At 42.8% G+C, this 260,476-nt stretch overlaps 3 protein-coding genes across 9 annotated transcripts; 2 read left to right on the forward strand and 1 right to left on the reverse strand.

Annotated features, from left to right (window-relative positions):
• Window positions 1–43,521: 43,521 nt before the first annotated feature.
• Window positions 43,522–129,295, reverse strand: gabrb2b (gamma-aminobutyric acid type A receptor subunit beta2b). Its single transcript, XM_071337300.1, has 6 exons — window positions 128,796–129,295; window positions 128,584–128,675; window positions 127,759–127,826; window positions 86,444–86,664; window positions 64,415–64,497; window positions 43,522–43,709 (listed from the first exon to the last, which is right to left on the reverse strand). Exons 1-6 carry the CDS (start codon window positions 128,876–128,878, stop codon window positions 43,537–43,539), a joined length of 720 nt encoding a protein of 239 aa, XP_071193401.1. The 5' UTR covers window positions 128,879–129,295; the 3' UTR covers window positions 43,522–43,536.
• A 14,270-nt stretch (window positions 129,296–143,565) lies between these two features.
• LOC139537769 (gamma-aminobutyric acid receptor subunit alpha-6-like) lies at window positions 143,566–164,230 on the forward strand. 2 transcript variants are annotated; one of them, XM_071339520.1, is made up of 10 exons: window positions 143,566–143,777; window positions 143,919–144,046; window positions 144,511–144,578; window positions 145,392–145,612; window positions 146,275–146,357; window positions 146,455–146,598; window positions 146,942–147,094; window positions 153,155–153,408; window positions 159,137–159,390; window positions 161,864–164,230. In XM_071339520.1, the coding sequence occupies exons 1-10, from the start codon at window positions 143,689–143,691 to the stop codon at window positions 161,874–161,876; spliced, it is 1,407 nt and encodes a 468-aa protein (XP_071195621.1). In that variant the 5' UTR covers window positions 143,566–143,688; the 3' UTR covers window positions 161,877–164,230. The 2 variants fall into 2 exon arrangements, with proteins under 2 accessions (XP_071195621.1, XP_071195622.1); XM_071339521.1 differs by lacking the exon at window positions 146,942–147,094 and having other exon boundaries at window positions 161,864–162,001.
• Window positions 164,231–179,566: 15,336 nt separating this feature from the next.
• On the forward strand, window positions 179,567–206,513 carry LOC139537771 (gamma-aminobutyric acid receptor subunit alpha-1-like). 6 transcript variants are annotated; one of them, XM_071339530.1, is made up of 10 exons: window positions 179,567–179,586; window positions 182,382–182,481; window positions 185,907–186,019; window positions 187,266–187,333; window positions 189,495–189,715; window positions 190,678–190,760; window positions 193,497–193,640; window positions 195,998–196,150; window positions 204,390–204,592; window positions 205,093–206,513. In XM_071339530.1, exons 2-10 carry the CDS (start codon window positions 182,402–182,404, stop codon window positions 205,417–205,419), a joined length of 1,392 nt encoding a protein of 463 aa, XP_071195631.1. In that variant the 5' UTR covers window positions 179,567–179,586; window positions 182,382–182,401; the 3' UTR covers window positions 205,420–206,513. The 6 variants fall into 6 exon arrangements, with proteins under 6 accessions (XP_071195631.1, XP_071195630.1, XP_071195635.1 ...); XM_071339529.1 differs by lacking the exon at window positions 179,567–179,586 and adding an exon at window positions 179,852–180,028; XM_071339528.1 differs by lacking the exon at window positions 179,567–179,586 and adding an exon at window positions 180,421–180,774.
• Window positions 206,514–260,476: the final 53,963 nt, after the last annotated feature.

Below are 260,476 nucleotides of genomic sequence, written 5' to 3' on the forward strand. Positions count from 1 at the left end.
TAGTTTGCCCCCGGTGATGCGTTGTGCAGACCTCACTACCCTCTGGAGAGCCTTATGGTTGTGGGCGGAGCAGTTGCTGTACCAGACGGTGATACAGCCCGACAGGATGCTCTCGATTGTGCATCTGTAGAAGTTTGTGAGTTCTTTTGGTGACAAGCCAAATTTCTTCAGCCTCCTGAGGTTGAAGAGGCGCTGCTGCGCCTTCTTCACAACGCTGTCTGTGTGGGTGGACCAATTCAGTTTGTCCGTGATGTTTACGCAGAGGAACTTAAAATGTACTACCCTCTCCACTACTGTCCCGTCGATGTGGATAGGGGGGTGCTCCCTCTGCTGTTTCCTGAAGTCCACAATCATCTCTTTTGTTTTGTTGACGTTGAGTGTGAGGTTATTTTCCTGACACCACACTCCGAGGGCCCTCACCTCCTCCCTGTAGGCCGTCTCGTCGTTGTTGGTAATCAAGCCTACTACTGTAGTGTCGTCCGCAAACTTGATGATTGAGTTGGAGGCGTGCATGGCTACGCAGTCGTGGGTGAACAGGGAGTACAGGAGAGGGCTCAGAACGCACCCTTGTGGGGCCCCAGTGTTGAAGATCAGCGGGGTGGAGATGTTGTTACCTACCCTCACCACCTGGGGGCGGCCCGTCAGGAAGTCCAGTACCCAGTTGCACAGGGCGGGGTCGAGACCCAGGGTCTCGAGCTTGATGACGAGTTTGGAGGGTACTATGGTGTTAAATGCTGAGCTGTAGTCGATGAACATCATTCTCACATAGGTATTACTCTTGTCCAGATGGGTTAGGGCAGTGTGCAGTGTGGTTGCGATTGCGTCGTCTGTGGACCTATTGGGTCGGTAAACAAATTGGTGTGGGTCTAGGGTGTCAGGTAGGGTGGAGGTGATATGATCCTTGACTAGTCCAAGCACTTCATGATGACGGAAGTGAGTGCTACGGGGCGGTAGTCGTTTAGCTCAGTTACCTTAGCTTTCTTGGGAACAGGAACAATGGTGGCCCTCTTGAAGCATGTGGGAACAGCAGACTGGGATAAGGGTTGATTGAATATGTCTGTAAACAGGGCCATCGATGTGTCTGCTTGGGGTGAATATATACGGCTGTGATTATAATCGAAGAGAGTTCCCTTGGTAGATAATGCGGTCGACATTTGATTGTGAGGAATTCTAAGTCAGGTGAACAGAATGACTTGAGTTCCTGTATGTTGTTATGATCACACCACGTCTCGTTAATCATTAATCTCGTTAATCACCTCTTCTTACCAGAAAGATGCTTGTTTATGTCGGCGCGATGCGTGAAGAAACCAGCTGGCTGCACCGACTCTGTTAGCGTCTCTCGAGTGAGCCATGTTTCCGTGAAGCAGAGAACGTGACAGTCTCTGATGTCTCTCTGGAATGCTACCCTTGCTCGGATTTCATCAACCTTGTTGTCAAGAGACTGGACATTGGCGAGTAGTATGCTAGGGAGTGGAGCGCGATGTGCCCGTCTCCGGAGCCTGACCAGAAGACCGCTTCATTTGCCCCTTTTACGGCGTTGTTGTTTAGGGTCGCCGGCTGGGATCCGATCCATTGTCCTGGGTGGAAGGCAAAACACAGGATCCGCTTCGGGAGAGTCATATTCCTGGTCGTCATGATGGTGAGTTGACGTTGCTCTTATATTCAGTAGTTCCTCCCGACTGTATGTAATGAAACCTAAGATTACCTGGGATACCAATGTAAGAAATAACACGTAAAAAAACAAAATACTGCATAGTTTCCTAGGAACGCGAAGCGAGGCGGCCATCTCTGTCGGCGCCGGAATGACTACAGCTTAGCTTCATTGACTACAGCTCAGCGTTCAACACCATAGTGCCCTCAAAGCTCATCACTAAGCTCTGCAACTGGATCCTGGACTTCCTGACGGGCTTCCCCCAGGTGTTGAGGGTAGGTAGCAAAACATCTTCCACGCTGATCCTCAACACAGGGGCCCCCCAGGGGTGCGTGCTCAGTCCCCTCCTGTACTCCCTGTTCACCCGCGACTGCATGGCCAGGCACAACTCCAACACCATCATTAAGTTTGCAGATAACACAACAGTGGCAGGCCTGATCACCGACAACGACGAGACAGTCTTTAGGGAGGAGGTCAGAGACCTGGCCGGGTGGTGCCAGAATAACAACCTATCCCTCAACGTAACCCAGACTAAGGAGATGATTGTGAACTACAGGAAAAGGAGGACAGAGCGCGCTCCCAGTTTCATCGACGGGGCTGTAGTGGAGCAGGTTGAGAGCTTCAAGTTCCTTGGTGTCCACATCACCAACAAACTAGAATGGTCCAAACACCAAGACAATCGTGAAGAGGGCACAATGAAGTCTATTCCCCCTCAGGAAACTAAAAAGATTTGGCATGGGTCCTGAGATCCTCAAAAGGTTCTACAGCTGCAACATCGAGAGCATCCTGACTGGTTGCATCACTGCCTAGTACGGCAATTGCTCGGCCTCCGACCGCATGGCACTACATAGGGTAGTGCGAATAGCCTAGTACATCACTGGGGCTAAGCTGAGGAAGGCCCTAAAAATTGTCAAAGACCCCAGCCACCCCAGTCATAGACTGTTCTCTCTACTACAGCATGGCAAGCGGTACCGGAGTGCCAAGTCTAGGACAAAAAGGCTTCTCAACAGTTTTTACCCCCAAGCCATAAGACTCCTGAACAGGTAATCAAATGGCTACCTGGACTATTTGCACTGTGCCCCCCCCCCCCCCCCCCCCAACCCCTCTTTTACACTGCTGCTACTCTCTGTTCATCATATATGCATAGTCACCTTAATCATATCTACATGTGCATACTACCTCAATCAGCCCAACTAACTGGTGTCTGTATGTAGCCTTTGCACTATTGGTTAGAGCCTGTAAGTAAGCATTTCACTTTAAGGTCTACACCTGTTGTATTCGGCGCACGTGACAACTTTGATTTGATTTGATTAAACAGTCTAATTAAATCTCCCTGAGTTGCTGTACAAAGTTACACTGTCTGTGGAATAAGCTGTTTTTGAGATACCATTTTCAGCATGTAATTGCAATATGCACCTTGTATTACACATTGATTCACCTTCAGAATAGGTCTAGTTAAGACCACGTTCTGTTATGGGAGAACATCATGGATTTTCTACTTGAAAAATAGCAATTACATACAGTTGTGAACTTACACATTTCCCCGTCAGGATTGTATAAAATGATTATATCATTATTTGGCCTCTTTAAAAGCAAACTGTATAAAAGAGAGTATGAACACATATTCTAACAATGATTGATGGTGTGGAGAACTGCTTCATTTACTGAATTGTACAAATCATTATTTGATGTGGCACCTCAAATAAAATCCCTGAATATTTTGAATCAACCAAATAGCTTTTGAGTAGAGCTATGCACAACAGTAAGACTTTTATATTCATTCTTGCAAAACAGTTTGCTGATGAGTGTGACATGCATCGTCTTTTTTTGCAGCACCCAACTTCCATGTGACCATAAGGAATTAGTCTAGTCACAAAAGGCTGTGGTTCTCTCGGCACAGATGCTAGCTTTTTTTCAATTGCTAACAAGCATCAGTCAATACTGAAGCAACTTTTTCAAAACTCCTCACACAGTCTGCATTACCAACATGCGTCTTGGCCAAACAGTTAAACTCATCTCCAAAACTCACTCAAACCTCCAAATCACTTCATACATGTCTCAAAATAAGCTTGTTCGACCATAACACTGGCAACAATTCTCACTCAGAAAGCATACATTGTCACTCATAACACACTGACCTAAAAAACACTAACAAGGAGCATTACGTAAATTATGAACTTTTCTCTTTGAAGTTTGAATGATTTTACACATAATTCAGTATTTTATTATAGAATAAGAATAACACCTTTTCACTTTATTGATTGTATTAAAGTATATGTAGCAAGAATGAATCAGAAGCAGCAATTTGCTTCAATAGCCTTTATATTTCCATATCTTTGCATATAGTAATGTACTTGTGAAAAATAAAAAGTTAAAACAAAAATTCCTGGGCTGCAATAATAATTATCGAAAAAAACAACATGTATAGTATAATCACTCATACTGTACAGTACTGTGAGGGTTCTAGTTCTCATCAATATGTATAGTATAATCACTCATACTGTACAGTACTGTGAGGGTTCTAGTTCTCATCAATATGTATAGTATAATCACTCATACTGTACAGTACTGTGAGGGTTCTAGTTCTCATCAACATGTATAGTATAATCACTCATACTGTACAGTACTGTGAGGGTTCTAGTTCTCCCTCTCTCTTGCATTTGGCCACAAGTTCTCATCAACTTCACATCTCATGTCTTCTCTGGTGATGCATCTTGGAAAGTATCTCCTGGAATGTCTAATCCAACCCTGGCAGTCTTCATGAGAAGTGTCTCCATACCCTGGCAGTCTTCAGGAGAAGTGTCTCTACACCCTGGCAGTCTTCAGGAGAAGTGTCTCCATACCCTGGCAGTCTTCAGGAGAAGTGTCTCTACACCCTGGCAGTCTTCAGGAGAAGTGTCTCCACACCCTGGCAGTCTTCAGGAGAAGTGTCTCCACACCCTGGCAGTCTTCAGGAGAAGTGTCTCCACACCCTGGCAGTCTTCAGGAGAAGTGTCTCCACACCCTGGCAGTCTTCATGAGAAGTGTCTCCATACCCTGGCAGTCTTCAGGAGAAGTGTCTCTACACCCTGGCAGTCTTCAGGAGAAGTGTCTCCACACCCTGGCAGTCTTCAGGAGAAGTGTCTCCACACCCTGGCAGTCTTCAGGAGAAGTGTCTCCACACCCTGGCAGTCTTCAGGAGAAGTGTCTCCACACCCTGGCAGTCTTCAGGAGAAGTGTCTCCACACCCTGGCAGTCTTCAGGAGAAGTGTCTCCACACCCCACATTCATGGTATCCAGTAAGGACATCTGGTCATGTGGATGGTGGTCATAAACCTTCCACCTCCACGCAGAGAAAAACTCCTCTATAGGGTTTAGGAAGGGGGAGGATGGAGGCAGGAATAGTTCTGACATCCTGGGATGTGCAGCAAACCAGTTTGACTGCAGCAGAGTGGTGGAATGCCACATTATCTCACACAACAACTAAGGTAGGGGAGTTTCTTGCCCCTCTCTCCTCCGCTGGCACGAGTCGATAATGCAGGTCATCCAGAAAATAAATGAGCCTCTCTGTATTGTAGGGACCAATGAATGTTTTGTGTAACAGCAAACCATCATTGGACAGTGCTGCACACATTGTAATGTTAGCTCCTCTCTGGCCTGGGACATCCGCGGTTGCTCTCTGTCCAATCACATTTCTTCCCCTGCGGTGTGTTTTTGCCAGGTTGAATCTAGCTTCATTCACAAAGATGAATGTATGTGCAGTTTGCCTGGCTTCCTTCTCCATTACTCTAAAATACAGTAAATCCAGAGTTGAACGGTACTTTACATTATGCATAGCTGTTTGGTTATTGAACAGACATCTTACCTGGACATATTGATACCGGAGTTCTTTCACACGTTCCCCGTTTCTCTCAAGGGGTACAGTGTACAACTGCTTCATCCTTATTTTATGTTTCTCTGGGACTCTGGTTGTCGTTGTGCTGACTAAATTCACATTCCCAAAAGTGATATTGTCTGTCAGCACTCTGTCCCGAATTTCCCGCAGTTTTATTGCATTGTTGCCAATTACCATGTCAACAATGGCAATGTCCGGTGCATCTGATAATATTCTACCTCTCCCTCCTGTGGGAGCCAACCTTTGGATCCTACTGAAAGACACAAAACAATCAATATATTTCAAAATGTCAGTACATGTAAAAATGTGAACATACTGTATTGTACTATAATATGTAGTTCAATTATCATTGAAGGATGCACATCTCACCTGTTGTTTCGCCGGAAAATTCGTACTATTGATGCAACTGTTGAACGCTGCAGATTTGGTTGCACCCTTAAACCGGCCTCTCTCAGAGAGAGACATTGGGGACCGTATCTCATCAGAGACCACCACTCTTGGTCTTCCTCTACTTTGTCCTCCACGCATTCTTCTTTCCCTACCAACCTGACTTCCTTGATTCATGTTTCCAAACTAAATCATTCCGAAGCCGTCCTCTGTCTGTTTCGTAACGAGACTAAAAACAAGACACTTGGGTAGGCTTTCAGCTGAAATTGCAATCAGCTGTGTTTGGAATGATTAAATATTCTGCTGAGATTTTCTATATGTTTCAATCTGGTTACTGCAGAAATGCACAACATTTGCCATTATTCTGTTTTGAATGTGTTTTTAACAGTTTTGGAAACGGTGTGTTAGCATTTGAAAACATGTGGTGCAAATCTATAGTTTTGCAGGTGATGAAGTATGAATGAGAAAAGAGTTCATGGATTTCGGCGAATGTGGTCATTGTGTGAAAGCAATGAATAATTATTCACAGTTTGGTCCATGTACACTTCTGTTTTGCTGACTGTGTGAAGAGTTTTGCCAATGTGACTTCAGTTTTGAGCAACGCATGTTAGCAATTGAAAAAAACTGTAAGAGCACTGAGGCTGCGTTTACACAGGCAGCCCAATTCTGATTTCTTTGCCCAATTATGGGAAAAATATCTAATCTGATTGGTCAAAAGACCAGTTGGTGGCAAAAAATCAGTATTGGGCTGACTGTGTAAACACAGCCAATGAGAGCCCTTAGTGGAAAGCTGAAGGTCACCTTTGTCTAATAAAGGATTGTGACAAGAGGAAATTAGGTTTGGCCAGATCTATTCAAAAGTCATGTTCATTCCATTAGTGCTCGTCAGAAAAAATCTGAAAGGCGCCACATCAAATGATGAGATGTACGTTTCAGTAAATGAAGCATTTCTCCACACCATCAATCATTGATTTGAACATTTGTTCATGCTCTCTTTTATACAGTTTGCTTTCAAAGAGGCCAAATAATGATATATTAATTTCATACAATCCTCCGCTAGTACAATCATTGTAACTTAATGTATTGTTGAAATGATGCTGGCTATTAACTGTTCTCTGTGTTATTGATAAGGATAACTATAATATACACTACCGTTCAAAGTTTGGGGTCACTTAGAGATGTCTTTGTTTTGAAAGAAAAGCACATTTTTTGTCCATTAAAATAACATCAAATTGATCAGAAATACAGTGTAGACATTAATGTTGCAAATGACTATTATAGCTGGAAACGGCTGATTTTTAATGGAATATCTACATAGGTGTACAGAGGCCCATTATCAGCAACCATCACTCCTGTGTTCCAATGGCACGTTGTGTTAGCTAATCCAAGTTTATGATTTTAAAAGGCTGTAAAATCTGGGTTTTACAACGCAGCCATGGTCACAAAACAGCCACGTAATCTAACAGAAAAACTCATCATAAACTTTGCTGAAAAATACAAGTTGCATATATAATTAAAGATACACTGGTTCTTAATGCAACCGCTGTGTTAGATTAAAAAAAATAACTTTAGTACAAAGCACAGCATGCAATAATCTGAGACAGCGCTCAGCCATTCTCCGCCATGTTGGAGTCCAAAGAGTTCACAAAAATACGAAATAACATCATAAATATTCCCTTACCTTTGATGATCTTTCATCAGAATGCAGTGCAAGGAGTCCTAGTTCCACAATAAATTGTTGTTTTGTTTTAGAATGTCCATTTCTTCTGTAGAATTAGCAACTTTGGGTAGCATAGTGGAGCTCACGTGTCCATGAAGATTTTACGCATGAACGAAAAATTCAAAAAGTCATAATAATAGTCGAATAAACTGGTCAAACTCAGTTGATAATCCATCTTTAGGATGTTTTTCAGAAATCAATCCAATAACGTCCCAGACGGAGCATTTCTTCGTGTCTACCTAACGCATTGCAGAAAACGATGTGACAAACCCTAGTGCGTAGCCAGGTACCACCAATATGGCTGACCTCTCACTCCAACGAGTCCCATCCGGTCCCAGAAAAAGCTAGAGACTTCATTCCACGTTCTACTGCCTGTTGACATCTAGTGGAAGGCGTATGAAGTGCATACAGATCCATAAATAAAAGACAATTGAATAGGCAATGCCTTTCACAGAGACCCATTTCAGAATTTTCACTTCCTATTTGGAAGTTTGCCTGCCAAATGAGTTCTGTTTTACTCACAGATATAATTCAAACAGTTTTAGAAACTTCAGAGTGTTTTCCATCCAATAGTAATAATAATATGCATATCATATGAGCTAGGACAGAGTACGAGGCCGTTTAAATTGGGCACGATTTTATCCAGAAGTGAAAAGAGCGCCCCCTATTAAGAAGAAGTTTTAAACAGCTCGTAAGATTCCAGAAAATGTCATGGCTTTAGAAGCTTCTGATAGGCTAATTTACATGATTTGAGTCAATTGGAGGTGTACCTGTGGATGTATTTCAAGGCCTACCTTCAAACTCAGTGTCTCTTTGCTTGACATCATGGAATATCAAAAGAAATCAGCCAAGACCTCAGAAAACAATTGTAGACTTCCACAAGTCTGGTTTATTCTTGGAAGCAATTTCCAAACGCCTGACGGTACCACGTTCATCTGTAGAAAACAATAGTATGCAAGTATAAACACCGTGGGACCACGCAGCCGTCGTACCACTCAGGAAGGAGATGCGTTCTGTCTCCTAGAGATGAACGTACTCTGGTGCGAAAAGTGCAAATCCATCCCAGAACAACAGCAAAGGACCTTGTGAAGATGCTGGAGGAAACAGGTACAAAAGTATCTATATCTGTAACGGCTTTCTTCCTGGGATGAAGGAGAGGACCAAAACGCAGCGCGGCTAGTGTTCAACATGTTTAATAACAAAGAGAACGATAACACTTACAAACTACAAAACAATAAATGTGAAAACCGAGACAGTCCTATCTGGTGCAGAACACAAAGACAGGAAACAACCACCCACAAACCCCAACACAAAACAAGCCACCTAAATATGGTTCCCAATCAGAGACAATGACAAACACCTGCCTCTGATTGAGAACCATATCAGGCATACATAGAAATGGACAAACTAGACACACAACATAGAATGCCCACCCAGCTCACGTCCTGACCAACACTAAAACAAGTAAAACACACAAGAACTATGGTCAGAACGTGACAATATCCACAGTAAAACGAGTCCTATATCGATATAACCTGAAAGGCCGCTCAGCAAGGAAGAAGCCACTGCTCCAAAACCGCCATAAAAAAAGCCAGACTACGGTTTGCTACTGCACATGGGGACAAAGATTGTACTTTTTGGAGAAATGTCCTCTGGTCTGATGAAACAAAAATAGAACTGTTTGGCGATTAATGACCATCAGTATGTTTGGAGGAAAAAGGGGGATGCTTGCAAACCGAAGAACACCATCCCAACCGTGAAGCACGGGGGTGGCAGCATCATGTTGTGGGGGTGCTTTGCTGCAGGAGGGACTGTTGCACTTCACAAAATAGATGGCATCATGAGGGAGGAAAATTATGTGGATATATTGAAGCAACATCTCAAGACATCAGTCAGGAAGTTAAAGCTTGTTCGCAAATGGGTCTTCCAAATGGACAATGACCCCAAGCATACTTCCAAAGTTGTGGCAAAATGGCTTAAGGACAACAAAGTCACGGTATTGGAGTGGGCATCACAAAGCCCTGACCTCAATCCTATAGAAAAGTTTTGGGCAGAACTGAAAAAGCGTGTGCGAGCAAGGAGGCCTGCAATCCCAACTCAGTTATACCAGCTCTGTCAGGAGGAATGGGCCAAAATTCACCCAACTTATTCTGTGAAGCTTGTGGAAGGCTACCTGAAACCTTTGACCCAAGTTAAACAATTTAAAGGCAATGCTACCAAATACTAATTGAGTGTATGTAAACTTCTGACCCACTGGGAATGTGATGAAAGAAATAAAAGCTGAAATAAATCATTCTCTCTACTATTATTCTGACATTTCACATTCTTAAAATAAAGTGGTGATCCTAACTGACCTAAGACAGGGAATTCTTACTTGGATTAAATATCAGGAATTGTGAAAAACTGAGTTTAAATGTATTTGGCTAAGGTGTATGTAAACTTCCGACTTCAACTGTATATACATATAGTATATCCTCAACACACAAGAGGCTAGGCAAAATAAAACAAACAGGGATTGATTTGACAGATCCTAACAAAGCAATACTGTAGACTCTGTAAAAGCCTCTCCATCTCTTCCCTATGACTGTGTTCCAGCTCAGTATAATTACTCTTAGAACAACTGTTTTGAGAAACATTTCAATAAAGCCATCCCATATAAGCGTGCTTCAATAAAAGAAATTGACAATCCAGAGAGGGATTTGCTCTGTGCCAGATGTCTTATTGAAAACCTATGCTCCAGACTTCCACTTCCAATCCCACAACACCCTAAGCGTATTACTGAAAACATTATTTCACTTTCAGACTTAGACTAAAATTGGGATGGGAGAGGGACTGTTGTGTTTTGACTAGCTTCTCTGGGTCTTTCTGGCCTGCCTTGCCAGTTATCTAAGGTCAAGGAATGGCACAGTGCAGTGTTATATGCGGTATATTGCAACCATGGCAGACTGATTCCTCATTGTGACAGGCTAATTAGGTAAAAAGCATCTAAAAGCATTCTGAACACTCTTGGCTCTGTGAAGAGTAAAGGCCAGGTTTAAAAGAGGACCTCCCGGTCACAGACCTCCAGAGGGAACGCAATCTTTAAATAGGACTTCAGATACTTTTCTCAGAGTATAGCTTGGCTGCTATAGATTTTCAGAGACATTGTTACAGTCAGGTCGTACCAGGTCATGGAAACTCCTTTAGCCCTAGTGGCTCAAATGCTTTAGCTACAGTGTGGCCCTGGTAGTGAACATTGTCGTTTAATCCATGCCCTGAAACCACATTCTACACAGGCCTAATTGTTTCCTCTATAATCTATCGGGATAGCAAGTCACGGAGAGCGTTATCAGATCAACCCCAATGCCATGCCATTCTCCTACATACAGATCTATACAGCGGGTCAATGTCTAGAGCACCTGCTATTTGCTACTCTCAAACAGAGAGAAGAGGGAACGTACTGTACTGTACTGTACATGGCATATCCAGTCATCTCTAAGTAACACGTTACATTAAATGTTTTTATTAATTGTACAAACCTTAAGTACGTACATGGGTAACTGCATACAGTCAAGTCCAAAATTATTGCCACCCTTGCTAAAGATGAGCAAAAGATACTATATACAATAAATAATCTATATTGTATGCAAAAAAATAGGGGGAAATTATATCATTTAATACTAATAGAATTGCTCAAAGAAGGAGATTTTGTTTAATAACTTCAATAGTGAAGAGGAGACTCCGAGATGCTGGCCTTCTAGGCAGAGTTGCAAAGAAAGAGCCGTATCTCAGACTGGCCAATAAAAATAAAAGATTAAGATGGGCAAAAGAACACAGACACTGGACAGAGATATGGCTTTTTCTTTGCGACTCTGCCTAGAAGGCCAGCATCCTGGAGTCATCTCTTCACTGTTGACGTTGAGACTGGTGTTTTGCGGGTTCTATTTAATCGAGACACGCTATCGGAGTCGGCACAGCCAGCTGGTTTCTTCATGCATCGCGCCGACAGAAACAAGCATCTTTCTGGTAAGAAGAGGGGTGGGGGGGATATGCCTCATGATTAACGAGACGTGGTGTGATCATAACAACATACAGGAACTCAAGTCCTTCTGTTCACCGGACATATTCAATCAATCCTTATCCCAGTCTGCTGTTCCCACATGCTTCAAGAGGGCCACCATTGTTCCTGTTCCCAAGAAAGCTAAGGTAACTGAGCTAAATGACTACCGCCCCGTAGCACTCACTTACGTCATCATGAAGTGCTTTGAGAGACTAGTCAAGGACCATATCACCTCCACCCTATCTGATGGGCCACCCTCAGGTGGTGAGGGTAGGTAACAACATCTCCACCCCGCTGATCCTCAACACTGGGGCCACACAAGGGTGCGTTCTGAGCCCTCTCCTGTACTCCCTGTTCACCCACGACTGCGTGGCTATGCACGCCTCCAACTCAATCATCAAGTTTGCAGACGACACTACAGTGGTAGGCTTGATTACCAACAACGACGAGACGGCCTACAGGGAGGAGGTGAGGGCCCTCGGAGTGTGGTGTCAGGAAAATAACTTCACACTCAACGTCAACAAAACAAAGGAGATGATTGTGGACTTCAGGGAACAGCAGAGGGAGCACCCCCCTATCCACATCGACGGGACAGTAGTGGAGAGGGTAGTAAGTTTTAAGTTCCTCGGTGTACACATCACGGACACACTGAATTGGTCCACCCACACGGACAGCGTGGTGAAGAAGGCGCAGCAGCGCCTCTTCAACCTCAGGAGGCTGAAGAAATTCGGCTTGTCACCAAAAGCACTCACAAACTTCTACAGATGCACAATCGAGAGCATCCTGTAGGGCTGTATCACCGCCTGGTAAGGCTACTGCTCCACCCACAACCGTAAGGCTCTCCAGAGGGTAGTGAGGTATGCACAACGCATCACCGGGGGCAAACTACCTGCCCTCCAGGACACCTACACCACCCGATGTCACAGGAAGGCCATAAAGATCATCAAGGACAACAACCACCTGAGCCACTGCCTGTTCACCCCGCTATCATCCAGAAGGCGAGGTCAGTACAGGTGCATCAAAGCAGAGACCGAGAGACTGAAAAACAGCTTATATCTCAAGGCCATCAGACTGTTAAACAGCCACCACTAACATTTAGTGGCTGCTGCCAACATACTGACTCAACTCCAGCCACTTTAATAATGGAAAAATTGATGTAAAAAGATGTTTCACTAGCCACTTTAAACAATGCCACTTAATATCATGTTTACATACCCTACATTACTCATCTCATATGTATATACTGTACTCTATACCATCTACTGCATCTTGCCATCTTTATGTAATACATGTATCACTAGCCACTTTAAACAATGCCACTTTTATATGTTTACATACCCTACATTACTCATCTCATATGTATATACTGTACTCTATACCATCTACTGCATCTTGCCTATGCCGTTCTGTACCATCACTCATTCATATATTTTTATGTACATATTCTTCATCCCTTTACACTTGTGTGTATAAGGTAGTTGTTGTGAAATTGTTAGGTTAGATTACTCGTTGGTTATTACTGCATTGTCGGAACTAGAAGCACAAGCATTTTGCTACACTCACATTAACATCTGCTAACCATGTGTATGTGACAAATAAAATTTGATTTGATTTGATTTAATGAAGCTGCCAGTTGAGGACCTGTGAGGCATCTGTTTCTCAGACTAGACACTCTAATGTACTTGTTCTCTTGCTCAGTTGTGCACCGAGGCCTCCCACTCCTCTTTCTATTCTGGTTAGAGCCAGTTTGCTCTGTTCTGTGAAGGGAGTAGTACACAGCGTTGTACGAGATCTTCAGTTTCTTGGCAATTTCTCGCATGGAATATCCTTAATTTCTCAAAACAAGAAGAGACTGACGAGTTTCAGAAGAAAGTTATTTGATTCTGGCCATTTTGAGGTCGTAATCGAACCCACAAATGCTGATGCTCCAGATACTCAACTAGTCTAAAGAAGGCCAGTTTTATTGCTTCCTTAGCAGGACAACATGTGCTAACATAATTGCAAAAGGTTTTTCTAATGATCAATTAGCCTTTTAAAATGATCAACTTGGATTAGCTAACACAACGTGCCATTGGAAGGAGTGATGGTTGCTGATAATGGGCCTCTGGAAGCCAACGTACAGTTGAAGTCAGAAGTTTACATACACCTCAGACAAATTTAAAGTCAGTTTTTCACAATTCCTGACATTTAATCCCAGTAAAAATTCCCTGTCTTAGGTCAGTTAGGATCATCACCTTATTTTAAGAATGTGAAATGAATAATAGTAGAGAGAATGATTTATTTCAGCTTTTATTTCTTTCATCACATTCCCAGTGGGTCAGAAGTTCACATACACTCAATTAGTATTTGGTAGCATTGCCTTTAAATTGTTTACCTTGGGTCAAACGTTTCAGGTAGCATTCCACAAGCTTCCCCCAATAAATTGGGTGAATTTTGGCCCATTCCTCTTGATAGATCTGGTGTAACTGAGTCAGGTTTTTAGGCTTCCTTGCTCGCACACACTTTTTCAGTTCTGTCCACGCATTTTCTATAGGATTGAGGTCAGGGCTTTGTGATGGCCACTCCAATACCTTGACTTTGTTGTCCTTAAGCCATTTTGCCACAACTTTGGATTTGAATTAGCCTATCAGAAGCTTCTAAAGCCATGACATAATTTTCTGGAATTTCCCAAGCTTTTTAAAGTCACAGTCAACTTAGTGTATGTATACTTCTGACCCTCTGGAACTGTGATACAGTGAATTATAAGTGAAATAATCTGTCTGTAAACAATTGTTGGAAAAATTACTTGTGTCATGCACAAAGTGGATGCCCTAACCGACTTGCCAAAACTATAGTTAGTTAATTAACAAGAAATGTGTGGAGCGGTTGAAAAACTAGTTTTAATGACTCCAACATAAGTGTATGTAAACTTCCGACTTCAACTATAGATATTCCATAAAAAAATCTATCTATTCAGTAGTCATTTACAACAATTTTATTTTTATTTTTATTATTAATATTTTTTTTAGGGGGGGTTTTGTTTTTTAAAGATAGTTGTCAAACTTACGGGCACCCCTAACAATTCTTATAAATAAAATCAAACAAAATTACATCTGCATTAACATTGTACTTTTAAAGTTAATCTCTGCTTAATAAGGAACTATATTGTGAAATTCCATGGTTACCTGTTTCATTGGGGTATTGAAATTAGGTAACACAACTGTAAAATCCCTTTGTAATCCATCACCATGGGAAAAGCCAAAGAGCTCAAAAACAAAAAGAGAGAACTGGTTGTTGACCTTCATAAATCAGGCAAAAAGGAAATATGTATACCACTTACAACTGTTAGTGCAACAAATAACAAGTTAAAAAAAAGAAGAAATACTAAGAAGAAGAAGTTTACAACCACTGGCACAGTGATAAACTTGCCTGGTAATGGATGCAAGTCTATGTTATCCCTACGTACAATGAGGAAGATGGTTCGGGAGGCAAAGAAAAATCCAAGGGCCAAATCTATTCTTAGAAAAGGGTTCCATAAAGGTTCTTCGGCTGTCCCAATAGGATAACCCATTTTGGTTCCATGTAGAACCCTTTTTGGTTCCAGGTATAACCCTTTTTGGTTCCAGGTATAACATGTAAGGGTTCTACCTGGAACCAAACAGGTTCTTCAAAGGGTTATCCTATGGGGACAGACGAAGAACCCTTTTAAGTTCTAGATAGCACCTTTTACAGAAAATAACCTCATACCTACTGTAAAATACCGTTGTGGATCTTATGGGGCTATTTTGCTTCCACTGGTCCTGGTGCTCTTGTTAAGGTGAACATTATCATAAACTTTACATTTTAGTAATTTAGCAGATGCGACAATAGTGAGTGCATACAATCGAACCCACAACCCTGGCGTTACAAGTGCCATGCTCTACCAAGTGAGCCACACGGTACTTTACTAAGAACCAGGACATTTTTGCCAAAAACCTGGATCTTCCAGCAAGACAATAACCCCAAGCACACATAAAAATTCACAAAGAAATGGTTAATTGTTCACAAAACAAGAATTGTACAATGGCCATCTCAGTCTATGAACTTGAACCCCATTGAAACCCAGTGGTTTGAATTGAAGAGGGCAGTCCATAAGCGCAGACTGAAGGATATCAAGGATCTGGAAAGATTATGTTTGGAGGAATGGTCCCTCCCAATGTGTTCTCCAATCTCAGAAAACATTTTTGAAAAAGGCCCTGTGCTGTTATCCGCGCAAGGAGAGAGTGCCTGAGTACTGAAAAAAGGGTTGTCAAAATTATTGCCACCCCTTTTATCAATACTCAGGCACTCTCGGTATCTTTTTTAGATTTAATTGTATTACTTGTTAACTTCTCTGCGCTACGGATCCCTTTTACGGGATCATTTTCCTAAACAACCACTGAATTGCAGGGCGCAAAATATTACTAAAAATATTTATAATCATGCAATCACAAGTGAAATATACCAAAACACAGCTTAGCTTGTTGTTAATCCATCTATCGTGTCAGATTTTGAAAATATGCTTTACAGCGAAAGAAATCCTAGCTTTTGTGAGTGTATCAATCAATGCTAGAACAGCAAGCCCCAAATTAGCATGGTCACGAAAGTCAGAAAAGCAATAAAATGAATCGCTTACCTTTGATAATCTTCGGATTTTGCACTCACGAGACTCCCAGTTACACAATAAATGTTATTTTTGTTCGATAAATATTACTTTTATAACAAAAAAACGCCATTTGGGTTGCGCGTTATGTTCAGAAAACTACAGCCTCGTTCCGGTCCTGAAAGGCAGAAGAAAATTCCCAAACGTATCAGATTCAAAAATATTACTAAAAATATTTATAATCATGCAATCACAAGTGAAATATACCATAACACAGCTTAGCTTGTTGTTAATCCACCTATCGTGTCAGATTTTGAAAATATGCTTTGCAGCGAAAGCAATCCAAGCTTTGGTGAGTGTATCAATCAATGCTAGAGCAGTTAGCCTTATATTAGCTTGGTTAGCTTGTTCACGAAAGTCAGAAAAGCAATCAAATTAATCGCTTACCTTTGATAATCTTCGGATTTTGCACTCACGAGACTCCCAGTTACACAACAAATGTTCTTTTTGTTCGATAAATATTACTTTTATAACAAAAAAACGCCATTTGGGTTGCGCGTTATGTTCAGAAAACCAAAGCCTCGTTCCGTTCGACGAAAATTCCAAAAAGTATCCATAATGGTCGTAGAAACATGTCAAATGTTTTTTATAATCAATCCTCGGGTTGTTTTTAACAAACATAATCGATAATATTTCAACCGGACCGTAACCTATTCAATAAGAGAGAAAACCTATTCAATTAGAGAAAAAGAAAATGGAGAGCTACCCCTCTGGTTGATACCCCTTTAAATGGAAGAAAGATTATAAAAAACGTTTGACATGTTTCTGTGGACATTATGGATATAATTTGGAATTTTGGTCTGCGTTGTCATGACCGCTCTTTCCGGTGGATTCCTGGGCATAACGCAGCAAACTAACGGAGGTATTTGGATATAAAAAATATCTTTATGGAACAAAAGGAACATTTGTTGTCTAACTGGGAGTCTCGTGAGTGAAAACATCCGAAGATCATCAAAGGTAAACGATTAATTTGATTGCTTTTCTGATTTTCATGACCAAGTTACCTGATGCTAAGTGTACTTATTGTTTTGTCAAGCGATCGATAAACTTACACAAACGCTTGTATTGCTTTCGCTGTAGAGCATAATTTCAAAATCTGAGACGACAGGTGGATTAACAAAAGGCTAAACTGTGTTTTGCAATATTGCACTTGTGATTTCATGAATATGAATATTTTCTAGTAATATTATTTACCTGTGGCGCTATGCTAGTCAGCGTTTCTGATGACAATTATCCCGGATCCGGGATGGGTGGTTCAGAAAGGTAAAAAAAAATAATAATAATCTGACCCATAGCGTCAAGAGGTTTTAAACAAAATCTCCTTCTCTGAGCAATTGTATTCATATAGTATTAGTAAAAAATCATATATATTGAATACAATATAGCTCAATATTTGTATTATTTATTTCATACAGTCGTTTTTGCTCATCTTTATCAAGGTTGGCAATCATTTTGGACATCTTGTTTTATCATCTTGTTTTATGCCTCACCGTGGTTTTGTTTTTCTTTTTTTTATGTAGTGTCATGAATCATGACTGAATCAGCACGTTGAAGGGACAACATAGGGTTCGTGATGTGAGGAGAGAAAAAAACCTGCTGATGCTAAGCTAAGAGCACACGCTCCATGGGAAGTGTCTGCGCTGTGGGCAGTGGCGCTGTGGATGGCCAAATGGCCAGGCACCACCACCAATATGGCCTTTAGTAAGAGCCAACAGAGACTGACTCATCGCTAAAGGTTTAATCAGAGGAAACACATATGGGTAGAAAATATATCATATTAACTTTTGCATCAAAGTCATTTACATTTAAGTCATTTAGCTGACGCTCTTATCCAGAGCGACTTACAAATTGGAAAGTTCATACATATTCATCCTGGTCCCCCCGTGGGGAATGAACCCACAACCCTGGCGTTGCAAGCGCCATGCTCTACCAACTGAGCCACAAGTCCCCATGCATGGAATGGACAGATCACCATACTGACAAGGAATATCATGGCTCTGGGTAGCAGTGGTTCAATCTTCTCAGTGCAACACTTGGGATAATGGGACAAAACGTATTTCTCACCCCTGTATTGAGGTACATTTTCCAAGCCATATCTTAATCTTCACAGTAAATCTGTCTGACCCTCTTCGAAAAAATGGTTCCATAAAGGTTATTCAGCTGTCCCCATAGAATAACCCTTTTTGGTTCCAGGTAGAACCCTTTTGGTTCCAAGTAGAACCCTCTCGGGAAAGCTTTCTACATGGAACCCAATAGGGTTATACCTGGAACTGTCACGTTCTTCAAAATGAGAGGACCATGGTGCAGCGTGCATTGAGTTCCACATCTTTTTAATACAAAGTGAAACTAGAAACAAAACAACACAGACCGTGACGTCATAGTGCCCAAACACACTAACACAAACAATATCCCACAAAGCAGGTGGGAGATAGGGCTTCCTAAATATGATCCCCAATTAGAGGCAACGATTACCAGCTGCCTCTAATTGGGAACCATACAAAACCACCAACATAGAAATACATATTCTAGAAACCCCCCTAGTCACACCCTGACTTACACCACTATAGAGAATCCAAGGGCTCTCTATGGTCAGGGCGTGACAGGAACCAAAAAAGGGTTCTTCAAAGGGTTGGGGAAAAACCCATTCATGTTCTAGATAGCACCTTTTTTTCTAAGAGTGTAGTGCAGCTGTAAGCAAGTGGGTCAGATCTGCTGGCTAATCATCACCAGACCTACAATAACATCCCTCCCCACTACTGGCTAACATGCAACTTTACTTCACAGAAAAACTGTGATGTTTTTTTATTTTTATTTTATTTCACCTTTATTTAAGTAGGCGACTACTATTTATGTCAAGAAGAATAGCATGCAGAAATCACAAAATGGCCTGAGATGGCTATAATAACACGCCATTAGATTACTCAATGTTTCATATAGCCTGACGGCTACGACACATAGAATTTCTCAATCTTTCGTAAGGCCTATAACGGCTGTCACCAGGGCAACACAGAATCCCAAAATGGGCACACTACATGCAATTCGAAATTGTGCACTCGTAAGGAAAAGACCAACAAATACAGTATTGGCAACGAGGAAAAGCTCAGCACCGTTTAACATTCGCCCTATTACTACTCTAACACTATCTCCTACTCTGGCTCTCCACTGGCAACCTAAAACATTATTCACGCTGGGTAATCCAGTAGTAGCATCAACAATTGTGACTCGTTTCAGGAAATTAGGCGTATGTCGCCCATCAATACTTCGCAGGTTAGACATTTGAATGTAAACCTTTTTTTATCAAAATGCATTTTTTTGGCAAAAATGCCTTCTGGGAAATGTGAACTTTCATGTGCCTTAATAACAAACTCGTATGCCATCTGTAAATATGTTTTTTTTTTTATGATTACGAGCCTAGTTGGTTTAGTTTCGGATTGGTCTGCCACGTAGCTGCTCAGTATTTGTAGGTAATCCTTTCTCACGCATATTTTTTTGAAAGATAACTCTCCACTTTCTGGAGGAAAGAGCTTTGAAATCAGTGGAATACCGGGTGGAAGCAGAGTATGACAGCTAAAGAGATGGAGAAGATTCAGGCATTTGATTGCAAATGTGGAGGGAGTCGAAAAGAGAACACAAAAGGCTGTTGTATAAAACACCTATCTCTGGATTACATCTTTAAACTAAGGGCAACCATGGCATTCGTGACAGAGAGGGAGAAGCGTTCATCCATGTATACGGGTAAGAGATTCTATCTAGCTACATTTTCAGATATTATACATTTCTTATTTTGTCAGAAAGTTGTATTCATTGGAAGTTAAAGCGTACGGTTAGCTAGCTAGCTAACGTTAACTTACTGGCTCGCTAGCTAATGTTATGTTTATGATCTGTGTAGTAATATTATTCATATCTCAGAGCAAGTTGGATTGCTAGTTATAGCCTTCTTAGGGATCGGCATCTCGGGACAGTTGTAAATCATGCAGCGCCTTGTGTCACCATCGCAGATTTTAGAGAAACAACAAATGTCAGTACATGTAAGTGTCTTATATCGGCTGAAAGCTTAAATTCTTGTTAATATGATTGCACTGTCCAATTTACAGTAGCTATTACTCCGAAAAAAGATGCCATGCTATTGTTTGAGGAGATCACCTAACCATAAAAAACTTTTTCACCGTGATAGGTTTGATAAATTCACCTCTGAAGGTGACATGTGTACTTACATTCTGAAATCTTGCTCTGATTTATCATCCAAAGGGTCCCAGAGATAACATGAAGTGTCGTTTTCTTAGATAAAATCCTTTTTCATATCCTAAAGAGGTCCATATAGCATGCACGATCGATTTTGTATTTCCTCTCGTTCAATTTGCAAAGAAAGGAATCTGTGAAAATCTCACCCTAAACGTTGTTTCAACCAGTCAAATCACATTCATATATATTCCTCAGAGATCCTAGAACGTAACCAGACTTCACTATATCATTAGGGGTGTAGTATGTCCTATAGGACACCCTATTTGTTCAGAGAGCGAGTCCTTCATGGCACGCCGATGATGCAGGCTGTCTTCACTTGAACGACTCTAACTTTGTCAAATAGGCACCAATTGGGGTCAAACAAAGCTAGCTAGATAGCCAATGATCTGGGCGTTACGGGAGTATCTGGAAACCATGTATCTGTCATAAAATGTAGCTACTATGTAGCTGCCTTTTCATTTTGGACAAAAATTCTAAGAATTTTCAGAGTCATGAAGTTATGAAAACTGGTTGTGCACCTTTCTGCTGCATTTCAAAGATGGTGGTAGAAAAAAAACGTTGTTTTTTTCATTGTATTTTCTTCTACCAGATCTATTGTGTTATATTCTCCTACATTCAATTCACATTTCCACAAACTTAAAAGTGTTTCCTTTAAAACGTTACCAAGAATATGCATATCCTTGCTTCAGGGCTTGAGCTACAAGCAGTTAGATTTGTGCATGTCATTTAGGCGAAAATTGGAAAAAGGGGGCTATCCCTAAGAGTATAGCCGAATGTTAGCTAGCTAGCTAACATTGAACCTACTAGTTGATAAGCGTTTAGTTACCTGTAGATTCATACAGGGTAGTAACAGTATGAGTTCGGACTATGATTAATTGTTTAGCTAGCTAGCTACATGTCTAAACAAAAGACTCCACAATGCAAGTAACCATTGTACTGTACTGTTTACACCTTCTGTATCCTCTGCATGTGACAAATACACTTTGATTTGATTTTACATAGTGTGTGTTTACCAGAGATGGTAATGGGAAGGACAACATGACCTGTAGCATAGTCAAATTAGGATATAATTTAGAATGGAATCAGAGTAGAATGGGATCAGAGTCTATGGTGATCTCCTCATCAGAAGAGACTGTGGTAATGGTTTCATCCATGTTTCTCTTTGAAGATGAGGACTGGTCTTCTGCCTCCAGAAGATATATACAGAGTCCAAGTTCTAAGATTCTCCGGTAGAATTCATCACACTCACAACCATATTTTCTGTAATTAGCTCGCCATTAACTTGTAAATAATGATCTTGTTGTGAGTTTATTTTCCTGTAATAATGAATGACAACTGTATACAGACATGTCGATAGACGTAGTATAAACCAGCATTTAGTCTTGTACTCTTTGGTTGTTTAGTACACGACCATACTCACTGTTTGGCACTTTGCCTCACATGTGAATCCTTAAAGAGATGGTTGGGGCTAAGGCTTAAGAGGGTGTGAACGGTGCTGAATGGGTGTAGACAAAGAAGAGCTCTCCAGTAGGTGTACCAAAATATTCAAGGGCCATTTTCTCAAAAGTGGGGTTACAAGTTTATCAACATTCAAAGCAGAATTACTTTCCCATTGTTCCTCAACTGTAGTGTATGATATACAATGTTCTAGCTCTGAGTCTCTACTTTTATCCAATATAAAAAAAACACTTTCACATTTTCCTACATAAGACTAAATTGAGCTGGTCGGTCACAATTTACATACAATAATACAGCAAACACTGAAGTTATGAGTCAGTTAGGCAAAAAAAGTAATAGTTAGTCAATTATGCTCTAGATAACATGTAAACAGCCTAGCTAACCAGCTCTGGTAGAGCGAGTAAAATGGTCAGAGTGAGGTGTTCTCTCAATGACTGGAAGTAGCTAGCCAGCAAGCTAGCCAACTTCAGCCAGTTAGCTTGGGTGCTTGTTTGCAGGCAAGCTGCAGAAGAACAAGTAGGCTACAATTCCCCATAGTTTATCAGTTAAATGTTGATGGCCAACTAGCTGAACAGTTTGAGAGGGTTTATCTAATGATCCTTCGTTAGATTTTAGCTCATCTTGCTCTGCAAGTCTCTTGGGGTATGTCTCTATAAGCTTGGCACATCTAGCCACTGGGATTTTTGCCCATTCTTCAAGGCAAAACTGCTCCAGCTCCTTTAAAATGGATGGGTTCTGCTGGTGTACAGCAATCTTTAAGTCATACCACAGATTCTCAATTGGATTGAGGTCTGGGCTTTGACTAGGCCATTCCAAGACATTTAAATGTTTCCCCTTAAACCACTCAAGTGTTGCTTTAGCAGTATGCTTAGGGTCATTGTCCTGCTGGAAGGTCAACCTCCGTCCCAGTCTCAAATCTGTGGAAGACTGAAACAGGTTTCCCTCAAGAATTTCCCTGTATTTAGCGCCATCTGTCATTCCATCAATTCTGACCAGTTTCCCAGTCCCTGCCGATGAAAAACATCCATCCCCTGTGGGGATGAGAGGTGTTGGATTTGCGCCAGACATAATGTTTTCCTTGATGTCCAAAAAGCTCATTTTTAGTCTCATCTGACCAGAGTACCTTCTTCCATATGTTTGGGGAGTCTCCCACATGCCTTTTGGCGAACACCAAACGTGTTTGCTTATTTATTTATTTAAGCAATGGCTTTTTTTCTGGCCACTCTTGTTGTGCCATGTTCTTTCCATTTTTTTATAATGGATTTAATGGTGCTCCGTGGGATGTTCAAAGTTTCGGATATGTTTTATAACCCAACCCTGATCTGTACTTCTCCACAACTTTGTCCCTGACCCGTTTGGAGAGCTCCTTGGTATTCATGGACCCGCTTGCTTGGTGGTGCCCCTTGCTTAGTGGTGTTGCAGACTGGGGCCTTTCAGAACAGATGTATATATACTGAGATCATGTGACAGATCATGTGACACTTAGATTGCACACAGGTGGACTTTATTTAACTAATTATGTGACTTCTGAAGGTAATTGGTTGCACCAGATCTTATTTAGGGGCTTCATAGCAAAGGGGTTAAATACATAAGCACAACACCAATTTTCCATTTTAAATTTTTTGCAATAATTTTTTGAAACAAGTTATTTTTTAAATTTCAATTCACCAATTTGGACTATTTTGTGTATGTCCATTACATGAAATCCAAATAAAAATCAATTTAAATTACAGGTTGTAATGCAACAAAATATGAGAAACGCCAAGGGGGATGAATACTTTTGCAAGGCACTGTATACTGTAGATCTGATTGGGTATGGTGCACCGGTCTGCGTAGACTCCGGTCCTGGACCAGACAGCTGTATTAGGTTTTAATTTCTTGCAGTGTCTATTAATTGTCCAAATGCGCGGCCACTTTCCCACTCTATATTGCTAAAGATTTTTCCCAAAATGCCTTTGTGTACCTGATTCCCAAACATTCTAAGAATTTATGAAGATGTGACCATTTCTTAGTGCTCGATTGTCAGATATATTTTTTTAAAGTGTCATATTCTTCTTGGGGGTATATATGAACATATTTTAATAAGATTTCATGTTGCTAAAATGCTGTCAGTTCCACTTTAAAGACATGGAAGCAACCATTCCTTTTATGGATGTAGATTGCGTGATCTCTCTTTGTCCGGTGTCTTGGTAAGACTGGAGGTCTGGGAGGTCCAGGAGGTCTGGGAGTCCGACCAATACCGTCGCCCCCTGAGCAGAGGGTCTAGCCACCTGGTTTGTGGCACACGCTCAACGGGAACAGAGGGATGAGTACTACTTGAAAAAAGTTACATTTGGCATCCCACTCACTCAGAAATAGGACTCGGAATCGACCGTTCCTTTTACAAATGGTGAAAAGCTTAGAACTCCTCTGGCTCCGATTACGTCCTGCGTAGCCCCAATGAGATCAGCAGCAGCTCCTGAGTGGTACTCCGGCACGATCGAACTCGATCTTCAGTTGCGGACCCTGTACAACTGAACTTGGATGCTTTTTATCCAAGCCATAGTCCAGCCCCGACTACCGGCTGGAACCTCGCCTTGTCCATGGAGGCGGACAGACGGGTGTGGCTCCTAATCAACAAGCTATGAAGCTTAACTACAACACTGCTAGCTATGCTCCTGCCGGTACACTCTTACACTGAACAAAAATATAAACGCAACATGCAACAATTTTAATGACTGAAATAAATTTGTAATAATATAAATTAGGCCCTAATCTATGTATTTCACATGACTGGGCAGGGGCGCTCCCACTGGGGAGCCAGGCCCAGGAAATCAGAATCCGTTTTTCCCCACAAAATGGCTTTATTACAGACAGAAATACTCAGTTTCATCATCTTTCTTGGTGGCTGGTCTCTGACGATCCCGCAGGTGAAGAAGCCGGATGTGGAGGTCCTGGGCTAGCGTTGTTACACGTGGTCTGTGGTTGTGAGGCTGGTTGGACGTACTGCCAAATTCTCTGGTGGATATTCCTGCAGTCACCATGACAATTGCATGCTCCCTCAAAACTTGAGACATCTGTGTTGTGTGTTAAGACTGCACATTTTAAAGTGGCCTTTTATTGTCCCCAGCACAAGGTGCACCTGTCTAATGATCATGCTGTTTAATTAGCTTCTTGATATGCCACACCTGTTAGATGGATGGATTATCTTGGAAAAGGAGACATGCTCACTAACAGGGATGTAAACATATTTGTGCACAAAATTATAGAGAAATAAGCTTTTTGTGGATGTGAACCATTTCTGGGATATTTTATTTCAGCTCATGAAACATGGGACCGACACTTTACATGCTGCGATCCTAATTTTTTTCTGTATAGAAAAAAGGGTTACAAAAAGTAGTTTTTGTCTGTCCCCATAGGAACCCAATAGGGTTTTATCTGGATCTAAAAAGGGTTCTTCAAAGGGTTCTCCTATGGGGATAGCCGAAGAACCCTTTTAGGTTCTTGAGAGGACCTTTTTTTCTAAGAGTGCCGGTCCATCGTAGCTTTGAGTCTTTGGGGCAGTGCGATCTGAGTCTCTGGGGAGCAGTTATCAATGACATTTCAATAAGATTCCATCACATTTTCCAGGCCCTACGTGAATGTGTAAGTCTATTTAATGTTTGTTTGTGTGACATAGTGTCATAAATCATAAATTAATCAGCATGTGGAGAGTGAACAACATAGGGGTCATGATGTGTGGAGAGAGAGCCTGCTGCTGCTAAGAGCACACGCTCCATGGGAAGCATCCAAAATGGTCAGGCACCACCACCAATATGGCCTTTAGTAAGAGCCAACAGGGTCTGACTCATTGCTAAAGGTTTAATCAGAGGAGACAATATAGGTAGAAAACATGTCCGATTAACATTTGCATCAGTCAAAGTCCCCATGCATGGAATGGACACATCACCATAGTAACACAAATAATATCATGGGTCTGGTATCAGCAGAGGATCACTGATGTAATCCACTGATGTGATCCACTGATGTGATCCACTGATGTGATCCACTGATGTAATCCACTGATGTGATCCACTGATGTAATCCACTGATGTAATCCACTGATGTGATCCACTGATGTGATCCACTGATGTGATCCACTGATGTAATCCACTGATGTGATCCACTGATGTGATCCACTGATGTGATCCACTAATGTAATCCACTAATGTGATCCACTGATGTGATCCAAGAGGTAAACGATTATTTTAGGGCCTGTAGCAAAGCAATGTAATCTGTTTTAACAATTAGAAAGAAAACAGATATAGAAGAGCCTAAGATTGTAAGGGCTCAATAAGTATAGTTATTAACATGTGGTAACATCTCTAGGCTTTCAGACAGGTCCAACCCGGATTGTAACATGTAACAGTAACTTTACATGCACCTCTGTGCTAATAGCACACATGGGTCGTATCAACAATCAGTCTGTGCATGGAACTCTGCATTGTTGTGCATTATCCTCGCTTCTCATTCTCCCAATGCTCAAACTATGAATAGTTGTTTAAATTCAATCTACATGATTGCTCCATGATTGGCTGGAGGAGACAGTGCAAATCAAATCAAACAGTTCAATGAATTGCAGGAATTCAATGTGTGCGTTTTATGCTGCAAAGCAACATCAGTCATTGTCTAGACACTATTTCCTCAGAGAATTTTCATACATGTCAACCCTCTCAAAGAACAGCTAGCTTGTTCTTGTTTGGAATAATTGCTTAAATCTGTCAAGAAAACAATGGTAAAATATAGTATCTTAATATTGAATGACTTGCAAAGGGCAGTAGGAATTCATCAACATTGATAGTGACTGATTATCTCTCATGTTCATGATGTTGTTTCTGAAGAGAAAAAAAACATTCAATCACCACTACAGGAAATGATATGTGTGCATGTGTAACAGTTTAACTTTTAGTCCGTCCCCTCGCCCTGACCTGGGCGCGAACCAGGGACCCTCTGCACACATCAACAGCACCCATGAAGCATCGTTACCCATCGCTCCACAAAAGCCGCGGCCCTTGCAGAGCAAGGGGAACCACTACTTCAAGGTCTCAAAGCGAGTGACGTCACCGATTGAAACACTATTAGCGCGCACCACCGCTAACTAGCTAGCCATTTCACATCGGTTACACTCACCCCCCTTTCCCGCAGCAACCAGTGATCCGGGTCAACAGCATCAATGTAACAGTATAACTTTACGTCCGTCCCCTCGCCCATACCCGGGCGCGAACCAGGGACCCTTTGCACACATCAACAACAGTCACCCACGAAGCATTGTTACCCATCGCTCTACAAAAGCCGCGGCCCTTGCAGAGCAAGGGGAACCACTACTTCAAGGTCTCAAAGCGAGTGAAGTCACCGATTGAAACGCTATTAGCGCGCACCACCGCTAACTAGCTAGCCATTTCACATCGGTTACACATGTGTATGTCACTGCATGAGTGCATTCCTGTCTGTGTGTGTGCACGTGTACGTGTACGTGTAAATGTGTGTGTGCATGTGCATGCTTAAACTTGTGCATGTGCACATGCATGTGTGTGTGCGTGCATGATCTTACTAGTGCCTGTGGATACCCTGGTAAAGCAAAGATTTTACAGAGATTTCCTCCCACTCACTTCTGTTATAATGAATCTGTTCTCTTCTCCTCTCTCGAAAATGAAAATAGGCTAACCATATAAATCAAATCAAATCAAATTATATTGGTCACATACTGTACACGTGACTAGCAAATGTTATTGCGGGTGCAGTGAAATGCTTGTGCTTCTAGCTTTGACAGTGCATATAGGGAAGCTTCCATTCACAACATCCTTCATTCGGTTTTGATTCATTATAGAAAGACCCAATCAGGCCACATCCATATCATTCTGTATGTGATGGGACTTTAGGAGGGTGAATATGTCACTTGTCAAGCTTTGTGTTTTGTTTACTGTAAATGTCGGACACCCAGCATCTCCCAGCAAAACCAGCCACATGGAACAATTCCATGCATGACATCAGTTTTGTAAACATGAGTAACTGCCGCCGTATTAAGAAGGGCAGATGGCTATTCTTAGTCATTTTCACATATCAGGATATCAGGAGTCCAGACTCTGGTTAGTTAGAGTCCCGCCTCTCCTCTCCTCTTTGTCAGATAAACAAATAATTATAAACTTGGTGGTTCGAGCCCTGAATGCTGATATCAGACCGTATACCACGGGTATGACTAAACATTTATTTTTACTGCTCTAATTACGTTGACAACCAGTTTATAATAGCAATAAGGCACCTTGGGGGTTTGTGGTATATGGCCAATATATATCCAGGGACTCCACGTTGTGTAGTGCCTAAGAACAGCCCTTAGCCGTGGTATATTGGCCATATACCCCCCCCCCCCCCTCCCCGTGACTTAATGCTTAATAATACAACAGATTTTAGCTAGAGAGCTCAGTTGTTCCCACCTAATAAATGCTGTCCATACAGGGGCTTCACAGCATCCCTCTTCCTTCCACATGCTCACGACAGGATATGGACCACATCTCAGAGTGACCTCATCCTCCCCCCCAGTGCACCATGGGAGTTTAAAGCTCTGGGATGAGGTCACACTTGGCTGCTTTTACACTGTCAAAGTTTTCACAGGCAGTTTGAACTCTGTAACATCATGAGTTGATGATGATGATAATACCAATTTTGGGGGTGCTTGTATTTGTCCTGTTCCACAAAAGTGTCTAATGGAAATGTGTTTTTTTTGCATATTCCAACTCCCCCTGAGACACCGGCAGGGAGTGGGGTCATCATTGTACAGCGCACCGGAGCAATTCAAGTTATGTGCCTTGCTCAAGGGCACAGCGACAGATTATAATAAAACATTTTTAAAAACTCACCTTGTCGGCTCCAGTATTCAAACCAGCAACATTCCAGTTGCTTGACCAACGGTCTAACCTCGAGGCTACCTACCACTTGAAGTCAAGATTAGAATGTTCTGTAAAATATACAGTGTGTACGTAGAGCATTCCAGGGATAGAGAGCATAACCAAACATCAAACAATACCAACAATTCATTAAGAATCTATCCTTGGGACATCTTTGTCTTTATATCTTGTTTTATGAGCTAAAAGAGGCCCTATCATCCATCTTGTTCTGCCTCATGGGGAGGTTCTTATGGTAACTAGACAAAATAATTTTCCTCAAGGACAACATGTGCTCAGAGAGGAGTACTTTCTTACCACTGTCTTACCATTGTTGTCCAGTCTCCTCTCTGATTCATCCTCTTCACAACTTAATAGTACAATTTCCAACAATTGCTGCATGCAATTGAAAAATCTTTCAGTATGTTCTCTATATTTTGTTACCTTCTCAAATTCAGCTGGAGAGAATTGCTATAGAAATAGTATTTCATAGTATTTCATAAGACTGGACCTGTTCAATTATCCCAGTATCTGCCAGTGCCTCCACTCTTCAAGCCTCAGTGACCCAGCACCTGGCGGAGTTGGCGAGGAAAAGGGTGCAGTGATCCTGTAGGAGTGAGGCGGAAATGCCCGCATATGGTGAGGGATCGCAGTGTGAGAAATAATGGATTGACAGCCATGCCTGGTGAATAAAACACACAGGGGAGAGGTGTGAGTGTGTCGGCCCATGACATGCTCCCAATCCTTTAGCCCTGGTGGCCATGGAGAAATATCTCTGTTGGCTTTGTGCTCACTTCCTCTATTAAAGCACCATGACTCATTTTCATAAACCGTGTGTGTGTGTGTGTGTGTGTGTGTGTGTGTGTGTGTGTGTGTGTGTGTGTGTGTGTGTGTGTGTGTGTGTGTGTGTGTGTGTGTGTGTGTGTGTGTGTGTGTGTGTGTGTGTGTGTGTGTGTGTGTGTGTGCAACCATCCACCATCGTTGCCATGGATGGAAGCACATACGTAAAGTACACCGACACAAATTAGTGTGAACATAGACATTCACATTTAACATCAAAGGACACATGGTTCACATGCATGATGTTGACAGGAAAGAGGTCGAAGATTTGTGCACAGGACGTAGTTGCAAGGACACCATGTTGCTGCCACACGGCCTCCTGGTATTTCTAGTCCTCTGTGGAGATATAGAGTATTTTGCATCAACTATAGCCTTATATCCCATAAATGGATTTGGCAAAATTGGCTATTAGTCAATCTAAGAAGTAATTTAGTATGATCAACACATTAAATGTCCTCTTGGCCTTTGGTGATATCAAGATTGAAGTATCAGTGGCCTACAGTACGAACCCCTAGTAAAATAAAACCTACTTGAGGTTCATGAGGTTTCTTCTGTGCCATACACACATGGCAGGAAAGCTGAAGACCTGTGGGGTGGAGAAGAAGACATGGTATGTGAGCTCACATCAAAAGCATGCGGCTGCTTAATGACAGCAAGACTTTCTGCGTCAGCCCCTGTCTCTGGAGTGGAAGGAACAATTTTCGGATATGTGGGGAGAATTCTGGGGAGTGATTATGATGAGAGGAGATCCAGCAGGGGGTCCCTACCTCCCCAGGTCCCCTGAGGAACAAGCCCCCAGGCAGGGTAGGATCAGAGTCCTCACAGTCTCTCTCTCCCACACCAAGTCCTGACTTTCATGGCTTTGAGGTGGATCCCATTTAACTTCAAACATACAGACGAAAGGCTCTATTTCCATAGTCGGTATAATGTGTTAGTGACTAAAATGTCTGGTTGATAGAAGTGTTCTGTACATGCATTGATGTGTACTGTAAATACAAATATACAGGTTGTTTAAATAAACCTGTTTTTCTCTTGTGTTCATCATTCTTCATAATCAATGCTGTTACCGATGGTTAATGATGTCAGATGTATAGTAATATGATCTTAGAAAAAAAGGTGCTATCTAGAATCTTAAAGGGTTCTTCGGCTGTCCCCATAGGATAACCCTTTGAAGAACCCTTTTTGGTTCCAGGTGGATCCCTTTTGAGTTCCATGTAGAACCCATTACACAGAGGGTTCTACATGGAACCCAAACGAGTTGTACCTGGAACCAAAAAGGGTTCTCCTTTGGGGACAGCCGAAAGAACCCTTCTGGAACCCTTTTTTAAGGGTGTAGAATTACCAATTGAGATCTGAACTGACCCTTTGTTCACAGGTGAGTGAAGTGCTGTATGTGCAGAAGAGGACAACACTCCTATCCACCAGAACAAGCCCATACCTCAGACAACAATCATTTACAGAATCACTAATTCAAAGCCCCACTATCTATCCTGGGTTTCCAACCGGATGTGAAGCTCCATTGGTTCTCTTGTTCTTCTGCCATGAGGAGTATTCCCTTGGGTTGCAGTGGTTTAAAAAGTTCCCTCAGCCTTGGAAGGAAGAGAAATTAACATTCAATTCTCTGGTAACAGCTCTGGTGGACATTCCTGTAGTCAGCGTGTCAATTGCACGCTCCCTCAAAACTTGAGACATGTGTGGCATTGTGTTGTGTGACAAAACCACACATTTTAAAGTGGCCTTTTATTGTCCCCAGCACAAGGTGCACCTGTGTTATGATCATGATGTTTAATCAGCTTCTTGATATGCTACATCTGTCAGGTGGATAGACTATCTTAGCAAAGGAGAAATGCTCACTAACAGGGATGTAAACAAATTACTGCACAAATTATAGAGAAATAAGCTTTTTATGGAACATTTTTGGGATCTTTTATTTCATGAAAACAGAAAGCAAAATGCCGCACACTGCTGCTCAGGTGATATTTATTTACAACAACATTTTGATCCGTAGGTCTTCATCAGGCATCCATATCCCAGGTACATCCCATATCTCCAGGGTTCGAAGGTCCTATATATATATATATATATAGTTCCAGTACAAAGTTTGGACACACCTATTCATTCCAATTTGTATTTATTTTTTTACTATTTTCTACAATGCAGAATAATAGTGAAGACATCAAAACTATGAAAAACACATATGGAATAATTTAGTAACCAAAAAAGTGTAAAACAATTTAAAATATATTTTATATTTGATATTCTTCAAAGTAGCCACAGCTTTGCACAATCTTGGCATTATCTCAACCAGCTTCATGAGGTTTAAAGTTCATTTGTGGAATGTCTTACCTTCTTAACTTCTCTGCGCTACGGATCCCTTTAGCGGGATCATTTTCCTATACAACCGCTGAATTGCAGGGCGCAAAATATTACTAAAAATATTTATAATCATGCAATCACAAGTGAAATATACCAAAACACAGCTTAGCTTGTTGTTAATCCACCTATCGTGTCAGATTTTGAAAATATGCTTTGCAGCGAAAGCAATTCAAGCTTTTGTGAGTGTATCAATCAATGCTAGAACAGCTAGCCCCAAATTAGCATGGTCACGAAAGTCAGAAAAGCAATAAAATGAATCGCTTACCTTTGATAATCTTCGGATGTTTGCACTCACGAGACTCCCAGTTACACAATAAATATTATTTTTGTTCGATAAATATTACTTTTATAACAAAAGATCGCCATTTGTGTTGCGCGTTATGTTCAGAAAACCAAAGCCTCGTTCTGTTCGACGAAAATTCCAAAAAGTATCCGTAATGTTCGTAGAAACATGTCAAATGTTTTTATAATCAATCCTCAGGTTGTTTTTAACAAACATAATCGATAATATTTCAACCGGACCGTAACCTATTCAATAAAAGAGAGAAAGAAAATGGAGAGCTACCCCTCTCACGCGCAGGAACTAATCAAAGGACACCTGACTAGTTTTGAAAAATCTCGCTCATTTTTCAAAATAAAAGCCTGAAACTATTTCTAAAGCCTGGTCACAGCCTGAGGAAGCCATTGGGAAAGGAATCTGGTTGACCAGGAATCTGGTTGATCCCCTTTAAATGGAAGAAAGATCGGCAAGGAAACACAGATAAAAAAATAAAAAAATCACTTCCGGGTTAGATTTCCTCAGGTTTTCGCCTGTAGAATCAGTTTTGTTATACTCACAGACAACATTTTGACAGTTTTGGAAACTTTGGAGTGTTTTCTATCCTAATCTGTAAATTATATGCATATTCTACGATCTGGACCTGAGAAATAGTCTGTTTACCTTGGGAACGTTATTTAAAATGTTATTTTAAACCCCTAGCGTCAAGAGGTTAATGCATTTGAGCCAATCAGTTGTGTTTGAGCCAATCAGTTGTGACAAGGTAGGGGTGGTACACAGAAGATAGCCCTATTTGGTAAAAGACCAAGTCCATATTATGGCAAGAACAGCTCAAATAAGCAAAGAGAAATGACAGTCCGTCATTACTTTAAGACATGAAGGTCAGTCAATACGGAACATTAAGAACATTGAACGTTTCTTCAAGTTCAGTCGCAAAAACCATCAAGGCTATGATGAAACTGGCTCTCATGAGGATCACCACAGGAAAGTAAGACCCAGAGCTACCTCTGCTGCAGTGGATAAGTTCATTAGAGTTACCAGACTCAGAAATTGCTGCCCAAATAAAGGCTTCACAGAGTTCAAGTAAAAGACACATCTCAACATCAACTGTTCAGAGGAGACTGCGTGAATCAGACCTACATGGTCAAATTGCTGCAAAGAAACCACTACTTAAAGGACACCAATAAGAATAAGACTTGCTTGGGCCAAGAAACATGAGCAATGGACATTAGACCGGTGGAAATCTATCCTTTGGTCTGATGAGTGCAAATTTGAGAGTTTTGGTTTCAACCGCTGTGTCTTTGTGAGACACAGAGTAGGTGAACGCATGATCTCCGCATATGTGGTTCCCACCATGAAGCATGGAGGAGGATGTGTGATGGTGTGGGGGTGCTTTGTTGGTGACACTGTCTGTGATTTATTTAGAATTTAAGGCACACTTAACCAGCATGGCAACCACAGCATTCTAGAGTGGTATGCCATCCATCTGGTTTGCACTTAGTGGGAGTATAATTGGTTTATCAACAGGCCAATGACACAACACACCTCCAGACTGTGTAAGGGATATTTGACCAAGAAGGAGAGTGATGGAGTACTGCATCAGATGACCTGGCCTCCACAATCACCCAACCTCAACCCAATTAAGATGTTTGAGGATGAGTTGGACTGCAAAGTGAAGGAAAAGCAGCCAACAATAGCTCAGTATATATGGGAACTCCTTCAAGACTGTTGGAAAAGCATTCCAGGTGAACCTGGTTGAGAGAATGCCAGACTGCGCAAGGCTGTCATCAAGGCAAATGGTGGCTACTTTGAAGAATCTAAAATGTAAAATATATTTTGATTTGTTTAAAACCTTTTGGGTTACTACATGGTTCCATATGTGTTATTTCATAGTTTTGATGTCTTCACTATAATTCCACAATTTAGAAAATAGTACAAATGAATAAAAACCCTTGAATGAGTAGGTGTGTCCAAACGTTTGACTGGTACTGTATATATGCACATACAATATTCAATTAGTATAAAAAGGTTAAACTATGAAGTGGATATGAACACACACGTACTCAATTACATGCTCGCTTACACATTCGGACTTATACATACACCAACACACACCTGATCTCGCTCTCTTCTCTCACTCTCTCTTTCTCTCTTTTCTCTTCTCTTCTCTCCCTCTCTATTGTTGAGAACTGTTTTATAATTGAATATGTTTATTGTTTGTCTATCTTTTTTTATGTATTTGTCTACAAGTTTATATATGTTTACAACAAGCAAGGGGAAGATATCAGAATAGGGGCCTTGGGGAATAATAACATATTGTACGGAATATATTTGTACTGTAGTGAAGCCGTCTCTAGAGTAACGAAAGGTCTCTTTCATGATCATGTGAAACGTCAATTGCTATGGAAATGCTGGGACGTGTTTTTCAATGATGTTAAAGGTAATTATGATGCAACTCCGACGGTGATACGATATGGATTACAATTATCTTCATGAATATTACGGCTATACGCACTACATGTTACACACATAGACACTCAACCATGCAAATTGGCAGAGTTATTATTTATTTGGACATCACACATTATAGTCTTACTCTTATACAGACATCGTACACACTCTCACTAAATCACAGCCAATATCATACACATCAACCTACTCAGATTTACTACACACGTAATATCTTGTCTCAATTGTCTAACATATGTGGCATTGGCTCACAGGCAAACAGGCAAGGGAATAAAACAAATATTGCTGGAACCTATTTCTTGAATTCAAAAGATCAGATATTTGAAAGGTTCTTTTTTTGACTGTCATAATAACTTTGATGGCAGTAACTTTACAATCACTAATTATGGTCAATTTAGACTGAATAGTATCTAGTTATGGTACGGGGTGAAATAAGTATAGCCAGTTATAATTGTAATGGTTTAGCAGATTATAAACAAAGAAGATCAGTCTTTACATGGCTAAAAGAAAAGGAATATAACATATACTGTTTACAGGAAACTCACTCTACATCCTTAGATGAAGTTGCGTGGAAAAGGGAATGGGGTAGTGAAATAATTTGATGTCATGAACAAAGGAACTCAAAAGGTGTGATGATATTAATTAACAAAAATGTTGATCTGAATGTGCAAATAGTCAGGAATGATTCGCAAGGAAGGTGGATGTTTTGATTATGAAAGTGGACGAAAATAAATTTGGCTCATTAATCTATACGGTCCAAATCAGGATGATCCATACTTCTTCGGAAACATTTATACCAATTTATTGAACTTAGAGGCAACAAATGATCAAATCATTATGGTAGGAGACTATAACACAGTGTTAACACAGTGATTATTTATTTGAATTGGAACCAAACCCAGATTTGTCCATCGGACTGCCAGATGGTGAAGCGTGATTCATCACTCCAGAGAACACGTTTCCACTGCTCCAGAGTCCAATGGTGGCGAGCTTTACACCACTCCAGCCGAAGCTTGGCATTGCGCATGGTGATAACAAGCTTGTGTGCGGCCGCTCGGCCATGGAAACCCAACTAATGAAGCTCTTGATGAACAGTTCTCGTGCTGACGTTGCTTCCAGAGGCAGTTTGGAACTTGGTAGTGAGTGTTGCAACCGAGTACAGACGATTTTTACGCGCTACATGCTTCAGTCGCGTTCTTTGAGCTTGTGTGACCTATCACTTTGCGGCTGAGCCGTTGTTCCTCATAGACATTTCCACTTTACAATAACACCACTTCCAGTTGACCGGGGCAGCTCTAGCAGGGCAGAAATTTTGCAAACTGACTAGTTGGAAATGTGGCATCCTATGACAGTGCCACATTGAAAGTCACTGAGCTCTTCAGTAAGGCCATTCTACGGCCAATGTTTGTCCGTGGTGATTGCATGGCTGTGTGCTCGATTGTATACATTTTTGTACATATGTGATGGGAAGTATAGACAATATGGACAGTATATGGATATAATGTGTAGTATATCTGAAGAATAGTATATTCACAGCAATAGTTAGATAGGATAGGCCTTGGCTAGAATACTGTGCATATGAAATGGGTAAAACAGTATGTAAATTTTTTTTAAGTGACCAGTGTTCCATGACTATTTACATAGGGCAGCAGCCTGTAAGGTGCATGGTAGATGAACTGAGTTTAGGGCAGGGTATGGGCGGAGGCCGGTTAGTGGTAAATATTTAACAGTCTGATGGCTTTGAGATAGAAGCTGTTTTTCAGTCTCTCAGTCTCAGCTTTGATGCACCTTTACTGACCTCGCATTCTGGATGGTAGCGGAGTGAACAGGCTGTGGCTTGGGTGACTGAGGTCCTTGATGATCTTCTTGGCCTTCCTGTGACACCGGGTGCTCTAGATGTCCTGGAGGGCAGGGAGTGTGATGCGTTGGGCGTACTGCATCACCCTCTGGAAAGCCCTGCAGTTGTTGACGGTGCAGTTGCCGTCCTAGACAGTGATACAGCCCGACAGGATGCTCTCAATGGTGCATCTGTAAACGTTTGTGAGGGTCTTAGGTGCCAAGCCAAATTTCTTCAGCCTCCTGAGATTGAAGAGAAGATGTTGCACCTTATTCACCACACTGTCTGTGTGGGTGGATTATTTCAGATTGTCAGTGATGTGTACGCAGAGGAATTTGAAGCTTTTCACCTTCTCCACTGCGGCCCCGTTGATGTGGATGGGGGTGTGACCACTCTGCTGTCTCCTGAAGTCCACGATGAGCTCCTTCATTTGTTGACATTGAGGGATTGGTTATTTTCCTGACACCACTCCACCAGGACCCTCACCTCCCTGTAGGCTGTCTAGTCGTCGTTGGTAATGAGGCTTACCACTGTTGTGTCGTCTGCAAACATAGAAAGGGAGGAGCAGGATGGAGGCATGATCTGATTTGCCAAAGGGAGGGTGGGGAGGGCCTTGCAGCTGTCCCGGAAGGGAGATTAGCAATGGCCGAGAGTTTTTGATGCGCTAGTGGCGCAGGCAATGTGTTGATATACCTTCGGTAGAGTTTTCCTAGGATTTGCTTTATTAAAGTCCCCAGCTACAACAAATGTGGCCTGAGGATATGCGGTTTCCAGTTTGTACAAAGGCCAGTGTAGTTCCTTGAGAGCCATTGTGGTATCGGCTTGAGGGGGAATATACACAGCTGTGACGATGACCAAAGATAATTCTCTCGGGATGTAATGCGGTCGGCTTTTGATTGTGAGGTATTCTAGGTCGGACGAACAAAGGAGTTGAGTTCCTGTGTGTTACCACAATCACAGCATGAATCATGAAACATATACCTCCACCTTTTTTTCCCCCGGAGAGTTCTTTATTCCTGTCTTCGCGATGTACTGAGAACCCAGCTGGCTGTATGGACGGGGACAGCATATACGGAGAGAGCCATGATTCTGTGAAACAGAGTATGTTAGCGAGTAATATACTCGGAAGCAATGGATGACATGCACGCCTCCTGATTTGGACTAAAAGTCCACTCCGAATACCTCTTCTCCGCCGGCGGTGCCTTGGAGCAGTCTCTGGGATAACTGGATCTGCCTTAGGGGGAACGAACAAAGGGTCCGATTCAGGAAAATTGTATTTCTGGTCAAAATGCTGGTGAGTTCTAATATAAAAAATATATAAAAAAATACTTCATAGTTGCTTAGGAGCCATGAATAGGGCCACCATGTCTATGTAGCAGCTGACATCTACGTAGCAGTTGATGTTGTGACTTCCTACAAGCCTCTCAAGCTGGTGTTTACAGAACATTAGGAGCTGTGAGATGAATATATAAGTGCCTTCTCAGAGAAGGACCGGGAGTCATTTTCTCTGCTTCTGTCTTGGATCTAGTCTCCCTGTTGCAACATGTATAAACCAGAAAGATTTTTAGTGACTTTAATTCTCCTGTCTCTTTAATTCACCTGAAAATCCCCTTTACACATGCCCAACATAAGATTTATTTGAATGATTATAGAGGCAGAGATTGAGCCCTGCCTCTTGGTGCATCTCTGTATTTATCAACTATATCAAGGTAGAAAAGGTTGGTTAATCGTAAAACCCTTTTACTATTACTTAATATATTAATACTATGAAAAAGTGAAACTTCACAATATAAAGACAAAATAAATTCTAGGATAAATAACATTACATCTTTGAAGTAATGAATCTTAGAAAAGATTGACCTGAACATGCTTGTAACTGTCTTAAGTGTCTTTGTGGTCTGAGATATTTAAAAATCAATATAGCATTAATATTTCTAACTATGTTTTGGCAACAAATTAGATAGATAGATATATATATATAAAGATTTTAAAATTTAAAAACATACAAATATATGCAAACAAACATTTAAAAATTATAAAATACTAAATTCACTAAATATTCTACTTGTAAAATTATAAACAAAAACTCTGGTACAGGCACCATAGAGTATATGTTCTGAATCTCTCTCTCTCCTCTAAGGTTTTCATGTGTTAGCCAGCAATTAAGGTGTTCCAAGGTAAAATGGAGTCAGTCCTGATTTTGTTTTAGTAATTCAGTCTTGTGTTGCAAGAACAAACACCTCACAATCAAATGGCGACCGTATTACCTCCCAAGATAATTATCTTTGGTTATAGTCACAGCTGTGTATATTCCCCCTCAAGCTGATACCACAATGGCCCTCAAAGAACTTCACTGGACTTTATGCAAACTGGAAACCACACATCCTGAGGCCGCATTAATTGTAGCTGGGGATTTTAACAAAGCAAATTTCATGAAAACGCTGCCAAAGTTCTATCAACACCTCAACTGTAGTACTCGCGCTGCTAAAACACTCGACCACTGCTACTCCAACTTCCGGGATGCCTACAGGGCGCTCCCCGACCCTCCATTCAGCAAATCTGATCATGACTCCATTTTGCTCCTCCCTTCCTATAGGCAGAAACTGAAATGGGAAGTACCCGTGCTAAGGACTATTCACTGCTGGTCTGACCAACTGGAATCCACGCTTCAAGATTGTTTTTATCATGCGGATATGTTCCGGGTAGTCTCCGATAATAATAACATTGACATCCGATAGTCAATAACATTGACGACAATACTGATACGGTAACTGAGTTAATAAGGAAGTGTATAGGAGATGTTGTACCCTCTGTGACTATTAAAACCTACCCTAACCAGAAACCGTGGATAGATGGCAGCATTCGTGCAAAACTGAAAGCGCGAACCACCCCATTTAACCATGGCAAGGTGACTGGGAATATGGCAGAATACATACAGTGTAGTTATTCTCTCAGTAAGACAATCATACAGGCAAAACGTCAGTATAGAGACAAAGTGGAGTCGCAATTCCATGGCTCAGACATGAGACGTATGTGGCAGGGTCTACAGGCAATCATGGACTACAAAAGGAAAACCAGCCACGTCGCGAACACCGACATCTTGCTTCCGGACAAGCTAAACACCTTCTTTGCCCGCTTTGCGGATAACACAGTGCCATCGACGCGGCCCGCTACCATGACTGTGGGCTCTACTTATCCATGGCCGACGTGAGTAAGACATTTAAGCGCGTTAACCCTGCCGGCCCAGACGGCATCTCCAGCCACATCCCCAGAGCATGCGCAGACCAGCTGGCTGGTGTGTTTACGGACATATTCAATCTCTCCCTATCCCAGTCTGCTGTCCCCACATGCTTCAAGATGACCATCATTGTTCCTGTACCCAAGAAAGCAAAGGTAACTGAACTAAATGACTATCGCCCCGTAGCACTCACTTCTGTCGTCATGAAGTGCTTTGAGAGACTAGTCAAGGATCATATCACCTCTACCTTATCTGATACCCTAGACCCACTTCAATTTGCTTACTGCCCCAATAGATCCACAGACGATGCAATCGCCATTGCACTGCACACTGCCCTATCCCATTTGGACAAGAGGAATACCTATGTAAGAATGCTGTTCATTGACTATAGCTCAGCATTCAATACCATAGTACCCTCCAAAGTAGGAAACAACACCTCTACTTCGCTGATCCTCAACACTGGGGACCCACAAGGGTGCATGCTCAGCCCCATTCTGTACTCCCTGTTCACCCATGACTGCGTGACCATGGACGCCTCCAACTCAATCATCAAGTTTGCAGATGACACAAAAGTAGTAGGCTTGATTACCAACAACAACGAGACGGTCTACAGGGAGGAGGTGAGGGCTCTGAGAGTATGGTGCCAGGACAATAAGCTCTCACTCAACGTCAACAAAACAAAGTAGATGATCGTGGACTTCAGGAAACAGCAGAGGGAGCACACCCATATCCACATCGACGGGACCACAGTGGAGATGGAGGAAAGCTTCAAGTTTCTTGGCGTACACATCACTGACAAACAGACAGTGTGATGAAGAAGGCGCAACAGTGCCTTTTCAACCTCAGGAGGCTGAAGAAATTTGGCTTGTCACATAAAACCTTCACAAACTTTTACAGATGCACAATTGAGAGCATCCTGTCGGGCTATATCACCGCCTGGTACGGCAACTGCACCGCCCGCAACCGCAGGGCTCTCCAGAGGGGGGTGCGGTCTGCCCAACGCATCACCGGGGGCAAACTACCTGCCCTCCAGGACACCTACAGATCAAATCAAATCAAATGTATTTATATAGCCCTTCTTACATCAGCTGATATATCAAAGTGCTGTACAGAAACCCAGCCTAAAACCCCAAACAGCAAGCAATGCAGGTGTAGAAGCACGGTGGCTAGGAAAAACTCCCTAGAAAGGCCAAAACCTAGGAAGAAACCTAGAGAGGAACCAGGCTATGAGGGGTGGCCAGTCCTCTTCTGGCTGTGGCGGGTGGAGATTATAACAGAACATGGCCAAGATGTTCAAATGTTCATAAATGACCAGCATGGTCAAATAATAATAAGTTGTATAGTTGTAGTAGTAGTACAGCACCCGATGTCACAGGAAGAACAACAACCACCCGAGCCACTGCCTGTTCACCCGGCTATCATCCAGAAGGCGAGGTCAGTACAGGTGCATCAAAGCTGGGACCGAGAGGCAGAAAAACAGCTTCTATCTCAAGGCCATCAGACTGTTAAATAGCCATTACTAGCACATTAGAGGCTGCTGCCTATATCCACAGACTTGAAATCACTGGACACTTTAATAAATGGAACACTAGTCACTATAATAATGTTTACATATTTTGCATTACTCATCTCATTTGTATATACTGTATTCTATTCTATTCTACTGTATCTTAGTCTATGCTGCTCTGACATTGCTCGTCCATATATTTATATATTCTTAATTCCATTCCTTTACTTAGATTGGTGTGTATTGTGTGTATTGTTGTGAAATTGTTTGATATTACTGCACTGTTGGAGCGAGAAACACAAGCATTTTGTCATACCTGCAATAACACCTGCTAAACATGTGTATGTGACCAATAACATGTAATTTGATTTGATTTGTCGTTTGCATCCAGAGGCTATCACTACAGAATTTGATTGACAGCCTACAGTATGCCTGACAAAGGCTGCCTGAAGGGTCCCACTACCTGTTGTCCTTTCCAAGATATCTGTCGGGGAAATACTCAACAGAAAGAATACTTGTTCTGGTTCTAACTCTGTGGCATCAGCGTTCTCTTGCATTATCAGGGTTATGACTATCTCTGAATGTATGAAGAGAGGGCTTCTTTGCCTGCCTAGGAGAGCACTACATTTTTTATTATCTAGGCTTTATTTGAAATAAACCCAGCAGGCCGCTGTATGGCAGCATTGCTTGAACACGCTCATATATTGTGTCCTTTGGGATTGGGATGTATTTTGGTTAGGTTGTATTATTCTAGTACAATGGCAGGCGAGGGGGACCGTTAGAGCTGACATCAAGAAGGACCCAGGGTATAAGGAGCTGAGGAAAAGCTAAACAGAAGGTGCAAGAGGAGTAGGAAGAGAATGTGAATGTATTACAGAGTGGGTATAAAACCGCCTCCGGCACACATCTCCAGTGAGTAGTTCACAGTTAGTTTTGACGTTGCCGTTAGTTAAAGATTTTCAGTGAGTTTAGTGTGCGGCGCACGGCAAAAAGAGATGCAGGGAGGGTTTCCTAAAGGACTAATGAAACAGTGGGGGTGTTAAGGTTACTGTCTGGTTAATAAAGCAACAAGGGCATTTGTTGGTCTTTACCACAACATTGGGGGGTGGGGGTGTATTTGATAAATGCCAACCATTTCTGCTGATGTGTGCTTCTCCGTGTAATCTGAGGGTCAGCCCTTACTGGTCTCAGCAGGCTGCTGTAGAAAATGGGAATCCCCCATCCTCAATGCCTAAGCAGTGCAGTCACAGCCCATAAAGAAAGGGATGAGCTGTAACTACTATACATTCTTTATGCATCAGAAAACATTGGGTTTACCAGTTCATGGGGACACATGAGCTTCATAAGGCACAGGACAAGCTGCAATTGTTTGACTCACTCTGTGTCATTGTACTGCTCCCATTCAATAAAGTAGTTTCCCCGAACCTCTACATTCACTTCCACTGTCCTATTGCCTGCTTGCATAACAAATTCATGAAAATAAAAATAATGTAGATTATGAATAAATAATTCAATAAAACAATGTTTCTTTTTTAAATAAGTCATGAGCATGCTCCATTTCTGAGAAGGGGGTGGCCTCCATTTTGCCTGTGGGGCCTGTGCCAGTTCGGCTAAAGCAGGAACATCCCAGAATCATTCCGGAAACACCACAGGGTCACCCTTCGCCTCTCTCTCGCAACCCTACATTACTCTTCCACCTTAATAAGAACCTCGCTCTCCCCCTATGGGGGTAATGTCCTGGAAACGGCATGCATGTGCCAGATTGTCAGAGGAGCCCCAATGTCAGAGCATCTAACTGACCTATAAATGGATGCAATTTACCAGCCAGGCCCTTAGTCAGCCCCATGGTCCCTGCACTGCACAGCGAGGGGCTCTAGCTCAGCCTGGGTCATGACAGAAAACCTGCTAGACTGATGTAACACGGCATTTTCTGGAAAATGACATGAGAGCTCCTACTCAGAAACTGGCCAAGGATAACCTTGTCACAGAAGCACTTTTTTTTGTCTACTCTGCAACCTTTGTATCTGTACTTAGCTATAATGATGAGTACATGGGAGAGAGAAGCTTAATATAGGGGCCAGTTGGTGCATAAGACATCACCTGTAGAGAAGACGACATTCTTAGAGATGAGTTTGTGGTCCACGATGGAGAACTGAGGAAGTTCTATTCTCTCCACCCCCGTCACAGCGTTATGACCTCCTCGCCAGTAGAACTCTATGTCATCAGTGGTGTACCCATCTGAGGATGAGAGAGGAGGCAGGGCATTTGATGGAGAACACAAGGGCACACAGCCAGTCAGAAATATAATGAACGTGTATGTGTCTCCAAGGATTATTAAGTTCAACATATACAATTGTGGGCACATAATCATCATATAAGGCACACAAAGAATGTGTTGATTAAATCAGAAGCATTGTAAATACTGTAGCGTCAACCTAACATGTCTGCCACTTGGATCCGAGTAGATTTCAATAGAGAAGATTTAAACAAAACAACCACAATATGAAGTCAACTTTTGACCACAATGAGAATATCATTTTTTTAACTGAGCATAAATACTCATATAAAACAATGTTATTTTCTCTGCCTCAGTGCTTACTCAACTAAAACTAGTACAGAAATTAGCAGCCAGCCAGTGGACTCACGCATATAAACTATTGAGTAACATCTTATAGAATCCCAATAATGTTTTTTCTCTCCATCAGACCATGAAACTGGTCCTTGAATAATCCACTTCCTGCCTGCCTAGGCCAATGCAGTGGTCAATTCGGCTGACTCTAGGGAACTGTGTGCACGCATTATAACAGAGACAAGAGACAGAAATGGAGGGTTCTGCAACACTCCAAATCGCAGGTTCATGAATGAGAAATGAATAAGGTGTTTTTCTCTTGTCTCTCTCCTAATCAAACATTAAAAACACTTCCTCCTCATAATGATTGGTAATCAAAATCTGCGTGTGTGTTTATGAATTTGTGTGTGTGTATTTGTGTGACTGTGTGTCTGCATGCCTGCATATGTGTGAATGTTTGTGTGCGTGCATGTGTGTGTATCTATTCACATGAATATGTATGTGTGAGAGCGTGGTGCGTGTGGTGTGCACGTGCGGGTGCGGGTGGACCTCAGGGCTGAGTAATATTTGACAGGACTATTCAGAAACTCTCCCACTGGCTCATTGATTAGTCCCACGCAGGCCTTCCCTTTCTCTTCCTCTATCCTCTCACCCTCTCCTCTCTCTCCTCTCTTCTCCCCCTCTCCTCTCCTCCTCTCCTCTCCTCCCTCTCCTCTTCTCCCTCTCCTCTCCTCTCCTCCCTCACCCCCTCTCCTCCCTCTCTTCTCCCCCTCTCCTCTGCCACTCTCCTCTCCTCCCTCTCCTCTCCTCCCTGTCCTCCTCTCCCCCTCTCATCTCCTCCCTCTCCTACCTCTATTCTCCTACCTATCCTCTCCTCTGCTCCCTCTCCTCATGACATTGCCCTGTTGGGTGAGGTTTATGACACCCCCATAAATACCTTTCCCTCTTTACTCTCCACTCTACAGAATGGACTCTTGGAAAGCCCTTTGTTAACATAGAGAGAGTATGGTAACATCAAAAGGTTGGGGAATGGATATATATTTCCCTTTCTCAACCAGTTGAAAGTGTCCGTTGGTACTTAAAGAATATCATACCAGATCAGTTGGCGTCTGAGACATGATTACTGATGATAGGATAACATAAATTGTATCTTGGAAAGTCTACACATTCTAGTTATCAGATTCACATGGAATTGTTATGCAATTTAAATGTTTAAATATGAAACTATTTGTGAAAAGATTGTAATCTTAGCCTCCTAAATAAGATAAGTGTTTCATAGTAAAACGTAGACCCACTCAGTGGCCACGCCCAAGTGAACAGACAGTGGTTGAGAACTATGAAACACGCCCTTCTCTCCCCCAGTACAAAAGCCCTTTGACAGAAGTCAAACTTAGTTCCCGATGACGTAAGGACTGGTGTCCATACGTTTAAAAGGGCTAATTTCAACTACAACCAAACGAAATTAACATTTAGTTCCAGAAATGTTAGGACTGCTGTCCTAACGTTTAAAAGGGTGAATTTCAACACTGGAGGTGACGATCACCACACTGGAATGGTGAACTTCGACTAAACCAGCCAGAATACAGCACGAGCTGATTATGTCAACTTAGTATGAACTTTGAACTATTATTCACTAAAGAGGTGATACATCCTGAGACGTCGACGTATCAGCTGCAGCTGTAAACGTACGTGGCCTAGGAAAGGACAGACAATCTCAGAAGAGCGACAGGGTGCTACAACGTATCCGCTCTACAATATTACGACCAGAAAGATTCTTCAAAGGACAATGGCAATCTCTGCTGGGTAAACCAGTCTTCCATCTTCGACCCATCTATCGAAGCACAGCTCAGAGTAAATATATATATCTTGCATTTTCCTTTTCTGAATGGGCAGTTATTAGAATGCATACGATTCTGTATTTGCGGTAGCATAGCTTCTCAAGGTCCGATAGAGACCCAATCCCTTTGTCCCTCAGTCTTCTCGCTCTTTCATTCAAACCCAACCCCCTTCCTTTGTGTAACCAGCTGTCATATCGGGTTAGCCTACTAGGGGCTTTTCATGACATGATTAGTAATCGATGTGTGATCTATCCTGTGTACATATATGTTATTCTGTGTGATTAATTAGGTATTTAGTAAATAAATAATTAAGCCAATTTGTGTATTGATGATTCAATTTATTATCAAGGGTTCGTGTAGATAACCAAGTACTTACGACAATCAGAATGAGACCGATCGAGGTGGCGATTAATAATTGACTACTATTGATATAAAAGATCTTCAGATCTTTAAGAGAGTGGAATCGGGAGATAACCGCTCTATTAATGGTTTAATTGTTACATGGTTTATTTCAATCATGAAATCAATTAAACGTTAGGTAATGGATTTGATAAAATAGCATGTCATACAATTGAATCATAGTCAGACACGACATCATGATGATACAGTATGTGTTTCATTGAAGTTATTTCGAAGAGGCTGTTAAAAGCTATTTGTTTTTTTGTGATATATCGTTAAGTTGCAGATCGCAATTCTGAAATCAAAGTTCATTTACAATAACCAATGCGTTATTATCATAGAGCCTACGCGATAAACATCCTTCCAACCCCTGCTATAGAGATGGCGATATCAGGTCGCTGCTTGGTTGGTTGGGCTTCTCTGATCCACTTAACTCCATTGAGCCCGACTTTGCAAATTATATTTTGCCTCCATTTACTGTCATAGCTTTTTCATCACTGCATTTGGCTTGATTGGATCCCCATGCAGAATCAGTGATGCACAAGAACTGGAAGGAAGGAGGGAGAGAGAGAGGAGAGAGAGAGAAGAGGACTGAGGAGAAAACGCCCTGCCTTTGTACATAGGCTGGGTCTCCCTTGTCCCTGGTTGACTTTAATTTGAACTCTTAAGGCAGGGGTGGGCAACTCCAGTCCTCGAGGGCCTGATTGGTGTCACACTTTTTCTCCATCCCTAGCAAACACAGCTGATTAATCAAATTGCATTCTAAACTGAAGATCATCATTAGGTGATTATTGGAGTCAGGTGTGTTAGCTGGAGCAAAACTGGGACACCAATCAGGCCATCGAGGACTGGAGTTGCCCACCCCTGTCTTAAAGGATAGATGGCTATGCTAAGCTAACACAAAGTATCTTCCCATAGACTCACGGGTTTGGGAGCTTTGTCAGTAAAAATACATCAAATTTATCTTGATAACATTGTTAGAGATAGCATAATAGGCCCATCTGACTAGAGGCATTTTATAAAGCTTATAAAATAAATTCAGAATTTATATGTTTTATTGTTCTAAGGGAGACCTTTGAAAGAGTGTGGTGGGAGACTTCACTCATCATAATATACTGTAACTTGACTTCAAACAACATTTGGGCTGAAACCAGACATTCAAATATGTCTCTGACTGGATTAGAATTGAACAACACAATCTCACACTAAATATGTACAGAAAGTATTTCAACAGACATTGTGCGTTTTTGTGTGAATTAACTCATGTGAAAATACACACAGGTACTCATACGCACCAACAGATATAGTAACATTCCTGCTTACAAGCAAAAATTAAAGCAGGAAGCACCAGTGACTCGTTCTATAAAAAAGTCGTCAGATGAAGCAGATGCTAAACTACAGGACTGTTTTGCTATCACAGACTGGAACATGTTCCGGGATTCTACCGATGGCATTGAGGAGTACACCACATCAGTCACTGGCTTTATCAATAAGTGCATCGAGGACGTCGTCCCCACAGTGACTGTACGTACATACCCCAACCAGAAGCCATGGATTACAGGCAACATTCGCACTGAGCTAAAGGGTAGAGCTGCCGCTTTCAAGGTGCGGGACTCTAACCCGGAAGCTTACAAGAAATCCTGCTATGCCCTGCGACGAACAATCAAACAGGCAAAGCGTCAATACTGTGCTAAGATTGAATCATACTACACCGGCTCCGACACTCGTCTTATGTGGCAGGGCTTGCAAACTATTACAGACTACAAAGGGAAGCACAGCTGCGTGCTGCCCAGTGACACGAGCCTACCAGACGAGCTAAATCATTTCGATGCTCGCCTTGAGGCAAGCAACACTGAGGCATGCATGAGAGCATCAGCTGTTCCGGACGACTGTGTGATCACGCTCTCCGTAGCCGATGTGAGTAAGACCTTTAAACAGGTCAACATACACAAGGCTGCGGGAACAGACGGATTACCAGGACGTGTGCTCCGGGCATGTGCTGACCAACTGACAGGTGTCTTCACTGACATTTTCAACATGACCCTGATTGAGTCTGTAATACCAACATGTTTCAAGCAGACCACCATAGTCCCCGTGCCCAAGAACACAAAGGCAACACGTCCGTAGCCATGAAGTGCTTTGAAAGGTTGGTAATGGCTCACATCAACACCATTATCCCAGAAACTCTAGACCCACTCCAATTTGCATACCGCCCAAACAGATCCACAGATGATGCAAACTCTATTGCACTCCACACTGCCCTTTCCCACCTGGACAAAAGGAACACTTATGTGAGAATGCTATTCATTGACTACAGCTCAGCGTTCAACACCATAGTACCCTCAAAGCTCATCACTAAACTAAGGATCCTGGGACTAAACACCTCCTTCTGCAAATGGATCCTGGACTTGCTGACAGGCCACCCCCAGATGGTGAGGGTAGGTAGCAACACATCTGCCACGCTGATCCTCATCACTGGAGCTCCCCAGGGGTGTGTGCTCAGTCCCCTCCTGTACACCCTGTTTACCCACGACTGCATGGCCAGGCACACCACCATCATTAAGTTTGCAGACAACATAACAGTAGGCCTGATCACCGACAATGACGAGACAGCCTATAGGGAGGAGGTCAGAGACCTGGCCGGGTGGAGATGATTGTGGACTACAGGAAAAGGAGGAACGAGCACGCCCCCATTCTCATCGACGGGGCTGTAGTGGAGCAGGTTGAGAGCTTCAAGTTCCTTGGTGTCCACATCAACAACAAACTAGAATGGTCCAAACACACCAAGACAGTTGTGAAGAGGGCACGACAAAGCCTATTCCCCCTCAGGAAACTAAAAAGATTTGGCATGGGTCCTGAGATCCTCAAAAAGGTTCTACAGCTGCAACATTGAGAGCATCCTGACTGGTTGCATCACTGCCTGGTACGGCAATTGCTCGGTCTCTGACCGCAAGGCACTACAGAGGGTAGTGCGTACGGCCCAGTACATCACCGGGGCTAAGCTGCCTGCCATCCAGGACCTCTACACCAGGCGGTGTCAGAGGAAGGCTCCAGCCACCCCAGTCATAGAGTGTTCTCTCTACTACCACATGGCAAGCGGTACCAAAGTGCCAAGTCTAGGACAAAAAGGCCTCTCAACAGTTTTTACCCCCAAGCCATAAGACTCCTGAACAGGTAATCAAATGGCTACCCGGACTATTTGCATTGTGTCCCCCCCAACGCCTCTTTTTACGCTGCTGCTACTCTCTGTTTATCATATATGCATAGTCACTTTAACTATACATTCATGTACATACTACCTCAATTGGGCCGACAACCCAGTGCTCCCGCACATTGGCTAACCGGGGAATCTGCATTGTGTCCCACCCATCACCTGCCAACCCCTCTTTTACGCTACTGCTACTCTCTGTTCATCATATATGCATAGTCACTTTAACCATACTTACATGTACATACTACCTCAATCAGCCTGACTAACCGGTGTCTGTATGTAGCCTCGCTACTTTTATAGCCTCGCTACTGTATATAGCCTGTCTTTTTACTGTTGTTTTATTTCTTTACCTACCTATTGTTCACCTAATACCTTTTTTGCACTATTGGTTAGAGCCTGTAAGTAAGCATTTCACTGTAAGGTCCACACCTGTTGTATTCGACAAATAAACTTTGATTTGATTTGAACAATAATCGACAAGACCATGGTGAAGTCGGAAGTTTACATACACTTAGGTTGGAGTCATTAAAACTCGTTTTTCAATCACTCCACAAACTTCTTGTTAACAAACTATAGTTTTGGCAAGTCGGTTTGGACATCTACTTTGTGCATGACACGAGTAATTTTTACAACAATTGTTTAGAGACAGATTATTTCACAATTCCAGTGGGTCAGAAGTTTACATACACTAAGTTGACTGTGCCTTTATACAACTTGGAAAATTCAAAAAAAAGATGTCATGGCTTTAGAAGCTGCTGATAGGCTAATTGACATCATTTGAGTCAATTGGAGGTGTACCTGTGGATGTATTTCAAGGCCTACCTTCAAACTCAGTGCCTCTTCAAAAGAATACAGCCAAGACCTCAGAAAGAAACTGTAGACCTCCACAGATCTGGTTCATCCTTTCGAGCAATTTCCAAATGCCTGAAGGTACCACGTTCATTTGCACAAACAATAGTACGCAAGTATAAACACCATGGGACCACGCAGCAGTCATACCGCTCAGGAAGGACACGTGTTCTGTCTCCTAGAGATGAACGTACTTTGGTGCGAAAAGTGCAAATCAATCTTGTGAAGATGCTGGAGAAAACAGGTACAAAAGTATCTATATCCACAGTAAAACAAGTCCTATATCGACATGAGCTGAAAGGCCGCTCAGCCATGAAAAAACCACTGCTCCAAAACCGCCATAAAAAAAGCCAGACTACGTTTTGCAACGCACATGGGGGCAAAGATCGTACCTTTTGGAGAAATGTCCTCTGGTCTGATGAAACAAAAAAATAACTGTTTGGCCATAATGACCATCGTTATGTTTGGATGAAAAAGGGGGAGGTTTGCAAGCCGGAGAACACCATCCCAACCGTGAAGCATGGTGGTTGCAGCATCATATTGTGGTGGTGCTTTGCTGCAGGAGGGACTGGTGCACTTCACAAAATAGATGGCATCATGAGGGAGGAAACTTATGTGGATATATTGAAGCAACATCTCAAGACATCAGTCAGGAAGTTAACGCTTGGTCTCAAATGGGTCTTCCAAATGGACATTGACCCCAAGCATACTTCCAACGTTGTGTCAAAATGGCTTAAGGACAACAAAGTCAAGGTATTGGAGTGGCCCTGAACCCAAGCTCTGACCTCAATCCTATAGAAAAACAAAATACGTGGACAGAACTGAAAATGCATGTGTGAGCAAGGAGGCCAACAAACCTGACTCAGTTACACCAGCTCTGTCAGGAGGAATGGGCCAATATTCACCCAACTTATTGGAGGAAGCTTGTGGAAGGCTACCTGAAACGTTTGACCCAACTTAAACCATTTAAAGGCAATGCTACCAAATACTAATTCAGTGCACGTAAACTTCTGACCCACTGGGAATGTGATGAAAGAAATAAAAGCTGAAATAAATCATTCTCTCTACTATTATTCTGACATTTCACATTCTTAAAATAAAGTGGTGATCCTAACTGACCTAAAACAGGGATTTTTTACTAGGATTAAATGTCAGGAATTGTGATAAACTGAGTTTAAATGTATTTGGCTAAGGTGTATGTAAACCTCCGACTATATATACAAACACAATCAGTGGGAATAGGGGCCAGGTGTGCGCAATGAACGTTCCAGAGGGATCCGTGACACTGTGTTTTTTGTGCGTGTGTGGTATCAATGAAGATATTTGATTGGGGAATGGAACACCTTTTCATGGTGGGAAATGAATTCATCAATAAATGTGGGGAAACAGATATAATGAGACTGGACTATGACCAATTAATCCATATCAATGCAGTTAAACAGGATTAATTTAAAATAATTAATTATATGTTGGCTTACACTTATGGCACTACCAAGGCCGTTTCATGATGATTATTAAGGTCGTGTCAATCATGCTATATACTTAGGCTATTGTAACAAGGCATATGCCAGCATTATAGGCCTACTGATTCTGCCCGAGGCCTACTAGGTTTTCATGACCACGTCCGTTAGAGCTCACTTTGCCACGTATGAGCCCTGGTTAGAGTCCCTGTTGCAGCTTTCACTTTCTTCTGCTACATTGGTGGCAGCGTTGGGACCACCTCCAGCTCACGTCTAGTTATGATATCTAGTGGTTGAAAGCATTCTGTTTTCCAACATTGTGTTGGGTGTAAGTACATTGATTTATCTAGTGAACAATGGGTAAGCAATAATGGGCGTGACGGATAGAAGTAGTCCCTACAAGCCTTACATCCAAGTTGCCGGAAGCTGAATGGAAAGTGGTATGCCCTGACCAGTTATTCAGAAGAAAATACTCTGTGACTGTCTAATTTACATAAGTTAACTTACCAGTGTGGACCCAAAACAAACACATTCTACACATTTACAAACGACCTGTTTAAAGTGTTATTACAACCATGGTGTTCTGTTGTTGCGGAAGCTTATACATCTAATAACCTGACAATGATCCACATCATATGGGTAGACAAATAATGGAAGTGTGTTATGCAGCAAAACACAACTATCCTTTTTTAGCATGCAAACCAGTAATATGAATCACTGTTGATCTGTTCTGATCTAATGAGATGGATGGAGGATTTTCTACGGCCTAGAATTGAGGCCTTTCACACTCATGAAGGACAAAGCTAGGCCCCTCTTGTTTCTCATTGGCGAAGACTGAACTCAAGTTAGGGATTGTATGTCAGACTCTCTTAAACCACTTTGCCCAACATGTTATACCCCAGAGGATGTAAATAAACCCCTTTTAAGGTGATATAACTTGTATCGTTATTACAGGGCTGTAAAACACATGGTTTCAGACCGAACATTTCTCACCATTTATTTACGGAGAGCAATTTCCATTTTTATAACAGGTAGAGTCCATTTATTTACAATAGTGTGTTGATTAATTATGGCTTTCTTCAGTGGAAATACAGAATATGTATAAAAATGCCAAATATACCAAAAGCTAAATCAAGCAGAGATTTATGACTATTTAACCATGTTAATCACTACTGAAACATGCAAACTACAAACATTTAACCAGTTAAAGATAATGAATACATAACACATATTTTATTAAAAATAATTCATACAAAAGAGTTGGCTATAATATGAGAACAAACAAAGTGAGTGTGTGTATATGTGTGTAAGTGTTTGTGTATTATGGTGTGTATTATAATTTCCCATCATAAAGATGCATCACCATTCCCCAATCAAATACCTTCATCAATACCAACAAAACAAATCTGGCAACCCTCATCAAATTTGTCATTGCCTTTTATTAAATGCATTATGAAGAAAATGTTGTAATGTAGGCTCCATGAAATATGAAATGCGTTATGAAGAAAATCGTGTAGGCCTATTGTTGCCTACATGAAAAATGGGCCTTTCTGAATACAAGTGCACCAGTATCCCAAAGTAGTAAGTGAAAACAAGCATAGAAAACAGTATTGGCATTAATAAAATCCCCAAAAATGTAAGGCTACTATAATATTATAATTATTTTGGTGACAACCTGGTGGATTAACAATATTGGGTTGTTAACACGTTTGTTTTTTTATATGAATAAATGTGGGACACAAAAAAGGCAGTGTAGAACACCATTGCCCATCATGCATTGTTCTAATATATATTTTTTTTAATTCCGAAGTTTGCCTCCTCAAAAAGAATGTTCCTATGAATTAAGTCGCACCAAAAATTTTGTCGTTTCCTACTAATTAAGCCACACCAAAAATGAGCAAAAACACACTAAATCTGCTGAAATACTTTTTGTACATATTTGCACGAATTGAGTGTTAGATTGTGTTGAATTTTAGCAAATTGACAAGTGAATCCTGGAGGTTTGCTCTCTTAGGGCCAAATACTAACTTGAGAGGTGCGCTTCACTTGGAAACTGTGTAAATAATGTAATCCTATCGAGTTACGCAGATGGATTTCCAGTTAGGGTTCATGGGAAAACTGTGGCTTCTAACAAATTAAAACTTGATTTATGCTAGGAGTTACACACATCCCTTGGTTCATACATGAATACACCATCATCAAACTTAAATGAAGAGTAAACCAAAAGCAGAGGCCAAGCCTAATTGAAGTCTGTAAAGTATACATTGAGTCAGAGAGAGTCTCAGAAATGCCATCAAAGGGCTACACCGGGGAACATAAGAGCCAAGTTTCAGACTTAACAATGCATGGGAAGGTCTGCTGCTCTTTTCAAATTTAACTGGAGTGAGCACAGGAAATTCAGAGTCAGAGTCTCAAACAACTGATGCTTTTTCCCCTGCATGTGCTTGAGAGGCTCCTCTAAAATAATAACTAAAATGAATGTTTGATACCCACGGTTCAAAGTTACTTTAATCTTATTCCTGGTGTCCAATTAAAAGTGTCTCTAAAGTCCGACAGCGCGCAGCGAGCTGTCTTCAGTTCAGCTGGTTGGCAAACCTGCAGGAGCTGTGATGGGAAGATCTAAGGCACAGAATAAACTCCAGTGTACAAACTGTTCAGACCCCAGAGGACATTTGTGGTTTCTAAAATAGGATCTGATAGCAGTGACGCTCCGTACGTTGTGCACTACTGGTGCAGAAAATGTAACTATTACTTGGTGGAATTTTGAGCTTAGATGAGAGTTTCATTGTGACAACACTGACAACAGCGAAACATCACCATAATAATGAGGCATCTCTTCAACTCTTGCCATCTTAGAAAGAAAAACATTAAGTACGTACATTTGGGGTGGCAGGTAGCCTAGTGGTTAAAGCGTTGGACCAGTAACCCGAAATGTTGCTAGATCGAATCTCCAAGGTAAAAATCTGTCGTTCTGCCCCTGAACAAGGCAGTTAACCCACTGTTCCCAGGCCGTCATAGTAAATAAGAATTTGTTCTTAACTGACTTGTCTAGTAAAATAAACAGAAATAAGGCTGGATTGTGGGTCTACTAGTGGCTTAATTGTCCTCCAAAATGGTGCAATTATCTCACTTTTTCTTTAAAAATATATTATTAAAACGCCTCTTTCTTTTCTCTGACCACCCACAGTCTGGGTCTACACTATCCGGAATAATAAGGAATATACTGAATGTTGCTTTGATACGTCCTCTCACTGTCAATTGCGTTTATTTTCACTACACTTAACATGTGTAAATATTTGTATGAACATAACAAGATTCAACAACTGAGACATAAACTGAACAAGTTCCACAGACATGTGACTAAAATAAATGGAATAATGTGTCCCTAAACAAAGGGGGGGTCAGAATCAAAAGTAACAGTCAGTATCTGGTGTGGACACCAGTTGCATTAAGTAATGCAGTGCATCTCTTCCTCATGGACTGCACCAGATTTGCCAGTTCTTGCTGTGAGATGTTACCCCACTCTTTCACCAAGGCATCTGCAAATTCCCTCAGCCTCCGATCCAACAGGTCCCAGACGTGCTCAATGGGATTGAGATCGGGCTCTTCTCTGGCCATGGCAGAACACTGATATTCCTGTCTTGCAGGAAATCACGCACAGAACAAGCGGTATGGATGGTGGCATTGTCATGCTGGAGGTTGATGTCAGGATGAGCTTGCAGGAAGGGTACCACATGAGGGAGGAGGATGTCTTCCCTGTAACGCACAGCGTTGAGATTGCCTGCATTGACAACAAGCTCAGTCCGATGATGCTGTGACACACCACCCCAAACCATGACTGACCCTCCACCTCCAAATCGATCCCGCTCCAGAGTACAGGCCTCGGTGTAACGCTCATTCCTTCAACGATAAACGTGAATCCGATCATCACCCCTGGTGAGAAAAAACTGTGACTCGTCAGTGAAGAGCACTTTTTGCCAGTCCTGTCTGGTCCAGCAACGGTGGGTTTGTGCCCATAGGTGATGTTGTTGCCGGTGATGTCTGGTGAGGACCTGCCTTCTTATGGCTGCAATCCCGGCAACGGGATCGATATGACAACAGCCAGTGAAAGTGCAGGGCGCCAAATTAAAAAAAAATCATAATTAAAATTCCTCAGACATACATGTGTCTTATACCATTTTAAAGGTAATCTTGTTGTTAATCCCACCAAAGTGTCCGATTTCAAATATGCTTTTCAGCGAAAGCCCTACAAACGATTATATTAGGTCACACCAAACCACAATAAGCACAGCCATTTTTCCAACGAAAGATAGCAGTCACAAAAAGCTGAAATATTGCTAAAATGAATCACTAACCTTTGATGATCTTCATCAGATGACACTCATGGGACTTCATGTTACACAATACATGCATGTTTTGTTTGATAAAGTTCATATTTATATAAAAAAATCGGAGTTTACATTGGCGCGTTACATTCACTAGTTCCAAAAACATCCATTGATAGTGCATAGCCACATCGTTTCAACAGAAATACTCATTATAAATGTAGATGATAATACAAGTTATACACATGGAATTATAGATATACCTCTCCTTAATGCAACCGCTGTGTTAGATTTCAAAAAAACTTTATGTAAAAAGCAAACCATGCAATAACCTGAGACGGAGCTCAGAACAAGAGTCAAGTTAGCCGCCATGTTGGAGTCAACAGAAACCAGAAATTACATGATAAATATTCCCTTACCTTTGATGATCTTCATCACAATGCACTCCCAGGAATCCCAGGTCCACAATAAATGCTTGATTTGTTCGATAATGTCTGTTATTTATGTCCAATTAGCTACTTTGGTTAGCGCGTTTGGTAAACAATTCCAAAGTCACAAAGCGTGTTCACTAAACGTGACGAAATGTCCAAAAGTTCCGTAACAGTCAGTAGAAACATGTCAAACGATGTATTGAATCAATCTTTAGAATGTTGTTAACATACATCTTGAATAACGTTCCAACCGGAGAATTACATTGACTTCAGTTGAGCGATGGAACGGAGCTGCCTCTCACGTGAACGCGCGTGGTCAAAGCGTGGTCACCTCATGGCAGTGGTTACTCATTCCTGTCTCCTTCGGCCCCCCTTCATAGTAGAGTCATCAGACAAAGTTCTATTGACTGTTGATATCTAGTGGAAGCCGTAGGAAGTGAAAACTCATCCATATCTCGCTGTAATTTCAATGGGAGCTTGGTTGAAACTTGACCAGCCTCAGAAAAAATCCAAACAGGAAGTGGAAGTTCTCAGGTTTTTGCCTGCCATATGAGTTCTGTTATACTCACAGACATAATTCAAACAGTTTTAGAAACTTCAGAGTCTTTTCTATCCAATAACAATATGCATATATTAGCAACTATGACTGAGGAGCAGGACGTTTACTCTGGGCACCTCTGTGCACCTTTCATCCAAGCTACTCAATACTGCCCCTGCAGCCATAAGAAGTTAAAACAGGCCTACAAGCCCTCAGTTCAGCCTCTCTCAGCCTATTGCGGACAGTCTGAGCACTGATGGAGGGATTGTGCGTTCCTGGTGTAACTCGGGCAGTTGTTGTTGCCATCCTGTACCTGTGCCGCAGGTGTGATGTTCGGATGTACCGATGCTGTGCAGGTCTTGTTACACGTGGTCTGCCGCTGCGAAGACGATCAGCTGTCCGTCCTGTCTCCCTGTAGCGCTGTCTTAGGCATCTCACAGTACGGACATTGCAATTTATTGCCCGGGCACATCTGCTGTCCTCATGCCTCCTTGCAGCATGCTTACGGCACATTCACGCAGATGAGCAGGGACCCTGGACATCTTTCTTTTGGTGGTATTCAGAGTCAGTAGAAAGGACTCTTTAGTGTCCTAAGTTTTCATAACTGTGACCTTAATTGCCTACCATCTATAAGCTGTTAGTGTCTTAACGACCGTTCCACAGGTGCATGTTCATTAATTGTTTATGGTTCATTGAACAAGCATGGTTAACAGTGTTTAAACCCTTACGAATTATCTTTGAAAGACAGAGTCCTGAAAAAGGCACGTTTATTTTTTTGCTGAGTGTTTTACAGTAGGTGTGAATTAAGTATACTCTATACATCTGGCAGCACAATTTATACAGTGGACTAGTCCATACAGTATGCTTTACTAATGAAGTACTGTGTGCGTGTGAAATTCATGAGCATGTACTATACTATGTAACTACTATAACATTTTGAGTTTGACATTGTTGAATAACGCAGTCCAAGGTTTTCACTTCCTAGATATAGGTTATGTGGCCTATTGTACTACAGCCCAGATTTTCAAACATTATAGAGAAGCTGGGAAGAAACAACACAACAAATGTAGCTTGACAGGAGGTGTTTTGTAGCACCCAGCACTGTGCAGTGACATTGGTCAGTTGTTCTTCAATATAAAGTAACCACACACGGCCACTCCGCTAGACATACTGTGTTGTTGTGTTGACATGTAAAAACAGCAGTTAGACAACAAAAGTCACTTAACACATGATTCCATGAAAAAGGCATTTCCCTTTAAATGACACATTAGTGTCCCTGCCCAGCAATGAGCCACATAGAGGAAAGGCAGACTATCCAAAATAACTGCTTCCACTGTCCACCTTGAGGGCACAAGTCTCATCTCATCACACTCCTATTCCCAGGAGGGAACAAGTCCGCTCCAAAGATGTATTTCATTACAACCAAATTATTATGAAGACAGAGGGGCTTATAACTGGAACAATTTATAGAAGGGGAGAATAAATAACTGCATCATACTAATTGTATAGTGCATATTAAGTGCTCACACTAATGATTAAAGTCATTTACACAGAAGTGTTGAATAGTTATTATTGCTTGTAGGCTTATACTCTATCTAGGGGCCTCCTTTTATCCAGCCAAACTTTCTGGGGCTTTATCCTCTCTTCCCTCCTTCCTTCTGAACCTGACAAGGCTTTCATCTGACACTTTGTCATATTGTCAGAAGACGTCTGAACTAGCAACACATCAGCTCTGACAGGGATAAAGAAAAATACACATCTACATGGAGGTGAAAGACTATATTCCAAAGACATGCATGCCTAAAACAGACAGATAAGACAATAACGTTATTATCCCCATGGGGACATGTTGTTTGCGTCTCTGTGTACAATAAATACAACCAGTGCGATTCTTACAGTAGGTGATTCAATGGTACACTACTAAACACATTATACACGTCAGAACATTGTCAACTACATTGTCAAGTGTAGGCCAGCCCACTGGACCTGCTAGTGATTGTCATTCAGCAGCCTTATTGCCACTAGGATAAAGTACTGTTTCACCTCATATAAAAATAAAAAATACACACTTAACCAGCCCCCCCTCCCTCGAGCTCTGACTCTACTGATAACTATGTTATTGAGGAAAAATGCACTTTCTATACCTGTGATATGTGGTTGTCCCACCTAGCTATCTTAAGATGAATGATGTGGTTGTCCCACCTAGCTACCTTAAGATGAATGATGGGGTTGTCCCACCTAGCTACCTTAAGATGAATGATGTGGTTGTCCCACCTAGCTACCTTAAGATGAATGATGTGGTTGTCCCTCCAACCTACCTTAAGATGAATGATGTGGTTGTCCCACCTAGCTACCTGAAGATGAATGATGTGGTTGTCCCACCTAGCTACCTTAAGATGAATGATGTGGTTGTCCCACCTAGCTACCTTAAGATGAATGATGTGGTTGTCCCACCTAGCTACCTTAAGATGAATGATGTGGTTGTCCCTCCAACCTACCTTAAGATGAATGATGTGGTTGTCCCACCTAGCTACCTGAAGATGAATGATGTGGTTGTCCCACCTAGCTACCTTAAGATGAATGATGTGGTTGTCCCACCTAGCTACCTTAAGATGAATGATGTGGTTGTCCCACCTAGCTACCTGAAGATGAATGATGTGGTTGTCCCACCTAGCTACCTTAAGATGAATGATGTGGTTGTCCCTCCAACCTACCTTAAGATGAATGATGTGGTTGTCTCACCTAGCTACCTGAAGATGAATGATGTGGTTGTCCCTCCAACCTACCTGAAGATGAATGATGTGGTTGTCCCTCCAACCTACATTAAGATGAATGATGTGGTTGTCCCTCCAACCTACCTTAAGATGAATGATGTGGTTGTCCCTCCAACCTACATTAAGATGAATGATGTGGTTGTCCCTCCAACCTACCTTAAGATGAATGATGTGGTTGTCCCACCTAGCTACCTGAAGATGAATGATGTGGTTGTCCCTCCAACCTACCTTAAGATGAATGATGTGGTTGTCCCTCCAACCTACCTTAAGATGAATGATGTGGTTGTCCCACCTAGCTACCTGAAGATGAATGATGTGGTTGTCCCTCCAACCTACCTTAAGATGAATGATGTGGTTGCCCCTCCAACGTACCTTAAGATGAATGATGTGGTTGTCTCACCTAGCTACCTGAAGATGAATGATGTGGTTGTCCCTCCAACCTACCTTAAGATGAATGATGTGGTTGTCTCACCTAGCTACCTGAAGATGAATGATGTGGTTGTCCCTCCAACCTACCTTAAGATGAATGATGTGGTTGTCCCTCCAACCTACCTTAAGATGAATGATGTGGTTGTCCCTCCAACCTACCTGAAGATGAATGATGTGGTTGTCCCTCCAACCTACCTTAAGATGAATGATGTGGTTGTCTCACCTAGCTACCTAAAGATTAATGATGTGGTTGTCCCTCCAACCTACCTTAAGATGAATGATGTGGTTGTCCCTCCAACCTACCTTAAGATGAATGATGTGGTTGTCCCTCCAACCTACCTTAAGATGAATGATGTGGTTGTCCCACCTAGCTACCTGAAGATGAATGATGTGGTTGTCCCTCCAACCTACCTTAAGATGAATGATGTGGTTGTCCCACCTAGCTACCTTAAGATGAATGATGTGGTTGTCCCACCTAGCTACCTGAAGATGAATGATGTGGTTGTCCCACCTAGCTACCTGAAGATGAATGATGTGGTTGTCCCACGTAGCTACCTTAAGATGAATGATGTGGTTGTCCCACCTAGCTACCTGAAGATGAATGATGTGGTTGTCCCACCTAGCTACCTGAAGATGAATGATGTGGTTGTCCCACCTAGCTACCTGAAGATGAATGATGTGGTTGTCCCACCTAGCTACCTTAAGATGAACACACTAACTGTAAGTTGCTCTGGATAACAGCGTCTGCTAAATGACAAAAATGGAAACGTTTGACTCTATTTATTTTATTCCTTGGTGCCCGGTAACGTCGTTTATTCCTTGGTGCCTTTGTATAGAGCAAGGGTTCCCAAACTTTTTCGCTAGGGCCCCCCTTCCAGCATTGGGGAACATACCGCTCGCCCCCCGCCCCCTTCGCACGCGCCACGTCTATTTCTATGGGCACAAGCACTGTTCATGACACAAACTGTTCACACCCCTCTTGTTGGTGGAGAACATTTTGCAAGATTATTTCCAGCAATTTTAAACATTTTTTGATGGGATGCAAAGAAAATGTTGCAGTTTTAAAGCTCATTCTATACATTCTATACATCTAAAGTGTATTCATATGATATTTGAGGGACAAAAAAATTACAACAAAATCTATGGACTAAAACACTGACATGGGCTAGTTTATCTGGACATTTCCCGACAAGTTAGAAATAGCTCTCTAAGGTATGCAATGACTAACATGACAAGAGGAACTGATGATGCACTACCCAATTTCCTGTCCATTCTACTATTACAACTTTCAAGAGTGATTTTAAAGCCGGACTGAATTATAAAATACTACTTAATCAGCATCTCATTTCACATTTCAACACCCACTTCCTAGGGGACTTTTAATTGGGATTTACAACATGCCCTTTGAGTATGTTTCTTCCCTCCTATTCTGTTTTATTCAATAGGCAGCAGACCTTTACAAGTTACAAAACAAGAACATTATGATTCATGTTATATCAATTATTCTTTGTATGGTAATTGAATAATTATAATAAATGGTGGGGTTTTCTTTGCAGCACGATGCAGCAACAACAACCTTTCCTGGAAAACGTCATATTCTGCATTTATAGAATGCTAATTAAATGAGGTTCAGCTATTTAGTTCTAGTCCAAAACAATTACACAACGAATTTGAATTTGATGAATTTGATGAAAATCTGACACAAAATAAAATACACTTGAAAGTTCTGCTTCTACTGTCAAAGCTGGTTACAAACTGAGCGTGATTTAGTAATTATATTTCAGAGGTATTAAGGGAGATAGGTGCGATGAACCTGTCATGCTCCCTAGAAAAAAAGCCAGACAGAGAGTGAGAGATGGAGAAAGACAGTGAGAGACAAGAGAGCGAGAGAGCGAGAGCAAGAGAGAGAGAGATGAGAGAGAGAGAAATATGGGGGGAGATAAAGAGAAAGAGAAGAGGGGAATCAAGACAAGATAGACCAGGACGGCTGCCGAGTTGGAAAGGCAGCACATCAGATCACAAAGGTGTCGGGTCTACAGAGCCAGAGCCCACATCACATTGCAGCTTGACAATCTTTGAATCCAGCAGCACAGATGAAACAGGAGAGGCCTCAGGTGTTTTTAAAAAACTTTATCAGGGAGAGATGCATTACATATTCGCTCCACACTGTCGCTGTTGTGCCCAGCAATAAGTCAGCCACTAAAATGAAGGGGGAGGCTTTGTGTTAAAGAGCTCAATGTTGAATAACTAAGTGTCCTGTGAGGCTCTCTGTCCCTGGCTGTAATGCCTTCAGTCACTGAGCCATGTCCAGGATCACACTGGAACTAACATTTGCCTCCCCAAAAACTATACCCGACAAAGGCAAAACAGGTCACAATTAGATTTGACTAGGCCATTTGTGTTCACAACGGTTGCAAAATGTTCTTGGGTTCTGTTAAGATGAAGACCATAATTAGGATAATGCAAACGTAGTGCTGTGACCTCATGCTTTTGTGTTGCGTGACCTCATGCTTTGGTGTTGCGTGACCTCATGCTTTGGTGTTGCGTGACCTCATGCTTTGGTGTTGCGTGACCTCATGCTTTTGTGTTGCGTGACCTCATGCTTTTGTGTTGCGTGACCTCATGCTTTTGTGTTGCGTGACCTCATGCTTTTGTGTTGCGTGACCTCATGCTTTGGTGTTGCGTGACCTCATGCTGTTGTGTTGCGTGACCTCATGCTTTTGTGTTGCGTGACCTCATGCTTTTGTGTTGCGTGACCTCATGCTTTTGTGTTGCGTGAACTCATGCTTTTGTGTTGCGTGACCTCATGCTTTTGTGTTGCGTGACCTCATGCTTTGGTGTTGCGTGACCTCATGCTTTTGTGTTGCGTGACCTCATGCTTTTGTGTTGCGTGACCTCATGCTTTTGTGTTGTGTGACCTCATGCTTTGTGTTGCGTGACCTCTCAAATTGTAGCTTAATTGATTCATTGAAGAGGGGAAGATGATAACGGATATTTTTTATTGAAACGTTTGTTTTCTATTTAGATTTATTCAAGTGATTAATGTTAATGTCAATGACTAAATTAGATGTATTAAAGCCCCCATGCAGTCTTTGTAATTGTTTTTTAAAATCACTGTATGTCTAATAAAACACTGTGTTTATTTAATGAAAATAACTCTAAAATATTTGTTCTTGTTAATTTCCCTGAGATATTTACATATACAGCCCAGATTGGCTGATAGGATGGTCTAGAGCCCACCCCCTTACCCAGATGCACAGTCATTTGTCTATTATAATCAGATCACATAGTGATGTCATGACGTAGGCCAAAAGTTCCATCCCACCTGAACAGGCTGAAATTCCAGGCATTTCTTTCAAACAGCTCTTACACAAAAAGGGCATAATTATAATTTTCATAATTCCAGTGTTATTTCGACCTCATAGTGCGAAAATGTCATCAAAATATAAAACAAGTTTTTAACTGCACTGCCCCTTAAAAGTTAATGAAAGCCCTTAAAGCATTTACCAAGCTGTTGAGAAAGGAATACACTTATCAAAAAGCGGCATATAAAGTAAACCTTGGCAACCTTTTTTTGTCTTAATATTTGTACACCATTGTAATGCGGAAATCCCAGAATTTCTGAAGTGATGCAACATAGTATTCTTGAATTGGGTGCTTTAGGTTTCACTGACAAATCTGCCGACAGGAAACACTATTAATTTCCCCTCATGAGGATTAATTTACTGTACATGTCCATGAGTAGTTTTCAATGCTTGAGATATTATTGTGTTATAGTAACTGACTTGAAGTTGTGTCTTCAACTTTGTGGATTCCTTATACGTACAGTACTAGTACAGACCATTGGTTTGGCACAGATTGTTTCCCATTCATATCAATTCAAATAAAATTGAAGTGAGTTGACTTGAATTGAAAGCGAGAAAGATAGATCAAATTAAATGTAATTGAGTTGAATTGAAAGCGAGAAAGATAGATAAAATGAAATGTAATTGAGTTGAATTGAAAGCGAGAAAGATAGATCAAATGAAATGTAATTGAGTTGAATTGAAAGCGAGAAAGATAGATCAGATGAACTGTAATTGAGTTGAAATGAAAGAAAGAAAGAAAGATAGATACTCACAGCTCTCTATCTCCAGTGTGCAGTTTTGTTCGTCCAGTGGATATCGTCTCAGGTCCATCATACAAGCTGCTGTCGTGGTGATCCTGAAGGTGAAAAAGACATTGTCAAGAGTCAGTACAGACCAAGGATGTCATTTTGAAGGTTCAGGTGGTATTGCCGATGGGATCCCAACTTCACTCTGTCATTTCTTAAGTGGAGCTTTAGGTCCAAGGAACCTGGCCCGAGTAGCATGAAGACATTAATTATTAGCTACAATCAAAATCTCAATCAGTATGTGGTGCCTGTGTCTCGCAGATACCTACATCCTTGAAGCAAGGGCACATATTGCTACTTAATGGCTTTTTATAGCAGCGTCAGGAGGTTCTTCATTATCTATTGCTCTCATATCTTGTCAGTGCACAGATAAAGTTAATAGTGTGATGAAGTCGACGATAACCATGAGCTGATATCGATCCCCAGTTAAATCAACGATGGGTAAATCTCTAGATTATCTCCACCTTGTGTAGCAGCTATATCACTGCTGCAGAAGCACTTCCAGCAAGATATTAGACAATTTAAATAAAGAGCTAACTCATTTTCAATGTTTCCCAGACACGTGGCAAAGAAAGAAAACACGAACAACCTGGTATTTAACAGCAATGGACTTCGCGGAACTAACCGGTCTACAGTGGTGTATACTGTAAATAGAACAGGTGAGTAAGTCTACAGCTGCACGCCTCAATATACACTTTTCCTCTAGCCAACTCTCATTATGCAGTAGCCTGTATCTCAGATAAATAAGCACTACACGACTATAGAACCACTAAACAATCCGTACATGATTCTGCATCAGTGGGTGCAGCCCATGGATTTAAGGATTAAAAGGCCAAACCTAATCCTCGTCCTAGATTCTTAAAATAATCCATCTGTACAAGTTTCCTTTACCTGGGAGGTGAATCACAGACTAGCTCACTACAGGGATTCCCAGGCCAGCTACTGATAATAGCCCCACACTATCTATATTTTAGAAAGATTTGTCATTTAAGCAAATGCTCTTATCCAGAATGAGTTACAGAGGTGATTGCATACATTTTTCATACTTTTTCATATTTTTCATAATTATGGTCTTCAGTCAACTAATTAGCTGAATCAGGTGTGTTACTGAAGGCCTGGAATGAAGCCCTGACAACCAGTAGTTCTCCAGGACCAGTTGGAGAGTGTCACGTTCCTGACCGGTTTTCTGTTATTTTGTATGTGTTTACATTTACATTTAAGTCATTTAGCTGACGCTCTTATCCAGAGCGACTTACAAATTGGAAAGTTCATACATATTCATCCTGGTCCCCCCGTGGGGAATGAACCCACAACCCTGGCGTTGCAAGCGCCATGCTCTACCAACTGAGCCACACGGTCAGGGCGTGAGTTTGGGTGGGTAGTCTATGTTATGTGTTTCTATGTTTGTTAATGGGTGACCTGATATGGTTCTCAATTAGAGGCAGGTGGTTTTCATTTCCTCTGATTGAGAACCATATTAAGGTAGGTGTTTTCACATTGATTGTTGTGGGTGGTTGTCTCCTGTGTCTGTGTTTGTCGCGCCACACGGGACTGTTTCGGTTTGTTTGTCAGTTCGGTCTTTTGTGTAGTCATTTTTCCTGTTCGTGAGTTCTTCGTTTTATGTAAGTTCGCATGTCCAGGTCTGTCTACTTCGTTTTGTTATTTTGTTAGTTATTCAAGTTAGTTCGTTTTTTGTCTTGTTAAATAAATAAATTATGTCCTATTCCAACGCTGCATTTTGGTCGAATCCTTGCTCCTCCTCTTCGGACGAAGAGGAGGAGGAAATCCGTTACAGAACCACCCACCGAACCAGGACCAAGCAGCGGGACTACGAGCAGCGACCAAGTAATCAGGACTCGTGGACTTGGGAGGAAGTATTGGAGGGAAAAGGACACTGGGCTCACATTGGGGAATATCGCCGCGCTCGTGAGGAGATGGAGGCAGCGAGAGCCCAAGAGCGGTGGTATGAGGAGGCAGCAAGGAGACGTGGCTGGAAGCCCACGAAGAAACCCCAAAAATTTCTTGGGGGGGGGCTAAGAGGTGGTGGGCCAAGGGCAGGTAGGAGACCTGCGCCCACTTCTCAGGCTAACCGTGGAGAGCGGGAGTACGGGCAGACACCGTGTTACGCAGTAGAGCGCACGGTGTCTCCTGTACGTGTTCATAGCCCGGTGCGGGTTATTCCACCTCCCCGCACTGGTAGGGCTAGATTGGGCATTGAGCCAGGTGTCATGAAGCCGGCTCAACGCGTCTGGTCTCCAGTGCGTCTCCTCGGGCCGGCATACATGGCACCAGCCTTACGCATGGTGTCCCCGGTTCGCCTACATAGCCCGGTGCGGGTTATTCCACCTCCCCGCACTGGTCGGGCGACGGGGAGCATTCAGCCAGGTAAGGTTGGGCAGGCTCAATGCTCAAGGGAGCCAGTACGCCTGCACGGTCCGGTATTTCCGGCGCCACCTCCCCGCTCCAGCCCAGTACCACCAGTGCCTACACCACGCACCAGGCTTCCAGTGCGTTTCCAGAGCCCTGTTCCTCCTCCACGCACTCTCCCTATGGTGCGTGTCTCCAGCCCAGTGCCTTCAGTTCCGGCACCACGCACTAAGCCACCTGTGCGTCTCCAGAGCCCTGTACACACTGTTCCTTCTCCCCGTACTCGTCCTGATGTGCGTAACCTCAGCCCGGTGCCACCAGTGCCGGTACCACGCACCAGGTCCATAGTGCGTTTTGAGAGTCCAGTGTGCCCTGTCCCTGCTTCCCGCACTAGCCTGAAGGTGCGTGTCCTTAGCCCGGTGCCTCCAGTTCCGGCACCACGCACCAGGCCTACAGTGCGCCTCATCCGGCCAGAGCCATCCGTCTGCCCAGCGCCATCTGAGCCATCCGTCTGCCCAGCGCCATCTGAGCCATCCGTCTCCCCAGCGCCATCTGAGCCATCCGTCTCCCAAGCGCCATCTGAGCCATCCGTCTCCCAAGCGCCATCTGAGCCATCCGTCTCCCCAGCGCCATCTGAGCCATCCGTCTGCCCAGTGCCGTCTGAGTCATCCGTCTGTCCCGAGCAATTAGAGCCGCCCGTCTGTCCCGAGCCGTCAGAGCCGTTAGTCAGTCAGGAGCCGCTAGAGCCATTCGTCAGTCAGGATCTGCCAGAGCCGCCAACCAGACAGGATCTGCCAGAGCCGCCAACCAGACAGGATCTGCCAGAGCCGCCAACCAGACAGGATCTGCCAGAGCCGCCAACCAGACAGGATCTGCCAGAGCCGCCAACCAGACAGGATCTGCCAGAGCCGCCAGCCAGCCATGAGCGTCCAGAGCCGCCAGCCAGCCATGAGCGTCCAGAGCCGCCAGCCAGCCATGAGCGTCCAGAGCCGTCAGCCAGCCATGAGCGTCCAGAGCCGTCAGCCAGCCATGAGCGTCCAGAGCCGTCAGCCAGCCATGAGCGTCCAGAGCCGTCAGCCAGCCATGAGCGTCCAGAGCCGTCAGCCAGCCATGAGCGTCCAGAGCCGTCAGCCAGCCATGAGCGTCCAGAGCCGTCAGCCAGCCATGAGCTGCCCCTCAGCCCAGAGCTGCCATTTATCCAGAACTGTCTCTCTGTCCAGAGCTGTCTCTCTGTCCGGAGCTGCCCTTCAGTCCGGAGTTGCCCCTCTATCCTGAGCTACCTCTCTATCCTGACCAACCTCTCTGTCCTGGGCTATCTCTCTGTCCTGAGCTACCTTATCCCGGTGCTGCCCCTTGTCCCGGTGCTGCCCCTTATCTTAAGGTTACCATTTAAATTAAGTGGGTGTAATATGAGGGTGGTCATTCTAAGGGGGAGACGTAAGCTGGGATTGACTATGGTGGGGTGGGGACCTCGCCCAGAGCCTGAGCCACCACCGTGGTCAGACGCCCACCCAGACCCTCCGCTAGACTTTTGGTGGTGCGTTTGGAGTACGCACCTTGAGGGGGGGGTTATGTCACGTTCCTGACCGGTTTTCTGTTATTTTGTATGTGTTTGACGGTCAGGGCGTGAGTTTGGGTGGGTAGTCTATGTTATGTGTTTCTATGTTTGTTAATGGGTGACCTGATATGGTTCTCAATTAGAGGCAGGTGGTTTTCATTTCCTCTGATTGAGAACCATATTAAGGTAGGTGTTTTCACATTGATTGTTGTGGGTGGTTGTCTCCTGTCTGTGTTTGTCGCGCCACACGGGACTGTTTCGGTTTGTTTGTCAGTTCGGTCTTTTGTGTAGTCATTTTTCCTGTTCGTGAGTTCTTCGTTTTATGTAAGTTCGCATGTCCAGGTCTGTCTACTTCGTTTTGTTATTTTGTTAGTTATTCAAGTTAGTTCGTTTTTTGTCTTGTTAAATAAATAAATTATGTCCTATTCCAACGCTGCATTTTGGTCGAATCCTTGCTCCTCCTCTTCGGATGAAGAGGAGGAGGAAATCCGTTACAGAGAGCTCTGATGCAGTCGGATCATAAGCGTTCTTGTGGAAAGGGAATATATTAGGGAATATATTATTCAAAATAACCTTAGCACATCAAATATGTTAATATGAAAGCAGAATTGCCTTGAGGTCATATGTGAAAGCGTATTCTATGTATGTCAAACGGTAGGCCTAAGCATTCATGCTAGTAATTGTAAAAACTCTGGCTTACAGTCCATCTCTCATATTCTCACTGACACAGAGCCCACTAACAAGACATAGATATCCCAGGGAGGCAAGAGATGAGGGTGATGGTGAGAGAAACTCTTTTCATCTTGTAAATATCTCAGCTGCCAGAATTGGTTGAGTGGGAAGAGTGCCTTAGGTGGAAGTCTACTGGCACAACTCAACGAGAACAAAGAAAATGGATGCCGTGAATACCTTGTGAAGAACTTGTTGAGATCTCGAAGTCAACTTCTCGTGCCCTCTAGTCAGTGTTGTGAAGATAACTTAATGACTGGAAATTAACTTGAAAAACAGAGCTGCATCGTACAGTGGAAAATATTGCAAATAGTTCTCTGCAAATGTGTAGCCTCCTGCAAAAACTGTCTGAAGTGTGTTTTAAATATTTACTGCCTTAATATCCAGATTATTAAAATACATGTCCATTTCTTCTCTTGCAGTGTTCATTTTCACCAGCATTAAAGCTCACTCAGGAAAGTCCTTCAAATGACAAATGGAAATCATATAACCCTGGAAAGGTGTGGAATGGATCTAGTTATAGGCCCAGCTGCCAAACCGCCATTAAACCTGAGCACTATAATTCTTTTAGAGGCCAACTACTGGTAGGCATAAAGAAGGTTGTCCAATCAAAAACGCATATTTTGGCCAATGGGTAAAATAATATGTTAATTGTGTAGATAATCCTCTAAGAAAACCGATGGTTCAAACGTCATGTCTCATAATCGGTCTTAAAAGTGATTGGGTTTTTTACCCTTGCAGATGGCAAAAATGAGGGTGACTAAAGAAAGCAAGTAGTACAGCATCCCGTCAGCTAGGCTGGATGCTATGCGAGAATAAACGCTTTGTGACAGGCTCACTTTCCCGTTGAACTCATCTTTCTTCTCGAATCCACGGGACATAAAACAATAAAAAGGTACGATAGATTTTGAGACATGACATTTTAGTATACACTTTTCATATTAATGAGAATTTCCTGTTCCTTTTAGAAGGCTTCTCACAAAAACAAGGGTATCTCTGTGAAATTTCAATGGAGCACTGAGCGTACAGCAAGCTTTTTATTTTCAAAGCCTTTTACATTCAATTCAGCTCGTGTCATGCTAATTTAGCTTTTTGCGACATGCGGAAATAACTTTGAAGACGAACACCTCACGTGAAATCCTCAGAAGTTGCTGCGAAAAAGCTGCACCGTTCTGTCAACAGAGCCTGGTGTTTATTAACGGATGTATTAGGTCACGAAATCGGACTTTTTGGATATGCTTTTGAACAATTCAGAACATGAATAATCCTATTTGTCTTGGAAAATATATTTTATAGCATAAGGTAGCGAAATTTCATCACCAAAGCGGGTTTTCACCCACTCTGAGCAGAGTAGGTGGACACCCTACATAAAGATCTATAAGTGTGTAGATTAAAATATCCAGTCCATTATGGGGTGACCTGCCATTTCAACTAGTTTCTTGTTATAATGAGGTCATTTTTCAGCCAGTTTTGCCCGCTGAGATGTTAAGCACACTAGTCTGCTAACTCTGATCACATAAACAAACTCACATTTTCCACAGTCTGTGTTTGTGTTTGTACACACTCCTATTTGTAAGCCAAATGTCTGACCTACTGTGATGTTCTTTTAGAAAACACAATGCACTCTGAACGCATATTAATTTGGCTTTTAGGGTTCTGAATACTTGGGTAAACTAAGCCGAGCTTAGTTTACCCAGACTGAGTAGAATACTTTGAGAAATATATTCAAATGGTAACTTTGGAGACTTGTCAAACATTTATGCAAGGTCTTGTGTGACCCAAGGGGGACAGGGCACCTTAAAAGCAAATGACTCTCTGTCTCTGTCTCTGTATACTGGGGGGCTTAAAAAGGGGAACACTCTGACCTGTTGCAACTGGTTCAGAAACCCTGGGAGAGCTCTAGTTTGTGAAATTCAGACTCAAATACTGAATATATTGTATGTTTAAATTATAATTTGGTTGTTTTCAAAATGAGTTATTTAGTGCCAATACAGGGGACTTTTTATATTTGTACAAGAGGCCTGCCAGAGATTGCGTCAATACCATTTCCATCAGCAACAGGAGCATGATTCTACACTCTGTAAGTAAGACAGAATGGTTACTTTGCTTATAACTAGGGACCAGAGTTGTTCTTGATCAGGTTGGTGGTCAGGAGAAACCTCTGGCCGGGAAAAAGTCAATCATCCACACAGAGGGCAGGGCAGTCTTTATCATACTGGAACTGGTCCGAGTCCTACACTGTAATATCAGCCATGAGTGAATAGATAAGGTCAGCGTATTCATCAGGCAGAAGCAGGAACAGAAGGAGTTGATAGCTGGTGAGTTATAGGGAGTCACTCTCTCTGGCTGTGGTCTTGCGTGAGAAGAGAAGGTGGATGCCCACAGTGGGTGCTGCCAGCCAGCCACGGATCTGCACGGCACCATGGGTAATCGTCTAAGCCCACCTGACGACACTGATACATCCCGGCCAGCGGAGAGGCTCAACTTGGAGCCCAATCCTCTGTGGTACAGCGGAGAGATAATCACCGCCTCCCCGCCTCCTTCACACTTGTCCCTCTATATCACCCACCATCGTCCCTAGACTGCAGCCGAGCTGAGGCAAGGTCGATGAATCCTTCAGCTCTGCTCCACCACAGGAGTGAGCACAGGGTACAACACCCTCCATCTCTAAACAAAGTCTGGAGATCTGGGCCAAGAATCACAGTTTGGAGAGCTGCCCAGCCCAGCAAGAATCTACTATAAGTTGGTATCTTGGTCAACCACTAGTTGATTTCAAGTACCAGTAACTGGGCCATCTGGGTGGGCTTGGGCCTTTTGTTCATATTTCCCATTAATCAGAATGACGGGTGTTCTCTCATACCCTATTTCAGGTAGCTACATACAGTGGGGAGAACAAGTATTTGATACACTGCCGATTTTGCAGGTTTTCCTACTTACAAAGCATGTAGAGGTCTGTCATGTTTATCATAGGTACACTTCAACTGTGAGAGACGGAATCTAAAACAAAAATCCAGAAAATTACATTGTATGATTTTTAAGTAATTAATTTGCATTTTATTGCATGACATAAGTATTTGATCACCTACCAACCAGTAAGAATTCCGGCTCTCACAGACCTGTTAGTTTTTCTTTAAGAAGCCCTCCTGTTCTCCACTCATTACCTGTATTAACTGCAACTGTTTGAACTCGTTACCTGTATAAAAGACACCTGTCCACACACTCAATCAAACAGACTCCAACCTCTCCACAATGGCCAAGACCAGAGAGCTGTGTAAGGACATCAGGGATAAATTGTAGACCTGTACAAGGCTGGGATGGGCTACAGGACAATAGGCAAGCAGCTTGGTGAGAAGGCAACAACTGTTGGCACAATTATTAGAAAATGGAAGAAGTTCAAGATGACGGTCAATCACCCTCGGTCTGGGGCTCCATGCAAGATCTCACCTCGTGGGGCATCAATGATCATGAGGAATGTGAGGGATCAGCCCAGAACTACACGGCAGGACCTGGTCAATGACCTGAAGAGAGCTGGGACCACAGTCTCAAAGAAAACCATTAGTAACACACTACGCCGTCATGGATTAAAATCCTGCAGCGCACGCAAGGTCCCCCTGCTCAAGCCAGCGCATGTCCAGGCCCGTCTGAAGTTTGCCAATGACCATCTGGATGATCCAGAGGAGGAATGGGAGAAGGTCATGTGGTCTGATGAGACAAAAATAGAGCTTTTTGGTCTAAACTCCACTCGCCGTGTTTGGAGGAAGAAGAAGGATGAGTACAACCCCAAGAACACCATCCCAACCGTGAAGCATGGAGGTGGAAACATCATTCTTTGGGGATGCTTTTCTGCAAAGGGGACAGGACGACTGCACCGTATTGAGGGGAGGATGGATGGGGCCATGTATCGCGAGATCTTGACCAACAACCTCCTTCCCTCAGTAAGAGCATTGAAGATGGGTCGTGGCTGGGTCTTCCAACATGACAACGACCCGAAACACACAGCCAGGGCAACTAAGGAGTGGCTCCGTAAGAAGCATCTCAAGGTCCTGGAGTGGCCTAGCCAGTCTCCAGACCTGAACCCAATAGAAAATCTTTGGAGGGAGCCGAAAGTCCGTATTGCCCAGCGACAGCCCCGAAACCTGAAGGATCTGGAGAAGGTCTGTATGGAGGAGTGGGCCAAAATCCCTGCTGCAGTGTGTGCAAACCTGGTCAAGAACTACAGGAAACGTATGATCTCTGTAATTGCAAACTAAGGTTTCTGTACCAAATATTAAGTTCTGCTTTTCTGATGTATCAAATACTTATGTCATGCAATAAAATGCAAATTAATTACTTAAAAATCATACAATGTGATTTTCTGGATTTTTGTTTTAGATTCCTTCTCTCAGAGTTGAAGTGTACCTATGATAAAAATTACAGACCTCTACATGCTTTGTAAGTAGGAAAACCTGCAAAATCGGCAGTGTATCAAATACTTGTTCTCCCCACTGTAGTTGGCGGTAGTGAGCAGGTTATTATTAGCTAATTTGCCACAATTTAATATGTATTACCATTGAATTATATGATGTTCTTGAGCACATTCAGGGAGCACACTTATAGTTGTGTTCTTTAAAATAGCACATTTTAGTGAACACATTGTTCATCATCACCGTCCTTCTCTACCAGAGAGATAACAGGCAACTTATTTGAGATCATGAAAGCAGACCAAAGAATGGTTGATTGATGCTCTCACAGTGGTAGCAAAGTGAAAATACTTTTGCATGAGTAAGCGGCTGTCAAACCTACATCATCATGATGAAGGGTTTCAAGTGTAACATTTACATGCCACAGAACATCCCTTTATGGTACCTGTGATGAGCAAACCATCTCATTTCAATACAGTGAACACCTACTGTACTGTATTGTACCTATGTCCGCACTGGACTACACAGTGAGAGGGATTGGGGTCCTGTGAAATAGATCATCAGACAGTGGAGTGTCCCATCAGATAATCCCCCATCAGGGAAACAGAAAACCAGGCCTGCAGATTCTCCATCTGATGTCACTTCGCCTGTCAATTGCCTTTGTTTATTTCTCTCAGATAATGTTGCACTGATCTACAACACTAGAGAAAAGGTTCCAGATATCAATCACAACTTGATACCTTGACCTATCATTAGTCTGATATAAGCACCATCCTGCCAAAATAGATATGGTAAACAGAAGCGAGTATGGCACTGATTTGAGGCCACATACATACCATTTTTAAAAATGTTTTATTTAACCGTTATTGAACTAGGCAAGTCAGTTAAGAACAAATTCTTATTACCAATGATGGCGTACCAAAAAGCAAAAGGCCTCCTGCGGGGACGGGGGCGGGGATTTAAAATAAAATAAATTTAAAATATAGGACAAAACACACATCACGACAAGAGAGACCTAAGACAACAACTTAGCAAGGCAGCAACACATGACAACACAGCATGGTCGCAACATAACATGGAAGCAGCACAAAACATGGTACAAACATTATTGGGCACAGACAACAGCACAACGTGCAAGAAGGTAGAGACAACAATACATCAAAGCAGCCACAACTGTCAGTAAGAGTGTCCATGATTGAGTCTTTGAATGAAGAGATTGAGATAAAACTGTCCAATTTGAGTGTTTGTTGCAGCTCTTCCAGTCGCTAGCAGCAGCGAACTGAAAAGAGGAGCAAACCAGGGATGTGTGTGCTTTGGGAACCTTTAACAGAATGTGACTGGCAGAACGGGTTGTTGTATGTGGAGGATGAGGGCTGCAGTAGATATCTCAGATAGGGGGGAGTGAGGCCTAAGAGGGTTTTATAAATAAGCATCAACCAGTGGGTCTTGCGACGGGTATACAGAGATGACCAGTTTACAGAGTGTTAATCTTATATCGCCTCAAGGGGCTAAGTGAAAGCAGAAAGGTGACGTACAGTACATTCCAAATCAAATCAAATCAAATCAAATTTTATTAGTCACATACACATGGTTAGCAGATGTTAATGCGAGTGTAGCGAAATGCTTGTGCTTCTAGTTCCGACAATGCAGTAATAACCAACAAGTAATCTAACCTAACAATTCCACAACTACTACCTTATACACACACACAAGTGTAAAGGGATAAAGAGTATGTACATAAAGATATATGAATGAGTGGTGGTACAGAACGGCATGGCAAGATGCAGTAGATGGTATAGAGTACGGTATATACATATGAGATGAGTACTGTAGGGTATGTAAACATAAAGTGGCATAGTTTAAAGTGGCTAGTGGTACATGTATTACATTAAGATGGCAAGATGCAGTAGATGATATAGAGTACAGTATATACATATGAGATGGGTAATGTAGGGTATGTAAACATTATATTAAGTGGCATTGTTTAAAGTGGCTAGTGGTACATTTTTACATAATTTCCATCAATTCCCATTTTTAAAGTGGCTGGAGTTGAGTCAGTATGTTGGCAGCGGCCGCTAAATGTTAGTGGTGGCTGTTTAACAGTCTGATGGCCTTGAGATAGAAGCTGTTTTTCAGTCTCTCGGTCCCTGCTTTGATGCACCTGTACTGACCTCGCCTTCTGGATGATAGCGGGGTGAACAGGCAGTGGCTTGGGTGGTTGTTGTCCTTGATGATCTTTATGGCCTTCCTGTGACATCGGGTGGTGTAGGTGTCCTGGAGGGCAGGTAGTTTGCCCCCGGTGATGCGTTCTGCAGACCTCACTACCCTCTGGAGAGCCTTACGGTTGTGGGCGGAGCAGTTGCCGTACCAGGCGGTGATACAGCCCGACAGGATGCTCTCGATTGTGCATCTGTAGAAGTTTGTGAGTGCTTTTGGTGACAAGCCGAATTTCTTCAGCCTCCTGAGGTTGAAGAGGCGCTGCTGCGCCTTCTTCACAACGCTGTCTGTGTGGGTGGACCAATTCAGTTTGTCCGTGATGTGTACACCGAGGAACTTAAAACTTTCCACCTTCTCCACTACTGACCCGTCGATGTGGATAGGGGGGTGCTCCCTCTGCTGTTTCCTGAAGTCCACAATCATCTCCTTTGTTTTGTTGACGTTGAGTGTGAGGTTATTTTCCTGACACCACACTCCGAGGGCCCTCACCTCCTCCCTGTAGGCCGTCTCGTCGTTGTTGGTAATCAAGCCTACCACTGTAGTGTCATCCGCAAACTTGATGATTGAGTTGGAGGCGTGCATGGCCACGCAGTCGTGGGTGAACAGGGAGTACAGGAGAGGGCTCAGAACGCACCCTTGTGGGGCCCCAGTGTTGAGGATCAGCGGGGTGGAGATGTTGTTACCTACCCTCACCACCTGGGGGCGGCCCGTCAGGAAGTCCAGGACCCAGTTGCACAGGGCGGGGTCGAGACCCAGGGTCTCGAGCTTGATGACGAGTTTGGAGGGTACTATGGTGTTAAATGCTGAGCTGTAATCGATGAACAGCATTCTCACATGGGTATTCCTCTTGTCCAGATGGGTTAGGGCAGTGTGCAGTGTGGTTGCGATTGCGTCGTCTGTGGACCTATTGGGTCGGTAAGCAAATTGGAGTGGGTCTAGGGTGTCCGGTAGGGTGGAGGTGATATGGTCCTTGACTAGTCTCTCAAAGCACTTCATGATGACGGAAGTGAGTGCTACGGGGCGGTAGTCGTTTAGCTCAGTTACCTTAGCTTTCTTGGGAACAGGAACAATGGTGGCCCTCTTGAAGCATGTGGGAACAGCAGACTGGGATAAGGATTGATTGAATATGTCCGTAAACACACCAGCCAGCTGGTCTGCGCATGCTCTGAGGACGCGGCTGGGAATGCCGTCTGGGCCTGCAGCCTTGCGAGGGTTAACACGTTTAAATGTTTTACTCACCTCGGCTGCAGTGAAGGAGAGCCCGCAGGTTTTGGTAGGGGGCCGTGTCAGTGGCACTGTATTGTCCTCAAAGCGGGCAAAAAAGTTGTTTAGCCTGTCTGGGAGCAAGACATCCTGGTCCGCGACGGGGCTGGTTTTCTTTTTGTAATCCGTGATTGACTGTAGACCCTGCCACATACCTCTTGTGTCTGAGCTGTTGAATTGCGACTCGATTTTGTCTCTGTACTGTGACTTAGCCTGTTTGATTGCCTTGCGGAGAGAATAGCTACACTGTTTGTATTCGGTCATGCTTCCGGTCACCTTGCCCTGGTTAAAAGCAGTGGTTCGCGCTTTCAGTTTCACGCGAATGCTGCCGTCAATCCACGGTTTCTGGTTTGGGAATGTTTTAATCGTTGCTGTGGGTACGACATCGTCAATGCACTTCCTAATGAACTCGCTCACCGAATCAGCATATTCGTCAATATTGTTGTTGGACGCAATGCGGAACATATTCCAATCCGCGTGATCGAAGCAGTCTTGAAGCGTGGATTCAGATTGGTCGGACCAGCGTTGAACAGACCTGAGCGCGGGAGCTTGTTGTTTTAGTTTCTGTTTGTAGGCTGGAATCAACAAAATGGAGTCGTGGTCAGCTTTTCCGAAAGGGGGGCGGGGGAGCTCTGTTTCTGTATTTGCAGTGGAAGGTAAAGGCCCAGTGCAGTCAAAAACATGATTTCCTGTGTTTTATATATACTGTATTTCCAACATATGAGGATGGAATAAAACTATGAAATTGTGAAAATTATGATAATTCCCTTTTAGTGTAAGTGCTGTTTCAGCCTGTTTTGGTGGGATGGAGTTTTGACCTGCCTGGAGACACCACCAGGTGGTAAATGAGATAATAGACCACTAACCAAGAGAGTTCCAAATCTTTCTGACAATAACAATTTCCCCCTCCCCACTCAGACCCCTCCCAGACAGTCCCAGCTAAAAATTATTGTTGAGAAATTGCTTTTTGCTAAGAAGCTATTTTTGTTTCTTTTTTGCAATTTTAATTGAAAACAATCACTGTAAGGTACTTACTTAATTCTTACCAAGAGATATTGAGATAAACACAGCTGCATTGGACCTGTAACAGGCCAAACTCTCGCATAACACAGAGAGTCTTGTCACAAAGCCAGTTAATATCAATGAAGAAATGGAAAAAAATATATATTGCTTGCTGTTTCAAATTACACACTCCAGACGTTTTGCACCCAGGAGTGGGCATGTTCCTTAAAGCCTCCAAGGTCGAGATGGATGTTCTCTTTCCGCCTGCGGTCACCCTGTCTTTGTCAGCAGTAATTTTCCTTTGATGCATCTTCTGAAGGTTTCTGACTTCCAAGTGTTTAACCAAGGAGCAAATTGCCGGTTACTTGCCAGAAACTTTCTGATCTCTGTGTCAAGATGGATTCAATGGGGTAGAACTTAAGCAAGCGCCTTTGGCACAGTCTACAAAGGAATGTGTACAGATACAGTACAGTGGTAGGCCAGTGGTGTGTGTGTGTGTGTGTGTGTGTGTGTGTGTGTGTGTGTGTGTGTGTGTGTGTGTGTGTGTGTGTGTGTGTGTGTGTGTGTGTGTGTGTGTGTGTGTGTGTGTGTGTGTGTGTGTGTGTGTGTGTGTGTGTGTGCATGTTTTGTGTGTCTCTGTGAATATTTGTTTTAAGTATTAATTTTAAGTATCATTTTCACGTTTCCAACATAACCCTCGGTTGCTTGGTTACTGACTTGCTTATGATAGTCCATTGTATTCAATGATGACTTCCACTTCTGAGTTAAATCCTTTGGTGACTGTAGAGTCCAATCATAGCCCTGTGCCGCTGGCTTGCAAGGGTCTGATTAAGGGCTCCCGGTGCATTCACTCCTGCCCCATCACCAGACACCCCAACTCAGCCAGACTTTAGTCCGGTTTCCGGTTGATGGCTTCACCGAGGTCAGAAGTGGATACCCAGCGCAAAATAAGTTATTTAAAGTGCCGCTGAGGGTGCGCAATCCCCAACAGCACTACTTCACTGCAGGAAGGTGAAATTCCAGTGGCAAGGACGGCCAGTATCTTCCACAGCTGCAGGAGGCTGCCGGAACACCAGTCTGTCGGCGTCTGCCTACCGCGCGTCGCCAGCACGCTGCTTTTCTCTCAGGGTGTGCTTCCCTTTGTCCTACCAGACTAACCCACAAGGCAGCGGGATAGTGGTTGATGGCTACTAGGACATGTCCACACAGATGCATCTCTGGGGCCAACTGCTGCTCCGAGATCCCCTGCCAGTTAGCCTGGAGTTTCAAGACAACCAGTTAACGTGTGCCGCCACCAGGAGGCCCGACAGGAGTCTTGGTCATTGAGAGGCTTTGTACCGGCAAGGGGAGACTTGTGCATGAAGCTGCTCTCCAATTCACCACGAGGGCTAGCCGGCGGCAGCGAGCTGTAAGCAAGAGTACGTAAGCAACTAGTAAGCGGACATACAACTAACCTCTACCTAGGCACTACAGCACTAGACACGTCACATGCACCCTGCGGTTGCCGGCTGGTTACTGACTACAAGCGGTGCCAACTGAGCCCCATATGGCTGTCCACCTACTGTGACCTCAAATGCCAGATGGCGCGATGGGACACTGGCACAGGCTCAGTGTACTCAGTGTACATACAGTGTGGGATCTCACTAGGATCCAGAACCCCACTGGAGCTTCAGAAGTTTGAGGTCAGAGCAGAGGCCTCAAGGAGGAGGAGGGACCAGGGTCGTAGGGGAAAGAGAGAGAGAACAAACAGATCCATCCACACGTCCCATCAGCCTACTTGTACTGCTGTCTGTTCTAGTTTCACACACAGGCATCAGCATGTCTCCCCTGGACATATTTTCACACGATATTGAGGACATTGTGTGTGGTCACCTTGGGTTTCCTACTGCTGGTCTGTTCTGATGACTGTTTGTGACATGGGTTAATGTTATTTCTCATGGATAGACAACACAAACGTGTCCAATGCCAAAGCATCCTTCCCCATTCTATGAGAGCAAAGACATCATTATTACAGATGTAGGATCTTAATTTGAGCCAAAATCCTGCAGCAACAGGACATGTGAAGTATGATGTGGAATATAATTAATGGACATTTTTGTAGTCTGAAATGTCAAAGTTGAAATTACAAACTTCTGACGCCTTTTTAAAACTCAAATACACTACAAATTTTAGGAAAGTGCTCCTGCAACAGGACAGTCAAATTACGATCCTACACCTGTAACATCTGTTTATGAAAGAACAAAATAAATTCTGAATTCAAATCAAATCAAATGTTATTTCTCAAACGCGCCGAATGCAAGCCCTTAACCAACAATGCAGTTTTAAGAAAAATACCCCCCAAAAATTAAGCAATAAAAGTAACAAATAATTAAAGAGCAGCAGTAAATAACAAAAGCGAGGCTATATAGAGGGGGTACCGGTACAGAGTCAATGTGAAGGGAGCACCGGTTAGTCAAGGTAATTGAGGTAATATGCACATGTAGGTTGAGTTATTCAAGTGGCTATGAATAGAAAATAACAGAGAGTAGCCGCAGCGTAAAAGGAGGGGGGGGGGGGGGGGGGGTCAATACAACTAGTCTGGGTAGCCATTTGAATAGATGTTCAGGAGTCATATGGATTGGGGATAGAAGCTCTTAAGAAACCTGTTGGACCTAGACTTCGCACTCTGGTACCATTTGCCGTGCGGTAGCAGAGAGAACAGTCTATGACTAGGGTGGCTGGAGCATTCCTCTGACACCGCCTGGTATAGAGGTCCTGTATGGCAGGAAGCTTGGCCCCAGTGATGTACTGGGCCGTAAGCACTACCCTCTGTAGTGCCTTGCGGTCGGAGGCCGAGCAGTTGCCATACCAGACAGTGATGCAACTAGACAGGATGCTCTCGATGGTGCAGCTGTAGAACCTTTTGAGGATCTGAGGACCCATGCCAAATCTTTTCAGTCTCCTGAGGGGGAATAGGTTTTGTCGTGCCCTCTTCACGACTGTCTTGGTGTGCTTGGACCATGTTAGTTTGTTGGTGATGTGGACGCCAAGGAACTTGAAACTCTGGGGGCGTGCTCAGTCCTCCTTTTCCTGTAGTCCACAATCATTTGTCCTTTGTCTTGATCACGTTGAGGGAGAGGTTGTTGTCCTTGCGCCACACAGTCAGGTCTCTGACCTCCTCCTTATAGGCTGTCTCGTCGTTGTCGGTGATCAGACCTACCACTGTTGAGATTGCATCATCTGCGGATCTGTTAGGGCGGTATGCAAATTGGAGTGGATCTAGGGTTTCTGGGATAATGGTGTTGATGTGAGCCATGACCAGCCTTTCAAAGCACATAATGGCTACAGACGTGAGTGCTACTGGTCGGTAGTCATTTAGGCAGGTTACCTTAGTGTTCTTGGGCACAGGGACTATGGTGGTCTGCTTGAAACATGTCGGTATTACAGACAGGTAGAGGTTGGAAATGTCAGTGAAGACACTTGCCAGTCGGTCAGCGCATGCTTGGAGTACATGTCCTGGTAATCCGTCTGGCCCTGCGGCCTTGTGAATGTGGCCCTGTTTAAAGGTCTTACTCACATCGGCTGCGGAGAGCGTGATGTCCGGAACAGCTGATGCTCTCATGCATGTTTCAGGGGTACTTGCCTCGAAGCAAGCATAGAAGTAATGTATCTCGTCTGGTAGGCTCTTGTCACTGGGCAGCTCTCGGCTGTGCTTCCTTTGTAATCTATAATAGTTTGCAAGACCTGCCGCACTTGGTGCTGGTGATTCTCTGATCCACCTCTACACAGACGACACCATTCTGTATGCTTCTGGCCCTTCTTTGGACACTGTGCAAGTGTGGTCTCCAACTGCTCTTAAAGGCAAGTAAAACTAAATGCATGCTCTTCAACCGATCGCTGCCTGCACCTGCCCGCCCGTCCAGAGTATGTGGACAACTACAAATACCTAGGTGTCTGGTTACACTCTAAACTCTCCTTCCAAACCCACATTAAGCATCTCCAATCCAAAATTAAATCTAGAATCGGCTTCCTATTTCGCAACAAAGCATCCTTCACTCATGCTGCCAAACACACCCTCGTAAAACGATCCTACCGATCCTCGACTTCGGCGATGTCATTTATAAAATAGCCTCCGACACTCTACTCAACAAATTGGATGCAGTCTATCACAGTGCCATCCGTTTTGTCACCAAAGCCCCATATCCTACCCACCACTGCGACCTGTATGCACTCGTTGGCTGGCCCTCGCTTCATACTCGTCGCCAAACCGACTGGCTCCAGGTCATCTACAAGTCTTTGCTAGGTAAAACCCCACCTTATCTCAGTTCACTTGTCACCATAGCAGCACCCACCCGCAGCATGCACTCCAGCAGGTATATTTCACTGGTCACCCCAAAGCCAATTCCTCCTTTGGCCACCTTTCCTTCCAGTTCTCTGCTGCCAATGACTGGAACGAACTGCAAAAATCGCTGAAGCTGGAGACTCTAATCTCCCTCACTAACTTCAAGCACCAGCTGTCAGAGCAGCTCACAGATCATTGCACGTACATAGCCCATCTGAAAATAGTCCATCCAACTACCTCATCCCCAAACTGTATTTATTTAAATATTTTTGCTCCTTTGCACCCCAGTATCTCTACTTGCACATTCATCTTCTGCACATCTATAACTCCAGTGTTAATGCTAAATTGTAATTATTTCGCCTCTATGGCCTATTTATTGCCTTACCTCCCGAATCTTACTACATTTGCACACACTGTACATAGGTTTTTCTATTGTGTTATTGACTGTACGTTTGTTTATCGCATGTGTAACACTGTGTTGCTGTTTTTGTCTCACTGCTTTGCTTTATCTTGGCCAGGTCGCAGTTGTAAATGAGAACTTGTTCTCAACTGGCCTATCTGGTTAAATAAAGGTGAAATAAAGTTTAAATAAATAAAAAATCCCGGAACATATTCCAGTCTGTGGTAGCAAAACAGTCCTGTAGCTTAGCATCTGCTTCATATGACCACTTTTTTATTGACAGAGTCACTAGTGCTTCCTGCTTAAATATTTGCTTGTAAGTAGGAATCAGTAGGGTAGAATTATGGTCAAATCTGCCAAATGGAGGGCGAGGAAGTGCTTTGTAAGCGTCTCTGTGAGTGGAGTGAAGGTGGTCTAGAGTTGTTTTCCCTCTGGTTGCATATTTAACATGCTGGTAGAAATGAGGTAAAGCGGATTTAAGTTTCCTTGCATTAAAGTCCCTGGCCACTAGAAGCACTGCCTCTGGATGAGCGTTTTCCTGATTGCTTATGGCTCATTGAGTGCGGTCTTAGTGCCAGCATCATGTGGTGATAAATAGACAGCTACGAAGAATATAGATTAAAACTCTATTAACATTTTCACTGTGCATTCTGTCATCTTCTAAGGAGTGAGAGAGAGTTCTATTTTACCTCAAGTCACCTCCGGTGCTGGGTACATGCAGTGCTAGCAGTACTATCAATTCTCCATATTTTCTCTCTATACTTCTTTTGTTTTTCTTGGACTATTGTGCTTTGTGCTCCTCTGCAGTGACTCAGACAACAGCTACTTGAACAAAGAGCAATCATATTCTAAATCACAGACTGTACTGTAGCTGATCGAAGCTTGTACAAACTTACAGAAAGGCACTTTCCTTAACTTTGCAAATTCTGTTGTTTTCTCTTTTCAATGACTTTCCTTTGAAAACTCAATGAGCATCTTTATTGTTGAGTTGGAGCTATATAAATGCCTTTGAAGAAGTGAATTTCAATTTTCAATATCAATCCAGGCTGCAAGTTATATCGGTAGCAAAAACCATGTCTCTGAATGTCAACAAAAGGTGCCTCATGAAAACACACTGGAGCACAAAAGCCTGTGGTGTTCTCTTTGTAATCACTCTGCAGGCGAATTGGCAGCTCAATGGCGAATAAATTAGTTTGACCAATTTGAAAATGTAGAATATTTGTGCACAGTGGCTGCATCAGCGATCAGGAAACACTAGACTTACTGAATCCAATTAAGATTCCAATTAAAGAGGCAGTGAGCAGTTGAAACAATAACAAAGCATGCTTCCCACCCCTGTTTTGGGAAAAAACTGAGGGATGGGGCTGGGCTGTCTCGGCTGGAGACAGCCTAGCTCGGCAGGGCTAGGCTATCTCAAGCCGAACGCATACGCAGACTTGAAACTCAGAGTTGTCTGTATTGCGGTATGGCCGGTCATTTTGTGTCTACCTGTCCCTTCAAGGGCCCTATCTCATTCGTTGGAGTGATGGGTTTTAAAGATACTTGTTCTTCTCCCCTTACTCGCCCCCCTCTCCATGCCACCCTGCTGTGGGGCAACCAGTCCAAGTCTCTCCAGGTACTCATCGACTCGGGGGCCGATGTAAGTCTCACGGATGTTACCCTGGTGTCCGAGCTGGGCATCCCCACTCAACCCCTCTCCATTCCCATGGGTGTTAGAGCACTGGACGGGCACTCTATAGGCCGGGTCACCCACCAGATCACCCCCGTCAACCTACGAGTATCAGGGTACCACAGCGAGACGATCCAATTCCTGCTTGTTGAGTCTCCGCAGGTGCCCGTGGTATTGGGATTGTCTTGGCTCCAGAGACACAATCCCTCCAATGACTGGGCTACTGGTGCCATCGTGGGCTGGAGCCCGTCCTGCCACACTCATTGCCTGAAGTCAGCTCTGCCTGCCCCGGGTTGTCTTCCTGGGGACTTGGAAATTGCCCCGGACCTCTCCTCATGCTCCGCAGAGAACCAGGACCTCCAGGAAGGTTTCAGTAAGGCCTGAGCCACTTCGCTTCCGCAGCACCGACCGGTATCCAAGAAGGTCAAGCCTGAGGCACTGGCACACCGCTATAGTGCCGCGGCTACACCCCCGGAAGACAAAACCTTTCCCCCCCGCTCCAAGATCATTAGCCCCTCTGCTGTTTGTCCTCTGTTGCTCCGTACCCTCCGTATTTTCCCTACATTTTCTGTGTCTACAGTCAAAACCATGTCTGACTGCCCCTTGTCTTCTGTTTGTAGGCCCATCCCTCCCCCCGTGTCATCGATGGCCAGCCAACGTACACGGTGAGACGCCTCCTGAGGGTTCGACCACGGGGCAGGGGTTTCTAGTACCTGGTTGACTGGGAGGGTTATGGCCCGGAGGAGAGGTGCTGGGTCCCCGCTAAAGACATCTTGGACCCAGCCCTCATCGCTGACTTTCACTACCGGCACCCCAGTCAACCAGGTATCCGCCCAGGCATCCACCTGGCGTCCCTGGGGGGGGGGGGGGGGGGGGGTACTGTCAAGCCCTGATCTGTTTCACCTGTACTTGTGCTTGACTGCCCCCCTCCAGGTGTCACCCATCTTCCCCACTTATCCTCTGGGTTTTTATACCTGTGTTTTCTGTCTGTCTGTGCCAGTTCGTCAAGCTTACCAACGTTTGTCCTGTCCGCTCCTGTCTTTCCCCAGCCTCTCTTTTCTCGTCCTCCTGGTTTTTGACTCTTGCCTGTGCTGACCCTGTACCCGCCCGCCTGACCACTCTTCCTGAGCCTGCCTGCCGTCCTGTACCTTTGCTCCACCTCTGGATTATCAACCCCTGCCTGCATTGACCTGTCGTTTACCTGCCCCTGTTACAATAAACATTTTTACTTCACACAGTCTGTATTTGGGTCTTAACTTGATACCTGATAGCTTTAGTAGTAGTGCTGCATGTAATCAGGAAGTAAGATGGGATATAGGATAGTAGAGGACAAGGTTTGCAGTTCCCTCTTGTCTGATAGGACTAGTCAGTTCAGTGAGAGATCAGATAGAGAGATTATTCTGGACCCTCGAAAGGCTAATAACTTGAAGCTATCTAGCCTCAGCAATAATGTGGCTTCTATGGTCGACGCATGTAATAATCAATTAATCACTCCATGAAACAATCGTCGAATTGCTCATTGTTGCAGAGGAATTAGATAACGTGGCATGTCAAACGCTAAGCCAACAACACATAGTGATCAAAGTGCGGGGGGTGGGAGTACGTATAGGTGTGTGTTTGTGTGTGTTTGTTTGTGTGTGTTGTGTGTGTGTAGGGCGGGGGGGAGATGGAAGCTGGAGATACAGCGGACCACCCAACAATCTGACATCCAATCTGACCAACCCTCAAACAGGCTTTTCAGTTGACAGATGCTGTTGTCTAGAGAATCCTGTCATTTGTTAAGATGAATCTGGGGAAAATTCAAGGATATGGACCATACGCTCTCATACGGTTGGCTAGTTAGACGGATGCCTATGATCGATGACTAAGTCAACCAGCTCACTAGGTTGCCTTCATTGGTTAGAGTTAGGCTTGTTAATGGTGTGATTTTGTACATGGTTTTGTTACATACTGGGGTGGGAAGATAGAAAAGCCATATCCCTAAATTCATTTCAGATATCTGCGTAATTCTCCTAAGTAATGTCAAGTCATTAAAAAAAAAGATGTATTATGAAACATTACAAACATTACCTCAGGCTATAGAGCACGGTTCCATCTGGATGGAGTCGAATCATTCTGTTTTTCACTGTGACACCATGGACAAAAGACTTCTTGTCATTTAGGAAGTAGGTGTCTGGGACCCACAGCTGATCCGCTACCCGGTTATCCAGGGTGAGATTGAGGGGAATCTCCGAGTAGGATAACCGCTTGTCTCGCCAAGCTTGCTGGAAATACATAGTCAATGTATAGTCCTGGAGGTGAGAGAGAGGGAGGGAGAGAGAGAGAGAGAAGGAGAGAGAAGGAGAGAGAGAGAGAGAGAGAGAGAGAGAGAGAGAGAGAGAGAGAGAGAGAGAGAGAGAGAGAGAGAGAGAGAGAGAGAGAGAGAGAGAGAGAGAGAGAGAGAGAGAGAGAGAGAGAGAGAGAGAGAGAGAGAGAGAGAGAGAGAGAGAGAGAGAGAGAGAGAGAGAGAGAAAGAGAGAGAGAGAGAGAAAGAGAAAGACATATAGATTACTGGGGCCCAGGGATCAGGATGTTAACTCTAGAACAAAACTGCCATTTGACTAAATGTGTTCAAAGATCTTCCCACTACCTTTCAGATCACTTTCAATATTACATGATGTTAACTTAAAAGCAGAGGGATCATGTCAGGTAAAGGGTGACTAAGTGGTTTAGGGAGGAGAGAGAGTGTACATATACATGATCAAATACAAATCCTAGAATCAACTATTAAAGACTACCAGAACCCATTGGATTCTCCAATTACCTTGAATGAGTTACAGGACAAAATAAAAACCCTCAAACCCAAAAAGGCCTGTGGTGTTGATGGTATCCTTAATGAAATGATCAAATATACAGACAACAAATTCCAATTGGCTATACTAAAACTCTTTAACATCGTCCTTAGCTCTGGCATCTTCCCCAATATTTGGAACCAAGGACTGATCACCCCAATCCACAAAAGTGGAGACAAATTTGACCCCAATAACTACCGTGGAATATGCGTCAACAGTAACCTTGGGAAAATACTCTGCATTATCATTAACAGCAGACTCGTACATTTCCTCAATGAAAACAATGTACTGAGCAAATGTCAAATTGGCTTTTTACCAAATTACCGTACAACAGACCATGTATTCACCCTACACACCCTAATTGACAACCAAACAAACCAAAACAAAGGCAAAGTCTTCTCATGCTTTGTTGATTTCAAAAAAGCCTTCGACTCAATTTGGCATGAGGGTCTGCTATACAAATTGATGGAAAGTGGTGTTGGGGGTAAAACATACGACATTATAAAATCCATGTACACAAACAACAAGTGTGCGGTTAAAATTGGCAAAAAACACACACATTTCTTCACACAGGGTCGTGGGGTGAGACAGGGATGCAGCTTAAGCCCCACCCTCTTCAACATATATATCAACGAATTGGCGCGGGCACTAGAACAGTCTGCAGCACCCGGTCTCACCCTACTAGAATCCGAAGTCAAATGTCTACTGTTTGCTGATGATCTGGTGCTTCTGTCACCAACCAAGGAGGGCCTACAGCAGCACCTAGATCTTCTGCACAGATTCTGTCAGACCTGGGCCCTGACAGTAAATCTCAGTAAGACCAAAATAATGGTGTTCCAAAAAAGGTCCAGTCACCAGGACCACAAATTCCATCTAGACACCGTTGCCCTAGAGCACACAAAAAACTATACATACCTCGGCCTAAACATCAGCACCACAGGTAACTTCCACAAAGCTGTGAACGATCTGAGAGACAAGGCAAGAAGGGCCTTCTATGCCATCAAAAGGAACATAAATTTCAACATACCAATTAGGATCTGGCTAAAAATACTTGAATCAGTCATAGAGCCCATTGCCCTTTATGGTTGTGAGGTCTGGGGTCCGCTCACCAACCAAGATTTCACAAAATGGGACAAACACCAAATTGAGACTCTGCATGCAGAATTCTGCAAAAATATCCTCCGTGTACAACGTAGAACACCAAATAATGCATGCAGAGCAGAATTAGGCCGATACCCACTAATTATCAAAATCCAGAAAAGAGCCGTTAAATTCTACAACCACCTAAAAGGAAGCGATTCCCAAACCTTCCATAACAAAGCCATCACCTACAGAGAGATGAACCTGGAGAAGAGTCCCCTAAGCAAGCTGGTCCTAGGGCTCTGTTCACAAACACAAACACACCCCACAGAGCCCCAGGACAACAGCACAATTAGACCCAACCAAATCATGAGAAAACAAAAAGATAATTACTTGACACATTGGAAAGAATTAACAAAAAAACAGAGCAAACTAGAATGCTATTTGGCCCTAAACAGAGAGTACACAGTGGCAGAATACCTGACCACTGTGACTGACCCAAACTTAAGGAAAGCTTTGACTATGTACAGACTCAGTGAGCATAGCCTTGCTATTGAGAAAGGCCGCCGTAGGCAGACATGGCTCTCAAGAGAAGACAGGCTATGTGCACACTGCCCACAAAATGAGGTGGAAACTGAGCTGCACTTCCTAACCTCCTGCCCAATGTATGACCATATTAGAGAGACATATTTCCCTCAGATTACACAGATCCACAAAGAATTCAAAAACAAATCCAATTTTGATAAACTCCCATATCTACTGGGTGAAATTCCACAGTGTGCCATCACAGCAGCAAGATTTGTGACCTGTTGCCACAAGAAAAGGGCAACCAGTGAAGAACAAACACCACTGTAAATACAACCCATATTTATGTTTATTTATTTTAACTTGTGTGCTTTAACCATTTGTACATTGTTACAACACTGCATATATATAATATGACATTTGTAATGTCTTTATTGTTTTGAAACTTCTGTATGTGTAATGTTTACTGTTCATTTTTATTGTTTATTTGACTTTTGTATATTACCTACCTCACTTGCTTTGGCAATGTTAACACATGTTTCCCATGCCAATAAAGCCCCTTGAATTGAATTGAATTGAATTGAATTGAGTGAGAGAGGGAGGAGTGAGAGGGAGAGAGAGAGGAGAGGGGAAAGAGAGAGGAAGAAGAGAGTGGGAGGAGAGAGTGTGTATGAACCAGGGGAGAATCATTCAAGTTAACTCGACATGAGTTGTGTCTTTAGTGGCCTGTGACCATGACTCTTTGACAGAATTATAGACCTCTCTGTGACCCTCAAAACATTTATTTTAGCAATACATTAATATTGGTTTTCAATGTTGTCTGCAACGGCATAGTACTACTGCAAACCTGCATAACAAATTCCACCATGTCCAAATAAAAAAAGCATGTTTTGATTTCAGTAGCAAGAGCCTAAAGTTTCAGACCATCCCTTGGCATTGTGCATTCTCATCAAATGTAGTCAAATAGACGGCTTTGCCTAAAAGCTGACTGCACTGCATTGTAAAACAAGGTTTAAGCAAAAAATTTGTTTATATACATTATATATACAAAAGTATGTGGACACCCCTTCAAATTAGTAGATTTGACTATTTCAGCCACACCCGTTGCTGACTGGTGTATAAAATCGAGCACACAGCCATTCAATCTCCATAGACAAACTTTGGCAGTAGAATGACCTTACTGAAGAGCTCAGTCACTTTCAACGTGGCACCGTCATTGTATGGCACCTTTCCAACAAGTCAGTTCTTCAAATTTCTGCCCTGCTAGAGTTGCCCCGGTCAACTGTAACCGTCGAGTGCTGAAGCCTGTAGCGCGTAAAACATCGTCTGTCTTCGGTTGCAACACTCACTACCGAGTTTCAAACTGCCTCTGGAAGCAACGTCAGCACTATGGTATGTCTACTGTACATCTGTGTACCATATTGCATATTGCATATTGCATATTGTACATATTGCATCATCAACAAGTTTAATAGAAAAACAAGCTCAAAAATATGCCCCCACATTATATATATTGACTACTTCAGGTTTTTAACATCCTCAGTAACTTAGCCTAGTCCTGACTCCTCATACGCAAGTTTACTGAGTTATGAGTTAATGCAAATGATGAACAATATTCTCCATTAAAACAACATTTGACAAAATTAGAGCTGAAGAGCCCTTTGCATTTCAGTTGAATAATCATGTGTGGGGTTAGTCAAGGAGCGTTGCAAAATGGTCAGAGTGAATTTGGAACAAACCAACACCCTGCTCCTGCCACGTTAACAATAAGAAGCACAGCAATCCATCCATCCATGAAAAATAAACTTGGGGAGACTTTCTGTCTCGGGGCACTTTTGTCACGACTGGCTCATCTTCTCCCAACACAGGATCTCAGGCTGAGCATTCATTTTCCATATGCCTGTTGGTTGCGAATATGATGACATCTCTATATCTACTGGGCTAAATGGACTGACTGGGAAGGGGGGCTTGAAAGCAAAGATTGTGCCGGTGAACTATCGTCACGTGACTCACGCCCAGCATTTCCCTCCATTTCTCCCCACATTGACTCAGTGTTTTGCTGCAAAGTTTGTTCCTAACATGTTTGCTGCCCAAACTATGTTATCGCTAGTCCTGTATCGCTAGTCCTGTATCGCTAGTCCTGTATCGCTAGTCCTGTAAAACATTGTGTATTTTAACATTGAAAGAACAAATGAGTCTGGTTATTATTATCATCGTTTTTTTATGTTTGTCATTCCTTTTCCGGAAAATGTTTTCATTGTTTATCGTAAATCCCCTATTTATATTGAGTAACGTGTCCATTGTTGGTCATTGTTATGTCAATTGAGTAATAGTATTGCATTCGAGGTGTGTTAACACTGTCTATTGAAAATACTAAAACCTGTTCTAGGTGTTAATGGTTTATGCTAGGTTAGGGCAGATATTTGTATCATTCAGGGGTGCTGCTTATTACAGAACTCTGACAGAATATATGCATCTACTCAGCTGTGTGAGTTGGGTGTTTTGCCATCATTTCCCTGCATTTGTATATTTTGTTGATAACCTCTGTATCCAGTTTCATCATCTCCTGCACGGTTAAATAAATACAGCCTATTTGTGTACCTGATCCTCTGATTCAGCTGCTGCTCCAAGCCAAACTAACCTGTCTTGTCTGGTCCTTTAATAACAAGGGGCCAAACTAACCAGTCTGCCCGGTCCTATATTAACAAGGGGCCAAACTAACCAGTCTGCCCGGTCCTATATTAACAAGGGGCCAAACTAACCAGTCTGCCTGGTCAGGGGCCAAAGGTAAGTAAGGGATGGAGACACTGGTGAGTCTGCTGATGGCTGGTGGCGGTTGAGGATAACATACAATACTGTACTAAACAGGCCACTGCACGTGCAGCCTCCCAACACTTGAAATAAATCCCAGTTGATCAGACATTATGTAGTTTGTGAAGACTCCATGGCAGCAAAGCCCAGCACATGTTGTTAGGCATGCGAGTGAACGCAGCGAGAGATATTACATTTCCCTCTCCACTCATCAATACACACTAGCATCTAATCAAATCAAATGTTATTTGTCACATGCGCCAAATACAACAGGTGTAGACCTTACAGTGAAATGCTTACTTACAAGCTTTTAACCAACAATGCAGTTTTAAGAAAAATAAGTGTTAAGTAAAAAATTACAAATAAAAATAACAAATAATTAAAGAGCAGCAGTAAAATAACAGTAGCAAGGCTCTATACAGGGGGTACCAGTACAGAGTCAATGTGCGGGGGCAAAGGTCAGTCGAGGTACTTGAGGTAATATGTACATGTAGGTAGAGTTAAAGTGACAATGCATAGATATTAAACAGAGAGTAGCAGCAGCGTAAAAGAGGGGGTGTGGGGGGACAATGCAAATAGTCCAGGTAGCCATTTGATTAGCAGTTCAGGAGTCTTATGGCTTGGGGGTTGAAGCTGTTAAGCTGTTAAGAAGGCATTTGCACCTAGGTACTCCACTATCGCTTACCGTGCGGTAGAAGAGAGAATAGTCTATGACTAGCGTGGCTGGAGTCTTTGACAATTTTTAGGGCCTTCCTCTGATACTGCCTGGTATAGAGGTTCTGGATGGCAGGAAGCTTGGCCCCAGTGATGTACTGGGTCGTACGCACTACCCTCTGTAGTGCCTTGCGGTCGGAGGCCGAGCTGTTGCCATACCAGGCAGTGATGCAACCAGTCAGGATGCTCTCGATGGTGCAGCTGTAGAACTTTTTGAGGATCTGAGGACGCATGCCAAATCTTTTCAGTCTCCTGAGGTGGAATAGGCTTTGTCGTGACCTCTTCACGACTGTCTTGGTGTGTTTGGACCATGATAGTTTGTTGGTGATGTGGACACCAAGGAGCTTGAAGCTCTCAATCTGCTCAACTACAGCCCTATTGATGAGAATGGGGACGTGCTCAGTCCTCCTTTTCATGTAGTCCACAATCATCTCTTTTGTCTTGATTACGTTGAGGGATAGGTTGTAATCCTGGCACCACACAACCAGGTCTCTGACCTCCTCCCTGTAGGCTGTCTCATCATTGTCGGTGATCACTGTTGTGTTGTCGGCAAACTTAATGATGGTGTTTGAGTCGTGCTCTTTGCTATGATCTATTAAATATCAGGCATGGTGTTCTTCTCTCTTTCTGATGAGAAAGTCTCTTGAAGTATGAACTCTCCCTTTTGGATTTGACTAGACTGATCTATCATATCAATCAGTCTGTGGTCCATGTACTCTACAGACAACACATCACAGTGAGATATTGTGAGACACGGGCTATGTATTGGCTCTAGTGTCTGCACTGTACCACAGTACCATGTTCAGTGTTACAATATTAGCAAAATAACTTGTTAACACATTATTAGTACTTTCTATGAAGACCCTGCAATAGAAGTGATAGAAGATGGAATGAACAGGCATTGTGTGTTTGAAGCAGGCTGGCTTACAGCAGCAGTATTCACATCATTATGACATCTCCTGCAATATGGAGGCTGGTGTGAGCTATTAGATAATCACTGTAGGCATTTCCTGCAATACACTGCATCTCTACACACTACTTCACCCAGCTGTCAAAACTTTGGACAGACCCCACATTTGAATAAAGAGTGCATTATGGCTGTGGCTTGTTAGGCTGAGGGATAAAGAGTCCCCCTTGTCATCCCATTGCTGTTATTGTATGGAAACAGTGTTACCTGAGAGAGGAGGCTTGCTTGGCATGATGATCCCGATGTGCCGCTGATGCAAATTTACTGGGACTGTAGTAAAACATGGAGCTCCTCAAAGGAGTGGTACAGCCTCCATCTCTCTGGAGCAGTGTTACAGCCTCTTTCTCTCTGGATGAGTGTTACAGCCTCCATCTCTTTGGAGGAGTGTTACAGCCTCCATCTCTCTGGAGGGAAGGAGTGTTATAGCCTCCATCTCTCTGGAGGGAAGGAGTGTTATAGCCTCCATCTTTCTGGAGGAGAGGAGTGTTATAGCATCTATCTTTCTGGAGGAGAGGAGTGTTTTAGCCTCCATCTTTCTGGAGGAGAGGAGTGTTTTAGCCTCCATCTTTCTGGAGGAGAGGAGTGTTTTAGCCTCCATCTTTCTGGAGGAGAGGAGTGTTATAGCTTCCATCTTTCTGGAGGAGAGGAGTGTTATAGCCTCCATCTCTCTAGAGGAGAGGAGTGTTATAGCCTCCATCTCTCTGGAGGAGATGAGTGTTATAGCCTCCATCTCTCTGGAGGAGAGGAGTGTTATAGCCTCCATCTCTCTGGAGGAGAGGAGTGTTATAGCATCCATCTTTCTGGAGGAGAGGAGTGTTTTAGCCTCCATCTTTCTGGAGGAGAGGAGTTTCTAGCCCTTATCTCTCTGGAGGAGAGGAGTGTTCTAGCCTCCATCTCTCTGGAGGAGAGGAGTGTTTTTTTGCCTCCATCTCTCTAGAGGAGAGGAGTGTTACAGCCTCCATCTCTTTGGAGAAGTGTTCTAGTCTCCATCTCTCTTGGAGGAGTGTCATAGTCTCCATCTTTCTGGAGGAGAGGAGTGTTATAGCATCTATCTTTCTGGAGGAGAGGAGTGTTTTAGCCTCCATCTTTCTGGAGGAGAGGAGTGTTTTAGCCTCCATCTTTCTGGAGGAGAGGAGTGTTTTAGCCTCCATCTTTCTGGAGGAGAGGAGTGTTATAGCTTCCATCTTTCTGGAGGAGAGGAGTGTTATAGCCTCCATCTCTCTAGAGGAGAGGAGTGTTATAGCCTCCATCTCTCTGGAGGAGATGAGTGTTATAGCCTCCATCTCTCTGGAGGAGAGGAGTGTTATAGCCTCCATCTCTCTGGAGGAGAGGAGTGTTATAGCATCCATCTTTCTGGAGGAGAGGAGTGTTTTAGCCTCCATCTTTCTGGAGGAGAGGAGTTTCTAGCCCTTATCTCTCTGGAGGAGAGGAGTGTTCTAGCCTCCATCTCTCTGGAGGAGAGGAGTGTTTTTTTGCCTCCATCTCTCTAGAGGAGAGGAGTGTTACAGCCTCCATCTCTTTGGAGAAGTGTTCTAGTCTCCATCTCTCTTGGAGGAGTGTCATAGTCTCCATCTCTCTGGAGGAGTGTTATAGTCTCCATCTCTCTAGAGGAGTGTTCTAGCCTCCATCTCTCTGGAGGAGTGTTTTAGCCTCCATCTCTCTGGAGGAGAGGAGTTTTATAGCCTCCATCTCTCCCGAGGAGACGAGTGTTATAGCTTCCATTTCTCTGGAGGAGAGGAGGAGGTGATGGGGAATTGCTGCTGAGAATCACCAGAAGAGCAGTGCTAGCCAGTATCAGTGTGGAGGAAGCTGTCATAACAGCATTGTTAATGAGCATCACTAAGTTAGAGGAGAGAAACTGAGAGCTAGATTTATGTGAGCTGGGCTGCCTGTGAGGAAGACAATTATAGTCCCCAGACTCCCTCGCAGCTGTTGGCTTTGTATTGAGAAATCTCTTTAACAGATGGCTATGTCCGATGGTTCAGTGTGGCCCTTACCGCGGTCATAAAAACCAAACCTCCTCACCATCAAGAGTATGACTATGCAATATGAAGTTAGATCTTCAAGTTTAATTTTCATTTCTACCTTTTTAAAGTTTCCCCAAAAATGTTTTGCTCCTCTCAGACTCAGGGCAAGTGCTTCAGGCATGCCCTACCTCAGTAAGTGGCCACTGCAGCCTAAGATGCTGACCACAACACTCACGTCGCGTGCGCCTGCGTTGCCAGGCTCTAAAATAGAACTTGGTTCTATTTGTGATGCTTGACACGCTGCAAGTCCTGCCTCTCCCATCTCCTCAATGGTTTTTAGGAGCATATACCGATGTGCCATCTCCTCATTGGTTTTTAGGAGCATATACCCACCTGGGTGATTGAAAGATGAACTGAGGTCCACACTCAGGTCCAGTTGGTTGTGGTAATGCACCTTAAAGTTGGTTGCCAATCGCCATATAAAGTCCAAAGAAGAAAAAGAAGCCTGAAGGAGGAGAGATTACTAGAAACAAACTCTGTTTACCGTTTTATCTGTGGATTAATTGTAGAGGACCTTGTGCATTTCAGGTAAAATAACAACCCAATGTTTATTTACCAGGACAAATTAGCTAGCAACAGCAAGCTAGCTAGCTAAATTGCCATACATGTTTAATGCTTTTCGACCTGTCCCCAAATTAATATAGTTGGTTCAGAGTTCGTTTTGATATTTCGACCTGCGTGTCCTGATCGCGTCTGCTGTGGGTGAACAAAATCAACATGCACGCGATGGCGCAAGCGCATGTGCTGTCTGCGAGCGGTCTCAACAGAATGCTAACTGAAGAGACACGTAGAGACACGGGCCAGACCCCAGTACCTACAGACTGCTGTGCAATTAGAAATGTTCACTCAGCTGCTGACAGGAAAGTTTTCATTACAAATACTATTAAAGTCGTGCCGGTTGGCGCGACTATGGCATGTTTTGGTTGAAGCTCAATGTTAAATATAAATCTCCTTACCATCATGACTGAGCCAATATAACACCAAGGACAATGAAAATGTGCAAATCATCTTCATTGGAAGCACACAACACACTCCCCGCCTCTTGTCATGATCAGTACTTGACTTGGGCCGGAGCTGTCTGGAGCGCCATATCGGTCCTCATCTCCTTCATAAAACAAAGTGGCCTATCACCTGCCCAGATTCACACACAACAGCAAAAAAAAGGTTGATCGAAGTGGAATTAAAGCCAGATCTGCATTGAATAGCAATGGAGAGTGTGCATTCATATCCTGATTATGCTTTATTCAAGCTTATTTGACACTAGTCTGTGAATTCGGTGTATCCATGGCAGTAGACTGTTGGAGTCTGAGAATGCGCCAGTCTGAATGGGCAGAATGAGAATGCGCCAGTCTGAATGGGCAGAATGAGAATGCGCCAGCCTGAATGGGCAGAATGAGAATGCGCCAGTCTGAATGGGCAGAATGAGAATGCGCCAGTCTGAATGGGCAGAATGAGAATGCGCCAGTCTGAATGGGCAGAATGAGAATGCGCCAGTCTGAATGGGCAGAATGAGAATGCGCCAGTCTGAATGGGCAGAATGAGAATGCGCCAGCCTGAATGGGCAGAATGAGAATGCGCCAGCCTGAATGGGCAGAATGAGAATGCGCCAGCCTGAATGGGCAGAATGAGAATGCGCCAGCCTGAATGGGCAGAATGCGCTGTTCCAAGTTGTCAAATGAGGGTTCTTACGGTCATGAAAATCGTGGAAAAGTCATGGAATTGTATTATTGTGTTTTCCTTCTTAAATATATTATCAATCACATAAAAATCTACATATGAGCCATGATCAGAATTAGGTCTACCTTTCATTGAGAGATATTTCAGCATTAGGTAGCCTGTACAATAATGATAGACTAACTAAATAGACAATTTAAACCATAACTAGCCATGCTACAAGCTATCTTGCTAGTTAACTTTTTAGCTATAGGCCTAAGAATTAATGTTATTGACTAATTTTTGCCTTTCCACCAGCACTGTTGAGAAATAAATCTGACACCGTTATTTTAAAGCAGGTATTCCACTTATTTAACAGTAGACTATGTAATTCCGATAACTTTCTTCTAAGAATAGCCTAATTGGCAAATAGTTTCCATTCTGTGCATGAATATTTTGCCTTGTAAGGTTATAGATAAACATGCCTTAGTATGCTACCTTGCTTTAAAGTAGCTTACCTTATCAATTGTATCTCTGATTCATTGAATGAAGGAATAATTATATAAAGACAAAAGTATTTGCAATATTTTATATCAAGGGTGGCCAACGATTCTCCAGGAGAGCTATTGGGAGTGCTTTTGTTCGAGCACCACTCTAATGCACAACATTGTAGCCTAAACATCAGCTGCTCAACAGGACTTTGATAGGCAGACTCGGGTGTGTTTCAGGGCTGGATCAAACGCTTTGGTTTTTGCCCAAGCACTACACGGCTGATTAAAATCATCAAAGTTTGATGATGAGTTGGTTATTTGAATCAGCTGTGTAGTGCTAGGGCAAAAACCAAATCATGCACCCCGGGGGGCGGGACCGAATTTGGGAAACCCTGGTCTAATGAACCCACATGAAAAAAGATAGCTCCTGCACCTCTTTCATCCCAAATCAAGCACTGAGTACGCTTCATCCTCTGTCAACACATCAACTGTTTAAGAGAAGTAAACGTTCAATCAGTGAATGAACCAAAAAGGGCCATTTTGACCATTCTCTTTCATGTATAGTTTTTGACACCCCCTCCCTTTCCCGACATACACACACATTGGAGCGCACAAGCATGGTGTGTGCTGATATTAATTTATTAGGTTTCTCTTCAAAGAGACTTTGGGTTGGTTGGGCATTGTTGAGTGGCAATGGACAGCGAGTGTGACATGTAATAGTACTAGGGCGCGTGTCTTTCTACTACGGAGGAGAGAACGGTAGAGAGACCCGCTCTTAAACTCTCCAGGAAGATGTCGTTGCCCTCATCTGTTAGATGCACGCCATCCCTATGGTATCCCTGCAGGCTTTTTTGTTCAAGCCCAGAGCTACCTCACCTGATTCTACTACTCAGCTGTTCATCAAGACCTCAGCTGTTCATCGAGACCTCAGCTGTTCATCGAGACCTCAGCTGTTCATCGAGACCATGAATAGTACAATCAGGTGTGGTAGAACTGGGCTTGAACAAGAAAGCCCTCATAACCCTGTAGCTCTTCAAAAGCAATTGTGGTCATCCCTGAATTGTATTTACAAAGTTTACTATATCTGATGAATGTACGTTTGATTGTAAATTGTATATTTAAGCAATAAGGCCCAAAGGGGTGTGGTACATGGCTTTGGTCTGAAGGTGAAAAAGAAAGGAAATTCATGAGCACCACATTGCATACTTCACCCATGCTCTACTAAGGTTTTCCAGCACACAGCTTTGACCTACTACAGTACCTATGTTGGTTTATTGCACTTCCAACAATGTGTAGGCTGTATTAGGATGTATGTATTTATAGACATAGGTCTATTTTAAATGTGTATTATTGTAGCGTCATAATCCTTATTGCCACAAAAAAAATACAAATACACACAACTTTAAGCTACACAGCCATTTGTCAGCGGTAATGCACTGTCCATTGCTCAGCACAGCAATTGATAAGACAGGACCATGTTTGAAAAACAAGCGGTTCTGAGCTTATGTCAATTTTCCGCAGGTAAGCAAAACGTTACAGAATTCAGCAATGCAGACAGGCTCTATAGACCTCAAAATATATATGAGTGACTGTGTCGAACACACCCCCTACTGACGAAAAAATAGGTTATTAAAAATATGAATGTATCGTTAAAATAAAGATTTATGGAAACACAGGTAAGGCACCACATTACAACAAGACAAAACAACTCACTCAATCATGTCTGGTAGTCTTGTAAGTATAAAAGCCAAGCTTGCTTTCATATCATATAAAAGCTTGACAAGGTAGTGGAATGGGGTAATGTCTGAGTGTGGGGTGGAAAGACTGCAATATTTTACCTTGTTTGCGGTACAAATCACATCATTGTGGGAGCACATCCTCTAAGAGTAAGAATTAGGCTGTTTGAGGAGGTTTGAATCCTAAGCAACCTGCATGCACATTGTTTGAAGTACAATAGACCAACATAGCTCCTGTACTTGGTCAAAGCTGAGTGCTAAAAACTCTTGGTAGAGCATGGGTGAAGTAGGTATTGTGATGCATCATGTGAATTACCTTTCTTTTTAAGCTTCAGACCAAGGCCTACTTCTCAATTAAAATGTACTTTTTTTGTTTTAATATTCAACAGGGATTAATCAAGTATCCACATGTATCATTGTATAACCCTGTTCCATATCGCCGCAAATTGTATTTCAGATACAGTAAGTCGTCTTTCCATGCTATTGCTGCGTTTTGTTTCTGTTGGACACGGAGATTGAAAACAACAATGACAACAACAAAAAATATTGTTGAGGAGGCCTGGCACGACTGTCCTCGTTGGGCCAAAAACGCGGCAGGCACAATTTGTTTATTAGACAGCCTCGGGGGAGAGATGATGTCACTATCTCCCCCCTTCATGTCTGTTTATCTCTCTATCTCCTTCCCTCTCTCCTTTTATTTATTCCCCATTTCTGTGACTTTCCATGTCTATCTCAGTAGAGAAACCTCTTGTGTCAATCCACGTGCCTATGTTGAAGAAAATAAATCTTCTGACAATTTCACAGCAAGTATGTGAAGTCTGATCATTATTTCTTAATAAATAGGGAGCCACTGGAGCTACACTATCCATAAACTAGCTGGTGTTGGATCATGTTGGAAAGTGCTAGATGGTTTTGAAGGGTTTATGATAAAAGCTGAATTGGAATATCTCACACGACATGGCAACCAAAGCCTGGTGGTATGAAAGACAGGGGGATTTTAAAATGCTGGTATGTAAGACAGGGGGATTTTAATATGCTGGTATGTGTCACGACTTCCGCCGAAGTTGGTGCCTCTCCTTGTTCGGGCGGCGTTCGGCGGTCGACGTCACCGGTTTTCTAGTCGCCACATTTTTTTGTCCATTTGTTTTGTCTTTATTGTATACACCTGTTTTCAATTACATTATTAGTTATTCCCTATTTAACCCTCTGGTTCCCACATGGTTTTGTGCATGTTTATTCGTTGTTAAGTGTTCTCATTGTCTGTGAGCTGGAGTATTGTTTCCCTGCATGGAATTAGTGTTGTTGTTATTTTCGAGTAAAGTACGTTTTTACTCAGTCCTATGTCATGCGCCTGACTCCGTCCTACCTGCTGCACAGTGACACCTGACAGACAGGTTTTTTTTAATATGCTGGTACGTAAGACAGGGGGATTTTAATATGCTGGTATGTAAGACAGGGGGATTTTAATATGGTGGTTGTAACACAGGAAATGATATGTCTCTTTAAAGGATTTCCATAGGGTTTGACCTTAACAAGATGCCTGAATCCTAAAGCAGCTTCACACTCTTCTCCTGTCTATGGGATATAGTTAGTGAGAAGACCCATCCTTCAACCAGATGTCCACAGAATGGTCTAATGTTTACTCACTTCAGTCAATGGAAAAGGCACATCCCTTCACTACCTTACTCCATTCACACAGCCTAGCGTATACAGCAGCACTGCTGACTATCCTAAAAATAGACGACAGATTTATAGCCATAGCTGTATACCGTATATCCACCCAGTCCCCTGGGATACTTGTATCTGGGTATGTGTGGGATTCAGACTGTCTTTGAACAACAGCTTGTCCACACTCCACAGAATATCTGCCATGGACTGCCATTTGTTGCCCCAATGCCCTGTGAAATAAAAACACAATAAAAGGCTGCAGGGTGAAGTGGAGAACCAACCATAACCAATCTCAACGTATAGAAATGTCATTCTCAATGCAGCGCCATATATTTAGAAAGATCTAAGTACATGGCTCTGGTCTCAATGCAGTGTGTGTGTGTGTGTGTGTGTGTGTGTGTGTGTGTGTGTGTGTGTGTGTGTGTGTCATGTTCATTTGCAGGATGTTTCACTCTTCAGTTACTGAGAACCCGAGCAACAAAAGAGCATGTTCTGGTTGGATGATTGGATTTTCAGAGGGCATTATTCTTCACTGAGGACTAAACCTCTTATAGGGGTCTGTCAGTTTTTTGTCTTTCGCAGATGATTTCCTAAGTATAGCTTGTTGGAGAGTAGATGGCATTTCAGTAAAGCACTATCTCTCTAGGGCCTCTCTACTCCTTCAATATTTAGACATACACTGAGTGTACAAAACATTAAGAACATCTTCCTAATATTGAGCTGCACCCCCTTTTGCCCTCAGAACAGCCTCCATTTGTCGCAGGCATGGACTCTACAAGGTGTCGAATGCGTTCCACAGGGATGATAGCTCATGTTGACTCCAATGCTTCCCACAGTTGTGTCAAGTTGGCTGGATGACATTTGGGTGGTGGACCATTCTTGATACACAAGGGAAACTTGCTGCTGGTGATTCTCTGATCCACCTCTACGCAGACGACACTATTCTGTATACTTCTGGCCCTTCTTTTGACACTGTGTTAACAACCCTCCAGGCGAGCTTCAATGCCATACAACTCTCCTTCCGTGGCCTCCAACTGCTCTTAAATACAAGTAAAACCAAATGCATGCTCTTCAACCGATCGCTGCCTGCTCCTGCCCGCCTGTCCAACATCACTACTTTGGACGGCTCTGACTTAGAATATGTGGACAACTACAAATACCTAGGTGTCTGGTTAGACTGTAAACTCTCCTTCCAGACTCACATCAAACATCTCCAATCCAAAGTCAAATCTAGAATTGGCTTCCTATTCCGCAACAAAGCATCCTTTACTCATGCTGCCAAACATACCCTTGTAAAACTGACCATCCTACCAATCCTCGACTTCGGTGATGTCATTTACAAAATAGCCTCCAAAACCCTACTCAATAAATTGGATGCAGTCTATCACAGTGCCATCCGTTTTGTCACCAAAGCCCCATATACTACCCACCACTGCGACCTGTACACTCTCGTTGGCTGGCCCTCGCTTCATACTCGTCGCCAAACCCACTGGTTCCAGGTCATCTACAAGACCCTGCTAGGTAAAGTCCCCCCTTATCTCAGCTCGCTGGTCACCATAGCAGCACCTACCTGTAGCACGCGCTCCAGCAGGTATATCTCTCTAGTCACCCCCAAAACCAATTCTTCCTTTGGACGCCTCTCCTTCCAGTTCTCTGCTGCCAATGACTGGAACGAACTACAAAAATCTCTGAAACTGGAAACACCTATCTCCCTCACTAGCTTTAAGCACCAGCTGTCAGAGCAGCTCATAGATTACTGCACCTGTACATAACCCATCTACAATTTAGCCCAAACAACTACCTCTTTACCTACTGTATTTATTTATTAATTTTTTTTGCTCCTTTGCACCCCATTATTTCTGTCTCTACTTTGCACTTTCTTCCACTGCAAACCAACCATTCCAGTGTTTTTTTAGTTTTTATTTTACTTGCTGTGTTGTACTCACTTCGCCTCCATGGCCTTTTATATTTTTATTTATTTATACATATATTTGTTTGCCTTCACCTCCCTTATCTCACCTCACTTGCTCACATTGTATATAGACTTATTTTTTTTCACTGTATTATTGACTATATGTTTGTTTTACTCCATGTGTAACTATGTGTTGTTGTATGTGTCGAACTGCTTTGCTTTATCTTGGCCAGGTCGCAATTGTAAATGAGAACGTGTTCTCAATTTGCCTACCTGGTTAAATAAAGGTTAAATAAAATAAAAAAAATAAAAAAAATAAAAACTGTTGAGTGTGAAAAACCCAGCCCCGTTGCAGTTCTTGACACAAACCGGTACACCTGGCACCTACTACCATACCCCGTTCAAAGGCATTTAAATATATTATCTTGCCCATTCACCCTCAGAATAGCACACACAATCCATGTCTCAATTGTCCCAAGGCTTAAAAATCCTTCTTTAACCATCTACACTGATTGAATTAATGTTTTTTGCACTCAGTGTAACATTCAGGGCTTTTAAAGGTGAATTTTTCTGTTTGTGATTCCAGAGCACAAGCCAATAGCTCTGCAGTTGGCACCAGTGCAGTTAACTTCTTATGGCTGCAGGGACAGTATTGAGTAGCTTGGATGAAAGGTGCACAGAGGTGCCCAGAGTAAACGGCCTGCTCCTCAGTCATAGTTGCTAATATATGCATATTATTATTAGTATTGGATAGAAAACACTCTGACGTTTCTAAAACTGTTTGAATTATGTCTGTGAGTATAACATAACTCATATAGCAGGCAAAAACCTGAGAAGAAATCCAACCAGGAAGTGAGAAATCTGAGGTTGGTTGATATTCAACTCATCGCCTATTGAAAACACTGTAGGATATGGATCTGTTTGCACTTCCTACGGCTTCCACTAGATGTCAACAGTCTGTAGAACGTTGAATGAAGTTTCTACTGTGATGTGGGGCCGGATGAGAGCTGTTTGAGTCAGTGGTCTGGCAGAGAGCCAGGTCCTGGTCACGCGCATTCCACATGATATCGACTTGTGTTCCATTACTTCTATAGACACAAAGGAATTCTCTGGTTGGAACGTTATTGAATATTTATGATAACAACATCCTAAAGATTGATTCTATACTTAGTTTGACAAGTTTCTTCGACCTGTAATATAACTTTTTCAAGTTTTCGTCCGACGTTCGCCTGGACCTGCACGAGCGTTTGGATATGTGTACTAAACGCGCTAACAAAAGTAGCTACTTGGACATAAATTATGGACATTACCGAACAAAACGAACATTTCTTGTGGAAGTGGGAGTCCTGGGAGTGCATTCCGACGAAGATCAGCAAAGGTAAGTGAAGATTTATAATGCTTTTTATGAGTTTTGTTGACTGCACAATTTGGCGGGTAACTGTATGGCTTACTTTTGTGGCTGAACGCTGTTCTCAGATTATTGAATATTGTGCTTTTGCCGTAAAGATTTTTGAAATCTGATACAGCGGTTGCATTAAGAACAAGTGTATCTTTAATTCTATGTAAAATATGTATCTTTCATCAAAGTTTATGATGAGTATTTATGTTATTTGATGTGGCTCTCTGCAATTTCTCCGGATATTTTGGAGGCATTTCTGAACATGGCGCCAATGTAAACTGAGGTTTTTGGATATAAATATGAACTTAATCGAACAAAACATATAAGTATTGTGTAACATGAAGTCCTATGAGTGTCATCTGATGAAGATCATCAAAGGTTAGTGATTAATTCTATCTCTATTTCTGCTTTTTGTGACTCCTTTCTTTGGCTGGAAAAATAGCTGTGTTTTTCTGTGATTTTGCGGTAACCTAACATAATCGTTTGTGGTGCTTTCGCTGAAACGCCTATTTGAAATTGAACACTTTGGTGGGATTAACAACAAGATTACCTTTAAAATGGTATAAGATACATGAATGTTTGAGGAATTTTAATTATGAGATTTCTGTTGTTTGAATTTGGCGCCCTGCACTTTCACTGGCTGTTGTCATATCATCCCGTTAACGGGACTGCAGCCATAAGAAGTTTAACTGACTGTATGCAATTGATTCGATATGATTTGTGCATCTGCAGACCTTTCTGTTTCCCAGAATGATGTTGACTTGAGTGGCAATTCATGTAAACAAGGAGGAATGAGAAGGGGGTAAAATGATTAGGGCTCTTTACACCAAGGGGAAGAGGGGAAGTTGTCATTTATGGACATCAGAATGTTAGCCAGCCTAACATTAGAGATGAGCCTTTCTCTCCATGCTATTTCTCACACTAACTCGCCTCTCATCATCCTCGCTCACTCTGTGTGTGTAGCCTAAGTATCAGTGCAGCTGTGTGTATGGCTGAGTGTGGGTCTGTGTTATGCGTTTCAGAGGGTTGTTCTGCCAAGCTTCTGCCTTTCCATAGCCTCCAAAGCTATAGACAGCTGTCCTCTGACTCCCACACACAGAAAATAATACTCTTAAGGAAACATAGCTGGGAGGCTATGGAGGTCTGAGGAGCAGCCTTATTGCTATTCCAGTAGCGTAGCGAAAGCAAAACCCAATCTCATATTGTCAACAACGAGATAATGTAATACATTGACATTTATGGATCGATGTCAGGAGGCGAGTTATCATCATGGAAAAGGCCATCCTGCTGTTTCTGACCCACATTTCTCAGTCAGCATGGATCGGCCACACTTGAGGCTTGCACATACATCCCTGAACAGGAACACCCTTGAAGAAGCAATAACTCCTCTCAGTTGGTGTGACTTACAGGAGAGGGTAGGAGGCTTCGCGTCAGGGGGGGCAATGACAAGTACAAGGATAACCAAGGAGTCAGGTTATTTCTGAGAGAGATTGAATCTTTCCTCACAAGCACATTTCAAACCCAACTGGGAAAAAATACACATCTAAAATCAGATGATTAGGGACAAACTGCTGGTCTAGGTTGATTAGGGACAAACTGCTGGTCTAGGTTGATTAGGGACAAACTGCTGGTCTAGGTTGATTAGGGACAAACTGCTGGTCTAGGTTGATTAGGGACAAACTGCTGGTCTAGGTTGATTAGGGACAAACTGCTGGTCTAGGTTGATTAGGGACAAACTGCTGGTCTAGGTTGATTAGGGACAAACTGCTGGTCTAGGTTGATTAGGGACAAACTGCTGGTCTAGGTTGATTAGGGACAAACTGCTGGTCTAGGTTGATTAGGGACAAACTGCTGGTCTAGGTTGATTAGGGACAAACTGCTGGTCTAGGTTGATTAGGGACAAACTGCTGGTCTAGGTTGATTAGGGACAAACTGCTGGTCTAGGTTGATTAGGGACAAACTGCTGGTCTAGGTTGATTAGGGACAAACTGCTGGTCTAGGTTGATTAGGGACAAACTGCTGGTCTAGGTTGATTAGGGACAAACTGCTGGTCTAGGTTTGCTGTCAAACCTAGATCTCATAAATGCTGCAAATAGTGTTCAAATGAAACTCAAAGTAAGCGTCGTAATTACATTCACCATAAAGGTCCAACTTAAAATAATTGCATTCTTTTAAACATTGCATTATTTTCATATTATTCACCAATGATGTGAGCAAAATAAAGGTCCATAAAGAGAAACGGGGCTTGACATACTGAGTTCTGGTTTTCTGTCACAGTGACGTTGAGTCTGGGAGAGGAGCCTGCATTTTGAACATCTCTTTGAGCAGAATTATACATGGAGGTGTGTGTGTGTGTTGTGTATTGTGTTGTGTGTGTGTGTGTGTGTGTGTGTGTGTGTGTGTGTGTGTGTGTGTGTGTGTGTGTGTGTGTGTGTGTGTGTGTGTGTGTGTGTGTGTGTGTGTGTGTGTGTGTGTGTGTGTGTGTGTGTGTCTGTGTGTGTGTGTGTGTGTGTGTGCTGGGCAGAAAATGACACATGTCTGTCTTGATACTTTGGAGGGGACACACTCCAAGTATGTGGTAGAGCAGAACTGGTGATTGGCAACATTTGACTCTGACAGATTATTTCAGGGGAAATAATACTCGATGCATGCTCGCTTTTTACTGAGGATAGCAAATTGACTACCCCTCTCAAAACATCCAGTTCCCTGAATTCAATCCATGAGATAAACCCTGTTGTTCTCTTTCCATTTCTCTGTATATCCCACTGAATTCAATCTGGGATTGTACAGTGGGTATTTAAGATATGAGAGAGAGACACAGAGAGAGAGAGAGAGAGAGAGACAGAGAAAGAGAGAAGGAGAAGGAGAAGGAGAAAGGCAGAAATCCGTCCTTTCCCATATGGAACAGCCCACATCCTCCTAGGAATGAAGTAAATGGAATAATTACAGGTGGATGATGCGGGTGGGCATTGGGCAACCCTGACACACACCCACGAATCCTCCTCCCTCCACGCCTCCCTCCATTTCCACCACCGTTTAGTTAGCTCCCATAGCTGCTGTTTTCAGCCTGCATAATTAAAACTAGTGAATTGTTTTGGGGATCAGTTTTAGCATACAGTGCCTTGCAAAATTATTCATCCCCCTTGGCGTTTTTCCTATTTTGATGCATTTCAACCTGTAATTTAAATGGATTTTATTTGAATTTCATGTAATGGACATACACAAAATAGTCCAAATTGCTGAAGTGAAATTTAAAAAATAACTTGTTTCAAAAAATTCTAAAAAATGTCAAATTTAAAAGTGGTGCGTGCATATGTATTCACCTCTGCTAAGAAGCCCCTAAATAAGATCTGAAGCAACCAATTACCTTCAGAAGTCACATAATTAGTTAAATAAAGTCTACCTGTGTGCAATCTAAGTGTCACAACAGCAGATTCAGTAGCCTCGGTTTTTCTGATGACTGCCTTGCCTGGTTCACCAACTACTTTGCAGACAGAGATCATGTGTGTCAAATCGGAGGGCATGTTGTCCGGTCCTCTGGCAGTCTCTATGGGGGTACCACAGGGTTCAATTCTCGGGCCGACTCTTTTCTCTGTATATACTGTATCAATGATGTTGCTCTTGCTGCGGGCGATTCCCTGATCCACCTCTACGCAGACGACACCATTCTGTATACTTCTGGCCCTTCCTTGGACACTGTGCTATCTAACCTCCAAACGAGCTTCAATGCCATACAACACTCCTTCCGTGGCCTCCAACTGCTCTTAAACGATAGTAAAACCAAATGCATGCTTTTCAACCGTTCGCTGCCTGCACCCGCCGCCCGACTAGCATCACCACCCTGGACGGTTCCGACCTAGAATATGTGGACATCTATAAATACCTAGGTGTCTGGCTAGACTGTAAACTCTCCTTCCAGACTCATATTAAACATCTCCAATCCAAAATCAAATCAAGAATCGGCTTTCTATTTCGCAACAAAGCCTCCTTCACTCACGCCGCCAAACTTACCCTAGTAAAACTGACTATCCTACCGATCCTCGACTTCGGCGATGTCATCTACAAAATAGCTTCCAATACTCTACTCAGCAAACTAGATGCAGTTTATCATAGTACCATCCGTTTTGTTACTAAAACACCTCATACCACCCACCACTGCGACCTGTATGCTCTAGTCGGCTGGCCCTCGCTACATATTCGTCGCCAGACCCACTGGCTCCAGGTCATCTATATGTCCATGCTAGGTAAAGCTCCGCCTTATCTCAGTTCACTGGTCACGATAACAACACCCACCCGTAGCACGCGCTCCAGCAGGTATATCTCACTGATCATCCCAAAAGCCAACACCTCATTTGGCCGCCTTTCCTTCCAGTTCTCTGCTGCCTGTGACTGGAACGAATTGCAAAAATCGCTGAAGTTGGAGACTTTTATTTCCCTCACCAACTTTAAACATCTGCTATCTGTGCAGCTAACCGATCGCTGCAGCTGTACATAGTCCATCTGTAAACAGCCCACCCAATTTACCTACCTCATCCCCTTACTGTTTTTATTTATTTACTTTTCTGCTCTTTTGCACACCAGTATCTCTACTTGCACATGATCATCTGATGATTTATCACTCCAGTGTTAATCTGCTAAATTGTAATTATTCGCTCCTATGGCCTATTTATTGCCTACCTCCTCATGCATTTTGCACACAATGTATATAGACTCATTTTCCCCCCCTACTGTGTTATTGACTTGTTTATTGTTTACTCCATGTGTAACTCTGTGTTGTTGTCTGTTCATACTGCTATGCTTTATCTTGGCCAGGTCGCAGTTGTAAATGAGAACTTGTTCTCAACTAGCCTACCTGGTTAAATAAAGGTGAAATAAAAATTTAATGAAAATAAAAAACATGATCTGTCACATGATCTCAGTATATATACACCTGTTCTGAAAGAACCCAGAGTCTGCAACACCACTAAGCAAGGGGCACCACCAAGCAAGCGGCACCATGAAGACCAAGGAGCTCTCCAAACAGGTCAGGGACAAATTTGTGGAGAAGTACAGATCAGGGTTGGGTTATAAAAAAACAATCCCAAACTTTGAACATCCCAGGGAGCGCCATTAAATCCATCATAAAAAAAATAAAAAGAATATGGCACCACAACAAACCTGCCAAGAGAGGGCCGCCCACCAAAACTCACGGACCAGGCAAGGAGGGCATTAATCAGAGAGGCAACAAAGAGACCAAAGATAACCCTGAAGGAGGTGCAAAGCTGCACAGCGGAGTTTGTAGTATCTGTCCATAGAACCCCTTTAAGCCGTACACTCCACAGAGCTGGGCTTTACAGAAGAGTGGCCAGAAAAAAGCCATTGCTTAAAGAAAAAATAAGCAAAGACGTTTGGTGTTCATCAAAAGGCATGTGGGAGACTCCCCAAATATATGGAAGAAGGTACTCTGGTCAGATGAGACTAGAATGTAGCCTTTTTGCCCAACAAGGAAAACGCTATGTCTGGCGCAAACCCAACACCTCTCATCACCCCGAGAACACCATGGTGGTGGCAGCATCATGCCAAGAGGATGTTTTTCATCGGCAGGGACTGGGAAACTGGTCAGAATTGAAGGAATGATGGATGGAGCTAAATACAGGGAAATTCTTGAGGGAAACCTGTTTCAGTCTTACACAGATTTGAGACTGGGACGGAGGTTCACCTTCCAGCAGGACAATGACCCTAAGCATACTGCTAAAGCAACACTCGAGTGGTTTAAGGGGAAACATTTAAATGTCTTGGAATGGCCTAGTCAAAGCCCAGACCTCAATCCAATTGAGAATCTGTGGTATGACTTAAAGATTGCTGTAAACCAGCAGAACCCATCCAACTTGAAGGAGCTGGAGCAGTTTTGCCTTGAAGAATGGGCAAAAATCTGAGTGGCTAGATGTACCAAGCTTATAGAGACATACCCCAAGAGACTTGCAGCTGTAATTGCTGAAAAAGGTGTCTCTACAAAGTATTGACTTTGGGGGGGTGAATAGTTATGCATGCTCAAGTTTTCTTGTTTGTTTCTAAATAAAAATATGTTGCATCTTCAAAGTGGTAGGCATGTTGTGTAAATCAAATGATACAAACCCCCCAAAAATCAATTTTATATCAAGGTTGTAAGGCAACTAAATAGGAAAAATGCCAAGGAGGGTGAATACTTTTGCAAGCCACTGTAACTACTGATGCAAACCGCTTGGCCCAGAGAGCACCTAACTTCTTCTTTGGTTAATTTTCCTCTCTGCTTCCTCTTGAGGAAGAAAAAGACAAAATCAGGAACTTGTACAGTAAATCAAATCAAATCAAATGATATTGGTCACATGGTTAGCAGATGTTAATGCGGGTGTAGCGAAATGCTTACGCTTCTAGATCTGACAGTGCAGTAATATCTAACAGTTTCACAACATATACCCAAAAAACACGTACATCTAAGTAAGGAATGGATTAAGAATATACATATATGTCAGAGCAGCATTGGACTAAGATAGAGTGACATAGTATAGAACACAGTATATAAACTACATCCTCTCACTGTCAATTGCGTTTATTTTCAGCAAACTTAACATGTGTAAATATTTGTATGAACATAACAAGATTCAACAACTGAGACATAAACTGAACAAGTTCCACAGACATGTGACTAACATAAATTGAATAATGTGTCCCTGAACAAAGGGGGGGGGTCAAAATCAAAAGTAACAGTCAGTATCTGGTGTGGCCACCAGTACTGCAGTGCATCTCCTCCTCATGTACTGCACCAGATTTGCCAGTTCTTGCTGGGAGATGTTACCCCACTCTTCCACCAAGGCACCTGCAAGTTCCCGGACATTTCTGGGGGGAATGGCCGTAGCCCTCACCCTCCGATCCAACAGGTCCGAGACGTGCTCAATGGGATTGAGATCCGGGCTCTTCGCTGGCCATGGCAGAACACTGACATTCCTGTCTTGCAGGAAATCACGCACAGAACGAGCAGTATGGCTGGTGGCATTGTCATGCTGGAGGGTCATGTCAGGATGAGCCTGCAGGAAGGGTACCACATGAGGGAGGAGGATGTCTTCCCTGTAACGCACAGCATTGAGATTGCCTGCAATGACAACAAGATCAGTCCGATGATGCTGTGACACACCACCCCAGACCATGACGGACCCTCCACCTCCAAATCGAGTACAGGCCTCGGTGTAACACTAATTCCTTAGACGATAAATGCGAATCCGACCATCACCCCTGGTGAGACAAAACCGTGACCCATCAGTGAGCGAAGAAGGTGTTCAGCCTGTCCGGAAGCAAGACGTGGCTGGTTTTCCTTTTATAATCCGTAATTGTTTGTAGACCCTGCCACATACGTCTCGTGTCTGAGCTGTTGAACTGGGACTCAACTTTGTCCCTATACCAACGTTTAGCCTGCTTGATTGCTTGCGGAGGGAATAATCATACTGGTTGTATTCTTCCATTGTATGTAAGACAGCAAGCTAATGTTTTACCAGTATTTTGGGGGCAATTGTCTAAGAGCAACATGGTTACAGGGTTCCTCATTAAATGCAATCATCCTCATCTCATCATCTGAAGAGCAATACAGTGATGTGACAAGTCTCTTTAGATACAGTGCATTTGATCGTTGACAACAGTCAATTCTTTTCAAAAATGTTTACCCAGCTAAACTTAGTGGGGGAAAAACAACCAACAGATACAGCTTGTTCAAAGGTGGCTTGGAGAATAGCCAATCAGAGTCCTTGATGACATAACGCATTGGGACAGCAGAAGGATGACACTCCATCTCTTGTCAGCGTGAGCAGCAACACCTCATCTCACCTCTGTAGCTCACACTTTGTCTGACTGAAATGACTACCACTGCAGTCACAGGCACAGCGCTAACACTCCATACGAAATAACTGTGTGCCGCAGCTACTTCACACTCAAGCCTGCAAACATACTGCAGCTTGATTCATCTTCTAATAATGCACAGTATCACTGGAGTGGTTATCTTTGCTTTCCACAACACACGCAGAGAGGGAGAGGGCGGTAGCTCAGGGTAGAGCATTTCTCATTCCAGCTATAGTATTTTTACTGTTACAATCTTTTGTGGTCTCTTGAGAGTCAGAGTCGATTGGCAAATTAGTATCTGATTGTGGGGGTATTGATATTGAATCCCTACAGTGCTAAATCATTCTGAAATAGGTTTTACTTATTGTTTCTAAACATTCATAGGTAAGAAATATTGGACTTAATTTCCAATCTTTACCTTCCACCCTAGTCCCACAGTCTATTGAAATCTCCATGAGAAATATCTGAAGAGAAATACATCCGTCAGATGTGTCAGCTACTTATCCAACAGAGACAAATCTAGGTTTGTGTGTTCATTCACCCCTGTACCATATTCACCCCAGCACTCAGTGACAGAGAGAAAGCCACATGTTAGAGGATTCATACCGACGAGCACAGTGTTACTATTAAAAATAAAGAAATAGAGCGCATTCAGTTTGTGCTGCCTCCCGAACAGCACAGAGAGAGTAGCACTGGCGGCGATTAACCCACTTTCATTTGTCACTCCGCCTAATCCGTTCCGTAGTGCCGGCCTTGGCCATTATCGAACGCTGCTAGAGGACAGGTGGGGAGATTATCGTTCCACAATGAGCGGCACAAGACAATATGTTGTCAATTCCCAACGCTGCTGTGTGACAAGCAAACATGACGCAGCAGCAGCCGATGTGCTAAACATCCCAGCTCATCGTTCACTGACAGCAGCACCTCTGAATCAGTTTATTACTACTGTAGTCTAACCACAGGGAATTGATTACATGCCTGCCTTCCCTTGACATTTGGAGCACAGTCCCTAATTGCATGATAAGCCATCTCTGCTGCATCATTAATAATAATGTAAGCAGTATATCATTAGTGTTTGTCACTGTGCGTGTGATTGCTGCTAGAAGGAGCATGAGGGTATAGCTAGACTACAGTCCCCCTAGCCGTTCGATGCTAGGCTACGTAAGAGGCTCATCTAGTCTACAATAACAGCAGCATTCTGTCAGACTGTCTATGTTCCTTCAAGGCTAAACACCCTCCTCTGCTGCCCCCAGCTATCCCAATCCCACACTCACCATGGGTACCATAATTTAGGCCCCATAGGAATTCCTTCGTCATCCTAACACATCTCTTAGCTACGAAATGCTGAGTTTCAAAACTATTTCCAATACTTTCAAGGGTTTTCCAATCCTTTCAATGGTTCCTGAAATTAGTTCTAGGGCCAGCTGTCTTTCACAGCTGTGAATCCAAGTGTTTTCAGCTGGCACCCATCAAAAACCCATCAGCATTAGAGAGAGATGTAGCATGAGAGTGGGTCTGAAACTAAAAGGTGGAGTGGGAAGGAGAGATGCCAGGGGAGGAACAGCAAGCAACACATGATACACAAGAGAGGATATGGGCTGTGTATATGAAGAGTGGAGGAAGGGGAGAGAGGAAGCAGTTAGGGTGTGCAGACTGTTGTGGACGAGTGACGCATAACAGAGTATTTGAGAAAGCAAAACAACATGAAAAAGAACTTGAACAGACAGTATAGAAACTTGGCATAGAGGGTCAGGGTCAGCAGATGTGGCCCTTACTGACGATGAGTAGGTATAATTCTGGTACTATAAAGCCTCTCTCAACTTCAGCCCAGCTAACTCAGCACACAGGCATAGTGAATTGACACTAAGACTGGCTGTAGCCAGGGCCGATCAACAGTGATTCTAGAGCAAGTTGAAGCTCTAGGAACAAATGTTAAATGAGTGACAGACATTCTCTTTGTCACTCCCTCTGTCTCAATGCAATTCCTGCTAGAGAATTCCACAGTTCACATGCCTGATAGTAATGACTGATAATGACAGATAATGGTTGGTAATGACAGTCATTATCAACTACAGCCCGAGATAGGAGCACAGTTAAGTCAGACTTATGACACATGCTAGCTAACTAGGCCTACGTCCCGGCAGCTGTTCAAATTCACCAGCCTCTTCAGTGTCCCAAAAATGACCAACAAGAGGATAACCAACAGTTCTAGTGGGCCCCACAACCAACAGTGTGTGTGAACCTAGTCACATGATTGTAATGGGCAAGCAGGTGGCCCATTGAACTATATAATGGCTGAACTATATAATGACACTAATACTATATAGACTGGACTTTACAGGGGATATGACAGCCTGTATTTATAATGAGCCATGAGAATCATCCCTTAGCAGAGCAGACAAGTGGGTGCCTCCAACAATTAGAAGTCAAGTTGATAATTATAGTCTTGTTGAATCTGCAGTGTGAACGTCCTGCCATGAGTGCTAGAGACAGTTTAATTTGGGAGTGTTCATCTTGTTGCATCTAATTAAAAGCAGAATGTCATTGTTTAATTGTGTGGAAATAATGTGGCCACTTACATAAAACCAAGACCGCTGAAAAAAGTATCAATGTTTGATGATTACGATTTCACATTTGACAATGTAGTAGATACTACTGTATTGTTCTGCAAGCACAATACACAACAACCACATATATCTGTATATCCAGAAGACTCAGAATACCTTTTTCTATAATGACTGATAAGAATGAATAATAAAAACCTAGCACGTACTGTAAGGTGAGGACGAGGCTCAACATACAGTAGGACCACAGTCTACCATTAGAAAGACCTCTTAGCTTTCAAACATCATTTTTAAATAGTGCTTGATGGAAGCCTGTGTGCTAGAATCTCCAACGTAATAAATCCACTAAGGCAAATGATTCACACGGAAACATTAACATTTCCTATTCGAATCGCAAATGCCTCTTAACTGTACCAAGCTGCCATTTGTTTCATTAACTATAATAATAAAGGCTGGTGTGCTGCATATACAGTGAAGAGGTTTATAGCTTTTCAGATATTAATTTCAGTAAAGCTGGTGAAATGAAAGAGGGACATATCAAAGCTCAGAGGCAGCCATTATGACAATTAATGGCTGACTTAACATAACACTTATAGCTCGCCTTAGCTTGTGACTCATATGTGTAATGGAGGAGATGGTCATGTGACATGGCCCTCCACACATCTCTTCGCAGGTAAAAAATCTACATGGCAACTTTATGGGTTATAATGATATAATAATAATAATGAACAGGAACTCCCCACCTACTCACTTAAAGCTGTCAAATAAAGTATATAAAATAACTAATGAACTTCCATTTCAAACTTTCCTCAAGATTCCTAAATCTACAGGTTTCATACTACAAAATAATTATCAATGAGGTAAAGTGCAGAGGGCAATCTTCAACATTCTCATTCCTATCACGCAATAGCCTCACCATGTAAACGGTGACATACCAATATTAGGAAGGTAATATAGCCATAAAGAGGCCGTGTAGTATTGCAGGAAATTAGCTTAAATGTTGTTGTTTTTTTAATCCCAGCCCCCATGGCAAAATGTGTACAATTGCAGGAAATTAGCTATTGAACAGCAACATTTTTGGTCAGAGCAAGCCCACTACCACTACCACGCCTCTCCGCAGAGTTCCACAGAAGGAAGAGGTCAGCAAACTGGTTTCAATTTCACTTTTCAATTAAACTACAAAAGTCTAGTGTATTTTCGATACAATCAGCAAAATAGTTTTCTCTGAGACAAACACACACCATGCAAAACAAAAGTTCCCCTGAGAACCCTGTTCTGTGACACACAGAGGGAGTGGGACATTCTGGTTCTATCATCACCAAGGCTCCCAATAACACAAACTCCAGAGAGTATAGACATCAAGAACAACAACAGTTTCATCTGTTGACCAACTCATTAGTAGTTATATACAGTACCAGTCAGAAGTTTGGACACACCTACAGTTCTCATTGAATGGTTTTTCATGTAGTAACCAAAAAAAGTGTCAAACATATCTAAATATTTTTTTTCTTTGAGATTCTTCAAAGTAGCCAACCTTTGCCTTGATGAAAGTTTTGCACACTCTTGGAATTCTCTCAACCAGCTTCATGAGGAATGCTTTCCAACAGTCTTGAAGGAGTTCCCACATATCCTAAGCACTTCTTGGCTGCTTTTCCTTCACTCTGCGTTCCAACTCATCCCGAACCATCTCAATTGGGTTGAGCTCGGGTGATTGTGGAGGCAAGGTCATCTGATGCAGCCCAATCACTCTCCTTCTTGGTCAAATAGCCCTTACATACTTTGGAGATGTGTTTTGGGTCATTGTCCTGTTGAAAAACAAATGAAAGTCCCACTAAGTGAAAACCAGATGGGATGGCGTATCACTGCAGAATGCTGTGGTAGCCATGCTGGTTATGTGTGCCTTGAATTCTAAATAAATCACAGACAGTGTCACCAGAAAAGCACTCCCACACCATCACACCTCCTCCTCCATGCTTCACGTGGGAACCACACATGTGGAGATCATCAGTTCACCTACTCTGCGTCTCACAAAGACACGGCGATTGGAACCAAAAATATCAAATTTGGACTCAATGGACAGATTTCCACCGGTCTAATGTCCATTGCTTGTGTTTCTTGGCCCAAGCAAGTCTCTTCTTATTATTGCTGTCCTTTAGTAGTAGTTTCTTTGCAGCAATTCGACCATGAAGGCCTGATTCACGCAGTCTCCTCTGAACAGTTGATTTTGAAGTGTGTCTGTAACTTGAACTCTGTGAAGCATTTAATTGGGCTGCAATCTGAGGTGCAGTTAACTCTAATGAACTTATCATCTGCAGCAGAGAGAACTCTGTGTCTTCCTTTCCTGTAGAAAATAGTAAAAATAAAGAAAAACCCTTCAATGAGTAGGTGTGTCCAAACTTTTGACTGGTACTGTATGTATAAACCTTATGTCATCACTATGAAAACTGTCTTTTGTCTGTCTCTCTGAATAAGAGTGAGCACTCCTCTATGTTGCCTGGCTGACCATCCACTGACAATGACCTCCGGCCAAACTGACGTTTCTTCCATCAATAGAGTAGTGGAATTAAATGCAGGGTGAGTCATCAGGGAAACTCTATTGGGATCCCCTTGAAAGAAGTGGAAAAGGGAGGGGGGGTGGAGATGGTGAGGGAGAGTGGGATGTAAGAACGTAAAGCCATCATCATCATAATGAATCAATGTGCTGTGCATTTGCATTGATAGTAAAGTCATTATTAGCATACATATGAACAATCCACTTGATAGTACACTTTCTTAAATGTAATATCGAGCGTACGACTGGATATACAATTGATCCCAAATTCAACAGGGACGTATCTAAACAAAACCTAATGAATTATGTCAAATGCAGTATGTGCTGATGTTGCTCTCTACTCCTTACCCACATAAACCCACTCTCTCTTGTGAATTCCCTCAGCATATACTATTCCCTGAATGATACATGTATATGCAATATATACAAAGCCAGTGGGCCTGCCTGTGACTGTGCTATTTGTTGATGGGCCCAGCAGTGGTTATCTCCCCTGGCTGTCAGGTGGAAGATGTCACGCCCTGACTTTAGTTATATTTGGTTTCTTTATTATTTGGTTAGGTCAGGGTGTGACAAGGGTGGTTTGTTTAGTTTTTGTATTGTCTATGGGTTTTTGTCTTGTCTAGGGTTTTTGTTATCTATGGGGATTTTGTATTGTCTAGGGGTAATTAGGTTGATGGTGGCCTGGATGGGTTCCCAATCAGAGACAGCTGTTTATCGTTGTCTCTGATTGGGGAGCCTATTTAGGTTGCCATTTTTCCAAGTTGGTTTTGTGGGTAGTTGTCCTTGTTAGTTGCCTGGATGCACTACGTTGGCTTCACGTGTCGGTTTGATATTTATTGTTTTTGTTGGCGACATCGGTAAATAAATAAGTATGTACGCTCAAAAGGCTGCGCCTTGGTCCACTCCTTTAAACGGCCGTGACAGAAGAGGCCAGTGAAACAGGCCTGAGGTAAATGGCCTTTGAGTGAAAGGGAGCCAAGAAACCATTACAGGGCAAGTGAACTGAAAATGAAACCATTCTCCATGTAACAGGCAATACGTCAAAGCCTGACTGATGGAAAAAAAACTATAAAAACTAAAATTGAATATTTTTTATTAGTTAAATTTTTTTCAGGAAATGTAATTCATGGCAGTTTAGTATTTATACTGCAGCTATATGGCAAGTAAAATGGATTACGCAGTATTATTAGGACCTTTAACTGTTAAAAATACATGTAATGTCTCAGTCAGGATTACCGGCTAATCACATGAATCACATGAAGAATCGAGTAGATCAGGGGGGGAAAGACAAATCTATTAGCCTTCCCTGTGAAACTCCTCTTCCACGTGTTCCTTTCTAAAAGACTTTACACTAGTCTCTGAAGCACAGGCTTCGCTCGCCTAGTCAGCGAGACAAGATCTGGAAGGATGGCTTCTCGATACTGTACATGTCATGAGCATCATATTTCCAGAGTACAGAAGACTAGCCCAGCCAAGATGGATGATTCACTATCAACATCCATATCATCCATCATTTCATCGTCTCAAATCCGTTAAATACGGTCTGAAATGACAAGACTGGTTTCCCCACCATAGAGGTTTTTATTTTTTTGTCACAATGATACAATAATACAAGATACAGATGTTTTTAACCACATTGTGGACCACTCAAATGTAGTTTTGAGGCACTAAAAACAACCATAGTGGAACATGGTACAGACATCATCTATAATGCATTACAACATCCATACACATGTATGCATGACCAGAAAACAGAGCACAGTAGATAAATGAACTTAGGCACTTTTAAAGGAACTTCAGCGTTAGAGGATAAAGTGGCAGGCCTTTACATTATTGTTACCTGATCATTAATACCAGATGTGTGTTGAATGTTGTTGAATAACCCACAGTAAAGATCATCCCTAATGTTGTTGTATAACCCACAGTAAAGATCATCCCTAATGTTGTTGAATAACCCACAGTAAAGATCATCCCTAATGTTGTTGTATAACCCACAGTAAAGATCATCCCTAATGTTGTTGAATAACCCACAGTAAAGATCATCCCTAATGTTGTTGTATAACCCACAGTAAGGATCATCCCTAATGTTGTTGAATAACCCACAGTAAAGATCATCCCTAATGTTGTTGAATAACCCACAGTAAAGATCACCCCTAATGTTGTTGAATAACACACAGTAAAGATCATCCCTAATGTTGTTGAATAACCCACAGTAAAGATCATCCCTAATGTTGTTGAATAACCCACAGTAAGGATCATCCCTAATGTTGTTGAATAACCCACAGTAAAGATCATCCCTAATGTTGTTGTATAACACACAGTAAAGATCATCCCTAATGTTGTTGAATAACCCACAGTAAAGATCATCCCTAATGTTGTTGTATAACCCACAGTAAAGATCATCCCTAATGCTGTTGTATAACCCACAGTAAAGATCATCCCTAATGTTGTTGTATAACCCACAGTAAGGATCATCCCTAATGTTGTTGAATAACCCACATAAAAGATCATCCCTAATGTTGTTGTATAACCCACAGTAAAGATCATCCCTAATGTTGTTGTATAACCCACAGTAAGGATCATCCCTAATGTTGTTGAATAACCCACATAAAAGATCATCCCTAATGTTGTTGAATAAACCACAGTAAAGATCATCCCTAATATTGTTGTATAACCCACAGTAAAGATCTCTCCTAATTTTGTTGTATAACCCACAGTAAAGATCACCCCTAATTTTGTTGTATAACCCACAGTAAAGATCATCTCTAATGTCATTGTATAACCCACAGTAAGGATCATCTCTAATGTCATTGTATAACCCACAGTAAGGATCATCTCTAATGTCATTGTATAACCCACAGTAAGGATAATATCTAATGTCATTGTATAACCCACAGTAAAGCAAGGCATGAGCTTGTTTCAATGGAACCATCATTGCCGAAAGTACATACGCGTTTATATAAGGGAGTGTTTGTGTATCGACCAGTGTCAATAGAGAGACTGTAGCACATATGTATGTGCTTAATCTCGGTTAACCCAGAACTAAAGTCTTGTGTAATTGGTCAGATGCTCAATTACGTTTTGGGTTCATACAGCGTGTGTTAAGAGAAGAGATCAGAACCTGAACGAAGAGTTCCATCCTCTCTCTTTGCACGTTACTGGCAAGTCTATGGCCCAAGTGTCCTCTCCCCTTCCGAAATTCAAAAGATGCTAGCACCTGCGAAATCGTGATTTATCCAAAGCACAGGAACTAATGCTGCTTGTTATCTCACGCATCTCATTGTATCATGACAGATCTTTGGTACCATTTATGTTACACAATCTGCACACAAGAGATTAGTATGTGCCATACGTAGCACTCTACAGTAGCATCTAGTCTGAAATACCTTTCTACATCCCTTACGGAGATAACCTCTATTGCATTTTGTCCATTACGTAACGCAACATTCATTTCACATTACAACTTGATGAGTAATCATGACTGGAGACCAGCAATATATTAGGGGGTCAGGGATGAGCCAGTCAGACCAACCCTATGACCAGTCCTACAAAACTGATACATCCCCCACGCACAACTCAACAACAAACAAAAAAAGGCTATCTATTGTAGACTTTATCCAAAGGCTTTTTGAAAGGCTTATGCTAATGGCTAGCCTAGTCCCATACAGCAGCCAACATGTATATCCTTGCCATGGTTAAAGCACAAACAGACTGGACCATTAGGCTAGCAGTATGCTAATTAAATGTCATAATGCTAAAGGGTCAATGTGACAGAAATTACTGCTGCGCTCAGCTAGCTGATATATGCTAACTAACAATATCAGCTTCATGAGTCATGTCAGAGACATTGGAAGTGATGACAGCACTGTAATAAATTCAAGTTCCTTTGTTTATTTCAACATATCTTCTGAGATTTCTCTTATCATCCATCCACAGATTAAATCAGGTAATTTAGGATTCAATGAAGATGGGTAAATATCTCATCAACCCACGGTGCTGTGTCTGTGATGCAAGCCTATTTCACTCCTATTCCAAACATATTGAACAACCACTCGCTAGTTACTGCAGTTCCGCCCACAGTCGCCATTCAATGGGAATACTGGGAAACAGATTCAGACTGCATTAGATGAAGAGAGAATGTTGTTTAAAACCTCTCCTAACCGGATGAGAGATTATGGATCTTCTTTCTCTATATACTTCCTCTCTTGATTCAAAAGTCTATCAATAAACCATCATAACACAGACAAGTTCAGACTCAATGAAAGATTTGCCATAGCACATAGACTACAATATATGAAACGTATTACAATAAATGTGTCCAGCTATGCCAACATAAACACGCCTTGGGCAAACGTTACTCCACATTATAAACTGGGTGGTTCGAGCCCTGAATGCTGGTTGGCTGAAAACGGTGGTACATGAGACCATGTAGATCGGGTATGACGAAACATTTATTTTTACTGTTCTAATTACTGTTTACTGTTATTTTTACTGTTTATAATAGCATTAAGGCACCGAAGGGGTTTGTGGTACAGTATATGGCCAATATACCATGGCTATGGGCTGTATCCAGGCACTCTGCTTCGTGTCACGAATAAGAATAGCCCTTAGCCGTGGTGCCTTATTGCTTAGTTATATCTCTCAATCACTAAAATCATACAGTATAGTCATCCTTTGATACAGCACAGTCTGTTCTGAACCGTGATATCTGGATCTCCTCAGCTGCCATGAGTCGAATGTGTTGTGCTCCAACATGGAGGGCTCTGCACTCTGAACACCTTCTCAAGCGATCAATAAGCTCCTCTTGGCCTTTATCTACATCAATAATGGTATTTCTGTGGTTTGGCTCATCCTCATCACTGAGTATTTCTTTCCCTGTGGATACTGTTGGCATAGTCTTCAACAATAAGACGACTCCGTCAACAGTAATATGGCTCAACGGGGAAGAAAAGAACAAAAAAAAAAAAAGAAATACACTATAAAATACGCTGTAGGGCAACACTGCACTAGATATTGTAGGGCAACACTGCATTAGATACTGTAGGGCAACACTGCACTAGATACTGTAGGGCAACACTGCACTAGATACTGTAGGGCAGCACTGCACTAGAAACTGTAGGGCAACACTGCACTAGACATTGTAGGGCAACACTGCATTAGATACTGTAGGGCAACACTGCACTAGATATTGTAGGGCAACACTGCACTAGACACTGTAGGGCAACACTGCACTAGATACTGTAGGACAACACTGCACTAGACACTGTAGGGCAACACTGCACTAGATATTGTAGGGCAACACTGCATTAGATACTGTAGGGCAACACTGCACTAGATACTGTAGGGCAACACTGCACTAGATACTGTAGGGCAACACTGCACTAGATACTGTAGGGCAACACTGCACTAGACACTGCAGGACAACACTGCACTAGACACTGTAGGGCAACACTGCACTAGATATTGTAGGGCAACACTGCACTAGACACTGTAGGGCAACACTGCACTAGATACTGTAGGGCAACACTGCACTAGATACTGTAGGGCAACACTGCACTAGATACTGTAGGGCAACACTGCACTAGATACTGTAGGGCAACACTGCACTATATACTGTAGGGCAACACTGCACTATATACTGTAGGGCAACACTGCACTAGATTCTACCACTTTGTCTATTTCATTTGTTTTCCGAGTCTTCTATTGTGTTTGTCTGTCTCTAAATCGTATGAACCTTAAGCAACATGAGTTGCATAACCTTCCCTCCAACCTCACAGGCTGCCTCTCCAAATGGAGAGGCCTGACCCCAAGGATTTACATCGCCCAGCCTTACATCTAACCTTTGCTCTCTTCCCCGGGCTGTGTGTGGAAGAGCACGCAGGAGCAGGGTACCTTTCGGATGGAACGTGCATTCAAACACAGGTCTGTTATATACCTGGAACGCTGGATGAACAGTGAGCTCCAAAAGTATTGGAACAGGGACAACATTTGTATTGTTCTGGCTCTGTACTCCATCACTTTGGATATGAAATGATACAATGACTATGACCGCCAGCTGTAATTTGAGGGTATTTTCATTCAACCTTTTAGAACTTAGATACCTTTTTGTACCTAGCCCCACCATTTTAGGAGACCAAAAGCATTGGGATAAATTCACTTATATTTGTATTACAGTAGTCAAAAGTGTAGTATTTGGTCCCATATTCCTAGCACGCAATGATTACATCTCGTTGTGACTACAAAACTTGTTAGATGCATCTGCTGTTTGTTTTGGTTGTGTTTCAGATGATTTGTAGCCCAATAGAAATGAATGGTAAATAATGTATTGTGTCAATTTGGAGTCACTTTTATTGTAAATAACAACAGAATATGTTTCTGAACACGTCTACATTAATGTGGATGCTACCATGATTATGGATCATTCTGAAAGAATTGTGAATAATGACGAGTGTGAAAGTTAGAGACGCACAAATATTATATCCGCAAGACATGCTAACCTCTCACCATTACAATAACAGGGGAAGTTAGCATTTTTGGGAGGATATGATATACAGTATGTGTGTCTGTAACTTTCTCACTCATCATTATTCACGATTCATTCATTCATATCCTAGTCACAAGTGTGATGTAATCATTGTGTGATAGGAATATGGGACCAATACTACTTGACTACTTTAATACACATATAAGTGAATTAGACCCAATACTTTTGGTCCCCTAAAATGGTGGGACTAGGTATAAAAAGTGCTGTAATTTCTAAACAGTTCACCCGAAATGGATAAACACCCTCAAATTAAAGCCGGCAGTCTGCACTTTAACCTCATAGTCATTGCATAATTTCATATCCAAAATGCTGGAGAACAGAGTCAAACAACCAAAAATGTGTCACTGTCCCAATACTTCTGGAGCTCACTGTATGTGAATCAGTAAACGTGGCACATTCCAACCACAGACCAAGTAGCTGTCCACCACAGAGCTCCCTCCACTGGCTTTAATGAATTTACATTGTTTGAGGTAGGTAGAGACATGGTGCAGCTAGAGTACCATGGAGGACGGTAGAAAGGGATAGGTTATCGGTAGACATGAGAGAACTGGAAGTATTCTTTCAACCAACTATGTGTTCTGAGTCGATAGAGAAGAAGAAAGCATCTGAATCCCAGCTGTGATCTTAAGAGGACATGAAAGAGGTGCCACCAGAGAGTCAGATTTGGACCTTTGCTCCAGGAGTGGGGAAACACCTTGCAATCTGGCCTAGATGGGCTGGAGTGGGGAAACACCTTGCATTCTGGCCTAGATGGGCTGGAGTGGGGAAACACCTTGCAATCTGGCCTAGATGGGCTGGAGTGGGGAAACACCTTGCGATCTGGCCTAGATGGGCTGGAGTGGGGAAACACCTTGCATTCTGGCCTAGATGGGCTGGAGTGGAGAAACACCTTGCATTCTGGCCTAGATGGGCTGGAGTGGGGAAACACCTTGCGATCTGGCCTAGATGGGCTGGAGTGGGGAAACACCTTGCGATCTGGCCTAGATGGGCTGGAGTGGGGAAACACCTTGCGATCTGGCCTAGATGGGCTGGAGTGGGGAAACACCTTGCATTCTGGCCTAGATGGGCTGGAGTGGGGAAACACCTTGCATTCTGGCCTAGATGGGCTGGAGTGGAGAAACACCTTGCGATCTGGCCTAGATGGGCTGGAGTGGGGAAACACCTTGCATCCTGGCCTAGATGGGCTGGAGTGGGGAAACACCTTGCATCCTGGCCTAGATGGGCTGGAGTGGGGAAACACCTTGCAATCTGGCCTAGATGGGCTGGAGTGGGGAAACACCTTGCGATCTGGCCTAGATGGGCTGGAGTGGAGAAACACCTTGCATTCTGGCCTAGATGGGCTGGAGTGGGGAAACACCTTGCGATCTGGCCTAGATGGGCTGGAGTGGGGAAACACCTTGCGATCTGGCCTAGATGGGCTGGAGTGGAGAAACACCTTGCATTCTGGCCTAGATGGGCTGGAGTGGGGAAACACCTTGCGATCTGGCCTAGATGGGCTGGAGTGGAGAAACACCTTGCATTCTGGCCTAGATGGGCTGGAGTGGGGAAACACCTTGCGATCTGGCCTAGATGGGCTGGAGTAGGGAAACACCTTGCATTCTGGCCTAGATGGGCTGGAGTGGGGAAACACCTTGCATTCTGGCCTAGATGGGCTGGAGTGGGGAAACACCTTGCGATCTGGCCTAGATGGGCTGGAGTGGGGAAACACCTTGCATTCTGGCCTAGATGGGCTGGAGTGGGGAAACACCTTGCGATCTGGCCTAGATGGGCTGGAGTGGGGAAACACCTTGCGATCTGGCCTAGATGGGCTGGAGTGGGGAAACACCTTGCATTCTGGCCTAGATGGGCTGGAGTGGGGAAGCACCTTGCGATCTGGCCTAGATGGGCTGGAGTGGGGAAACACCTTGCATTCTGGCCTAGATGGGCTGGAGTGGGGAAACACCTTGCAATCTGGCCTAGATGGGCTGGAGTGGGGAAACACCTTGCGATCTGGCCTAGATGGGCTGGAGTGGGGAAACACCTTGCGATCTGGCCTAGATGGGCTGGAGTGGGGAAACACCTTGCGATCTGGCCTAGATGGGCTGGAGTGGGGAAACACCTTGCGATCTGGCCTAAATGGGCTGGAGTGGGGAAACACCTTGCGATCTGGCCTAGATGGGCTATAGGGCCAAAGCTCTTGAGCAGATATTGATAAAGGAAACAGGCTTTTCTTGTCCATTGATGGAATGGACTTTACGAGGCCCTGCTGGAGATGAGGTATGATTTAGTGCAGCCTGTATTGCTGCCTGTTTCTCCTGGCTGGCTGGCTGTCTAGCTGACTGGCTGGCTGTGAGTGGTACAGCTATGGAGAATGTGTAGTGAGATCTATCACTAATCCTGTTCCTTTAGGTGCAGTGTGAAAGTCCCAACCCAGAGATAAGAGGGTGATGGGCCAACCACAGAGGACCTAGAAGAGCACAATCCCTTTCCTGTGTTGACTTCCAGCCTGGCTTTGTGGATTAGCACAACGCTGTAATAGTCGCTGAGCATATTTGTTGAAAGCATTAAAGGTAAAATCATTACCTAAAACAATAACCCAGCTGCTTCATTCAGGGGTTCAGCCAACCAGGAGCCATGGATTAGGCCGTTTATTAGGAGATTAAACATAACCAAGGCCAGCTTTTTGCCATCACACAGGGGTCGTCACATAAAGGGAGTGTTTCCCATGAAATGCCAGGAATGACGAGAGTCCACATTGCCACAGGGAGGTGCCTACCATGACAAAACCTTCAGTTCATGGTGCGTTGGTCACTCACTTTGGTTACACAGTGAAAATCTGTGTTTAATCCAGATGAATGCATGCAGAAGTCAGAGCCAGACAAATAAAATGTGGAAGGCACTAGACCAGTGATCTATGATAAATGGAGGACAAAGGCAACTTCCACCATTAAAGACTGTTTGTGAGCAATCATACATCTTGTTAATCATACATCTCGTTTTATACAATAAATCCAACTGGAATTGCATTTGGTCTGGGGGACGAATACAATGACAACAGTTTAAACTAAGACCTTTGGGTATTTGTGCCAAAAATAGCCAGTTGTGTGCTCTTAACTTCATACTATGATGAGCCCCATTTCAACTGGAAAAATAATTTCAACAACCAGTGGAGTAGAAATGTACCTGAGCAAAGACAATTCCCACCGGACACACTGGTTGAATCAACGTTGAAGTCACGTCTGTGCCCAGTGCCTGCTATTTCATCGCAAATACAGTCATTGCAATCCTACTCAACAGAAATCTAAATATATGTATTCATAACATTATTTATATGCACAGAGATAATAATCATGTCAATTTCAGTGTCATATAATGGGGCCTTATCCGTCTTCTACAATGGAGGCATACCTTTTCCCACGACACTCAAAATGTACAAATGACAAAACAACCAAAAACACGCTAATAGCACAGATTAGCAGAGAGATTGGCATGGTGACAGGAAGCATAACCATGGATTTAGTCAAAAGCATACTCAAAGGATTGGTGTAGGGACCATTCTTCTCAGGCAGAGCCCGAAACACTGTCTCTCTCGACTGACGTGCAGTTCTGACTAATAGCACTAGGGGATGCTCTTGCATGAAGCAAAACTTTTGAATCCACTTCAGTATGCACTTCATAAGTTCCTTAAAAGGTTAGTAAATACTTCCACTACATGTAAACACATTACAAAGACTAAAACCACAGGTATGCGATATGTTGTGTTCATCCGTTACGGCAGGAAATTCCATAATCAAACTGCCATAAATTGATATGCAGGTTACAACCTGAAACGTGTGTTAGCAAACATTCACAGTTGTGAAACTGTGTTATGGGTGAATTAGCAACAACATGCACCTAATGGCTAGGCCTATCGGTGTTGAATTTAAAAAGATCGATTGTCATAGCTCTGAGAAGACTACATATTGTAGCATTGGTTTGACTGGTAAGCTATTCCATGCAGTGCACTGGGTTTCCTTTCGGAAAGACAATGCATAGAATATTAGGGCAATGCCCACAAACCATTAGGAGAGTGATAATCGAGTACTTACCATATTGACTTCAGATACCATGTCTATGCTGGCTATGTCTATATTCATCCCCACTCCAACAGGGGGACCTAGAACAAACCAACAAAACGGGCCGTAATGTTAACCATTTCATCATTTTTGGTTTATAACATTAATATCATACACCACAAATGTAACCCTTTGTATAGCAACTGCCTAGCAGCAGCACACGAGCAATCATTCATTAATGTATTGTCAGCCAGATAACACGATACAATAAGGGATTTCAAAAAGCAGGTGCGCACGATGTCTGATGTTTCTTCGCAAAACACAGTGTTCATTACGTCTAAATGCTTCCGAATAAATTGACATTGTATACCTATGTCGACAGCTTGTATGAGCACCCAGCTAAATGTCAAGGGTTTTACACCTGAATAAAGATTTAACCACGTTCGTAAGGTAGACACCAATCGCCAACATAACAATGGGTTGGGGGATTTATCATCTCATTCCATGACACTACAGTCACTACATTGATTGAGCCTACAACTTCTAATACCCTTCTAGTATTGTGTTAAAAAGTGATCCTAATCCGTGTCGTTAGCACACGTGGAACGCGGTGGCCCGATGTATGTATAGGCTACCTGGACAACCTGAAGGGTCGATGTATGTATAGGCTACCTGGACAAACTGAAGGGTCGATGTATGTATAGGCTACCTGGACAAACTGAAGGGTAGGCTACGTGCGTTTAACTTTAAAAAATAAGACGAGGCATTTGGACGATCCACACAATTAGAGCAACAACAGTGTTATAGGGCTGACAACAGAAAAGTAAATTACAGTTTGTATTAAATGAATTGAAATACCTCCGAAATCTGGCCTCAAGCGAATGTCATATCCTTTCAACAGTCTATCCACAGTTTCTTTTACGATTGACATATTGCTAGGGTCATTGACCCTAGAGAAGGAGAAGGAATACATTCTTAGATGTGCAGGCTTCCAAAGGCATTATTGAAGTGTTTTCTACAGTGTATAACACATTCATTCGAAGTGAAGAGCATCTAAGCCGACCACTTACCTTTGCGCACAGACCACAGCCACTATTACGAGGAAGGTCCAAACCCCAAAGTATCTCATTGTTCTTATTCTCAACACCGCCATAGTTTTGATATGATTTTGGATTTCAGTGAAGACAGACGTGATCCAACTTATTCTGGCCAGTGCAGTAATTCCAATGTGTGGCGCATGCGCATGCTTTACCACAACATCAAGGAGCAGTGGCTGCTGATGCTGGTGGCAGAGCAATTTCCCGGCCAGATATTTTTTTATTTAAGGGGAAAGTGAAGCCAACAAGTAAGTGAGGCAAACGGATGCTTCTCCCTCGCCATTCAATATTTAATAAAACTGTGAAATAAACGTAATATAGATTAAACTTTACTTTCTTTATTTTCTTATATTCCGTTAATATACATGGTTTATTCCAATAAAGAGCATGTTTTAAAACTACAACATGCTGAACGAAGTGGGAACATGGGAAAGAGGACTAGGAGAAATTAGGATGAGGTGTTGCATATGTTACTTCGTCTAACATCAATGCACGCAGTTACAGATTCGTGGTTGTTGCACCCTGAACATGTTGGAGGGGAGCTATGTGTCGTCACAGCTCCGAGAGCGCGCGTGAGGGCTTTTCAACGTGTAGAATGATGAGCAGAAATATTGTTAGGTAATCATCGGATTATTTGTCAGTTGTTTGTTCAAAGGAGAGGGAGCAACGTTTATCATTTCTTATAGTACCTTCAAACACTACATGTATAGCCTAAATTAACCTATAATGGCATTCTTGAAAATCTCTTGGTCAATCAGGAAATGGTCAAATCCAGTTTGGAACTGTCCATGGTTCTGAAATTAGAGTTAAGGGTGTTGCGTGGTCAATCTGACGTCTGCATTGGCCGTGCAGCATTTACGGTGATATGTCCTCTGCAGAGGTTAGGGCATTCATACTTCTTGCGCGAGCTGTTGTAAAGGAAGTTGTCAAGAAAGTGAGTTTGTGTTTATACAGGACCTCACGCCCTCACCTACCATTAACCAACCATGTCAATGGGGGGCTATAGGCTACGGAAAACGTTGAGAGGCTCACGGAGATGCGGTATGGAGCTCAATTTGGCTTCTGTGTGTCTACAGAGGCTCCGCGCTTGCGTCACACCATCCATACGGCGCCGACACCCTCATTTTCGGATCAAGCATAAATTGGCTTTTAGGCTACCCATGCACTGTGCTGGACGTGTTTTCTCTCTCTCTCTCTCTCTCTCTCTCTCTCTCTCTCTCTCTCTCTCTCTCTCTCTCTCTCTCTCTCTCTCTCTCTCTCTCTTTCTTTCTTTCGATGAGAAATGCTCGTCAAAGTTATTATGACATGACTCAATACTTCCCAATCAATTTCACCAACCGCACCGCTCCTACGCGTTCGTGCTTTTGATGTGCGCAGGCGTGCTCAAATGGAGAGTGACTACATTACCACGAGCTATTGCTCACGTCAATATAGCGCCTCGAGGCTGAGATAATACATGAACACTAGCAAGTACGCTATACATTTCAAAGTAAGCGCTACCAACACCCGACCCGGACACACGCCTCTGCGTTAAAGTGGTCATGCTTTGGTGGAATCCGATGCATTGCTGCATGACACTGGGCGGGGAGCGTACTAAACCCCTGGACGATGGTGACAATTAATCATCGGCTCACTCCCTCTCATCTGTCATTCCTTAACAACCCCCAATTAAGATGTGTATCATTAAGCTACTGTAGCTGGCCCATGTGTACATCAAAATTATATTAGTATACATTATGGCACATGTTGAAGTCCCCTCTTGCGGCATGAATAGGCTACTTTATGTTTTGTTTAGGTTTACTTGTAGCCTAATTGGTTGCTATAAGCTGCTAGAAGTGAGATGTGTATTTGCAAGGTACTGCAGTATAACCTGGCTTTTCTGAGAATGATGGCAGCATTGTAATTAGGCCATGTAGAGAGAAACCCTGTCCTCAGTTGGATACAATAACCAGTAGAAGATATGTCATTAAAACCATGGGCCTTAATGTCCAAACAGGAATAAATAACAAGGTCAAAAGCTTTGTCTACAGTGTATTTGCAAAAACATTGACATTTGTATTTGGCATCGTGGCTTACAGCAGATACATTAAAACACACATACAAAAAAACAACAGCAATGTTATGGGCTTTTAAATGTTCACTACTTCATTCATTCATACACACACACACAACACACATACACCTCTTCTGGCACTCTGTCTTCACTCATTTGATTACCATTAATTTGTTGTGCACCTCTGAAGAACGAACCTCAAATATTCAGTTCTTGATTGAGTTGCTTCCAGAGTGGATTTGAATGTATTTCACTCAGCACTGAGAGTGAAGGGAAACAAGATGATCATCACCAGACCTGCATTCAAATACTGCATGAAATATCTCAAATACTTTCCCATTCATTCAGAGTAAGTATTCAGATATATATATTTTTTTACAACTAACCATTCAAATAACCAAATAAAAGTACCTGTTTTGGGCTGTGTATTTGAAAACACAAAAATACACCCCCAAAAAAGTATTTTAAATATCAGACACTCACATACACATGCATTTGAACCCAGGCCTGATACTGTCTGATGGATTTCTGAGTCATTATCATTAAACATGAGTCATATTTTCTCCCTCATGTCCGGTCAAACTACATCACACCATGTATTGGAACAGGACGTTTGTGGCTGTGTTTTAGGAAACAGGGTTTGTTTGCTGGCATCCAGGGTATTGATAGAGAGGCATGTCTGGCCTGTGTGTGCACAGAGCTGGTGTACACAGATAGCACCACACAGATCATCGTCTGCCATGACTTTGGGTTGCACTGTTACCACAAGCAGTGAAAAAGAGGGGGGAAGTAAGCATTAGCAGTCATCACACTATGGTACCCACTCACTCAGGGATGGGTTATGTTTGCCGGTTACAACAACAACAAACTTGAAAGGTCATAACTCAAATTCTGAATGTTTTCACAAATACATTCCTCAAATACTATGAGACAATGACTAATTTCAAAATGATAAACTCTTGAAAATACCAAAGTTGCATGATGTTTGAGATCTCTTTTTACTTGATTGTTGACAAGTAATACAATCTCCTCACTGAAGACAATGTCCTTTTTGTCTCTGCACGTGTCTGATTTCATTTTACATTTCAGATAAAAGGAAATGTATACAAGTGTAGGATCTTAACTTGACCAGTATTGTTGCAGCAAAATAATCCTGCAGCAACAGGACATTTAGTCCATAAGGTTCATTGATCAATGTTTAGGCTATTAGCTGGCCAAAATTAGACTACATGAAAAGTGCAATACTGTTAATATAATTGTGTGTTCAGTGAATTTATGTAAATCAAGAAGCTCATCAGCATTTGCTGCAGCGCAGGAACATTCTCAGCAACAAAAGGGTGCTCAAATTAAGATCCCACATCTGTATAAGTAAACTCAGTATACTCAAAGCAACATAATCTGTCTTTCCATGTGTAAACATTAATGGTACAAAGAGATACTTGGCTTACACCGTACCAACTTGCCTCTATCTTGCCTGTGTTTCCTCACTACAACAACATTGTAGTTACTTAGGAACTGCTATGGAATTACATGGTTATAGTGTATATCGGTATAGATTGTTACACAATTGGAACAAGGACTGTGTGATTACAGATCCACTTGCTGAAGTTAATTCCACATGCAGCCTAATTACCCATGATATATTTTCTTATGACATTTTTTGTTGTTCCAGTATATAACTACACTTTTCAAAGTGACTTTGTTACATGTAATTAACTACACAATCCCAGTAACGTCATTTCCCCTGTTGTCCCATGGGTGATATGGTCTTGATATGGCGATCTTAATAGGCTAGAACTATTTAACACACCTTGCCAACTACAGGTTATTTTCAGTAACAAGTTTATTTCCATGTCATCACATGTCTCAAAGGGATTATTGAATCAAATGTTATGTATATACAATCTTGTTACCAAGGAGACGCTTGTAATTGTAATGTACCTACTCAGGAGCAAGCAACTGATTGTAAATTGGAGCACAATAGGTTTAATCTTTTTCATTGTTAGCTAGAAATTTAAATACAATAACAACCTTTGCAAACTATTGTATTCTAACCAGGGGTGTTTTCACACACACACACACACACACACACACACACACACACACACACACACACACACACACACACACACACACACACACACACACACACACACACACACACACACACACACACACACACACACACACACACACACACACACACACACACACAAGCACACGCACGCACGCACGCACGCACGCACACACGCACGCACGCACACACACACACACACACACACACACACACACACACACACACACACACACAGTACATAAAGTGTAATACATAACAATATCATCACTTGATTATTGATTCAGTGGATAGCAGTGAACGTGTGGACAGACTGGAATATTTTGTTAAGCCTAATGAACCTCTTTGGCTTGGAAAGTTTGTGGGGAGTTTGCACCTGGTCACAGATCAGTGTATAGACCCCCTGTGGAAGTCTGACATGGCCAGGGACCAAAGGGAGATGGAGATGTGGTAGGATGCCAGGATGGTACAATGAGGCTAGATGGTACTCATATCTTTTGAGACATATCATTTTTCAAAACCCATCATCTGAATGATCATTTGGTTGTTTGGTATCTCTACCTGTTGTATGTACAGTGTGTCATGTATCAAAATCATAATCACATTTTTCCCGCCACAATTAAAAAGGTTTTGTGTATTTAACATGCAGTGAAATTATGACAGCGCTTACAGTGCTGATTAAGTTTTCTTAACTCAATGGATGCTTCTCTATTGACAAGATGTTTAGTCAAAGGAGTCTTATGGCGATGAAATCACAGAGGTTGGCCAATTAAACACATAATCAGAGCATAAAAACTCAAAAGGACATCTGGTACTCTTAGGACTGATCATAGCTTACTCATTGAATAAAGTCTGATTTCCAAAGCCAGCTGTATTTTGGTATGAACTTGACATTTCTCAGATCTGTTTCTCATGGCAAAAGATGCATTGAATAGAGTAGTATACAGTGCTGTGAAAAACTTTTTGCTCCCTTTCTAATTGTCTCTACTTTTACATATTTGTCATATTAAATGTTATCAGATCTTCAACCAAAACCTAATATTAGATAAAGGGAACCTGAGTGAACAAATAACACAACACTTACATATTTATTTAATTTACTTCAGAAACAAAGTTATGCAACACCCAATGACCCTGTGTAAAAGAGTAATTGCCCCCTTACACTCAATAACTGGCTGTGTCACCTGCAATGACTCCAACCAAATGCTTCCTGTAGTTGTTGATCAGTCTCTCACGTCACTGTGGAGAAATGTTGGCCCACTCTTCCATGCAGAACTGCTGCAACTCAGTGACATTGTGGGTTTTCAAGCACGAACTGCTCGTTTCAAGTCCTGCTACAACATCTCAATTGGGATTAGGTCTGGACTTTGACTAGGCCATTCCAAAACTTCAAATGTGTTGCTTTTTAGCAATTTTCATGTCAAATTGATTGTGTGTTTTGGATCATTGTCTTGCTGCATGACCCAGCTACGCTTCAGCTTCAGCTCACAGACACATGGCCTGACATTCTCCTGTAGAATTCTCTGATACAGAGCAGAACTCATGATTCCTTCTATGAAGGCAAGTCGTCCAAGTCCTGAGACAGCAAAGCATCCCCAAACCATCACAGTACCACCCCCATGCTTGACCGTTGGTATGAGGTTCTTACTATGGAATGCAGTGTTTGGTTTTCGCCAGGCAAAATGGGACCATTGTCATCCGAAAAGTATACCATTTGTAAACTCAGCTTCCCTTTAGCTAATATTAGGTTTTGGTTGAAGATCTGATAACAGTCAGTATCAAAAATATGCAAAAATAGAGAAAATCAGAAAAGGGGACAATGCTTTCACACAGTACTGTATTGACACATTAATAAGGTGCTACTTCTGAAGTTGTTTTTAAACCATTTGCAGATCTTAAGTCATTGACATCAGAGGCAGCTGATATCCATATTTGCTCCAAAAAGGGAATTATGATACCAATCGTTACATTTAATTCAATCTCACAATGCATTACTTTGCCTCTCTCTTAACCTCTTATCTGTTAATGTTGTTCAGCAGCCATGTGGGTTTCCTCCACTGTGACAGACACCAGGGTGCTTTGACAAGACTACCAACAGTGTCCCTGCCAAAGCCAGGAGTGAGCTCAACCTTGAAAGTGTAGATAACCACTAAAAACGGAGGCCATCGGCCATCCTCCGTGCTTCATTAACTGCCACCAACCAGAGGAGGTGCCACCCGCTGTTTCTCAAAGTCACCACGCCCTTCACACTACACGACAATGGACACCATCGCCAAATCTGGGGTGAGAGTCAGCTTCAGCCACAGTCGGGAGGAATATCTGAGCGACCTTGGCAAACAGTGCCTTTTCATGTCCTGGCTTCAGAGATGGAGATTCCAACAGAGGGACTGGAGCTCTTCCATCGGCAGACCTCCCACATGAGACCCTCAAGGCAACATCTGCTCCTCACCCCCCCCTCTGGCCACTTCATTACACTACAAGCATTTCATTACACTACAAGCATTTCACTACACTACAAGCATTTCACTACACTACAAGCATTTCACTACTCTACAAGCATTTCATTACACTACAAGCATTTCACTACACTACAAGCATTTCACTACACTACAAGCATTTCACTACACTACAAGCATTTCACTACTCTACAAGCATTTCATTACACTACAAGCATTTCACTACACTACAAGCATTTCACTACACTACAAGCATTTCACTACTCTACAAGCATTTCACTACACTACAAGCATTTCACTACTCTACAAGCATTTCATTACACTACAAGCATTTCACTACACTACAAGCATTTCACTACTCTACAAGCATTTCATTACACTACAAGCATTTCACTACTCTACAAGCATTTCACTACACTACAAGCATTTCATTACACTACAAGCATTTCACTACACTACAAGCATTTCACTACACTACAAGCATTTCATTACACTACAAGCATTTCATTACACTACAAGCATTTCATTACACTACAAGCATTTCACTACACTACAAGCATTTCACTACACTACAAGCATTTCATTACACTACAAGCATTTCATTACACTACAAGCATTTCATTACTCTACAAGCATTTCACTACACTACAAGCATTTCACTACTCTACAAGCATTTCAAGACACTACAAGCATTTCATTACACTACAAGCATTTCATTACACTACAAGCATTTCACTACACTACAAGCATTTCACTACACTACAAGCATTTCATTACACTACAAGCATTTCATTACACTACAAGCATTTCACTACACTACAAGCATTTCACTACTCTACAAGCATTTCACTACACTACAAGCATTTCATTACACTACAAGCATTTCACTACACTACAAGCATTTCACTACACTACAAGCATGTCACTACACTACAAGCATTTCACTACACTACAAGCATTTCACTACACTACAAGCATGTCACTACACTACAAGCATTTCACTACACTACAAGCATTTCACTACTCTACAAGCATTTCACTACACTACAAGCATTTCACTACTCTACAAGCATTTCACTACACTACAAGCATTTCACTACACTACAAGCATGTCACTACACTACAAGCATTTCATTACACTACAAGCATTTCACTACACTACAAGCATTTCACTACACTACAAGCATTTCATTACACTACAAGCATTTCACTACTCTACAAGCATTTCACTACACTACAAGCATTTCATTACACTACAAGCATTTCACTACACTACAAGCATTTCATTACACTACAAGCATTTCATTACTCTACAAGCATTTCATTACACTACAAGCATTTCATTACACTACAAGCATTTCACTACACTACAAGCATTTCATTACACTACAAGCATTTCACTACACTACAAGCATTTCATTACACTACAAGCATTTCATTACACTACAAGCATTTCATTACACTACAAGCATTTCACTACACTACAAGCATTTCACTACACTACAAGCATTTCACTACACTACAAGCATTTCACTACACTACAAGCATTTCATTACACTACAAGCATTTCACTAAACTACAAGCATTTCATTACACTACAAGCATTTCACTACACTACAAGCATTTCACTACACTACAAGCATTTCACTACACTACAAGCATTTCACTACACTACAAGCATTTCACTACACTACAAGCATTTCACTACACTACAAGCATTTCACTACACTACAAGCATTTCACTACACTACAAGCATTTCACTACACTACAAGCATTTCACTACTCTACAAGCATTTCACTACTCTACAAGCATTTCACTACTCTACAAGCATTTCATTACACTACAAGCATTTCACTACACTACAAGCATTTCACTACACTACAAGCATTTCACTACACTACAAGCATTTGACTACTCTACAAGCATTTCATTACACTACAAGCATTTCACTACACTACAAGCATTTCACTACACTACAAGCATTTCACTACACTACAAGCATTTCACTACACTACAAGCATTTCACTACACTACAAGCATTTCACTACACTACAAGCATTTCACTACTCTACAAGCATTTCATTACACTACAAGCATTTCACTACACTACAAGCATTTCACTACACTACAAGCATTTCACTACTCTACAAGCATTTCATTACACTACAAGCATTTCACTACACTACAAGCATTTCACTACACTACAAGCATTTCACTACACTACAAGCATTTCACTACACTACAAGCATTTCACTACTCTATAAGCATTTCACTACACTACAAGCATTTCACTACACTACAAGCATTTCACTACTCTATAAGCATTTCACTACACTACAAGCATTTCATTACACTACAAGCATTTCACTACACTACAAGCATTTCATTACACTACAAGCATTTCACTACACTACAAGCATTTCACTACACTACAAGCATTTCACTACACTACAAGCATTTCACTACACTACAAGCATTTCACTACACTACAAGCATTTCACTACACTACAAGCATTTCACTACACTACAAGCATTTCACTACTCTACAAGCATTTCATTACACTACAAGCATTTCACTACACTACAAGCATTTCACTACACTACAAGCATTTCACTACTCTATAAGCATTTCATTACACTACAAGCATTTCACTACACTACAAGCATTTCACTACTCTACAAGCATTCCACTACTCTACAAGCATTTCACTACACTACAAGCATTTCACTACTCTACAAGCATTTCACTACACTACAAGCATTTCACTACACTACAAGCATTTCACTACACTACAAGCATTTCACTACACTACAAGTATTTCACTACACTACAAGCATTTCACTACACTACAAGCATTTCACTACTCTACAAGCATTTCACTACACTACAAGCATTTCACTACACTACAAGCATTTCACTACACTACAAGCATTTCACTACTCTACAAGCATTTCACTACACTACAAGCATTTCATTACACTACAAGCATTTCACTACACTACAAGCATTTCACTACTCTACAAGCATTTCACTACACTACAAGCATTTCATTACACTACAAGCATTTCACTACACTACAAGCATTTCATTACACTACAAGCATTTCACTACTCTACAAGCATTTCACTACACTACAAGCATTTCACTACACTACAAGCATTTCGCCACACTCGCAATGACATCTGCTAAACACGTATATGTGACCAATAAAATTGGATTTTATTTGTTTGTCCCAATCTCTGCCCCCTCACAGAAGAGCCTTGCTAGGCTTACCTCAGAACAACCACTGCCCACCCAACCTCAGAACAACCACTGCCCCCAAACCTCAGCACAACCACTGCCCACCCAACCTCAGAACAACCACTGCCCACCCAACCTCAGAACAACCACTGCCACCCACACCACCTCTGCAGGCTCTCTGACTTTGACTCACTGAGTTTCTTTTTCTGTAGAGCGAACCGTTACCATAGATACTGGATAATAAAGCAGAATTGCCACATCTACTGTAGGCGGTATATGATATACAACACACCGCTACAGAACTGATGAAGTTAAGTAGCCTACTACACTCAAACACGTTATACATTTGAACTAAGAAGTCATTGATTTAAAAACGTTGATGAGAAGTAGACATTTATCTAATTGAATTAGTGAAATGATGGGATCTGGTGTTTATCCAGAGTTGTTGTAAATAATTAAAGAGGTGATGCAGTAAGCAGGGGATATAATTAGGATTGAAAGAGACTGACACTCAAGCACAACAACATGCCCCAGATTAGGATGGCTTTAAAAGAGGACATTCACTGGGTCACAAACTGGGTACTGTAGTTTAGAGGAGGGCCTGCTCCTTAGCCTGCGCTGTTACTAACTTTTATTGAATGCATTAAACATTAAATTAAACATTAAATGCATTGACTGCCATCACAGCTCTACATTTACATTTACATTTAAGTCATTTAGCAGACGCTCTTATCCAGAGCGACTTACTCTACGCAACCTTCTGTTGCTGTCCAGGGTGCTGAAATTTCCACTGCTGAAGTTTTTAGACCGCCTTAATAAGGTCTGGTATGGCGATGCCGCTGTCCAGTGCTGAAGTGTACACTGCTGAAGTTTATGGGGTGAAGAAAGTTAACATTAATTTACTGTATTTCAGTGCACAATTATGAACGATAACATTTAAGTTAATAAATAATACATATTTTGGGGGGGGGGGGATGCCCAAAACAAAATGTGTTAAACTGAACAAAACAACATTTCAAACATTGTATTTCAACTGAACAAAACAACATTTCAAACATTCTATTTCAACTGAACAAAACATTTCAAACATTCTATTTTCCCAGGAAATTTGGCAGAGGTCAGGGAGTTATAAAACAAGTTTTCTGTGAAGCAAGAAACAGCAAGGCACTGAGAAAGCTGCTTGATTGAAGTACTTTAAAATGAAGAGTTATGCGCCAACACTCAGACGTTGTCGTAGGTTTAGTCAAGGTCAGTTCGTCATCTATGGAGATGACTCAGTTATGACACAGTTCACAAAAAGGCAAAGTTATTTATTCTTCAAAATCTTTTGAGGAATGGAAAACCTACACCTATCCAATGTTGAATCTGTGGGATATCACACACATTGTAATATTGTATTATTTTAGTATTGTACATTATATATTGTAAATGTGTAATAATACAGTAATATTGTAATACTGTATTGTATGATGTATTGTTGTATGATGTATACTGTTGTTGTGTTATGTATGATGTAGACTGTTTTAATTCCTGTTTGGACCCCAGAGTTGCTGCTGCCTTGGCTGCAGTTAATGGGGATTCTAATAAATACTAAATACTAAAATCCTGGTTCAAAATGGCAACAGTGGAGAAATGAACATTGATATAGGATGAGGTTACCCCTCAAGTTACCTGTGCAATATAAAGTGTTTTGAGAGCTGTTTAGTCCTCAATCTTAATATAATCCATTATTATCATTAATATGTATAGAGTTCAAATCTTAAGATTCCAGTTGTCTGTTGTATCTTGACAATTAGCAATAAGGCTACACTTGTGGGCCAACAAGCCTTCAGTGGCACTATCTGTGACCATTTGACACTTTGTGGCAGAAACAATGCTCCAAAGACCAGTCCCCATATCTATCTCTGCATCAGTGCTCTCTGGGACTGTCAATGATGGGTGTAGCTAGTGCATGGAAGTCAGGCGCAGCAGAGCAGAGATGAGTGGACAAAGCACTTTACTAAGGCAATCATAATACAGAACGCAACCGCGTCACAAAACAAATGCCCAAGGAACAAGTGAGGCAGCACAAAGTACAAAACCTTTAGTACAAAGTACCGGCTGCCACAAAGCACGGGCATAAAACAAAACCCGGCGTAAACCAGCCGGAAGGGTGCCAACCTTGACAAATAAACAATACCCCACACAGACATGGAGGGAACAGAGGGCTAAATACACATAGTAATGATGATGAGATGTAAACCAGGTGTGCAGGAAAACAAGACAAAACAAATGGAAGATGAAAAGTGGATCGGCGATGGCTAGAAGACCGGTGACGTTGACCGCCAAAAGCCGCCCGAACAAGGAGAGGAACCGACTCATCATGTGTGTGTATGTGTGTGTGTGTGCGTGCATGCGTGTTTGTGTGCCAGCAGAGATACGATGGCCATGGTCCTCACTCTCTTTAATGATCTGTGGTTGAAGCCTCTGCTGTATTGACCATGGTCCTCACTCTCCTTAATGATCTGTGGTTGAAGCCTCTGCTGTATTGACCATGGTCCTCACTCTCCTTAATGATCTGTGGTTGAAGCCTCTGATGTATTGACCATGGTCCTCACTCCCCTTAATGATCTGTGGTTGAAAGCTTTGCTGTATTGACCATGGTCCTCACTCTCCTTAATGATCTGTGGTTGAAAGCTCTGCTGTATTGACCATGGTCCTCACTCTCCTTAATGATCTGTGGTTGAAGCCTCTCATGTATTGACCATGGTCCTCACTCCCCTTAATGATCTGTGGTTGAAAGCTTTGCTGTATTGACCATGGTCCTCACTCTCCTTAATGATCTGTGGTTGAAAGCTCTGCTGTATTGACCATGGTCCTCACTCTCCTTAATGATCTGTGGTTGAAGCCTCTCATGTATTGACCATGGTCCCCACGCTCCTTAATTAATAATGCTGTGCCCATTTCATGGTACTTAAACTTTATTGTCATGGATGTGGATTATGGGCCTGTGTCATTTCAATGGTGGCATTACATAGCATGCCAAGCAGATTCACACCAATGAAATCTGAAACAAGCTCCCTTCCTAAGAGGCACCTTGGCTCAGAGAATGGCTTCCATTAATGCTAAGTGAATCATATTATGCAGTAATGTTTAATATAATGTTGATTCAACCGCTGCCCTTGTTTATGTTACTGTCACTATGGCCTCTACCACTATCAGTGCTGCTTCTAGTATTATCAGGGCCAGGAGATTTAGCTGACCATGTGACCCATGTCATATATTTAGAGAATTAGGCTTATTTTTGGAATTGTGAATATTGCTTTGATTCTAGACATTCAGTTACATAGCATTGTTTAAATGTTCAAATTCAAATTCAAATTCAAGCTGCTTTATTGGCATGAAAAACATTGTGTCAATATTGCCAAAGCAACAATGTATACAATATACATTGTAATAAATTTATAAACAATGACAAATAATAGTATAGAATGGCAGTTACCCATGTAATGTTAATGGGGAGTTAACATGGCTGCCATAGAATGTTGTAGTGTCATGTAAATGCATCATAATGAAGAAACCACATTGACCCAACTCTCTACATACAGGACTCAGGCCCTAGCTCTTACTATGATTAGTGTGCTGCTGTAAGTGACTGGGGTCAAACTCAGATTGCCTGCACCCCCCAACACTGTGTTAGCCCGCAGAACTAAAACCAAGGCATTAGCTAAGGGAGCTAATATAAGTCTCCAGGCCTCTTACTATAAATAAAACAACTATATCATTGTCATACATACAAACACATATCTTATCATGCCTATTCTCTTGACTGCCGCGGTTTAACACATTTCCCCAACGTCCACATAGACACAGCATTACACACTGCACCACGTCTTGAAGGAGGTGGGTGTACACCGTTCAAAGTGCATCAACAACATTATATAAGTTACATATTGAGTACAATGAGACCAGGATAGTGGGATTTCATTGCATAACTCCTGTATATCTCTTTTTAGGCTTTTAAAGAAAACATGCTTTAGATAAATTATACATATGTGGAATGTCATACCCTTAATGGATAAGTCAAGTTTAACAATAAAATATAGTGTGCCATGTTCTGTACAGATTAACAACATAGAAGATAAGATCAATCAAACGCTTTAACCAAAAATCAGAGTAGATCTTGTGGCAGAGAACTTACCTGAACTAAACAGCATATAATATTTAACTGCACAAATCACTTTACTCTCACATTTCCCTTTGTGCTGTATTAAATAGTGCTTTATTTCTCATTTAGAATGAGACCTACAGTTACTGTACTCATCAGAAAATATCTGTCCATACAACTGTGATTATATCTTAGTGGTATAACACAAGCAATACTTTTGTGGTAAAAGTCACATTTGTGCCAAATCGAGAATGAACGGACTTTTACAATGTCACTCCAGGTCAGTGAAAGCTTGGAGCAAGCCAGCAAACCCCCTCCCACTTCTGCCTTGCCAACACCACCACCACCAACAGCACAATCACATACACCATCCAAGGTGTATCTGTTTTATCTATTTTCTATTTGTTAACCCACATGCTGATGTGCAGGAGATGTGAAGGACAGCACGTGTAAACAGACTGTCTGTCACAGGTAATGGAAACAGCTAAGTTGGACATGACCAAGAACAACATGCAATAATGGAGTGATGCTGTTATCTCCTCAACTTTATTAGGAATTATGATCTGTAAAATGCTCTCCACCCCAGAAACCATCTCTGGTGCACTCTTCCAGGAGGATACTTTCCAAATCTCCAAACGGGTCCAAACTAATTCCCTGCCAAAACTATCAGTGGATTTCTTCGTTCTTATCTCCCATAATGCCTTATTCGATTATTGTCAATGTCCTCCGTGCCTGCTCTTCTTCAGTCTCTTAAAACTCTTTAGTTTTTCAACTGAGCGAGTCAGATGAGGCGCAGCCGCACTGGGGAAGTCGAGCAGGACTGGCGCAAAAGCCTTCTCGTTTTCAGACTAAGCCGTGTGATCAGCGTTTTGTATGATTTTAAATGATGGAATATGGAAATTATAACAGTTGACCACGGCTTTGTGGCTGTGGAGTGTTTACGAGGCATGGCTTTCGTTTTCAATTGTTTTTTTCTGTCCTGGTGAGTACAAGTGAACTAATTTCCCCCCGACTTTACGAGTGCTAGAATGTTGATAAATGTACACTATGCAACTTTGATGCAGTAACAAGTTGTATTGAGTAGAATAAGCCACCAGATAATGAATATGCGCTTTGTCTACAGTGTGAGCAATGTTTGGGGAAATCATGTGAAATCAACGCAAACTGAGAATATCTATTTGGATAACATCACGCGTGTATTGGATAGATTACTAGATGGATATGACAACAGACTGCGACCTGGATTTGGAGGTACAGTAATACATATTTAATACTTCTAACAGGTTGTTTGATAATGTGTGAAATTCAAGTCTACTCACGTAGTTAATCAAGTTTTCCTTTACACAGTAGTGAGGCGCCTATGTTCCAGATAGAGCATAATTCTTGGTCACTGTCCCATCGTTGGAAGCTGCTTTTAGTGTCATTAATATAACTGTCGAATTTGTGACACCGAGGGTCCAGGCAATTAATATAACACACTGACCACAGGATTTGTTTCTCACACATTGCTAAATTCCAATCCTACTAATGGATGTTATTGTGCTGACTTGTAATAGCCAACAACTACAGGTCAAGTAACTGTAAACTAGAAAAGTGATATAATTAACAATAACATCGTTTTTATCCTGTCAATATCTCACAAGCTTCCATTTTTTTTTATAGTGAAGAGTTGTGTTTATTTATGTCTTATGTCAAAACAACATTTATCTTTGTAGGTCCAGTTACTGAGGTCAAAACAGACATCTTTGTCACAAGCTTTGGTCCAGTGTCAGATGTTGAGATGGTATGTGGCCTCATTACTACTTTATCCAGTCCACTTATATAACTCAAAACTCCAGACTGTTGGCATTTATTTATAATTCAATAACACATACTTGTGTTAGTGCAGACAGGACAGTATAATTGCTTGGTGCTCCCAGTCCTAGCATGTCCGTCCACAGCCTCAAGTCATATTCCTACCAGCCTTCATTATTCTGGGCAGGATGTCATTAGTGCAGCTTAGGGATTTTAATCTGGTTGACAATCCCTGTCAGTGAGGGTCCCGAGCCGGCTGAGCGTTTGATTTCCATTACACACTATATTATATTTCACAGCATCTAAAACCCACTTCTGGTACCATGTGATCCACTAGTAGCCATCCCATAGGCAGTATAGATAAGACCAGAGCTGTAAAGATGGCCATTTGAGTTAAAAGTATTCCTGGATTGAAAAAGCCATTATCCATTGAGTTTTATTTCATTATATATGGCAGCTAAAAGCTGGATTGCATACACATCAAGAAATTCAAGAAAACAAAGTAAATCAATACTGTTGGGTTAAAATGTGGATAATTCTTGGAACCTGTAATGAAATACAGTCAGTTTGTCTTAGTGGAGAAGTTGAGAAATATGGACCTACACAGTACTTCAACAGATCAAAAACAACATGTAGGGAAGACTCTAAACTATTTCATATCATAATCCTACTTATTATTGATATTTCATTCACGTAAATGAGGTCACTGACGTACTGTAAGCTATGTACTGTACTGTACAGCAATGTCATCGTTAGCATATGAATTGATTGCTGATTTGATTTCCAAACTGCGATGTTGTAGGAGTACACTATGGATGTATTTTTCCGTCAAACGTGGATTGATGAGAGGTTGAAATTCGAGGGCCCCATCGAGATTCTGCGTCTCAACAACCTCATGGTCAGCAAGATCTGGACACCAGACACATTCTTCCGGAATGGCAAGAGGTCCATCTCTCACAACATGACCACTCCCAACAAGCTGTTCCGCATCATGCAGAACGGAACTATCCTCTACACCATGAGGTACTACTGAGTCACAGCCATCCAGGTCCAAAACAGACCTGTGTAGGACAGTAGTCTGTGTTCTACCGGACATCTATCTGAGTAACATACAAACACAGTCATGGCGATGGTTTAGCGCCCGGCATTCTCCAACCAAGTTCCTGGAGAGCTACCGTCCTGTAGCTTTTCACTCCAAACCTAATCTAGTGCACCTGATTCTAATAATTAGCTGGTTGATAAACTGAATCAGGTTAGTTACAACTGGTGTTAGAGCGAAACATACAGGACGGTAGCTCTCCAGGAACAGGGTTGGAGAGCCCTGGTTAAGTTATTTGTGCGATACAACTTACCCAGGCGTCAACTTACCCAGGCATATCTCTATCAGTATTGCTTTGTTTTCAAAAGACGGTATGGCCTGGTACGTGATCAGTTGTAGATGATCACAGGTGACCATTACTACTGGGGCGGCAGGGTAGCCTAGTGGTTAGAGTGTTGGGCTAGTAACTGAAAGGTTGCAAGTTCAAATCCCTGAGCTGACAAGGTACAAATCTGTTGTTCTACCCCTGAATAAGGCAGTGTTCCTAGGCTGTCATTGAAAATAATAATTTGTTCTTAACTGACTTGCCTAGTTAAATCAAATAAAACATAAGGTGTGAAAAATTATCTTTGCCATTCCATTGCAGATTGACTATAAATGCAGAGTGTCCCATGAGACTGATGAACTTCCCCATGGACGGCCATGCCTGTCCTCTCAAGTTTGGTAGCTGTAAGTTGTCTTTCATTGACCTCAGTCAGACAGATGGTTCCACCAGGCTATCTGGTGATTACAGAATGACTTCATTATCTTTATTTTTGCTGTCCAGATGCCTACCCCATGAGTGAAATTGTGTACACATGGAAAAAAGGACCACTGTTCTCTGTGGAAGTACCAGAAGAGTCCTCCAGCTTGCTACAGTACGATCTAATAGGACAGACAGTGTCCAGTGAGAGGTTAAAATCCAACACTGGTAAGAAAATATTAATTCACTTAACGCTTTAGTAATGCTTAAAGAAATAAGCATACCGTATGCAAATGGCTTTGAATGAAGATTTCAATCCAAGTCATTTTTTTATTTCTAAATGAAATTTTAATTTGAATCTATGCTTGTTTGGTACACATTCAAACTGCAGCATTTGACATGTGCTAGAGTATGCATGTACTGCATGTATGAGGTCTCCCTGAGAAGTTCACTGTCTCATCTGTTTTCTGTAGCACAAATCAGTTTTGTGCTCTGTGAAATGCTGATTTACCAACGTGTCTGTTCGAAACTCTCTGTGCCCACAGACAGTATTCCATTTGTTTTCTGACAGGTGAATATGTAGTCATGACTGTTCACTTCCACCTACAAAGGAAGATGGGCTTCTTCTTGATTCAGACATACATCCCCTGTATCATGACCGTGATCCTGGCTCAGGTCTCTTTTTGGATCAATAAGGAATCGGTTCCTGCACGAACTGTGTTCGGTAGGCCTCCTCCTGATCTCCACCATCACTTCATTGTCTTATCCACCATGCTTACGTTACAAAGTAACCCCTACAAGTCCCAATATAAGTTGGAGTTCCCTTAAAGTGATATTTACATTTACATTGTACATTTTAGTCATTTAGCTAGGTTGGATAACCACATAGCACTATCATAGTATGTTCATTGTTCCTCAATAGAGTATCTATCAGGGGGGGGGGGGGGGGGGGGCACGTGCAAGTGTTAGTTCACAAACAACTGTTTTTTTTCAACAATAGAGCCTCTTTAAAATAACTAAAAACTAACCTTGGATAACACAGTTTCATCACTCATAACATGATCTATTCTGTATCCATTTATGTACATTTGGTGAAGATGTTGTACTTCAGTATTAGAATGTGTTTTCTTGGCCGGACATGGTAATGGTTTGCATTATGTAGAGTGGTACTAGAGAACATAGGTAGCACAGTCACATGGTATCTCTTGTCTTCTACCTCTTATCTCTATTCCCTCCCAATTGGATCTGAATTAAACTCCTTTTCTGAAATCGGTCAAACCGGGCAGAGAGCGGGGGGATGTTGTTTACTTGAACTTGTTCTGAGGAGTTGCAGGTTCTGGTTGTTCCCATTACATCATGCTACACTTGCTTCAGCCTCTAGCCTCAGGAGCAGAGCGCTCTTAAGTTTCATTTGCCATCCTTTTGATTTTCAATTTAAATTTCCTCAGCTACATTTTTGTGTGCAGTAGTAGCGGCTGCTGGCCTTTGTAGATTATGGCTCTGTTTGGAAGCTTGTCAGCATTTTGACAAGCCCACACTGAGGAAAAAGATACCAATCATTAGTACGCGTTCAAGTTGGGCCCAATGTGAGATGCACATATGCAGAAAGTCATTAACCTCCCACATCCTGCTGCTTTCATTTGGCATGGTAGCGGGAGTAAAACGCTGTGGAGATATTGGAGTGTTTTTAGTGTGAGCATGGTGTGTCCTTTATGAGGCTGTTGCATTCAACATATTGGATTTTCCCCAAACCCATGAATGACAGGCTTTATCTTCACAGTTTACACTTTATTTTTTGGGGGCCTTAAGAAATTCTATGATTAAGAGATTGTAAATTGCTTCTGTAAATACAATGTATTTTAATGCTTTGCTGGTGACACAACCACAGAACAACAGTAATATGGGGCACAGCGAGAAGCCTGTAGCTAAATAAGTTGTGGTAATGCACTGACGTGTGCAGACGGAGAAAGAGAGAGACAGAGAGCTATGTCGAAGCACTCCATCAGGGTTAAAGCACATTAGGCATTGTTGTTGTGTGCAGCTTCGCAAGCTGGCTTTCTAAGAGCTGAAAGTCTCCAGAGCTGAAGTCTCACAGACTTAATTGAGTGGGCCTAATTTGTACCTTGCTTTTTGCCTTTAAAAGCACACGGATGCCTCAAGCTCTTCATTTCTTTCTCCTGTCTTTATCCTTCATTTCCTCCTCCTCCTCATCCTCCTCCCTCTCTCTCTCTTTCTCTCGCCTCCTCTGCTTTTTTTCCTGACACGATTTCTCCCATACCCTTCTTTCCCAGTGTGTGATCATTTAGTGCTTGAGTTTGACAATTGTTGGCAATTGTGGGGGTTTTATGGAGAGTTGGGACTGTATCTAGCTTTATGGAGAGTTGGTACTGTAGCTAGCTTTATGGAGAGTTGGTACTGTAGCTAGCTTTATGGAGAGTTGGGACTGTATCTAGCTTTATGGAGAGTTGGTACTGTAGCTAGCTTTATGGAGAGTTGGTACTGTAGCTAGCTTTATGGAGAGTTGGGACTGTAGCTAGCTTTATGGAGAGTTGGTACTGTAGCTAGCTTTATGGAGAGTTGGTACTGTAGCTAGCTTTATGGAGAGTTGGTACTGTAGCTAGCTTTATGGAGAGTTGGGACTGTATCTAGCTTTATGGAGAGTTGGTACTGTAGCTAGCTTTATGGAGCGTTGGTACTGTAGCTAGCTTTATGGAGCGTTGGTACTGTAGCTAGCTTTATGGAGAGTTGGGACTGTAGCTAGCTTTATGGAGAGTTGGTACTGTATCTAGCTTTATGGAGAGTTGGTACTGTATCTAGCTTTATGGAGAGTTGGTACTGTAGCTAGCTTTATGGAGAGTTGGTACTGTATCTAGCTTTATGGAGAGTTGGGACTGTATCTAGCTTTATGGAGAGTTGGGACTGTAGCTAGCTTTATGGAGAGTTGGGACTGTAGCTAGCTTTATGGAGAGTTGGGACTGTAGCTAGCTTTATGGAGAGTTGGTACTGTAGCTAGCTTTATGGAGAGTTGGGACTGTATCTAGCTTTATGGAGAGTTGGGACTGTATCTAGCTTTATGGAGAGTTGATACTGTAGCTAGCTTTATGGACAGTTGGTACTGTATCTAGCTTTATGGACAGTTGGGACTGTATCTAGCTTTATGGACAGTTGGGACTGTATCTAGCTTTATGGAGAGTTGGTACTGTATCTAGCTTTATGGAGAGTTGGTACTGTAGCTAGCTTTATGGGGAGTTGGAACTGTATCTAGCTTTATGGAGAGTTGGGACTGTATCTAGCTTTATGGACAGTTGGTACTGTATCTAGCTTTATGGACAGTTGGGACTGTATCTAGCTTTATGGACAGTTGGGACTGTATCTAGCTTTATGGAGAGTTGGGACTGTATCTAGCTTTATGGACAGTTGGTACTGTAGCTAGCTTTATGGACAGTTGGTACTGTAGCTAGCTTTATGGGCAGTTGGGACTGTATCTAGATTTATGGACAGTTGGTACTGTAGCTAGCTTTATGGACAGTTGGGACTGTATCTAGCTTTATGGACAGTTGGGACTGTAGCTAGCTTTATGGAGAGTTGGTACTGTATCTAGCTTTATGGAGAGTTGGGACTGTATCTAGCTTTATGGAGAGTTGGTAACTGTCTTTCAGAGCTGAAGCAGCACTTAAATGCATTGAAACATTATTACATCCACTTAAATGATCTACATGTTCCCCTGTGCAAATGAACTGTGTAAATATCAAATTGACAAGAGCATAGCAGGCCAGTGGTCAATTACCCTTTTCTTTCCAACTGTTTAAGCTTGATGAAAACGATCTCAGTGAAATTAATTCTGTACCTTGTTAATGGACCATAATAGAGCATGTCCCTTTTGTAAATTAATCATGTCTTGTAAGGGTCTTTAGTGTGAGCCCAGAGATTAAAACGTACTTTGAATACATGTGAGAGATGTATTACCGTGGTTGTATGTAACACACCTTGTATCCATGGGTCTGTTTGCATTTTGAATCTCCACAATGTTATTCATTGCTTAGATAACTGTTGTCACACTAACTGTAACAGATTCAGGCTCAACTACATTGCCTGTTGTTGCTGTTGTTGTTATTGTTGTTATTGTTGTTGTTATGCAGCCAATCAATTTCTGTAGTAGCCCTGCCTCAGATGAACCTGACCATAGTATTACTTAACACTCTCAATCAATGGCAATTCATTTGTACTCCCTCGAAACTTAACTTGCAGTGATCCACTTGAAATAAGCATCTCCATTCTGGAAAAGGTTGTACAGATTGAGGTTTGCTATCGATTTATATAAATATACTGTACAGGTGCAGTAGTTTATGAAAACTTTTGCTAGTCTAATAGTATTTGCAGTCTCTTCCCTGTGTTATGATGAGATGGTCGTGGAATTGTGAAATCTTGTACGTCTGGAGATTCCTGTCTGTGAAGTCACTTGGCAGTCCAATGAGCCTTATACCAGTAGAAAGTATTTCAGAAATGTACATTATATCAGCTGTATAGCACACTAAATTGCTTCATATAATCAGTGAACAGGACAGCTTTTCTACGTACTCTCTTCATTATCCAGGATTGGGACTTCTATTGCTCTATTTCCCTGTAAACTTGTTCCGTGTAAGCCTTTGTCAATTTCATCTGTGTCCCTCCTCATCATTATCATTACTGGCCGCTCCTGCTCATTCCAGGCCCGCTCGCCGCCCAGCCGTTATTGTCTCCCTGAGAGGAAACTACACTACCCGGGCAACTCATTCCAACCCATATCCCATTGATCACCATGTGTCTAACTCTAACCCATGCAAGTTGTGCTGCTCTGAAACCATCATCATCATCATCATCACTAAAAACAGGCCATCCCATGACCAGTAAACACGGTGGATGGTATGACAAACTTAATCTCCTCCTCTAACCTTCCTTGGCTTTTAAGGAAGTCAGAAATTCAAATGGATTTGTGTCCAAGATGTAACAGGAACAGTAAAAGTTGACCCAAAAGAAAAGTTGACCTCATTTAGATGGATAACTAGCAAATAATCTATTGATCTTGAGAGTCAGCAACCAAAACCATGGCTTAGTTTCCTCAGCTAAAGCTTAGTATTAGCATAGTTGCATGCACAAATCCAGACAAATGCTAGGATGTTTCCAAATAGCATGCCTAAGTGACCTGACTTTTAGTTGTTTTAGGAAAGCTTGTTAGGAACATACTTCATTACCACAGGCCCTTCAGATGTTGGATCTTAATTTGCTCACGCTGTTAAAAGATAACTTTTCTGCAATGCAGGAAATGTAACATTTGTCGTGTATTTGAGGTTTAAAAAGGCTTCTGAAGTTGGATTAGAAATCTCTGACTTGATTTTCCCTCACGAAAAATGTGTCAATCCCAATAAAAATGTCCATTTAATTATAATCCACATAATAATTCACATTTCCTGTTGTGGCAGGATTATTTTCCTGCTGTAGCAACCTGGCTCAAATTAAGGTCCTACATCTGTACCGCTCTTGTGTTTGCACGCAATGATGCTAAGGCTAAGCTGTGAGAGAGTAAAATAAGCCTTTTGGTTGCTGCCTCTCAGGATCAATAGATTATTTTGGGTGGACACTGTGCTACTTCCATTACACTGTATGATTCACTGTTGATAAAGTGAATAGACTTCAAATATGGGTGAACTATTGATTTGGACTTTTTAACATTTCACTGGCCATTTCACTGGCCATTTCACTGGCCATCAACTTGGTATATAAACAATGGTGACCCTCCATCCAAAGGTGGGGGCAGAAGGTATCCTAGCGGTTAGAGAGGCAAGCCAGTAACCAGAGGGTTGCCAGTTCAAACCCGGGTCTGACAGAAAACATCTGTCAAGAAATGAGCTGGCAACAGGAGGGTTGCTGGTATAGAATTCTAGATGCCATTTCCTGCTGTCGTGCCCTTGAGCAAGGTACTTAACCGTCCTCAACAACTGTTCCACAGTAGTCACATTTCGGTTGGACCTGGTGTACAAATAAAGTGATCTTAAAAGGACAGTGAGTGATACAAAGTGCTTAGCATTGAACTTGGACACAAATTAATTTCTGAATGGAAGAGCAAGTTTATTGGTTGAGTAGTGCATGTCTAGACGTGTGAACTTGTTGCCGAAGGCTAGAGATTAAACATCATGCCCAGAAATTCACCTTCTGGCGAAGTATGGCATCAATTACCATCTAAATGATCAATGGGCTCTGAGGATTTTGTGTAATGCAATACTAATCTTCATTTTGTAGGTTGGTATTGATTAAGTTGTTACAGTATCCTCAGTTACATATTAACGAGACAGTCTAATCCTATGAACTAAAGACATAAATGTTGCTCAATGTTCAGTAATGTTAGATCTCAGTCATGAGAATTACAACAGAAATAATTTAATTCTCTGAAAATGTATGATAAGGTTTAAACTATTGGGTTCATAGAAATAACAATTTTCAGGCCAGATGACTTGCTTGAATAGACCCTTAACTATTCCCCTTAAACTATTCCTTTGCATGTAAGCTCGTGTGTTCACATTACACTGCCCGCACAACAGCTCTAACGCAAACCATTGGATGGTTGACCCTCCAACCCCCTCCACTTCACTTCACTCCATGCCCTGAAAATCACCACTCAACAGGATGATGGGCTGGTACCCTGGAAACCCAGCCAGTCAACCCTGGGGCTCTGGGATGCAGACAACAAAATGGCTGCCATGTCCAGTATCTCTGTCTAACGTTTCTCTATGTGCCCTGTGTATGCCAGGCATTACCACAGTGCTAACCATGACCACACTCAGCATCAGCGCCCGCCACTCTTTGCCCAAAGTCTCTTACGCCACGGCCATGGACTGGTTCATCGCTGTGTGTTTCGCCTTCGTCTTCTCAGCCCTCATTGAGTTTGCCGCAGTCAACTACTTCTCCACGCTGCAGGCCAACCGGGAGCTCCGCAAGGCGGCCTCCATTAAGGCAGCCCAGGAGGCAGCAGAGGCCGGGAGGACCGACGGAGAGTCCTTTTCGGTAATCCACCTCCTCCCTCTCTCCTCGTTTTACACTCCTCCCCCCTTCCCTTTCCTCCCATCTCTGTGTCCCTCTCACCCCCCACTCCTAGTCTGTGACAACAAGAAGATTTGGCGAGAAGAGACAGCCAGTGGCTTCGTGAGCACAGATTATGTGAAAGGAATAGATTAAGGGAATATCCAGGCAGATCATTACAGGCTCACAAGAAGCCTAGAGGGGACAGGCAAGCCCAATGCTTTGTGCTTCTGTGGGAAAGAGACTATTATTAGGTGGCTGCACCAAATATATGAGCTAAATAGTCCAATTGAGAGGAGTTCTATCTCTCCATCTGCACCATTTTGAATTACTATCTATTTAAAATGCAGACAAATCTTAATGACCTGGATAATATGTTGTTGACTCGTTATGACTGGTTGACTGGTTGTTGACTGGATAAGATGTTGTTGACTGGTTATGACAGGTAATTGACTGGAAAAGCAGTAGTTGACTGGTTATGACTGGTTGACTGGTTGATGACTGGATAAGATGTTGTTGACTGGTTGTTGACTGGATAAGATGTTGTTAACTGGTTGTTGACTGGAAAAGCAGTAGTTGACTGGTTATGACTAGTTGACTGGTTGATGACTGGATAAGATGTTGTTGACTGGTTGTTGACTGGAAAAGCAGTAGTTGACTGGATTTGACTAGTTGACTGGTTGATGACTGGATAAGATGTTGTTGACTGGTTGTTGACTGGAAAAGCAGTAGTTGACTGGATTTGACTAGTTGACTGGTTGATGACTGGATAAGATGTTGTTGACTAGATAAGATGTTGTTGACTGGTTGTTGACTGGATAAGATGTTGTTGACTGGTTGTTGACTGGTTGTTGACTGGAAAAGCAGTAGTTGACTGGCTATGACTAGTTGACTGGTTGTTGACTGGATAAGATGTTGTTGACTGGTTGTTGACTGGTTGTTGACTGTATAAAATATTGTTTAGTGGTTGTCTGGTTGCTGACTGGATAAAATGTTAATTGAGTCTATCAGCTCTTCCTTGCTTAATGTTTATATTATACACTGATGTCAACATGCTAAAATTCCATTGTTCAAATTGGATTAAAGAGAGGACACAAGCCACATTGATAGGATAACCTGTGTATTATAACAATGTCACACCATTAATCCTGCATGTTCAATCTCACCAAAACAAAACAATGGCACCGGTATTGACATTTTATGATCTCTAGATATATTATGGCAGCATGCAAAACAATGTAATACGCACTGCATAAGAATCTGCTCTGATTCTGAGAGCCAGCAGAGAATTTGAGCCTGCTGTCGTTTCAGAAATAGCTGCAGTATTAAAGCCACATGCTCCCTGCGTGATTTCTCACCTCCGTCAGACGCGCACAGCATTCAGCAGCTGACATTTTCAGCTCCAACCTGGTCTGTGATGGAAGCCAGTGAAATTATGGCCCCCGCTCCACCCCACACCACCCCTACCAACCCTCCCTCTGTCCCTGTTACCCACTCCACCCCTACCAACCCTCCCTATGTCCCTGTTACCCACACCACCCCTACCAACCCTCCCTCTGTCCCTGTTACCCACACCATCCCTCCCAACCCTCCCTCTGTCCCTGTTACCCACACCACCCCTACCAACCCTCCCTATGTCCCTGTTACCCACACCACCCCTACCAACCCTCCCTCTGTCCCTGTTACCCACACCATCCCTCCCAACCCTCCCTCTGTCCCTGTTACCCACTCCACCCCTACCAACCCTCCCTCTGTCCCTGTTACCCACACCACCCCTACCAACCCTCCCTCTGTCCCTGTTACCCACACCATCCCTCCCAACCCTCCCTCTGTCCCTGTTACCCACTCCACCCACTCCACCCCTACCAACCCTCCCTCTGTCCCTGTTACCCACACCACCCCTACCAACCATCCCTCTGTCCCTGCTACCCACACCATCCCTCCCAACCCTCCCTCTGTCCCTGTTACCCACACCACCCCTACCAACCCTCCCTCTGTCCCTGTTACCCACACCACCCCTACCAACCCTCCCTCTGTCCCTGTTACCCACACCACCCCTACCAACCCTCCCTATGTCCCTGTTACCCACACCATCCCTACCAACCCTCCCTCTGTCCCTGTTACCCACACCATCCCTCCCAACCCTCCCTCTGTCCCTGTTACCCACTCCACCCCTACCAACCCTCCCTCTGTCCCTGTTACCCACACCACCCCTACCAACCCTCCCTCTGTCCCTGTTACCCACACCATCCCTCAAAACCCTCCCTCTGTCCCTGTTACCCACACCACCCCTACCAACCCTCCCTCTGTCCCTGCTACCCACTCCACCCCTACCAACCCTCCCTCTGTCCCTGTTACCCACACCACCCCTACCAACCACCCCTACCAACCCTCCCTCTGTCCCTGTTACCCACACCACCCCTACCAACCCTCCCTCTGTCCCTGCTACCCATTCCACCCCTACCAACCCTCCCTCTGTCCCTGTTACCCACACCAACCCTCCCTCTGTCCCTGTTACCCACTCCACCCCTACCAACCCTCCCTCTGTCCCTGTTACCCACACCACCCCTACCAACCCTCCCTCTGTCCCTGTTACCCACTCCACCCCTACCAACCACCCCTACCAACCCTCCCTCTGTCCCTGTTACCCACACCACCCCTACCAACCCTCCCTATGTCCCTGTTACCCATTCCACCCCTACCAACCCTCCCTCTGTCCCTGTTACCCACACCAACCCTCCCTCTGTCCCTGTTACCCACTCCACCCCTACCAACCCTCACTATGTCCCTGCTACCCACACCACCCCTACCAACCCTCCCTCTGTCCCTGTTACCCACACCACCCCTACCAACCACCCCTACCAACCATCCCTTTGTCCCTGCTACCCACACCACCCCTACCAACCCTCCCTCTGTCCCTGTTACCCACTCCACTCCACCCCTACCAACCCTCCCTCTGTCCCTGTTACCCACACCACCCCTACCAACCCTCCCTCTGTCCCTGTTACCCACACCACCCCTACCAACCACCCCTACCAACCATCCCTTTGTCCCTGCTACCCACACCACCCCTACCAACCCTCCCTCTGTCCCTGTTACCTACACCACCCCTACCACCCCTCCCTTTGTCCCTGTTACCCACACCACCCCTACCAACCCTCCCTCTGTCCCTGTTACCGACACCACCCCTACCAACCCTCCCTCTGTCCCTGTTACCCACTCCACCCCAACCAACCCTCCCTCTGTCCCTGTTACCCACTCCACCCCAACCAACCCTCCCTCTGTCCCTGTTACCGACACCACCCCTACCAACCCTCCCTCTGTCCCTGTTACCCACTCCACCCCAACCAACCCTCCCTCTGTCCCTGTTACCCACTCCACCCCAACCAACCCTCCCTCTGTCCCTGTTACCCACTCCACCCCAACCAACCCTCCCTCTGTCCCTGTTACCCACACCACCCCTACCAACCCTCCCTCTGTCCCTGTTACCCACTCCACCCCAACCAACCCTCCCTATGTCCCTGTTACCCACACCACCCCTACCAACCCTCCCTCTGTCCCTGTTACCCACACCACCCCTACCAACCCTCCCTCTGTCCCTGTTACCCACACCACCCCTACCAACCCTCCCTATGTCCCTGCTACCCACTCCACCCCTACCAACCCTCCCTCTGTCCCTGTTACCCACACCACCCCTACCAACCCTCCCTGTGTCCCTGCTACCCACTCCACCCCTACCAACCCTCCCTCTGTCCCTGTTACCCACACCACCCCTACCAACCCTCCCTGTGTCCCTGCTACCCACACCCCCCCTACTAACCATCCCTTTGTCCCTGCTACCCACACCACCCCTACCAACCATCCATTTGTCCCTGCTACCCACACCACCCCTACCAACCATCCCTTTGTCCCTGCTACCCACACCACCCCTACCAACCCTCCCTTTGTCCCTGCTACCCACACCCCCCCTACCAACCCTCCCTTTGTCCCTGCTACCCACACCCCCCCTACCAACCATCCATTTGTCCCTGCTACCCACACCACCCCTACCAACCATCCATTTGTCCCTGCTACCCACACCACCCCTACCAACCATCCCTTTGTCCCTGCTACCCACACCCCCCCTACCAACCATCCCTTTGTCCCTGCTACCCACACCCCCCCCTACCAACCATCCATTTGTCCCTGCTACCCACACCACCCCTACCAACCATCCCTTTGTCCCTGTTACCCACACCACCCCTACCACCCCTCCCTTTGTCCCTGCTACCCACACCACCCCTACCAACCATCCCTTTGTCCCTGCTACCCACACCATCCCTACCAACCATCCCTTTGTCCCTGCTACCCACACCATCCCTACCAACCCTCCCTTGTCCCTGCTACCCACACCACCCCTACCACCCCTCCCTTTGTCCCTGCTACCCACACCACCCCTACCAACCATCCCTTTGTCCCTGCTACCCACACTATCCCTACCAACCCTCCCTTTGTCCCTGCTACCCACACCACCCCTACCAACCCTCCCTTTGTCCCAGCTACCCACACCACCCCTACCAACCCTCCCTTTGTCCCAGCTACCCACACCACCCCTACCAACCCTCCCTTTGTCCCAGCTATCCACACCACCCCTACCACCCCTCCCTTTGTCCCTGCTACCCACACCACCCCTACCAACCATCCCTTTGTCCCTGCTACCCACACCACCCCTACCAACCCTCCCTCTGTCCCTGTTACCCACACCACCCCTACCAACCCTCCCTATGTCCCTGCTACCCACACCACCCCTACCAACCCTCCCTATGTCCCTGCTACCCACACCATCCCTCCCAATCCTTCCCCAGTCCCTGCTTCCCACTCCACCCTTTCCAACCCTGCCTCAGTTCCTGCTCCATACACTCTGCTGAACTTAACTTGCCATGCATCTTATATACACTGAGTGTACAAAGCATTAAGAACACCTTCCTAATATTGAGTTGCACCCCCCATTGCCCTCAGAACAGCCTCAATTAGTCGGGGCATGGACTCTACAAGGCATAAAAAACATTCCACCGGGATGCTGGCCCATTTTGACTCCAATGCTTCCCACAGTTGTGTCAAGTTGGATGGATGTCCTTTGGGTGGTGGACCATTCTTGATACACACGTGAAACTGTTGAACGTGAAAAACCCAGCAGCGTTGCAGTTCTTGACACAAACCGGTGAGCCTGGCACCAACTGCGATACCTCATTCAAAGGCACTTAAATATTTTGTCTTTCACTCTCTGAATTGCACACACACAATCCATGTTTCAATTGTCTGAAAGCTTAAAAATCCTTCTTTAACCTGTCGCCTCCCCTTCATCTAAACTGATTGAGGTGGATTTAACAAGTCACATCAATAAGGGATCATAGCTTTCACCTGGATTAACCTGGTCAGTCTGTCATGGAAAGAGCAGGTGTTCCTAATGTTTTGTACACTCAATGTATAATGTTCTATTGATGAATTAATCAATGACTCTATCTTTTATGATTTTTGTGCATATAACATACGACTCTGTGTTGTTATGGGAAATGGATTCAATTACAACTGTGTTTTATCAAAATTAAACACAACTGATTTCCTATTTTATTCATCTTAATTGCCAATGACTTACTGACGTTCTGGTCATAGATTTACTATAGATTCTCTCACTCACCCCCTCCACCGATCTTTGTTTTGGTGTACTATACAGGATGCCAGCAGTATGCTGAAGAAGAGGTTAAACTCCACGCCTCACTTTGAGAGGCCAGCGGAGGTGTTCCCTAACCCTCCAGTGAATGCCCAGGCCTTCCTCCAGCAAGGCTCAGCCGTGCCGTCCAACAACTTACTGACGGGCACCAGCATCATAGACAAGTACTCGCGCATCCTCTTCCCTCTGTCGTTCGGGGCCTTCAACCTGGTCTACTGGATCGTCTATCTCACTAAGGACACCATGGAGATGACAAGGTAAAGCATGGCTCTTGCAACGCCAGGGTTGTGGGTTCGATTCCCACGGGGAACCAACACTGAGAAGAAAAAAAAGTATGTTTGTGTTGGATCGAGATCAAGTTGGTTGTTCTCATCCTCATAGACGTTCAATAGCCAATGGGAGATCATGAATTATGGAAGAGTGGCAGGTTCAGATCTAATTGATATATGCAGTTTCTCACAGCCGTTACTCATACACACAGGCACTCCCACTTCTTATGTGACACCTGAAGCTTTCAGCCCACAACACTGTGAACATTCCGTATGGAGTGATATTGGCATCGCATAGAATCCAGCTTCCTCGTTGCTTCTGAGAGTGCTTTGTCAAACACAGATTCCTGGGTCAGAGATTGCTTTTCTACTTAAGTAGGAAGGATTAAGACACCTTCCGCTCATCTCTCTTTTCACCTAACAGCATCCGATTGATCATTGAATGCTACACACCACAGGCCGCCAAGGTAGAGGGCTGCTTTAAAGACACAACAGTTGCCTCATGTCAAGGCAAATGGATTGAAATGAATGTGCTTTTGCGTTTATGAATAGTGGGACTACTGTACACTGATTGAGGAAATGGCTCCAGTATTGTACATGTGGAGTGTGTGTTGAGTAAAGGTGTGTTATGCATATCTTCTTTATTCCTAATGCATCAAACATGGGATTCTGAGAGGTTGACACTTGACAGGATGGAGTAGCGTAGCATGTGCAGCGCTACCGTTACACCACACACACAGAGGGCTTTAGAACAGCAGTGGCTCGACACCAGCCATTAACTTGGATCTTCTTTTGCTTTACTGATAGCCTACCAGGTTTGTATGTGTGTGTTTTCTCACTTAATATAAACGTAAGGTGCCTCAGGCCGATTACATGACAGTGATAAGAGCTGACTACACTCTTAGAAAAAAAGGGTTCTAAAAGGGTTCTTCGGCTGTCCCCATAGGAGAACCCGTTTTTGTTCCATGTAGAATCTCCTGTAGAAAGAGTTCTACATGGAACTCAAAATGGTTCTACCTGCAACCAAAAAGGGTTCTTCAAAGGGTTCTCCTATAAGGACAGCCGAAGAACCCTTTAAGATTCTAGATAGCACCTTTTTTCTAAGTGTGTAGGGTTTGTTGCTGACTGTTGCTATTCATTGATATGGACTATAAGTGACCAAGCAGTTAGCTACATACGCAGCGGGCAGCGTAGTGAAAGCCTAGGCGCTCGAAAGCACTGTGATCAAAAATAGAACAACAACCAGTGGAGGAGCCATTGAAGTGAGGCTCTCAGGATATATGGATAGTATGTATGGTTCATTCTCCAAGTGCAAGCCATTGTCAGCTTTCAACTTCCTTGTTTATACAACCGCATTACACTGTATAGTTTTCCATGTGCTACCTCCCACCAACCTGACCTCTGGCTCTGGGAGCTGTACATTCATCCTAACCCACATGTCATTCGCATTTCTTGAAAGCCCCCTTTTTCATTTATGGGAAATAAATATATTTTTCTGATGACGCCAGCCACTTAATTTAATGCAGTTATCACATTATCAGTGCATTCCTCCTCGTAGCCTCACGTTTGTTAGACAAGTCCCTCTTAAGAGGAACAGGGAGAAAGGCTCTTTAGAGGAGCAGAGCCACAGGACACGTTGGTATAAATAAATAGGATTGGGTCTTGCTATGTGTCCCCTCCTCTTTATTGCCCACTGGAGTACCAGACTTGAAAAACAGCTCTCTCCTTGTCTCTCATAAATCAAAACACTAAATGTCATTTTTAACTCAATTCCTATTTTCCAGCACAGACCATTGCCATAACTTTGGTGTAATGATCATTCAATCACTGCATTTTAGGCAGAGAATATAGGGGGCCAGTAAAACTGTTGTCCATAAAGAGCAATAGAGTTGTGTTTATGATTACATTTAAGACATCACACCAGCGTCCATGCACACTACCATAGGGAACAGATATTCCTGATGACAATAAACCCAGTACTACACTGTTCAGGAAGGCTGTGCTCACAATAATCCCCTGGTTTGACACATAGACGGAGGAGGCGTAGGTGTGAAATAGCTGGCAGAGTGTCCCAGGGAAGAAATTATAGAGGCGGACTAGTTTCGCAAGGTCTTTGTCGACAGCCCATGAGCAAGGGATTGATTCAAATATACGCAGGCCCCTGCATGCCAACCCTGGGAGGGGAATGAAATTAGAACCCCTTTAGTGTGCCAGTTCACACTGCTGGTTGGCTGCTGGGCCATGTTAATACACACTCCATCTTCCTCCTGCGTTAACAAGATGAAAGCAGAGCTTTATTTGTTTTCAAAATGCGTCACATGTTGCCCCCGCACATTCCCAACCCCCTCAGTACACCCTCTACTACACACAGCAGTGTCTCTGTTCACTTGATGTGACTGTAGTTATAACCTCTCTGTTTTTTTCACATTCTCTTCTTGTCTTTCCTGTTTTTCTGTTACAGGGACAGCGTGTGAGCCACCTGCAGGAGTGAGCCCCCTCACTGATCACACACACACACACACACACACACACACACACACACACACACACACACACACACACACACACACACACACACACACACACACACACACACACACACACAATTGTTATCTTTATGCTGCCTCCATACATCCTTTCAGTGTGTGAGGATTTGAAGGGCTTTGCCAACTCTTGACCTGGGAGCTCATGTTCACTCATAGCTTGGTCTCTCAGTCTATTTAAGAAAGGTATTCAATCTCTTTTTCTCTCGCACATCCCTCTGTGTCTTCCCCCCCCTGAAGAGACAATGTGCATTTGTACTTCTCTTCCATGTGTAATGCCCTTTCCCTGTCGCTGCCTGAATCAGTGGGTCTTTCCAAGAAGTAGCTGAGTGTCTGCCACAGGTCTGGAGGCAGTGGAGGCTCTTTGTCTGTATAAAACGACACACGGCTTGGCACCGTCTACCCTGGACAGTACTGGAACACACCTGAGGGGAGTCATGTGTGCTGACTGACTGACTGACTCTCTCCTCCCAATTTCAACATCGCCATCTTTCTCTATTTTTCGGTTCATTGGTTTATATTCACTCCTCTCATGGAACATTTCTTCAAAGGGTTCTTATTGGTTCCTCAACAATATTCCCTCAAAAATGTTTAGGCACTGAGCAAATTTCAGGTCTGCTGAGCGCAAAATTGAACATTGTGAGAATTCTGTGCAATTTCCAGCACGCGTTTACTAAGTGAACACTGAGGCTGTACCCACTTTAAGTTAACATTTTAACAGTGGCCAAATAGGCTACTGTGGCTATTTGATCATAATGTAGACCTACCAGGTTGGCCTACCATCAAAAACAATGGAGAACATACATCCCATAATATTGTAACATGGAAATAGCTGTTCTATCGTTTAGCCTACAGTAGCAGCCAATTTGTGGTGTTCAATGTAGGCCTACATTCCATGAGACTTTTGAAAAAACATGCAAGGCTTGACATTAACCTGTCTATCCACTTGACCTTCAGACAAGGAGGTGACTGAAAATGTTGTTCTGTTGTTTGTTGCAAAAATCCACTACAAAATAAATTGCATTATTATTCCCATACCATTATTACAGAGAATCAGATAAATTATGCTACCCTCTGCCTATTGGCTACTTAGCTTATTCAAGCCTGTCTCAAAATACAACACTGCCCCTTTAAGACAAAAAAAAGCTCTTTACCTGACTCGCTTTTCAAAGATGATCTTTGTGCTCTTGTAGGAAACAATCATTCCCCTATTGCTGACTACAAATTATCTATAACTGGTATAATAACTCACTAACTAGCAAGGATATGAACAAAATGTGCACGTGGCTACATGCAGCTCTTGCTTTGATCTCAAAACAAGCTCATCTACTCACGACTGCTCATGCTGTTAACATAGTCCAGTTCAACGTAAATGGCACAGATCCATTTATGGCAATGGTTTATTTGCATATAGGCCTACTGCAGCTCTGTTTGGTTATGCTGCACTGGTCTGTGTAGTTCATTTGGTTTCGGTATGTTGCATTGAAAGTGGCTAATATTGCATTGATTCGATCACAATTGCCACAGTAAAGGGAAACAATAGTGTTAACTAACAGAGAAAACTCTAGAAAGTTGAGTGAAGTTCAATCTCGTTCTTCTCTCTGTGGGCTGATATTTCTTCTTCCTCACATATAGTTTAATATTCACAGTTAGACACACACACACAGTAGAAATACAAGACACACACACACACACACACAAAAAAACACAAACACTCATTCACAAACACTCGCACAACCACACACATACACACTCGCACAACCAAACACACACACTGTCTTGGAAGACATTAAAATCATTGGCCTCTCCACACAGGTCATAGAGCCATCACAGGGCCTGCATTTGTTGGCATCCACCACCTCAAACTAAACCCTGGACTTTAAGGCATTCACAATCTTCTTTCCTTGCTAACTTTCCTTGGCTATATTTGGCGTATCGAATAATACACATATAGTTCCCTGGCAACAGCCTGCCTCTCAATCTATGGATGTATTCTTTAATGTCAGTGCTGTGCTGTTTGTGTTCATGTTTTCCCTTTTTCTACTTTTATGTAATTGCATCTGTCATGATTGGACTGGGAAGGATGCTAAAGTGGTTTGTGGTTGGCAATTATTCATTAAATGGCAGCTTTACATTTAATTTATAACTGAATCCCCTCATAAGGAATTATGCAAAATGCATTAATAAATTAGCTACTTTCTGGATTTACATATGATTATGCACCATTTCCAATTAAAATAAAGAAGTAAACCATTAAATCCACACGGTAGCGCCATCTAAATATATCCAACATTGATATGTGTGTGTTTATTGGTTATTCATGACTGTGTCGTTCCACTGGTTGCCTCCCTCAGCAAAACATATTGCAGCTTATCAACACACTTCACCATCACAACACTATCAAGCATCTCTTTCACTGTTTCATAAAGTCTATAAATAGTCCTCCAGTATTTTTTATGTCCCCCTCCCAATATTGTGAGAACTTTTGCTAAGAAAAAGTAGAAGGACTGCCTCTGTAGCTCAGTTGGTAGAGCATGGTGCTTGCAAAGCCAGGATAATGGGCAGACCACTCATACATAAAATGTATGCACGCATGACTGTAAGTCGCTTTGGATAAAAGCGTTTTCTAATTGGCTTATATTATATTATTATTAAATTGAACCCTCCTCTTCTTTTGATGTGGAGTCTGGAGAGACAGGACACTTCAGCAGTGACTACACTGGAAGGCCCTGGAAGGGACTCCTTGACATTAGACTGGCTGAATCTTAACAAAGCCCTATTGAAAGGGCTATTCAGTTGAATGAAACGAGAAGGGGGGGGCTGTATCAATGACCTTATTGATTTCCCTCAACCTGCCTGATCATCTTCAACTCACTGGTCTCTATGGGGGACCAGCACTAGCATGACCTGTGACCCTTTAGTGTCCTCCTTAGGAGTTTGTGGGGGTTGTGGGGGTTGTGAGTGTCGAAGACCATGACAACATTATATTTCACTAAAGACATGGGTTACATTGATTTCTAACCAGTATTATTTGCTCGTTTTTTATTCACAGGCTAAGAAAAGTGTGAATATGAAGCAGTTTTATCGCAAACACTGCTATTTGTGTATATTTGTGAATATTTCATGATCAATGTATTTATAGACTTATATTTTTATTTCTTGGGAACCCTGCTTGACGGCTATTATCTTAATTATTTGTACTGATCAGGGCTGAGTTTCCCATAAACATCGTAGCACTAAGATCGTCTTTTGTTCATTTAGTTTCAATGGAATTAAGATGCCATACGATGCTTTTTGGAAACCCAGCCCTTAAATGTATTGCAGCATTTGTATATAATGATATTTTAGCAAATTATTTTGTGCACACACATTATATTCTCTATTCTGCACATTGAAATCCATTTTTTTTTTATTATTGCCATAGAAAACAATATTTTGGTGTTTAGACGTTCTGTAGTTTTATTAACAATCTCCACATAAATACCTTCCCTCAGGATTGTGCAAATATTATCATGTTTAATAAATCCAAATGATGTATGTGTGTTTCTTTCCTTGTAAAATGCACAACCCGCAATTCAAAACACTATGTATTCCCTTTCAAGCAATCAGATAGCAATGTTTGTGTAGTTGTTTATGGGTAATATGGCAAACCCAAAATATGTTCCTTCAGCTCTTTTTAGTAAGCCCTTTACTCCAAAATATATGACTTTCCATGACCTGCCAGAAACATTTTCCCTCAAGGAATTAAAAATAACACAACGCCACACAATGACACCAACTTCATGCCTTCTTATCTGACAAAATAACAATGACATATAGGAGGAGAGATGGGTCGAGACAGAAACTCATGAAAGAGTTGTGATTCCATTTTACGTAACTCCCTTCAATTGTATTTGTTCTCTGAATAGATTTACAATAGACTTGGGCTTACAACATGATGCACTGGCTTCGAGCCAACGTCTAACCTCAAAGTCCCTATCCTGGAGGGGATGAAACAAAGTAACAGAACTGAAGAATGAGAAAGGAGGTCAATATAAACCAGCTACAGTACATCTCAGGTATAGGCACTTTCCATTCATGTAGGTAGTGAAGGGGATGTTCCTATAAGAATATACAGTACATGTATTAATATAAGCCATTTAGCAGATGTTTTTTAATCCAAAGTGACTTGCAGTCATGCGTACATCCATTTTAGGTGTGGTTGGCGCCAGGGGGAAAGGAACTCACGACACTTGGCGATGCTCTACCAACTGAAGCACACAGGACCACAATAGAATCCCGCCTCTCTTTCTATTCTCTCTGTCATACCATCGTGAAAGCAGCTGCCGGGCAGAGGAGTGTGAGTGAGTACGAGAGAGAGATTCGCTAAGTTCACTTGTCCTCTGGTCTGGACCACGGGACGCCCATGCGCTCTAAAGCCCTGGGTTACCCTCCTCTCTGGTCAAAAAGGGTAGAGTGCCACCTATTGGTGCACAGCCCGTATCCTAATACATCTTGTTTGCTCCGCACAGGCTCACCATATCCCTTGTGCACACACACACACACACACACACACACACACACACACACACACACACACACACACACACACACACACACACACACACACACACACACACACACACACACACACACACACAGGCTCACCATATCCCTTGTGCACACACACACACACACACACACACACACACACACACACACACACACACACACACACACACACACACACACACACACACACACACACAGGCTCACCATATCCCTTGTGCACACACACACACACACACACACACACACACACACACACACACACACACACACACACACACACACACACAGGCTCACCATATCCCTTGTACACACACACACACACACACACACACACACACACACACACACACACACACACACACACACACACACACACACAGGCTCACCATATCCCTTGTACACACACACACACACAGCTCTGCTGTCAGGCGCTACATATGCAGGCGGACGGGGTAATGTTGTTTTTGTGTCTACTTTCTGTTTTTTTTAAGGTGAACTTTGCTGTAGTAAGTGAACTCTACTTGTAACGAGTGCTGTTGTGCTTTCTGGAGCTAGATTGATAGGTGTAGGTGGATAGAGAGCAAGAGAGAAGACATTATCATCCCTGACCCCTGACCCCCGAAAGAAGAAAACATCCCCACACAGTCAAGCACAGAGGCATAATGAGCGGTGTGGATGGGAGGCAGGCAGTAGAGAGATGCTGTTGTGTCTCGGGCTTCGTCACACTGAGCTTCCTGAGGATTTCCACAGGCCTGTCAGAGGCCACCATATTAGGCCCATCATATTCACTCAAATGCCAGACTGTCACATGCAGTCTGATTCATCAACTTCCCTGACACTGTCAGAGCCAGAGAGAAAGGGGGAGGACGAGCCAGCGGAGGAATCGAGAGAAAGCGAAGGATGATTTTTTTTTTTTTTAAGCATAGATGCACTCTTTCGTGCCTGAAATGCCAAGCTGGTGCTTGAAAAACATGACTGCAAACCTGCTCCATCCAGGGACATCAAGTGTCACACACACGGTTACACATAGCCCGGCAGTGCTTCCACAATAACAGAGCTAAATAAAGAAAAAGACAAGAATGTGTGGTGCCTTTTATTTTCCAGATTTTGACAAATATTATATTTCCGTTTATTCCGATATATGAAGGAATTACCACTGTATCCTCTGTATGTATGGATCACCAATTCCATGTCTTCTTAGGAGGTACAGTAGCTTCTGGTGATGTGTCTTTGTTGAAACTGAACGTCCACACACTAAGAGTCACACATTGCTATGATCATCAGGCGTAACGGGCAGCAGGTTGCCTAGCGGTTAAGAGCATTGGGCCAGTAACCGAAAGGTTGCTAGATCAAATCCCAGAGTCGACTAGGTGAAAACTCTGCCGACGTGCCATTGAGCAACGCACTTAACCCTAATTGCTCCTGTTAGTCGCTCTGGATAACAGTGTCTCCTTAAAGACAAACATGTAATAACCTCTCTATAAATATTAACAACGTGTCCCCAAACCAAGATTATTCCTGTACGTGCTAAGTTATCAAAAATGATAGTCGCGCATGCATTCTGTTTGATTAGACAAATAATTCCTGATTTAATTTATTATAGAACAGCATGCTCTGATTAAAACTCTCATGAGGCACGGTTAAAAATAAACTGAAATCAGTGACAAATGACCTCTTTCCATGGGCTCTATCGCTTCACAGTCCCTCACGGTGACGATGCTGGGGAAAGGGGGGAATTAAGATGGGGATTGAAGAGACCATGGGTTCTGTTACAATTCTGTCTGATTAGGTATGGACCCCTGATAACTTTATAGTGAAGTTACAGTAGATAAGCTCTAGTCATACCCTATGTAAAAGACAGAGGTCCTGTAGAATGAATGGCCTCTGCACAGCCACGTGAACCCATTGAATTTCCCTATTTCCTACATTGGCCTTAGTCTCATTGACAATTCCTCCCAGTGAGAGAAAAATAACCTGGGGTGTGTTTGCGTGTGTGTGTTTGCGTGTGTGTGTGTGTGTGTGTGTGTGTGTGTGTGTATGTGTCTGTGTATGTGTGTGTGTCTACGTGTGTGTGTGTCTACGTGTGTGTGTGTCTACGTGTGTGTGTCTACGTGTGTGTGTGTGTGTGTGTGTGTGTGTGTGTGTGTGTGTGTGTGTGTGTGTGTGTGTGTGTGTGTGTGTGTGTGTGTGTGTGTGTGTGTGTGTGTGTGTGTGTGTGTGTGTGTGTGAGTGTGTGTCTATGTGTGTGTATGTGTGTGTGTATATCTATGTGTTTGTGTATGTGTGTTGTGTGTCTATGCGTTTGTTTTAGCCTATTTGAAAGCCATGAAAGCCCAGATAGAGAGTGTACTGTACTGTATCTGTTCTGTACTGTACTTTACTGTATATCCTGCTCTAGGAAGTATTCTCAGATAAATGCTTGTAAATCGACGAATTAGCCTATCAGAGTAGAGGTGAGGGGTCAGGTAACTCTGCCCTGGGATGTGTCTGTTGTCTCTCAGTGAGGTAATGGGGCATTCGCTCTCCTATTAACGTCACTATGTCGTTATTAACGCGCCCTATTATTGTCTTGTTGTGACTAATTGCCTAGCTCTTAATACTTGGACAACAAGTGACTAACTATATAAGCTAGCCAACTTTTTTTCCGGGATTTTTTATATATTTTTAGGACCAATCAAATCCCCATTAGTCACCATGGTCTATCATGTGACCGCCATTGCTCCAGGACTCCATAGGATCCTGCCCTGCCAGGTAAAGCGTGGCTCGCAGTGATACCCAGTGGGGACCGGCACCATACAGCCACGCCAGTGTAGACCGTTAGCAGTACGCTTGGAAGCACTCTTTATGCGTGAGGTACTCGTAAAACACATGGCGCGAGGAGATGCTTTCCAGCGTATGATTAAAAGCACTTCTGATTCCATGGCAACCATTTCTCTTTTCTGGGATCCAGAGAGAGATCCAACCAGACGGCAGCGCGTCGCCGCTCCGCTCTCCTATGCTGTAGTTAAAGGACAGAGAGGGGGCGCTTAGTGCATCTGGCCCCCCAGGCTCCCCTAGCATGCGGAGATAATCGAGGTATGGCTTGAAGGGATTGGAACCATTAAGGATGCCTGAAAGGGTATTGTTGACGCACTTGACTCACTGCCAAGCCAGGCATCTTGGCCGGAGGCCCGTGACGGGTGTTGGAGACAACCAGCTTTCTGTAGCAGCGAGGGCTCATTAAAAGCTGATCATTTCATTGATCGTCATAACGATCCGATTTGCTGCTAAATATTCAACAGGCCTCATCTGTTTTAAGGGCTATGTTTTCAGTCTGCAGTTAAATAAATAGTGCCGTTAGCATAATAGCCTACAGTAGATATATACGGAGAGCTAGTGAAGAAACTCGTTATGTTAAGACCTCCTGCCATACATCTAAAGTGTTCAGCCATCCATGGCCCAGTGAAAATGGTCTAGTTCTGCACCTTGTTGAGATGCACCACGTATAGCCTCAAACCTTTACGCTTCATTCTCGCCATCTTTCCATTGACACAATAACCTGATAGTGAAGTAAAAGCAAGGAGAGCTCACTCTCTCTTAGATAAAAAGATGGCCTGGGAGGTTAGTGGGGGGGTAACAGAAACAGCAAACACTTGTGCAATAACTACAAGTAATCAGCTTACTGCTCCACAAGGGCCAGATTATGACTAATATGGCTGCATTCTACGAGTGAAACATGAAACAAGAACTGACGGAGGAGGCTAGAATCAAGCTAATGATGTACTGTAGGTCCAAACAGTATGGAACATGATAGATGGTATATTTTAGGTGTAAATTGCAGTAAACATTCAATAAATAAGACTATGATGCTGCACACAGATCCTCACAGCGAAGAGTGTTTGTCTTGCTGGATTTTGGATGTTCTCTCAGTTTTTTTTGTGTTGCTTCACGTTTGCATATCTTAAGTGGAAGATTGATGACAGCTTGAACAGCATGGACAGAACCTATGCTAATGTGAAGTGCAGGAGCGTCCCCTTGGGTTTATTAAGGTACAAGTTGGATGCGAAGCAGGGCACAGTTACTCCTCCAAGCAGGCCTGCCAGAGCCTGGAAGGGGAGGGAGGGGAGAGGGAGGAGAGATATTAGACATCAGGTCAACTCCACATTACCATGGAAACACAGCCGAGTGGACTAGCTGCTCCATCTGTTCCAGCTAACTTTGAGTTGGAATTCCAACACCTCATGCCAGCTGTTTGTTCAAGCAATCTTCTTCTTTTTTTTTTGTTACACCCACCCTGTGCTGTGTAATTAGTGTGAGAGATGCTTCTTGCAATGCCCTCGCTAGCCTTTTCTACTGCGCCATTCTCCCACGGCATCAGAGTGCCAGGGTTCACCATTGCGTAAAATCCCTGCTAAGTGTTTGGCATCTATATGCCAAATGGATGTTTTTATAGGCAATTTCTCGCTGCAAAAGATTGCTCTGTGCAGTCCAGTGACGATAATGGAGTGCTTACATAAAGTCTTCCCTGTCTCACTGTCAGGATGTCCCAGGAAATTCAGTGGAGCGCATGCATGGAATGACCGTGGTGCAGAGAGGGCCGACTAGAATGACCGTGGTGCGGAGAGGGCCGACTGGAATGACCGCGGTGCGGAGAGGGCCGACTAGAATGACCGTGGTGCGGAGAGGGCCGACTGGAATGACCGTGGTGCAGAGAGGGCCGACTGGAATGACCGTGGTGCAGAGAGGGCCGACTGGAATGACCGTGGTGCAGAGAGGGCCGACTGGAATGACCGTGGTGCAGAGAGGGCCGACTGGAATGACGGTGGTGCGGAGAGGGCCGACTGGAATGACCGTGGTGCAGAGAGGGCCGACTGGAATGACCGTGGTGCAGAGAGGGCCGACTGGAATGACCGCGGTGCAGAGAGGGCCGACTGGAATGACGGTGGTGCAGAGAGGGCCGACTGGAATGACGGTGATGCAGAGAGGGCCGACTGGGATGACTGTGGTGCAGAGAGGGCCTACTGGAATGACTGTGGTGCAGAGAGGGCCGACTGGAATGACCGTGGTGCAGAGAGGGCCGACTGGAATGACCGCGGTGCAGAGAGGGCCGACTGGAATGACCGCGGTGCAGAGAGGGCCGACTGGAATGACCGTGGTGCAGAGAGGGCCTACTGGAATGACTGTGGTGCGGAGAGGGCCGACTGGGAGGAAACTGAAAGTCAATCCAGCCCTGCAACCCCTTGTTCCTTGTTCCTTGTTACATAAAATACATTCAATCCCCTTCAGTCTGCTTGGCTATTATAGGACATCTCCAAGCCCACCCACTGTCTTTTGACAAAGACTGCAACATGATATCATAGGAAAACATCATCCAGGCACGTTTTTTCCAAAAAGGGGAAAACTCAATATATTGCATTCAATAGGAAAAGATGCGTGTCACAAGGTTGACGTTTTTGTCAATACATAGTGTGTGTGTGTATGATGAACACAGTGTAACACAGTTATCAGGCCCCTGTTCACATGTCCCAGTCCAACTTTTTCCCCTCCCCCCTTTATTTAACCAGGGAAATCAGTTAAGAACAAATTCTTATTTACAATGACAGCCTAGGAACAATGTGTTAACTGCCTTGTTCAGGGGAAGAACAACAGCTTTTTACCTTGTCAGCTCAGGGATTCAATCTAGCAATCTTTCAGTTACTAGTCCAAGCTCTAACCACTAGGCTACCTGCCGCCCCACTTAGATCCAATCATATGACTCTTGAGCAGAGAGCTCCTGTTCTGGCTGATCTGCCATCAATACCTGTCTGTCTCAAATTACATCAGTCCCCAGGCACACAACCACTACGTCATGGGGGCACAGACAGAGAGGTGTGAAAATATGTCTGTTCTTTCCTGTCTCAGAAATGTACACTGTTTATACAAAACATTAGGAACACCTGCTCTTTCCATGACATAGACTGACCAGGTGAAACCAGGTGAAAGCTATGATCCCTTCTTGATGTAACTTGTTAAATGTAGATGAAGGGGAGGATACAGGTTAAAAAATATATTTTTAATCCTTGAGACAACTGAGATATGGATTGTGTATGTGTGCCATTCAGAAGGTGAATGGGCAAGAAAAAAATCTAATTGCCTTTGAATGGGATTATGGTAGTAGGTGCCAGGTGCACTGGTTTGTGTCAAGAACTGCAATGCTGCTGTTTTTTTTATGCTCAACAGTTTCACGTGGGTATCAAAATAGCATGCTATCCGAAGGACATCCAGCTAACTTGACACAACTGTGGGAAGTATTGGAGTCAACATGGGCCAGCATTCCTGTGGAATGCTTTCAACACCTTGTAGAGACCATGCCCCGACGAACTGAGAATATTCTGAGGGCAAAAGGGGGAGCAACTCAATATTAGGACGGTGTTGCTATTGTTTTGTACACTCAGTGTATAGATGTTGTTGCTAGTGGGTGGAAATCATGGCACGCATGATGTTCTGAAAACAAAAGATTAACTATGAATGTGAAAATTCAGTAAATTGGTAGATTCTAGCATCAGCTACTCAAAGAGATTCTTCCGCTGCTCAGTTGTTCGCGACATTCGTCGTTCGCTACATAGTCTGAGACTGCCATCATTGAAGTCGTTCGTGGTGATGAGGGGTAAGAGGGGCATTGTACAAAACAAAGTCATCAGTGATTGGATTGTCTCTAACCAATCAGAGTAGCAAAGCCCATGTGTATCTGGCTCTGGCCCAACCCATCAGTTTCTGGACCAATTAGACGGCCTCGAATGTGTTTGCATTTGGTGAAGGGTCAGCGAGGTACTCAGATCCAGACTCATTGCAGAGGAGAAACTAAAGTCTGTGGGCTTGGTGTAGCATCTGGCTGAAGCAAGGAGTTTGGGTAGCCAGGCAACAAAAGATCAATGCTCTGATTAAAACAGCACATTACCAGAAGGTGCTGGTCTGCTCATCTGTGTCTAATATGGATGCATACAGTGTGTCTCCAATCTGCCACTGCATGCAGCCTTGTCATGCTGTCAATGCTGAAGTCCCAAGTGTTCAGCTCCAACCCTGAGTGAAGGCAGTGTACAGTGCACACTAGAGGGCATGTCACTGTGTATGAGGCAGTCAGACTGGACGGGAGAGGGAGACAGGGGTGAGGTAGAGGTGGGGGAAGGAGGGAGAGGGAGACAAGGGTTGCTCTCTCTCTCTCTCCCTCTCAACTCTCTCACTCTCTCCCTCCCTCTCTCTCTCTCTCTCTCGCTCTCCACCATGTGGGCTCACTGTCATTCATCATTTTAAACAAGCTCTGTTGGCTTGTGGTAGGAACCACGTAGCAGGACCCAGGGTGAGGCAGAGCCTTCACGAAATGCAGAGAGGCCCTGTGGCTCGTGTCCAGGTGGTAGAGTCCGGTCACCACAAGGTCAGTAAGGTGATGATGATTGATGCCCGCGGCATGTGGACCTGACCAGACACCCACCCAGGTGGGAGTGGTCGGTGATTGTCTGTCTGGATGGTAAGTGATATTTTTGTGCACTATTTCCTAAATGACCACTCTCCAAAATTATGCCTCCACACTAACTGATTATGAGGCCATTTTCTGAGCTGAAATGTCTGAGCTGAAATGTCTGAGCTGAAATGTCTGAGCTGAAATGTCTGAGCTGAAATGTCTGAGCTGAAAGTCTTCCACTCAGGCTCTCTAGCTGTTTTAGATAATTTATAATAGTATTTTTACTGCTCAAATCTATTTGTGCAGAGGAAATAACAGTGTTAAGAATTGATTGTGCTCTCTCATGCTGTTACTGAGAACTTTATATGGGAGTGTACTTTATGAAAACAAAAACAAGTGCCGATAGACACCCTGCTATCATAAACTCCTCTGCAGCCATGGGAGATGGAGAGAGAGAGTTACTTTCAAATGCACCAGTTTACTCAAGCAATGGCCCCTTTCACCTGGAGGAGGATGGAGAGGAGGATGGAAAGATTGATGAAGGGGTTGTTGAAGAGGAGGATGGAGAGGAGGATGGAGAGGAGAATAGAGAGGTTGATGGAGTGGAGGAGAGGAGAAGCAGTGTGGCCTAGGAGTGTTGACAGACTTCAGCACCAAGGACAGCTCTCTCCACATACCGCAACCCAAGTCCTTCAGACACCCTGTGGTCACTGGAGGTACCCACTTAAATGCAGAGAATTCACACACATTATGGTTCATTATTCTGAATGCTAAAGTATGAGATCTGTTTAGAATCTATAAATGTTCCACTGGGATGCTGGACTATGTTGACACCAATGCTTCCCACAGTTGTGTAAAATTGGCTGGATAAATGAACAGACATGTTTTTCACACCTCTCTGTCTGGGCCCTCATGAAGTAGTCCCTGTGTGGGTGTGTGCCTGGGGACTGATGTAATTTGAGACAGACAGGTATTGATGGCAGATCAGCCAGAACAGGAGCTCTCTGCTCGAGAGTCATATGATTGGATCTAAGTAGGACTGGGACATGTGAGCAGGGGCCTGATAACTGTGTTACACTGTGTTCATCACACACACACACACATATACACACAGACACATACACACACACACACACACACACACACACACACACACACACACACACACACACACACACACCTGCACTTCTTCAATAAATAGAGACAGTCTCCTTTCACAGTGTTGATCTGTTAAAATGTTGGATCACGCAGCCTTTCGCGTTGATAATGTCACCTTTTCAGTGTTTCATTACAGTGCTAACAACAGAAATGTGCCTCTCTCTCTCTCCTCCTCCTCCTCTTCCTACTCCCCCTTTCCTCTCTATTTTTGGGATTGATTTTATGGTTACTGTTACTCCATAAAGCTTTCATAGTTAATGATGTCGCCCTGACAATTTCTGTATTGCTTCAGCCTGAGGAGGGGAAGTGGATTTTATGTGCCTTTAATGTCAATATTCTAACCTGTAAAGCCTTCTTATTGAATACAATGTAACCTGAGAGCGGGAAGAGAGCGGGAAGAGAGCGGGAAGAGAGCGGGAGCGGGTGGGGGAAGGAGAGAGGGAGAGAGAGAGAGAGAGAGAGCGAGAGGGCGAGAGAGAGATAGAGAGTTTTATTGGACTCATGGAATGTCTAAGTAACTGAAATATCTATCTATGACAGTAAATGATTGGCCTTCATCACAGAGAGAAAGGTCAATAACTATGCTGTAAATATTTATAGGAACATCAAATTGACCATATGTAGAATGCAAAGCACATACACAATTAATTACACCAGGTACACAACAGACAAAGTAAGTGCCATGACTCTTAAAGCATTGCATTCAATCTCCCTGTGTTTTCATTTATTTTCATAGTATATTTGATAAAAACAGCATATAACTGATACTTTTCCTTGAGTTCTGAACTGGTGCACATTGTTGTTCCAATAAAAGTTGTTATGGAAGGAAAGTATTTGAAAGAAAGCAAACAAGAGAAGGAACAGATGGCCATTGGAGGTTTTAATGCCGGAGCCAAACTGTTGCACTTTGGTAAATCTATGGGTTATAATCAGTGTTATGTAAACTGCGGACTGGATACACTGCGCCGTCTGCCTGCACTCCCTACGCACACAACATAAAATCAACCCTATACTATTATTCAGTACAAGCAGCCCTCTTCCTGAATCACCCACTCCAAAAAGACTGCTGACAGGAGACATTATCCATCAATGATGCATTATATATGCATTCATATGTTTTGCTAAACTGATTTATTTCTGGCTTGCGCGGTGAAGATGTTTTCTTTTCACACCGATATCAAGATGCTACATTAGAACTTGTATATTTGTAACTGTGAGTAATATGTTCAACAACATAAGTTGTGAAGGCATGAGAATGACACGAAACGTTCAGGTAAACTCACTTGAGAACGGACCCACAGACAATCCTCCTGAGGCAGGCGAGGGCAACCGGACGCTGTTGTTTACCAAGGTGGATGGTTGAGTAACTATTGGTGAATGACCCCTTGCCTACCTTGCACATGTGTTTCATAGCTCTGCAGTCGAATGTGTCCACAGTTTGTTGATCATACATTTAGTGCATGAGTCACCAAGATGGAACGTTATACACCTAATGACTTAATTAATAAAGAAAATATCCCCACTGAAACTTCTTTCCCCCTCACTGTGGATCTGTGGATGAGTCACAGACAGTGTCAGCTTGTGGCTGATTGCTGAGAACCCCCTTCCTTCACCACCAGTGGGAATCTGGTTGCTTCCTAAAACTGAGTGATTGAGTCCAGACTCAGTTAAGGCTCCCAAGTAGCACAGCGGTCTAAGGCTCTGTGCTAGAGGCGTCACTACAGACCCTGGTTCGATCCCGGGTTGTATCACAACCGGCCGTGATCGGGAGTCTCATAGGGCAGTGCACAATTGTCCAGGTTAGGGGGAGGTTTGGCCGGGGTAGGCCGTCATTGTAAAATAAGAATTTGTTCTTAACTGACTTGCCTAGTTAAATAAAGTTGTTTTTTTAAATGCTGCTCATGCAGACAGTGCACGTTTCACCATGGTTGGTACTGGCAGGTAGCTTCATAGAGAAATAGTTTGTCCTCAGTGATTCCCTATGCAGTGCAGTACTTTTAAGCAGGGCCCATAGGGAATAGTGTGCCATTTGGGACAGTCCCAAAAGCTTCATAGAAATATAGTCTTCCAGCGTGACAGCTATGAAGGTTTTCCTCAACATCCTTTAATAAAGAAGACATACGCATGTCTTTGTGCTTTTCAACGATACAATGGTGACCACTTTAGAGGAACAATGTGAGCAGGCGGTTAATATGAATACACACACACACACACACACACACACACACACACACACACAGAAACACACACTCACACACATAGATACAGACGCACACACACACACACACACACACACACACACACACACACACACACACACACACACACACACACACACACACACACACACACACACACACACACACACACACAGAAACACACACACACACACACATAGATACAGACGCACACGATACAGACACACACACACACACACACACACACACACACACACACACACACACACACACACACACACACACACACACACACACACATAGATACAGACGCACACGATACAGACACACACACACACACACACACACACACACACACACACACACACACACAGAAACACACACAGATACATACATACACACACACAAGATATATGGATAGTGAATGATAGTGAAAATGCTGTTAGGTGGCCTATATTGTACAAAAGACTTGTGGGGAATGTAGATAATGTAATAAAACAGCAAGGAAAGATGACATAATTCACTGGGCAACTGGCTATGGCTATTGTGTAGTAGATCATTATACTCATGTACTTTCCATTCAAAACCTTACTTCAGAAGCAGTGATTATATCTCTGTAACCCGCACATCAAACAAGGCACTTACATAAATGCTAGTCATCCATCACATTGATGTTTAGTCCTACTTTATCTCCACACTACACCACTGCTCCTCCTTCATTGAAGGAAACAACATGCAACTCTCAGAGATTGGGATTTTCTCGTTTGGGCGAAAGTCGGTCCTCTGTCATCTCCTCCATTGCCCGAAAACCGATAAGTGGTCGAGTGGTGGAGGATTGTGTTAATACCTTAGTATGCAAACGAAAGAGGGGTGTCTCTTCCTCTATACCCTCCCTTTGGCGAAGAAGCGCAAACGTATTTTACCCATAGAGAATGATAGAGGCCTCTAGTGGCCAAAAGGCCGGTCAGCGCCATTGAGGGCTTGTACCATTTTAATGTAGTCAACTGGGTGGGACTTCCAACTTCATTGGCTGATCCCTCCTTGTGACCTGTTGGAGTCATGTTCAACCGGATATCAGGAGGGATCAGCCAATACTGAAGAAGAAAATGTACTACTTCAGAATGGAGATAGTGTCAGTGGGACTGCCCATGCTGTCACAGACACTATAATGGCACAGATACAAAATATGAGTCATCTATCTATCTCTATGATCCTACCTGAGTCCTTCACTAAAAAGTTTTGAAATCTGCCGCACCCCCTTTGAATCAGCTATTATTTTCTCGAAGGTGAAAAGCATGCAAACATTTAAAAACGATATGCTATTTATCCTTTTATCTATAAAATGTATTGCACATCTAGCTACATTTGTTTTTATCACTTTATACATTTAATTTTGCATTCCACCCTGTAAACGTAATTTGCCTGATGACGCGCGATTGGAGAAGAAGTGTCATTTCATGCAAGCACATTTTCGTCTACTTTCCCTGTCCTCGCCGCCTCTCCTCGATTACCCTTGAACTTTTCAAAAGCAGGCCAGAGAAGATGGAGGAGAGAGGATGCAGGAGGTGAGCAAATCTAAATGAGGAAAGGCCATTGTCTTTTTGTTCGAACTCCGTGAAGGGTGTGATTTTCATTGGAAATAGACTTGATTGGCCACAAGCGGTCCGGTTTTGAACTGCCCATGGTGCTGAAATGACAGTTCGCCATACACTGCACTGTAGGCTCTCTCTCTCTCTCTCTCTCTCTCTCTCTCTCTCTCTCTCTCTCTCTCTCTCTCTCTCTCTCTCTCTCTCTCTCTCTCTCTCTCTCTCTCTCTCTCTCTCTCTCTCTCTCTCTCTCTCTCTCTCTCTCTCTCTCTCTCTCTCTCTCTCTCTCTCTCTCTCTCTCTCTCTCTCTCTCTCTCTCTCTCTCTCTCTCTCTATATATATATATATATGTGGGGACGCGGGAGAGAGAGAGAGAGAGTAAGATACATATATATATATTCCTCCCGCGTTCCCACACGCACACACAAACAAAATGAACTAGACAATACGTTACAATAACTTTAAGTCTGGTCAGAATTCTGCGTTTAGTTTTGAATAACGAGTTATGCACTTGCAGCATCAAACTAAGGTCGATGCATGTAGACTAGGCAACCTCACTATCTGTGTAAAGCACAAGAGAGACTGAGAGACAGAGAGCGAGAGCGACAGAGACGGGGGCGACAGAAACATTACTGAATACCCATAACTCATACATGCACATAACCACATATAAAGCAACACATACGTCCGGTTCCATTTCAAACGAGAGGAATCACAGTCTCCGTAGTCTGGTAAATAAAACCCAATGCCAATATCTCATTGATGAGTTATGATTTGTACATGAAGGACGAGTAGTCTCGATGTCATCATAGCGCGTTGTAAACGTATTCAAACAAACCAAAATATCAGTGTGTATTTTGCTTTGAGGTCAATAAACCGGCTACATAAATGTTCCATTATTACATATCTCATCATGATTAAAATGTCTTCTGGTTTGTAGTTTAACTTGAAATACGCAGATGACTACAAAAATATACGCTCGGTATCATCAGGCAGATTTTGCAGAAGCACAGCACAGCTCTGTCTGCTCAGTCGTGGAGTGCAGGCGATAGCGGCATAATATTTGACAGTAAACAGGCGGTCTTGTTATCTCGATGCGAATCCTGGGCTTTTGGGGTACAGTGAGTGACTAAAGTTAATTTCCAGTGAGGCTTGTCTCATCAAATATATCGGGTGAGGGAATATGCATTTCTTAACATTGGGAAGAATGTCTTCGTGTGTATGAATGTGTTATTTTTATTTGCATTGTTTCTTCATTGATATGAGATAATAATTTAATAATCGGTTGGGGGTCTTCGTTTTGGTCAGAGCGAAATCTCGTGTTAGTTGATATAACCAATTCTATAAATGTAAAACGCCGTTTTTATCGGAAAACATCAAACATCAATCAGGAAGAAAAGGGGAGCGGGGGACAAGGGAGCTGGTTGAAAATGTAAGAGGATTTGATTTTGCAGCCACTGAAAAAAAGATTAAGTCTACAGCAGTGGAAGTTACATTGTGCTGAATATAAACAATGGGCGGATTGGTCTTTAGATGAGACATTGGTACCACCTTCCATTCTAAAATAAAATCGCCCTGGCTTGAAGTCACAGCCTATTTCACATCCGGTTTACACAGTGATATGTTACCATTGTCCTGGTAAAGTAAAGCTTTATTTGGCTGCAGTCTCCGTATTTAGAGTAGATTTTGTAGTTAGATTGTCAATTTGTTGGGGACTGAGAAGAGTTTCACTCCCCACACCATTGAACAGTGCGCGAGACCTGCGCATACTCAGCATCGTCAGCTGCCGCTTCTCGAGACTCAAGCTAAATTTCGTCAGATCTGAGATCTTGGAGGACTGTTCTCATCGAATCCGTGTAGAAAAGATATCCGTAAAAGTTTGAAAATACGACAGCCTCGAACATCTCTGGCATATCGCTGTAAGTGAATTTTCATTTTGCTTGTCTTTTTCGGTGCAGAAGGGAGTCGGGGAATTTGACTTGCAGTTCGAACGGCAGTGAGTTGTGTTCAGCCTAACAGAGGCAGAATCCAGTTCAAATAGATGGTATATGAGTTGCAACGGTCGGGGAGTGGAGGATGTGGAGTTAGCTATTGAAAATGAAGACGATTTTCTGGCATCTGCTGTGGTATGACATGGTTTTGTCCAAGTTGTTTCATCCCTGGACAGCGCTCCGATTGTAGCATTATACAGTTGCTTAATTACTCGCCACACACTAAGGTTTAAGGTGAGCATTGAGAAATGCCAATATCTCCCTGAACTCAAGATGTTTATACTGGGGACACATTTCACGGAATAATATAGAAAGTGTGGTGTATGTGATTTTTCCCCCCATTAAGCTGCATTATCCCTGGTTTATCAAATCCTTGTCAACTAACGACATTTTAACAGAACATTGCACATCGTTTAATACGCTTCGTTTGCGGTATATTCCAGTTCAGTTTGGAGAAATTAGGCGCCGTATCTTCTACAGTATGTATCTTTAATTTACAGGTTATTGTAGTCGTTTGTTTGATAATGGTGTAGCTATTGATTACAATACCTTTGCGTGGGTAATTAATTGCTGCTGCCGTGGGAAACATCGTTTTATATATATATATATATATTTTTATGGTTCAGTTAAACGGGCATCTGGCCAACAATTGTATTTTCATAACGCAATAACATTATCTTACCACTTACATCCTCTGAAAGTGGGATGACATTATGATTTCGGACGAAGGTGAAAATGCGTGAATCTAAGAGGATTTGGTTTAATATGCGGTTTCAGACGCCTTTTAATTGCAGGCTATGAATAAACTAAGTAGGCTATACAAGTGCTATGAAAACAAATGACATACAAGACTATGTAACCGGTAACATGTTTGATTCTTTATGCAATATGCATGCGTAATGTAATGTATGTCCACGGATCATCCGAAATCGATTCTTCATGGAATGTAGCTCTTTTTTAAAGAAACCAATACATCGCCGCCAGTGTATCACATTCATTCAGACGCGCTCTCGCTATCCTTCTTTTCAGGTAATTATATAAAGTGTAATATATAGTAAACTGAAAACACTAAATAATATCTGATGGCTTTAACGTCTGTGTGTTTATGTGTCAACAGACATCTGACTTGTGACGAGAACGCTTGGTTTGATTTGTGACATATGAGTTTACGGATGCAGTTCCGTTAAAGTTCAGTTCAAGATAGCCTGTATAGGCTGTTTTGTGAAATATTTAGTGTTTTGAGGTTCGACCCATCACCACATCTTAATGTAAGTCGTTTTTTTTGTGTGTACAAAAGCTGGATACTAATATGAACTGAAAGATACAACATTGTTCTTGGGAAAGGCTGGTCTTAGAACCTTGCCTGTCTCTTATGATTCTGAAACCTCTTGGTTTCAGAATCACTCACCTCTTCATTTGTGTCGTGTTTGATTGTCTCTTGAGCCAGTCTTGTCAATGGTACTGCTTTTTTTCAGATGTGGTATTTTATTTTTTGTTTTATTTTCTGATGTGTAGTTGTTGTCTTCCTTCTTCAGTGACAAACCACTCTCCAACCATGGGTGGACGGATAGGAACGGCCATACTGCTATGTGTGTGGGCCTGTTTGCTGGTGGCCAACGTGCTTTGTGGGAAAAGGTAAGGTGGGCTTCGACCACACAAACAAAATATTCACTGTCAAGCTAGATTTGGCCCAGAAAAGAGAATCACTGTGTTCTGTTCTAGGGTCTAGTTACGGAGACAATATGCTAGTCTCTTAAGTCCCCAACAGTGTGGAATTAGAATATATTTTGTGATCTGCAATCATGTCATGTTGGAATCCATCCCTCACTGGCAGTCTGAGAGCAAACACCTGATTATCCTGGAGAAGAAGGTATGATTGTAATGATCATGTTTTGCCAACTGATCATATTTTATGTTGTGCATGACTCTGTGATGGCAGTAATTAGGGCATCACTTCAAGACTCCACACTGTAATTGCGATAATAAGAGGAGCTGGGGCCGATCTGCCCAAAATAGCAAATACTGTGTTACAGTTTCCATATGCTAAGCAACCACATAGGATAACACCGAATGTTCAACCAGAGTAGAGAAGTGCATGTCTCAGACATTCTGTCGTTTATTCAAAGGATGTATGTGTTTCAAGTGACATAGTTGAAGTAGAGGTTAGTCCAACAAAAAAAGTCCCACTTGGGAATACAGATGGCGTCTGTGCTCGGACCACCCACTCAGTACCACAGTGAGATGGGATGAGAGATGGTAGGTTTTGACATGTGATTACCACACTATTAATCCCACCATTGAAATGACAGACATTTGCATTTACACCTCAATGCTAATCCAGTCTTTAGGATTAACATTGAGAAGTTTGACATTGAACCAAACATATGCAAATATCAAGGATTCACTATTTGCAAATGAAGCCGCATATACTTAGATAACTTTGTGTGCATATGATCATGTGGAATCACATAGCATGAAGATGCTTGACTATTAAATGAATGAAGTTTGGTTTTTTTCTATTCTGCTAGCCTAAATAATTCAGTAGAGCTGTCCGAGCTGCATCCACATCTAATCAGTCTAATGAAATTGCCATTTACGGATTTATTTTCCGTGAGCTGTGACATTTTCCATATTAATCAACAGACAGTTTAATGTATCTTAACCGCACTGCTTCAAGGATGGCCCATTTAACCAATAAACACCTTCCCTGATTACTCCACCTTACAACTGTCACCATAAACTGCAGTGTAATTACTGCCTTGTGATTTACTGTATTGACCTCTAGAACTCAAAAACAAACCATGGAGGGTTTTTGAACAAACGCAATAATCAGGAGCACACGTTGATATTGGTGTTGTGATATTTTAAGGGAATAGGCAGGGAGGCAGGTAGGGAGGGAAGCAGAGAGGTAGGGAGGTAGGCAGGGAGGGAGGGAAGGAGGGAGGGAGGCAGGGGGAGGTAGGCAGGCAGGCGAGGGAGGTAGGCAGGCAAGGAGGGAGGCAGGGAGCGAGGCAGGGAGGGAGGGAGGGAGGCATTTATTTAACTTTCCTACTTAAATAAAGGTGAAATAAAAGGCATGCAGCAGTGAGCAGTACTGTTGCTGTTCAGAGGACCTGTAGATGGGGGTGGTGTATGATGTTTTATGAGGAAGTGACCCCAGCAGCTCATAAACATCCAGTCCATTGCTCTCTGCTTATCTGCTTATCCCCCCCCCCCCTTCTTTCTCTCCTTCTGCCTCTCCCATCCTCTGTCCCCACCTCCCATTCCCAAATATATTCTATGTCAAGTGCATTTGAATTATTCCTCACTTGAAAGAACGCCGAGGCGTGTATGTAAGTGTAAGTCTGTGTTAGTGTGACAGAGTGAGCATAGCATGATGTGCTGCGTGTGCTCTGTTTTTTCGTTTACCTCTCGGCTTGGCTTACTGTTTTTACTAAATGTTATGTTGTTGCCATGTGTTTCTGTTCAGCTGTGTTGTGATATCAGCTCTCCTGCTGCTGTAAGTGTTCTGTATTGATGTTTGTGTTTGTCATAATGTCCCTGTCCTTCTGCGTTATGATGTCTGTACTGTCCTGTGATTTCAATGTTTAATTTTTAAAAATAATAATTGCACCGCACTTCCCAGTCGTCACTGGCCAAGCCGTCATTGTAAAAAAATCTTTTGTTTTTATTTGATAAATAAAGGTGAAATTAAAAAAAGAGGCATCCTTGCACGTTTCCTGTTGTGTTTTTTGTGAGGAGGATATAATGAACTAATCTACTGTATCTGGGGACAATCGAAAACCTTCGGCATGTTGTGTTCACTCATTGTATCAGCAAGCAGAAAATACATGTGTGTGTGTGTGTTATTCAGATGAAAGTTTTTCAGCCTCACATGACCCTGCAGGCAGTTCCTCAGATCTTTGTTTTGGTGGCCTAGACTCTTGAGCTATGGCATGGAAGATTTAGCCATTTCTTAAAGTTTCACACAAAATAGAGATTCATAACTGTGGAATTGTTTGATATCAGACGCTTGTTCCAATTGCTTGTCTCATTATTTGTCTTATTTATATTTCCTAAAAGTATTTTTGTCAGGAAGCTGCATTTTTTAACAAATAGCCTATGTGGGAATGAGAGGTGTGCTGATGCCATATTAACTATATCATTCCTGCAGTGATGTGAGCAGCATGTCCTTATTTAGAAGAATCGTTTACCTGCTCACATTTAAACCCCCCGCCCCCACCTTCTCTCTCACTCTCTATCTCTCTCTCTCTCTCATTTGCGGCCGCCTGCATGCATGTTCTCTCGGCTGTTCTGTTCTATCCTCCTGCTACTTGCCATTTCAGATTCCCCCCTTCCCTTCCCTTTGCAAGTCCATGCTAACTTATCTTGATGACCTCCCCTTCTCCTTGAAGCTGCGTTCTGAGCAGAGATTGTTTCAAACACTGGGGACTGTTTATTTAGCATGCAATCAAACCAGTGTGGTCCGCGATTGGTTGTAAAAAGGGAACATGATTGCTCAGAGGAAAACTATTATTTATGAGAAAGGCTTTCCTGTGATTATTTATGAGAAAGGCTTTCCTGTGATTATTTTTGAAAGAGAGAAAATATCCCCCCCCCTTCCCAAGCGGACTATTTCCCTCTCCACCTATACTTCCATTTGTTAAAATACACATTTTGCAACATATTGAAATCTGTATTGCTGTTGATTATTGTGTTGAGATATTAATGAGTGGCGATGTTTACTCCACTCACACAATTACTGATTGTGGGTGTTCTGAGATTGAATTAACTATTTTGTTTCATGTTGCTCAAAGAGCACACTCAATGAGTCCTTTGCTGTTAAAAGACCACATTAAGGTATAAATATTTCATTATGAGTCCTGTGTGTGTACAATTTCATGCCCTGTGGATAAAATAAACCTATTTCTCACATTCATATGGCTTTATTACATTTCTGTATCATCAGAGGAAGTAGATTTTAAAGGATCAAGAGAAGTTGCTCAGCTGGGATTTTGCTCCAACACTCCTGCATCGATTCACCGAATTCACTTTCCAAAATTGCTCTTCCTTTTCGTCAGCTCTGGACAGAATGGCCAGACGGACGAGCAGAAAGACAACACGACAGTGTTCACCCGGATCCTAGACAGTCTTCTAGATGGCTACGACAATCGTCTCAGACCAGGGTTGGGAGGTACAGTACTGTACAATGGTTTCTCACCAACTCATCATTCTGAAGTTTAGGGAAATAGAGGTGATTGGAGATAGATGGGTGGTGATGAGTGTCTTGGATTTAGTCAATAACATGTTTATTGCATGATGCTGTCAAGTATTTTCCAGCTAGTCATTTTCTGAATCATTTGTTGTGTTATTTGGAATTGTTGGCACCAGGTTGCAGCACTCTGTTGGTTTAATATTGATGGTTTGCCAATACCATTACTTGGAGGATAGCAGTCCAGAGCACATCAAAACATAATTTAAAGTAATATAATATAAAATACTATTATATAATATAATATATACGCCATTTAGCAGACGGTTTTATCCAAAGTGACTTACAGTCATGCGTATTGACTACAGACTGGAGTCCTTTGTCCTGCTTCATGAAAAATACATCTGCAATGTGTTTGCGTATCGTCACAAGTATGCTCATATCTTGTTTTCTCTGCCTTTGCACTCGTATCAGAGGAATCTACAGGAGGGTGATTTACTGTTAGCTTGTTTCCTTAGAAGCATGATATCAAGAACTAGTATCTTTTGAAAATGAAAGCAAACTGAAATGAAAGCTCCCCGGTAAATAACTCCCCTTGTTCTTTTGAGGAATAGTGTATGTAGGATATTCTCATTGAGACCTTGGGTAGTTTTGTCACTTTTCATGGAAGTGCACTGTGTGCCAGACAGTTATTGCGTATACTGATTTATATTCGACTCAGCTTGACAGAGTTTTGGAGAGATATGTAGGCCTACTGGAACGTGAAGGGGATTCTGATGGAATTGACTGAGTGGAAGGTCAAACAGGCAGGGGAATAGTACATTTTCAGTGGCAAATGGAGAGAAATTAAACATTATGATTGACACCATTCCTGATGTAAATCATGTTTCCGTTATTCACTTCAAGAAACATAACTCTATACAGCAGACAAAGTTACTGTAAATACATCAGCCACATAAAGACCAGGTGGAATTTGATCTCAGCCAAGAGATTTGAAAATTCATGAAGAGATTGAGTCAGTAAAGGTACTGCCACTGAAACGGAGAACTCAGAAATGGTTATTGACGTGAAAATCGGGATTGTAAGGTGTCATTTTGGAAGGGGGCTCTGTGAGAATTGGGGAATGAAACGATCAATGGGCTAGAAATGCTCCCCAGGATTACGAGCTAGTTAGAGCTAATGAGGAGCCCTGATCGCCACTCACTCTCCTAATTTCTTGGTTCAACAGAGCGTGTAACTGAAGTCAAGACTGACATTTTCGTGACGAGTATTGGGCCCGTCTCGGACCATGACATGGTATGCCTGTCTTTCCTCTCTGTTATTCCCCTCTCTGAAATGTCACCAGTTCTGTGTCCTTGTTCTCCCCTTAACCCATTTTCATGTGGTTCCAAAGGTAAAGTGTTTATTGATTTGATCAGCCCCCCATTAGTTTTTCGACATAAATGAAATGTCACAAGCAAGGAAATGTTATTAGACCAATTGGCTCAGTCATTTCCTAGATAAATGCCGCTTGTAGTCTTAAATGAAAGTACACGTGTATGTCAATTTGTATTGCATGGCATGACCCAAGCGGAGAGGCTTGGTATTGATGTAGGTATAAGGACTTTGGATCTTGTATAGCCTTGGTCTTTAGACATGGCCATGATGTACAGTGTATTAGCAGGTGCTTGGGACTAGATTGCAAAGCCCTGGTCCGTGTTCCAAATGGAACCCTATTCCCTACTTAGTGCACTACTTTTGACTAATTTTAATGGCACCCTCTTGGTCCTGGTCAAAAGAAGTGCACTATATAGGAAATAGGGTTCCATTTGGGATGCTAACACAGAGAGCAGATGCTGTTGTCATGGCTAGAGACATTACCCTTCCTATGTCTATCATGACTGGATAATGTGATTGGATGGATATCATAATCACACTGAGATAACTGACAGAGGAATGATTAGGCTAGTCTTCCTCAAATTAGACAAAAGTAATTTCATTTAGCAAAAGTGAGCGTACCTCCCATTTGAAAAATAATGTAGAATATTGAATAGGTCCTCTTTATTGAATGGCAGTGGCTAATGTGAGATTGATTTGTTAATGATTTCTAGGTTGAGACGTCTTCTTTAACCACTGTAGATGAATCGTAGCAATAATATAAAACTATTATCAATCTGAATCCGTGTAAAGTACAGAGAAATAACACGTCCTGTGACATATGTGAAACTCTCTGTCTCTCTGGATCTCTCTCTCTGTCTCTCTCGCTCTCTGTATCTCTCTTTTTCTCTCTCTGTCTCTCTCTCTGTCTGTCTCTCTCTCTGTCTCTCTCTCTCTCTGTATGTGTCTCTCTCTGTCTCTCTGTCTCTCTGTCTCTCTCTCTCTCTCTCTCTCTCTCTCTCTCTCTCTCTCTCTCTCTCTCTCTCTCTCTCTCTCTCTCTCTCTCTCTCTCTCTCTCTGTATCTCTCTGTCTCTCTCTCTGCCTGTCTCTCTCTCTGTCTCTGTCTCTCTCTCTCTCTCTATCTCTGTATGTCTCTCTCTGTATGTCTCTCTCTGTCTGTCTCTCTCTCTCTCTTTATCTCTCTGTATCTCTCTCTCTCTCTCTCTTTCTCTCTCTGCGTGAATATCTCTCTCACTCTCTCTTTCTGCCTCTGATCTTGATGAAGGTTCAATATTTATGCACTTGAACCGTTTGTATTTGATGTAATATGAGTTTATTACTGTTCATGCTCTAACATATGGGCCTGCGCTACTGTACAGTAGGTAACGGAATGGTCTGGTCAGAAGAAACAGCTACAGTAGCTACCACTTCCCTTTCCCAGTCCACTTCCATTACCTTGCAGCTCTGTTACCGTTCACACTAATTACCTCACGGATCTGTTACCGTTCACACTAATTACCTCACGGATCTGTTACCGTTCAAACGAATTACCTCACTGATCTGTTACCGTTCACACTAATTAACTCACTGCTCTGTTACCGTTCAAACTAATTACCTCACGGTCGGGAGAAAACTGAGAAGCACCTTTTAATTTCACTGGCTAGCTAACTCTGTCAGGCATTCTGAAACAATGACATGCTTAGCCATAGTGATTAGTGCATGTTAGAGTGATATATCATGCCAGTGTTTGTATTTTTTGGTGCGCTAAAATCTAGAGCACTGTGCTTCTTCCTCATGTTTATGGAGGACACATTCATGAGGACAAGCTGGAAGACTGAGACGGAAGCCACTCCACCAGTTAGATAGATCTACCTTTGTTGAAGCCTTCTCCTTGACAAGACAAGACAGTCACCAGCAGGACAAATAGGCCGTTGCTGCTACATGGAAGCCTGAGTGACGTGAGAGAGAAGCAAAGTGGTGAAAAGTGGGCGTGTGCATTACTCAGCAGCATGTGGTCTGTAACATGTCTGGCAGATATAGGACGATTAGGGCAGGACAACCTACCTCTTCCAGGTGCTGATCTTGCATTCTCTCTTACAGGAATACACCATTGATGTGTTCTTCCGTCAAAGCTGGAAGGACGAGCGGCTAAAATTTAAAGGGCCAATGGCGGTTCTCCGTTTGAACAACCTGATGGCCAGTAAAATCTGGACCCCTGACACATTCTTTCACAATGGCAAGAAGTCTGTGGCACACAACATGACTATGCCCAACAAACTCCTACGAATCACAGAGGAGGGAACTCTGCTCTATACTATGAGGTGAGAGAAACCATTTTCCCAACTGGGATATAGTCTGCTTTCTTCATATTAGATTTAGGAAGAGGTATTTTTAACACTGAAAGTGGAAATCCTCACTGGGAAGCAGAACGTGGTTGTCTCTACAGATAATAAGCATCATATCAGTCCCACGATGATCGTGATTCCAGTACATTATAATGTTTTTGTAATTTATGCTCTAGAAAATACTGTTGGTATCCAGCAAATTATTTATCCTTAAAAAGGAGTGGCAGTGGAGAGCACCAAGAACCATAGTGAGTGGAGCGAGTAGTGTAGACTAGAGTGGTAGAGTGGAGGCTCGCTGGGAGTTTTCATTTGAGCTGAATCATCATAAATTATGGTTCCAGATGTGAATTTCCATGGCCCACAAAATGGAGCTAACGTGTGGGTCACAGAGGGTGGCCATAAAACATTATTTTACATGTTTATTAGCAGATAAGGACACGGTGTGAGTTAATATTTATGTCGTAGAGATGACGAATGGGTGACATGTCATGGTTCGTTTGACATTCCCCTTTTCACTGTGCTGTCAGGAACAGGCTGCGTCAGCAGTGTCCCTCCATTCCTTCAATTAGATTTACAAAAGGCTTTTGTTGTATCTCATCTCTATCTCTCTCTCTCTGACTCTCTCTCTCTATCTCTCTGTCTCTCTCTCTCTCTCTCTTTCTCTCTCTCCCTCTCCCTCTCCCTCTCCCTCTCCCTCTCTCTCTCCCTCTCCCTCTCTCTCTCTCTCTCTCTCTCTCTCTCTCTCTCTCTCTCTCTCTCTCTCTCTCTCTCTCTCTCTCTCTCTCTCTCTCTCTCTCTCTCTCTCTCTCTCTCTCTCTCTCGCTCGCTCGCTCGCTCTTTCTATCTTTCTCTCTCTGTGTGTGTCTCTCTCTTGCTCTCTCTCTCTTTCTCTGTCTCTCTCTGCCTATCGCTCTCTCTCTTTCCCTCCCTCCCTCCAGACTGACCGTAAGGGCAGAGTGTCCCATGCACCTGGAGGACTTCCCCATGGATGCCCATGCTTGCCCACTGAAGTTCGGCAGCTGTGAGTGATTCGCTGTTTCCCCCCGCTCTCTTTGTCTTTCCCTTCCAACAGGAAACCCAGTACTCGTACCTGATAGGAGTTGACAGTGGCGTAACAGCTGTTCTCAGGCAGGACCTGGCCTCCCAGGCCCGCCAGGCCCCACCAAGACCCGCCAGCATACTGTAGACCTCTGTTTATCGGAGGCAGTACTCCCTGTCATACTTCCAGTTCCATTGTGCCAGCTGGTCATTGCTGCCAGGTCTTCTGACCCCAAATTATCCTCGAGAAGTCGAGAGAGAGAAATCGTTTTTTGTTGATGTTTTTCTTCTCACTTTTGTTTATTTCACTACCTTTGGCAATGTAAACAGACGTTTCTCATGCAAATAAAGCCCCTTTGAATTGAGAGAGAGAGAGAGAGAGAGAGAGAGAGAGAGAGAGAGAGAGAGAGAGAGAGAGAGAGAGAGAGAGAGAGAGAGAGAGAGAGAGAGAGAGAGAGAGAGAGAGAGAGAGAGAGAGAGAGAGAGAGAGAGAGAGAGAGAGAGAGAGAGAGAGAGAGAGAGAGAGAGAGAGAAGCCCAACGATAATGAGTATAACACACCTTGAATAAAGACCAACTCTCAACTTTAAACTGGCTCGCTAAATATTTTAGTGATGAGGCTCCTCTGCAGAACAAATCCTCAACCGTGCTGAAGCAACACTTTACGTGTTGCCTGGGTCACCAGGTGGGAAGAAATCTGACTTGGTTGTTTAAAGGTCAGTCAGATTGAGATGTTGTTTGTTTCTCTTTCCCTCTCTCTCAGTAGCGGTGCGTGGGTAAAATTCTGGGAAGCCAGAAAAAAAAGCCATATTACAACCTATGTGTTGTGATAATTGCGTCGTTTTGTCTACAACCTGTTCGTTCATATGCCTTGCCACTGTGATATATAGGCCTAAGGCAGAGACAGTAAGAACACACAGTGGCAGAATAATTCAACCACACCTTTGTTTCATCACAAAACCGGAGAGCAACATCTGTCTGGTGGAGTCCACAAAGCATATTGCATGTAACAAACAGTTAAATGACTTACAGCATGATAAGTTAATGTTCCCCACATTTTCTGACTACTAAACAACTATTGATTTAGACCACAGAGAGTTTATTTTTTATTTTTTTATTTTACCGTTATTTTACCAGGTAAGTTGACTGAGAACACGTTCTCATTTGCAGCAACGACCTGGGGAATAGTTACAGGGGAGAGGAGGGGGATGAATGAGCCAATTGTAAACTGGGGATTATTAGGTGACCGTGATGGTTGAGGGCCAGATTGGGAATTTAGCCAGGACACCGGGGTTAACACCCCTACTCTTACTCTTACGATAAGTGCCATGGGATCTTTAATGACCTCAGAGAGTCAGGACACCCGTTTAACGTCCCATCCGAAAGACGGCACCCTACACAGAGCAGTGTCCCCAATCACTGCCCTGGGGCATTGGGATCTTTGTTTAGACCAGAGGAAAGAGTGCCTCCTACTGGCCCTCCAACACCACTTCCAGCAGCACCTGGTCTCCCATCCAGGGACTGACCAGGACCAACCCTGCTTAGCTTCAGAAGCAAGCCAGCAGTGGTATGCAGGGTGGTACCGCAGAGTTACCGCAAGTCGCAAAGAAAATAGGATCTGCCTCCACCATTCCAGAACCATTTTAACTTCAACATTTCATCATCATCAAATCACCTATGATTAGTCTAATATAGTGACAACTAAAAGACACCAAAAACAATTTTGTCTAATCAACGGAAACCTAAAAAATGTTGTGGATGTCCATGGTTCTGAATTCTGTGTGTGTGTGTGTGTGTGTGTGTGTGTGTGTGTGTGTGTGTGTGTGTGTGTGTGTGTGTGTGTGTGTGTGTGTGTGTGTGTGTGTGTGTGTGTGTGTGTGTGTGTGTGTGTGTGTGTGTGTGTGTGTGTGTGTGTGTGTGTGTGTGTGTGTGTGCGTGCGTTTGTGCAAGTAGAAAATCCATGTTGACTCCCCCTATGGTCTATGACTTTGTCATATTGTACACACTTTTAGTTTTTGTTGTCCTAGGCTACCTGGCTAAAATTCTTGCTCGCCTAACTTCCTTACATGGGCAACGTTAGCTAGTTAACATTAGCCTTCTACATCTAGCTACATATTGAACTTCCATTCTCTCAGACCAGGGAACAATGTATGAATTAATGGTTGGATCAGAATAGTCGTTCTAATCTTTGGCCAGTACGAAGAATTAAGTAAAACCACAAGTCCAAATCCCTATCTCCATGCATGGCTAATTTAGGAAAGGGACAATTTTAGATTTCTGGCTAGCCACCGGAGGACAACAACACAACGAGTTGTTTCTGTCAATGATGTATTGCTCTCGATGTGATGTAATTGGAGTGATCCCAAATCCCAACTGGCTTTTTTTTGGTGCGCCAGGGCCATTCACAGTTGAGCGCAACTCTGATTGGCTATTATTTTGTATTTTGCATTCAATGCTACGGGCGGCAACAATGTCATACTCTTTTTGACCAGACAGCATCAAATAGATGGCCTACACACAGAGAGACAGAGGGGCGCTGTTTCACTCAGATGCTTTTCTCCGGTGAGATACATTCAGCCACTTGCGAATTGAAGGAAAATTATTAAACACAAACAAAATATTAATTATTTAATGTTTATTTCTTGGTATTTTTTGGGGGGAAGCCTGCCTCTCCTTGGCATCCATGAATACACACCACTGCTCTCTCTTCTTCCTGACAGATGCTTACACCAGGGCTGAGGTTGTGTACGTGTGGACGAGAGGGGCAGCCCAGTCTGTTGTGGTGGCTGAAGATGGCTCTCGGCTCAACCAGTATGATCTGATGGGGCAAAGTGTGGACTCTGGGGTTGTCCAGTCCAGCACAGGTCTGTTTCCCTTGTAAAATACACTATATGTACATAAGTATGTGGACAACCTTTCAAATTTGTGGATTCGGCTATTTCAGCCACACCCATTTCTGACAGGTGTATAAAATCGAGCACACCGCCATGCAATCTCCATAGACAAACATTGGCAGTAGAGTGGCCTTACTGAAGAGCTCAGTGACTTTCAATGTTGCACTGTCATAGGATGTCACCTTTTCAACAAGTCAGTTCGTCAAATTACTGCCCTGCTAGAGCTGCCCCAGTCAACTGTAAGTGCTGTTTTTATGAAATGAAAATATCTAGGAGCAACAACGGCTCAGCCGTGAAGTAGTAGGCCACAAAAGCTCAAAGAACGGGACCGTCGAGTGCTGAAGCCTGTAGCGCGTAAAAATAGTCTGTCCTCGGTTGCAACACTCACTACCGAGTTCCAAACTGCCTCTGGAAGCAACGTCAGTGTAACAGTATAACTTTAGTCCGTCCCCTCGACCCGGGCGCGAACCAGGGACCCTCTGCACACATCAACAACAGTCACCCACGAAGCATCGTTACCCATCGCTCCACAAAAGCCGCAGCCCTTGCAGAGCAAGGGGAACCACTACTTCAAGGTCTCAGAGCAAGTGACGTCACCGATTGAAAGGCTATTAGCGCGCACCACCGCTAACTAGATAGCCATTTCACATCCGTTACATCAGCACAAGAACTGTTCGTTGGGAGCTTCATAATATGGATTTCCATGTCCGAGTAGCCCCACACAAGCCTAAGATCACCATGCGCGATGCTGTCGGCTGGAGTGGTGTAAAGCTCACAGACATTGGAGGGAGGGAGAGAGAGCAAGTGGGACAGAGAGAGAGACAGAGGCAGAGAGAGACAAAGCAAGGTCCATACAGAAAGGGTTTGACGAGATCGTTGTGGAAGAACTTGACTGGCCTGCACAGAGCTCTGACGTCAACCCCATCGAACACCTTTGGGATAAATTGGAACACTGACTGCGAGCCAGGCCTAATTTCCCAACATCAGTGCCGGACCTCACTAATGCTCTTATAGCTGAACGGAAGCAAGTCCTCGCATCAATGCTCCAACATCTAGTTGAAAGCCTTCCCAGAAGAGTGGTGGCTATTATAGCAGCAAGTGAGCGACCAACTCCATATTAATGCCCATGATTTTGGAATGAGATGTTCGACAAGCAGATGTCCACATACTTTTGGTCATGTGGTGGGTACCTACACTAAACTTCCCTCTCTGTTCTCTCACTTCCACTGCTCTGTGTTTGTAGGCTTACTCTGAGAACATGTCCCAGATTTGTCATTTCCCTTGTGAGCATCACATCCTTTCCCTTCTTTTTGGTACATTGATACTGGCAAAGGTATTGACAAAGTAAAATCAGTTTCCCCTTTACAGTACATTTAACTGCAGGCAGAAAGGTAGATTTGAGTGGAATTATGAGGAACCATTGATTTACCAAAACCAATGTAATTAATGTTGCATGACCATTGAATGATTCCTTTGTTTAAATCTCTGTCAAACATAAAGAGCCAATGTATTACTATCTAAGTCAGGGATCATCAACTCAATTCAGACACTGGCCAATTGTTTCTTGAGCCGATGGTCGGGGGCCGGAAACATGATTACAAATAATTTGTATGCAAGTTGACTGCAAGAAGCCCAAACAAATCTAATATTTGACTAAAACATAATCATTTCAAACCTTGCAAACATTTGTATACAATCCCGTTTCTCTCTGCGTGGGAATACTTGGCAACATATTTCATATAAATCCACCCGCGGGCCAGACCTGGCTCGCTGACCGCCAGTTGGGGAACACTGACCTAAGTCATTCCCAATGCTGTCGCAGAGCATTCAATATGTTATTGCTCTAAATGCATTGATGAATTGGGTTTTTATCAACTAACTCCATGCCACATTATTGAATTAGTTGATAAATGAGGCCTAAACAATAGTAATAAATGTCTGGCAATAAAACTACTCCATGTCTGTAACATGACTAACCTCTACACAGCACACATAGACAGACTTCCTCTTCGGTATGGTTTAATAGTCTTACACGACAGCTGAAGATTATGGAGTGCACAAAACCAGCACACTACATAGACTGATTGGATGTATTATTTTCCATATATTTTTTTTCTAATTGGCTTTTATTTCTGTTTTGGAAGGGGGGGTGCGTTGACGCAGACAGAGCTGCTCTCTCACACATTTCTGGAGGATATCAGATCAAATATTTAGGATTCACAGGAGCACTAGAGCTCTATGAAGTGGCTCTACAACTCAGATGACACAGACCCTTCTCATGCTTTTCAACTCTCTGTTTCCCTCCGTCCCACCTTCCCGAAAAACAGGAGAGTATGTTGTCATGACGACACACTTCCACCTGAAGAGGAAGATCGGTTATTTTGTCATCCAGACGTACCTGCCCTGCATCATGACGGTGATCCTGTCCCAGGTGTCCTTCTGGCTCAACAGAGAGTCCGTCCCAGCCAGGACTGTGTTCGGTGAGTTCCTACTACTTCATGCCAAACGTAAACCAGTTGACATACACTCAGTGGTAACTAACCACAGCAGACCTTCACTTTCATTGAGAGTGTGATGGGAACAGAATGATCCTCGTCACTTTGCCTTACTACGTCCCTTCACATGTAGCTCTGGATTCAATTACTACACTATATCTCAATTTTGATAGAGTAAGTCTGTCGCCCATCAATTAATGAGTTTGTGTCGAAGCGAAGGAAAAGTATCACTGACACTCACATTGGTTGGTTTTCTAAAGTCAGTATAATAAACCAGATTGGTAGAATTATCTTGTTACTGTCTGTTCACAGTGGAATTTCAACTTCTATTCTGGCTGAGGGTTACTGTCTGTTCACAGTGGAATTTCAACTTCTATTCTGGCTGAGGGTTACTGTCTGTTCACAGTGGAATTTCAACTTCTATGCTGGCTGAGTGTGGCTGTGACTGTGGATGTACGTGTGTGTGTGAGAGAGAGTGCTGTGTGTGTGTCAGCTCGTACGCAACAGCGTCCAAAAGGAAGACTCTTGTTGGTCAGTCTGAAGCATGCTTCTCCTTAGCAGAGCAGAGCACTGTCTAGCTGGGTTGTCCTTGTTTTACCTTCTCCTCTCTCTGCGCATCGCCCATGACAGCGTCTCCCTTGGCCTAGTATTTATTAAAAGAGCTTTCCGAGCTCCATAATACAGCCTTTATGTGAGTGTAAGGAAGAGGGTTTTTCAGCACCAGTCCTAGACTGTACTATGTTTGCTGCAGGGCTCCTGTGGTGCTGTTGGCTACCTGGTTCTGTTCATCACATGGCAGAGAGAGGAGTAGGGGAATGAGGTTGACCTCGATGCATAAACTGACATATGGAATTGTTTTCAGATGGTTATACTACGGATCATTTAGCTATTTGATTTAGAATTGTAGGATCCCTTTAGGTATATTAAAAAATATATATATATATATTTGATAAAATATTGATTTGGGCCTTTACTACTAAAGCCCATAAAAGTGACAAAAATGACAGTAAATGACAAAAAGGACAGTAAATGACAAAAAGGACAGTAAAACAATGAATCATAAGAAGCAAGGTTTTGAAGTGTCGTAGGAAATATATACATGTATCTTTTTTTTTACACATATTGAACCTCTATTTTTAGGGTAGGAACAAAACTACCTTCATACTTCCATTCGTTTTTTAAACCGGAACTGGTTACCTTCAGACGAGTCCCAGAGAACACCATCATGTTCGTGATGAGACGGTGACACGGTCTGACAAACACCACTCTAACTCTGACACCTTTCACCGCAGATGCGGAAGTGCTACACTGCCAGATGCGGTGGATTGAGACGCAATACAGTGGCTGGCGAAAGTATTCACCCCCTTGGCATTTTTCCTATTTTGTTTCCTTACAACCTGGAATTAAAATAGATTTTTCAGGGGGGTTGTATAATTTAATATACACAACATGCCTACCACTTTGAAAATGCAAAACATTTTTTCTTGTGAAACAAAGAAGAAATTAGACAAAAAAAATGGAATACTTGAGTGTGCATAACTATTCACCCCCCCAAAGTCAATACTTATTAGAGCCACCTTTTGCAGCACTTACAGCTGCAAGTCTCTTGGGGTATGTCTCTATAAGCTTGGCACATCCAGCCACTGGGATTTTTGCCCATTCTTCAAGGCAAAGCTGCTCCACCTCCTTCAAGTTGGATGGGTTCCACTGGTGTATAGCAATCTTTAAGTCATAACACAGATTCTCAATTGGATTGAGGTCTGGGCTTTGACTAGGCCATTCCAAGACATTTAAATGTTTCCCCTTAAACCACTTGAGTGTTGCTTTAGCAGTATGCTTAGGGTCATTGTCCTGCTGGAAGGTGAACCTCCATCCCAGTCTCAAATCTGTGTAAGACTGAAACAGGTTTCCCTCAAGAATTACCCTGTATTTAGCGCCATCCATCATTCCTTCAATTCTGACCAGTTTCCCAGTCCCTGACGATGAAAATCATCCCCACAGCATGATGCTGCCACCACCATGCTTCACTGTGGGGATGGTGTTCGCGGGGTGATGAGAGGGGTTGGGTTAGTGCCAGACATAGTGTTTTCCTTGATGTCCAAAAAGCTCAATTTTAGTCTCATCTGAGCAGAGTACCTTCTTCCATATGTTTGGGGAGTCTCCCACATGCCTTTTGGAGAACACCAAACGTGTTTGATTACTTTTTTCTTTAAGCAATGGCTTTATTCTGGCCACACTTCTGTGAAGCCCAGCTCTGTGGAGTGTATGGCTTAAATTGGTTCTATGGACAGATACTCCAATCTCCGCTGTGGAGCTTTGCAGCTCCTTCAGGGTTATCTTTGGTTTCTTTGTTGCCTCTCTGATTAATGCCCTCCTTGCCTGGTCCGTGAGTTTTGGTGGGCGGCCCTCTCTTGGCAGGTTTGTTGTGGTACCATTATTCTTTCCATTTTTTAATAATGGATTTATTGGTGCTCCGTGAGATGTTCAAAGTTTCTGATATTTTTTTATAACCCAACCCTGATCTGTACTTCTCCACAACTTTGTCCCTGACCTGTTTGGAGAGCTCCTTAGTCTTCATTGTGCTGCTTGCTTGGTGGTGCTCATTGCTTAGTGGTGTTGCTGACTCTGGGGCCTTTCAGAACAGGTGTATATATACTGAGATCATGTGACACTTAGATTGCACACAGGTGGACTTTATTTCACTAATTATGTGACTTCTGGAGGTAATTGGTTGCACCAGATCTTATTTAGAGGTTTCATAGCAAAGGGGGTGAATACATATGCACACACCATTTTTCATATTCTTTTTTTTTAAATGATTTTAATCAAGTTATTTTTTAAATTTCACTTCACCAATTTGGACTATTTTGTGTATGTCCATTACATGAAATCCAAATAAATAATCCATTTAAATTACAGGTTGTAATGCAACAAAATAGGAAAAATGCCAAGGGGGTGAATACTTTTGCAAGGCACTGTATCTCTATCTCAAAGTGAAAGATTTTGATGGGGATGGTTTTGTTCTGTAACTTAGATTGACGCACCGGTGCTTTAATCAGCTCTAGGCTATTGACAAACAGCTAGTTTATGGTTGCTATTCTTATTGATTGTTTTTCAGTTGAGACAGTTGAATTTAAGATTCCAATAATCAGCTGTACACGCTTGTATCGGTACTATATTGTACTATACTGTACTATACTGTACTATACTGTACTATACTGTACTATACTGTACCGTATCTGTACTATTGTTTTATACTGATGTTTGTAACAAGCGTGTCTTATCAACTCTTCAAATGTAACTTGTTCAAGACATTAAGAAATAATGAGTGAAATTCGAGTAGTAGTGTTTGTCTCATCAAGTCATATTAAATAACATAAGATATTGTAATGTATTGCCTCCTGGTTAATAGGTTCCGTGTGAGTGAGAAAACACAGCATACGCACACCCTTTTAGATAAATAGGCCATTTAAAACACAGCAGTGGGTTAGGTAGGGTTATCTATTTGTCGTTGTTACGATCAAAGAAGGCAGATAAATTCAGAGCCAGATTATTGCAGTGGAAAAACGATTTGCTATTTATTTATTTATCATCGAAATAAAATGAAATACATATATGGTAATGATTATATGGCTCTGAAAGGAAAATGGAATGAATATGTTACATTATATTACATTTTGGAGCAAATACCCTGTCCTTTATTCTCTCTCTGTGGCTGTCCTAGACATCAACGGTGCTCAGAAGATTAGCTGTCTTTCTTCCCTGCTCTTAAAGCCATTCACAGTGTATGTACTGGCTGTGCTGTGCCCAGCTGCTTTTTGATGTATCTGCTGATTAAGGTACAATGGAAGTGAAAGAGAGAGAGAGAGAGAGAGAGAGAGAGAGAGAGAGACAGAAACAGAGTGAGAGAGTGAGTGATTGAGAGAGAGTGAGAGAGAGACAGCAAGAGAGAGTGAGTGAGAGAGAGAGACAACGAGAGAGAGAGAGAGAGAGTGAGAGAGATAGAGAGAGAGACAGAGTGAGAGAGAGTGAGTGATTGAGAGAGAGTGAGAGAGAGTGAGAGAGAGAGACAGCAAGAGAGAGTGAGTGAGGGAGAGAGAGACAATGAGAGAGAGTGTGTGTGTGTGTGTGTGTGTGTGTGTGCGTGTGTGTGTGTGTGTGTGTGTGTGTGTGTGTGTGTGTGTGTGTGTGTGTGTGTGTGTGTGTGTGTGTGTGTGTGTGTGTGTGTGTGTGTGTGTGTGTGTGTGTGTGTGTGTGTGTGTGTGTGTGTGACTGGGGGTGGGCAGACCAGTCAGCTATGGAGATGTGATGCTGGCACACGTCTTTCTTGCAACATTCCCCCCAGTAAACACTCTCTCAAACAGTCCCAGAGCACCGCTATACAACATCTTCTGGGTTGCTGTGTGCCACTGGTGTCACGTTCCTGACCTTGTTTTCCTTTTGTATTGTTGTGTTTAGTGGGTCAGGACGTGAGCTGGGTGGGCAGTCTGTGTTGTTTGTTCTATGTTAAGTGTCAGGTTTAATTGACCTTGTATGGCTCTCAATCAGAGGCAGGTGTTTTCGTTTTCCTCTGATTGAGAGACATACATAGGGAGGTTGTTTCACATTGTTTGTCGTGGGTGGTTGTCTCCTGTGTCTGTATGTATGTTCGTGCCACACGGGACTGTAGCGTTTGTTTGTAGTCGTGTACCTGTTCGTGCGTTCTTCATGTTGTATGTAAGTTCCATGTTCAGGTCTGTCTACGTCGTGTTTGTTATTTTGTAATTTTCAAGTGTTTTCGTGTTCGTTTCGTAATTCAATAAATATCAGTTATGTCATCATACCTCGCTGCACATTGGTCTTCAGATCCCTCTCTCCTCTCCTCGTCCGAGGAGGAGGAGGAATTAGAGAATCGTTACAACTGGCATGGTTAGACATGTGCAGAATACGTTTAAGTTATTGATAAGGCCATGAATAAAGCAGTAGCCTTAATGTTGACACAGCAGGCTTCTCTGATAGGTGAATAGAGAGGACCACTTAACTGCTGGGAGTGGTAAGAAGTTAAATATGAGTTTATTCTAGATTTCATTTGATATACTTGATTTATTGGTTGTGATTCATCCATGATTTCCTTGTGACAGTGTTTTCTATCTAAGCCAGCAAGGTGTGACCGTCTCATTGCCCCACCTTTCCACTTATCACCAGACATTTCTAATTTCATTTTTGCAGTGTACCTTTTTCACACTATTACTCTTCATCTCTAAAGTGTTCTTCCCTGCTACCTACTGTGTGTGTGGAGGCAGACCTTGTTAGATGATGTGTTGATCTGAATCAAGTGGCAGTGATTCTGCACACGGAGCTACATTGAGTGGAAACCACTACTAATCCACACAGAACTTTCCAGATGGAACAGTAAGGGCCACCACGCGCAGTCTATTAGTCCAACTGGTCAAATAGAGTCATTTAATGATTCAGTCGCTGTACTCATTTAGGTGAGAAGGAATCTGAATACCGAACAGTGTTTCTCTGTTCAATAAGTAGATGTTACCATGCCCAACACATGACTTTGTTTGCATTCCACACATCATTTGGGATTTTAACACTTGTTTTTTGGGGGGGTGGGGGAAGGGTTGTGAAGACGTAACAAAGTTAGAGCCGGCGAGTTGTTTCCATGGCAACACAGCTTGCTGTCTTTATTTATGATAGTGGGAAAGAGTGTGGTGGGGAAACGAAAGACGGAGGCTGCTGCCTTAAACCAGCATCATGACTGGCTGTCGCATGCCCCTCCCACTTCCCCAAACCCACTTATCCATCCAACCACCACCCCCCCCGCAAATCTTCTTCAGGCACGGTTAGATGCAGTTGTGATGTGTTTTCCTGCAGGCTATGGATTCCAGCTGAGCTCCTAACAAAAGGGTGGCGTGTAGGAGACCTCAACTTCTAATCACCCCCGGCAAATCTCCTAGCATGGAAATCCAGCCAGTGATGATCAGACTGAGGTGACTGAGCTGCTGAGGGGATAATGTCATGTTGGCGGTGCTGCCTTTCACAACACCTAGCTATTTCTACTGTAAAGCCCTGTCCAGACACAAAAACACTCTAAGCCCATGATGGACCCACATGATGACAGTAATAGAAAGCTGATTTGACACCGTACAATAAAGGAAAGTGTCCGAGGTCGACTTTATGATCAAAACTGTTTTTATGGCAGTGAAAAGACATCTTGATAGTAGTATGACCTTTCAAAGTAATTCCACCGCTGTCATAGTACTCTAGTCGAGTAGAAATGATATCATAGCTTGGCCTTATACAAGGCTATCTGCAAAATCTAGTGGTCCTTCTACAAATGGAGTGGAATGGAGTGAACATGCATATTTTGGGGACATTTGAATTTTTAATTGATTTATTATTTGTTGCTGACGTGATTTGTATTATTAGCATCACTTTGTAAGCCTGATGTAACTGTATGAACTCAGAATAGAATGAGCCTGAATGAGATGTAGGACTATGAGTCATCATCACATCGCCGGAATGAGGGACGTCATCATTCTGATGGCAAACAATAACATTCAGAGCTCAGAGGAGATCGCTCCACTGCCAGATGCCTTCGTGGCTTTGAGATTGCGTGCGTGTGCTGTCTCATTTGTGATTGAAACATGATGATTTTTATGTAGTAAGGTCAGAAGAGTTAAATAGACATCAAAGAGCCTCACACACCACCATGGAAAATTATTTTCAAATTTTTTGTTCGTGATATCTTTGTGAAGTCTAGAATAATTCTGCATTTAACTGTGAGAAAAAACGTTTTCTTTTCTATTCTCATCAACAAAAGGAATTCAAAAGAAGTACGATTAATTAGAATAAGGTTGTCTAAAAACCAAGTCACAGGACCAAGGTCAAACCAAGTCGCAGGACCAAGGTCAAACCAAGTCGCAGGACCAAGGTCAAACCAAGTCACAGGACCACGGTCAAACCAAGTCGCAGGACCAAGGTCAAACCAAGTCGCAGGACCAAGGTCAAACCAAGTCGCAGGACCAAGGTCAAACCAAGTCGCAGGACCAAGGTCAAACCAAGTCACAGGACCAAGGTCAGTGGAGTCACTGAGTTTTAACCTATCTCTAAAACACCAGGCTGATTCTCTGATTTGTCTAATCTCTCCATCTCGGTCTCAGTCAACACAGTCATCCAAGCAGAGCGGAGTAGGGAGAGACAACAGTAGTTTAGAAGCGTATGTTGGAGTTGAGCTTACTGTATAGTCCAGAGTTTTATGTTTTATGTCCACTGTATTTGTACAGTATATTCTGTATGTTGACTGTGTGTCTGTATACTATCTGTACATTGTCTATTGCTGGCAGCACCTATTCACAAAGTAAAATTCTAGGTATGGGTAAATGTAATTCGTGAATAAGTGATTCTGATTCTGCTGACAAGGCTAACACTATCCATTCTCTATATACCTGTTTTAGCCAGTACCATTGCAGTATAATACAGGGGTGGTGGAGGAAGACTCTGTATACTGGCTAGTTCATGACCAGTCTCTACTGGGCTGTTATTGTTTTGTGGTGTAAACATCTGCAGCAGTCCGTGTGGGTGAGCAATACGCCGACAGACATCCCCTGACCTGCTTCTCTTCTCCAACAGCCCTGCTCTCACCTCTGCTTTAACAAACCCCAACTATAGGACATGATGACCTCACATAACCCTGTAGGCTTAACACCCTCCCTCGTTCTGTTTTTAACTTCATCCAACCTTTCGTGCGCAGGTATTATGCAGGCTTAAAAAGAAGCCTGGTGCTTTTATCAAACCTAAATGATGTCTCCACCGGCATTACATGATAATTCCTATTTCTCTGGGGCTGCAGCCTCGTTTTTCGTGTAATGCATGAAGTTGGAATCAGGGATGCTTTGGAGAAGTTGGCAAGCTTTGCGGCAGCTAATCAAAATTTAATGTTCAGGATGCCAACATAATGGTAGCTCATGCTTCATCCATTTAAGCAATTTTACCCAGTGACCAATTATGTTGTTACTGATTCAAGATGTGCAGTGTTACATATGTCAACAACAGTGTGTTTTACTCTGACCAGAACATCCCCATGTTGTAAATGCCCACACGTGCTACATTGGACAGAGTGTGTCATTGGTGCATGTAATATGTGTATTTAGTCTACAATGTGAAACCAAACAAAGCTAGAACATGCTTTGTTCCATTCTAGAATGTAACCCATTCTCCCTCTCTGTCCATACAGGAGTGACGACTGTGCTGACCATGACCACCCTCAGTATCAGTGCTAGGAACTCTCTCCCCAAGGTGGCCTATGCCACAGCCATGGACTGGTTCATTGCAGTCTGCTATGCCTTTGTCTTCTCTGCCCTCATTGAGTTTGCTACAGTCAACTACTTCACAAAGAGGGGCTACGCCTGGGATGGAAAAAGTGTGGTGCCAGAGAAGGTGTTCTTCCTCTTATCCCCCATAAAATATATTGTTGTTTTTTAAAATAAATTACATATTTTGTGACATATTAAGATAAAAATAACTCAAATTGTTTCTAAACATCAAGATCGGGAGTGTTCTACCTAAAACCAGAGCAGTTAGTTGGAGCACAACATCGAGGGTTGGTTTTATATCATTTGCTCATCTCAGTGAAAATGAGATTCATGGGACATGACAAGAACATGAATAGTTTAGTGTTCCTCCATAGTGTTCAGGTCGTCACTGTGTCACCAGTGCAGTTAGAACTACAATACATTACTATGCTATGTGGTCTTCAGCTTCTCCTGAACAACACTGAGAGTGGTATTAGACAAACTCTCACACAATGTTTTGCCATGTTTTGTTATACTTATCTGTAAAGGTTGTCCCGAAATGTAAATTGCTAGCTTGTCAATGTGCTTTGTTGGTTGGTTTCTCAATAGCTAACCCAAGGAACTGTCTGTTTACCTCTCATGCAGCAAAAGAAGAAGAAGGAGTCCCTCCTGAAGAAGAACAACACCACCGCCTACACCGCCGCCACCGCTACAGCCTTCGCACCAAACATTGCCAGAGATCCTGGTTTGGCCACCATTGCCAAAAGCGCTCCCCCTCCCCCCACTGAGCCCAAAGAAGAGCCAAAGCCCAAGCCACCGGAGGCCAAGAAGACCTTCAACAGCGTCAGCAAGATCGACAGGATCGCCAGAATAGCCTTCCCGTTACTCTTTGGAACCTTTAACCTGGTCTACTGGGCAACTTACTTGAATAAGAAGCCTAAGTTACAGGGTATGACCCCGGGGTCCCACTAATCTCAATCCCCCTTTCTTTTTTTCCCAAATGTTTATTTTCTGAAAACATGGTTTTCATGCTGGTTGAATTCCCAGTCGCCACATTGCTTTAATGTCAAATACCTTCCAAGATTAAAAAAAAAAATAGAAAATAGTAAAGGTCTTAGGATCTGAGCAATGTGGTAACTATTTCATGGGAATTGTTTTTGGGGGGGAGGGATTATGCTACTAAAGAAAATATGCTATAAATAATATATGATATACACAAGAGAATGCTATTCTACAAATGCACATAGCCCAACAATTGTTAACAATCTATTATTCGTTTTTGTTTTCTGATATATGTTCAGTTGTTGTTTTGCTTTACATTTTTAACACTGTAAAAGAAAGTTGTGTTTTTGCATGGACTGGGCATTTTTCTTTTCAAAGATCAATCAACATTTATTTCACCCATGGACCAGTTTGTTTGATATCAGTGACAAAATGCTACCTTCAATCTTCATCAAATATTCCTCTCTTCTCTGTAGTTGATGTTTTGGGGTTTGTTCATTTCCTTTTGTTGAAAGAATCAAGATAGGGGTTCAGCAATAGCAATAAAACATGTCTCAATGGAAACAATGTCGTTCATTCATCGATTTTAGAAGAAGCTAAATGATTTTATTGTTTCTATGTGCAACATTAGGAATAATATTAATTTAGTTGTTTTGTAAAAATGATCAAGTGTTAGAGATGTCAACATTATGTTTAAGCTTTTCAAAGAGTAACTAATGGTATACATATACAACTCCTGGCACAAAAAAAAAGGTTTTCTTTCTTTAACTGTTTATGAAACATTGAAAATAGTTTGTATGAAGAGAGTATTTACTGGTTCACTCAAAGTGACTGTTTCTTACCAAGTCAGTGTTCCACTGATCGCTGGTCAACGTTGCCAGTGGTTATCAAGTTATTAAGTACTTATCAAGTATAAGTTAATATATATTCAACTAATTCCATAGCTGTGTGTATGTGCGTACTGACACCAACAATGTGTCAAGGTCTGGGATAGTAATGAGTAAGAATGTAAAACTGTCGGAATGCATTTTATATTTAGAATTAAAAAACACTATTATTCTTTACTTTGGTTTCTGGTTTCTGTGGCAGAGATGAGCCCCTAAAGGGACATTTGTACAGGGCCCAGAGGACTGTCAGCAAGATTGTTAAGTTTCTAAGATGTCTGGTAGCAGTGAGCGTTGCACCGGGCGGGCAGTGGCAAACACATTGAGAGTGAAGAGCAGTGCCACTAAGGAAAGGCTACTCCCATGATTGATGACACTAAGTTTTCCATCCTGCTCTATTCCATGACCCTGTGATGGCTCCGTAGTTCCCATCTTCTGTTGCCGATGTTTTAGACAACACGTAAAACGTAGCTGCTACGCTGCCTTCAGTCTCACATGCCGTTAGAGAAATGCTTCTTTTTGGACTGCATCTGTTGCTGCTTGATGTTGATGAGAGAGAAGGCGGAGGCACTCAACTCTATTGGCTGGTGCTGTGTTCTGCGCATAGGAAATGTCTTGTAGTTCTTTGACACTATTGAATATCTATATTTTTGTAGCATGATGTCAATCCCTCCTCAGAGAACCAACAGATTCTAAACCAAACGTGAAAACATGTTTGCTTTCTTTTTATTTTCTCATTCCATCAGACAATGTTTTCCCAGATATGGCAAGTTAAAGTTAATTGTCCTTCTCAAATTCTGTTATTGTAGCAATATTGATTAGCAAGGGCTTTTTGAAAATCTGAATTTAAAACATGCATTGTCCGGGGTGATATCCATGGTAGCTTTATGGTGACCTCAGTAGTCATAGTTCCATGTGTATTGTTGTTATCCAAAATATATTTTGATTAACGATCACGAGCGATGGCTTATATTTTTTTCTTCTCTGTGGTTTTCAAGCCGTCAGCACCTGACTTGCTTTCAGAAATCTATGATCCAATTTCAGAGTGAGGGTATTGCATAGCATGGGTTGGGGTGTTTTTACAGTAAATGGGTTTTATAGTAATGGACATTGTGCAGTGGTGACGACATCTCTGGACCTTGTAGAAAGACTAGAGTGTATTGTATATCAGTGCACAGGGGTGAAAAGGTCAGTGTTTCCCAGTGGGAGAAGGAGAGAGTCAGTTGCATTATGACCAATAGACAGAATCCATTCCTGGAGATGGAGGGCTTTCAGGAACAGGTTCACTCTGCCGTGCACAGAGTAGTCTGTTTCAAACTGCGTCAGGAACAGGTTCACTCTGCCGTGCACAGAGTAGTCTGTTTCAAACTGCGTCAGGAACACAAGTTCCGTGTGAAATGTACAAATATAAATACATAGATAATTAAATTCAAACGTATTGTATGGATGTTTAATATCATGACAAAAACAGTATAAATATATATATATAATATACATAATGCATATATGACTATTTCATAAAACATACTAGCTAAGATAATGATAAATATTGTTTGTACCAACCTATTGTTATGCATTTTGCACATTAGAAGTATACTTTACATGTATGTAGTCAGCTTTGTGCTATGCAAGGACAGCTTTGCACCACGGTAATTCACTTTTTTCTTTGACTGTTGTGTTTCCAATTAAAAAGGTATTGTAAAACGCTTAACTCTTTAATCTACCATGCAACCTACTTAGCCGTTTAACCATTCTTTCCTGCTGGGGAATCACAAAGTTGATAGTGATTGTGAATTACTCTACCATTATTTCTTGATGTACATGTCTGAATCTAATTATGGTTGATGGAAAGATGATGGCTTTGAATGTCGATTGCATTTTTTTTGGGGGGGGGGGGGGGGGTGTGGTAATAAAGTTAATCAATTGAAAACCTCAAGCTAAAGTATATCAAGTTCACATAAATACTTTTATTTGAGAATAAAATTAATCAGATGTGATAATATAATCTGAGACTGATGAATTGCAGACTGGATAAATAAATGTTTTTCTTTTACACATAGCTAGTACTTTAGTTTTAGAGATAAACGTATTAGTTTTAGAGATAACTAAATCCCTGAAGGGTTCCTCTATCATTTAGCAAATGAAACCTCAGCTACAATTCATTTCATAGTGGAAAGTGGACCCACACCACTTGTTGTTATTCTGGCATACTCATTTAGGAAGGCATTGTATTTGCTCCATAGCACTGGCTGTGGAATCTGTGGCACATTTTCAAACATGAGCTTCCAACCCCTTACCCTTTTACATTCATCAGCTGTAACATGTAAAAGCACCTCAAACCGATCCCCTATGTTGAAGACCAAGTGATCCCCCATCGAGAATCCTTCATCGATGCTTTTCAAAGTTGGGTCTTTGATCAATATTAGGTGCCTGTGGGAGTTTGTTGTTTTCTTGTGCATTTATTTATCAGGCATACAAATGTAAATAAATCGGAAATAAAACCACATTTTCGAAAGCGCAAATGCTGCAGATATATAATGGATGAGGATGAAAGGCATCCACACACACTGATATGTAACATCTGATAAATGACACAAGATGATGGAGAAGGGGAAGGATTCTGTTGGATTGGATGAAAAGGTGCATCTTCTGTAAATGTCTGGTTTTGTCATAAAATGACCCTCAGTAGAATCTGATTCTCAACATACGTCTTTAAATATACCTGGTCATGTTGACATTTTTATCAATGTGTAATAAATTATTAAAATGCCAACACATCGTTCTTTTATGACTTGGCATATTATGCTTTCTGTTCCTTTTACAACCAAAGATAATACTTGAGAACTGACAGTTCATACATTTATGTGTCTCTTGGGGAATGGACAACTCAAATGCATAAGAGTGAGACCGTTGCAGCTTATTACACATACATCAAATACATTTGTCAGGGACTCAAAGGGACATTAAGTGAAATTGTGCACAGGCAAGGGAAGGAATAAGCACCTCATGTTTCTATGGCTGGTACTGTATGTCCCAGGGGGTAGTTTTGTTTTGGTGACAAGGCTAAGTTGACATAAATAACAATACATAACAGAGTGATCTCCTCTGGTTAAACTGATGTACTGTAAAGCTCTCCAACAACATCCTAATCAGAAGAAGGTCCTAGAGCCCTACTATTACCCAAATGATGATCTCTATTCTCTCTCTCTCTCTCTCTCTCTCTCTCTCTCTCTCTCTCTCTCTCTCTCTCTCTCTCTCTCTCTCTCTCTCTCTCTCTCTCTCTCTCTCGCTCTCTGTCTCTGTCTCTCTCTCTGTGTCTGTCTCTGTCTCTCTCTCTTTCTCTCTCTCTTGCTCTGTCTGTTTCTGTCTCTGTCTCTCTGTTTCTGTCTCTGTCTCTCAATTCAATTCAATTCAAGGGGCTTTATTGGCATGGGAAACATGTGTTAACATTGCCAAAGCAAGTGAGGTAGATATTATACAAAAGTGAAATAAACAATACAAATTAACAGTAAACATTACACATACAGAAGTTTCAAAACAATAAAGACATTACAAATGTTATATTATATATATACAGTGTTGTAACAATGTACAAATTGTTAAAGCACACAAGTTAAAATAAATAAGCATAAATATGGGTTGTATTTACAATGGTGTTTGTTCTTCACTGGTTGCCCTTTTCTTGTGGCAACAGGTCACAAATCTTGCTGCTGTGATGGCACACTGTGGAATTTCTCCCAGTAGATATGGGAGTTTATCAAAATTGGATTTGTTTTCAAATTCTTTGTGGATCTGTGTAATCTGAGGGAAATATGTCTCTCTAATATGGTCATACATTGGGCAGGAGGTTAGGAAGTGCAGCTCAGTTTCCACCTCATTTTGTGGGCAGTGTGCACATAGCCTGTCTTCTCTTGAGAGCCATGTCTGCCTACGGCGGCCTTTCTCAATAGCAAGGCTATGCTCACTGAGTCTGTACATAGTCAAAGCTTTCCTTAAGTTTGGGTCAGTCACAGTGGTCAGGTATTCTGCCACTGTGTACTCTCTGTTTAGGGCCAAATAGCATTCTAGTTTGCTCTGTTTTTTTGTTAATTCTTTCCAATGTGTCAAGTAATTATCTTTTTGTTTTCTCATGATTTGGTTGGGTCTAATTGTGCTGTTGTCCTGGGGCTCTGTGGGGTGTGTTTGTGTTTGTGAACAGAGCCCTAGGACCAGCTTGCTTAGGGGACTCTTCTCCAGGTTCATCTCTCTGTAGGTGATGGCTTTGTTATGGAAGGTTTGGGAATCGCTTCCTTTTAGGTGGTTGTAGAATTTAACGGCTCTTTTCTGGATTTTGATAATTAGTGGGTATCGGCCTAATTCTGCTCTGCATGCATTATTTGGTGTTCTACGTTGTACACGGAGGATATTTTTGCAGAATTCTGCATGCAGAGTCTCAATTTGGTGTTTGTCCCATTTTTTTGAAATCTTGGTTGGTGAGCGGACCCCAGACCTCACAACCATAAAGGGCAATGGGCTCTATGACTGATTCAAGTATTTTTAGCCAGATCCTAATTGGTATGTTGAAATTTATGTTCCTTTTGATGGCATAGAAGGCCCTTCTTGCCTTGTCTCTCAGATCGTTCACAGCTTTGTGGAAGTTACCTGTGGTGCTGATGTTTAGGCCGAGGTATGTATAGTTTTTAATGTGTGCTCTAGGGCAACGGTGTCTAGATGGAATTTGTGGTCCTGGTGACTGGACCTTTTTTGGAACACCATTATTTTGGTCTTACTGAGATTTACTGTCAGGGCCCAGGTCTGACAGAATCTGTGCAGAAGATCTAGGTGCTGCTGTAGGCCCTCCTTGGTTGGTGACAGAAGCACCAGATCATCAGCAAACAGTAGACATTTGACTTCGGATTCTAGTAGGGTGAGACCGGGTGCTGCAGACTGTTCTAGTGCCCGCGCCAATTCGTTGATATATATGTTGAAGAGGGTGGGGCTTAAGCTGCATCCCTGTCTCACCCCACGACCCTGTGTGAAGAAATGTGTGTGTTTTTTGCCAATTTTAACCGCACACTTGTTGTTTGTGTACATGGATTTTATAATGTCGTATGTTTTACCCCCAACACCACTTTCCATCAATTTGTATAGCAGACCCTCATGCCAAATTGAGTCGAAGGCTTTTTTGAAATCAACAAAGCATGAGAAGACTTTGCCTTTGTTTTGGTTTGTTTGGTTGTCAATTAGGGTGTGTAGGGTGAATACATGGTCTGTTGTACGGTAATTTGGTAAAAAGCCAATTTGACATTTGCTCAGTACATTGTTTTCATTGAGGAAATGTACGAGTCTGCTGTTAATGATAATGCACAGGATTTTCCCAAGGTTACTGTTGACGCATATTCCACGGTAGTTATTGGGGTCAAATTTGTCTCCACTTTTGTGGATTGGGGTGATCAGTCCTTGGTTCCAAATATTGGGGAAGATGCCAGAGCTAAGGACGATGTTAAAGAGTTTTAGTATAGCCAATTGGAATTTGTTGTCTGTATATTTGATCATTTCATTAAGGATACCATCAACACCACAGGCCTTTTTGGGTTGGAGGGTTTTTATTTTGTCCTGTAACTCATTCAAGGTAATTGGAGAATCCAGTGGGTTCTGGTAGTCTTTAATAGTTGATTCTAGGATTTGTATTTGATCATGTATATGTTTTTGCTCTTTATTCTTTGTTATAGAGCCAAAAAGATTGGAGAAGTGGTTTACCCATACATCTCCATTTTGGATAGATAATTCTTCGTGTTGTTGTTTGTTTAGTGTTTTCCAATTTTCCCAGAATTGGTTAGAGTCTATGGAGTCTTCAATTACATTGAGCTGATTTCTGACGTGCTGTTCCTTCTTTTTCCGTAGTGTATTTCTGTATTGTTTTAGTGATTCACCATAGTGAAGGCGTAGACTCAGGTTTTCCGGGTCTCTATGTTTTTGGTTGGACAGGTTTCTCAATTTATTTCTTAGATTTTTGCATTCTTTATCAAACCATTTGTCATTGTTGTTCATTTTCTTCGGTTTTCTATTTGAGATTTTTAGATTTGATAGGGAAGCTGAGAGGTCAAATATACTGTTAAGATTTTCTACTGCCAAGTTTACACCTTCACTATTGCAGTGGAACATTTTACCCAGGAAGTTGTCTAAAAGGGATTGAATTTGCTGTTGCCTAATTGTTTTTTGGTAGGTTTCCAAACTGCATTCCTTCCATCTATAGCATTTCTTAATGTTACTCAGTTCCTTTGGCTTTGATGCCTCATGATTGAGTATTGCTCTGTTCAAGTAGACTGTGATTTTGCTGTGGTCTGATAGGGGTGTCAGTGGGCTGACTGTGAACGCTCTGAGAGACTCTGGGTTGAGGTCAGTGATAAAGTAGTCTACAGTGCTACTGCCAAGAGATGAGCTATAGGTGAACCTACCATAGGAGTCCCCTCGAAGCCTACCATTGACTATGTACATACCCAGCGTGCGACAGAGCTGCAGGAGTTGTGACCCGTTTTTGTTGGTTATGTTGTCATAGTTGTGCCTAGGGGGGCATATGGGGGAGGGAATGCTGTCACCTGCAGGCAGGTGTTTGTCCCCCTGTGTGCTGAGGGTGTCAGGTTCTTGTCCAGTTCTGGCATTTAGGTCGCCACAGACTAATACATGTCCCTGGGCCTGGAAATGATTGATTTCCCCCTCCAGGATGGAGAAGCTGTCTTTATTAAAGTATGGGGATTCTAGTGGGGGGATATAGGTAGCACACAGGAGGACATTTTTCTCTGTTAAGATAATTTCCTTTTGAATTTCTAGCCAAATGTAAAATGTTCCTGTTTTGATTAATTTAATGGAGTGAGTTAGGTCTGCTCTATACCAAATTAGCATTCCCCCTGAGTCCCTTCCCTGTTTCACACCTGGTAGTTTGGTGGATGGGACTACCAGCTCTCTGTAACCTAGAGGGCAACCAGTGGGTCCGTCTCCGCTATACCATGTTTCTTGCAGGATGACAATGTCTGCATTACCGATTTCTTTGGTGAAGTCCGGGTTCCTGCTCTTTAGGCCAAAGGCAGATGACCTCAGGCCTTGGATATTCCAGGATGATATAGTGAAGGCTTTTTGTTCCATAAAGTGTCCAATGTTGTTGGCCGTGTGGTTTGGCCTCAGGCCAGTAAGTGTGAGCAGAGCCTGCTGAGCATCTGGTACATGCCGTTGGCTTGGGCGAGTGTAAGAGTGGGGGTTGGGCCTGTTTGCCCGCTCACTACCTGGGCGTATGTGTGACTTCCATGTTGATGCCCTCTTTGCGGGGGTGGGGTGCATGGGGTGGGCAGGAGTGGCATAGGTCTGATCTGAGGGGGCCTAAATGGGGTGTGGGCATGGTTGATGTGGGGGGGTGTTGATTGGTTGGGGTGGGGGTGTGGATGTGTCTGGGGGTGCTGTGGTCTGGATGTAAGTCCTCTTGGCGTGGGTCCTCTATGTGTAGGTCCACGGGGGGGGTCCTGCAGGTCTTGGAGGGTGTCTCGCTGGTCTGGGTGGGGTGTCTATTGATCTGTTGCTCCTGTGTGAAGTGTTGGGGCTGCGTTTGAGAGCGATGTCCTTTAGAGTCCGGGCAAAGGTGGGCACTGCTGCCTTATAGAGGTGGACCTGGTCATAGAGGCTGTTCAAGTCCAGGGTGGAGTGGTGGGCCAGGAAAACATTTGGTTTTGAGGCACAGTCACGGGAAATGCTTGCGTTTACCCGCTGTATTGTAGCAGGGTGGAAGTCTTTTCGTGGTAGCAGGGTGGAGATAACCACTTGTGCATTGGGGAAAGTAGAAGAAGCTTTTTCAATCACTCCCTTCAGTGCTGTGGCCACCCTTTCCTGCTGTGCTCTCAGGTCGTTTGTGCCTGTGTGTATTATTATGTGGCTAGGTGAGCCTAGTTTGTCCTCAGACAGAAGGTCTAGGGCACACTGGGTGTTTGGACACCAGAGTTTAGACACACTGTGTTTGGGAAAAAGTTTTTTTTCTTCTATATATTTCCCATTTGAGTCCATAAGGAGAACAATCTGTGTCTTGTGTTTGTTCTCAGTGGGTGTGGGGGGGTTGTCAGGAGGGCTATCAGGGTGGCTGACAGGGGGGGTGCTCAGGGGGGGTGAGAGCTGCTGGGCTTGGGGTTTTTCTTTTGTCTGTTCTGCTGTGATGTTGACTCTATGGTCAGGGTCTGGTGTGGACTGTTCTGCTGTGGTGTCGAGACTTTTGTCCGGTGCTGAGGTGGGCTGTTCTGCTGGCGTCTCTGTGGGGATGGCCACCTCCCTAGTGGGTTGTTCTCTGTCACATGCCATCCCCCTCAACCTCTCCTCCAGCAGTCTGATCCTCTCCTCCATCCCCCTCTCCCTCTCCTCCAGCAGTCTGATCCTCTCCTCTAGTGCTTTGTTCTGCTCCTGCTTCTGCTCTTTGTCCTGTTGAAGTTGTCTCACCACTGTCCAGAGTGCAGATATGTCTCTCTCCACCTCCAGCTCTCCTGGTCTGGTTAAGGGGTTGTTGTGCTGGACTGTTGTCTGGGTCTGTGCTGACTGGAGTGTAATCACCTGCTGTTCCAGCTCCACCTGCCTTACCTCCAGCTGGGTGAATTTATCCTTCATTTCAATGAGGGAGAAGTGCTCTGTACTGGGAGGTTGACTGTCTGCTGAGGGTTGCTCGTCTGTGGGGTTATTAGATGAAGAGATCTGGTCTGACCCGCTTGGGGTGGGGGTATCTTTATCAAGGGAGAGCTTCTCCTGCTGGGCTAATTCTTTGATTAGGTGAAAGTCCAGCTGAAACTGTTTGGGGTTGCCCTGTACCAATACTGTTCCAGACTTATATAGATTTATGTTAGCTGACTCAGAGTCCTCGTTGTCAAGTATCCTGAGTTTCCACCCCTCGTTAACCCCCCCTTTCTTAACAGAGGGGTAGTGTGCTAATATAGCACTGTGCCATGCCAGGGGATGGTTTGTGTGGAAGATAAGGTTGCTGATGTTCCCATTTTTGTAATAGTCAGCAAAAAGTGTCTCTTGATTTTCCATAAGGAGCTTCATTTTGTGCTCTTTTCTTGCCTTATCATTCTTTACACTCACAGGGTACTGTATTTTAATTACCTCTGAACAGCAGGAGGGAGCTTCTAAGGCCTCTCCATTTGGTTGGGGTAGACTATTCGACTCTCCTGCCATTGTTGGGCTAATGGTCTTTGACACCTCTCACTTGACACGTCAGTGCTAGTTGAAGCTGTATCAAGTCAGTTACAGTTGAATACAGTTGAAGCTGTATCTCTCTCAGTTCCACAAAAAATCCAAGTTTAACTAACTCTAAATCTATCTTTTTTAAAGAAAATGCTGAAAAATGCAGGAGCTCATCTGATCATCTGATCATGACCTCTCTCTCTCTCTCCTTGTTAGCTAGCTAGCTTCTTTCAGGAGAGTCCCTAGCAACTGCCTAGCAACAGGTAAACAACTTAGCTAGCTAAGAAAACGGTATAATTTTACTTTTTTCAAAAGCCTTTCTTCTTTGTTTGCTGCTTGTTTGGTCTCCTATTCAGTCTTGCAGTTTTCTTTTGCTTTTTTTCGATGTACTTTACTCTAAAAACCATGTAAAATTCAATATTTTTAGGAGCTCATCTTTTCAGCTGTTGCTGCTTAATTTGGAACTCCGGAACTCTCTCTCTGTCTCTCTTTCTATCTCTCTCTCTGTCTCTCTCTCTCTGTCTCTCTCTCTGTCCCTGTCTCTTTGTCCCTGTCTCTTTCTCTCTTTCTCTCTCTAATGCACGTTGAAGTTAGGAAACACACTAACCAATGGGGATTGACTCCCCCTTTTACAGCTCTCCCCGTCTCTTTCTTAAAGATACAAGCAGGCCGTGGGGACACTCATGTAAATAATGTTCTGCTTCGTTCACTAACCATGAATGTTCTGAGTGTGAGAGAGAGAGTCTGAAAAAATACCAGTTTATTATATGCAGTGTCTAAGATAGGAGTCTAAAGTTAATTTCAAATCAGAAGGAAATTGTCTGTTGACTCTGTTTTATGCTGAGTGAAAGTTAATTGGTTGAGACCTCACATACCGACAGAGAGAGGGAGGTAGCTCGCTTTCCTCTACGTCTTTCAAGTGGTGGTGATGGGCTATCCTCTTTCTTCCCCCTGTCCCTACCACCATCACTTTCAGGTGCAGAGGAACGTGCGTTGTCTTCCTCAAAAGCATGAGACGGTTACGTAATGTGTGGCTTCTGCTGTTGGCTGAGATGCTCTCTCTCCCCTCTCTGGAAGTGCCTGCCTGTAAGTCTGTCTGCATGGTCTCCCTGTACTGCACTGGGCTCCAGGAAAGCCAGGAAGGATGAGCCATCTCTCTGTCAGCTCCAAGTCGCCTTGTGCCACATTCAAATCTTTGGCTCTTAATTCACTCGGCTGTAGGGGTATGTGCTGAGATTCCTATAAGTGCTTTCTCTCTCGCTCTCTCTCTCTCTCTCTCTGTGTCAATTCAATTCAAGTCATTTCAATTTAAGGGCTTTATTGGCATGGGAAACATATTAACATTGCCAAAGCAAGTGAAGTTGATAATAAACAAAAGTGAAATAAACAATAAAAATTAACAGTAAACATTACACTCACAAAAGTTACAAAGTTACAAAAGAATAAAGACATTTCAAATGTCATATTATGTGCAAATATTTAAAGTAAAAAAGGGAAAATAAATAAACATAAATATGGGTTGTATTTACAATGGTGTTTGTTCGTCACTGGTTGCCCTTTTCTTGTGGCAACAGGTCACACATCTTGCTGCTGTGATTGCACACTGTGGTATTTCTCCCAGTAGATATGGGAGTTTATCAAAATTGTTTTTTTTTTCTAATTCTTTGTGAATCTGTGTAATCTGAGGGAAATATGTGTCTCTAATATGTTCATACATTTGGCAGGAGGTTAGGAAGTGCAGTTCAGTTTCAACCTCATTTTATGGGCAGTGTGCACACAGCCTGTCTTCTCTTGAGAGCCAGGTCTGCCTACAGCGGCCTTTCTCAATAGCAAGGCTATGGTCACTGAGTCTGTACATAGTCAAAGCTTTCCTTAAGTTTCGGTCAGTCACAGTGGTCAGGTATTCTGTCACTGTGTACTCTCTGTTTACGGACAAATAGCATTCTAGTTGGCTCCATTTTTTGGTAAATTCTTTCCAATGTGTCAAGGTATTCTATTCTATTTTTGTTTTCTCATGATTTGGTTGGGTCTGCAGAATTTTGCATGCAGAGTCTCAATTTGGTTTTTGTCCCATGTTGTAAATTCTTGGTTGGTGAGCGGACCCCAGACCTCTCGCTCTCTCTATCTCTGACATTACCCTTTCACTCATATCAAAGATGACTTTGGCAGATATTTGGACCTGTGATGTGTTTTTCCCCATCAATTTAAATGAATACATGAATAGGTCAACATTACTGATTCTAAATTCCTTCACCTTACAAAAAGGCTTTTCGCGTTGTCTGTTGAAAACGGTTTGTGCCTGAGGGGCAAAACTGTTTATCTATACCTTTTATGTGTGAAGAAATGCCAACTGTTTTATACAACAGAAATACAAACTCCCAATACGGTAGTCCAATAGATCCTATTTCATCTATAGTATTAGAACAGACATTTATTTATGTTCAATATAGCTCATGGAGTCTCATCTGCCATTTTGGATAGCACACAAGAAAACCAATGAATGGACTTGGAAATGTATGAAAAAGCATGAAACAGGTGCTATATTCATGTAGATTTCTATCCATGTAGATTTAGGGGCATTGGACTCCCTATGGCGGGAGTTGGTTATAAAGTTGATCCAAAATAGAAGGGGTTCTGTTTAATTCTGTCTCATTCTCTACCAATCGAGTAGACACTATGACAAAATCCCTCAGTGGGATAACACTGTCGTTTACACCCATGTTACCCGAGAGGAGGTGATGTTGATCATTAATAACACACATTCACACGTTCACACGCACACACACACACACACACACAAAATGACCACAATTAAAGCCTTTCAAATCCAATATAAATGTGTTAGCGGCCCAAAAAGTAAAAAGCCCCAGAGGTGTTAGAATTTGTGGCAATAATGCTACAGTACATGCCACAAAAAATGACATGCTGGACTCGGATGTGTCGGGCAGTGCAGGACAGCAACATTAACCTATGAGCTGCTCTACGGGGGTTGTTGCATTAGAGATACTGTTAGTCATTCAATACCCCTCCCTCTAAATAGGCATCCCATTACTTGGTTGAACTTTGCAGCGCCTCCCAATCAGCTAACGAGTCAAAAAGTTGCCAACAGCAAGACTCGTCAGCCTCGCGGACAGGGGCGGAGAGGAGAGGAGCAGGAATTAAGCCTCCAGGCAGTAGGCCGTAATGATATCATCAGCAGATTGTATGTCCTTGGTGCCTCGCATTAGAATGCACAGGCCCTCTCTCTTTCTGGGGCCAGTGGTTTGTTTTTGAAGTTGTCACTTGGGTCAGCCTGACCGCGGGGCAGATCGCATTGATCCTCTGCTCAAACATCGCATCTGTTTCGACTTCCGTAATTGACTTGTTTCTCTGGAGATAGGGGGAGGTTGGAGAGGGGAAGAGGAACGGAGGAGAGGGGAGATGAAGAACAAGAAAGTATTTTATAGTGAAGCAGGCCGTAAGTAGAGAACAGGAAGGAGTTGTCCCCTACTGATGACTTCACATCCTGTTCAAAGTGGACTTACTGGTGACTTTTTGTAATCCTTTTGTGTAGAAGAAAGGTTGAGAGAATGGGTGCGTTTTATGTGTGCTGTGTGTGCATGCGTGCATGCCTGTGTGTGTATCTAATAATATTAAGTTGTTATTTTCCTGTCATTATGTGTGGGAAACAGTGTTAATATTTCCACTCTTTTTTAGATTTAGTCTAGTCTTAGCATTTTTTACTTAAAAATATCCTTAAGTCTTAGTCACATTTTCGTAATTTTGAAAATGATTTAGTCGAGTTATTGTCAAAACTGTGGGCCATTTTAGCAAACTAAATGCCCTTTTCATTTTTGTCACATTCTAGTCACATCACATTTGTACCCATGGTAAACATAAATCACTGACTTCCATGTGCACAGACATACATAGCCTTGTCCTACCAATCAGTGCCGGCCGGTGCTGTTTAAGATGAGGGAGGATGATAATTTTTTGGGGAGCATGGCCTTATTTCTATTACACCATATTGGATGAATGTCATTCATATTCCTTTTACCCAGATCAATGTACTATCGATAGGTTTAGGCTACTATATGATAGTCAAATTTACCCATAAGGTTTCTACAACCGTGCCTATGAATCAAAGTTTACAACGTAGGGTCACAGGTCGAGAGAATTTTGAGATATCAAGGAGACAGACAGTGATGCATTCAATACCGCCTTGTACACTCTGGCCTGCATCTAGCTGATCTAGGGTGTAATCATTAGTCCAACAGTTGCAAATGAGAGTTTCTATTGGACAAATTCTGATATGTTCATCTCCGTTTTGTTCTGTTTGCTTTCGTTTAAGAAATGTTTTTCAACAGAATCGGCAGAATGAACACCTCTGATCACACGCAAACACAGTTCATTTTCATATCAGCCACATAAAAACAACATGATCACTTTGCTCTTTGCATATATAATTCCTTCTCTCAACTATATCCTCTCACCTTTTTACTTTGCTTGTGGACTTCCATGCACAAAACATCAGCTGTCTGTGACCAGGCAAAAAATAAATGGCAATAAATTAATAAAACCAAAAGCTTACCTTGACTTGGAAGAGCTCCAGTGTTGGATAATCATAGTCAGCTAGCTAACATAGCATCCCTCTCTGTTTGAGCCAGGTGTTTGAGTAGACTAAACTAGCTAGCTGCATTTGCTAGCTAAGTGAAAGTTTTAAAAAATACAACCAAATATAGCTATCTCTCTCTGTCATAATTAATGTGCAAGTCTATGGAAGGGGGTGAGAACCATGAGCCTCCTAGGTCTTGTATTGAAGTCAATGTACCCAGAGAAGGACCGAGGTTAGCTGTGCTCTGGCTACAGAGTGCTGCTGAGGCTACTGTAGACCTTCATTGCAAAACAGTGTGTTTTAATCAATTATTTAGTGACATGAATATATTTAGTAGGATAACTTTACTAAATATTTTACTTTTTATTTGTTTTTATTCACTGAGGAGGATGATCCTCCCCTTCCTCCTCTGAGAAGCCTCCATAGCATCCTATTCTCTTCCCAACTGCAGAAATATGACAAATATATATAAGATATAAATTATCTTCCCATATAAATTCCTATTTCAGCCTACATAGATATCTCTTTCTCTCTCTCAAGGGAGAGAAAAACATAGGAAGACTGTTGTTTAATTATTAAACTCAACGCTGCTATTGTTTTTAAGTTCGTAAAGCATTTTGTGCTTCTTAACCAGGCAAAGGTAGCTAACTAGAAGGCTGGTGGTGACTGGTTAGCTACGAGGAAGCAAGAGAGTCACCTGAGCAATCTGTATAATCGCTGGCGGAGCCGGAGCGGAGCCTGTCTGCCTGTCTGACCACACTCATCGCTTGCTCCCGTGCAGCTTACCAGCTAATGTAGGCTGTGTAGTGCTGGGTTTGGTAAGTCCTTCCTACTGCTGAACAGAACTGCGCTGCGCATCTGTGCTGTTAATATTAATTGTGCTCATCACTGAAAAGCTCTCAGATTTTAGTCACAGAGATAATTTTGTCTTATCTCATTTTAGTTAACTGAAATGAAAAATAATTGTATAGTTTTTTCTTGGTCTATTTAGTCAGTTAGTCTTTAAAAAAATATGTGTTTGACAAATGTTTTTGTCACTATTTTTGTTGATGATATTTACACTGGTGGGAAATCACTCTGGCTCTGATGGTCGATTGACATAACCATCTATGTGGATAAGAAGGAATAGACTGGGCGCGCATTATGATTACCACTCATTTGGCTGTCATGTGTACAGAAACGCCTGGAGATTGGCGTAGGACCTTGGCATTACCCCGCTTCCTGCCGCCTTTGTGTCTGCATGCGGCTGATGTCACAGGCATCTATACTCAGGGAATGATATGACACATCTCAGAGGAGGTGTAACACGACAGCAGAGCTTACATGACTAAAGACGAAGGAGAATCTGTTATTCTGGCTCACCAACTCCTCCTCTCATGTGCACCCTCTCTCTCCCTCCTTGCTCTTCCCCTCTGTTTTGCTCTCTCTATTCCCCTCATTAAAAGCAATTCTATCATCCAGGAGATGTTGTTTTTATGGGCTGCTACAGCTAAATATATGTAACAGAAGTTATGTAACATAATTAGAAGTTCTTATTTTTCAATCATTGCATTACATTCATTTAGTTTCCTTGTGCCAGTCGTTTATCCCCATTCAGATGTCTTCCGCTGTTTTCAGTGCGAAAATCCATTTGCTCAGATGGTAGTTGAAATGTGTTTGGCTTACATCAGAAAACATACAGTTCCATTAAATTGCAAGTGAGAGCTTTCATGTGGAGAAAAAAAAGGAGTTACAAACTGCTCGCAAAACCACATAATTTCCACTGTAATTGGGGCACTTTGGACACTGCGTCAAACTGTCAAATATGACGCAAGCTAAACCTGAGATGCGGCTTCATCCGTCCGGCAAATCTAATCTTGACCTTCCAGAACAGAACACACACATTTTCCACTGCCAAGGAGGCTCAAGACTTCTTTGAGAAGCACATCAAACCCAACACACAAGGGGACAAGCTGACAGATGGTACCCCATGGCTGGCTCATTATTCAGGTATGCTATCCATGCACAATCACGCAGCCTAGCCTATGGCTACGATGCTGCCCTCAGTATAAGACTAGGATGAGGACACCTCTCATGTTTGGGTACAAAGAACAATATAACTATTGATGCTGAGCATTGAACTTGTTATAATTATTTTGCCTGTGTTCTAGGACATTTACACAGTGATGACACCATGCCAACTAATGGACAATGGACCATATATGGAGGTGTCATACGTACTGGGACTGCTTTCTTGTGTGGCTACAGTACATTGAATCCATTTGGGCTAAATATGGCAATATACACTGAGTATACAAAACATTAAGAACACCTGCACTTTTCATGACGTACACTGACCAGGTGAATCCAGGTGAAAGCTATGATCCCCTATTGATGTCACTTGTTAAATCCACTTCATTAGCTGCGGAGACAAGTTAAAGAACAATTTTTTTGCCTTTAGACAATTGAGACATGGATTGTGTGCCATTCAAAGGGTAAATGGGCAAGATAAAAGATGCCTTTGAACGGAGTATGGTAGTAGGTGCCAGGTGTAGGGCTGTGGCGGTTACCAAATGTAATCAGTTGGTGACTGTCAAGCAAATATCTGCAGGTCTAATTGACCGTTAATTAACATAAACACATTTGGCATCTCCTGGCTTCCACAGAGCCTACAAGTTACTGATGCAGACCTTTGGAACATCTACAGTACATTTTAAAGAGTCTAATAAATCCATGTAATATAGCCTACACCTTCACAATAAATTCATTATTTATTTTAGACAGGTCTAACGAAACATGACGTGAAGAAAATGTAGTCTATTTCAGAAGAACAGAATAGCATACTCTGAGTTGTTAGGCCCTGATCTGGATATGCCATATGGCTGTGGGCTACACTCATTTAGCAGACAATATTTGCTCAGAATTTAGTTATTATATTTTCTATAATTTTTTAGTATGAAGAATACAATTGAACAAAGCTGAATAAAATAGAAAGGATATTTTCTCCAAACGATTTGAGGGAGTGTGCACATGCGGATATTCGGTGTTGAAGCTTAATTCTGAGTTATTTATGTAACTTTAGTTGTGATAGAAATGTTGGGCTACTGTATATGTTTAGATTTTTTATTCATTCTAAGGCTGCATGATGCGACTCTAATGATGATTTGAAAAAAATTGCATGAAAGGCTCTGCTTAGTTTTTTGTTCAGGCTGAACACACTTCATCAGTCTCTCATTCACAATTTGACAATAAGTTCACTTATTTAACCTTTATTTAACTAGACAAGTCAGTTAAGAACAAATTCTTATTTTCAATGACAGCCTAGGAACAGTGGGTTAACTGCCTTGTTCAGGGGCAGAATGACAGATTTTTACCTTGTCAGCTTGGGGATTACGATCTAGCAACCTTCCGGTTACTAGTCCAACGCTCTAACCACTAGGCTACCTGCTGCCCCAATGCCTCGAATTTCCCGGGGGCATCCCCTATGGGTTGCCATAATTACCCCTGAAAAATTCCATGCCTTTTACGGCCAGTGGCCATTGTGCCCTTGGGCTGAATATAATAATTTTTATTCCCTTCTCCCTGCGTGCTGCCTGCTCCAAAGCACCTCTCACTCACATGGCTCTCCGTCACATAATTGGGTCTTTATCACAGGCTACAAGTGATGACAGACACATCGAGGATGCAACTGTCCTTATCCAATTCCGAGGTGCATATTGAAGATTCTGGAAGAACCTTAACTTTTCGTCAGCCAACAGTATGAGTAGGCCCAACGAATAGCAAAAGCACTAGCCTATGTCAATCTACTATCCTCCATAGTACAAAAGTTTTCCTATTCTATTCTGTGCGAGAAATAAATATTCCCAAAATAGTCTGTGACAGACTATGCGATAGATACCAAATGAATACAAATCAAATCAAATGTATTTATATAGCCCTTCGTACATCAGCTAATATCTCGAAGTGCTGTACAGAAACCCAGCCTAAAACCCCAAACAGCAAGCAATGCAGGTGTAGAAGCACCCACTAGCAACCACTAGCAACAAAAAAAACTTTTTACCCAATGAGGTTGACGCAACAGATCAGAATGTTAAGCTTAAAATGTTGATAAACTATTAGGTTATTTCTTCACATTATAAGTGCAGAAATGTGCACACCGCAGTAGACTATATAAGAGCAAATGTTCCTAATGCGATTATGCATGTAATACGTTTATTATCAGGTGCATTTTTATGGTGAAAATGATCTACCCCAAACCCGAAACTCATGAGCTGCGTATGTATGCCAGTTAGGCTCTACACACATTGTAAAGCAAATGAATGTGCTTAATTTTAAGAAGTTATTTGGCCACTTTAGTTGTGATACAAACCTTATCAAAACATATAGGCCTATGGCTAGGTGTGGGACTATGATTTGAAAAAGTTGCTAAAGAAAGGTATGCATTGTTTCTTGCCATACGCTGGGCATCATTCAGTGATAATATATAATTCACAAGTGATAGGCTAATATTGTCACCCATCAGACTATTCTTGATTTAATCTTGTTTTTACATATAATAAATAATATGTGTGAAATGTGTTTTGATTTAGAATGGACCATTATCAGGCACCTTTATCAAAACAGGAGCAAGGTAAAAAAAAAAAATGCATGTAATCTATGCACTTAAATAGCAAATGGAGGATGCTTTCCCCGTGGTTAATTTTCGTGCCAGCCAGATAGGCTATACTCCTGTTCTAAAGACAAGCAATGCACTTAATATTAGGAAAGTTGAGATATAAATATGGTAGGCCTAACCTATAGAAAGCTGATGGGATCCTCCTCTTTTTAATAGAAGCCATCACTCTGTTTTCTCACGCAATTGCATAGCCTATAGAAATGTCGCGCAACATGAGCTCATGTGCTCTCATGAATTGTTTGATTAGAATTTGAAAGGCCTACATTCGCCTATCAAATATTCCAGCAATCTTCAAATTCAATTAAGAAACCATATTGATATAGCAATGCTCCAAGAAACACATTTGCTCCAAAAGGAAGGAATAGAGAACCATTTGTACCAAATTGGTTGCTTTTTCATCAGCCCCAAATAAAACTAAGGGTTTAATCATAACGATACATCAGAAACTAAAAATCACCATCCTTGGTAAAGGTGAAGACTAGGAAGGCAGTATCACTTCCCTGAAATGTATCCATAATAGGAAGAAAATTGCCTTTATTAATGTGTATGTTCCAAATTCATATGATCCTAAGTTTTTGATTCTCTGAACAGCATATTGTTAGTTTTACCTGAAATCCAACTGGTTATTGGGACAGACATGAATGCCATTCTGGCCATGCTGGACAAATCTAATAAGACCAACTATAATCCACAAACAACCAAGGCTCTCCAACATATACTCTCTGATTACAACCTCATTGATACCTGGCGAGCTCACAACCCTGAAGCAAAAGAGTACACTTTCTATTCATACGGCACAAAATATTCTCTGCATACCATTTAGTACTATTATCTAGTCCTCTATTTTCTTTAATCAAGAAAAACTAAATTCAACATATGAGCCTATCTGATCATCATGCTTACTACTGCCAGTTACACATTTTATAATCTCCTAAAAGAGACACAAGATGGCGCTTTAATGTTTACTCACTACAAAATCCTACTTTCTGTGAACAACTTGAAACTGAATTGAATTAACTCATAACGATTAACAAACATTTAGTCGATGATCCTCAGATTTTATGGGACACCATCAAAGGTTTTATTAAAAAACAATGCATCTGCATTTGCATCTGGGCAGATCAAATTAAAGAAGATATTAGAATTGGAAAAGTTGTTAACAATGTTGGAGTGTTCTCAACAAACACTTTTTTCAGACCAGGTAGCGACTACTCTCTCTAAAGTCAAGACATAACTAAATCTATTGATAAGACAGAGAGCAGAAATTGCCATCCATCAAGTTAGACTCAACCATTACTTCCATGATAATCGACCTAGTCGTTTACTTGTGCATGCTAACAAGCTTCGCAGTAATGATCAATTAGCGGATATTGCAGCTATTGAATTTGAATCAGGTGAATTACTATCAGAACCCAAATTAATCAACCAAAGATTCTTCCATGTCTATAAAGAATTCTACACCTCTGATTGTAAATCCAGACCAAGCCAGATTGAGTAATTTTTTGAAATGTAAGAACTCCTCTTCTCTCAACTGAGGAAGCTGTTTTGCTGGGAGCCCGTCTCTCTCCATGAAGTCAAAAAGGCATTGGATAACAATAATAAAGGCAAATCACCTGGTTGGAATGGTATTCCTCCTGAGGTCTGTATAAAATGTCGGAACCAATTAGGTCAACTGTTACTTGAAATTACTAACTTAATTTGGAATGGATGTAAATACAACACTAATTTAGTTTTTATTTAAAAAAAGGTAAGGACGACACCCAGTGTTTTCACTATTGCACCATATCTTTGATAAACACAGATACTAAACTATTTTCTACAATTCTGTCTCAAAACGTACTTATCCAAGTTGATACATCAGGACCAAAGCGGGTTTGTTAAAAAACGTTTATCCTCGGATAACCTCTGTTGTCTACTACATATTACTTATCATAAGAAACCAAAGCTCCGTGGGCAGTCATATCTCTCGACACAGAAAAAGCTTTTAATAGACTAGAATGGTCATATCTTTGTAGTCCCGAATGAAACGGCGGTAGAAGTTTGCAAATTCAAGAAACCGTTGCAACTGCACCCTGGATGTTGGTTGAGGCCAATCCAGCACTGCTTTCACCTTTCCAGGATCCATCTGAACATTGCCCTCAGCAATGACATATCCCAGAAAGGTGATAGTAGAGTCGTGGAAGGGCCTGAAGGACCTGTCTGACATGAAGAACATGTTCTTGTGCAGATCGGGAAAAAACAGGATGTCGTCAAGGTACACGAACACAAACCGGTTTAGCATGTCCCGAAGGACATCATTAACCAAAGCCTGGAAAACAGCGAGTTCAAATGGCATTACCTGGTTCTCATAATGTCCACTGGCTGTGTTGAAGGCTGTCTTCCACTCATCCCACTCGCGTATCCAAACCAGGTGGTAGGCATTTTGAAGGTCCAACTTGGAAAATATGGTGGCCCCCTGGAGAGGTTCAAACGCAGAGGAGAGGAGAGGTAACGGGTAACAATTCTTGACAGTAATGTCATTAAGTCCCCGGTAGTCAATGCACGGACGCAGAGTCTTGTCCTTCTTCTCCACAAAGAAAAACTCTGCGCCGGCAGGAGATGCAGATGGACGGATGGCCCCAGTGGCCAGAGACTCCTCTATGTACTCCTCCATAGCGTTGGTCTCTGGTCCAGACAGAGAATACAATCGACCTCGAGGTGATGTGGTGCCTGGGAGAAGATCAATGGCACAATCATAAGGACGGTGTGGGGGAAGGGAAGTAGCATGTGCCTCGCTGAACACTTCCAGGAGGTCATGGTATTCTGTGGAGATAGCAGAGACATCCACAGTCTTGGTAATATCCTGAGGAAGACGACTTGAGAATGTCTGTGCTGCTTGAAGGCAGTGGGAATGGCAAAATGGGCTCCAACCCAGGATGGAGCTTGTGGTCCAGTCAATCACAGGATTGTGCTTTTGAAGCCAGGAAAAACCACCGGAACATGGGGAGATGTAATGATGAGGAACTGTATTGTCTCACTGTGGTTACCAGAAATCCGTAATTGAACGGGCACAGTATTATGGGTGACTTCCCCTACAGAGAGAGAATTAGATTGGTCTCCCCACAGCACAAGAGCAAAAAGGGGTGTGCGGGTGATGATAATTAGGGAACTCCCAGTCTGACTCACCATAGTACTGGTACCAACTGGAGACAAGGGTTTCCTAATAGTGCAAGTAGCTATAAAATGTCCTGTCCCTTCCACAGTACAGACAACAGTTATTATTCATCCTCTGTGAGCGCTACTGAACTGATAGCCTAGTTCTTCCCAACTGCATAGGCTCAGGAGTATCCAACTCACCTGTCGTAGATTCACGAGAGAGCTCGGGTGGCTTCAACTCCTCTCGGAAGAGCTGCCTTCGGGAACTACCGGATTCCATAGGAGGTGAACGCACCATATCGGGTGCACGAGTGTGCCCAAGACCAGACCTCTCACTCTTGCGTTCCCATCAATTTGAATGGTTAAGGTGATAAGAGAGTCGAGGTCCACCGGCAGTTCCCGAGCAGCTAGCTCATCCCCTCCTCAGATAATCCGTGCAGAAATCCGTACCGAAAAGAGACTCCGGATTCCAGGCACTCTCGGCGGCCAACGTGCGAAAGTCCACCGCGTAGTCTGCCACACTACGGGAGTTTTGACGTAAGTCAAGCAGTTTACTGGCCACCTTTCTCCCGGATACCGGAGACTCAAAAACCTTTCTCACCTCTGCCATGAATTCCTCCAAATGCCCGCAAATGGCAGATTGTTGTTACCAAACTGCCGTAGCCCAGGAGAGCGCCCTTCCCGACATTAGCATAATTATATATGCTATCTTTAGAGGAACCAGGCTATGAGGGGTGGCCAGTCCTCTTCTGGCTGTGCCGGGTGGAGATTATAACAGAACAGATTTTCAAACGTTCATAGATGACCAGCAGGGTCAGACACTAATAATCACAGTGGTTGTAGAGGGTGCAACAGGACAGCACCTCAAGAGTAAATATGAACAGTTTACCTCTAGATGGCCCGGGAGGTGTGGAGCCAGAGACAGCAGGGGTCCAGCTGGATGAACCAGCTTCAGAGGGGGATGGACACGTTGGCACTCGGGGCTCCCAATCGGAGTCAGTGTCACTGTGAAAGAAAATGTTCAGTTAGAATAGTTTCACATATGAGCCCTGTATCAACAGGTATAATAAACAGATTACATAGAGTACAGGGAACATAAAGTGCTGTTCCATTTCACTTTGGCCATTGTTGTGGGCCTGCCTCAAATAGGCTATTTCATGTGGGGTGGAGCGGCAGACACACGCATCTCGACCATGCTCCCTCTAATCCATAATATGTAGACTGAGTGGAGGAAGCATGCCGCTGGAGGAAGTATAGCCAATGTGTACTTTACACATTTCATTACATTTTTATATATTGCAAATAAAATGTAAAAACAATCACAAATAATATTTTATATTATTAATTTCAAACAACGGCATTAGCATGAGAATAACTTACCAGTCCAAAACAATGTCCTCTCCGTTCAAAAAATATGCTTCTATTTGAGTCATGGTCGCTAACTGAGTCGTCTTCCAAAAGCATATGTTTCACTTTCACGATCAATTTCCTCTATAATTTTGTCTACATTCGTATATCTAGTCTTAGATTTAGCTTTCCCTGACTTATTCAATGGCGATAGACCGTCTTCACGCCGGAGTTTACTACATGGGTTGGTCTTCCAACACAGAACCATTACATATTGCCGTTTACCTCTGCTCATTGGCTATCTACCCAGCTAGATTTCAAGACGATCAGTGGTCATTGGGTTAAAATACAGTCAATCAACGAAACAGCGGTCATATAATTGGTGCACAATGAGGTCATTACTTGTTGTCTTCCAATCGGTTTCTTTGGGTCAATATGTCCCGCGAAATGACCCATCAAGTTTGGTTGTGTTACAAACAAACAGTTGATTGCAATGAAACCAAACATGACTGGATAAAGTGACGTTTAGTCTGTGTATTTACGTCGAATGTTTCGTCGAAAATTGAATGACACGGAATTCAACGAGATAAGCGTTCAGAAAATGTTTCGTGTTAGGCTATAAAAATTGATTTAACCAAACAAAAGACCATTCATTGTGTAACAATGAGCCTTGGGATTGCAAACAGAGCAAGATCTTCAAAGGTTAACGATTTATTTCATTGCAATCTGTGATTTTGTTACGCCTGTGCTGGTTGAAATAGTATTTTGGTATGGGGCTCTGTGCTCAGATAGTCGCATCGTATTCTTTCGCAGTAAATCCTTTTTTAAATCTGACAACGCAGTTGGATTAGCAAGATTCTAGGCTTTTGAACCATGTGAGACACTTGTATTTTCAGGAATGTTTAATATGACTATTTATGTGGCGATCACCGTATGTTGTCGAATTTAAACCCGCTACCGGGATCCGTAGCTGAGAGAAGTTAATAACAAACTTTCATGTGCCTTAATAACAAACTTGTATGCCATCTGTAATATATGTAAATATTAGCTGGCTGGCTGGCTCGCTAGCTAACGTTATGTGTATGATCTGTGTAGTAATATTATTTGTATCTCAAAGCCATTTGCTTTGCTAGTTATAGCCTAATGTTAGTTAGCTAACATGAAACCTGGTTGGTTAGCTACCTGCAGATTCATGCAGGGTAGTAACGTCATGAGTTGGGATTATGGTTCATTGTTTAGCTAGCTAGCTACATGTCTTAATAAGGCACATGAAAGTTCACATGTTCCAGAAGGCACTTCTGCCCCAAATATGCATTTTTCTAAAAATAAAAAAAGTTTACGTTCAAATGACTCTCCTGTGAAGTAGTGACACACGACATACACCTAGTTTTCTAAAACTAGTCACATTTGGTTTAGACATGATTCTTCCGCCCCCTGGCTGATTATAGAGATAAATATGGTGTCTCCTATTGCCCTGGAAGAGGTGGTCTTCACTGATATATCCCTGAAACAATGTAAACTACACTTTGGTCCTATTACTGCTCACACAATTTCTAATAAGCGCAAAATTGGAAATAAATGGAATTGGGACTCAAAATGGCATGCCCGTACAATATTTTACAATAATGCTTTTGCATCCCCCCCAATGGTCCAAATGTGGAATGCACACCCTTGCTGATTTCATGGACTGTAACGGTTTGAGAGCATTCCAAGATTTGAAAGACATACACATTACCAGACAACTCCTTTTTATATTTACAACATAAATCAGCTATGCTGGCTTATGGAGTCCCTTGGGAAATCCAACTACTGAACCATCCAATGATGGGATTTATAAATAAATGATCTGGGTTCCCGAAAGGTCTAACATCTATAATATATAAACAACTTTTGGAAAGCTCATATTCTGAGCTACCATTAAAAAAGTATTGTCCACAGATCTAAGTGAATCTGAACAACCCTTTAACTGGAACAGAATATGGGAGAATATTACCTTGGCATCCTGTAATCTGAACCATGAATTTATACAGTTTGTTCACACCAATGAAAAGATTTATGATGAAATTGGCCCCAACTCCCAACTGTTCACTGTGTCCCCTAAATCTCATTCCTTCATATGATGTGGGAGTGCCCTGTAGTTAAATGCTTCTGGGCCAAAGTTACAAGATACATTTTGAAGTGTATGAATGTAAATATTCAATGCATTGCATCTGCTATTTTACTTAACGACGATAGCTCCTTGAATCTTTCAATCAATCAGAGACGATTACTGCTGGGAGGAAGCACTGCCTGAAAAAAAATATGGAAATCAGCTCACTCTCTCTCATTTAACCAGTGGATACAGTTACTGTTAGAAGTGATAACATCCGAATTATCAACAGCGAGAATTAATGGTTTGAGTCCAGGAACAATTGAAGCCTGGACAAATATACTTGACTCTAAAGAATAATCTCAGCTATCTATAAAGTCCAACACATACATACAAACAAAATATTAAATATATATCTACCTATAGGCTAGCATAAGGGAGGTTGGACAGAGACATGTTGAGGAGTTCCAACTATTTAAAAAAAAAAATCTTTACATACTAGTTTTACTATTCCTTTTTGATCAATATGATACTTGCTCTGTATGTATTTCTTACTTTTGTCAGCAGCCCATACATGTTATATAAACTGAATATATGAATTGATAAACCCTTCAACAAAAAATGACAGATCAAATACAAACGTGGATTTTGTAAATATTACCACATCCTTTTTCAATGAGACCATCATACCAACACAAGGGAGTATGAACATCAAAGCTTTGACTACTGCCTTGGGCTAGTATGTAACTTGGGCTAGTATGTAACTTATGTAACTTATAGCCTAGCGGCAAGTAGCGTGGCGGCAGGTAGCCTAGCGGCAAGTAGCCTAGCAGCAGGTAGCCTAGCGGCAAGTAGCCTAGCGTAACAGTGTTTTTCTTCCGTCCCTTTCCTCTCCCTAGCATGGGCTTGAACCAGGGACCCTCTTCACACATCGACAGTCACCCTCGAAGCATCGTTACCTATCGCCCCACAAAAGCTGCAGCGCTTGCAGAGCAAGGGGAACAACTACTTCAAGGTCTCAGAGCCAGTGACGTCACCGATTGAAACACCACTAGCACGCACTGCTAACTAGCTAGCCATTTCACACTGGTTGCACTAGTGTCAGGTAGCCTAGCGGCAGGTAGCCTAGCGGTTAGAGCGTTGGGCCAGTAATTGAAAGGTTGCTAATTCGAAGCCAACAAGGTGAAAAATCTGTCAATGAGCAAGGCACATAACCCTAATTGCTCCAGTGTCGCCATTGATAATGGCTGACCCTGGCCGCAACCCCACTCTCCAAGGGTGTCTCAGGGAGAGTTGGAATATGTAAAGAACATATTTCCATTTCACACGTTAATACACACTTGGACATGTGTGAAACAGGACAAATATACACACCCACCACATTCCTATTCCCATGGGATGTCCCACACTCAGGGCGATACACTTCTGCTGGTGGGTGGTGACTCCTGGGCTCAGAGCATTTGTCCAGCCTGGATCTCTAGCGTGCCGAACATGGCTTCACTTTGGATGGTTAACAGTAGCAGTGCTAGCTACCCCCAGCCTGAGGGTGTGTATCTACCTCCGGCCCATAAATCACAGTGTAAGGCAACAGCCACAGCAGTCAGCCCCTAACATCACCTGGTAGTGGGAAAGGAGTCCCCCCTCTGTTCACACTGTTCCTACAAACAATACATTTCGCTCTCCAGAGATTTACAGGGTCATCACGCTAAGTCTTCTGAAGCTTTCCGGATGTTCCTTGTCAAAGCCAATTGTTGCAGTGTACATCTCTAACAAGCAGCGCAGTTCAAAAGGGTATAATGCTCACTTCGTTCTGCTCAGTCACACATTTTCATTCAATCATATCCTATTATAAGGAGGTTCCCTTTGAAGTTTTCTATTTTGTGGGAAAGCTGCTCATAGGGCATAAACTAGAAATTCAATCAGAGCAAGTTAAAAAAAATAATAATCTGTATTGCAGATAATTGCACCAGTGACATTGCGTTTCAGGGAGCATTACCCTTTGTGTGTGTGTGAGGATAATCCAAAGGTAGCAAGCAACATTCCCACTTTATTCCCTCTGCTATTTTTGCACCAAAAAAGGCACATTCCCAGGAAGAACACACATCTCAGGAATAAAAATCAATAAAGTTTGTAAAGAATAGGATTGATCCAAGAAAATATGTTATGAAGAAGGGGACCTGCCATGAAAGATTCACATGGTGTGTCAGGGAAGAAACAAAGTCAGTCATCACTAGATGTAGGTAATGGATGTGTGCCTTTGTCTAAATGTGATTCTATGCTTTTCCCTCTTCATGTATTCCAGTGAGGTGTCTAATGGCTATACATCAGCCACTCAATCTGGCATTTCTATGTCAGACAGACCTGATCCCCAGCCACTATACTCTGAACATATGGTAGAATGGGGTAAGTTGAGCCAAAGGGTTAGTTGAGCCAACCCTTTTTCTAGGAAACCATGCACACAAAATGTATCATGTGACCAAATTTTTAGGAAGAGGTCATCATTTTATGGAGTCTGTGATGAAAGAAACCCCATGGAAAAGTGTTAAGCAAGTTTGAGAAGAAAAAAAAAAGATTTTCACAAAGTCAAATTAATTGATTGTGTTATAGGTTTCATGATGCTTGTATCTAAGCCAAAGTAGATTGTTTTAAGATGGTTTTATACATCAGTTGAGGTCTCTAAAAGCTTCAATATGAGGTCCTAAACCTAGCATGAAAGTGCATCCTTGTAGCTTTGTGAGCTTATAGTCAAAATGTTTGCCTTTGGGTAAATTAAGCCAATGGTCATGTGGTAGGTTGAGGTTTTGGCCACCATACCCTATACACAAATTATGATTACATTTCAGTTTTATGCATAGTACTGTTGCTGTCTGTCATGTATATGAACTCTAGATAGTGCATTTTTATTGTTACAGAGCAGACATCATGTCTTGTGTATACAAACATAAAACAAGCAGGGGTCTAGCCCCCCTTGAGGTTCTTGAGAGAGCAGCCACGGAAGTGAGAAAAAGAAAGAAGTCCATTTGAGCAGCAGCAAGGGATGAAAAATATTGACTGAATGACACTGAAGAGGTACCTTAACAAAAAAGATAATGACCATGTACAGTTGAAGTCGGAAGTTTACATACACCTTAGCCAAACACATTTAAACTAAATTCCACAATTCCTGACATTTAATCCCAGAAAATATTCCCTGTCTTAGGTCAGTTAGGATCACCACTTTATTTTAAGAATGTGAAATGTCAGAATAATAGTAGAGAGAATGATTTAATTCAGCTTTTATTTCTTTCATCACATTCCCAGTGGGTCAGAAGTTTACATACACTCAATTAGTATTTGGTAGCATTGCCTTTAAATTGTTTAACTTGGGTCAAACATTTCGGGTAGCCTTCCACAAGCTTCCCACAATAAGTTGGGTGAATTTCAGCCCATTCCTCCTGACAGAGCTGGTGTAACTGAGTCAGGTTTGTAGGCCTCATTACTTGCACACGCTTCTTCAGTTCTGCCCACAAATGTTCTATAGGATTGAGGTCAGGGCTTTGTGATGGCCACTCCAATACCTTGACTTTGTTGTCCTTAAGCCATTTTGCCACAACTTTGGAAGTATGCTTGGAGTCATTTTCCATTTGGAAGACCCATTTGAGATCAAGCTTTAACTGGAGACTGATGTCAGGAGACTGATGTCTTGAGATGTTGCTTCAATATATCCACATAATTTTCCTCCGTCATGATGCCATCTATTTTGTGAAGTGCACCAGTCCCTCCTGCAGCAAAGCAACCCCACAACATGATGCTGCCACCCCCATGCTTCATGGTTGGGATGGTGTTCTTCGGCTTGCAAGCATCGCCCTTTTTCCTCCAAACATAACGATGGTCATTATGGCCAAACAGTTCTATTTTTGTTTCATCAGACCAGAGGACATTTCTCCAAAAGGTACGATCTTTGCCCCCATGTGCGTTGCAAACCACAGTCTGGCTTTTTTATGGCGGCTTTGGAGCAGTGGCTTCTTCCTTGCTGAGCGGCCTTTCAGGTTATGTCGATATAGGACTCGTTTTATTGTAGATATAGATACCTTTCTACCTGTTTCCACCAGCATCTTCACAAGGTCCTTTGTTGTTGTTCTGGGATTGATTTGCACTTTTCGCAACAAAGTACGTTCATCTCTAGGAGACAGAACGCATCTCCTTCCTGAGCGGTATGAAGGCTGCGTGGTCCCATGGTGTTTATACTTGCGTACTATTGTTTGTACAGATGAACGTGGTACCTTCAGGAGTTTGGAAATTGCTCCCAAGGATGAACCAGACTTATGGAGGTCTACAATTTTTTGTTGAGTTCTTGGCTGGTTTCTTTAGATTTTCCCATGATGTCAGGCACTGAGTTTGAAGGTAGGTATTTTCCCATGATGTCAGGCACTGAGTTTGAAGGTAGGCCTTGAAATACATCCACAGGTACACTTCCAATTGACTCAAATGATGTCAATTAGCCTATCAGAAGCTTCTAAAGCCATGACATCATTTTCTGGAATTTTCCGAGCTGTTTAAAGGCACAGTCAACTTGGTGTATGTTAACTTCTGACCCACTGGAATTGTGATACAGTGAATTTATGACTGAAATAATCTTGTCTGTAAACAATTGTTGGAAAAATTACTTGTGTCATGCACAAAGTAGATGTCCTAACCGACTTGCCAAAACTATAGTTTGTTAACAAGAAATGTGTGAAGTTGTTGAAAATCGAGTTTTAATCAATCAATTTTCAATCAATTTTATTTTATATAGCCCTTCGTACATCAGCTAATATCTCGAAGTGCTGTACAGACACCCAGCCTAAAACCCCAAACAGCTAGTAATGCAGGTGTAGAAGCACGGTGGCTAGGAAAAACTCCCTAGAAAGGCCAAAACCTAGGAAGAAACCTAGAGAGGAACCAGGCTATGAGGGGTGGCCAGTCCTCTTCTGGCTGTGCCGGGTGGAGATTATAACAGAACTATGCCAAGATGTTCAAAAATGTTCATAAGTGACAAGCATGGTCAAATAATAATCATGAATAATTTTCAGTTGGCTTTTCATAGCCGATCATCAAGAGTTGAAAAACAACAGGTCTGGGACAGGTGGCGGTTCCATAACCGCAGGCAGAACAGCTGAAACTGGAATAGCAGCAAGGCCAGGCGGACTGGGGACAGCAAGGAGTCACCACGGGCGGCAGTCCCGACGCATGGTCCTAGGGCCCAGGTCCTCCGAGAGAAAGAAAGAGAGAAGGAGAAAATTAGAGAGAGCCAAGATTTTCAAAATTTCCATAAATGACAAGCATGGTCAAATAATAATCAGGAATAAATCTCAGTTGGCTTTTCATAGCCGATCATTAAGAGTTGAAAACAGCAGGTCTGGGACAGGTAGGGGTTCCATAACCGCAGGCAGAACAGTTGAAACTGGAATAGCAGCAAGGCCAGGCGGACTGGGGACAGCAAGGAGTCACCACGGCCGGTAGTCCCGACGTATGGTCCTAGGGCTCAGGTCCTCCGAGAGAAAGAAAGAGAGAAGGAGAAAATTAGAGAGAGCCAAGATTTTCAAAATGTTCATAAATGACAAGCATGGTCAAATAATAATCAGGAATATATCTCAGTTGGCTTTTCATAGCCGATCATTAAGAGTTGAAAACAGCAGGTCTGGGACAGGTAGGGGTTCCGTAACCGCAGGCAGAACAGTTGAAACTGGAATAGCAGCAAGGCCAGGCAAACTGGGGACAGCAAGGTGTCATCATGCCCGGTAGTCCTGACGTATGGTCCTAGGGCTCAGGTTCTCAGAGAGAAAGAGAGAACGAGAGAATTAGAGAGAGCATACTTAAATTCACACAGGACACTGGATAAGACAGGAGAAGTACTCCAGGTAACCAACTGACCCTAGCCCCCCGACACAAACTACTGCAGCATAAATACTGGAGGCTGAGACAGGAGCGGTCAGGAGACACTGTGGCCCCATCCGAAGAAACCCCCGGACAGGGCCAAATAGGAAGGATATAACCCCACCCACTTTGCCAAAGCACAGCCCCCGCACCACTAGAGGGAAATCCTCAACCACCAACTTACAATCCTGAGACAAGGCCGAGTATAGCCCACAAAGGTCTCCACCACAGCACAAACCAAGGGGGGGCGCCAACCCAGACAGGAAGATCACGTCAGTAACTCAACCCACTCAAGTGACGCACCCCTCCTAGGGACGGCATGAAAGAGCACCAGCAAGCCAGTGACTCAGCCCCTGTAACAGGGTTAGAGGCAGAGAATCCCAGTGGAGAGAGGGGAACCGGCCTGGCAGAGACAGCAAGGGCGGTTCGTTGCTCCAGAGCCTTTCCGTTCACCTTCACACTCCTGGGCCAGACTACACTCAATCATATGACCTACTGAAGAGATAAGTCTTCAGTAAAGACTTAAAGGTTGAGACCGAGTCTGCGTCTCTCACATGGGTAGGCAGACTGTTCCATAAAAATGGAGATCTATAGGAGAAAGCCCTGCCTCCCGCTGTTTGCTTAGAAATTCTAGGGACAATTAGGAGGCCTGCGTCTTGTGACCGTAGCGTACGTATTGGTATGTACGGCAGGACCAACTCGGAAAGATAGGTAGGAGCAAGCCCATGTAACGCTTTATAGGTTAACAGTAAAACCTTGAAATCAGCCCTTGCCTTAACAGGAAGCCAGTGTAGGGAAGCTAGCACTGGAGTAATATGATCAAATTTCTTGGTTCTAGTCAGGATTCTAGCAGCCGTATTTAGCACTAACTGAAGTTTATTTAGTGCTTTATCCGGGTAGCCGGAAAGTAGAGCATTGCAGTAGTCTAACCTAGAAGTAACAAATGCATGGATTAATTTTTCTGCATCATTTTTGGACAGAAAATTTCTGATTTTTGCAATGTTACGTAGATGGAAAAAAGCTGTCCTTGAAACAGTCTTGATATGTTCGTCAAAAGAGAGATCAGGGTCAAGAGTAACGCCGAGGTCCTTCACAGTTTTATTTGAGACGACTTTACAACCATCAAGATGAATTGTCAGATTTAACAGAAGATCTCTTTGTTTCTTGGGACCTAGAACAAGCATCTCTGTTTTGTCCGAGTTTAAAAGTAGAAAGTTTTCAGCCATCCACTTCCTTATGTCTGAAACACAGGCTTCTAGCGAGGGCAATTTTGGGGCTTCACCATGTTTCATTGAAATGTACAGCTGTGTGTCATCCGCATAGCAGTGAAAGTTAACATTATGTTTTCGAATAACATCCCCAAGAGGTAAAATATATAGTGAAAACAATAGTGGTCCTAAAACGGAACCTTGAGGAACACCGAAATGTACAGTTGATTTGTCAGAGGACAGACCATTCACAGAGACAAACTGATATCTTTCCGACAGGTAAGATCTAAACCAGGCCAGAACTTGTCCGTGTAGACCAATTTGGGTTTCCAGTCTCTCCAAAAGAATGTGGTGATCGATGGTGTCAAAGGCAGCACTAAGGTCTAGTAGCACGAGGACAGATGCAGAGCCTCGGTCTGACGCCATTAAAAGGTCATTTACCACCTTCACAAGTGCAGTCTCAGTGCTATGATGGGGTCTAAAACCAGACTGAAGCATTTCGTATACATTATTTGTCTTCAGAAAGGCAGTGAGTTGCTGCGCAACAGCTTTTTCTAAAATCTTTGAGAGGAATGGAAGATTCGATATAGGCCGATAGTTTTTTATATTTTCCGGGTCAAGGTTTGGCTTTTTCAAGAGAGGCTTTATCACTGCCACTTTTAGTGAGTTTGGTACACATCCGGTGGATAGAGAGCTGTTTATTATGTTCAACATAGGAGGGCCAAGCACAGGAAGCAGCTCCTTCAGCAGTTTAGTAGGAATAGGATCCAGTATGCAGCTTGAAGGTTTAGAGGCCATGATTATTTTCATCATTGTGTCAAGAGATATAGTACTAAAACACTTAAGTGTCTCTCCCGATCCCAGGCCCTCGCAGAGCTGTGCAGATCCAGGACAGCTAAGCCCTGGAGGAATACGCAGATTCAAAGAGGAGTCCGTAATTTGCTTTCTAATGGTCATGATCTTTTCCTCAAAGAAGTTCATGAATTTATTACTGCTGAAGTGAAAGCCATCCTCTCTTGGGGAATGCTGCTTTTTAGTTAGTTTCGCAACAGTATCAAAAAGAAATTTTGGATTGTTCTTATTTTCCTCGATTAAGTTGGAAAAGTAGGATGATCGAGCAGCAGTGAGGGCTCTTCGGTACTGCACGGTACTGTCTTTCCAAGCTAGTCGGAAGACTTCCAGTTTGGTGTGGCGCCATTTCCGTTCCAATTTCCTGGAAGCTTGCTTCAAAGCTCGGGTATTTTCTGTATACCAGGGAGCTAGTTTCTTATGACAAATGTTTTTAGTTTTTAGGGGTGCAACTGCATCTAGGGTATTGCGCAAGGTTAAATTGAGTTCCTCAGTTAGGTGGTTAACTGATTTTTGTCCTCTGACGTCCTTGGGTAGGCAGAAGGAGTCTGGAAGGGCATCAAGGAATTTTTGTGTTGTCTGAGAATTTATAGCACGACTTTTGATGCTCCTTGGTTGGGGTCTGAGCAGATTATTTGTTGCGATTGCAAACGTAATAAAATGGTGGTCCGATAGTCCAGGATTATGTGGAAAAACATTAAGATCTACAACATTTATTCCATGGGACAAAACTAGGTCCAGAGTATGACTGTGGCAGTGAGTAGGTCCAGAGACATGTTGGACAAAACCCACTGAGTTGATAATGGCTCCGAAAGACTTTTGGAGTGGGTCTGTGGACTTCTCCATGTGAATATTAAAATCACCAAAAATTAGAATATGATCTGCTATGACTACAAGGTCTGATAGGAATTCAAGAAACTCAGAGAGGAACGCTGTATATGGCCCAGGAGGCCTGTAAACAGTAGCTATAAAAAGTGATTGAGTAGGCTGCATAGATTTCATGACTAGAAGCTCAAAAGACGAAAACGCCATATTTTTTTTTGTAAATTGAAATTTGCTATCGTAAATGTTAGCAACACCTCCGCCTTTGCGGGATGCACGGGGGATATGGTCACTAGTGTAACCAGGAGGTGAGGCCTCATTTAACACAGTAAATTCATCAGGCTTAAGCCATGTTTCAGTCAGGCCAATCACATCAAGATTATGATCAGTGATTAGTTCATTGACTATGACTGCCTTTAAAGTGAGGGATCTAACATTAAGTAACCCTATTTTGAGATGTGAGGTATCACGATCTCTTTCAATAATGGCAGGAATGGAGGAGGTCTTTATCCTAATAAGATTGCTAAGGCGAACACCGCCATGTTTAGTTTTGCCCAACCTAGGTCGAGGCACAGACACAGTCTCAATGGGTATGGCTGAGCTGACTACACTGACTGTGCTATTGGCAGACTCCACTAAGCTGGCAGGTTGGCTAACAGCCTGCTGCCTGGCCTGCACCCTATTTCATTGTGGGGCTAGAGGAGTTAGAGCCCTATCTATGTTGGTAGATAAGATGAGAGCACCCCTCCAGCTAGGATGGAGTCCGTCACTCCTCAGCAGGTCAGGCTTGGTCCTGTTTGTGGGTGAGTCCCAGAAAGAGGGCCAATTATCTACAAATTCTATCTTTTGGGAGGGGCAGAAAACAGTTTTCAACCAGCGATTGAGTGCTGAGACTCTGCTGTAGAGCTCGTCACTCCCCCTAACTGGGAGGGGGCCAGAGACAATTACTCGATGCCGACACATCTTTCTAGCTGATTTACACGCTGAAGCTATGTTGCACTTGGTGACCTCTGACTGTTTCATCCTAACATCGTTGGTGCCGACGTGGATAACAATATCTCTATACTCTCTACACTCGCCAGATTTAGCTTTAGCCAGCACCATCTTTAGATTAGCCTTAACGTCGGTAGCCCTGCCCCCTGGTAAACAGTGTATGATCGCTGGGTGATTCGCTTTAAGTCTAATACTGCGGGTAATGGAGTCGCCAATGACTAGGGTTTTCAATTTGTCAGAGCTAATGGTGGGAGCCTTCGGCGTCTCAGACCCCGTAACGGGAGGAGTAGAGACAAGAGAAGACTCAGACTCAGACTCCGACTCGCTACATAATGGGGAGAACCGGTTGAAAGTTTCTGTCGGCTGAATGAGCGACACCGGTTGAGCATTCCAACAGCATTTCCCTCCAGAAGCCATGAGAAAGTTGTCCGGCTGCGGGGACTGTGCGGGGGGATTTATACTAACGTTACTATCTGTACTTACTGGTGGCACAGACGCTGTTTCTTCCTTTCCTACACTGAAATTACCCTTGCCTAACGATTGCGTCTGAAGCTGGGCTTGTAGCACAGCTATTCTCGCCGTAAGGCGATCGTTCTCCTGTATATTATGAGTACAGCGACTGCAATTAGAAGACATCATGTTAATGTTACTACTTAGCTTCGGCTGTTGAAGGTGTTGACGAACCATGTCCAGATAAAGCGTCCGGAGTGAAAAAGTTGAATGAGGGAAAAAAGTTGCGATGGAAAAAACTAAAAATATAAACGGTAATTAAAAAAAAAAAAAAAAAAAAAAAAACGTAAAGTTGTCAGCTAGCAAAGTAAAGTTGGCAGCAAAACGCACAGCAACAAAACGCACAGCAACACGTCTGCAGATTCAACAGTTCTAACAGTTCTAACAGTTTTAATGACTCCAACCTAAGTGTATGTAAACTTCCGACTTCAACTGTACCTGTGTGAAAGAGAGACTATGATAGAGTAGCAGAGGCACACAAGGTCTTATCTGATGACATGGAGTCTGAGCTTGATAAACATATCAAGAATCTCACAGACCAGTCTCATGGGGTTAATAGCCTCAAATGCAGAGAAATGCCTACGAATTGGCACATCGAAACAACATTTTTGTCCCTGGTCAAGAAATGGAAGGGTAAGTGATATTGAACAGATAAATCTATATCTGAATGTAGGCATACATTTAAGATTTACAATATACCACACCCCCATACCATGAATTAAACTTTGACCAACCAGCACCATCATCCAGTGTCACAGGACACCATCACCCACTTACCCCAAGGAGGCTCAACCTACCCCAAAAACAGGTAAAGTTTTGCCAAGAGACCAGCTATATTTTCTAAACTGTTATGTTTACATTAATTCTGATTATTTCCAGGAATACACAACATCCTGAAATATACAGTATGTAGACATCTTTGTTAGAAAGAATGCTTTATTTTCCTTGATGTAGTGATGCTGAATGTAACAAAGAATGACTCAGTTTACCCCAACTTATACCCTACTGTGCAAACATGCACCTCAAATCAGCTCCCTGGGGAGCCAGTGGCCTCTTCACCATCCAAACACACCAACAATGGATCCTTAATGCACCTCAACACCATGCAACCGGCAGCAAATAGCATACATGGACGTACATGGACGTGAAAACAACCTAGTGCATCATCCAACCAACCCATTTTTTACACCAACCTCGTTTTATCTTCTTGTTGTTCAGCAATCCAGAAGAACTCAGAACCAGCAGATAAAAGGAGGAGAATGAAATACATTGAAGGCCAAATGAATAGGAGCCCTTGTGATTGCAGCAGACAAACATGGAACAACCACCCGGAGTGAAGCGAAAGCCTTCTCCCTGCATGAAGTCAACTGATTAGCTTATCTGCATTTTTACTAAACCACTTCTCTTCTCCTGTTTGGCGAGCTCCCTCCTGTCCACCGACCTGCACTGCCTGCCGCTGACAATGCCATCCTGTCTCATTCATGAAACTGAGAATTACTAAGGTCCAAAATGAAGATAGAAAACTTTTTCACAGAAAGGGTGTCTTCCAATCTCTGAAGTGGTTGATGTGGCACTCAATGGTTGAGAGACCAAGAATATTCCAACATTCGATTCCACCAAAGGACTATAGAGGTCATGCAGTGGAAGGTCATGCAGTGGACAATGTTCAGGACCATTCAAGAAAAGAGGGTTTTGAATAGGAGCTGGATTATTATTCTGGTTTCAAACCTAGAAGGCTGTGGTAGTCAGCTGCTTTAACAGGGGGCTTGGACCATCTTAATATGGCATTCCGCCTAGGGACTCAGAGCAAGAAAGCCTTGCTCTGAAGCACTTAAGCTCCAGTTGATTCGGAACACTCACCTTTTGTCCCTCATCTTTTGAAGACACTAATGGTTTTCAAGGAAGGAACTTGGCTGGGTTTTTTCCCCCTTCTACACTCAAGGTCACCTTGACATGGAGGAATGAAATGTCCTCCATCACATGACATTGCCCTGTGTTCTCTGTCTTCCGGGTAACCTTTACACACTGCCTGTTTATGTTGATGTTACTGGGGGGGATATTTTACTGGCAGAATTTATTTTTTTCTTATGGATTCATGTTGTTTCATCTGGCTCACAGCTCCCGCGCCTCTGGCATATTGACAGCCGTTTAAGTCTTTATCGCGAGACAAAAAAACACATTTCATTTGGTTGTTCTTTGACTCTTTCTGTGACACGTTGTGTGAATACTGATGGTGGACCTTGTGTGTGACACTGTACACTTTGTGTGAATACTGATGGTTGACTTTGAGAGGGACGTTAGTTCCCATTGATTCAAACCATTGCAATTGAGTGACATCAACTCTCATAAACATTCAAATTTCAGTCATACCTAAAAATACCTCTGAAAAAAACGTCCCCCACCTCCGTTTATTACCGTTAGTGCTTTATTTTGCACGGCCAAATACAAGAAACATCGTGGGAGAGCTGAGAGTGGGACAGGAGAAAAGTAGCAAATAAATAGGAAGAAAAAAATGCAAGTGAATGTAGCAAAATGAAGAGCGAGAGAAGGAGAAAGAGAGAGAATGAAAGAGAGCGAGTTAAAGAGTGTGAATGCGAGCGAGTGAGAAAAAGAGAGGAAAGAGAGAGCGAGAGAGAGAGAAAGAGCGATAGCGAGAGAAAGAGAGAGAGAGTGAGAGAAGGAGAGAATATCAGCATACTCTCCATAATTCATCAGCTCATCTCACTGCAGTATTTCCAGCAGGGGGAGTTGTTGCAGTATTTGGTGGTGTGAGCAGCACGGCGTCAGGCAGGCAGACATCTACAACCAGAGACAGCCTAACTCTATCACTCCAGTTAATCTCACCAAGTGCAGTGAGGGACAGCCAACTCAGAAGAGTCCCGTGACAATAACTGAAACAGGCCTCTGTCACCGACCGTCGAAGATCACTGTAGGTGTGCAGCCCGACCGGCACAGACAGAGCCAGCCACACAGTCCCTGCACTTAGGAGGCACTGACATTTTGCCTGCTATGGTTCTCTGGTCTCACGCGGACCGGCTGAGACAGTCTGAGCTGAACGGTCTTTTATTCAGAGCTGTGGTATGCGATAGCATGGGTAGTATGGATATCTGTTCATTTGGTTTGCAGGGACGAGTTTGCCTCTGAGCGCTTAGGATGTGTAATTTCTTTCTGTGTACTATAACTGAATTTGGAAAACACGAAAAGGAAGTCACCCATGGTTTTAGAGGAAACTGATGACATATTAATACTGCATAACGTAATGAATAACAGATGTTTGTTGTTGAGTCATAAAAATAGATTATGCCCTGTGGTGGTGACTGTGAGGTGATATGAAGTCTTATTTTCTATAGCATTATGCCCAGTCGCAACGCTTCCAGGGACTCCGCTGCTACAGTATTACTGTGACGGTGAGCATGGTGTGACGGTGAGATAACGATTTGTAAAATGCATGCGTCAGAGGTGAAGCGGAGCACCAGGCAAAGCCTTCCCAACACAGGCTAGGCAGCAGAGCGTATGCTCGGGCTGTGGGTCCGCTGGGGCCGGGCTGTGGGTCCGCTGGGGCCAGGCTATGGTTCCGCTAGAGCCAGGCTGTGGGTCTGCTGGGGCCGGGCTGTAGGTCCACTGGGGCCAGGCTGTGGGTCTGCTGGGTCTTGGGCTGTGGGTCTGCTGGGTCCCGGGCTGTGGTTCCGCTGGTGCCGGGCTATGGGTCTGCTGGTACCGGGCTGTGGGTCTGCTGGGGCCGGGCTGTGGTTCCGCTGGGCCCGGGCTGTGGGTCCGCTGGGGCCGGGCTGTGGCGGGTTAACTGCTGATTGACGGGGGATCAGATATCAGATACACCTCTGACAGGGGCACCGCTATCTCACGGCCCCACGCAGCTGACCGTCGCCTGCACCCGTCCGGCCTGTGGCGCTGTAGACGTTCCACACTGCACTCATTGTGGGAGGAAGAGGTGGAGGTAGAGGAGGGGAGGCACAAACAAATCCAATCCAGATTTGAACGCTCCACAGAAAATACATTAAAAGTTCTAACCTAAATCTATTATGCTCGAGTAAGAGGGTTAGCCAACTTAGCCTTCCACTTAATTGAATCATAGGGCCGAGTAATTGTTATCATGTTAGAAAAACAGGCCCCTGACCTAGACAGTAGACGGCTGAGAGGTAGGATAAGGTGTGGATCAATTCACAGAAGTGGATCTAATGCAGAGGGAAAAGCTGCATTTCTCAGCCAGAGCACTTCTCAGCCCGACAGAGATATTGTAAATTAGACTTAATGCATATTTGATCAACTCATAAATAACCCAATAAGGCACAAATCAGAAGTTAATACACATTGCAGCCAGGGTGCATTATTTTTCATTTGTTCTGGCCAAGTATGAAAAATGAGTGTGTATCTTCAGATGTGTAACTCAAACCTTCACCATGTGAAGCTGAAATTGACCTTTACATGTGGGTGTAAATGAAAATCTTTCAAATATATATGTAGGCCTTCTCAAAGTGTTATCTGTAAGCATCGTGCACATTTCAGATAAGACTCTGACAAATGGAGTCTGCCATTTATTTCTGTTAAAGGGGTAATTATTCTGTATCATGAATTGAAGATTATTAATAGAACAGTGTTCGGTCACATTGTAAAACATTAAACACATATAACACCAATGTCCTATGCCTCTAAATCCTTAACATGGGCTATGCTGTTACTCTGGCATCCTCACCTGTTAGGTGGACGGAGTCGAAATCCTTAACATGGGCTATGCTGTTACTCTGGCATCCTCACCTGTTAGGTGGACGGAGTCGAAATCCTTAACATGGGCTATGCTGTTACTCTGGCATCCTCACCTGTTAGGTGGACGGAGTCGAAATCCTTAACATGGGCTATGCTGTTACTCTGGCATCCTCACCTGTTAGGTGGACGGAGTCGAAATCCTTAACATGGGCTATGCTGTTACTCTGGCATCCTCACCTGTTAGGTGGACGGAGTCGAAATCCTTAACATGGGCTATGCTGTTACTCTGGCATCCTCACCTGTTAGGTGGACGGAGTCTAAATCCTTAACATGGGTTATGATGTTACTCTGGCATCCTCACCTGTTAGGTGGACGGAGTCTAAATCCTTAACATGGGCTATGCTGTTACTCTGGCATCCTCACCTGTTAGGTGGACGGAGTCTAAATCCTTAACATGGGCTATGCTGTTACTCTGGCATCCTCACCTGTTAGGTGGACGGAGTCTAAATCCGAACAGATGCATCATATGCCGCCCAAGGCACTTCTCCCAAATTAGATACAAAATTTGCTCGGCTTGCCAGGTGATACATGATGGCCTGGGGTAAGGCGGCAGGCCTAAAGACACTCCTAGTAGGTATAAATTCTATAAATTCTCAGACAACACAAAGATTCCTTGATGCCCTTCCAGACTCCTTCTGCCTACCCAAGGACGTCAGAGGACAAAAATCAGTTAACCACCTAACTGAGGAACTCAATTTAACCTTGCGCAATACCCTAGATGCAGTTGCACCCCTAAAAACTAAAAACATTTGTCATAAGAAACTAGCTCCCTGGTATACAGAAAATACCCGAGCTCTGAAGCAAGCTTCCAGAAAATTGGAACGGAAATGGTGCCACACCAAACTGGAAGTCTTCCGACTAGCTTGGAAAGACAGTACTGTGCAGTATCGAAGAGCCCTCACTGCTGCTCGATCATCCTACTTTTCCAACTTAATTGAGGAAAATAAGAACAATCCAAAATTTATTTTTGATACTGTCGCAAAGCTAACTAAAAAGCAGCATTCCCCAAGTGAGGATGGCTTTCACTTCAGCAGTAATAAATTCATGAACTTCTTTGAGGAAAAGATCATGATCATTAGAAAGCAAATTACGGACTCCTCTTTAAATCTGCGTATTCCTCCAAAGCTCAGCTGTCCTGAGTCTGCACAACTCTGCCAGGACCTAGGATCAAGAGAGACACTTAAGTGTTTTAGTACTATATCTCTTGACACAATGATGAAAATAATCATGGCCTCTAAACCTTCAAGCTGCATACTGGATCCTATTCCAACTAAACTACTGAAAGAGCTGCTTCATGTGCTTGGCCCTCCTATGTTGAACATAATAAACGGCTCTCTATCCACCGGATGTGTGCCAAACTCACTAAAAGTGGCAGTAATAAAGCCTCTCTTGAAAAAGCCAAACCTTGACCCAGAACATATAAAAAACTATCGGCCTATATCAAATCTTCCATTCCTCTCAAACATTTTAGAAAAAGCTGTTGCGCAGCAACTCACTGCCTTCCTGAAGACAACCAATGTATACGAAATGCTTCAGTCTGGTTTTAGACCCCATCATAGCACTGAGACTGCACTTGTGAAGGTGGTAAATGACCTTTTAATGGCGTCAGACCGAGGCTCTGCATCTGTCCTCGTGCTACTAGATCTTAGTGCTGCCTTTGATACCATCGATCACTACATTCTTTTGGAGAGATTGGAAACCCAAATTGGTCTACACGGACAAGTTCTGGCCTGGTTTAGATCTTATCTGTCGGAAAGATATCAGTTTGTCTCTGTGAATGGTTTGTCCTCATCAACTGTACATTTCGGTGTTCCTCAAGGTTCCGTTTTAGTACCACTATTGTTTTCACTATATATTTTACCTCTTGGGGATGTCATTCGAAAACATAATGTTAACTTTCACTGCTATGCGGATGACACACAGCTGTACATTTCAATGAAACATGGTGAAGCCCCACAATTGCCCTCGCTAGAAGCCTGTGTTTCAGACATAAGGAAGTGGATGGCTGAAAACGTTCTACTTTTAAACTCGGACAAAACAGAGATGCTTGTTCTAGGTCCCAAGAAACAAAGAGATCTTCTGTTAAATCTGACAATTAATCTTGATGGTTGTAAAGTCGTCTCAAACAAAACTGTGAAGGACCTCGGCGTTACTCTGGACCCTGATCTCTCTTTTGACGAACATATCAAGACTGTTTCAAGGACAGCTTATTTCCATCTACGTAACATTGCAAAAATCAGAAATGTTCTGTCCAAAAATGATGCAGAAAAATTAATCCATGCTTTTGTTACTTCTAGGTTAGACTACTGCAATGCTCTACTTTCCGGCTACCCGGATAAAGCACTAAATAAACTTCAGTTAGTGCTAAATACGGCTGCTAGAATCCTGACTAGAACCAAAAAATTTGATCATATTACTCCAGTGCTAGCTTCCCTACACTGGCTTCCTGTTAAGGCAAGGGCTGATTTCAAGGTTTTACTGTTAACCTACAAATCGTTACATGGGCTTGCTCCTACCTATCTTTCCGAGTTGGTCCTGCTGTACATACCTACACGTACGCTACGGTCACAAGACGCAGGCCTCCTAATTGTCCCTAGAATTTTTAAGCAAACAGCTGGAGGCAGGGCTTTCTCCTATAGATCTCCATTTTTATGGAATGGTCTGCCTACCCATGTGAGAGACGCAGACTCGGTCTCAACTTTTAAGTCTTTACTGAAGACTTATCTCTTCAGTAGGTCATATGATTGAGTGTAGTCTGGCCCAGGAGTGTGAAGGTGAACGGAAAGGCTCTGGAGCAACGAACCGCCCTTGCTGTCTCTGCCTGGCCGGTTCCCCTCTCTCCACTGGGATTCTCTGCCTCTAACCCTATTACAGGGGCTGAGTCACTGGCTTACTGGTGCTCTTTCATGCCGTCCCTAGGAGGGATGCGACACTTGAGTGGGTTGAGTCACTGACGTGATCTTCCTGTCTGGGTTGGAGCCCCCCCTTGGTTTGTGCCGTGGCGGAGATCTTTGTGGGCTATACTCGGCCTTGTCTCAGGATTGTAAGTTGGTGGTTGAAGATATCCCTCTAGTGGTGCGTGGGCTGTGCTTTGGCAAAGTGGGTGGGGTTATATCCTTCCTGTTTGGCCCTGTCCGGGGGTATCATCGGATGGGGCCACAGTGTCTCCTGACCCCTCCTGTCTCAGCCTCCAGTATTTATGCTGCATTAGTTTATGTGTCGGGGGGCTAGGGTCAGTTTGTTATATCTGGAGTACTTCTCCTGTCTTATCCGGTGTCCTGTGTGAATTTAAGTATGCTCTCTCTAATTCTCTCCTTCTCTCTTTCTTTCTCTCTCTCGGAGGACCTGAGCCCTAGGACCATGTGTCAGGACTACCGGGCATGATTAATCCTTGCTGTCCCCAGTCCACCTGGCCTTGCTGCTGTTCCAGTTTGAACTGTTCTGCCTGCGGCTATGGAACCCTGACCTGTCCACCGGACGTGCTACCTGTCCCAGACCTGCTGTTTTCAACTCTCTAGAGACCGCAGGAGTGATAGAGATACTCTTAATGATCGGCTATGAAAAGCCAACTGACATTTACTCCTGAGGTGCTGGCTTGCTGCACCCTCGACAACTACTGTGATTATTATTATTTGACCATGCTGGTCATTTATGAACATTTGAACATCTTGGCCATGTTCTGTTATAATCTCCACCTGGCACAGCCAGAAGAGGACTGGCCACCCCTCATAGCCTGGTTCCTCTCTAGGTTTCTTCCTAGGTTTTGGCCTTTCTAGGGAGTTTTTCCTAGCCACCGTGCTTCTACACCTGCATTGCTTGCTGTTTGGGGTTTTAGGCTGGGTTTCTGTACAGCACTTCGAGATATTATCTGATGTACGAAGGGCTATATAAAATAATTTTGATTTGATTTGATTAGTAACAAAATATATATACAGTGCCTTCGGAAAGTATTCAAACCCATTGACTTTTTCTACATTTTGTTACATTACAGCCTTATTCTAAAATTGATAAAATATGTATAGTTGAAGTCGGAAGTTTACATAAACTTAAGTTGGAGTCATTAAAACTCGTTTTTCAACCACTCCACACATTTCTTGTTAATAAACTATAGTTTTGGCAAGTAGGTTAGGACATCTTCTTTGTGCATGACACAGGTCATTTTTCCAACAATTGTTTACAGACAGATTGCTTCACTTATAATTCAATGTATCACAATTCCATTGGGTCAGAAGTTTACATACACTAAGTTGACTGTGCCTTTAAACAGCTTGGAAAATTCCAGAAAATTATGTCATGGCTTTAGAAGCTTCTGATAGGCTAATTGACATTATCTGAGTCAATTGGAGGTGTACCTGTGGATGTATTTCAAGGCCTACCTTCAAACTCAGTGCCTCTTTGCTTGACATCATGGGAAAATCAAAAGAAATCAGCCAAAACCTCAGAAAAATAATTGTAGACCTCCACGTGTCTGGTTCATCCTTGGGAGCAATTTCCAAACGCCTGAAGGTACCACATTCATCTGTACAAACAATAGTACGCAAGTATAAACACCATGAGACCACGCAGCCTTCATACCGCTCAGGAAGGAGACGCGTTCTGTCTCCTAGAGATGAACGTACTTTGTTGCGAAAAGTGCAAATCAATCCCAGAACAACAGCAAAGGACCTTGTGAAGATGCTGGTGGAAACAGGTACAAAAGTATCTAAATCCACAGTAAAACGAGTCCTATATCGACATAACCTGAAAAGCAGCTCAGCAAGGAAGGATCCACTGCTCCAAAATCGCCATAATTAAGCCAGACTACGGTTTGCAACTGCACATGGGGACAAAGATTGTACTTTTTGGAGAAATGTCCTCTGGTCTGATGAAACAAAAATAGAACTGTTTGGCCATAATGACCATCTTTATGTTTGGAGGAAAAAGGGGGATGCTTGCAAGCCGAAGAACACCATCCCAACCATGAAGCACGGGGGTGGCAGCATCATGTTGTGGGGTTGCTTCGCTGCAGGAGGGACTGGTGCACTTCACAAAATAGATGGCATCATGAGGTAGGAAAATTATGTGGATATATTGAAGCAACATCTCAAGACATCAGTCAGGAAGTTAAAGCTTGATCTCAAATGGGTCTTCCAAATGGACAATGACTCCAAGCATACTTCCAAAGTTGTGGCAAAATGGCTTAAGGACAACAAAGTCAAGGTATTGGAGTGGCCATCACAAAGCCCTGACCTCAACCCTATAAAACATTTGTGGGCAGAACTGAAAAGGTGTGTGCGAGCAAGGAGGCCAACAAACCTGACTCAGTTACACCAGCTCTGTCAGGAGGAATGGGCTGAAATTCACCCAACTTATTGTGGGAAGCTTGTGGAAGGCTACCCGAAACGTTTGACCCAAATTAAACAATTTAAAGGTAATGCAACCAAATACTAATTGAGTGTATGTAAACTTCCAACTGTATGTTTTCTCAGCAATATAGACACAATACCCCATAATGACAAAGCCAAAAAAGTTTTGTAGAAATGTTTGCAAATTCAGACCCTTTGCTATGAGACTCAAAATTGAGCTCAGGTGCATCCTGGTTCCATTGATCATTCTTGAGATGTTTCGACAACTTGATTGGAGTCCACCTGAGGTAAATTCAATTGATTGGACATTATTTGGGAAGGCACATACCTGTCTATATAAAGTCCCATAGTTGACAGTGCATGTCAGAGCAAAATCCAGGCCATGAGGTCAAAGGAATTGTCCCTTGAGCTCTGAGACAGGATTGTGTCGAGGTACAGATCTGGAGAAGGGTACCAACAAATGCCTGCAACATTGAAGGTCCCCAAGAACACAGTGGCCTCCATCATTCTTAAATGGAACAAGTTTTGATCCACCAACTGAGCAATCGGGGGAGAAGGGCCTTGGTCAGGGAGGTGACCAAGAACCCAATGGTCACAATGACAGAGCTCTAGAGTTATTCTGCGGAGATGGGAGAACCTTCCAGAAGGTCAATCATCTCTGCAGCACTCCACCAATCAGGCCTTTATGGTAGAGGGGCCAGATGGAAGCCAAAAGGCACCTAAAGACTCTCAGACCATGAGAAACAAGATTGTCTGATCTGATGTAACCAAGATTGAAGTCTTTGGCCTGAATGCCAAGCGTCACATCTGGAGGAACCCTGGCACCATCCCTGCAGTGAAGCATGGTTGTGGCAGCATCATGCTGTGGGAATGTTTTTCAGTGGCAAGGACTGGGAGACTAGTCAGGATCGAAGCAAAGGTGAACGGAGCAAGGTACAGAGAGATCCTTAATGAAAACCTGATCCAGAGCGCTCAGGACCTCAGACTTGGGCAAAGGTTCACCTTCGAACAGGACAACAACACTAAGCACACAGCAAAGACAACACAGGAGTGGCTTTGAGAAAAGTCTCTGAATGTCCTTGAGTGGCCCAGCCAGAGTGCGGACGTGAACCCGATTTAACATCTCTGGAGAGACCTGAAAATAGCTGTGTAGCAATGCTCCCCATCTAACTTGACAGAGCTTTAGAGGATCTGCAGAGAAGAATGGGAGAATATCCCCCAAATACAGGTGTGCCTAGCTAAAAACCTGTTTTCGCTTCGTCATTATGGGGTATTGTGTAGATTGTTGATGGAAAAAAACAATTTAATCAATTTTAGAATAAGGCTGTAACGTAACAAAATGTGGAAAAAGTCAAGGGGTCTGTATACTTTCCGAAGGCACTGTACCTTCAACAAAGTCAAGTACATATCTTCTCCAAAGTCAAGTTTGAGATGTATCACAGAATTAAAGGACAAACCAGTTTGTGACGCCTGGCCTTGTTCTCAAGAGCAGAACACAAGAGTACAAGGCTTAACCTTTTCCTACCTCCTGCTGCTGCACCCTCAGGGATAAGGAGCCCTGATTAAACACAGCAGGCAGAGAGAGAAACACTTACTGTATATTGACATAAGATGACACAGGGCCAAACTTTCATTGGATTTAGCACTAACCCTTTCCATAATTGTTCACCCTGTCTGTTTTGTAAAAATTGTTATCTGTGATATTCTGATGTTAGCGTTCGTTGTCATGGTGATGAGTAAGTTAAAAAAAAATCTCAACAACTGGTAATTACCTCAGCTCAAAACCCAAATCACTCCAATATGTTGTAAAATATGCTAATATAAATCCATCCTTGCAATACATTTATTGTCCTCAAGGATGTCTATATTGCACTGATGAAAAATTCACGAGTCTTATTAGAAAACGAGTCTGAGCAACATTCTGTAATATTAAATTTTGCAGTTTCTGACCATCATATTCTGATCCATATACATCCATTTAATATTTTGAGTTGACACACTTTTCAGTAAATGCTTTGTCAAGCGATTTTCTGCCATAACAGCTAAACGTAAGTTTGCAGCTCTGTATGCAACAGTATAAACAGTCATAAAGGTTATTTATTGTCTGTTTCCCCTGGTGATGCCAAGTGCACTTACCTTCATATCCTTAGTCAAGGAGAAAATGTTGAACACGCTCAAAAAACCTGGATGAATGAACAATTGTTAGCTGGGTAACTATTGCTGTCTGTATTCACAGTGAGAGAAATCTATGGCCTTGGGTTGAACAACAGTTATATAACTGTTTGATGACAATGCAGAAAAGGCTGTGCTTTTCGATACAGCTCTTGGGCAATACATTTGATTTTCATCAAACATCTGCAGCATTAAGACCTACTGAACACAGCACAGCAGTGTGTCATATGTGACATTCTAAAGTGGCTTGCGAAAGTATTCACCCCCTTTGGCATTTTTCATATTTTGTTGCCTTACAACCTGGAATTAAAATAGATTTTTGGGGGGTTTGTATCATTTGATTTACACAACATGCCTACCACTTTGAAGATGCAAAAATATGTTTTCTTGTGAAACAAACAAGAAATAAGACAAAAAACAGAAAACTTGAGCGTGCATAGTTAACTATTCACCCCCTTCCAAAGTCAATACTTTGTAGAGACACTTTTTGCAGCAATTACAGCTGCAAGTCTCTTGGGGTATGTCTCTATAAATTCGGCACATCTAGCAAAACTTCTCCAGCTCCTTCAAGTTGGATGGGTTCCGCTGGTGTACAGCAATCTTTAAGTCATACCACAGATTCTCAATTGGATTGAGGTCTTGGCTTTGACTAGGCCATTCCAAGACATTTAAATGTATCCCCTTAAACCACTTGAGTGTTGCTTTAGCAGAATGCTTAGGGTCATTGTTCTGCTAGAAGGTGAATCTCTGTTCCAGTCTCAAATCTCTTGAAGACTGAAACAGGTTTCCCTCAAGAATTTCCCTGTATTTAGCGCCATCCATCATTCCTTCAATTCTGACCAGTTTCCGAGTCCCTGCCAATGAAAATTGGCTCCACAGCATAATGCTGCCACCACCATGCTTCACTGTGGGGATGGTGTTCGCGGGGTGATGAGAGGTGTTGGATTTGTGCCAGGCATTTTCCTTGATAGCCAAAAAGCTCAATTTTAGTCTCATCTGAGCAGAGCTTCTTCCATATGTTTGGGGAGTCTCCCACGTCTTTTGGCGAACACCAACCGTGTTTGCTTACTTTTTTCTTTAGGCAATGGCTTTTTTTCTGGCCACTCTTCCGTAAAGCCCAGCTCTGTGGAGTGTACGGCTTAAAGTGGTCCTATGGACAGATACTCCAATCTCCGCTGTGGAGCTTTGCAGCTCCTTCAGGGTTATCTTTGGTCTCTTTGTTGTCTTTCTGATTAATGCCCTCCTTGCCTGGTCGGTGAGTTTTGATGGGCGGCCCTCTCTTGGCAGGTTTGTTGTGGTGCCATATTCTTTCAATTTTTTAATAATGGATTTAATGGTGCTCCGTGGGATGTTCAAAGTTTCTGATATTTTTTTTTTATAACCTAACCTAACTTGTTCTCCCCACTGTATATATAAATATATATATAAATATATTGGCTGAGCTGGCTAATCAGTGGTCTACTCGCATTCATATTTTTTATGACATTATGTCCACACCGTTCCATCACAGAAAAGCAGATTTTTAACATACTTAATTAAAACAAATAGGAGGGAAAACTATTTCACTCACGTTGTAAGTAATAGGTCATATTTCATAGAAACCTGGAAATACTTGACACTTACTTAAAATTATGGAAGGTGCTGTGAATTGTGTGTCTACAGATCAGCCATGTGGTTCGTACATGTCAATGTTGATAAATATTGATAATGAACAACGCCCTACCGTTCAGATAGTTGTGAGTACAGTGACCTCTGTCTTCCCTATGTTATAAATCCTACCTATCTTGTATACAGCATGAACTCTGTTGAAAGGGTCAGCTTTATAGACAACTCTTCCTTAGATACAGGCTATGCTGTGCTGATGCCCTGTTGCATTAGCTTAACCCAGGGACAGTAGTGATCTGTTGACCGTTCTGCACACTTCTGACTGATACGAAGGACACGTTTTATTTTTATTAAATGAGACGCAAACAATTTCAGGCTCTGCCATTTGAATTCCCCACTGTTATCGTAATGGCTTTGACTGCACATTCTGTGTACTGAATGTGGTAACATTTCAGGGCTAAAGGCCTTTATGATAGTCCCTCATGCATGCTTCTCCAGGCATTGTATTTCATTTGTCATTAAAATCCAAAGCGGTTGATGGTAGATGTGGCTAAATGTCCCCTGGCTATAAGAACCCAGGTACTGGCCGGGGAACTATTCATCCTCACTATGACACAAACATTACGAAAGACCAGGGTGTCATTATTTCAAATAGAAATGTCCTTCATTTTGAGGATTTTTGATGGCAGAATGCAATGCGACACAAACCTCAGACTTGCTTGAGAAAGAAAAACTGTAATACCCCCCCCCCCCAAAAAAAGGGTCATTGCTAAGAGTGTTCAATAACAATCACATCCCACTGTCAGAGGGAGCCAAGAGGTTAGTGGAGGCATGGGAGAAGAGTGGCAAAAACAAATAATTCACCACAACTTGGCGGAGCAATACCATCTCTGAGTTTGCTGCTCCAAGAAACCTGGAATAAGTCATGTTGCTCCCGAGCACCACTCTGCTGTTGGTCCAGAATAACAACACAACCATACATATATGGGCAACTCATGTTCACCTCAAGTCACTCATGAAACTGAATGTTTTGGATTTAGTTTGATTGAGTTAGTTGATTGGAGACTTGGAGGGAGGAAGAGCCCTAGACATCCCTAGAGCACGGCAAATGTTCTTCAATAGTCAACAGAAGCTGCATGTAGAATTGGACTAAATTAATTATTTTGGGCTCTAACATCTAAAATGAAAAATGCATTGTACTGCCAATCTAAAAAGTCACTGTTTTGTTTTGGTCTGCTAGGGGAGATCTGTTGAGGGCAGGGTCTCTATTTACCTCTTTTTGTTTTCTCTATTAGGTCTAATTGGCCTAATAGAGTCTCAGTACTTGAATAATGGAAATTAAGTTATACCTTGTATTTGCTTAATTGCTAATGGAATGTTGATCTTAGCAATAATTACTTATTATTGGCAGGGGAAGTCGTTTGTCAAATATCAACTTATTATGGGTGAGTAGTAACTCTATTTTTTACTATTTGATTTGTAACTCTTCTCATTTATGCATTTACCCACAACAAACATGTCTAGTTGCATGACATGCGGGCATTTAGTCCAGAGGATCACCTAGTTATATTTATGGAGGAGGATATATATTTGGAAGACAGTTTAAACACAAAATACATACTGGCATCTTACAAGAAAATGAGATTTGAGTTTAATCAAGCAAACCTGTTGGAATCAAATTATGAAAATTAAAGTTTCATAACTTGAGAGATTGTGGTAATAACAAGTACATGAGGAGTTGAGGATTTGAACTTGTAATCAGATAAATCCACAGGGTGTCGAAGAGTTTGCCTGAGGACGTGTTCATCTGATTAATGATTGCGCTTTGACAACATCTTAAACCAGCTGAATATTTTGTCAACAGAATGACATACTGTATGTGTCTATGCATTACATTTACATTTGAGTCATTTAGCAGACGCTCTTATCAAATGATGTATTTGATTAAGGGTTAGTGTAGGAATGAAGAGACAGGCTTTATGCACAGATGGAATCAGAACAGTAATATCTTTGTTTACAATACTCTACACTCTTAGAAAAAGTGTTCCAAAATAATTATTCCACTGTCCTCCTAGAACCCTTTTTGGTTCTCCTAGAACCCTTTTTGATTCCATGTGAATCCCTCTTTGGAAAGTGTTTTACATGGAACCAAAAAGGGTTCTAACTGGAACCAAAAAGGTTTCTTCAAAGGGTTCTCCTATGGGGACAGCTGAAAAATATTTTCAGGTTCTAAATAGCACATTTTTTCTAAGAATGTAGTCTACAAGACTTTATTCTTTCCTTGTAATACGGTAATGTGGCCAATCACCTCTTCGCCATCTATAATCTCCTTTTGGATATAGCTAAAAAGTATCACTGCATACCAGTTGATTGTTCTGATGTCAATTTGAATGGCAACCTCCCTACAGAGAGCATCAAGGCCCTGCAAACAATGTCTAAGCCGAAAATAATAACCCAGTATGATCTACCTTAGGGAGGGGAGATTATAACTGCTTAACGGAAGCAGACCAATTTAAATCAGCCTGTTGACGTCTTCTATAATCACAGCAGAGAGAGAGAGAGAGAGGTTAGGTGCAGCCAGGCACCCCACTGCTCACAGACCTGGAGGAAGGAGTTGCCAGCCTTGCAGAAACATACATAAAGTAGCTTTAGTGTGCTTACAAAGTGCAGGAGTGTATTTTTCCATTCAACTCCAGTTTCAAACTTTTTGGGTTGTCAACCTCTCATGGCACGATTATGTTCTGATGACTACAGTACCAACCTTGTTGTAATAGGCTACTAAAGTGTTGTATCTGCACAGGCCTCCATCCCATGTGTGGAATATCAGGACACACCAGAGGTGGAGGAGGGGTTTGAGGTGCAGTGAATTTATTTCATTTGGAATACGGTGCCTTCAGAAAGTATTCATACCCCTTGACTTATTCCACATTTTGTTTTGTTACAGCCTGAATTAAAAATGGATGAAAATATATTTTTGTATCACCCATCCAAACACAATACCCCATAAAGACAAAGTGAAACATGTTTTTAGAGATTTTAGGAATTGTATTGAAAATGAAATACCTAAATATCTAATTTACATAAACATTCACCCCCCTTTACTCTGACACTCCAAATTCAGCTCAGACGCATCAAATTTCGAAAAACATGTTTTCAATTTGTCATTGTGATGTATTGTTTGTAGATGGGTGAGATTTTTTTTAAATCAATTTTGAATTCAGGCTGTTAAACAACCAAATTTGTGGAATAAGTCAAGAGGTGTGAATACTTTCTAAAGGAATTGTAAATAGTTAACAGACCAGACAATACGTGAGCCATAGACACACTGTATAGATAGACTTCCTGGGTACCAGGAATACCACGGGTACCAGGCACCAGTGAAATGGCTTAACAGTCTTGGAGGCAGGTTTGTTGGTGTTGTCATTGCCAAACCTTTAATGAAAGTCATCAACTAGGAGCTGTCTGTGTCCTAGATCTATACAGGCAGAGGAATATGTCCCCTGAGGGATTAGGAGACGTGTAAATATTATTCCTGATTTTATCTTGATTTTGATTTGTGTGTACAGAAATAGTTTTTCAGAAACCGAATTCTAATTTATATATCTAGTTGGTATGCACAGTGATTCGAGTTTTAGTTACCCGGACCGCTCAGAGGTTTTGAGATGAACTCTGCCTGGCAGACAATAGATTGTCTAGTATCTGTAAAGGCCCAATAAGCCCATGTCCATACTGTAAGGAAGCACTCACTGGAGACAAATATGTCTGCTCCTCTCTTCACGTAGCCTATGTTTGACCAACGGTAATGCGGGGCTTAACCTACTTCTTAAAACAATGCTCTGACTGGATTAATACTCATGGGGTCCACATTTTCTTTGTGTCTACAATGCTTTATTTGGTGTTCGTTTGCTGAACAAATGCTGAACAGTAATCCATTAAAACAATAGCCATTCACAATGCATACTATCAACTTGCTATTGATGCTATTAAACATCACATATAGCCAATCAGCATACTAATGACATGCCTGTAGTGGAGTGATGGTGTGACAGCATATGTGGCAGTTGTAAATCCACAATGACTCCCGTTGGCTAGGCATCTGGAGTAAAATGATGATGCCATTGTGGAAGGGCAAACCTACCCAGTCCTCCCTCCTGTTGCTGAAGAGGACACCACTTACTATCCAACGCCATTATCTACCAGCAACCCGGCCTCTATGTTGTGTTCCCTTATTATGTCAACAGAGTAAATGATTCAGAACCGATTGCGCTCATTACAACGTAATAAGAATATCTACCTGAAAGGCTAGTGGTGTAACCTAAGTATGGCATCTTCATCATGTATTCAAAGTGCCCCATCTCCAGAATGTCAGCCTATCAATGATGCATAAGATTCTCTTTAAAAGGATGCCCTTAAAAATACATGATGCAAAATCATTTCAAAATATTGGTGATGCAATCAATGCTATGATGGAGTTCAAGGATTCACATTGAACAGGAACAACACTATAAAACACAACAACTTACCAATTACATCAGTTAATCTAGTCAAGTGAGTATGAAGGGGTGGTGTAGCTAAGAGGAGGCTTACATGTAAAGCGGTTGTCGCAGAGGTGCATACTGCAGGTGAGTATTAGGGAGAGTGTGTAGAGGTACTCTCTGGACAGAGTCCAGGGACAGAGTCCAGGGAGGCAGTACCACACAGGTGCCTGCGTGCTAAGGGAGCGTTCCCCAAGCCAGCCTTGTGCTGTGACCGCTAAACCAACCTGCCTCTCTCAAAATCCCCTATAACCTGTGCTTGCCTTGACTGAATGCCCAGGCAGCTCCATGAGTAAATTCCTATATTGGTCCATCTCCAATGGTTATTGTGTATTGTGTAGCAACAGCAGTTTGATTGTATAAAGTAATTACAAGCATTCATGTTCATCAAAATGATATAGTTATACTTTTCTTCATTG

This window comes from Salvelinus alpinus, chromosome 13 (genome assembly GCF_045679555.1).
Source record: "Salvelinus alpinus chromosome 13, SLU_Salpinus.1, whole genome shotgun sequence".
NCBI classification, from domain to species: domain Eukaryota; kingdom Metazoa; phylum Chordata; class Actinopteri; order Salmoniformes; family Salmonidae; genus Salvelinus; species Salvelinus alpinus.

Excerpts from the sequence above, each read along its gene's own strand:
- gabrb2b (XM_071337300.1), bottom strand. The coding sequence starts at position 128,878 with ATGGCGGTGTTGAGAATAAGAACAATGAGATACTTTGGGGTTTGGACC. Across the intron at positions 128,676-128,795 it reads GCTGTGGTCTGTGCGCAAAG|GGTCAATGACCCTAGCAATA; the intron begins GTAAGTGGTCGG and ends CTCCTTCTCTAG. Across the intron at positions 127,827-128,583 it reads CTTGAGGCCAGATTTCGGAG|GTCCCCCTGTTGGAGTGGGG; the intron begins GTATTTCAATTC and ends GGTTTGTTCTAG.
- LOC139537769 (XM_071339520.1), top strand. The coding sequence starts at position 143,689 with ATGGAAATTATAACAGTTGACCACGGCTTTGTGGCTGTGGAGTGTTTA. Across the intron at positions 146,599-146,941 it reads GAGGTTAAAATCCAACACTG|GTGAATATGTAGTCATGACT; the intron begins GTAAGAAAATAT and ends GTTTTCTGACAG. Across the intron at positions 147,095-153,154 it reads TCCTGCACGAACTGTGTTCG|GCATTACCACAGTGCTAACC; the intron begins GTAGGCCTCCTC and ends TGTGTATGCCAG.
- LOC139537771 (XM_071339530.1), top strand. The coding sequence starts at position 182,402 with ATGGGTGGACGGATAGGAACGGCCATACTGCTATGTGTGTGGGCCTGT. Across the intron at positions 189,716-190,677 it reads ACTCTGCTCTATACTATGAG|ACTGACCGTAAGGGCAGAGT; the intron begins GTGAGAGAAACC and ends CCCTCCCTCCAG. Across the intron at positions 193,641-195,997 it reads GGTTGTCCAGTCCAGCACAG|GAGAGTATGTTGTCATGACG; the intron begins GTCTGTTTCCCT and ends CCCGAAAAACAG.